This window comes from Anopheles arabiensis, chromosome 3 (genome assembly GCF_016920715.1).
Source record: "Anopheles arabiensis isolate DONGOLA chromosome 3, AaraD3, whole genome shotgun sequence".
Lineage (NCBI taxonomy): Eukaryota > Metazoa > Arthropoda > Insecta > Diptera > Culicidae > Anopheles > Anopheles arabiensis.
Window position 1 is genome coordinate 3,904,618 of NC_053518.1, and position 283,331 is coordinate 4,187,948.

Genomic DNA, 283,331 nt, shown 5'->3' on the forward strand with positions numbered 1-283,331 from the left:
CTATCCCCGCAAGCTCTGTTTTCTCCAAAGCAGTTAGAATCCATTTGGCCAATGCATATTCTCCTAAACGCTTTGAAAGCATCCCCCCATCAGAACGTCGCGCATACCACACTATTCCCACCAGAGATGCACGGCTTCCCCCATGGGGTCAACGCAAGCCACCACGCCACTATCAGTGGCATTAAAACTGAACGACCCGAGCCCGTTCCATCAGCCAAATGCGGTGCGCCACAAACGACCCGCTGATACGATCGCCGAAGTCTCCACCGTAAAGGTAAAATATTGAGACATTCGAAATCGGACGCCACGGCAAAGTCGAGACCGAGGCCACAAATATCTCAGCCCGCGCCGTCTGATTGGTGGTCGCCGTTTCGGATCTGGACTGGCGCCGGCAAAAATGCTGGAGCCATGTTAACGGGCTGTCCCGAATGTCCGCAGCTGCTGCTTCCGTCGGGCCTCCGTCGTCAGCCGTCCAATCGGTTGTCGTCCCAAATGGAACGGGGAACTTCGAAAGCTGGATGCATTAAAGTGCGAGCGCGCCGTTTCGGGCCCTTTGCAGAACTCTTCCGTGCGTCAAACCAGTATTCGCCCGCCAGCACCATAATTGTATTCACCATGCGCGCCCCATACCCCCATGCTCCCATTGCTGGTCCAGCAAATCGGACTTTCCTCCCGTAAACTGATCCGTACGGATCTCTCTTATCGTCGTACGCAATCGAATCTGTCGACCGCCGTTGTGCGCATCTTCCAACCGCCAACCACCACCGGGCACAGCGCTTAATTACGGTCCCCTACCACCAGGCTCTCGGCGTCCAAAATGGAGTCTCACTGCCCACCACCATCCGGATCGGATCGGACGCCCAATTTTGGTGGAAACTTCCCATTTCCAGGAAGCTGACCAATCCAACCCACTGCCACGAGAGTGTCCCAGCATCGGTGCCGTTTTTTTCGGCCCGTGCCTGTGCGCGCGTCTTCTTCAGAATGAATGTCTCAAAGCGTTCCACGAGGTGGAGGATTTAGTCGTGCCAAGAGTGATTGTCACTCCATTTCGGTCAAATTGCCGGTGCTTCGCGGCACAGATTACTAGACACACTTGCCAACACTGTCCAAGCAGGCAATTGTGGGAGGCGAGGCGTGTGCGTGTGTGTCGTAAAGCCGTGTGTCCGCTTGGGTCTTCCAGCGTCCCAGAGGCCCCAGAGCGCTCTAACCAGAGGCGGATCACGCGCGACGTATATGGGCACCGCCGTTTAGCCGATAGATCTTTGGCTAGATCTTAATCTGTTGAGCCTATTGTAAAACCATTATTCGCTTCTGAAGATCGGTCGTTGCCGGTTCTACCGATACTTTGTATGAGTGTGTGTATGTGTGTGTGTATTGTGCGGCGGCTTGCTGCCAAAAGAGTGTGGTGACGCAGCGGAAGTGCCTAGACCACTATGATTCTACTATTGCCTTTGAAGAATTGCTGATGTTTTGTAGAGGAAAGGTTTATACGTGCAGAATTATGACAGCATATTGTTCCTTTCGGCCAGTTCTAAAGACGGGACAACTCCATCGATTTAAACTGTTACAGACATGGAACCAACACCAATTTCTTTTATTCTCAAAAATATAACATTCCACCGAAAAATCCATTCAGCTAATACTTCTGATCTATTTCTCTCTCAATTTCCTTTATTTCCTCTCCATCTATCCCGTTAAACTGTGACTCAGTCAATGAATAGTTTAATTTGCACGATAAATCCATCTACCCAGTCCATCATCAACCGGCACCGATTTTAATGCCCGTTTGGCTCTCATCACAACACTTTATCTGACTCATAAATTTCAACTAAATTTATTGTTTTCTAATGGCGCACCTTGTGCCCCATCTCGCAACCCACCCCCATACACACACACACACACACACACTCAGTGGAAGCTTAATCTGCCACCGATCGAACGTCACGTTTCGATCGACCACCACCACGACCACGGTGACGAAGACGACCGAACCGAACGCGCTGGGAACGTCAATCCGCTCAGGAAACGAACCGGAGTGGAGTGTTATACTAAAAATAAAAATCCGATCTAGAATCAATTTTGAGTCATGACCTATAATTTGATGGATTGGAAAAGCGTTCACATTTTACGCCACCCCTTCAGGCCCGCCGTCCACAGCTCCACACTTTGGCGGGGGATGCGATTCGTTGCGGTCTGCGTCATAACAAACATCTTTCGATGCCTTCGAAACCTCTGAAACGCTCCAAGCGCGCCATCATATCGCCCCAGCGAGTTGCTGTTGCTGGCGTGCTGTCATCATCCGTTTTCGTGTAATGGATCTGTTTTGGCGTGCGTGGCATGGTATGGGGTGATCGCTTTATGAAACTTCTTGAATACTCCCGCACCGCCACCGGTCAACGTGGGGAAGGTTGGGTGCATTATAAATTTTATCCACAAATCCATTCCTTTATTGCAAATTATTACAACTCATCGACTCCGGGCAGGCGGACGGCGTCTAGACGGCCGGCCGGAACCCTTTTTACGCCAAAGCCAGGCCTTGCAAGAGCCCCCTTGTGCACACATACACACATCAACGCTAAATTAACCTTCGCGTAATCAATTTACTTCAGTTTACTGTACCATAAATCTTCAAACGTGCACCGCTCGAGAACGCGCGCAAGAGAGCATCTGTTGAAGCGGCCTGTTAGCTTCAATCAAAGCGATCCTTCCCATCTCAAACACTGTGCCGTAAGAAGTAATATCCGATATGATCTTTACCGGTCTGCGTCTAGGATTAAAAGGAGTCTCGGCTTGTTGATGGTTTCTAATTACTGATTGCTAATATAAAAAAGCGAGCGTGCACTGTTGAGGAAGTACTCGTACTCCAACAGTTCCGTCCACTCCGCGTAACAAAGATCGCATGTCAAGCTGTCGTTACTAGCCGGTGGTGACATTCCGCTAACGAAACAATTAACACCAACCAACCGACACGTAACATCGCTCAATTTTATGTATCAAAATCTCTATCGCCACTAAGTACGCCATTAATCTGCCCCGCGCGCGGGTTGACACTTGACAGGTCTGTTGGGACAGGCCGCCGTCGAAAGGATCTTCCGTGGCGTGCCTGTTGATCGTGAGAATAGGTGCCCCCTGTTCATCTCATTTGCAAGGTGATGATGCTCACGGGGCCAGCAATCGCAATGAATATATGTACATTTATGCACGGTCCGATTTGATTGAAACGTGTGGTGCGAACCATTGTGTGGAGTAGTGCCCGCGCCTGCCAGCAACGGACTTTCGAGATACCCGATACCGTCAGCGGGCCCCTGTTTGGTGTGTCACTTGGTGTGACAACGGAGCCGTTATCTTGCAGTCAGGCAGATTGGCGGCCTGGGGTGGGAGGAACTCCATTGCTCCAGGAAATCAAAGCAGTTCGTGATTTCAAATATTCAAATCGCAATAAATCACCAACAATCGGTGAGACAACTGCAAATTACCGTCGCCACCAAGTGTGCAACCTGGCAGCATTTGGGAGCTTGGGAGCTTGGGAGAGGGCTGAGAGGTCCCCCGGACCCCCTTCATTTTAGTTGCAGTTGCCCTTCCCTGGACACGCCAAACCTCTGAACAAAAAAAAAGGCAAACCCCTGGCGCTGGTGTGCCGTGTCGATCGTGCCACAGGCCAACCACGAATGATGAATTCTTGATAAAGTACAGACAGCACGACACGAACACAGTGCCGGGGTGCAACGTGTGTTGGGGCTGAATGATAGCAAACAACCAGCGCGCCCTCCACCCCTCCCCCGGAGGGTGCGACACGCGAAAGGGAGTAAAAAGATCGATAGAAATGAATTTCCATGTGACATTCTTTTAAATCGATTTATGACACCTGCAGACAATGGAAACAACAATGCAATGATCGCTGCCGTGGCAATGGGCCGATCGATACTGTATCCTTCGAATTCCACGCGATCGAGATTGAGGTAGAGCGATCGTACGACATGATCAGTGCATGGAGGTTATGGCCACAATTGGTCCGACACACCTGACGGAATGCAAAGGTGAAAGTTTTCTGGGCGCTATTCCAACAATTTCATAAAGGTTTGTGTACTCTAGGCGAACTCCAGAAACCCCCTTCAACAAAACTCCAACAAATCTCTAGTAATAACGGACGCAAAATACACACCAAACGACTTCCCATTTGTCGACGTTTACAGCACAATCTGTGCCGCACTCGGGTTATTACTAGCAGAAGTTTAGCTATTTAAATACTGACACATTGTCAATTTAAATTGTGGCGCCCCGACGCCATACCGAAATAGCTGCATCACTTGACGACACCCGTTTTATGGCTCGCAATGTGCCACTCGCTCGCTTGCGAGTTGCATTCCTCCATGTTGCACTAACCGCGATACATACCAGAAGGCGGTAAAGAGAAAACAAAACCCTAAACATTACGGCAACCAGGCGTACGGCATCCGTCGCATACTGGGTCGTACCTCTGGGAGATGCAAGCCGTGAACTATAATTATCAACTCGGCGTGCAAACTGCGCCAACAAGATCCGGCCAATATCACTGCAGTGTGGTAGGATAATCCGAGGATCTCATCTCTGAGACAGCTTCTCGGCGTCGCCCGAACTTCTCAACTACGACGACGGTACGGATTAATCCAGTTTTAACAGAAGGACTCTTCGCGGCAGAGATCGTTCGAAAATAGCGTCACCCAATAAATGTGGCTGTGTGACCGTGTTGTGGCACCCCTCTGGTCCCGGATGGTTGGGTAGTTGTTATTCCCGCGCGGATCATTTTATGATCCCCACATTCTAGTGCAAACCGATCAACAGGACGTCGTGATGGGTTTCGGCGAGACGCTCGCTTTTATTTACGCGCAAGCAGTAGCACGGAGCACGGTGAAATCGTTTACTTTAGGTCGGGGCAACCAGCAGAAGGGTAAAAAATAACCCCCGAAATCGACCTCAGGCATAAACAAACACACAAACGGTGTAACGCAGTGCGCAACGAAACAGGTCGCTCTCCGAGGTGTGTATGAGATCAGCTGATCGGCGACTTCTGGACATTTGCCGAGCTGACCGGATCGCCGGAGCTGCCGCACTTTCGATTACGACCACCTTTCCGTCGCCAGGCTTATCGTCTCGGCCCGGAGCGACATTGCTCGCTTTAACGTTTTGGAGGAGAAAAAAAACCTACTCAAACTCTAATCCTGCCGCCAACGAAACCATTAGCGGGCGCTGTATGGCATCGCGTGCTGGCGTGAATGTAGGTGGCGCGGACTCCAAAGCCGGCTCGCTCTCTCTCTCTGTATCGCTGGGTAATTACATTTCATTTAATTAAAAATCCATCACTTATCTACACACCAAATGGAGGGAAGCAAGATAACGTCCAATCATAACCGGCGGCATATGCATGTGGTTTGTTTTTTCTCAAAACATTTCTGTCTGGGACACACACCTCGACGCTTTCCAATGCGTTCGCTACCATGAAGAACACTCGGTTCGGAGGAAGAAAAAAACCTCACCGCCTTAAAGCACGTCTGAAAGGAAAACAAAACCCTTCAATCCCCCTGACACCCGGCTCCTTTATTGCCTTTGTGAGGAGAGGCTTTGTTCTCCTGCTTACTTCCCAACGCGCCGGACATGGGCCGGAAGTACGTTCACAGCATCCCTGGGGCAGCATTCCGATACGGATCATCCACATAAAAATGGGTTCCAAGTTCCGAGAAGCAGGCCTACTCCTACCTGCCCTGGTCCGGTCGAGAAAAATGTGTCAAAATTCCCACGCAGCCAGCCACTTAATCCCTGTGCCGTTCCAGTTGGCAGTTCGCCCGTAGGGTATTGGGTAAAGGTTCCGGTGTCTTGCTGATCGGAAGCTCAGGTAACTTCGCTCGTAACACGTACGGAACTGATCGTTTGTTGTGCACGCTGCTGATTGAACTCTTTACGAGGGAAACGTGACAGGACGATGCGTTTCCCGATTGTTATTGTTGCTGGAAGCTTAGAGGTGGCCGAAATCGTGGAATTCCGGTGAGGCTTAGCAAACAAACAGAAATGCCTGACACCTTCCGAAAAAAGGGGACTCGTATCGATTTAAGGGACGCTCTTTTGTGAACTTCCAATACGGGCTTCAAACACGGCAAGGAATGTCTTTGTGCCATACAAATATTTCAGAATAAGTTTTGATATCGTATGACATATCTACTTTTTTCCAAAAATCTCCCACCAACTTCGATTGTCAGATCGACTCTGTCAGATCGCTGTCCCCACGTGCCTTTCTCAATCTGAAAGATCATCTCGCCGTTGCATCCGTGCCAGCCGTGGATTTGTTTTCATCGCCAGCGTCGTGAAATGCCGGCCGGCATTGGCGTAACACTAACGCGACCGCAAAACGCCACTCGAGCCCTAAGGGCACTTGATTTCCGCATCCCGATATTTCCATACGGTTTATGTATGCACATACACACACACACATGCTAAGACCAACAGCAAATAATTGTATCGAAAATGAAAAATTAATTTCTGATATCATGCTCGTAAATATATACACACACACAAGTAAGAGAAGGCACGGCGCATGCTCGAGCTGCCGCCGACATAGCACCCCTCCCCCCCTTTACACCCGAGTTGCGGCTTGTTGTCGTCGCCGGTCGTCGTTGTGGTCGTCGCCAGAGCAAGTCACGTTAAGATTCCCTTCTTTTCGTTCCCTTCGCAGCCGCTGAGCAACTGCTGGGGTCAGGGTATGGCATCGAGAGGGTGCCACAGTGTCCCACCCCATCCCCGTACTTTCCCCCCTCTCGCCCCCTTCCTTATAGCATTATTTTTTGTTTTTTTTTTCCCCGCTTCTCGTTCTTCTCATTTTTCGCTACGCCGTGATCGCCGGTGGCAGAAGTCGAGGAGACACACAGAGCACACGAGAAGAGATCAAAACACTCACACAACTGCGAGCGCGCGCGCCACAGATCGTGAGGTTCATGATCGTCGATCCCTGCACGTTCACGCGTCCCAATCCCACCCCATAACGCGCTCTCTCTCTCTCTCCCCTTCTCTTCCATCCCTCGCCATGGCGCCAAACGTAAAACTGCCCGCCTGTCGCTATCTTATTTGTCAGTTAACCTTAAATCTTTAGCGCAACAACCGCGCAGCACCGGGCGGACGCCGTGATCATCGTTCGTACCAGGAGGGGGTGGAGGAGGAGTGGAGGGGAGGGGAAGGCCGGCTCCGCCGATCGTTTGTCAGACACACGGTCGGGCGCACCAACGGGGAAGTTGGGAAAGGAAGCGTGTGGCAGTGCGCGCCTCATCATCGTTTGGGACGCGCACCTCGCCGCAGCTTCCTATCTATCGTTTGACGACGATGATGATCTGTCCCCCGGCGCTCCTCTGCCGTCTCGCGTACACTGACGCCGCCACCACCGCCGACGACAACGAAGACGCCAGCGCTAAGCGCCATGATGCGGGGAGGAAAGCAGGCGCGCGCTCGCTCGCACGCACGCACGCTCCGCCAACTCCGTCCTGCTTTCGTTTGCCGTATTTTCCTTCGCAGTCGCGATCGCCGGCAGTGGGCCAAAAATTCGAATTGAAAAATCGCACCCCGGCCACCCCGCCCGGAAACCTCCGAGAGCGCGGCTGCTCGATCGACTCGATCGAGCGAAACTGCTCTCCGTCAACATAATATGAAAAAAAACCCGCACGGAGAGAAGATCTCTGTCTGTCAGCTTCATCGGCAAAGGATTCTGTGCTCTGGGAGCTGAAAGACGGTGAGAAGGAACCGAGAAGAATATACGCATCGGGTTGCTCCGTACGTGCGTGTGTGTAGCGCCAGTTGTGGCGCCCGCTTCTGGCGACGACACCGACGACGACGACGTCGACCGTTCGAAGCGATCGAGAGAGGATATGGAAACCTTACTTGAGCCACTGGCGTCAGGCCGAACCTGATTCGGCGGACACCGAGAGGAAGGGAGGAGACCCGGAAGAGAGGCAAGGATCGACGACCACGCATCATCATGATCATCAACGCTATCATCATCATCCACGCGTCCTTTTCCATTTGGGGTTTTGCGTGAGAAAGTGAACCCGCGGCGACGTAACAGGATCGGGAATTATTAAACGGGGTGAAACCGGGAAGCTGGCAGCTGTGTGCATCTTTGTGCGTGTGTATGTGTGTGTGTGTGTGTGTGTAATCAGAAACAACTTGTTAAGCGCCACCAGAAGCAACCCTGCCTCAACCTGCTTTGCTACGCTGCCGGGCAGGCAGGGACCGTCGTCGCGCCAGATGCGCCGTGCTGCACATCAACATCATCATCATCATCGATCGCACCGCACCGCTTGGTGAAAAATTATTACATGCAACTACCTCTCTTTTTCTTTGTTTGCTCCCTCCCTCTCCCGCTGTCTGTTCTTTTCACTTGTCGAGGCTGTTTTTGCTTCCACACTCCTCTCCCACGGCTGCTGGAATCATCCCGCAAAGGATGCAGCGCGCGAATGCAAACATGGAATTGCAAAGGCATTTAAGCGCCACTGTTTTTGGCCACGACTGCGCCAGACGGCAAAGGAAAGCAAACGTAAAGACGAGGACAATGATCCATGCACCGGTTGGTTGGCGGAAAATTGGTATCTTGGTGTGTTGGGTTGCTGCTTTTTTTTTGGGGGGGGAGCCGGCAGTTGAGGTTTTAGAGAAAATGTCAAACCGAACAAGCACAACACACACGCACGCAATTGGACGCCACCGGCACCGGGTTTGCCCTTTAACGGCACTGTCCCGGCACTGTCAAAGGGCGCCAAACGGCGATTAACTTCTCCGTCGTCGTCGCCGTCGTCAGTCTAAATCCGGCCGGGCCGTGCTTGTGTCGCTACACCGTGTGTGCGTACGCGAGCGCGCGCGTGCGGAGGTTACGCATCGGCGGCTGCCCTCTCTTGCGGCACAGCTTGGCTGGACTTCCCCCCGAAAAAGGAAAAAGGGCACGTCGGCGGCATCCCGAAATACACACACACACACAAACACACGAAAATGTCACGCATGATAGGAGCGCGCTGCATTTCGACTAGATGTATGAGAGAGCTCGGTATTATTTTATCGATCGCCAAAGGGTTTGCCATTTGTTACCGGGTTTTGCCTGTTGTTGATTATTACGAGCGTTGCTGAGCTGTGTGTGACTGGTGGTGGAGGTGGCGCCATTACTACAAGGTTTTGCAAACTTTCAAATTCGTGCCAACACCGCCTTGTGTACACAGGTATCCCCCGCAAGGGAGAGGGAAGTGGCAAGTCTCGCATGCGGATAGAAAACTGATCCTCTGATTGTCTATAATTACATTTGCGATGCAATTAACCCCGGGCTGGAGACTGCGCCACATGGCGTTGGCTTCTAAATATTGATGCAATAATAATAAAGGCAGGTGTATGTATAGTAAGTAAACCAGGCACCACGAAGTACGAAGAAAGTGGGTCAAAAGAGCCGTGGTGAGCTATTAACTTTTATCCATTTTCCGTCCAAGTCGGCAGAGATTCGATCGCACGTCCTCTTGCGTAGCAGCTCCGAACGCTTACCTGCTGCACTATGGCGACCGTCTTCCAACGCCACTGCAAAAGTCCAATTAAAACCAACAAACTGTTTACTGACGTCATCGACCTCTTCGAAAGCTGTCGATCGTGTTTGTTCCCAGACAGATCGAGCACTACTTCCTACCACAAACGACGCACACCACAAAACCATTAGAACAACATTCTGCTCGGCTTTTACAACTTCCTTCCACCATAAAGCACACCAAAGCTGTCGCAATGACCGGTTTGATGAACTCTCCTCTCCCCCTTACCCCTCTCAACTCAAGATCGCGTTCCATTAACGGAAGCTGCCAAAATAAACCACTCACTTGGCCGAGAGAGGAACGGGAATACCATCCCACACACACACACACACTCGCACCCAGTGTCAGCTGAGTTTCCGTTGTGTCCATCGTTTCAGGAATGCTTTCCGATTGCTATTACCTTCCATCGGTCGGTTTCTTCAGTCTCGTGGAAAGGGGGGGGGGGGTGCTGGTGAACCTTTCGCAATTTGTCCGTTCCATTTTAATTAGAAACATATTAGAGCAGATTGCCAACACTGCCAGCGCGGCAGCAAAAACACTCCCCTTGCCCACCAGCTCATTTCCCATTTGCATACGGAAACGTAACAAAACAGGCCCCATACTATCAATCACAGCCATTCATTTCGCACCGGGATCCATTCCGCCGACTTTACGCGACACGGACAAGGCGCGCTGCTGCTGGTGCCCTTCAACAATAACAGGGAAGGACGAAGGTGTTAGGAAAAATGGCGGATCCACCATGGGACGACAGTGGTGCTAATGTGCGAACAGGCCGCGAACATGTGCAACATTAACCCGCGGGCCGCCACCGCCACCGCCGCCGCTGTTTCACTCCGCGTCGCAATTTATCTCAATTATCTTTTATGGAATTTTAATAATAGTGCAACAATAGTGCAAATGCGTCGTCGATTCGTGTGTTTGTTCTGGGGCGGGAATGAATGCCAAACACACACACATACACACAGACCGATACGCACACGATGCGCGAGCTGGCAGTATAAATCAAAATACCTTTTTCTTGCTGCTGCGATTCGGCACAGGCAAAACGCAGCCGCAGATGGGTTGGGATGGCCAATGTCAGTTACTTTGTTGCACCAGCAAACGCCACAGGAACATGTCACCTGGCCCCGAGGGTGCAGCAGCACGTTGCACTTCCGTTCCGATCCCGATGCTGCGAGCGCGCTTGTTTGTGTGTACAGGGCGTGTGCAATGTTTCATTGAACCTTTCTACGACGCGGGGTTTCCGCAAGACGCAAACAGCGTACACGCAGACACCTTCCGGCGGCTGGAAAACTCATTCATAGAGGCACATTCCTCGCATACCTTTGCTTGGCGTAAGCAGATGCGCGTGACGTGACCCGCGATTGGGGCTGTTTTTCATCACCTTTAGCATTGAGAGAGACTGGTTTGGGGTATGGGCAACGTACGGGATTTGACCTATAAATAACTACCCTTCCCTCGCGGTTCATTGTTGGACTATTTCTGGACCTTATCGTACGCACGCAGGTGAGGAAACACCTTTTTCTGGAGCTCACAGCTCAACCGTTACCTTCAAGGCGCGGGAAACGCTAATTGGTTGGCGTTTGGTTGTGATGAACGATTGATCGATTGGAGCTCAAATTTACGGCCCACTGCACGGATCGCAGATCATGCAGGATCTTCCCACGTAAGCGCGGGCCCATCTATTCATATCGCTCAAGATTCCATTCCAGGGCCCAACCAGGGGCATACATAACATTAAAACAATTCTCTGGCACACGTCACACGACGTTGTTTGCCTCCATTTCTTACACATGCCTCATTTCTAGCAAAGCTTCCCGAAATGACCGGTAAGGAACCGCCAGACGGTTGCGTGCGTCATTGGTACGGACAGGTGAATCGTTTTCGTTGCTGCGCGCTCCTAAAAGTAGCTGCCAAAACTGATCGACCACTGTCCCGGGATATTAATCAGCAAAATAAATCGTCAATCCCATTAATGTACGAACTAGCCCGCACGAACACGGGCGCTGAACAACAAACATCGGGCGGCTCGTGCGTGCCATGACGCCAAAGATTGCCAAGCCCGCTCCAGTCCAGCTCCAGCAGAATGCAATGTAAACACCAGAGGTCAATTTAGAATATCACCCACCCCAGACCGTCCACTGTCCAAGGTGCTCCTGGAAGGGATAATTGGCTCAATTATGATCTGTCAATATTATGCCACTAACAACACCCTTTCAACGCTCTTAATGTGACGGTGTAAACAAACACATCACACTTTTCGAGAAGTGAGATGTGGGTAAGGTTTGCAATAAAACACCCTGTCGCGCTCGATACATGATTTGGAGGGGGTGGGGTTTGGACAACCGGGAACAGCAGTCCTCCCCTTCCAAATGTCTCGTCGTCCAATAAATCAACGTTCGACCGATTTGATGCAAAGACTTGGTGGCGACGGCGGCCACGGCAGTAAAGATTTATGAAGCTTGCGAAAGGAGTCAACCGTGCCAAATTCGTGTATCTTTATTGTCTTCTACATTAATGTCCCACCGCGTAAAAGTGTGCCTAATGCCGGAGGAAGGGTGTTAATCCACCCGAACGTGGCAATATCCCGAAGCCCACGATCTTCCCGTACGATCGAAACAACTCAATTTGCCAACCCCGTACCCGAACTAATTCCTTGTCGTACTAAATCCTCCAAATCCAATTAACGACTGGCTCGCTGGCTGGCACCGCCGCGAGGTAAGTGGCACCATAAACGATACATCTGCGCGAGCGACATCATCTTTGCCGGCATGGGGCACTTGCTCTGAGTTGTCCGCCCGGTGTACATTTCGATGCCATTTGTTCGGCTTACAGAAGCGAGAGACTTTTTGCACCGAAATCGATTGACGCTTGTCGAATGCACTAGTCCATGCACTTGTTCTCCCCTGCTGCTCCAAACACAAGACAAGTGCTCGTACACTCATTAGCAAAACCAGAACCTCCCCGTGGGGGGGGGGGTAGGAACCAAGGGTCATAAAATTTTAAATTAGACCAACTATTGGCGACGCCGGCCAACTTCTGGATGAGGATGTAGTTCAAGGTTTCCGATGGAATTGGAAGAGCTGAAAGGGGGGTTTCTCTCGAGTTTTTGCTACCATCTGCTGGTCTGGGATTGCGCGATCAGCCGCTTCCGTGCCAAACTGTGGCAACTGTGTGCTACCACAGGAAATAAAATGCCATTATTTATGACACACACACACAGCATGGGGAGAGCAGCGTGCGTTTGGACACAGCGTAGCATTCAATACCCGATCGATCAGGTTCGTTTGGGGAACGGGATAGAACAGAAAAGCTCTTGAGATGTAAGACTTGAGGCGCTCACAAAATAACATTTGGAGTCGAAAATAAAGTTACAAATTTAACTACAAGTAAGCGATATCTTCCAGCACAATGTAGGATACACTCAAGGTCACCGCGCTTAGTGAGCCTATCTACATCGAAATCAAAAACAATGGCCCCAAGGCACGCTCCAATCTACCGGTTCGGGCCAAAAAAAGCCTGGACTCATCCCAAGCCCTCGTCCCCAAAGTGAGCTATCTTACGATCAACTCCTTACCATAAGCAGACGCAGCAGATTGCTCCAAAGTGCAACTGCTACAGCTTCACTGCACCACGCGTTGGGCAACTCGCACACACACACACACACGGATTGAAATAGGCCACCGACTCGGCGTGAAATCGGTGCGGGCCACCACACCAATGCTAATGACACGGCGACGCCATCGCCGATGTAGGTTTGATTGCATCCGATTTCGCACTCGGCTCAAATTACCTCGGCACACACCGAAACGCCTCCTCTCCCTCGAGACAGCACCCTTTACCCCCCCCCCACCTCGCCAAGCGGGGGTACTACTTTAATGGATAATTAAACACCTTATCCGGCAACCGCAGAGCGTGGCTGAGCGTGGCCGAACCAGGCAACCTACGATTCGCCCGTGTACGTTTGTACGCCATTCATTGACAGATCGCCTTCGATTGTTGTTGCCTTTGCTGCTGCTGCTGCTGCTCCTCCGAGATGCAATTTAACACCCCCGGGAAAAATCACTCAAAGCAATGCGCAGCGTCCCCAGGTGTCCGGAAGTTCCCCGTGGTGAAACTCGCAAGCACTGGCGCACATGGGCCCATGACAAACAAAAAAAAAAGCAAGGAACGGGCGCAAAACCCACCCGATGAGCCGTCATGCGCGTGATGAGTCGCACAAACCGCAAAAACCGTGGCCGTGGTCCTCACCCAAAGGCGTGCGGATTAATTACGGATTGCCTTTAATCTTAGGTCTGCCGATGAGCGTTTGTGGGATGGAGGGCGGAAAATGGCCAGCAAAAAGGTAGCTCAGGTTCCTTTACGGACCGTCAAATCACACACACAAATACAAACAACGAGCCGACAACGGATGGACGTGGTGCCGCTAGTTCTATGCCAATGGAACTTCTATATTTTTTTTTTTGTGCAAAACTTTTCCATCCCCTTCCGGACTTTCTTTCAAACATCCGCTTGCCAGGGCAGTGGCGATGACGGATTGCATTGTTTTGCTGGCAGCGGTTCGAGTAATTTGTAATTTATCATACCGAACGGGCGAAAAGGATTGCATGCTTTACTCTGTGTGTATGTGTATGTGTGTGTATGCACTGGAAGCCACCAATCATTCGATGGATTCCAGTCCATAGCCAACCATAGCGCACCCGAAGGGCCATAAATCATGCTTGGGAAGCGCCTTAAAAGCGACGCTGGTCAAGCATGGTATAATTGCAGCTCGCTCGGGCTCGCTTACGTGTGAGTTGGTGGTGGCAAGTGCAAACCGATCAGCTGACGCGCTTTTCGCTTCCAGTCTAGACGGTGTCGGCAGTGATTTCGGTTGCCCCATCAGAAGCTCGTCAATGTCAATGATGGGAAGCTGGAAGGATGCTGAGAGTGACCGATCGAGATGGAAAGCGCTTCTGAGCTGTTGAAGAATGATGGGGTGTTGCATGGTAACAAACAGCGTCCTCCTAGAGATGAAGTTCAATCTCGCACAAAGTCAGGATCAGTTTGAGTCTGAAAAAGACTGAACACATGCTTCCGACCAAGCAAAAAACCAGCTTCACGCTGTACGTAGCATGTCCTTCAAAAGACTGGTATACCTTCTCGGGAACAAACTACAGCACACAAACTACGCTTACTAAGAAAATCGCTTTCCAAACGCTAGAAACAAACACACACACACGAACAAAAACAACGCTTCCACAAAATGGTTTGGCGCGCGGTGGAGCGCTCCAGGGGGTTTTCAAGGTTCTTCTGCTCGAGCGCACCGACCTAACTTTGGTCGTTTGTCGTTAGTTTTTCCCACCACTATCACCACCCGAACATCCGCCAAGAAAAACAACACCTTCCTAACTCCCTTCTTTCTCCCCCACCGTCCCGTGTCTGCCGTGTCTTTCCGGCACAAAAATCCTTGCACACGCTGGGCGTCACGGCGTCACAGCCAATGGAGCTAGCTGCTGCAGGGGTGGTAAAGTGTCGTTTCGATCGTATAATTTTAAGATCACACTCTGGGTGCATTTGTTTTGCGTTCACACACAGAGGCACACATAATGCGAGGAAGAGGGATTTTTATTGCAATTTTATTTTCCCAACCCCGAGGACACATATTGGTCCGGTGCACTGCCACCACCAACAGCAACAGCAGCATCACCTCCGCATGGACCAAGTCAATATGGTTTAGTGAGAAGCCTGTGTGTGTGTGCGGGGTCTTTTTTTGTTGGTGTTTCTTCGTGTGTCTTCCCTTTTGAATAATAATATTTGTTATCGCGATAAGGACCTTGAATATGTTCCCACTTTCCCGCCCCATTCGTCTCCCCCAGCCTTTCTTTGTCTCGGTGGAGTAGATGATAAAAGAATGTTCTTGCCATCGTGTGTGAGAAAAAAAGGAAGTGATATTATGATAAAGCAGTTAAGGCATTTTTGTTGACTGATAAAATAAAGCCCTCGTTCTAGCCGGTTTGGCTCTCGCCGTACGTGGTGTGCGTCGCTAGAAAATGCTAAACATGGTGCCAGGACGTCGGTCACAATTCGCGATCCATTCCAGAGCGGTGAAATCACATTGCATTGTGTATTCACCACCACTCTGTGTTGCTATTAATATAAATAGTAACAGTTACCGTATGTGCCAAACTGAAATAGTTTTCGATGGATAAGGTCCAAGAACGACACTAAAAAGGGGCACCATTTATGGGAAGAATTGTTTGTTCTAAACCCGATTACTAAACCCGCGCGGAATCTGAAGAATGGAATGAAACGGAACTAGATTTATTGGAAGCAATTCAAGCAATGTTTTCGGGCAGGCGATCGTAATTTGCTGAACAAATCTTTACGCGATATTACTTAATTTCTTATGCACGGCCACACCACACCCTTTTGTCGGCGCTGGCTGTGGGGGGGAGGGCAACTCTCTGGAGTAGTGGCAAAAAGCATCTACCTCCATAAAACTACATCTCATCCATCAAATGGGAAGCGTTCGATCAACCTCAGACCAGCAGCAAATAATAACAACAAAAAAACACCAGTCGCGGGTTATGAGTAGCAGAAGAAAACCGATTAACTCGCAAACAGAAAGCAAGCGAACAAAACGGCGAACTCTCACTCGCGCTGTGCGGACGGGTCCTGCTGGCGCTGTCGAGTGCGTCTAGCGAGACGGTCCGATTGCACTACCCCGGCAACGGTGGATTGGTCTGGCTGGCGTCGATGGCGCTACTGCCAGGCCAGGCCTCCACTCGAGAAACCAATCCACTGGCAGAGAGCAGCCGCAGTCGCCGCCGCCGTAGCGGTTCTAATGTGTATCATTGAGATCCGTCTTCCCGGCGCAGGTTGTTGAATGATGATCGCTCTTTTTTTCGCCCAACCGACCGTCTCAAGACCGGTCGGTCTGTCGTGGGCCCTGCTTGTGTGTGTGTGTGTGTTTGTGTGACGCGACATTTCAGACACTTTCTGCCTCCCACGATCCCACACCCTCTTGGGGATGATGATGATGGTGACGTTTCGGCCCACCGGAAGAAATTATCATCGGGAAGCGGGTTCCGGCGCTAATGCTATTACCGTGCGACGATGAAACACAAACACACACACAAACACACAGAGACAGACAGGGAGGGAAGCGTTACTATGATTAATGGTTTATTGTGTCGTACCGAGACGCCGATGTTGCTGTCCGTATTAAGCATCATCGTATCGATTTGTGTATGCAGTTGAACATTATTTCATCCGCAGATCGATCACAGTGAGAGCGCAATGCATGTTACGAAACGCAACCAAAAGTCAATACACGATCGAGGGAGACATTAAACTCCCACGCACACACACACACAGACACACCCACTACGTTGTGGGGTGGAAAAACACAAATATTTTCCATCGTCCGTTTATGGGGTGACAGAAAAAGAGGGTTGACCCGAATTAGAGATTTTTGTTACAAAACCATCGCATCAGACATTAATTGTGATTTCAATTCCATTTTTTGCATTTTTGTTGTTATTGTGTTGTTCAGGCGATCTTGTCCCAAAACGTTCGAGCTTTAATCGCACTGCTAATGATACTGTTCGCGCACAGAAACAATTTCGCCTAATTAACACGTCATACCGGGCGCACAACGTGCGAGAGCGGAGATTAAATCAAAATAGAAGGCAACACAAAAAAAAACTTCCATCCTCGAACGTGTTAATCGCACGATTAGTCCCCCCCCCTCCCAGTTGCCCCCGTTTGGCCCCTTCGGCGGAGCAAATACTTCCTCCATGATTCACCCTCTTTCCGGCGCATGGGAAAAAAGCGCTCATTTTCTTCGCTTTTACTGCAATTGCAACACCACTATCTCAAGCTGCTACTACTACCTACCGCAAACTACTACTATTGCAAACCCCCCTCCCCCCCGTTGCTTCCTTGACTTACCTTGAACGTTCCGTTCAACGGGGCACCACACTAAGCGATGATGATAAAGTCTCGCAAAAAACCGTGATCGCCGCCCCACGCGCGTTCGTGTCTGCCGACCGTGTGTTGCGGCGTTGCGGCCGACGGGGTTGGAAATATTTCTAGCTGGGTGAGTAGGATGCTGCTGCTGCTGCTGCTGCCAGTTGGACAACGTACGGGGATGGGCAAAGCACCACAATTCAGCACCACAATTGCATCACTCTCGGATGGCGTCAACGTGGGAAAAAGCGGCGCGCACAACGCTCTGGCGTGACGTTTCAACGCGATGCGCTTTTGGGTGGGTGGTGGGGGGTCGATTAGGGACGAAGAGTAAGACGTCCGTTTTCACTCTGGAGACTGGGATGCTAGACTCGAGATGGGGTAAAGAACTTTCTGCACACAGAGAACGACAGAACCACGCTAGATCGATCGAGAGCACAGGATTCTCACTGCTCCCTGGATCAACGACTGTTATGTTTGCAATTATGTTTTTTTTTCTTTACGCCGAGAGAGAAAAGTTTCGCCACTAAAACACGCACACAAACACTCTGCCCCTCTCCCTGTCTCTTTTTTCTCCGGACCTTCTTGAGCGGGTCGGGTTACGGTTAGTCGGGTCGGGCGGGTTTATTTATATTGCTGTGCGATATAAATCATCAAACGGCCTCCCGGGGGCGCCTAATAAAACTGCGCTCTCTCCGGTTCGGTTCGGAAATATGGACGGAAGTTGGCGCCAGCAGCAATGCTACCGGAATGTGCGATCCGGTTTTCCGTGACTGACCGTGATAAGCGGACGCGCGGGGTGGAGCAATTGTTTAGAATTTTAAGCACACAGAACAATTACACAAACGCACACATACACACACAGAGACACGGGGCGATGAACAAGCGAGCACGTTGTGCCCTCCAACACGCGAGCCGGCCGCGCAACGCACCAGAGTATTTTGGCGACTTTGGGCGATATTCACTTCATTTTTTTTTTGTTAATAATTGAACGCTAGGCACTCCTTTTGGGAAATGCAGTGCAGTGAAAGCGGAAGCACCATCACCATTTCTATCTTGGCACCATTTGTGGGAGCACTTGTTCTTGTTTTTTTAAAGCACGACAGAGTAATTACACAGACTCACACACGCGGGACTGCAGTATCTGAAATGAGACAAAACAACAACAGAGTATTAGCTTTCGTTGACTCCTCTAGATGTATGCTTAAAAAATGACACCCCTCGGGATGCAAACGGGTGTTCGAGCAAGCTGCTTTGTTCCGAAGCTGCCCCCAAACAGATAAAGCATGTCCACATGTCCAATACATGCACACGATCGCGAGCGGAGTTGGCAATTCGGAAGTCTCACGACTTCCCTAGTAAGCAGTACCGTTGTGGGATGTTTGGAAGCTATTTTCGACCGTCATTTGGCATCAAAAACCGCCCATTTCTAACCCGCTTCCCTAACGCCCAACACACCTAACCTTCCTCAATGCAATTTTTATTAAGTCCCCCTTGTGTTCCCATTTTTTGCAAATGCAACGCACCCTCTCTAGTGCTGCTGCTTCTGGGTTCTGGGTGCAATCATTCTAATCAAAATAACGTCAATCACTGGTAGCGGCCCGCTTGATCGACGCGACAATCCCAACCTCCTGCACCCATCCCGCCCGAAACGCAGCATCAACGCATATCGAGACTGTCCAAACACCGGAAAGCAAAACAAACCCGGCCAGTGGGAAAAATAACAAACACAGTGCTACGAGAACCAACCCCAGACACATGCACACACTGATTTTCACGCTTCCCCTTTGCCTGCTTTATCAACCTCAACAGATGATTCCATCCGTGCGACTGTTTTGTGGCCAGTTTTATCTGGTCTTCTTGTGTTTTTTTTCTAATACACAAAAATAATAATACTAAACCGCTCCGCTAGAGCAAGAGAGACCCCGTACGCCACGGGGGAAAGTGTGTGGGATTTTCCCCCGACCGTTGTTCAATCTTACCGAAACCGAAACGAAACGCTGTTGCAAGCTAACAACCCGCTGAGCGTAAGCGTAAAAACTGTTTGGCACAACACCGAAACCGGGACCACAAACCTACGACGACGAGCGACAACCACCAGACACGTCCGCACGGCTCGAGAGGTAAACCAGCAATGAATGAAATGAACGAACGCGAGACGCTTGTAACCGCCAGGCTGGTCGGGCTGTTTTCAAAACACTGTCGTGAACTGCGTGAAGTGGTGGTGCGGTGGTGGGTTTTCGTTCTTGTGCTGCTACGTTTTGGATGCTGTTACATGCTATTACATTATGTTTCAGTTGCTTTTTTTTTAATTTTTAAGTGTTTTACATCAAGAGGAATCGTAAATTCAAGGCAAATGTTTGATAAATTTTAAACCGCCAAATTAGTCATTAAAATAAATGCAAATTTAAAACAAATACTTTCATCCAATTTTTACAAACAAAAATGTCTAGATACTGTTCTTATTTTAATTCATCCTCAATGAAAATGTGTGCTAAACATTCCCAATACTTCTGCTCCTTAACATGATATTTTTTACTTCATTTTATCCTAAACTCCTCATTTATTAATCAAAATTTGTTGTACTTACAAATGTATCCAATTAGCTGAATATTTTAATAAACTTTACAGACTGTAAAGGAAAATCTACAAACACCTTCTTCAACAAACTTTCGTAACAGACCGACCCGACAGTTGCTATCACACCATTTTATACCATTCCAACCGCATTTATCCCAGTGTCCGAGATCGTTCGAACGGTTGCACGAACCGGCCCGAGATCGAGCCGAAGCGTTTGCCGCCTTTTGCCTCTCTTTCTACCGGATCCGAGCTACCGCGGGTTCTCGTTCTATGCTTCTCTCGTTTGACGGATGCTGTGTGCGGATGAATTAGTGCGTTACATCAAACGGAAGGCGATACTAATTCGGCTTATCGGGGAGGGACTTTTACAGTGCGCCTTTTATTTCATGGTCCTCTGCGCTACATACATTTTCTAACACCTCCTTTCGACAAAACGTCCATTGTTGCTACGTTCCAATCGATCGTCATGAGTAGTTCGTGTGCATGGATACGATCGAACGTTGCACCTAGGGAAGCTTATCAGCTAGAAGTGTTATGCTTTCGATAATTAGAGCATAATGTTCCTTTTACTCGCCTTGTAACTAACCTAACCTTTGTTCGTTTATCGATTATATCAAAGACGCAAAAGTCATTGAACCCGATTACTCGCACCGAAGTCGAATACTTATCACCAAAGCCGTATGGAAGCGAAAATTAACCGTGTTTCTTGGGACAAGCTTTTCATTATTTTACCGTGCTCTTTCGTTATCGTTCTAGCATAGTTTCATTTCAAATATGGTTCCATAGACTAAACATAGACCCACTGTAACAAGGTTTAAGTTCTTTGCCCACAAAGTGTATCCAATCGATAATTATAGGAAATTATTTTGCAATACTTAAACATGCACCTGGTCATTATCGCTTTTAGCACCATTTCTTATCGTTATTTTCAAACATGTTTCATTGCTCTAAATATAGGACTCTTTAGAGCATTTTAATTACACACAACTTAATACAAAATTGGTTAATATTTTCCCCTTAATAAAAGACTTTTTCTCTTTCAAATTCAACTATTTTGCCATAACTCCTCACCCATTAATGGAGACGCCTCGTATCTCAAACGTGCCAGCGTGCTCCAGCCCACCCACCCATACACACACACACTTCCACACCGCGCTGCTTATCATTTTAGCATTTGCATAATCTTATCCACCGATCGCCCCGAACCAGCCGAGGGCCAAACGATAAACGAAAACACTTCAATCTTTGTCACCATTATCCCTTTCCCCCCCTCCCCCCCCCCCCCACCGAGCTTCCGAGCAGCCGACCGCGGAAGCTTAGCGGCAAATCGCCTGCAATCGATTAGCACACTCCGTACACGGCCTTTGCGCAACGAGCGTCGAAAAGGACATTGCGCAAAGCACCGCCGCGCAAAAAGAGGTTCTCGAGCATGATCAGAAGAAGAAACGCACACAATCACAGCACGGCAACAACAACAACAACAACAACAAAAAGACGAATCACCCACCCAGCGCCACAGACGCCCTTGTCTGGGTGTCAGTCTGGAGCGGGCCCAGCCCCGGGGAGATTATTAAATCAAATCACCATTAATCTACATTCCCCGGGAGCAACCGCCGCCGGGGGCCCGCGCAGTCGAGAACCTCCCCCCACTTCCTCCTTCTTGTTGTCCACTCTCGAGGGTGGATTGATTGTGGCCTGAGATTGTAACAGAAAAGAGCAAACACACTAGAACAGCAACCACAACAACCGGCCCACCGTACAAGTCCGCAAGACTGATGACAGGACACAACCGAAAGACGAACGAACGATGGCGACGATGACTCCCCATGTGCTCGGTGCAAGCGCACAACCGGTGTGCGGTGTCTTTGTCAGTTCGTTTAAATATCACGCCACGATCGGGCGGATTGGGGGGAGGAATGTTCACCCCGCAGGTCCCACTATGCCGGGATACAAGGTGCTCTTTGCCTTCCTTTCCACGTTGCATTTGCATTCATTTGCTCGCAGATACATAAAATCTTGATCACCCCCACCTGTCCGCTCCTTCCATCCTTCCCTCACCTTTCACGGGTGTCTTCTGGGGCGCAGGCTGCGCCGGGCCACCGGGTTGCGGTTTTTTTGGACGCGCAAGGGAGGCGGAAAGCCACATAAACTTTTCTACCGACCTGCGGTTTCACCGTTGATTGACGACGCTGGACAAGGAAAACGAACGGGGAATGGTGCAGAGATGTTCGTGGGTTGTTTTTCTTCCTGCTCTCTTCCACTACTACTGTCAACGCGACGATGTCAACCAAATGACAGTAATTCGCGGGCCTACTAGATGTGAACTTGCCGAAAACTCATCTTCACAGTTTTTGAATGGACCGTTGTAAAAACAAACAAACAACAAATCCACTCCATTTGGCGACGGCGAATTGTCTCTTGCATCACACGGACGAGCATTGCCCGGCACAAGCTACACACCCCACCCTGGCACCCATCGGCACACACCAATGTTCTATGCTCGTTTGTACGCAGACGAGCGAGAGCGCGCGCACGAACGGCGGGTCGGGCGGATGTTGGGAATTATTCAATGAAGCAGCAGCAGCAACGCTTTGATTTAATCCCATCCAATCTCCAACAAACCTGCCAGTCTGTCGATTTGCTGGCGACGACATTCACGGGGTGCTGCTCGAACAAAAAAAAGACGCCCTTAAAGCTAAACCTCCGCACGCGTACGATAATCGACGCCGTACGCTGGGCCCGGTGAATGTCTGGGTTGGAGAGACGGGCAGCAGCATCAGCACGGTTTCTTTATTTTGCGGATAGGCGCTGCGGATTCTGGGTGCATTGGGATGCGCCGTTGTTTGACGCCGTTGACACAATATGCGCATGAGTACGCCACAATTGTTCACTTAACGCGGCGTGACGATGGAGAAGCTGTGTGTCTGTGGAGCAGAGTTGTTGCCTGGTTTGTGTTAGCTTGTTTGACTGTATAAACATATTAACTGAAGTTGGTTTTAGGAGATCTTCGCAACATTAAATAAAGCACAAAAAGATGGCGCTAAAGCAACCGAAATGCGCATGCGAACTGCTTCGCCACGTGTTCAACCTGTCAATGCACGATCAACAGCACCACGTGGGCATGGATTTGTAGGCCGCATACAACAAACCTCCGGCCCAACCTCTGCCAACGGCCAAAGGAAGCGAGATGAGCGGCACCCCCGCTGCCACCCCCTGCGAGCACTGCTACTGCGCTTCATCCGGCTGTAACGGCAGCGGCCATTACGTCGTTACAGGCCCTGAAGCTCTGCTCGCACTGTTACAATGTTACTATTGCGCCCTGTAGTTAGATAGTTCCATATTTCATCTGTGCCTGCTGCGTTTGCTTTATGGCGTTTGTATTCCGAACACCCCAGCTTCTCCCGTTCAGTCTGCTTTAACACCTTCGCCGGAAAGGAAACTGTGAATTAAGCTTCCTACGCCATCCGCTCAGCACTGTCGAGAGGTGAACTCTCTGCCCCGAAGGCACCTTCGGAAGAAATTTGGAACAGTGCAGGCGTGAAGTGAAGAGCGCCTAATTGAACTTGATCAGCGTCTTTTTGAACGACGATCAGCTGATCCAAGAAGTCCCAAATGGCGTATAAGCAAACACGAAATATACTTTAACAGAAACAGGACAGTTTTTTTTTCTTCTTGCAAAGCTTCCCCACCCAGCCATGCGCCCATAAATTGCTGCGATGAACTAGAAAACTAGCTCCGAACCCATCTAGCCTAAACTGTCTGCCCCTTGTCTGCCGGGGCTTTGCGGACCAGGTGGATCGAGGTAGCACGCGCACGCGCACACACTAGTTTATTGCTGCTTTCGCGCGTAAACCATGCGGTAAAATATGACCATTTTGCATGGGACTGTTTTATTTTCCGCTCGGTCATTTGTCTGGCGAAGCAAATGTCCTTCCCACGCGCCTGCCTGGTGACGGAAGGCACACGGCAGAATCCACGAAATACAACCCCTCATTGAAGTGGTTGGTGGCGGGCAGACAGGGGTTTTGAAGGATGAGCGGGGGGGTACTTGGGGGGAATTTATGCACGACCACAAAACACTTCACACTGGAGCCGTTTTTGGGCCGTACGGGCCCCAAGTGCGCGGGACCGTGCGCGAGGGGATGCCGGCGGACGCAACGGCGTGAATGAAGTTCCCCGTGTGGATGGGATTTTATGAATGAAATTTAAAGGAAGGAAATAGCCAACCACTTTACCCGCTAAAGGTAACAACGCGCGTTAAACAGCCTCTGCACACCAGAGCAGACCTGCTCTCTTGGTCCCGTTTCTTTTTTAGCAGCTCCCTTCCGGCCCTCCCTTCTATTTGTCTCTGCGGGGCGACTTTGGAAAGCCGGTTGCGATCGCGAATCGCGCAATGGTATCGAATTGGTGGGTGGCAGACATCACGGTCCGGTTCGGTCGAAAAGTACTTTCCCGAGGGTGCCCTCTTTTGGCGTGTGCTTGAGTCATCGAGTTCCTAGACGCGTATGAATAAGCTTTTTCAGGTCAAAAGTTAAGCGGTATCAATCACAAACGGTATCATTACATAATTTTGTTTGGGCAGATTTAAAACATCTTCATCGCAGCAAAATTAATTCTTAATTAAATTTTATTTTCATTCCACATCTCATTTACCAAGATAACTGAAGCATACATGTTGAAAACAAATGAAAATACATTGAACTTACTGCACACATCAAGAGTTTCTTGTAAATCATGCAAGTAACGCTTGTAACGGCTGCGTTACACATAGATTCAAAACTAAACTTCCATAAAATATATGCACTTTTTTCACCGGAGCACTTCTTTGACAGATGTCAAATTGGCAATGGCCTTGAACGGAAATTGTCGAGTTTCGGTCTGAAACGAGCTTTTTCATTATAATCTTTGTTCATTTCGATAAATGTTTGTATAGAACATAAAAAATAATTGATACTGTACGACATTCAACGCGTGCTTTTTGCTTAACTTTTTGGACAGTAAAAATGGCGTTGAAAATTCAGCAACTGCGCATCGCGTACAAGCTGGTACATTAAATGCAGCGTGACAGTTTGTGCTTTGACATTAGCTGCCTGCATGCTTGGATAGTATTCCATATAGAAATGTTATTTACTCTTCATCGCATTGTAATATTCATTAAAATAGATAAGAAATACATTCTCTTGCTCGTATCTCCGCAAATTCCATGAAAACGAGTTTCATTTGCACAGCCGAATTTCAGCGCAACCTCTAAATGACGTTTAGGAGCAACCACAACTGTCACCAGCAAATGTCAAACGGGGCAGCAACTGCGCACACCGCGATGCTCGACAATTCAGTCCAATACCTTTGATTAAAAACGCTTTCATCGAACGAACGTGTACAATAACTAAAAGTTCAGAGCGCAGAGCGAATTAATTCCGACCCGTAAGCTGAAATTCTTCCACGCCTGGTTTGTTTCGCGACTGTTGAACTGCGGAGCTATTGTGTGCTGCGCGTGTGTGCGTGTGTTAGTGCAAGGAAACAGTTCCCTCACCGTCGGATACGTACACGCAGCCGAGAACGCGGTGGTGTCTCTTGAACGATTCCCATTCCTCATCATCAGTTGTGTTGTGTGACCGCATCAAAGAACAGTGCAAAGCAGTTTTTCCCGTGCGCTCACAAGGTTTTACCACTTCTGCTGCTTCTGTCTCTACATCCACATCCAATAGGGCGGCTTCCCTCTGCTGTGTACGGGTGCTTCTTCTGCTTCTTCTTTTTTTTTTGTTCTGCCATCGCAACTAAACCGGACATTGTTGAAACGGGCAGCCAGACAGGAATGTGTGTGTATAGACGGCTCCAACACGGTGGCATTTTGGGCCGGAAGACGCAACTCCATTTGTTGGATTGGGTCGCTTAGGGTGGTGTGGGGTATCCGTATTCGATTGGAATCGGGTGTGTGTGTGTGAGGGGAAGGGGCAATTCGAAGAACACAGATAAGAACAAACCCCCTTCTCATTAGTGGCGACCCGCGTGCTTTTTCCTGCGTTCGCAACACAATGGCTGAATAGTGGTGTGGTGTTGGTAGCATTATTGAGGCGTGGTACAGAGAGACAGTAGTTAGAGGCGAAAACGGGTGGGGTGGGGAGAAGACGGGAAGAGAAATCAATGTCGGTACGGGTGCAATCCTTCGAAGGGCTCTTGATTTGTGTGTTGCATGACGGTGCATGAAAAAGGTGCTCCTGGGAGAAGCCCGAACATATACGTACACGACGTACATTGGTGCGCGCCTGCTCGCACCCGTAAAACTGAGCAGTGTGTGTTAGTGTATGTGTGTTTGTATGCGTTCCTAGAAGTGTGCGTGCCTCTGTGAGAGTGAATGTGTGTGTATGTGTGGTTGCAGCGTGTCCTTTGAAGGAGCGAACATTTTCAGCTTCTCGTAGGAAAAATGGGCTTCTCGCCGTCGTCGCCTACCTGAATGCACACACAGTTTCACCCTTAGCCCACTCTCGGCGTACGGACGTGCACGGCTGCGTACTCAGATGCAGTGCCGTGCAGTTCCGCAACGCTTGGTGGTGTTTCCCGTTCCGTTTCCCCATCCCTCGGTGGAAAACCCTTCCGCTTTTGGTTTAATATTCGGTTCGGTTGATGGATTGTTTATTGACGGAAATGAAACATGGATGCAGCTGTCGTCGCGGCACACTAACGGGGCTGGTTAGCGGCGGCAGCGGCAGTGGCAAGGCGGGACATGTTGGGAAAGGTTCGGCTTTTTTCTGCTTCCCGTCTTTCTTCTTCCTGCCAAAGGGCAGACGATGAGAAGGATCGATGTGTGCGTGTGCGTCGTCGCCGTCGTCGTCTGGCTGGCTGGCTACCACCATCGAAGAGATCGTCTGACAGCGGTACTGGTTTCACCCACTTTGCGGCACTGAAACCACTACCACTACCATCACCAATTCTAAATTCAGACGCAAGAAAAAAGCAAAAAAAGGTGTACGCAATCACAGGTACAAACGCTAAGATGGACATGGACGGGGAAACGACTTGTGTGTTGCTCCGTCCTGGCAAAGACTTTTGCTTGCTGTCAAAGGATTTGCTCTAGTGGGTGTGACGAGACCATAAAAGCCAACCCCAGAGCTTCAACAAGGCTTTTCTTTGCCCAGTAACACCGGGCCCTTCGAAAAGCGGGGGTTTGAGTGGAGAGTGAATTTACTTAACCTCAACTCCGGCGAAGCTTTTTCCGGTGGTCATTGTGGGAAGGAATTAATGTTGATTTCGTTTTTCACTTTCGTTTTAGCAGCGAAAACTTTTCTGCCAACCCCCACTCTCTCCCCTGCGTTGTGGTACAGGTTATTGGATTTTCCCTGCAAAGTTGGTGGAAACACGGTTTGCTTTGTCCTGTTGCCGGTAGCAACGGTACCCGTTCTCGTGTAGGATTACACACCACCACCAAAGCGAGCAACGACCGAGGGAGGGAGGACAGCATTTTGTGCTTGCTAAAAAAAACAGGTATCCCTTTAACTATGACACACTCCGACGTTAATTTCGTTCAAAGAGGACAGTGAAGGGCGGTTATTTTAATGCTTCCCCGTTGCGCCCTACCCGTAGCGGTAGTTATTTTTGCGTTGTTTAAATTCGAAAAAAGTGCTATAAACATGTCCTACAAACACGGTTCTATCGTGTGATATATATATTTTTTTCTTTTGCTGTGCTATCTTGACCAGTTAGTTCAACGACGCTATCTCATAGTGCGCAAAAAGTATATCTTGCGCGAGATCCCTTCCATTCTACACCCTTCTACCGACACCTAGCGGTGGACCACGGTATGTCTCGCCATCTTCTGATGCCTGTCCGCCACACAGTGATCCCCTCGCCGAGGTGCGCACCTACCCACCATGTGGCGGTGGCGGCGAGCACGTTGTTTCTTGGCGCTGTTCTCTGACGACGTGCTGTCACCGAAACTGCTGCCTGCCTGCCTGCCTGCGTTAAACTCTCTGGCTTAGAATTTTACGGACCACGGGACTTTTTTGTTGTTGTTGTGTGAATGTGTGTCGTTCCGTGGGGACAGTTGGTTTGGCTTTTTTTTTGTTTCGCCACCACCACGACATCGTTTGGCTGAACGAACAGAGAACACAACCAGGCAGGCACAGCGTTATATTAGATGACTGACTGACTGTTCGCCAAAACGGCTTGTTAAATCAATGGATTCGGGACGGTAGAACGTGCCGAGGAGGCGGTCACAAGCTTGTTTTTGGCGCTCGGCGCACTCACTTACATATCCTGCGTTGGCCGGGCCAAGGGAGTCTCGTACCCTGTGGAAGAGTGGCGTGAGACGAATGGGAGGAGAACGGGCAGCATTGTGTAACCCGTGACTGTTGTTGGTTGTGTGTGCGTGTGGAGCTTTTTCTTCCTTTTTAGGAGCATGGAGCGGAGAACGAACGAGAGTACAGCGCGAATCGACCGGCAGCCGCGTTGTTTGTTGCTGCACGTTTCGCATTGCGCGATCTGTCCACCAACGTCGTTCCCAGGCGCTCGACAGCGTCGACAGGACAGCGCACGGAGAGGAGTGCAAACCCCAACCCGAGGTCCTATCGCCAGAACCTGCTCTGGGCAGCGAAACCTAAGCAAGCCGGTGGAAACATGATCGTTCGCGTTCTTCTCCACACCCATGCAAAACCGCTTCCTTCGCGCTGAGCAATGCGTGCGGCGTGTTGCGATGTGCTGCCGCGTCGCAAAAAAAAGGCTCCAGCCAGGCGCTCTCCCACACGAGCTGACGGGGTTGGGGTCCTTTCGCGACCGCAAGCAACAGAACGCACGAAGGAAACACACAAACAGACACACACGCGCGCGCGCGCGCACGCAGGCAGGCATAACCTTGGGATTCTGTTTCTCTTTCTTTATTAGTGAATTAATTTCCTTATATTAAATAGGCGAAACGGGTAGCAAAGCAAAGCGCACGACTACGCGCAAACCGGCCCAAGAGCGCGCGTGGCGGCAACGTGTGGTGCGCGGTAAAAGCGTCCGTTTTCGACCGCTCAAAGACGCGACGACGATCGATCCCACATGATCATCATTCGTGGTGGTGGTGGTGAGGGTAGTTGGAAGGCGCTCATGGTCCATGGAACCAACCGTGCAGCAACCAACAACCAGCGGCAACAAAAAAACTCCACTTCCATCTGCCAAAAGAGGAGAAACGGTTTGGTGTGTTGTTGCGTTTGCTTTATTTTGTTTCCTTTCCCTGGCGGTGCTCTGTGGAAAAGTGTGGTGCGCGTTGTGCCTTTTGGCGCATGATGCGACCACGGCGCGGACCAAGGGGCAAAGGAAAATCGTTGCTGAGCTGCAACGTGGATCGGGTGGAGGAGGGAAACGCAATCGGTGGATAGTGGTGGCGGGATGGACCAAAAACCCCGTGACGATGCGTGATTCTTTCTCGTGTGTGCCGAAATTCGCAAATCCCCTCCTCAATCGCCCGCCCGCCCGCCCAACACTGACAATCTCCTCTAGTCCGCGGTGTGAAAGGGAGGTGGGGTTTTCTTTTTTGGAAAAGTCCCGCTGGGGTGCCTGCCGGTTGTAGCAAAAGAGAAGCTCGCGAAAAAGATTGCGAAAAACGGCCAACTAGATTTTGGGGTTGGAAGTATGTGTGTGGGATGTTGCGGTGCAAAGAGTGCAAAGAAGCCTTTCCATCCCTCATGGATACCACCATCCCCAAAGATCTACGAGTAGGTTTTGCTCTCTCTCTACTGGAATGGATCGGTTTGCAAGCGGTACCCATACAAACGTGCACACACACACAAACGCACACACGCTTGATTCTACAGCTCTCTGGGTAACGTCCATTACGAACGAGAATTGAGGTGCTGCGAGCCAACATCACCTTTTACATCGAGGCCGCGAAAGAGCGTGCGGAAGGCAGCGAAAGGAAATCTTCGCAAAACAATTTTCTCCTTCCACCTTCAGGCGTACGTGTACCGGCCTCTTCCCCGCTCCACCTTCACCCAAATCGAATCAATTTCTTGTCCGTCTCTCTGTCTCTGTTCACACACCTGCCGCCCCGGCATCCCGGGCGCAGGTGTGTTGTTCCACCATCATCCGACATTTGCAAGTGCTGTTTCCACGATGTTTCATTTCAACTTGCTGGATCTTGCCCCGGAGTGTGTTCTTAGGCCGTTAGGTTAGGTCCGGTTTCGGTGAACTGTTTCCTGCATCGTCGTTAGTCTGCCGCACACACACACACACACACAACGTCTTGTGCATGCAATCGATCATTTACTAAAACTCAAACTCTTTCTTCAATCGCAGTTGGCACAGCAATCCTAGCAGCAGCAGCAGCAGCATCAGCAGCATCAGCAGCTCCTACGAATTTGTGTGTGTGATTCTCAAGTGAAAGAAGCAGAATAAGGGCAGAAGCAATTCCTTCTGTCACAAAGATACTTATCTCGGCGAGCAGCAGCACCAGCGGCAGCAGCACCAGCAGTTTCAAGGCCATAGCGTGCGCGCGGGTCCAATCGTGTATGATTATCTCTGGTCCGTCCGTGAAAGTACCCCCAGACACAGACGATTTACACAGCGCGACGACGGCAGCGGCAGCGACGGCAAGTGTTACTACTGGCACGGAGATACATACGGCGTGAACCGCAGAGAGCGAGAGAGACAAGGAGCGAGAATACCCATCGTCCATCGACTAAAAGGAAGGAGTGAAGGAACGACAGAGAGAGTACGTCTGTGTGTGGCAAACGCGGCAAATATCGAGCGGCAATCAGCAGCAGTGTGTGGGGTGCCCGTCTGACAAAGTGTATTGCGCGCAAGTGTGTGTTTTTTTGCTCTTCCTATTGCCTCCGCCTCCCCTGTGCGTGTGTGCATCTTCTTCTCAGCTGTAGCGACACGTCAAGCCGCCCGCGTGCACTGCCGTGCGTGTTAGTGCAAAAAAGTAGCGCAAGCAGCAGTTCTATTCCGCGTGTCTCGATTTGAGGTGCAAGCCCCCTTTCTACAACCTGCGCCCTCCCCCGGCCGTGTGTGTCTGTTACTGCAGTTCGTGTGCGCGTGTGAGAGTCGGTGCAGTTTTCGGTTTCCCTGCTAAGTTTTCCATCCGTTCTCTTGCCAATTTCCCGTCCCGCACCTGCCGCCGGTTTGGTCAGATTTTGATTTAATTAAGCAAGGCTTGCCACAGTACAGTCGTCGCCCACCCCCGACCGTTCAAAGTCTTTTCAAATATCCGTGCGATCGCGATCGGTTTGTGAGCAGCTCGAGAAGAGGAGAGAGGAAGATCCAGTGCGTGCACGTGTGTGGGTGTTTGGTTGGAAGCGTCGTGTGAAAGTTGTATACCCCCCGACCCCTTGGGAGATTCGTGAATTATTCGTGGATTACCAAGACGCACTCTTCTCCCCACTATACTAAACTCTCAATGGAAGCGTGGTGCTTGAGAACAGAAGCTCATATAGGGTAAGTTGATTGCGCTGAAATCATATCTAAACGCTAACATGTGTCTGGCTGGATTACAGCTGCTTTTCTTTTTCCCGGAAATCAACTTTATTTACAGCGTGTGCGTTGTCGCCAATCCGTCCTCGATTATTGCTCACGCGAAATGGGTTATCGGGTCGATTAGTTTGATAAGATACGGTGCGATAAGAGCAGATAAATGGGCAAAGCCCTTAAGACACAGCGCAACCATATGCAGCGAGCCCCCGATGATAACTTAGGTGCATTTATGACTCACACGTGCGATTTACTAAGAAAAGCCTATTGGCGCTACATTCCTTCCTGTGCAGGAAGCAATGACAAATCAAACCTTATCGTGGGTGCAGACACTATATAAAATTGCTTAAATCTTGGCTCGTCCGCTATGCGAAGTTGCGAAATGGAGATGAGTGTACCGAAAGCGGGAACCATTTTCATTAATCATTACGTCTGCAATGAGAGCCCCATTTTGGAATAGAGGGATTCCCGCGTCGTTTGAATTCATAATGCACGATTGAACATTGAGGTCATAAATTATGGAAGGTCGCCATATTAGCTAATTTGTCAGCTGGTGATTATTAATCGGTAACAAATCGGGCCTACTGCTTCTCCTTCCAACCACACACGTGGTGCTCTAATGACAAACCCTGAAGCTGCCCAAGGGGCTATAAAACGTTAACGATCGATAGAACCTGATTCTCGGCGTCCGGTCTAGACTGCCAATGAGATTCGGCCGCGAACACACACACACAACTTTGATCAAATTTCATCGACCAAAACTGCCATCGACCGCTCTGCCGCCGTATTGTGGTAGTCTTTTTGATTCTTTCCATTTCGACGGCGTGTAGCGGATGCTGTCTTTTTCCCCATACTTTCATGCTTTCCATGGTCCCTCGACCAGCTCAAAACATTGTTGCCATTTTCATCTAGCTTGTTCTGGTCTAGTTCACGGATGATGCTACCTTCCCAGCACGACCGCCCTTTCTTCCTCCGTGTTAGAAATACGTCACGTCGGCGTCCATCAAAACTCTCATCTCACCGTGGAGAAGAGCATTGCAAAAAAAAAAAAATCCCAAAAAAGCAAATGATCCAAATTCGGCGGAACACACAGGTCAAAAGCGTCCTCCGCAGCAATGCTTCAAAAATATACCTGTGTTGTTTGTTAGGACCAGCAATCTTTGTGTGTGTGTTCTTTTCCCTGTCCCGCTGCCAGCATGCAGCAGCTTTGTGGGGTAGGAAATTATGCTGCTCTCAGTGTTCGGGCTGGCCGTGCATCAGTGTTGAGATTGTTATGTTGGCCAAGCAAACAACGCTCTGTGCGCTGTGCTGTCGAGATGAGCAAAAGGAGGAGAGGAAGATGTGCAAAGCCAGAGCCGCCACACAGAGACAGACAGTTCCAGGAAAAGCGAACGCGAATGCGGGGTGCAACTGGAGTGGAAAATTTCCAAAAGTTGCAAAATAATTTGCAAACGTGCTAGAAATGAAGAGGGTAGAGAAAACGCGTGAGAAAGGGAACGGAGAAAATGGTTAGCTCCGGATGGTTTGGAAATCGCACGAAGAACGCTTTGGAAATAGGGACAGAGGACAGTGCTTGCTTATGCCGCAACTTGTTTGTCTAGTTTTGTTGTGTGATTGTAGAGTTTGTTTAAAGGTGTAGAAACATTCTTTTGATTCTTTGCTTAAATGCTTACACCCCAGCGGGATTTGCACATCAAAGAAGAGTTGGTAAATATTCATACTCAAATTCTATTACCACTTCTAAGTTAGTACTGTTTTTTAGAATAGTTACATTACATATTCATGGTACAGAGAGTGTGTAGTATGATAAGCATCTTGGGACGAAACAATTACTCAACACACACACACTGTAGCGAGTACAAAGCTAAAAAAAGACTCCAAGCACATCTCCATTTGCTTTGGATACCATCCTCACACCATCCATTTGCGAAACAAATTCCGTCTAAAATCTTTTCCAAGCCAATCTTATTTTGCGATTTCGAGATCTCGTTCTCCTGCTTGCCTTGTACCACATCTTCTTGTTGAGTCTTTTATTTTACTTGCTTGCTTGCTTGTTCGGTTGGAGATGATGTCCGCCACACCACCACCATCCATTTGCGAAGACGCATTTTACGGGAAAGAGATTTTTTCGCGAAATTAGATGATTAAGCAAAAAGTTTCTTGGGGTGAATTCGGCCTCTCCACCTTCTGGCACCGGGGTAGAGCAAACGCTGTCTTGCATCAGTGTTGGTATTAATGTTTCCATAGTTGTTTTGTTGTGGTTTCTGCTCCTCTGATTAGCGTTCGATATGGTATGGTGAGCTGCGATGATCGTGCTGGGCAGAAATCGTTTTTTTTTTCTTATTTAAAATATTAAATTGATCTCCGAAGGGGGGGTTTCAGGAAGTGTGAAGGCGTCTGAGTGAAGCGGAAACCCATCAACAATCATGGGTTTATGTTGAGATGAGTAGAAACTAGTTACGGGATATTGGCATAAAGGTGAATTATATCATTAAATTAAACAATTTCTTAATGTATTTAGCACAAACAGTGTCGTTGGAACAAAGTTTTTGAAGCCATTCATTTAATAGACCTGCTTTTTAATGAAAACTCATCAAACGTCAAGAGCAAAATTATGGCAACAGCCACTCATCGGGAGATGTCTCTATCAATCTTCACGACTCCCGTTAGGGTTAGCTCCACTGTAAAGGAACCAACCAGACCCAACACAACGCCTTGTCGAGGCTCATTAACCGAGACTACGCTGCAATCATCAGCAAGTCTTACGAGATGTTATTACCAAATTTGGCTTCTTGAATGAAAACACGTTTGCCGTTTTCTACCAAACAGGATCCTTTTTAAACCTGATCGCATCGATCGCGATAACAAGCGGAATGCTAAGGTGCCAACTTCTTGGTAAAGATTTTTTACCCCGCTCTCGCTATCTATTTCCAATTTCGTTGTAGTCGTGTCTAGACGAGCAATAAATAAGTTTTGCTTACTTCTACTACTACGTTGCGCCCAGAGTAGACTAGGCGCAATCGTAAAATGCTTCCCAACTCGCTAATTGCTTGATCAACAACATACACAGTAGTGGTGCATTGCTCAAAATCCGTGTCCGGAACAGCAACGCGCCACACGTTATGTTCACAATGGTATTTGATTCATTCAATGTGGTGTGTGCCCCCTCTTTACGGAGAAGCGTACAACGAACGCCTCGTCGGGTCGAGATCTCTCTGTAAACTCCAAGCGGTTTGTGGGCATGTTGCGGAAGTGTCGAACGGCTGTACAGCACTTGTCGATCGAACCTGGAAACTCCTTGGCGTTCTGAACAAGCCGTTGGTGATTTCAACACCTCCAAGGTTTACGGGAAGAGGTTCAAGAATTCGGAACTCTGTTAGAGCTACAGGAAGTAGATGTTTGCTATTCTGAATAGGTTCTAGATATGTTGTACGAACATCGGATGTGGTTTGATGTACTTCTAAGCTATTGAATCTGGCTGGATTTCGCTGTCAGGAGTTAGCATGATCAACCGTTAGAAGCTCTGTATGCCACTTGTTATCTATTACACGATATTTATGTGTTACTCCTCCTCTCGTGGGTCCTCTGTTGACTTAAAATTTTAACAATATTTCTGATCCATTTGCCCCGTGAACTGTACAATAGCGGCGCGACCAATGCAAACAGTGAAAAGCCAACCTCACCTCTACGATATCATCCGAGCCGGGGGTGACTACAGTACTATGCACACAATTCAGGCTTGTATCTGAAAACTTCGCTTCAATAATGGTGACAAATGGCAGCACACTACCTCTTCTCTCTCACTCTCTCTCTCTCTCTCCGTCTATTTCTGTGTATCGATTCTCTCCACTCCACAGCCGGCAGTATAGTACAGGCGTTTCATTCGTTCCGTGCGTTTGTTTGGTCAATGTCCGTTGATTGATTTCCGCATCACGACAGCGACACACGACCACACGGCCAACGAATGGACTGCTGGGCCCTGGTTGCGACGACTGTCCAGGGGGGGAGGGAATGATAATTAATTTACCAAGTTTTCCATTCCTTGACACACACACACACATAGAAAATGGAGGAGGGATGAGGGGCAGGAACGTTCCACCAGTGTCGCGCCATTAATTCCTCCGCGGGACACACAGTATTGGGGGGAGTATGAGCGATGGTGAGTTTGTGGTGCATCTACCCGGCCAGTGAAAGAGAGCTCCTGGAGAGTTGCCAGTGGGTTAGGTTACCATAAGTGTGTGTGTGTCTGTCTTTCTTTCCGAATTCCGCCACACTGTCGTTCTGTTTTTCCCTTTTGCTTCGTGTGTTGCGTTTATGAAATCGATACACGTGCACCATTCAAATCCATCCCGTGTGGGCGTGAGTGTATTGTTTTACATCGTGCTTGTTTTTTTTTTGTTTTTGTTTCGTTGTTGCTGTTTGAGTTGTCGCTTCTTCCATTTAAGCATTATATTAGCCCTAACTTGAGGGGACGTGATTTGTTCGCTCGTGAAGCTCCGGCCAATCGAGCAAAAAGTGGACGGACTATCGCGAGCGCGGCCATGGTCAAAGGGATAAGCGTGCGGTGGTTTCCGTTTTGAAGAAAAAGTTTGCCTCCCTTTGTCCATCCATGGGAAACCACCGAGGAGAGGAGGTGTACAGTACGGTACAGTTCAGAATGTAATTCCCGCGAAATAGGAGACCCGAAGCGAGGGGTGGCCTACGCGAGTATAATCGGTGAAATGATTTGTATGCAAAAACTTAATCCATAAGCATGCTATCGGCTTGCATAGCTTTGGATAGTTGTTTGTGTTTCATTTTTTCATCTACCAAACCACTAACCCAAGGTTCTTCCAATGCTAGCAAGACACTAAAGAAGGGAGTATCAGCTGTCCTGTGCAGTAAATAAATATGCTGAATTAACAGCGCGCGTGTGTAGCGGTGCTTTGGCGGAAGGATGGCGACCCCCCAAAACAGGTGGATCCGGTGGCTCTCTGTGGCAAAAGTTTGTGTTGTCATGCTGTCTGGTTCTGGGCCGTTTTTGCCTGTTTTTTGCCAAGGGAAGCTTCGTTTGGTTGATTAAAGTTTCTTTGCGGCCGAATCGAGTCGCGTTCTGGTAAAACTACAACCATTCTGATGTTAATTATTCATTAGATTTAGGGTGACTTGTTCCAATTTTGTTTGTGTGTATGTGGTTTGTTTCGCTGAGTTTATTAATATTCCAGCACTGTACTCTGCCAGTGCGTCCGTAGTGTCGTGCAAGCAATATTAATAATTCCTAACTCCTCCCCCCTTTTTGCGATTAATAATGGCAAACGGCACTTTTGCTAATTTGCAATGCCTTTTGCAGAGTGGTATTTTACGTTAAAAATTTGGGAAGAGGTCATACCCTCGCAAAACGGACGAATGAGTCAAATCTATTAGCTGCCTTTCCGTGACAATTAATCCTTCCGACTTCCTGTCTCCTCCACACTGCACAAAACCAGCCACACACGGCGGCCCGATTAAGAGCGCCGCGCACCCACGTACTCGATTTGCATTTGCTCTCTGATGCATCACCAACCCCCCACCCCCCTCCCTTCTGGGTGAGCTGTTCCCAATGTAAACCCCGTTATTATATGGCGTCCACCAGGTTGACCCGATTGCGGGTTGCCAACACACATCAGCAGCAGCTACCGCTCGTCACCCCCCGGGGGGATGATGATTCATCGTGCTCTCGCCAAATGCGCTGGCACCAATAGACGTTGCGGGGAGGAGAAGTCTAGAGGGTTCTCACCTACCTTTAAGCGTGTTAGCGGACGTATTTTTCCATCGGCAAGTCTCGTCGCGCCGCCGATTGTAATACCAAAACGCACCTCACAGAGTGGACAAAAAAAAAAGAAAAATTAGCGTGCAAATATGCGTCATCCTGCTTTGAATAATTCGCTAACAAGCCGCGGGCACGGTAGTGCACAGACGGGTGTGTTATAACACGCTGTTGTGTGTGTGTGTGTGACGGTGGTGGATTAAATTCATCACTACTACCACGACCACTCACACACACACACACAACCGATGAGACGACCTTGAATACACTCTCATCCACCCATGGAAATGTCTTCTTTTCTTCGCTTTTCGTCTGCGTACAATGGAGGCCACACATCTCGCCGAGAACGTGACATACGGCCAGCTGAAATATCGCCCTGAAGGACACACACACACACACAGACGGTGATTGTCGGTCGGGCTGGTGTCGAAGGATCACTCAGCGCTACCACCTTCTTCCGCGCCCGCCTGATTGCGTCACAAGACGAACGCATAGAAGCCCAACGAAAGAGAAAGACGGAGAAAGTGCCCAAGCAAAGCACTACTACTCCGTCCATCGTCGCGCGGGTCGATGGGAAGTGGACAAAGAAAGAAAGCGAAAAAGGATAGAATGCCAACCTGCTGCCCTACCATGTGCCAACGACCATGTGTTCTCGTTGTTACCAACAAATATCCCCCCCCCCCCGCCTTGCCACAGTCAGGGGGGAAGCCATTAGGTGTGTGTTTTCTAATTCTATTCTGGTGGTTCGGTAGTTTGCAAGTGATTAATGGAATTTTGAAGCCTGCGAGTCAGCCAAGGATCATTTATTCTTTCCAGAAAGAGAGAGAGAGAGGGCGTCTGGCTTGAGGAAGAATTGGGTGTACGTGGGCGGGCGGTGTTCTGGCTGATATCATTATGCCAACAAAGTCTTTTAATCCTAGCGCGCCTCATTCCGTTCGGATGATGGTGTGGTGTTCGTTTGGCAAGTCTCTTCGAGTGAAATTCTCGTTAGTTCCACTCGTTTGTTATCTGTAGTCTGCTGGTGGTAGACGAGAAGGTAAAAAACACATCTCGCAAAGGTCTACTGCTCGTTCATAGGACAAGTATCCGTATCCGTATCCGTTGTCTCGGGTCAAACCGTCGGGGCATCGAGTTCCGGGGATATCTACTTTAGGGTCTTCCGGGCATCTATATCTATAGTGGAGAAGACTGTCCTGCTTTCCGGTGTGTTGTCGAATTTAGCCTTGGTTGGTTATGAAATTGTATGTCATCTCGGCCAAAAGTTGTCGTCGTCTGCCGACCGCAATGTTCCCCCAAATGCTGAATGATACACTTTTTCCCGTATCGAATAGCGGTTGAGGGTGACCTCATGGGAACAGTCCAAAAACACCCCACTTTGTGAAGCGTAACTGGAGGAAGCGTCTAAACTGCTGCTCCCCTGTTACCATCTGTTGCTCCAGTTCGGCTGGACGGTTCCTCCCTACCGGCAGACATTCCACGTTAATATATTTCAAATCGATTTAACGCGTTTTGGATGCGCCAAAACATGCGGCGGTAGGTGTAGGGTTACTCAATTTAATCATAATATAGGCACACAATCCGTGGGGGCTGGCTCGTACAATAGCGCCAAGAAACCTTTGTTGGTCATAATGGAGGTTATTCTGCGGCATTGGAACTCTATGAGACCCTTCTTTTTTTGTTATTTGTATGTTTGAGGATGCTCCCTAAACACATCACACCTCCCCACACCCGGGGTCGTATATCTCTTTCCGCACTGTTTACATTGCATTAACGTCACAGCACGGTCGGTCGGAACAAACACACAGCAAGCACACATTAGTTCTCTCTGTAGTGTGTGTGTGTGTGTTTGTGTCTAGACAGCCTATTAATTGTCTAGTGTGTGGAATAGGATGAAATCGATGAATAAAAGAATTATTTGCCAAAACGATAGCATGGCCCCTTTCGCATACACGCCCATTTTCGCCGGGCTGACATAATGCTCTTGCTGCAGGGTTATGTTTTTCTGCTTGTCATATCCACCGAAAGAGGCACCCCAAGAAGGTCCTGTGTCTAGGATTTCATGTCTCCAAGGTCCTGTACGTTAGGACCTGCATTCTAAATTAGTTTACTTTTGTTTAAACAAAGAGGCATTCGTTAGTATTAGAGGCAAAGAGGCACACGAACCCTACCGGCAGCGACCAACCAACGTCCTTGAGCGTGTTGACTCTCGGGGGCTTGCATGTGAAAGTCCAATGAATCCATTTGATTTATGAATTTGTCCGTCTAGACCTGTCTCGGGGCCGAAAGATTTCCCCCCAAAAGTTGTTGTGTCATACATTGTAATGCCATAGCATGAAACGTTGTTTGCCTTAACATGCTGCCCTCTCCCGCGTCACGCTAATTAATGGTGCGCGATAGCTTCATTGAATATCTACAAACTTAATAAACACATTGGCTGTGATTTACACATTTTTATAACTTCTCCAGAACTCATACGATACAGCACAGGGAGTCGGTATCTTAAAAATTAATAGTCTGATTTAGGCCAAACAGCGAACCCAGCGGCCGGCAGTGATGGGTGTTTGAAAATTCGCAACTTGAGGCTGCGCGCGAATTAGCAAGATTGCTGCAAACCCCCCGGGCAATGTTTACATTTCTCTGTTCTCTGTGTGTGATAAATAAACAATGCAAATCTCGCGCATACTAGGATGTGGAGCAGAGGAGCTGGGGGAGCGAACGGTTGATCAAAAATTTGCACGCATTTCAAATTTACAGCTGCCACAACACACATACCATCCATCGGTTCGTACCGCGAGCTAATGAAATCGGGCACGATCGATGAAGGTTTTGGCAGCGTGTGTTTGTCTCTGGAATAGAGCTATTTCCCGGAAAGTATAATCGTACGAAGAATTTCAATGTAATATTGCGAAGGGGACTGTTTTTGGGTAGTTCAGCGGGACTAAACATGTGTTACTCCTGCAATCTCTCTCTACTGTTTAGCTCAGCACCGTGTACAATCCCAACAACATGCGCACCCAAATGCACATAACGATAATCCCCCGTTGTAACCCGACTCATGGCCACCCCAACCCGTGGAATGGCGACACAGCCGGACGACGGACGTTCACACAGACACACATTGTTGTTCCGGTCGCCGAGCGTGTGTTTTCTTTTGCATTTGTCCACCACGCCCGAGCGGCAACTCCTCATCTGCATGTCTCGTGCGCCGCCTATGACGCACGTTAGTGGAGAAGCGACTGAGGATGCGCTTTTGTGTGTGCGTTTGTGGCCCCGGGGGGCAAGGCACGTAAGCGCGCCCCGCCAGTGTCTGTTTTAACTGAAGAACGGAGCGTTCTGCTGCTTCTTCTTCTTCGGGGCTAGTGCGCGCACATTAATAGCGCTAAGAATTTCGCCGCTCTGTTCTTCCTCGTTTCGCTTGCACTGACCGCCAACCAAAGTGCACTGACCGTGGGCATGGAAATTTACCCCCATCCATCCCCGGGGGTTGGCGGAAACGGACGGACCGCGCCGGGAGTTCCGCTGCCGCATTGGAGAGATAAATGGAAGCGCCTACGCAAATCGGTTCGTTCTTTTTGTATTTCCATTCGGAGCTGCTGGATTCCGGCTGTAGTCGTTCGTGTACGCAGTTGTACCGTTGCTCCTCTGCGCCCCAACGCGTGCTGTTAGATTCTACCAAATGTGAATGGGGGTTAGCATGATGGGTGTAGATGTAGCAGTTGTTTGAAAGTGTAATATAATCGGACATGATGATTTTTATATATTTTCCATCGTTTGATAACGCTTAATGTGCGCTCAAACCATGGCGCTTTGGCGTTTAAAAAGTCATTTTCAAGTTGCACCTACCTAACCGACAGGAGGCCACGAGAGACAGACAGAGACCACTTGAGTATAATAAAGAGCCATTGTGCATGTGTGCAAATATGTGTGTGTGTGTGTGTACATAGTTGCTGTTTTCGATTGGAAGTTGGAAGGCGGCGGCTAATGCATCTTCAGTGTATTTATAATGGCATTTGCACAACGTGTTTTGACATCCATCTTTTATTGTGTGTTGCCGAAACAATATTAGCTGCACATACGGAAACAACGGGGCAGTACTCTTTAGGAGGAAATTTTCAGAGCTAGAGACAAATACTTACTGAAAAACACAACTCTTTGCAGTCTATTTACATTGCAAATGTGAAGGTTAGAAGATGCAGTGGGAGTTGTTCCTCAAACACTCAGTGACAAATGAAGCTTCAAAACATCTCGTGAGAGGTCTCGTCGCTGCTGGTTTGATAGGGGTTTTCTTGTTCTTTTGAAGAAAGGTCAAAAGTAGTACAAGCAGCTACTCATTTCTAATGACCTCTCTCGTTTCTTGTTGAGTATTTGAAAATAGTGTTCTCCAATTTCACGCTTTTGTAAATATTTATTTACTGTTATGTATCTTGCTTATATAAACCTATTGTTTTTATTTGGCAATAAGTATCCTCCTCTTGTTGGGGCTGTATCATTCATACTTCCTTTAGAAGCGATACGCTGTTCGAAATTAGCTTTCAGCTAATGGTCTGTAACGTGCAAATTGAGTAGTTGCCAAGACCGCTCAGTAATTGCATAATAAAATTGCCACTGTTTAGCAGTTTAAATAATAATCCTATTAATCTACAAATTACTGCCGTGAATAAATAAAGTCACTTGAGCACATGCTTTAAATGCAACCCATTGCCTCGAGTGATAAATGTTTTACACTTACGAAACAACATGACTATCACTCAGTTAGATTAAGCTACTGGGTGTTGTCTACTGTCCAGTTTCCTTTTCAATTTTGCGTCTACTTTTTCAACATTCCCGTCAGAAAGTGCAATGGCTCGACTGCTACTGCTACTGCTGCAAAATAATCAACCTGCTTTCTGTTTGCGGTTTCCTCAAACCATGTGTGAAATGCAATCAAGCTTTTCCAACTTTCCCAACCTAATCTGCTGCAACATTGCTTGCTGCGCGTACGTACGAGGAAAAAAAAGTGCACTCAACAAACCCCCTCCTCCCCGCCCCTGTGTGTGCTCCTCTTCTTCACTTCCCCTTTGCTCTCCCCGGAATCGCTTCTTATTTTCTTCTCTGGCTGCGGCGTCGTTGCCCAAAATTTCCTGCAAGAGAAATGCGCGGGGTTTGGAAAATTTCTCCAACCAAGAGATCTACACACTATTCCCCTAACGCGCTAACTGGTTGTATAGAAGAGAGAGATAGAGAGAAGGAAAGGGAGATAAAGTACTTCCTCAGTGCTTTTCCTGTCAGTGCAACGCAACTGACGGAGCGCTTGGCGGAGTGGTAAAGTGTCGTGCCACGAAAATGTGAACGTTGTCGTTGACTGCAGCCAGTGTGTCCGGCGTCCGGTCGAGCATGCATCCCGGGGTGTCTTGCACAGTGAGCTACACCCATGTAGAGGCGTAACCGGCTCTCTCTCTGTCTCCCTGGAGATTGAGCGATGGGCTTTCACAAAATACACAGATTTGGGTGGGATGAGGAGAAGGCGTGGTGAGGCCTGCTTGGTCCAGCAGTGGCAGTAGTGTGCAGCGTATAAATTGATGGTGGTTTAAACCATTGCCCTGCAAGGCTTGTGTAATAGCAGGTGGCACGCGTGCGAGGAGAGGACCTACCAAAATTCATTCGGTTTAATTTTCCGTTGTTGAATGAGAGTAGGAAGAGGGGGAAAGGGAGGAGGAATCTATGCATGGCATGGGCGAAGCGGCCGAGAGGCTATTTCTTTTAGTGCGAGCACTCGAACTAATTATGATAATGGTTTTGTTGGTTGAGGCAATTTAACAGCAGCAGCAGCAGCGGCGGCATATGTTGCATGTGCTGGTGGATTTTGGGTTTAACATTATTACGATCCTAGTGTTGGGACAGAGTTCCCCGAAATCCTCCGGCCACATGTGTTTGATTTTGCAGTGAAATGGGAAAATGGATTCAAATGATGATGTGTGACGTAAATCGATATTTATTCATTGAACACATTTTAATACTTCCTATCGTCTATGACATGTATTTTGCCAGCAGACTTAACGGGGATTACTGCCTCAGCTCAGCATGGTTTTAACACCAAATAGATGTGATTCTATTGAAACCAAATAGCTCCCAATAATTCATCCAATTTTAGCAGAAAGACGTGTGGGTGGTGGATGAGATGGCCGGGGGTGGGGCAGGCAGAAAATGATGGAAATGTTATGTTCTGCATATTCACTTGTCTCTTTTCCCTTGTCCACGCACCGCTCGCGCTAACTCAATTTTGCGCACTCTTCTTCCATCGCGTTCCGATAGCTAGAGAATATTTAGACCACACACGTGTTGGACAACAACTCAAATCACGCCTACCGGAAAACACACACACCCAAGCATCCCCTCGTAAGCTCCCGGTGATGTATGGCGCGGATCGTCTTCTTTTGAGAACGGCTTGCGAATGGCCCGGGAAAGCGCGCGCACGCCATCAGTAAAACCAGGCCGCGTGTGAGGTCTTGCAGGAGGAGCATATTGATGAGCCAAAAGTGTATCGCTGCGTCGGCCATCTCTAACACGATCTATTACTGGCCGGCAGAATGGGGAAAGGGAAGGAGGAGGATGAGTATGGTTGTACAAAATGAGAAGATACTTAATCACACAATTAAGCTGTCATATTGTATCAATTAGTCGGCGTCATATGCTTGCTGCATCCAGCGCCCCTTGCAAGTGTTTGCAAAACTGATCGCCTGGTGGTACGCTGGTGGCTGCTGCGTCTTTCACGGACACGAAACATGAGACGCGAATCCAGTTCGTGAGAGCGCGTTTGTTGTTGCGTTTTTGGATGGAAAATAGTGTAGTGACCGTGTGGTGGTGGCTAGTGTTTGTCCGAAAATATCCACTGACTAAACGACAAAACCAGCATGCAAATGGCATTGGTTTCGCGCTGCACTAATGATGTGCTGTTCCAAGCACGTAAAGTATATGTTATAATATACGTAACAGTTGCCGTTTAGGCGTTTTAGACGGGTTGTGCGTTCATTTTTTTCCCTTTCTTTTTGCTACTATCACATCCGTTGCATGATTTATCTCGCGTGACTTCCACACTAGATTTTCCTACCTTTCGCTTCCTTTGGCGGGTGCCGGTTCGGGCTTCTTGGCGGAGTTCTTTTTCACTTTCCAGCCGTTTTGTGGAGACTTTTGCAAGCAAAAAAGAATCCTGTGCTCTGTGTGTGTGTAAGACGCAGCATTGCCAAAATTATCTTTGACACTTTCCCTTTGGGAAAGTCTACCATCACCGCCGGCAAGCGCGCGTATAGATTGCGTGTGTGGTATGGTGTGGTTGGCTCTTTGAAGTGGTGGATGACCCCGGTACACTGCTGCTGCCGTCCTTTCCAAATGCATTTCAAATCAGTTCACATCCACTGACTGCAATGACTTTCGATTTCCGGACAGCAAAAGGAGAGCAGAGCACTACTTTCGAAATTTATTACACCCATTCCGTAATAACCTCCCCCCGTACGTTTGTGTGTATTTTTTCGATAGCTATTAGTTAGTTTCTTGTGCACTGCAAGTGTAAATAAGTGTGTGCCTCTTTTTTACGACACCAACGAGCGTCGATCGGCAGCGTTCATTTTTTTCCCACCGTCACCGCGTTTCATCTCTTCATTGAATGGTTGTGACGCACATGGAATGAAATTTCGGGCTTTGAGTGTTGTAATTTGCAACCTCTTTCATGCGCTAACAGTCCGTTTTTTCCTTGCGTGAACGTTGGGCGCAGACGTGTGAATATTCATTGTAAGCATAAAACTGCAACCTCATTATTTATTAAATTTTATCTCCCTTCATCGGCTTAACATTCTCTCTGAATATATTTGTGCTATCGCGGGTGAGCTTTTTCAATAGAGATGGTTAGATTTATTTTGTACATTGATTTGATGCGTAGCGCTTATGCGCCGCATACCCAAGACACATAAACTTCAATCTCGCCACGGTTGATTTACGATTTTATTGCCGTTTTTATCTGCAAAACATATTGCCTCAGCATCAAGCACAACGATACGATCCACTGAGACATGCTTACATTTGTGTTTCACGTGAATTAAATTATGTGTACCGGCTGCCTTGCCCTTGCCTGCCCGCCTGTTCAATTATTCCATAAGAGTTGTCGTTTGCTGTACGTGTTTTGGAACCTGCCTAGACATTGTTTTTTCCATTGGGTGAAATAATTTATTATGAAAGCTACGTGACTTTCCAAGGAGCTCATGGCTGGTTAATTTAGAATTGTTTTGTTAAGTCTTTGCTTTTTTAGCAAAGCAGCGCTCGAGCATGTTCTTCGTCGTTCTCAATCGATCTAAGCCGTTCAAATCCATCGTTTTTTTTCTTTTGTTTGCGATGTAATGAAACATGCAGCTTCCCAACAAATGTGCATGAGTCAGGCATCGAATCAGTGGAAAATTCGATGTTTGCATATGCTCTGGAAAAAGGGGAAATATAAATAACGCTTCACTAGTATGATTCACGTTCGTTCAGTCCCATGAGCAAGAGAGGCTTTAAAAGTGTATTTCGATACTGTGAGCAAAAGGTTACCAACTTGTTATGTGTAATGTTGTGTTTACAATGTTCTAATTGTGCTGCGTTACTCAGCCGGATAAAAGTTAATTCATTCACGAACGGCGGTTTTTGGGTGTGTCCAGTTTAGTGGAATTGAAGCAACAAAAACCGAATTACCTTTACAAACAGCTGTTGGATAGGTCCAAGCAACAACATTAGCGAATTGCACGACTCTTGGGTCTGCTCCAGTGCTGTACACCTGTTCATTGATTAATAAATGATGCGCCACAAACACTCTCACCCCTTCGTTAATAATCATCGTGATCAGATGTTTCATAATGATCTCCTCTCAATGGTTCAACCCTTGGCAAACAATGACAAGCAGGCACTTGCATTTGATACACTACTAAAGCCTCTAATGCATAGTCTGTCAAAGAAAGGTCGGAAACGTTTGTCTGTGAATTCACATTCAAGTGTTTCCGTTTGCACGACGTGTGTGTGGTGTGGTGTGGAAAAGGATGGACCACCAGCCCGCCCCCCTGCCAATAACCATCACCACCCTCGGATGACCTCTAATAAATCACGTTAAATGCGTACATACACACACCCGCGAGTAGACGGACGGCGGGCGCGCACGTTGTGCCAACCCGTCGTCATCTATTTACTGTCCATCTGGACGAGCGGCGGGTTTGATTGTTAGAGGGTGTGGTTGGGTGCGCTACCACTCGGACCCCCACCACACCGCCGTGAAAAGAAGCTTCCGAAAGCGTCCACTTTTCCGCACTGTGACCGGTGGCCAAGTTGTTTGTGTTGAAACGTGAAACCGCCGCGACATGAATACCTCGTTTTTTATATTTTATTTTTATCGTGGAACGATTAAAGCCAAACGGTGTTGTGGGGGGATGGCGTGAGCGTGCCAAAGGCGTACCAGCTCCTCAATTCATTGAGACATATGAGTGGGTGAACCCTCTCCCGCACGCGTGTGTGTGTGTGTGTCATCAAGAGCAAGTGTCTTGGCGGGTTTAAGAGGGCGTTCGATAGCGCGGCGAAGAATAGATGTTAGAATTTATGTTTTAGCAATGGGTAAGGTGATACCATTCCCGGGTGGAGGGCAGTGGGAATCCGGGCTGTCCGTTCCAATTTTTATGACATCATTTGGCGTGTGTGTGTGGAATTCTACGGTGGATAAAAACAACAATTTGACACACACTCACACAGAGAGCGATGAATGTAGGGTACAATTATGTCGCTCTGTTCGTAATTAATTTTCCATAAATCGTGTTGCACACGCTGGGCCAGCCAGTGACCGGAGGCACGCGAGCGTCAATGTTTTGCTACATTTTTTCCACTTCTCGCCTGCCTTTTTTCTGTATGATACTGTAGCGAGTGAAGCCATGATGGTTCGTGTTTAGGAAAGTAGCACATCGCATCGATATGTACCGCGGTCCTCCTCTCTTGCTTTAAATTGTAGGTCGGAAGCATTCCACAGCTTACACACACAGCAGTCACAAAAAGGTCAGGGCAGGCGGGTTTTGTGTTACGCGAGTTTGCTCACAATCGACTCGTTACACCTGTTCTGGTGTAGTAAACAAATCCATAAGCTCAAAATGGCATGCTGGTTTTAGGGGCATGAAGAGACCTAGACATGAAACCTATTGAATCAAGTTCTTCGTTGGGTGAACCTAGAATCTTTTGTCTTTCACTTCGTATCCTCGTTTTATGGCCATTAAAACGCAACAGGACGACCTGCACAAGCTCTTTGGACCTGACTGCTTGTTGGGACGTTGCAGTTGGTCCGCCGTGCGGGTGTGCACCATAGCAACACAGAAACAACAACCACGACGGCGACGACGGGCTACCATGGGCGTGTAGAATTCGTGCTAGAGCTTCGTGAATGCAACCCAGCTGGGTTTGCTGAGAAATTTAAAGTTCCTAAAGGTCAAGTTCACTCACTTCCAGCTGCACGCGTTCTCGCAATCGTTACAGTGCCTACCCCGTCGGGTTGCGGTTTTCGTGTCTGCATCGTCATCACACATCACCACACACAGCAGCTGTCACACAGCCGCGCGTGTAGATCCTTCTCCTGTAGAGTCTTCTCCCTATCTTCGATCAAAAACAGTTGGCATATGTTCTAATTGGATGCGCTCGTTCGCTTCTCTTGCTGCTTCCCTCTCGTTTCAGGTACTAATTAAAATATCCTCGACACCCGGAGGTCGACCGAATATTTTTTCCCAAGCCGCTTCTGTTCTGCCATGCCGGGTAGTCGTTCCAGTAACAACGATAACGAGCACAACAGGTCCCCCAGAGAGAGCGGCGAGGATTCGGAGGATGAAAGTGAGATCTTAGAGGAAAGTCCGTGTGGAAGATGGCTGAAACGCAGAGAAGAGGTAGGTGTTTAACCAAAGTGATGGAATGTTATATGCGTAGTTCTTAACATGCTGAGAACTGTCGAAAATTTCTGGAAATTGGAGAAAGTTCTTAGTTTTGTAACTGTATTACCTGTATTGTAGAGCACAGAGAGTCACGCTCTATATTCAATTGTAACAAACTAACCTTGTTCGATTGTCCCAAGCTGAATAGTGTATACACGGTCTGAACAAGCGAACAAAAGTTAGTCGAGTTAAGGTTGATCATCCCATTCCTCCCATTTTGTGTGTGTCGTCTTGGTCGCCGAGAGAAGCCGATTTTCTTGGTCTCCATTGTGTGTGTGCACAGTTTTTGCAAAATTAATTTGACCTTTTGTCAGCACCACTTGAAGGAAAGGAAAGCAACCGAATAGAATGGTCCCTCTCTCGCTCTATTTATTTGATAACAAACGCCTGCCGGAATGTGTTTGGATGAAGACGCGCAGTGCCCTTTTTTGTTGGAGCATCTTCTGATGTTGATGTACAATACCTTTTTTGTGAATTTTTCATGTTGTTATTTTTAGGGACTGGAGACATTTTATACTCTGGTTCTATTATCCCATTCCAATGCGGTCAGTCAGTTCAGCATCATTTTCAGCAACACATCCCCCAGCATCATCGTTCACAGTGCGCTTCAGCATGGTATTGTTGCTTGTTCTGGCACAATCATTCCATTTATTCACTTTGTGTAGGCCAACCAACCAAGCGCAGAACTGAAAAGAGTAGTGATTTATGAACTCGTTACTATTTGGAATATTTCCGCTGCGTCGTCTGTTGTACGCCAGCAAAATTCTAGCCATTGGTGAATTTGGGATTTTATTTTGCAACGGTGTATGATTGTCTTCTCAACCGTGTGTCCAATGCGAGAGCTATCTTGCAGAACATTTCACCTATTAACTAACCGGTGCGGTTAGTAGTCATTCCGTGTTATACGGTTTTAGTCACCATTGGTGCACAATGAAGCCTTTTTCTGGCGTGATTCATGGCCGTGAGTTTCCGGCAAAAGAATGAGCATGTGTTATGCGCTGTCTTTCCTTTTTGTCTGTTGCATAGCATAGCCGTTCGCTGAGCAAGTTTTACCGAATGAAAACACGTCCAATTAGTCCATAAATTAAAGCATTAATTGTCACATCCTCCACAACAACAGCCAGTACCAGTGCTCAGGACGGAACCAGCTTTAGTAGTGGCACACGACGGCGCGTTATAGGTGGATGACGAAAGAAATGGTGCAAATTTACGATAGGAAACGATGTGAGAGAACTATTTCCGGTTGCGTTGTATGCCACTACTACCCTGCGAATGTATTCCTATGGAACGGAGTAATATAGCATCACTGACACACACACGTCCACATGTGACTTCTGTCGTGTTCTATATTGTGCAATCTGACTTTTCATTTGCACTGAAATAGAATGTGTTTTTCTGTTTGATTTTTCTTTTCTTCATTATCACAAACAAGATTGTCCCCTGGAATATGCGTCAATCGTTGCAGTGTGGTGTGTTGCTGTGTTTATTGTGTTACTGTAATCCATAAGATACGTCCTCCGGATACTGACCGAGTGAAAGAGAGAGAGAGAGAGGATGTATGTACTTCTTGATGCAGAGCGTAATCTGAGCCGATTTCACATCTGTGTCAACTGCCACTTTGTAGTGGAATCGATTTCAAGCAAAGACAGACTGCAGTTTATCGATGTTGCTTTGACCTGGTTGATGTTTGCGTAGAAGTCACGTAGTTGCTGCATTGCATTTTGTCAAGTAAGAATTTGAAACGTCCTCTTCTGATTGAGGGGGACGCTGATTTGCTATATGTATTGCTTTCAAATTTACGTAGAACTGTGTAGTTTTTGCTTCGATTCAATTATGCTCTCTTTATTTGTCCCACATTGTGCTCGTCTATTTTATTAAGTTTGTTAGTGCCACAAGAGAGCATACCTATGACACGTGAAGAGCTCAGGTGGAGAATGGCATTTTTAATATTGCCTCCGACACTGCTGCCACTGAGCCGCACTATCTATTTTCCGAGACAAGGTGATTTGTAGGATTTTTCCACATCCTTAGAGACAATAGAAAGAAAGTGGTTCCTTGGGCTGTGGTAACAAATTACCGATCTCTGTCTTTCTCTCTCTTTATATATATACATAGCACTCCCTCGAGTTCCTATCTCCACAAGTTAATTCCATACCAAGCACCTCTGCCCAGGTAGAAGCAGATCGTAAAAGGATGGTCGTATATAATAAGTTTATTGCGAGCTCACGTCTAGATTCCGGCTGTGCGCCGGGACACGATACTCACGGGGCAACTTGCTCAGAGTAGAAAATATCACCAAGGGATAGCGTCTTCGTACTGTTTGCACACAGTTGAAGCATAAAGGAACTGGAGGACAATCGCGCCGGCAAAAGGAGAGGGAAACGCTTTGGAATTGCTGGACATCTTTTCTTGCTGGGCTGGTTTTTCTTGTTCCCCCCGTTCTCGCATACCATCGTTGCTGCGCCAATGTTTGTAGCCCTGTTTGTAGCCAAGTATTAGCGAGCGTGTTATAGCACTTTACATTAAATCTGGTCTTGTAGGCGTAAAAATGCACTCTCGATGAGTGATTTACAAACATAGCCATCCCTTGTTCTTGAGTCTTTCCTTTGGTGCGATAAATTATTCCCGAACCCTTTTTCCAGTGAAGTGGCATGAAAGTTTGTGTCCGCTGAAATGACAATCGAAATAGCGATGATGCACGTACATACACAAGCAGTAATGGCAATGGTATTTGTGTGAGAATCATAGAAACCGGTAGCGACAACATACCAGCGGCTTGACGGGAGTGCATTTATATGCATGAATGGCGTTTGAAGCATGTGAAAAATGAAGAAGAAGTAGCAAAGAGGAGGTCATCGCTCGCACCCGTTATATTGAGAATTCAAAAAAGGCGTAACCTCAAGTTGCACAAATGGATGTTGGAGTTGGACGGAGCAATAGACCAAGAATGACAGGAGTTGTCAACTGTTGAATTCTACATTGTAGCATCAAGACTGCACTTCAGCTGCGTGTCTCTGACATGCAACCAAGTCGCAGCATCACCAACCAAAACGAAGAAGCATCGCTCTCTTCCTGCTCCTCATGGCCGGTTGACCATCGCTAATAGATGCAACCCCTATAAATATATCCACCTCCTCCCTTGCGTGTCCGCCGCATCAATGGCGGGATGGGGATACGAAACGCGCTTAATAGACCAATAATGATGGCTGTAAAATTTCAAATATTTCACCATTTCTCTCTATGGACCGTGTCTTTCAGATGCCCCATGCCTGTCTAGCGCAAAGTCAAAAGGCTTCCCGAAAGGTGCGAATGATGGCGTGTGGTAGACACCTTCGCACCAACACCGAGGGCTATGTTTCTTTTCTGTAGTCTTTTTTTTTTGGGGGATGAACGTTAATTTTGCATGAAGTCGTCGGGAACCGGCTGCTTCTACCACCGTCGCCACCGCCGAGCTGCTATCATCGGCGAAAAGGAAGGGATCCAACGACGTCCGCAATAATCGGTCGGTTGAAGGCGGTCGGTGGCGCAAAACAGCAGCGCGCAAGAGACGCTGCTATGCTGCATCCAAAGCAGTCACCATGGGTAGACCTTTCTAAAAATAGTCGCAAAATCAGCATTTAGTCCCATCGAGAAAGGGCAGGATACGAAGGGGAAGAGGGCGTTGACGGAACGGTTGAACACGACGGGGGCTGTGTCGTCGGCGTAGACGCCTAAATCTTCTCTCGCGCGTCTTACGCGTCTGGCATGTATGTGAGTGCGTATCACATCACCTCGCGCAACCACGCGAGCTGCTGCTTGTTCGTCGAGCCCCCTGCAACCATTAGCCTGTGTTCGGTTGATACAGTAACGGGGCGAGATTGGTGGAGTTGAACCGCATATGAAACGGTGTAGGAAGGGAGAAGGGATCGTTTGGTGGTTTTTTTGCAGCAGCAAGTTGCGAAGAGATGCGAAGAGCTGAACCGAGTGCGAAAATGGCTTGGGAAAGCAAACAAGGAGTTTTTACTAACTGCGCGCACACACACAGTGTGCGTTTGCTTGAACCTTGTTAGATCGCAGTCTCTCTCACTCACGCACAAACTAGTTTCCCCTGTGTGTCGTCCATTCATTACATTTTATGTTAACCATATGCAAACAAGCATATATTCGCCTGCGCGTGATGCATTTGGCAGTAATGGGAAATACGCATGAAAGCGGCATGGAACCGTTGTATGAGTCATTCATGCAGAATGCCTTTGCCCTGTGTGTCACTGTCACGTTTTTTTTATGGATCTGAGTGGGATGAGTAGGAACTGAAGAATGTGGACGTGTGGAGAGTTGGATCATATAGATATGAGTTGGTGTAATACATTTCTCTATGAGAAAAGTATTCGCAATACATGTTATACTTTACGTACCTCTTACTGTCTGCAATGTCTGCCATCTCTAAAAGGATTAGAAGCAATCACTTGCTTTCTTTTCACCCTTGGAAGATGTTCACCGTTTGACTGTTTGATGTGTGTCTTTCTGCCATTCAACCTCCTCAACACCCCATCATCCATCGGTGGTTGCAAAAGGTGACTGAAGGAAGAAATGTGTAAGCGTTTAGTGTTCGCATCTCTCACACCGACGTCACGACGCTTGTCAGAAACTTTGTCCACTGGGACAATGTCTCAACGATCGTGCGGCTAAACCCACGGCGGCTTTCACTCGCCACAAGCCAGGAAGGACAGAAGAGTTCAAAGTGCGCTTGATGGGGATGAGGAAACGCTCACACTCACACACATCCTGTGGCACCATATTTAGCTCCATGTGTCCCCTGTCCGCGAGAGCCAGCCTACCCATTGGCGTGTCTTCTCCTCGTTCGCATTGCTCTGTCCCGCGCTCGTGGGCACACAACTGTCTTCCGTGCAACGCGCGCTTGGTGGCGCTGTTGTGTGGGGTGTCGCTGTTAAAAATAACCGAAACCGCCACACATCCACTTTCCTCCGCACGCCTTCTTCATTTGGTGTGCAGCGGGCACCGAACCCACACACTATCTTGTGGTGGGGGTTCCTCACCCCTTGCACACACTGAGCCGCGACTCGCGCGCACTGACTGGCTGGCTGGTTGGCTGGCAAGTCAAGGCCATGGAATTGCTTTCCGCTTCGACAGGTTCGACGGGATCTATTTATTTCTATTTATTGTGCTGTGCTATTTTTCCACCGGGCCGCGTGTCCCTGTGACGAAACACAAATTGTGTGTGCGAATCGACATGCCAAACACACACATGTGTGTGTGTGTGTGTGTGTGTGTGTGTGTGTGTGTGTGTGTGTGTGTGTGTGTGTGTGTGTGTGTGTGTGTGTGTGTGTGTGTGTGTGTGTGTGTGTGTGTGTGTGTGTGTGTGTGTGTGTGTGTGTGTGTGTGTGTGTGTGTGTGTGTGTGTGTGTGTGTGTGTGTGTGTGTGTGTGTGTGTGTGTGTGTGTGTGTGTGTGTGTGTGTGTCTGTGTGTGTGTCTGTGTGTGTGTCTGTGTGTGTGTGTGTGTGTGTGTGTGTGTGTGTGTGTTTGTGTGTGTGTTTGTGTTTGTGTGTGTGTGCATTGCAAAGAAAGTGCAGACGCCGCCCATATCACGCCAAACGGATGGAGCCGCGGCGCACGATGACTTGTGCAATGGTCGCTGGCTTTTCATGAACTATTCGCCTTGATGATGATATCGTGGGTTGGACCGAATCGGAAAGAAGCAACCGATCGGGATGCCACTGGTAGGACGGGGCGGGCGGGGGTCAGTGGTATAAGCCGGAGGAAAAACGAGCACACATTTCAGGTCGCGGACACGGGGTGTGGATCGCAAGAAACAAAGATGTAACAACTTTCTCCATGGTGAGTTATCTTCACCCTGCTTTGTTTCTTTCTCTGCGGTTTTTTGTTTGTTTCATTTTTATCTATTTTGCCATCGCGCATGCAACGTCGTTCAGCTTGATATAGCCGACTCGTTAAGCTGCGTTAAATGATATACGGCATTATCACCATTTATCAAGCAGCTTAACAATGCTGTGAAGATAAAGAGGAGCAGCTCCTACAGAACTGTCGACTGCTCTGTGTGCATTCTTGTGATTTTAACCATTTCACAAAGAACCCAACATAAACCTTCATTGTGTGCTTTCATGCCGAAACTCGTCACTTTTCCATTTGAATCTCCGGGCTCCATCATGTCTGCTCTCTCACAATATCGCTTCCGGAGACACATTTTGGCACATTGTGTCTGTGAGGCCACTTCAAACGGCAAAGTCGAAAGGGAAACGGCAAAAGTCTAACACTCCGCTCGCCAATTAGACGTCCAAAGGCCTCTAGTGCGCTGCAGTATTATCGCCAAGAACGGAACGCTTGATTGGTTGGATTTCTTTTACGAGCAATGACGGCTTTTGGTGGACGAGCTCGCGCGCGCATTTTGGCTCCACAAAGAGAGAGAGACGAGCTTCAAAAGTTGTCCCCGGTCGGTCGGTAGCCAACATTGGCGATTGTAAACATTCCGATAACATTTCCTAATGATCGCGGTGTTTTCTTTTTCGGCGCGGCCCTCTTACCATGCGACCGAACTCTCTTTGCTGGGTTTCGAGTTTGTTTCAGCACTTTTTTACGGCGGTCCAAGCAAGAATTTCCAAGCAATCGCGCGCGACACACCGGTTTTTTTTTTTGGCTTCGGTTACAATTTGGACGTCGGCCAAATAGTGCAAAATACACAACGCTTCTAACGCGCCCCAAATGTAGTAGCCAGCCCACCCCGAATCAGTTGATCCAAATGCCGGGGAGGGAAGGTCATGGAGAAGAGCTAAAGGGGACCATCCATAGCAACACCACACGAACCCCCCCGCCACCAAGCAGTAGGCAATTTCGATCCATTTGGAGAAGACTAGCGTAAACTATCGTCCAAGCCCGGAGCGGCTACTGAAAACATTTCAGAAATGGGAAAAATGTAAAGAACGCAATATATTGGACCAAAACCGGCAATGGCATCCTATCAACGCTAATAAAAACGGTTTCGATGGGACGAGCAGCACTGGGAGAGGCATAGGGCGAGAAACAACATCGGTAAGAAATGTCCTTTAATGTGTCTGCTGTGCAATGAAGTGCAAAGAAAGAAGCCAACTAAGGCGCATACGAAAGGGCAAATGGTGTGGTTGAGGGCAGTGAAATTTGGTAGCATTTTTTACGAGAGACACTACTACGTTCGACAAAGCTCTCTAATGAGCGGAAAGGTCGTAAAACGGGGACAAAGTATTCAGTGCAAAAAGTGTATAGTGTAGTACACCATTCCCAAAGATACGGGCGACAAGAAAGATGTCCTTGTAGTGTTGAACTGCTAATTCCGTCTGTCGCGCAGTAGTTTACTCTGTTGGATGATTAGAACAACAATAGTTGCTACACGAACCTGAACGCGGACGCGGTTGTATCTGTTAGCCTAGTGCTAACTACCGCCGCCACTCTGAAGGTCTCACTCTCCAGTGCAAAGACATTTAAAGTCGACCGGGTGCTGTGTGTGGAGTGCAATGTTCACACTCCTACGTGACATCTTGCGGATGGTATCAGGTGACCTCGAACTCTCCCCCATTCTGCCGCCCACTGAAGTCACCGATGAACCAAATCATAATAAAAACAGCTTATTAGCATTTATGTCTGTTATATAAATAGTGTCGGCTTGTGCGCACAAGTACGCAATGCTACTGTCCTCGTAGCAACGATGCCGCTGGAACACAACCGCAGCTGTAGCACAGAAACACAGGAATCGATAGTGCACCCTCTAGGGTGGTGGTGCATACACACCTGCCTTGCCATTTCACACGCCCACGGGGCCGGGTTGACCCAAGCGGGCGTATAAGCCGTGCAGATAATTATCACACACAAACATACGACGCTTTACTTTTTGTGTCCTGGATTTGTTCTATTGATTTAACCTCGCAGCGACCGATGTACTGCTGCTCCGGGTGGTGTGCTACTAATGCTACATTGTTGCAGCAACCCTCCGGTCCCTTTCGCCGGTACACTCATGATGCCAGTATATGTATATACTAAGTGTGCTTATTTGCATGACGCACTCTAGCGCAGGGTAAAGTGTGACGGAAGCAGACACTCCGATAAGGCGATAATCTGACAGAAAAGATCAACCCTTACGTGATAGATTCACCGAATAATTCATCTACTATGTCTATGTAAAGTAGGCAGAGTGGTTATTTAATGATCATAAGATACAGGGTTTTTTTTTCTAAAAGATGTTATATAACAAATACTTCTGACTAGCGACATCTAACAGAATAAGACAACCAAACTGTGTGACATAAATTACCAACGGCTGCCGGAGCCGTGCACTGTTGGGTTCACTGATATCTGCCTACGCATTTTGGGTGCAATTTCCATGCGTCATATTGGATGCGGTGTTTGCGGAGATAAATTTCGTTATCTGCTGCTCCATGCACACGCGCTAGGGGGGGCACAGATCCCGGCTTAGGGAAAGCAACATTTCGTGTGCAATGTGTGTAACTTCCCGTGCTGCCCTCCCCGTGGTCGGTCGATTGGAAAGCGTGAAGCATTGAGTCGAGAGCTACCCGATTGGGATATGTTATTCTCGAAAAAGTTTGGGCATGTGTGAGTTCACATAAAACATTCGTCTGTGCACACACACACTTTCCGTTTCTATTTGATTGAATCAGCACATCATTATGAGATATAAAACCATAAATCCTCTGGCGCAGTAGCGGAGAGTGAGAGCCAAACAGCATAATATCTATCCTACCACATCCCAATCAAGCTGTTAAAGAAGAGGCCAGTTTAACTGCTCAAATAATTGATGTGCTGTTATTACTACTAAAGTAAGGTCAGCATTGCACCATGACCGCCGGTTGTAAATAATATTTTACAATCAAACTATGTTCATGCTTTCAGTGGTTGAGATGGGCTGGCAACATGGTTTGAAGCAAATGTAACGCTTGTCGGGAATAGTGGTATAGACATTCCAATCGCTCTTTACTCAAACTGTACAAGGTAAGGAGGCATACTTACGTAAAGCTTCAAATACATCAACTCACTAGCAAAATGGTAAATGTTTGTAACTGTTTCTTAACAGTACAGGAATCAACAAGGTTGCATTATAGCACATTAACGCGCAACACTAGTGCATAGAAAGACCTGCACAGATGTCTCATTAACACACGGGGTCCTCTGTTCTTGATTTGCACTTACTGCAGACTGATTATACCTTTTACAGAAGTATTCTCGTGCTGCAAACTCAACCTGTTCGGCAGCCTTCCTCGATGACTTGTTTTAATGAGGTGGGTTCATTTTGCCTCCAAGAACCCTTTCTGGACAGTGTCTTAAATAGGAAGACGTTCACTGGGAGGAGTATCTGTTACTCATCTTTTACACTGCACAAAGACCATCCTTTGTCTTCTTAAGTATGGTGCTGGAAATCGATTTCTCAGGGTGTCTTTATGCTCAAGAGATCGATTTAAGTCATTTGAAGGAAAAGATCCTTTCGCACTGCAGAGTTAACCCCTCCCCGGAAGCGACGGCATTGTCCACATTTGGATGCAAGTCGATCGACGTAGGTTCGATTTTCAATTAGATCGTGACGGAGAGTGCAACACATTCAAGGAAGGCCACATAGTGTGCAGTGTATCCTTCTTCGCCAGCTTTACCAAACTTGCTGTTGAACTCTAGCGGCGTCTGCACTCCCGATCCTCGTAGGCGGGGTGTGAGCAAAGTCCCATTACGGATGCGTCCGGAGTTCCGATCGATTCGGTCGTAAACCAGTCGACACCAGTGGATGCCGGTCGTCAACGACCGGCCAGTGTCGGAATTCCAGGCGCTGGTTGCTGTGCGAATACCACCCTTCCTTAGTCAGAAACTGGTTTGGCATGGATATTACCGCTACTACCGGTTACGTGTGCAAAGGTTGACTCCTCTCTCGCCTTAGTCATAAGAAATCGGGTACCTTTCCTTGAATGTATTCCGATGGGGGTTTTGTGTTGCTGCTGCTGTTATCCTCTCTCGGGGTGGAACAACCACGTTCGCCATGGGTTCCAGTTCCCCTCTTTCGGCCATTGAATCCGTCATTGACCTCCAATGAGCTGCGAATGAATGTGCGTGAGTTATTTGAAGGAGCTTACCAACCATCTACCCCTCAACTCCCCTTTCTCCAATAATTCGCCTAGACACGCGAGCGACTTTGACAGTCCCAGGAAATGTGCGAAAGCACCACATCCAGCTCATGGCACTGTTTGCCTCTAATTAATGAACTATCGAAAGTTGCAGTTCATCTTTTGAACTGTCATTGCGCAATAGAGTTCATTCACCGTATTCGGAATGCCAATGTATAGTGTCCTATAGCACTCTCTCGTATGTTATGTTCGTCTACTAGTCGTCTATTGGAATAAAGTGACAAAGAGTGAACATTGCAATATTTTAGTTTATTAAAAAGGCAATTAATTTCTGTATTTATGCCATCCACTAATGTACCTTGAGTAATGTTTCCTCGTCTCTTTGCCTTTCTGACACATTGCGGATGAGCGTTATGACGTCATGTGTCGTAAAGTGGAATTACCTAGTCATCGACCAGAAAGCGGACAACTCTGGTGGTGCTGCCGAAGCATAGGCCAAGAGTGAGAGTTTATAAAAGACGCTAAAGTTATGCAAACAAATTAACGCCACACAAATTTACTACGCTGGCAATGCCGAGACACGTGCCACATTTCATCGCACATGGCAATAAACTGCCAAATCCCTCGCCAGGATTCGTCTAACGGTCCAACTTCTTTATGGAGTGATACGTCTTAAAATGCCATGAAAAAGCACCTATAATTTTAAGCGAAGCAAATCGCTACTCTTAAGCAACTTCTAGTATTATTTTAGTGCGAAAATGCAAAGTATGAATTCTTCCACTTCAACTTTGCAATGAAGATCTGCGAAACAGACAAAGCCACAAGCGCGCAGTGGAATGGTGTGTATCAGCAATTATCATTATTTGCACAATATGACATGTGGCCGAGAATTTTAAGTGCACGTCTCACATATTATCACCGCCGCCATCGGGTGAGAGACACGAGCGTGTTAATCCAATTGAAATGATCCATTTTACAGCCTGTCTCGTACGGTCATTAGATGCAGTTACGGGTGTAATAATTCTTGTGTTCTTCCGTCTTGTGGAAAGCACCTTATAGTGCTACAGTCACTTGTAGCATTTTATGTTCTGTATTATTGAAATTATCTGTAAAAGATTCCCCATTTCATTTGCAAGAGCAAATTTAATAATGATGAGAGACAGAACAGAATTTCACTGCAATGTATGAGGTGAAAATTAATATCCCGTCGTAGAATTCTGCTTTCGATTCGATGGCGTGACAATGCAACGTGGAACACGGTGTGCCTGCTGGCGCTGTCTACTGCAGCAGCACCGCGGTCAACTGCACCGAACTCGGCGTTGTCCACTAACTGTTACAATTTCATGTCACCAAAGAAAAGATGGCACGTTTTTCGCGCCGTGGGAAGCAAACGGGCGGACAGCGCTTGATCAGATTGATGAAGACATCTGGCGACAGCTGCATAAAACATGAGACCCAAAAGCAAACACACACGAGGGGACTACAGGCAGGAGCAGCGAGGAGGTGCATTGCAGCAGAGAGATTAGCTTGCTGAAGGCTGCACACAAAGCAGAAAAGCGTAATAAATCCAACAAGCAGGCATCTTTTGGGGGGAATGAAATAAACCGGCGGCCGCTGGCGCGCTGTGCTGTTGGCCGACAACAATGATTATGGTATTAAAAGTTTGTATGTGTTTTTTTACTGCCCGCGAAACATCTCAAGAGCCAGTGCGGCGTGTTATTTGTGTGTGTGTTTGTGTCTTCTTTTTGGAGCATCTCAAGAGCATCACTTCTCGTGCTTGGGGGCAGTGAGAGTCGGCAAAAAGAAGGGGTTCACAGGTTAGGTATAGGATTGTGGCCAAAAATGCTCTCATAAACCGTTGATGGAAAATGAAGCGCGAGCACACACTAAAACGCCAACAGCAGCGTGTATCCGAAACATAATATTGAAGAGGGAAAGGCGGGCGACCGCGACGAGAGGGACCTGCAGCGCCGAGCGATGAAATTAGCAAAATCGGTGTGTGTTGAAAGTTTGATTTATTAATGGGCCTTCAAGTTTATACATGCCGCAGATAAATCTTTGCAAACCTGCTGGCTCTCCCCCAATATGATTGATGGAATAATTATGCATCTCTGTAGCTTAACGAGCGGACGTAGCGTCGAGACCCGCCGCCGCTCGACATTATTGATTCGCACCTTGAGCTTTGTTTTAATTTCATGTATCTAATGTGTGTTTGTGTTTCTCTCTGTTTCAGGTATGCTATACTACTTCCCTTGAGGAAAAGGATTTATGAATTGAAAAGTGTTTGAAGGGGGGAGGAACAGAGAGTAAGAAAGGAAACCAAACAAAAAAATAACAAAAAGTCGTACAATTTGGTAGCTATAAATTATTCCAAAATAAATCGAAAACATTCCCACCGCCAACAACGCCATGCCTCGCCGATGGGGAGAGCGCTGCTGGTTCTGGTGGCCGTCTGCTGCAATGGAACGGCGTATGAATGTGGTTCAAATGTGCACGGGGGGATGAAGGTGGCTGCGCACCGTTGATTCCGCAGCTAAAGAACCACCGTTGAACGACTTCATAAAACTCCAAAACATAAAACCGTGCTGTGCCAGCACACACACACACAAAACTATACAGCAAGTGGTTCATGTACGGGTGAACTAAAGCGTGTTAGCGAAGGGTGGAGAGAGGTGGGAGGATATATAAAACTGCTCGATTAGAGGTAGAGTTGATTCCTCCGAGAACGGAACTAAACCATGAGTTTGGTAAACTTTAGCAGCCGCAGCTATATTACATACACACACACCGGACTGAATGTTTGACCATGTACCAGTCGATCGTCGAGATATATCCGCAGTTGCCTTTACGCTCTGGCTCGGCACACCTTCACCATCCTTCCACCGCCCACCCACCAGCTGCTCTCCGTTAGGCGCTCAACCGCGCAAAAACATCATCAAGAACGAACTGCAAACAGAAGCAGCAGCATTGGCCTACCATCCCCACCTACAAACCCACCTCATGCGTCATTAAACGGGCAAGATTTATTTATATTTGCAAAATATTTTATGCGATTCCTTCTGCCCATCAGCATGTTCTGGCGGCGGTAGTAGTGGTGGTAGTGAGGATGTAGCGCGGAACTCGATTTTGATGTATCAAGAAAAAAAACAACACCAAAACTAGTGTGTTGATGTTTCTCATTGGTTTTGGCAGGTTTTTGTGTATATTTTTCTATACAGTCTAGAATCGCGTATGTTCTGTCTCTTTCTCACTGCCGGTGTACGTTAAAGATTCAGATGACCTTTTGCTGTATAGACGTTTAAACTGCTTGAGTTCAGAAATCGCGTCAGTTATGTTGTTATGTTTATTAGATCTGTCTCACTGACGCTTCGCCAAAGCAAGCTGTTCCTGAGGTCCATTTGTTAGCTAAATCCTACTGCGTTTATGCAAATATGCATGCAACATTGTAGCGCTGACCGCAAACTCGTCCCACGGCAAACGCGCACACGAATACTCTGTGGTCGTGTGGAGACATCGAATTGGATTGAATTGTGGAGGGAAAACACATCAATCGGACTCGTTTTTCTGTCAGCTTGGGCGCGTTGCGTAGTGAGGTTGGGTGTGTAGTGAGCGCCTCATGACTTCCTCAGTTTGCTGGTCCCTCTGAACAGACGTGCCAGATGGGGATAGCGTTACCTTTGCTTGTTTGTTTTTCCGTTGAATGTAAATCATAACTCAAGCCCCGAGATATGTTAATGGATGATGAAGTTTTATTTCTAATGTCACTCATCATACCGGCAATTTAATTCAGAATTTGTGGTAGTTTAACAATTTAAATATATATGAACTGTGAAACTCTGATAATCAGTATATTTGTACAAATATTCACATAAAAAAAAACTGCATCTCCTGCATACACACCCCTATAACACGTACCTAAAACACACACACACATGCTCCACTTGCAGTTTATAGTGCGTTAAATCTAAACCATACCCCCAGACACATACGCAAAGGTAGCAGCAGCGCCAGTACGTTGCTCGCGCGCGCGTCCGTTTTGTTTACGTTTTGCGCGCTGGGTTTGCGCGCGTACGTGATAGTATGTGAATGAGCTCCAACGAAACCAGAAAGAGAGAGAGATAGAGAACGATAGAGAGAGATCAACCTATTAAGGTCGGTGTAAATACTGTTGCACAACCCTTTTGTGTAGTACGCGCTCTACTGATAAGCGCCTGGTAACTTGGAAATTACGCGCAAAACAGCAGCGGTTCCGATTTTCCCTACCACCCGTGAGGCGGCAGTACCAGACAAAGGCGACCTGATAAGAGGACGCAAAGGAGGGACCGCAAAGGCGGTGAAAGAAGAAATGGTTGCAAAATCATGCCGAGAGTAATTGTAGCGGTGCTCTTGATTGATTGTGCTATGGTGGGGCCGTTGGAGATGATAACGCCACTGTTTTAAACTGTAACGGGCGCAATAAAATATTAAATTAACTAAAGTGGCTTGTTGGTGTAAAGCTAGCGAAGCGAACTAATGTACAGCTGGTGATTTACTCGTGATATAAGTTTCACCACAAACAACAAGCGATGATATGAAGGAAAGGGTTTAAAATTCCAGAACACTGTAGATTAACCGCAGAGTAGTACATGAAGCATTGTGACTGCGTGCTGATCGACGCACGCATACCTCAAACAACAAATCCACGTTTTGGGGGACCTAACGTCATCGTCCAAAACCATCAGTTTCAAGTACAACCTGTTTTGCCTGCCTGGTGGTGGTGGTCGGGTCGGGTGGTTGAGTGCGTGTGATGTTGTGTCCTCCTCTCTACGCAAAACATTGCAAACCTTGACCCGTCACTTGCCGTTGCTGCGGCCTGTCGAGGAAGCGATTGCGGCGACCAAATAAAACAACCGGCTGCTGCTGCTGCTGCTGCTGCTGCTGCTGCTGCTGCTGCTGCTGCTGGGTTTAGCTCGAGCTCCAAACTTCTCGTCACACATCTTTTGCGAGCTTATTTGGTCGCCTCTAATGCAGGGGACGGAATAGGCAGCGCTACCTTGGTGTGTGAGGGGACAGGGTCGTTATGTGTGTTTGTGTTTTTGAGTCGTATCGTTACCTTTTTGAAGGGCGTTCTTTGCACTCATAACGGTTTATGTAAAGTGAAATAAATCGCGACAGCACAATGGGGGCACAACACAACGATAGGCAAGATAGCGTGCAAACTGAGGGAGAGCAGGGGATTGAAGGGTTTACGGTAAAGACCACATACACTGTGCACGAAGACGTCAGATATTAGACAGGGTCTGGTGATGCTGCTACTATTCGCAGAGAGATAGATACTACGCAGTAGCGCAAACGGCGTGCGAAGACCGTTTGTCGTCTGGTTTTATTGTGAATGTCATTGCTACTATGCACTTGGAGAGTAGAATAGGTGTTGTTGTTAGACTTAGGATTGTTACTTTTGTATGTATCTGTATGAAACCGACCATGATAGGTTGTTATGGCGTGAAGTTGTACTACTTCTACAACTATGATGAAGCGAAAGAAGCGTTTTGTAGTTTTGTTGTCGAAAAAGATCTTATCCAACAGCTATTTCGAATAGTACATTACACTGTCTAGACGTAACATGGGACACACTTTATGAAACACTGTCAGATCTCCCCCAAAGTCTCTTTGTTTTTGTATCTCATTGTAGAGGGAATAGATGGCCTTCCGAGCGGTGCAGTGGTAAAACTCTCTGTGCACGAGAAAAAAAAACTAAATCATGTCTTTTTTCACGGCTTATTATCTCGCAAAACACGCCATATTCATGGGACATTAGGCACACACAAACACACACTCTAGTGTGGGAGAAGCGCGGCAAACATGATGTTGCGTTTGTCGCGCACAGAACAGGGCGGAAGAATGGGTTTTTGGCGCCAATGATTGATGCCACGGTTGACGCTGATGCTGCTGCTATTGCCTGCCTTAGCGTGTGTTTACTGGTGGTGTAATCCGTACATTCCCTGAGTGGTGTCAGTCACTGTGTGTTTGTGTGTAATTGATGTTTCGTTACAGTTCGAGCGGTCATGATTAGTTGTTGGCCTAAATTCAAATGACGTCTCTTAGGCTTTCTCTCACTCGCTCTCTCATCGCCAGGACGACCCGCTTTCTGTGAACACTGTGGCGAGAAGTACCCGGTGGGAAAATAGTCTTTAAACTGTAAAGGAAAAGTTGGGCATGGCACTTAATTTATTTGAACTTCAATTTGAATGGACTACTGTCACACAATCAGAAGAGAGAAGCAGAGAACAAGAAGCGAGCAAAATGTGATGCTGGTGATGAGTTAGAACCACCACTCCCCGCGGTATTAGATCAATTTGAGAAGTAACGAAATTCGGATGCAAACGAACCAATTGCACAATCGGACAGTTTCGGGTTTCGCTCGCCCTAATGAGACCACAGTCAATTAGGATTAATTGCTTTTTAACTCGCTCGTGAGAGGGAGACGCAATCAAAAAATGGTTTTAAGCTATTAACTGTGTATCACCCAAGATTGACCTTTTTGATGAGGGTTTAAGTGTTGTCCTTGAATATGTACAGTTAAATTACAATCTGAATGGGGTTTTTTATTTAAATGCTCTACGTTGCGCTTTTAGTACAAAAAAAAGCTTTTTGATACCTTTACATCAACACATTGAGAGTGCAGTTTTTTATTGTTTCGTTTGTTTGAAACTCACGCACGTAGATATGATTTGACATTGAAACAGAATGGGTTGAGTGAACTGAAGGGAAGAAAAAATCGCATAAATACCGGTGCCATTGCAACATGAATAGAATTTCCTACATCGATAAGAGTGAGTCATCCAAGCGCGTGTTCGTTTGCTCGTGGCTTGTGATAGCATGGCTAGAAAAAAAAGGTGACTAAGACACAAGCCCGAAATTAGTATGCCAAAGACATTCCAGGAGCGGCGGGGGCAACGCATAGAAATGCAAAAGCACATAATTGAGTTGAGGCGGTGAAAAAAACGTTGTCAAAGAAAGAAGACGAGCAACATTTGTTGAAGAATTTGGAATCGTAATCATAAATTCATTACGAAAAACATTTCGTTTTCAAATTGGAATTCATAGCCAGACCAGACACCTGGGACACTGTGGTTTTAATATTGCAAAGCATTGGGGCAGGCTGGTTGGTGGTTTTGTGCAAAAAACTTTGGTTCTTTGTTCACATCACATCATTAAAATATTGCACAATGTTACCGATGCGCGGTGAACTTGAACAATAAAAAAAGAACTCTCTTATCGTCAATTCGTGGTTTTGATTTGAGCATTTAGCAAAACCCTTATCGCGCATACTGTTACGCTTAATGTGTATGATGAACTCTTTACGTTACGCGCGTGTAAAGAGCATGGCATGGGCGGGCAAGCGTGTAGAATGCGTTGCAAAAATGATACCCACCACACAATGAACCCTGAACACTCTGCGGTGTGTTGTTGGAGGTTTGTTTCGAGAATCTTTATTTATGAAAGCTACAAAAAAACAAAAAACCACAACATGTACGCTAATGATCATTCGTGGGTGGTTAGCCCTAGCTCATCGACAGAACAGCAGCAGCAGCAAGCAGCACCATCACAAATCACCCGATCCTAAACGTTCTCATATAAGGGCAAACGAAATCGATGGCGCTGTTGATTCATTCCTCCTCCTTCCTCCCTCCCCGCCCACCTTCCCAATCAGCTGTTGTTGACTCTCAATTGGAAATCTCTCGCCATATTGTGTAATCGTAAATTAACATTAAATTGGCGCCATTTTAGCGGCACGCTGACAAGCAGCCGATCAGTGACCGCGAGGTTCGCGGGGATGGGTGAAATATTGGATCCACATTCGCCTCTTTTCCACTCGAGGAATGAGGAGGGTGCCCTAGCGATTGACTCGTTGCTTTTTTTCTACGTTTGCTTTTGTGTCTGTGATTAAATAATTGCCGTCTAACGAACCGCCCGTCCCCCGAACCGACAGGTCTCTGCTAGACGTGTACAGAACGTGGGGAAATTCACTGAGTTCTCAAGTGGCCGTGATTTGTAGGGCCCCCTCGCGTTCGCTCTAACAGACCGCGCCCCGTGACACTATGTAAATATCACCTGCCTTGCGATGGTTGAAACGTGCGATCGCAAAAACTATAGTTCAATTTACGTATAATTTAATTTTTGCAAATCTCCTCTGAAATGTATATGGCGTCTGTGTCTGTCTTGTACACGCAATAAGTCCAAACAACTAGAATGCTCAAATAAACAACGCAAATCTGTGTTGTTCGGTGAAATGGTGTACCACCGTCGTTGTCGTCCTCGCTGCTGCTCCACTGTGTGCGAATACCTTGACTCATTAAATAAGAAAATGCAAAAGTTAAGATTAAGCACAAGAGAACGGAACGATGGTTTCTTTCTTCCGACTGTTTATCATTCAGCCCACCCACCCACAAGCGTACATCAATCATGCGCGCCAAACACGAGTGTGCAGTGCTACAAGTGTATCGGAATGTATTTACCTTTTGGTGCTTCAAGAACACGTCCAAACCGTGGCAGTCGGAGCTGTGTGCCGCTGTCAAACAATCGGTGGATGGACATTGAAACAAAAATGGCAACTGAAAGAAATGTTTGCACATGTTATGGGGATAGTTTTTAGTAAATTATTAGCATGTTATATGTTTTGTGTAAATTCAGGTCGGGACGTTCAGGTCGGGCCTCTTGTACTACATTCGCACATAGTGCGGCAACCGCTAATTGACTCTGAGAGCACCGAATGACGCAGCTTTGGAGCGGTTCAAGCCAGCTGTACTATCAAACAATACAAGAACGCATGAACCACACCGCCCCTTTTCACGGTGCACGAACGTACACACACGCACACACTCGCACGCTCACGTTTTGGCCATAGAACCCCACCGTGTGCGCTTGTTCTAGTCTGCGTCTAGCGCGCGAGACGCGAAAGGGGTGGAATGATATCGCGCGCACGCGAGTGTGTATGGCCGTAAGGGTTGCGTTGGAAGGAGGGTGGTGACTTGGCGCAAAACGCTCGGTTCAAACGCTTGTAAATGGTGGCTTACTGCGTCAAAGCATTTATTTCCTCCTTTGCCTTGCTCTCTCGCATCACCGTCTCACCACAGCCCGCACTTGCGGACTACTCTGTCCTGCTGGTGCGCTAAACCTTGTGTTTAATTAAGCGACGGTTGGCGCCATCGCTTATCGGGCGGGGGACCACCGACCCTGTGTGTTAACCGTCACGAGGATCACGGGAACCAGGGTGCCATTTTTTTTCCTTTCCCTCTGCTTTTTCTCTAGATGACGACTCATCATACCTCTCCGTTTATGCTTAGCGCCGTGGTGCTCGTACTTTAGAGGTCACGGTCTATCTAGGTTCGTAATTAATGGAGTAACGGGGCAGGGCATTGGACAGGGCTTAATTTGAAACACTTTGTTAACAGTGTAAAAGATTCGTGGAAACTAGATTCGAATCCACGAGCTTTCATGTATCAGACCAACGACTTAGCTACAGCTCTATCGGGCCGCTTCCATCGTGAACATGTATATTGATTGCGTTATCGTACATCTCGAGAAGTGAGTGATAAGATATTGCTACTATACAGAACCGATACATTTCGACTGCCAAAACTCCGTGTCTGCTGCGCTCGCTCGTAACGTTTCTTGTGATGTATGTTTTTCAATCTTTCACGTATGTGTTATGTGCCCCTTCGCATGCCTAACCTTGACATTGATCATGAATAGTAGAAGGTTTAAAGGTCTGACCAATTCCCCCGACAGTCTGCAAAGGATATGGTGTTGCCACTTTGTTTTAAATGCAGCTAACGTATCCTTGCATCAAAAGACAAGCCTGAAGCAATCGTGAAAAGTTTATGAATATTTTCAGCCGATTTAATGTGATCCCGCGCGTCGGTTTCAATCAACACCTGTCAAGGCCCATCTCTCGCTTGGCTTCTTTTTGCTTGCCACTTTCTACCGACTTATCAATCGATCTTTCTTTCTCGAAGGTCCCTATAGTCTCGTCTTCTGAAGGGAGGAAAAGAGTTATGAGCTTTGTTTACACGCCGGTGTGTACCCGCGGTTCTAGAGTAAAAAGGTAACAAAAATCGACTTCCACCCACTCGGTCGTCTATGGTTAACGACGCAAAATTTCTCTTTCTCTCGCTCTCTCGTAATTTCCCCTTCCCTCAACTTAAGACGTCAGGGGGTAATTATTCGGCTTAAATTCTTCGCGCGCCTCGCTACTCATTCGACGGATGAGGGTTTGTTTGTTCGTGTAACCTTTTTTTCTTTATTTCCATTTTGGCCGTATGTCAGTTACAGTAAAGCGCAAGCAAAGCGCGCGAAAGGCGCCACCACCGATTAAAACCGATTCCGCCGTGATCGGCATGCTTTGTGTGTGTGGGTGGGTGGGTGTGCAAACCGTGTGATTTGAAAGGTGGCGAATGGTGGTGGTAGTAGTGTTGGTGGATGAGGACGGTAAACCCACGAGCCAAGTGAGACAAGTTAAAGGGTCAGTCTGTGAATGATGACCCTCGTCACACGTTTGTTTTCGTTGTTTATTTTTAGGATGCAATTGGATGCAGTTTTAAGGGGCAGCAGGTAGTTGTGCATTTGGGGGTGGGATGTGGGAAAGATGTGAATTGAAAAGTTTATGCAAAGGAGAGCGATGTGGAAAATCCGGAACAAGGTTTTCCAAACAATCTGTCCCCCCTGCGGGGAGCTGACCCGCCGACGAAGCAGATGTTCTCCGCAAAGGTGTAGCGTTTTGGTCGATTGCTCTAGAAGTACAGTAAATGATTTCATAATTACAAGAACTATTTAAAGCATTCAGGAGAAAGCGCTATTGTTTCCGATCCATTATAATGCCTCTTCTCCGTCCTTGGGTGTAAATTTAGGCAAAAGGGCGCAGTAAATCATTAGCACCACCACGAACCACACGCCACAAACCCATACAAACGTTACTGGTTTAAATGCAGCTGCTTCTAAAAACAATCCAACGGTCACGATACATAGAATGCTGGTGGGATTATAAATAGTGACCGCGCGTTCTCTTATAAATAAATCATGCTCTTACTAATCAGAATAAGCAACCATTCAAAGTAGAAGTGTAAATAATCAACTAGAGGCGAACAGCCTCGGTGTGATAGCTTATCGGTGACGAATCTGGGGGAATTATTTTGTTTGAACTGATTCATGCATGCATCAACACCAGAAAACCACGAATCTTTCTGCCACAATTCAACGAACTCAATTCAACATACAAGTTTAATATTATAATGTTCCATAACCGGGTGTGTAATAAGACCATGGAGGATCTAATAAACCCACAGAGACACCATCCACAATGAAGATGACACGGTCATTAGTCGTGTCTAGAGGTTTGTGATTCGACGACGGTCTCTTGCACTTGCCAGCCAAACCAAGCAGAGAATCGAGACAGCTGTAGCTGTATACCGCTGGGTTCTTCCGCACATTACGCTCACCATGCCACGTTTGGTCACACCAAGCATACACACTATCGTAGAGCCTCGACGGGGGTGAACCGTGCCAAAACATTGGAACAAAAAAAAGTGTTAATGAATATTAAAACATGACACCTAATTAAAAATATAGCCACTACAACCTGGTCGGCCTGGTGTGTTTCACCACAAACGCTGTCCACTGCACACGACCGCCCTACACACACACGCCCGCGTTAATCTAATCGTCATAGCGCGTTGTGGGTTTGAATGCTGTCAAGCTTTACGGGAGCACATCGCACATCGTCGACCGGGGTTCCCTTCGGTTCATTACCGACTATTAGTTGGTTATGGCTTTAGCATCCAGTTGGCGTGGCTGGCTGTGTATGCTGCGACAGAAGATGTGCATTTCCCCGACTAATTAAGCATTTTTCGACTGACCTTTTCCATCACTCTTATAACCCTTAGTCCGAGAGAGGGCAATGGGGCGGAGTACTTGGGAGGAGTGTGCTGTGAGTGTGGGATAAACAACGATGCATGGCTGACCGACGACCGGAAGGCACGGTTCGTAGGCTCTCTCTATCCTGTCTGTCAGAGTCGTCGTCACCGCAATGTCGCCTTTTCTGTGACAAACATGTTTGCTCACATCATTTCCGAAATCGGCCCATTTCGATTCCATCTCGGTTCGTTCCGGTCGGGGTCCATTGGCTCGGACGACTCACGGACGGCAAAGCAATTTTGAGCTTTGGGCTAAGGAAAATCAATAAGGCAATCTGCTCGTACTTCTACTATAAAGACATAACTATGGACGGTATGGTATTGCTCCTGTGCTAGACCAAAACCTTGCTCCCTTCAACCTGAACGCAGTTCTCAAGGACACAGGCGAGACGGAATAAATATTAATGCCGCTCACAAAACACAGCTATCAGTAACAATTACGTTCCGGGGCCTTATACTGAATTAAATATATCCTCCAATCGGCCGGTGTCTGGTGTCTGGTGAGTGTGTGAATGTCTTCACTGATTCGAGTCTCAATCGATCGAGGGTGTCGATGAAGGTGATCTACTGTAGAGTGCAGTTGTGTTTGATTGGAAGCTTTCTTTAATATTTAACACGTTTCTTCTGCTCTTCTTTACAATCAAGGGCAGAAGCGTGGTAGAAGTTTTTATTTTCCAGGAATGTAAAATATTTCCACCGTTTATTAAACCATAATTGAGAAAATATTGACTGAAACAACTGTCAAGAGATACAGCAATTGATTCTTTCGTTTCTCAGGAGTATATAAAAAGCTCTTCTCGTTATGGTCCACCAGCTCTGTTCCGTCAGAAATCGATCCATTTTGACCATAAACTCTCCCCAAGAAGGGCTGTGTGTGTGTCGAGGAAGGAGGATGGGTCAGACATTTCATTTTACCGTACGAGGAACACAAGGCAGGTCTGGCTTGACTCTTGTTCTGATTTTATGCTCCCAGTATTCCAAATCAACCACTCTGCGGTCGTGTGGCAGTTATGATGGAAAACGGATGCCTCTATCGCTGGCTCATTCTTGTATGGGAACGTCACTGATGTGTTTTAGCATGGTGGCACTTTTCCCCAAAAAAAAACCCAGAACGTTCATCAGGCACGATTCAGAGTCATTCCATAAACCAAGCCCTCAAGCTACGGCGCACGCCGGTGGTTCGCGGTAGGCTTCACGGTGAGAGGGCTCTGCAAAATCGACAAATTGTGTGTACGTACCAATGAGCAGTTCGCGAAACTGCTGCGGCTTTTGGCCCAGGGCACATTGCTGAAGGGGAGGAGGGGAGGTTTTCCGCAATCCCAGCAGTGTCGGCTGGCTCGTTTCAGTCACGTTCCAGCATCCAAATTGAATTTATTCCATTTCGGCATTCGGTCAATCGGACGGAAAAACACATGCGGCCCCAAACTTCATTATATGTCTGTAGCCCTCAAAAGATCAGTCCAATAATAATAACCAGCTCAATTATGTTCTCCATCCTCTCGGGGGGCATACCTGTGTGCCATCATTGTACAGAAGTTGTTAACAAAAATATTCTTTTTCGCTTTTTTTTTCTCCGCAGGTCGAACAGCGCGATGTTCCCGGTATCGACTGTGCCCATTTGGCGATGGATACCGAGGAAGGTGTCGAAGTCGTGTGGAACGAGGTGCAGTTTTCCGAGCGGAAAAACTTCAAATTACAAGAAGAGAAAATACAACTAGTATTCGAAAACCTAACACAGTTAGAACATCCAAACATAGTCAAATTTCACCGTTACTGGACGGATACGCATAACGATAAGCCTAGGGTAAGTGGTAACCTAAGCCGAGGATCATCCACGATCACTCTGCGCCTTTTGCCTCGTTTACACAGCTATAGCTAACACTTATTTTCTTTTATTTTTGCAGGTAATATTTATCACCGAATACATGTCCTCTGGTTCCCTGAAGCAGTTTCTGAAGCGTACCAAGAAGAACGTCAAAAAACTACCACTGCAAGCATGGAAGAGGTGGTGTACTCAAATTTTATCTGCACTTAGGTGAGTACGCGCAGTGTTGCCGCACACAAATGCCCCGGAGGAAATTAACGCGTTTCGCGAATTAATATGCATCATCCTTTTGCGCTGGCCGCTTCGGTTGGCACAAGGGGGGATGTCAGTCAGCACCAACCGAGCAACACTAACCTTGGATGTGTTTTGTGCACTCTCTTCTCTTCCCTTTGCTCTCTGTCTCTATTTCATGCGCAGTTATTTGCATTCCTGTTCGCCGCCAGTAATTCACGGCAACTTAACCTGTGATACAATATTTATTCAGCATAATGGTCTAGTTAAAATTGGTAGTGTAGCTCCAGATGCCATTCATCATCATGTAAAAACGTGTAGAGATAATATAAAAAACATGCATTTTATAGCACCGGAATATGGATGTAAGTAGTAGACGAGTGTTGAATAAACAATCAGTGCACCGCGCGCGACATGTGACCGGTACAATATTAAATTAAATTCTTCTCATTTTCTCTCCGGCGAACCGTCATCCAGTATCCGCAACGACGACAGCCATTGATGTTTACTCGTTCGGCATGTGTGCACTGGAGATGGCAGCACTGGAAATCCATGGGAACGGTGACTCGGGTACGCTAGTCACAGATGAGCATATAAGGCGCACTGTCGAGAGTCTTGAGGATACGCAGCAGAAAGACTTCATCTATAAGTGCCTCAGTCATGACCCTGCCAAAAGGCCTAGCGCTAGAGAATTACTATTTCATTCGCTGCTGTTTGAAGTGCACACGCTGAAGCTACTCGCCGCCCACTGTCTAGTGAATACCTCATGTAAGTTTGGCACAGCACACACCCAGCCGTACACTGTTATGCGGCACTTCCCGTGTCCCACTCCCCCTAGCTCGATTGCATCCCCTGGAGCACAGGATAGTATGGCACTAGTGTCGTACTTGGTTGAAAATAAATATTTCATTAGCAGTAGGGGTGCAATCTATAGTCAAACTTGAGTCATCTCTCCCCATCCCCATGACCCGTTTATGCCCCGTCACCAACCAGAGAAGCGGAACGTGCGATTGCAAAGGGGTTGGTCGCATTGCTCCCATTTGCTACTGACCCGCGGCGACGCTGGCCAAGCAAATCGATTGAATAGCTCCCGTTATGTTTCATTACTGGCATCGGTGCTGTTTTTGAAATCGCAATACATTTTCTATGCATTCCCCCATTCCGTTCCGTTTGTCGTGCATTGTCCACGCGTACTTACGCTGTTTTTTCCGTTTCTCGAAAACTGCAGCAAGCTATGACGACGTTCTGCAAAGGATCTACAAACCGGATATCCTGTATGCGGAGATTTGTCGCCCCAATAATGTCTACAAGTATCATCTTGGCGATATCGTTGCCACGGAAAAGCTGGATAAATTTATAGAGGACGTAAAGTGAGTAGTATTTTTTTTTCTATGATTCCTTCTTTCACTACGTTTCGTCGACAAATGACAATGCTTCGTTTCTTACCAACCAATCTTCCTCTCTCGCCCTCTCTCCTCTTCCGACAGGTACGGCATTTATCCACTGACTGCCTTTTCGGCACAAAAACCACCCCTTACCCGACCCCGAGCATTATCGCCCGAAACAGCAGAATCGGTAAAATCGGCCACCCCGGAACCGCTCGATATTGAAACTAGGAGAGTTGTGAATATGATATGTAGTGTTAAGCCGCGCGATGTAAATTGTGAATTATTTGTAAGTGTACAAAGTGGTATAGTTAAGTCATTAGAAGCTCTAATAACTGCTGCTTCTTTTCAGATGACAATATTACTAAGGATGGATGATAAGATGAACCGACAGTTAACATGTCCCATCTCGCAGGACGATTCAGCCGTAATGCTTTCGCATGAGCTAGTACATTTAGGATTTATTCACGAAGTAACTATACGGAACTACTGCAATGCACGACGACGTGTTGCCGTCATCATACCGCAAAGACCACTAAACTAACGTTCTTTTAATTTCTTTCTCTCTTTCCATTTCTGTTTCTCTTTTTCTTTACTGCACCGTTTGTTTGTTTTTTTCTTTTCTCCCCTTCACCAACTAGATGGATCGCGAAAAAATTGCTACAATGATAGATGAAACGTTACGAAATCATCAGCTGAAGCTGAATACTGAGACGGTGGAATCCACCGGCGCGCTGAATCCAACGTCCGGTTCGGTAGCCGCCATCGGTTCCATGCCGAAACCTCCGCTACCTGCCGGTGCATCGCCTGTAGGAGGAGGAGGGGCGTCGTCATCCATCGCGGGCAAATCGAATCACCTGCATCATCATGTTCCTGTACACTCGGCCAGTTAGTAGACTTTCCTTCTTTGTCAATTTTAATGCCTCATTGTTTCAATACTTTTTGTGTACTTTTTTTTCTAACTGTTGTCTTTCTCTCTCTCTCTCTCAAACCCATCCCGCACACACATACACACCATCCCTAGTGTTCTGAATTGTTTGTATGTTTTTTTTCTCTCTCTCACTGTCTCGGGTCTTCTCTATGCTAATGTCCATATGCTCTCATTCCTTACCAGGATGAAAACTACATTTCTATCCACAGCAAAGATAAAAGGAAATGCAAACACATTTTTATGTTTTTTTTTAAAGATATATATCATATTTAATCATAAAGTGTGGCATATTTCCATCTTTTTATCATGGTTTTGTTTCATGATAGAATTTTCCACGTTTTCATTTACGCATGAAGCAAAGCATATATATTTAAAAAATAAACGAAAACACAACACTACTATCTTACACTTACACGCCCTATCTACTCACAATTACATGCACCCAACCCAACCTCTGCAACAAGTACACTCCTTCACACGTACATATACGTATACGCATACAATTACATATATAAACACACATGCATACACACGAACACACGAACGATTTTGCGTTAATAGTAGGTAAATAACATATTACGAAGCTAATATGTTGTCGATTTTATGTGTTATTACTAGTGAACTGAGGCTTCACCCACACAGCTGACGGGTGGGTACGGCCAGTGGGCCGCCGTACCGTCGATTGTCGTTTTAGTTCACTTTCACTGATGAAAGAAAACAGTAAACGTTCTCCCCCAGACACACACACATAAACAAACACGTAGACAGCAAACACTTGACCCGAAATACGATCGACCGAAGCAACGTTTACGTCTTGGACACGCCGAAAGAACACTCGATTGTCTCTTTGTGTGTTGTGTCCGTTTTCCGCCACAGCATCGCAAAGGTTCACGGGCATTCGTTTCTATCACACTCCCCTTTAGCCGCGCTAAGTATGCCTCATAAAAGCAGATAATCGATGGCATAGCAAAGAGAGTACGTAGCAAGAGATTTTGAAACAAATAAACAGCTATATGGTAAAGTTAATCAAAAGTATGACCGACATATAGGTCCGCCACCCCTCCTGTGTGGCACTCATATCTCGTTACTCTGTGTTACGCCTAATGTATTAACTAAACAAAACAAAATCATAAAGCATAAGGGCATATGTAAGCTAACGCGCGCTGCTGACGATTGCGAACCGGTTGCGCAAACCACACATACACATTGCAAATGCGCACAGTGCAAAAGCAAACATTCGAAACAATAGCTAATAATGTATGCACAGAGCATCACCCCGCGTGTCCGCCCAGGCAAAAGGCAGGCAGAGGGCGGTAATATCTGTAAACAGCAGTTTTGATCGATTGTGCGCGAAGTGAGAGGAGGGCGGCGGTGGCGAAATGAGTTTAAATGTAAGCGAATCGATTCTCGATGTAACGCGCAGACTTATTACTAAAGTAGAGTAAAGAGGGAGCAAATATGCAAGCATAAATCAAATCCGTAAATAAGTGTGTTAAACATTATAATTCGAAAATAAAACAAAATACACAATTTATCGATGAAAAAAAGCGGAAACGCATACGTGTGCTAATGTTTACGCGCAAGCGAGAGTTGTTTGTAGAAGTTGTCGAAGCAGGTCCATGACAAAGCAAGGCATAATTAAGATAAACCACGTCTATTTAGCTGTTCGCAGGAAGGCCCAAATACAGGCAAAAAAAAAGAAACACTTTGCCAACTAAACGTGAAAACCAATAATCCGGAACGATATTATGGAAATACAAGAATATGAATATATTTATATGTATTCTTTTGCAATCATTTTATTATCCCGTTCTTGTCCGCCGTTGTTGTTCCCCGTTTCGTGTAGACAGTACTGTTTTCCTTCGTCTTCGTTTTGTTTGTGTTTTTGTTGATTGGTGGATTTTTTTTTTTGTTTTGTTCGCTCGTGTTTTCATTACTTAGTACAGTTACCCATTTCCTTTTGTTTCGAATCCTGTTAAATGTGTGTTTCTTCCTGTTTTGTTCTACCTATCCCTGTTTTTTTTTGTTTTGTTTTACTTTGTGTTGTCTGTAGCTTTATTTTATTCGTTTATATTTGCCGTCCCTCTTTGTGTTGTTGATCTTCTGTTTTCTTATTTCGGGTTTTTATAGTTTTTATTTCAGTGATAAAGACAATTTGCATTTTTTGCATTGCGTCTATTGTGTTTAATCCTCCATGATTCGTTATCAAATTGTAGTACTACAAACACTAATACATTTCTTTCTTTTTACATTCTCTATGTTTTCTCTTACCCATCCGTGCCATTCGGTGCCACTTCTGGATAGGTTTGGAGCGTGGTTGGAAGGTAGCGGACACTGAATCCATGCCATCGACGATGCCTGCCATAGTGGAAACATCCGGAGTCAGCGTGAACAGCATGATAGACGGTGGTAACTTCGCGGGCCATCTCGACGACGCGGAGGAGGCGCGTGAAAACGACGAAGAGCTGGAAGCCCTCGAACGGATGGTGGAGCTTCGTCGGTTTAGCAGAGAAGAAGCTCAAGCAACTCTTGTATCGAACGACTTTCAGCAGCATGATAAGATCGTTCCAGCGAAAACCTGCACACCACCGAACGTACTGCATCGTGCGCGGCTCGGTGCGGCTGAAACAACGGATCGAAATAACACCAATCGAACGTCATCCACCGGTGCCGGCTACGTGAATAATGTCGAACCAGTAGCGAGTAGTAAACCGATCAAACCATAGAGGCTACGGATGAATAATTGTTAAGAAATCTTATCTAGGAAAAGGATGCTCCTACACGGTAGTGCCCTGTGCGATAGAAATTCTATGCGTAAGAACTTTCTGTAAACAATATCTGAACTTCGGAGCTTGCTTTTCACTATTCAATAGATTAGAGGCTAAGAGAGGGGGCTAAAACAGAATACCTTGCGGGTGAAATACAAATGAATTTTGCTACTTTCCATGAACCCTTCCGAGAATACCATCGACTGTTACCGGATACAGACAGATATGAAGTGTAGAGAAGTTCTATCCCTTTTTTTTATTTCATTTTTACAACTGCATGTTAGGAACTCCAAATTTAAAGTGAGACAACCTAAACCCCGTACGGGAAAGGGTTTAAAAACACACACAAAAAAAAACTAAAAGTCTACTCTAAGCAAGAAAACCATACATGAAAATCATGAAAATGAAATACTAAGTGAATAATATGTACCGAGCAAAAATTGTCACCACAGTTACAATAACGACCCAAAAAGATGCTATTGTGTGTTACCTGGATGTGTACGAATCTGGAATGCGATGCTGTTTGAGTACACAAGATCACAATAATAAAAATAACCAGGTACCCGGCACTGGCATCCATCCAGAAGCGAATCATGTAATGTAGAGGAAACATACACTGTCGAACTCGCATCATCCGTGTATCAAGAGGGAAGTGTTGGTAATGCAGCACAGAACTACCCCAGAGAGCTTGAATGATCTCAATCGTACATTGTCCTGAGAAGTTCCGTTGCTTTATTTCACTACCAAAAAAGGGAAACACTTGATGAAGAAAAGACAGTAAAACTGGATGGAAAGTACCATAAACCTCCGAATGTATGATCCTCTCAAACTTTCTCAAACTCAAACTCAACTAAAAATTCCATTGACCAGAAGCTTCAGTACCGGTAAACATACCGAGGGTTGGGAGTGCACAATAGACGGAAAGAAATGTAATCGTTTGGAATGTTTCCATATCTCCCATCAACGATTCATACCAAATTCCACACACGACCACAAGTAAAAATAGTATAACCCTACCGCTAGTAAGCAGCTGTTAATTTAGACCTCTAGATTATCCATGTAAGCGATACTTCTTGCTATTGCAAAGGGTGCATACTTTGCATTCAGCCAGTCAGCCAGCCATCCAGCCAACATCCATTCACCGTCCCAGGGAGGAGGGAGGAGGCATGGGTGGGGAGGGGCTGTAGTGTAATTATTGTACAGACAGCATAAAAAAAGCAAAAAGTAATGGGCTTACATCGTGTGCTAAGGTAGTGTTAATGTGTACCGAGAATGAGGTAGTAAAGTAAGAAACGGTTCCATGCTTAGTGATGAGAGAACGGACCGATGATCGAACTCTTCTCCTCTCCAAAACGGACTGAACTGGAAACGCTGGACGATGTGATAAATCTATTTGTACCAAACAAACAGTGTGTTAACTTCATGTAAACGCGTAAAAGAAAGGATGGGGGACCCCTTAAACCCGAGTGTGTAAGCGAATGGAAAGAAAATGGAAGAGTCGGAGCGTGCACGCACCGCAAACCGGAACTTAAAATAGCATTATGAGAGGTGAGGTGTATGCGTTTTTGTACTTTTTCGATACTAAAACAACGCGGGATATGATATTTGTGAAACATCAGCAAAGCTAAGACTTTGTACGTTGCAAGTATGAAAAGGCAGGTTGATAAAGAGGGGGAGAGGGGAGGGGGAGGGGATGTATGGGTGAGTGGAGATGGTGAAGAAAGATTAGAAGCATCCCAGCTCTGAAAGGTTGTTTTGGTTTTGCGCAGTGTGTGGCGTATGTTTTGCTTTAGGTGGGAGTGCAATGTCACTGGATGGAGTATTGAGCCAGCTCAACTAGCTATACATTATCCGAAATCGTACCGTAATTTACAGGCTGTTTGATTTAATGTGCATGAGATTTCAAATTAAAATACAAAAAAAAACTTACCCTGTATTACTACACCCACGATGATCCTGGAGCCATGTTGCTCTGGATCTCTTGATGATGCTTCCATTGTTTGAGTATGTTCGTGTTTTCTATCATTATGCTTGCGTTGTAGTGTACCGCAGTACATCAGCGATCATTTAAGCAAACAAAAAAGGCAAGAAACACAACACGAATGGGTTAAAAAAACTGCTTCTAGAAATATGTGACAGGCAAAAACGTATCGCTTTCATTGGAGTTAAAGACAGTGGTGGTAAGTGGTTGGTGGTTACATTACAATTAGCTGCTAAGGTATTACACGATAGTTGCGAGGGATTTAAAATCTCCAAACAAATAATTATATATTAAAACGGAAGGATGAGTGGGTAATTGAGTGTAAGATGTGCGCCACTGATTTGGTGGTGCGAACGAGAGTGATCTAATCGCGGTCGCGGATAGTAACAGTACCTTTAGGATCATAAACTTAACGTCACGTTCTTAGCGCCATTGGCCGTTCGATGTAACAAAAAAAAAAAGCAAGGATGTAGTTTTTATCCCGCAAACATCCTAAGCGCGTGTCAGCCAGCCCCATGTAATGCCTGAAACTGCTGTGTCCTGAATCCTAGACCTAAATTGCACGGCGTGTGCGTATGAATGTATGTATGTGTGTGCCCACACACGCAACACACATGGAGCTACACTGAGGTGTAGCTATATTTTACTAAACCAAATGCAAACATTCACTCCTACCACTGCGTGATATAAAGGATATAAACTTAACGAAATAAACAAAACGGTAGGGACGAGACTAAACGATGGTAAACACGTGCTCTAACCTTTTAGAAGCATACTCTCTTTCACACACACCCTAAGGGCACGCGGCACTTGGTGGAGGCAGCAGCAGCAGCATCCTGTGTATCTCTAAACTCTCGGAAAAAATGTCATGCATACACGCAACTGTATAAGAAATCAAATCTATTCAAAGCTATAGTCATTTAAATTATATTAACAAAAACAGATACGTCAGCTTGCTTTTGAAGTGCTATAGAGTGTGGTGCGCATTTGGTACAGGTTTTGAGCGAAACAAAAGGGTTAAGTAAAGTTGGCCGTAACCGTCGTCACCACGTGTGCAGCAAGGCAAACGCTCGAAAGTGTGGTTTTGAGCAAAAGGGAATAAACAAGGAGACTGTGTGAATGGATTCAAGTAATACAGTAGGAATACAATATGGGATATTGAACATGACGAACTCTCGAACGCTTCCTCTCAGCATGAACGAAATGTCGTAACATCGATAAATGGAACCCGTATAAGATGATAAGCATGGGTGATGATGGTGGCACAACGTAGGTACGAACGTAGGTTGGTAATAAATTGTGAACTGGAGAGACAAAGAATAGAGCGACTGCAGCAGAGATGCGGAAAGGAGATTGGAGCAAAATCAAGGAAAATCTAATAAAAGTGCCCATGAACGGGAATAACGCTATGCAGGGGGGTCGGCTGAATGTTGAGAAGGTAGTTGGAGCTCTGGAGCATGCAATTTGTAGGACAGGAAGAGCCTCATGATGGAAAGGTGCAAATTCGTAAGTATGATAATTTACATGTGGAAGTGTAATGAGAAACGGAGTTCGAAGGATCCTACATCCATTTAAAAGGGTTTAGACTATTTCAAGGACAATATCCGAAACAGCTCAAAGATTAGCATCCTCGTCGTGAGAAAGAACTGTGATCCATCTTGCCCTTAGATACAGCGCAGTCTTAATTCTAGGAAATTTTCCGCCTCAAAGAGCCAATCGTGCCTAACAACTGTTCCAAGTCCCGTCACCTTCTTTGCATATTTCGATTAAATCTTGAGATTGGGTCAGTTCTTCTGAGCTTAATGTACTTCCAGTGGGCCAAAAGAGTATTTCGATGGATTTCAACGGGATTTTGGTTTCTCATCTCCTTTTCAACAACATGGCCCGATCCTCAGGAACCAGACACCCCTGACTGATTGCACGGTAAACATTCGATTGCAGCAACTTCGCCATTGTCTTCTCACTAAAACGAGATGAAATTTAGTAAACAATTGCCAGAAAAACAACACAAAATTTCTATCGCAAACCTCCCTAAACTGCAACGGACAGCGCCATTGCCGGCTCAAATCCAACCCGTCCCGACACAGCCGCCAACTTTTCGCGCGTACAGTGTAAACCACACGCACACCACGAAAAAATCCATTTTGACAGCACATAAACAATGAAAGGTGTGGAGAATGTGCACCGTAAAGTGAAACAGAAATAAGACGACAGTGGTGCAACTTATCAGTTAAATGCATAATTTATGGTGCAAAACCGTTCCTACTCGCCGTCGGTCCCAATAAACCGGCACGGGAAACTGTGGTGAAGCGAACTGTCCGCAAAAGCGTCCAGCGCAGAGCGTCCGGGAAGCGGTGGCACGGTGAAAATATATGCCCACGAGGGCAAAACAGAGGACAGTGATTTCGTAATGAAGAACAACATCAGCAACAACAACAACAACAACAACAACAACAACAGGCAGAGCGCAAGAAGCAAGAACATAACAACCAAAGCATAGCGTGGAAAATACTTGGCGGGGGAGTTCCCAGCATAGCTGCTCCGGTCGGTAACCCGCGCACGTCCCGACCTTTCGCCCAGGAGGAAGAGCAAGGCTAACTCTTTCTCTCCCAGGGTTACGTCCCGGCAGCGTTACAGACCGGGTCGATGATGTGTTGTAGTTGGTAGTGCGGCGCACTGATCGGGCACCTTTTTTTTTCGTCTGCTTGTACGGGTGTGCGTGTGTGTGTGTGCAGAAAACCATCACGGCAAGTGTTCTATAGCGTGTGAAATTTTGCACGACATTCGGGCGGTTGGTGTGCATGCAGTGGTAAAGAAGGGCGGTGGACCTGAAACAACGGTTCTTTCGTGTGGGACCAACCGAAGCAAGCGTTGCATTCGGAGATCAGCATCATCGTCATCATCATCCCCCCTAGGGTCGGTTGTGGGAAATTTATAACTGTACCGGAGCGGTGGGCGGTAAGGGCAAGCGAAGCAACGCATGCTTGTTTGTCGCGCGCTGCTAGAGGTAAACGCGAGTCTGTAAGCAGCAGAAGCAGCAGGCGGAAACCTTTCTGCAAAAACCGTCACCACCCCAAACTGTGAATTTTATTCGCACACTGCCTCTCGGCATCGATTGTGCAAGATTGTGCGTTTGTGATTGGACGGTGCAGTGTTAGTGTGCGCGAGCGGTATAGGTTGTGTGTGCAGTAGCGCGGGTGCGTGCGATTACACATCGGTGGGGTGGGTTGGGCTGGGTGACGAAATTAGCCAAACGCGCCCGTCTTCATTTCCGGTTCGGAAAGGCGAATGTTGCCAAATCGTGGGTCAATTTGTTGAACTCATCCTCGCTCACACACACACAGACACAGTGACACAACACGATGGTTGCCTGGTCGGTGTCGCACAAGCGGCACGTACGAATTCTGCTCGTGGGTGACCAAGGGGTCGGCAAGACGTCCCTGATCCTGTCGCTCGTCAGCGAGGAGTTCCCGGAAGATGTACCGCTGAAGGCGGAAGAGATTACCATACCGGCGGATGTGACGCCGGAACAGGTTCCCACAAACATTGTCGATTATTCCGGTAAGTTTTGGGCCTATTGTGTGTGTGAAGTGGCCTGGAGCGTGTTAACACCGTTTCATTCTCCACGTTTTTTTTAGCGGCCGAACAATCGGACGAAGCGCTTGCAGAAGAAATTAGAAAGGCACACGTCGTCTGCATCGTTTACTCGGTCGACTGCGAGGAAACGCTCGACGGTATCACCGAGCGATGGCTTCCGATGGTGCAGAAATGTTCCGAAATGGAGCGGAAGCCGGTTGTGCTGGTGGGCAACAAGATCGACCTCGTTGATTATTCCACTATCGATGTAAGTTTTTGCTGTCTTTTTGGGGTGAAAAGGCGAAAAACGACATTTTAAGACACAGACATTCGTAATTTTCACACTTCTTCAACCCAATTCCAGCACGTTCTTTCGATCATGGAGGACTACCCGGAGGTGGAAAGCTGCGTTGAATGTTCGGCCAAAACTCTGCACAACATTTCCGAGATGTTTTACTACGCTCAGAAGGCAGTGTTGCACCCAACGGCACCGTTGTACATAATGGAGGAGCAGGATGTAAGTAACACCACCCATAAGTTTCGTCACCCAACAGCAGGATGATTGTAAATCATGTTTCTCCTGCTTCCAGCTAACCGAAGCATGCAAGAAAGCACTTGTCCGCATCTTCAAAGTGTGCGACATCGATGGCGACGGGCTGCTGAATGACTACGAGCTGAATCACTTCCAGCGCCGCTGCTTCAACGCACCGCTCCAGCCCCAGGTGCTGGACGAGGTGAAAGCCGTGCTGATGAAAAACACGCCCGACGGCATCCGCGACGACTCGGTGACGCTGAGCGGCTTCCTCTTCCTGCACTGTCTCTTCATCCAGCGCGGCCGCAACGAAACGACCTGGGCCGTGCTGCGCCGCTTCGGCTACAACGAGAGTCTCGCGATGAGTGACGAATACTTGCATCCGCCGGTGAAGATTCCGCCCGGCAGCAGCACGGAGCTGTCGCACCGTGGCCAGCAGTTTCTCGTGTCGCTGTTCGAGCGGAGCGATCGCGACGGCGACGGGGCCCTTTCGCCGACCGAGTTCCAGAAGCTGTTCAGCGCCTGCCCCAGCCCCCCGTTCTCCACCGATATTAAACGCACGATACCGACGAACGAGAACGGTTGGCCCACGCTGCACGGCTGGCTGTGCCGCTGGAGCCTCATGACGCTGGTGGACGTTAACAAAACGCTCGAGTACCTCGCCTACTTGGGGTTCAACGTGCACGAGAACGAGTCGCAGCTGGCGGCGATACACGTGACGCGCGAGCGGCGCATCGATCTGGCGAAAAAGCAGAACAGCCGCACGGTGTACATGTGCCACGTGATCGGCGCGAAGGAGGCCGCCAAAACGACCTTCTGCCGCGCATTCCTGGCGCAGGACATGAAGCGGCTGACGGACCGGGACATACGGCACAGCAACCGGTACGCGATCAACACGGTGCAGGTGTACGGGCAGGAGAAGTACCTCGTGCTGCGGGACGTGGACGCGCGGCTCGTGCTCGACCCGCTGCAGCCGAGCGAGGTGAACTGCGACGTGGCCTGCCTGGTTTACGACGTCGGCAACCCGAAGTCGTTCGAGTACATTGCGCGAATATACATCAAGTACTTTGCGGAGAGCAAAATCCCGGTGCTGATCGTGGGCACCAAGGCGGACCTGGAGGAGGTGCGCCAGGAGTATCTGCTGCAGCCGCCCGACTTTTGCCACAAGTACAAACTGCTCCAGCCCCAGTTCTTCAGCGTGAAGCACAATAAGAAAGACGTCTACACGAAGCTAGCAACGATGGCGGCCTTTCCGTGAGTATCTATGCAATTCCGATGGGGAAGCAAGAACACGACAGTGTTGTGTGTTTTGCGGTCCGTATCTTCTTTCCATTGATCTTTTGATTTGAATCGTAAATGCAGTGAAACTATCTCGTAGAAGCCACTAACAGGTGAATCTTCATTACAGTGCCAAAAGTATACAATTACTACCTTCTTTTGTATGTACAAATAGTAGCAACAGGTTTTTCGACCTTCAAACTAATGCACCCATACAAAGAGCAACTAAAAAGTACAATGATTGGTGGCGAAATCGAAAAGTTTACAAATTTTAACAGCATCGCGCTACAAACCAAAAAAAACAAAAGTATCAAAATTTAATACTTTCCTCCTTTATCTTTCCATTCTTTTTCTCCTTTTGGGTGTAAACGTTTGTCTATACACGTTTTATCGTAATTCAGTCGATTTCAAGCAGCGTGGATTCTGTTTTATAAGCATAGATTGGTACAGCTGTGGGAAACAACGTAAGTTTGAGCCGTTTTGTACAAATGTTTTCATGTTGACTTATTTTGGTTTTAGTATAACACACAATGTAGAAAGCGCACGTATCAATAACCTGTAGCGTGTAATTATCTCCGTAGAGTTCTGCCCACTAACTCATAACAACATAACTCTAACAGCTTTGTATAATTTCTTTAAAGCTTTAATGCCAATTGCATTGAATATGACTTCATACTGATTTTGCATGTGGTGTGTTGTGTTGGATAGTGGCCGTTTAAGGAATCATGTTCATTGACATCAATCTCCCTTTATCGCTCTTTTCAGCCATCTTAAGCAGTTCGGGCTTATGTCGAGCGATCCGTTGCTCTGGTGGAAGGCAGGATTGGGCATTGCGGCGGCCACCATTGTGGGGTTCTTCGTGGTGAAAGCGTTTCACGGCCCCGGTTCGTCGGTAACGCGATGAGGAGCGAGAGCGAGTAGAGAAATGGCTGAGTAAAGCTGCTTGTGTACATAGAATGCAATTGTAGTGTATGTGGCTGTCCCCCCCCTCCCCCGTCACCATACAGTATAAGAACAGCGTAATGGGGAAGGGCACTCATACAAAAGCTACACACGCATGTAGGAAAAAACCCAGTGTTACCCCATTAAGAGGAACGCCGCCGATATGTTGCTCCGCCAAAATAGAGCGCCTTGAAACCGTTACTCACTATTGGCGTATAGTTGAAGGCTTTTTTATACAGTTTCTCTTTGCAGTTTGAACGTACGAACGCTAGTAGAGGCCAAGCTGCTGTAAGTAGGTTTGCAGAGGAGTTGGCACCAACTGCTCCCAGCGGTACCGACTGGTTGGTAACTGAGCAAAATCTTCCAAATTTTAACCATTCATTTGTATACACATTGTTTTTTCATTTGATTTGTAATTTTACGGCCGTGGTCGCTTCTTTATTGGGCAGCAACAAAATATGGCTTTAGCTATGCTAGACACCAAGAGGATGTTCGTATGTTTAGTTTCCTTATTCTTACTAAGGTCGGCATTATCAGTCTGGGACGGTTAAAAACACTACAATGTTCTCGTCAAGTCAATACAAAAGTCTGTTTACTTGTGTTTAATAGTGGCACCGATAGAACTGATTGCTACAAAATGCTGCGCGTGCTGAAGCTTTCTTCTAGAAAACAGATAATTTGCAAGAGCAACATTGTATAGGAGCAGGTTCAAGATAGAGGATTCAATTACCGGTGGTACTGTAGTTGTGGTAGTCGTAGTGTAATGTCATTGAGAATTATTGTTTGAAATCATTCTACTAATTAGTGCAAAAAACGGATTCGAAACAAAAGCAAACCAAAAAAAAATACAACAACAACAATAAACTTATTATTCATAACGAAATTTCAACACGGAAAACAAGAACCGAAGAAGGCTAGACCAGAGAATCGTACACACTATACAATATTCACTTTATTCTGAAAACATTATCTAAGTTTCGTGTTGCTGCTGCGTATACGCACGGCAACGCGATGATCCGACGGCGTAATATATGTTGTGATTGATTGAACTTACTAACATTTTTCGTAAAAAAGAACATAAACATTGAAAACATACAAAAAAAAACATTGCTCCCGACTAACGGACAGAACGCGATGGCAGCGGTACGGGCTGGCACCATCTGTGTCACACGCTTACTACGCGACATGCTACCGCCTGGAGGGAGTGCGCTACTCACCGCCGCCGCCGCCACCACCACCGTTCATGGTCTTTTTGTTTTTTGTTCCTGCACTAGTCTTTACCCTTTACACTTTTGCTTACAAAATTCGCTGCAGCTTCGATTGCGTGTCGCGGAACACATCGATCAGCGGCTGCGTGTCCGGTTTGGTGTAGAGAATGTTCAGTGCCGCCGCGATAAGGTCCTGCGATTTGGCCATCACCTTCCGGCGATCCTTCAGCGGGACCAGCTTCGGCTGATTGACGATCAGCGAAAGCAGCGCGGAGGTGGACCGGATCAGATACAGCTCGTCTTCCTCCGTCACCCAGACACGTTCGTTCATCGACACGAGGCTTAAAGGGGGAAAGAGACATAAAAACGTCAGATACATCGATTTGAAACCCCGGAAGACCGCCACCGCCATCCTTACCGTGAGTAAATGTTCAGCAGCTCCTCAATGTCCAGGTTCATCTCGATGAGCGCTTCCGGGACGGGCGAATTAAACATTCCCAGCCGGAAGCAACGAATCTCCACCTCGCGCACGATAAATGCCAATGGGAAGCAACACCCGGAGCTGTCGTACTCGAGCGCCAGGCTCTTCACCTTGGCCAGCAGCCGCCGGCAGCGCTCGGCGCAGCTTTCGCGCCCCTGCAGCTCCCGGTCCAGGATGTGCGTCCACACCGACTCGATCAGCAGCGGATCGTTGTGGTGCGAGCAGTTCAGTATCGTCAGCTTGCACTCCCACAGCTCGTACTGCTCCGCAAAGTCGGAGTACAGCTGCGTCAAGTTGTACAGGTTGGAGTCGAGCAGCTTGAGCGCATCGTACTGTTCGTTGCTGCGCTGGGTCAGCAGGGCCAGCGCATCGTACACTTGGCGCTGAATTTGCGCCACCTCCAGCTTGTCCTCCAGGTCCTTCAGCAGCACCCCGTTGTGGGCGGAAAAGCCGACCGACTCCGACCGCATGCACATGACCGCCCGGGCCAGATACTCGATGCGCTGCTGCAGATTGATACTATCGCTCGCCACGTTAGCAAGCTTGTCCAGAATCTTGGCGGCGGCCGCGTGCTGCCCATTGCGCTCGTGGTACTTCCACAGCAGATCGGCCACGATCAGATTGTCCGGCGTGCGGGCCATCGCCCTGCTCAGGAACACGCCGAGCGACGGTTCGGTGATCTCCAGCAGCTCGGCCAGCAGGTTCTTCGACAGCAGCCACTCGTAGATGGCGATGTGCAGGAGCTGGTCCGTGCTTTGCAGCGATTGTCCGATGATGGTCAGCACCTCCTGATTGCCGGCCACCGCCCGCTCCTGCTGCTCGTCGTCGTCCATCGTCGGATAGATGCTGTCGGGCTTCGGCTGCTGCCCACCGGCACCGGCGCCGCTGCCGTTGCCTCCCGCCACCTCGTACACGTTGTCCAGCATCACCTTCACCTCGCTGTACCAGTTCATCCTGCTCTGGAACGCGAGGAACCCTTCCTGATTGTCCATCGCCTCGTTGTTGCGGTAAAACTGCAGCCCGACCTCGTTCGGGTCACTCTTGGCGGCGCACACGGTGCACAGCTCGATCACGCCGCTGTAAAACCCGGCCGACACAAACTGCTGGCACAGTGCGGCGAGCGGCAGATTCGGTGCGGCGCTCTTGCACAGCTGCAGCGCCGTACGCAGGCGCTCCTCCTTCTTGTCGCGGTCGGTGCAGCCGCGTGATAGGAGCAGAATTTCGGTCGCCTTGTGCGAAACGGCATCCTCGTGGCGGTACAGCGTGGGGCACACCTCGCGCAGCTTGGAAGAGATCGAGCCGACGCTTGCATTGTCCGCCAGGTAGGAGTTGATCAGCGTCACAATCAGCAACCCGCAGACGTCGATGCGCGACAGAATCAAATCGCGGAACGTGCACGCCTGCAGTATGCTCTGCTCTTCCTTCGTTAGCTTACCCACCAACAGATGGCACTGGTGTTCGCAGATCACCTTCCACAGGCCGACCACTTCGCACGCTTGTTCTGTGCGGGAAAAGGAAAAGGGAAATTACGAATTAGTCAACACGATCGAAGCAACCGATGAGCAGCCTGCTACTTACTTATTAATCGCACTAACGCTTCCAGCGACTTTCGTTCCTCCAGCAACGCTTCCTCCGTGCAGTTTTTCTGCGATATGGCAGCATTGGTCTGAGCATATGCAGCTCCACCGGCACCTCCTCCTATGCTGTAGCCGGGTTGGGAGGACATAAAACTACCGTATCCACCTCTCTCGCCACCCACTAACAGGCCGGACTGTCCTTGAGCGAATGAGGCTCCGAGACTTCCTGCTCGTACAGACGTTCCGTTGCTGCGACCACCGGTGTACCCGAGCAGGTTGCTCACCGTCACGTTCTCCAGGAACCGTCGGATGGCGTACAGATCCTCCAGCAGCACCACACAGTCCTGTTGCGAGATGGTCGAGTACAGTCGCTCGTCCACGCACGGTTTGCGCCAAATGCAGCGCAGCACACGACTCATGTACAGATACAGTCCGGCATGCTTGGCGGAGTAGTGAAACAGTGATCCGTCCGCCGTTTCGTTGTTGTTGTTTAAATTCTGCTGCGGCGATCCACCAACGTACATCGAAGGATGTTGCAGCTGCTGCTGATGTTGCTGGTGAGGGTGATGCTGCTGATGTACCGGCGACACCATACCACCACGCCCGGGCGTCGAGTACGGCGTGGAAGCAAACAGTCGTCCACCCGGTCCAAAGTTGGCATTATGCGGCACCGTCGAATCCATCGCCCCACCACCGTAACCCCCGGCCCCGGCAATGGGAGAATTAAAGCCGAGCTGTCTATTGTCGCTCACGATGGCTGCATCAAAGTACGGTTCGCCGCCATACAGCACGAACGCCTGGGCCGCCCAATCGCCCAGCTCGGTACCGCGGAACGATTCGCGGCAGGCGAGCAGCAGTGCCGTGGCGCAAGCTTCCGGTTCCGTCTGCTTGCTGAAGTACGTCTTGACGGCATCGTTGTGCGGACCGTGGCAACCAACGAGCAGCTGCTGCAGTATGTCCACCGATTGCAGTATCGACACGATGTGCACGCCCTGGTTCGTTAGCAGCGCCACCTTCCGCGGGTTCTGTGCCGTACGCAGCGGCGTTGAAATCGAAACGCGATCCTTGCGCAACACGTCGGCGATGGCCCACACCTGCCCGTCCAGTGGCATGTAGGTGGTGGACTCGACCAGATTAAGCTGCGACTGGAACTGCTCCGAGCTGAGGCAGGTGAGCATATCCTGGTCCTGCTGCTGTCTCGATATCAGCAGCAGCGAACCCTTCACGTAGTGCGCCGAATGGACTAGCTTCGGTTTGGTCAGCAGCAAATTGCCCGTCGTTCCCGGGGGTACGCGCACGTGCAGCAGATACAAACCCTGCGGCTTACTCTGCGGCGGTTCGGGCAGGTTGGCGTTTTGCTGCTGCAGTGCCTGATTCGCGGCAAGGTTCTGCTGTTGCTGCTGCTGCTGCTGCAGCGAGAGTGGCGTTTGCTGTTGCTGCATTTGAAGTTGCTGCTGTTGCAGCAGTAGCTGCTGTTGCTGCTGCTGCTGTTGCAGCATTTGCTGCTGCTGGATGTAGAACCCGTGCAGGTGTAGCGGTACCGTGGAGAAGTAGAACCGGACGCCACTCTCCGCAATCGCCACCAGATGCAAACTGGACGAGTCTTCCGCCGTTAGTGGGCAGATGGCGGTGATCGGATGAAACACGGACGGATCGATCGTGCGCAAAATGGCGCTCGCACTCGCGATGATGTCCTTGTACGACAGTCGGGCGATGCGTCGCGTACTTCCGGCGTCCTTCCCAATGTCCCACGCCTCGATCGAACCCTTCGACATGAGCACGTACAGCAAGTTGCGCGTGTTGTCCACCACAATCTTTTCCACCGAGTCGGTTTCGGTGAATATTTTAAAGATGCCCGGCACCAGATGGGACATCAAGCCCTGCGAGTGGTTGATCTTGCGGCACCGCTTGCCGAACCAGTTCGATTCCGCCTGGTACGCCACCTCGTACAGGCAACCGTCCCGGCCGCCGAGGAAAATTCGCCCATCCTCCGTACCCTGCACGCACATGATGGCAACGTTGTCCGTGTTGAGCACGAAAATGGGCGTGTGCATTAGCTGCATCTCCTCAGTGCCCTGGGACGCGGTCATGCTGCGGTTGGGCGTCCCGCTGTTTGCGTCACCGAACGTCACGCCGAGCACGACGATTTCGATCGGAGTCGTTAGAATCAGCAGATACTTTACGTCCGCCACGAACAGGCCCGGCTTGGGCGTCACCAGCCCGACGCTTATGATCACCTGGGACAGCCCATCGAAGTAGGCCACATCGCGTGCATTTTCATACGTCCAGATCTGCAAAAAGCCGGTAAGAGGGTGAGATATTGCAAGGAAGTCCTGCTGCAAGAAAGGCCACTCACATATAAGTCCGTGTCGATTGTAAGCCACGCACGTCCAATTTCGGGAAACAGTCCCATCATACAGTGACATTTTATATCTGCAAAAGAAAAAAACAATATTACCACACTGTTTTCTGGGGGGGCTTACAGCTAAAACAACGCACGGTTAAAATGTTCCATTATTTCCGACGGTATAGGAACCTTGTTGACCGTGCACAGCTGATTCAGGTCCTTGAAGCCCATCGACAGGTTGGCCAGCTGCTGGTAGTCAAAGTCGCTCAAGCCGCTTGCAGTCGGGGTGCCGGCTTGCGTTACTCCCGTCAGCTAGCGGAACGAGAGCGCGAGCGCGTGGTGTTGTCGGCGTAGCAAAGTCGCGTGAAAAACAAAGCAAATGCATTATTACCGGAGTAGTTTCGGACCGCACACAGGCGCGCGAGTAAACAATGACCGCATTGGCACATGGTGTTCATCGGTTTCTGTCCCACCTCCCTCTCTTCCCTCCCTACCTCTAGTAAACCCGGCACATCGGCATCGATGGAACCGTGGCGTTCTAGCGTATTGCCGGCGGATTGAAGCGCCTCCAAGGAAACGGTCGGTTGTTCGCCCATTCTGTGTGGCTGTTGATAGACTTGGACACCTGTTTCACACCTCACCACAACGCACGCACGCACACAGCCGGGATTATCTGACGGAAATTGATGATTGCTTTTTCTTGATTTCTAACAACTTGCAACAAACGGCGCTAAAATTGATTGATGCTTGCGGTCGGTGTGCCCTGGTGTATAGGGTTGGCTCGTATACCTAACGTTGCCACTGAAGTGACGCGCTATTGTGACAGTTGTGAGCAATACACGTAAAGGAAGCAGTAGAAAACAATGATGTTTGCGATGATTTTCCATACAAAATAACGTTAAAGCTTAGCAAAAACATGCATTTTTATTGATTTATGAAATTTGTTTAGTAACGGATGTAAAGAAGCAATTACCGATGTTTTATATTGATCAAAACCATCATCGATTGTGTACATTTTGAAGCGCTGCGATAGCCCAACCTTTTGTGTTACTCTTTTTCGTTAACTTTCTGCTGTCAAAATACGTTGTCAATTCAAATGATTCCGTTGACAGTTGGGTTGAACGGTTTTGCATTTTTGTTGCTGGAAAATAACGAAAAAAAAGTATATAATGCACTGCGCTAAAGTGATTAAACTATGAAAAAACATCTCAACTTGCGATTTACTTTGCAAAGAAGCTAACAATCGGTAGTTTATTAAATATTGTCCGCGTAACTTGAAATATTTCACGCGATCGAATTATTTCACTGCACAAAACGTTGCAACGCGTGATGACATTTGCGTTTCTTTATTCCCCCCTTTTTCCCCGAACGCCTTGTAAAAAGTGCAATCGATTGTGGTGATAATTTTTTTTTGGGCACCAAAAGTTTTACAATAATCCCACCCCAGTAAACAAATGCGTAAAATTGATTCAGTTGTGTAGGAAAGTGGGTGAAAAACGTCGGTGCTGTGGGCCCGAAAAAATACAATGAATTTTGCCGACCCATGGGTGACGCAGGACAGCAAAGCTAGCAGTGAATCGTTTAGCGACAACAACAACAGCACCCCAGCAGCCATTAGCGAACACATTCCGCCACCGAACAACGCAGCAGCAGTGCCAGCGAACCCGACCAGCACCACCATTGTTGCTACCGATTCGCTGGAATTTGAAGATAACTTCATCCCCGAGCAGCCACCGCTAAACCCGCGACAACCGCAAGATAATCGTCTTCCGGACTCGGACAACTATTTAGCCACATTAGGTAATGAAACAACCGACATTAGACATTAGAAAGGCTCCATGCAAGAATGTATAAAAGGGGGTGGGGAGAGAGAGATGTGTGAAAACGCGTCGTGTTGGGAGAGAGGGAAAAGAAGAGAAAAAAAGTGGTGCTTGTCCGCACGGCGCGATGGCTGATAAGCGTCATGAACGCAAGCTACTACGTTGTAGCGGACAGAGGCTGAGCATTAGAAGCCATTAGAATTCACGCATCCGCGCCATTCGTTTCCGTTTCTATTCCATCTCTGCCCGCCAGAGAAGCGTTTGCATCGGTTGAGGACCAATCCGGGCGTGCTGCAGCAGCTGGCCGAACGTCGCGAAGCTTGTATGCAATCGTTGCTCGGTGGCGACGTAGCGCTGCGTACGGACGCGGATCTGGAGTTGGAGGAACCGGTCAACAGCAACGAGCTGCTGCGATTCATTCGCCCAGAGCAGGCCCTTTCCCAGGCGGAGGTTGTGCAACTGGTGCAGCACGATCAGCTACAGCTCGAGGCGGACGAACAGGAGGAACCACGCGAAGGCGAAGAGAGTGGCACGGAAAGTTCGACGTCACGCTAAAGCACGGGAGTGGCGATTTGCTTAATTTGTGGTAAGTGTGCAAGTAAAAAAGCATTGAAATTACATCTATTTTCTCAAGGGGGTATGTGTGAAGACTAATCGTGTAAAAAAACGCACTAACATTCTCAAAAGTCTAACGAACGCCTTTAAAATAGAAGAGTGGTTGATACGAATGTGTGTGTGTGTCTTTCTTGGTTAGCTTGTTTTGAGCGCTTTTACTTCGCCCTACCGTAGCGCAATCCAATCCAGTAAAAGCGCTACCCCAATCATGTCTTCCGAGACGGTAACCTCGACGACAACCCCGACCGCAACCCCGCCGGCAGCAACGACGACGACGACGACAGCCGTCAATCTCGAGCAGGTGGCGTACTTTCTCGTGACGGGAGCATCGCGCGGTATCGGCGCCAAGATGGCCATCGAGACGGCGCGCAAGTTCAAGGCCGGTTCGGTGGTGGTGCTGCTGGCCCGCTCCGCCTCCGGGCTGGAAAGCACCCGGGCCGAGATACTGGCCGTCAATCCGCACGTTACCGTGGTGACGAGCTCGGTCGATCTCGCCACCGCATCGAAGGAGCTGCTGAACGAAATACTGGACAAATCGCTTGGAAAGCAACCGACGGACCGGTTCGGGCTGGCCTGCGTCATCCACAACGTCGGCACGGTGGGCAACATCGGCCGGAAGGCGACCGACCTGGACGACCGTACCGAGTGGGAGCAGTACTTCGGCACGAACGTGTTCACCGTGGCCGTGCTGAACAGCTGCTTTTTGCGCAAGTTCCAGTCCGTCCCGGGGAAGCTGGTGATCAACATCACCTCGAAAGCGTGCCTGGTGCCGTTCCAGAGCATGACGTACTACTGTGCCGGGAAGGCGGCGCGTGAGATGTACTTCCGCGTGCTGGCCGAGGAGGAAGCGGCCGCGGGCGTCACCGTGCTCAACTATTCGCCCGGTCCGGTCGACACGGACATGACGGTCGATCTGCAGGCGAACTCGAATGCGCCGGAAATTCGGGACTACTTCAAGGGGTTGCGCGATACCACGACCATACTTACGACCGACCAAACGACGGCCAAATTTTTACACATCCTCCAGAACGGACTGTTCAAATCGGGAGATCACGTCGACTACTACGATCACTGATTCGTGGGGGGAAGGGGCGGAATGAATCTCTCTCTCACGCTCTCTCTCGTAATACGTATACATTCCACGTGCGCGCGGCAATCGATGTGCAATCGCTTTAAGCTTGCGGAAATAAAGAAGAAAGCTATCTTTGCTTGCGCTCTCAAAGAGCTGCTTAGCATTTGTTGACGATGCTGCGTGTGTGTGTGTCTCTCTGGTTTCTTTTCTGTCGCTTCTACTTCCCTTGTGGCTGATAGTTTGCCTTTTTCTCTTCTCTTTTCTTCCACATCTCACGACAGATTCTGTTTCCTCTCCATGGTATTGCCGAGGTTGCGCCTAGTAGCAGCAGCAGCAGCAGCAGCAAACAAGCGGCAAAATGCTGTTAAATTCCACCTTCGGTCGCACGTTCCTTTTCCTCACGAACCTCGCGTGGAAGAATCGGGTCGCCCTGCCCGCCCTGATTATGGTCGGTTGCATGGTGCTGAACTATCGCGGCGAGATCGAAATTAACATCCACACGGAGCGGATCGCGCTGCACGATTTGCCACACCGGCAGCAGCAGCAGCAGCTGCAGGGCGGTGGTGGCGGCCCTTTCGGTGACATTCCGATCGACGATCTGGACGGATCGTACGAGGAGTACGACGTGGACGATGATCTGTGGGACGACTACGAGACGGACGACGACGACAACGAGTACTTTAGCAGCTACGACGAGGAGGAGGACGATGAGGACGACGAGGACGGCGAGTACGATGAGGACGAGGACGAGGACGGTGGTGAGCTGGGAGAAAGGATGCTGAATGGCACGATACGGCTGAACTGGTACACGACGGTCAATATTCACAATGCACGGCGATAGGGAGGGGGATGGGAATGGGAAGGGAACGGGTTCCTGGGGGTAACTGTATTGATGTAACTATTAGCAGCTGTTATCCAGAGATAATTAATGTGTGGTGTTTTAACTGTGTTGAACAACGGGGTGTGTTAACTCGGTAAATTTACGTGTGGCCAAGTCAAATGATCCAATGCTAGGCTAATTATCCAATATAGGGTTCTTTACGATAGCGTGACGCCATCATCATCTTCATTATCATATCTGTACATATTTTAAGAACTGTTGAGGATTAACTTTAACATGCATACGAATTAAAGAGCTCTATCATCCTACGAAACTTTTTTGGGAAGTGTTAGCAATGGAATGTCCGAAAGGAAGTTCTTGAAATTCTGAATGTTACATAGGTTTCCGCAACTCACAACACCTGAACGAGGGGACGTGTGAGTGAGTTAGCATTTTCGGATACTAAGCCTACTACAATGCAATGCTAAGGATATCGAGGACTAATGCTAATCTCCAAGGATCTTCATTACCTCAGGGCATAACCACAAAGAACGATTCCTCCAAACATTCCTCAAATCTGTGATATTGTTATTCGTGTACTATTCAAAAGACAGGAAGTTAGATTTTAATGTAATACAGGACACGATAGCCGTATCATCTTTATTGTTTTCCCTTCCAATTTGTGTGGAACCGTGTAGAGGACAACACGCTGCCGTATCGATTACACTAAACCCAGGTAGAAGAAGTGGAAAAGCAACCTGAGAAGCGAGCGCACGCCACATACACGTGTGGAGGGGGGTTGGTGTGGTTGGGGTTCAAGACTGATACGGCCAAGCGCGCCGTACACCCTCCGCTCACGCCACTTTCACCTTTTACTTCTCCTCCTGCTTCGAGTAGACAAGCGTCAGGTGGCACTTGCCGCAGTAGTGACGGTCCTCATGGGCAGCCATGAACACGCCAGCACCGCACGACTCGCTGGTGCACTCACGACGCAGACGGTGGATCTTTCCGTTCTCGTCGACCTGTGCCAGGGGGGACAAGAGAAACAGAACGATTGAAAGTTATTTTAGGTGAATCTGCGTTACACACGAATAATGAACTGATTGCTCCTTACCTTGTAGTACTTGAGGACAGCAAGTTTGACCTTCTTCCTCTTGTGCTTGATCTTCTTCGGGGTGGAGTAGTTCTTCTTCTTGCGCTTCTTGGCACCACCGCGCAGGCGCAGCACCAGATGAAGGGTCGACTCCTTCTGGATGTTGTAATCGGACAGCGTGCGGCCATCCTCCAGCTGCTTGCCGGCGAAGATCAGACGCTGCTGATCTGGCGGGATTCCCTCCTTGTCCTGGATCTTCGCCTTCACATTCTCGATCGTATCCGAGGGCTCGACCTCAAGGGTAATGGTCTTACCCGTGAGGGTTTTGACGAAGATCTGCATCTTGAACCGTCTGCACACCCAAGCGGGGTAAATATTGGTTAGAACGATAGAATACAAAATTCCTCTCCCCCTGTTCTATTACTTCGTGTCCGAGAGAGTGTTTCGTTCATCAAAATGCGAGTTGATAACACGAGCGTTGTTAAATTGTCGGTCGCTAAACAATGTAGCGCGCCATATTTCAACGGTCCTTTCTTATTCAGGGCTTGTTGTTTCGTTTGTACAAAAATCCTGATCCTGTGCCTTCTCCTTTACGCCAGAGATTTGTTTGATTCGAACTTATCCCTGCTCTTAGATAAGAAAAGCTTAATACCTAGCGCACTATCACTGCTGAAGAATTACGCAGTCCGTCTTTAACCGGATGCGACAACCCAATTCAGACCAATTCCCTCTCCCTCCCTTAATATATCATCCCTTCCCCCTCCCGCTTCCTCCGCCGCTGCTTTACACCAGCAGTACCGCGTTGATGCAACCATCGTTCTCCGGATTGTTCGTCACCTGGGCGTACTTTCCCCACACCACCTTGCCGGACTGTGTGACGAGACCGAGCTCGGAAATGTTCACCTCAATCACCGTACCCTTGGTGATGACGCCCAAGCTCGTGTACATCGGCGAGGAGGGATTCTTCTTCACGCCAATGATCGGCAGATGGAAGGTGGCCTTCAGCTCCGGGTGCGTCACGTGCGCCTTGTTCATACGCAGCGCCATCGGCCGGATGAAGCGTTCGTACTTGGGCGGTTTGCGGGTGAAGTTCTCGCCGACGTACGTCACCTTCGTGACCATACGCTTCCAGGCCTTGCGCTTCGTCTTGCCGCTCCGGATCACCTTAAACACCTCGGCATCGGCCTGGGCGCGCACCTTCGGTATCGGCACGTCCCATTTGCCCGCCTTCTCCTTGCGCTTCTGCTTGATCATGTTCGACAGCACCTTGGCGTTCGATTGGATGCCACGATCCATCAGGTACGGGGGCAGCGCACCGTCCTCCACCTTTTCGGTCGTCTTCTTCACCTTCTTCTCCTCGTGCGCCTGGATCTTGCGCTTCATTTGGATCTTCTCGTTGCGGCGCTGCTTCTGGAACAGCTTCGCCTTCATGCCCCGCAGCTTGCGGGCCATGGCGGCGCGCTTCTTTGGCTCGCGAGCCTCCCGCTTACGCTTGCGCTCCTCATAATCGAGCCGGCGACCGTACAGCTTAATGTGCCGCTCAATATACTCGTTCTGCGGCATGGTGAATGATGTTGCTTAGAGTGAGCGTACGGGCTGTAACGGGAGAGATGGAAAGGGTAAAGGTGAGCGTTAGAACGTGTTTTCGGTCGCAGGACCCACACAATCGCCTGAACTTTATTTAAGTGAACCACCGAGTGCATGAAGAGCATTCGAGACCACAATATCACTTCCGAAAATCCAATCCAACGATACAACCAGGGACACACACAGCAGCGCACAAGTCACACTCCACCGCTTCGTCGTGCTTCCCCCTTCCTGTTGGGCTCGTTACACGCGCACGCAGCACACACACACGGGTGACGGAGCATTGCACGCACCAATCACACGGTCCGGCACTTGGTCGCGCGTTCCGCTTTCCCGCCGGGATTGTTTCTATCGGATTATGCGAATTTTTGGAAGGGATATTGCGTCCGAATACTCGACATGTTTCACTTAAATAAAGAAGGCTTTCATCGGGGCTCATTCCGGGCTAAGACACTTACCCACACCGCCAGACGTCGGAGACTCTTGCCGCTATACGACACACGCACACACACACAGATGTGCCTTGTTGCCCCGGGAGAGCAATCGATCGCCGTGCACCTTCCTTATCAAAGATCCCCAACACGTCGAAAGTATTCTTCACAGTAACCCAAGAGAAATTAGACTTAAAACTATCCTAACCAGCTGAACCAAACTTTGCTTCGTTCCCTGCTTTAACTTGCTCTTCACGCACACACGTCTGCGTTCCACATGTGCCGTGTATTGCTGCTGTCGGGGAATAAGACTTCACCCGGCACAATATTACAATATTTTCACACCTAAACTGCACAATGCTGAACCAAACCCGTTTCGCTCAGGCTGGCAACAACTTTTGCCAACGCTATCAACGCTATTTTGATGAACTTTACCACAAAAGATGGACTTTTTCCCGGGAACAACTCACAAACTCACCTTACTCTGACACCATACACAAAGTAAAAGAAAGCGGAAACGATACCGCAGCGCTGCCTGCGGACGATTCGCTGACATGACAGCTTCACGTGCTGCTTCCGCTTTGCTGCATGGGCAGCAATCGCAAACGTCAACGCGATTTTGTCACTGAATTTCGATTTTTAATGTTTAAATAATATTAATGCATATGAACGGGATTGAAAATAATTTTGAAAAACGCGAGAGGACTACATTCACAACAATATCGATAGAATCGAATTCAAAAGAAATTCATTTCATTTTTCCGCAGTCACCCTGTTCCAACCGTTCTGCTCAGCTGTCAAAACGTTTCCATATGTCAGTGGATTGTTTACAAAGAAAGCGCATTCGTAAATAATTCTCTGCTAGATACACGAAAAAGGCACCCGATTTTCCTCATTAACGATGCCAAATTGGTACTACGACAAAAAGGACCTGCGGAACACACCTTCGGCGAGGGATGGCGTCGATTACGAGACCGAACGGAGGTACCGCAGAGAGGGCGCCCGATTCATCATGGAAGCCGGCGCCTCGATGAGCTTAGGGCACAACACGGTGGCCACGGGTGTTGTTTACTTCCATCGGTTCTACATGTTTCACTCCTTCCGAACGTTTCCACGCTTCGTCACGGCCAGCTGCTGCCTGTTCCTAGCCGGCAAAGTCGAGGAGACGCCAAAGAAGTGTAAGGACATCATCAAAACAGCCCGCGGACTGCTGTCGGACGAGAAGTTCCAGTCGTTCGGTGATGATCCAAAGGAGGAAGTGATGACACTGGAGCGCATCCTGCTCCAAACGATCAAGTTCGATCTGCAGGTAGAGCATCCGTACTCGTTCCTGGTAAAGTACGCCAAATGTCTGAAGGGCGACTCGGCCAAGCTGCAGAAAATGGTCCAAATGGCGTGGAACTTTGTGAACGATTCGCTCAGCACGACCGTGTCGATCCAGTGGGAGCCGGAAATCATTGCCGTAGCGTTGATCTATTTGGCCAGCAAGCTCAGCAAGTTCACGGTCGTCGACTGGTTGGGCAAGAAGCCGGAGCACCTGAAATGGTGGGATATGTTCGTGCAGGACGTGACGATGGAAATACTGGAAGAGATATGCCACCAGGTGCTGGATCTGTACCAGCCCTCCCAGGCGGAAAGTGCACCGTCCAAGAGTCCTCCCCAGCTACCGCCCAGCAAAGCATCGCCCCCGATGAAGCGTGCGAATATTTCGCCGATCACCAGCAAAAACTCTCCCAACATTGCAGTCAAGGTAAATGGTTGTCACTTTATCACTTAATGAATTGGGTTCTCATGTCCCTTACTTCTTTTCCAGACCCCGCTACCGCCTATGCCTCCAACGGAAGTGGTAGAAGCAAATCCCATCCCCAAGCATATCACGACAGAGAATCCACACTATCCGTATCCGCCATATCCGATGCCGCCGATGCCACCCCAAGGCCACGGACCTCCACTACCCTACGTAACGATGCCTCCAGTGATACCACCCCAACCGCCCGCTGGCTGGACACACTATTCACACCCGAACGCCAACAAATACTATCCCCCGGGGCCACCGCCGGGCCGGAATCCTTACTATCCACCTCAGTAGCAGTGTGTCGCTAGCATAAGTAAAGGGGAGAGAGAGGGGGGGGGGGGTTGAACATGGAAACTAACGAGCTATGTGAAAGAATAAAAGTACTTTGAATTCTAAATGCAAACAAGTCGGTGTGTGTCGTGTAACGTTTCTTAGAGCTTATCGAGGTAGAAACCCTTCAGCATGCGCAAAATCCGTGAAGGGTTCATGCATGCAAGAATGGTTTGGTTTGCATATTTTTCAAAACAATTCTATGCTAGGTGCGAATTTCGAAACAAAACAAACCTTCCACCCAGCAACGTTCTCAGCTCATTTCTCGCCTTCGAGTCGCAGTCGGTGACAGCTGTCAAAGTGAAAATTTTCTTATCAGTAGCTCGAGACGGTGCAAGCTTCGTCGTGAGAAAAATCGCTATTTTTGCTTAGAAAACGGTACAATTTCCCACCAACCACCGTTGCCGTGCGTTGCCAAGTCACGTTGGGAGCAAAAACTGTAAAAGTTTCGCGCGTATCGTTGTGGTTTCGTGCGCTAAAGGGCAAAAATCGTGCGTGCAGTGCCAGCCCAATCAATAAAAACAATACACACATACACGCGCACACACCTTCATACACGCCACCCCACCTTTGACAGCTGATTTGTAAATAATGCATCTGAAAACAGTGTAATCCCGTGATTTGGTGCTGAAAAAACAGGCGAGGGATTGACAAATTGGAAATAACTCATTCGGAACAGGCAAAAGCCCATTTCTTAGTGCGGACAGAAGCAATTGGCCACCATGCTGAACACGAACCTGGTCGTGCCCGTGGTGCTGTGGGGCCCCAACACACCTACACACTGCGTGTCGAGTGTGTTTCTGTCACGGGACCAGAAAATCCTTGCGACGGGTTGCTACGACGGTCAGATTTGTTTATGGTAATGAGGCGTGTGTGTGCTGCGGGCGCGTGACATTGGCGCACGGGGTTAGTAATGACATTGTTTTTAATTTACACAGGCAGGTGGACCCGGACACGCTGCAAATGACACCGCGATGTCTGCTGGTAGGGCATACGGCACCGGTGCTATGCCTGACGCGCGCGTCCATCATTCAGGACAACAACTTCCTGGTGAGCTCGTCCGAGAACGGCGAGATGTGCACGTGGGACCTGGTCGATGGCAAGTGCACGGAAAGCATCAAGATGCCGCAGGTGCACACCAACATCCAGGCCTACCACATGGCCAACTGTGACGACATCCGGCTGTTCTGCAACGGGTACTATGCGGAAATCATGGTGATGGATCCGTTCAGCCTAGAGGTGCTGTTCTGTCTCAGCTCGAAGGTGAACCCGGACTGGATATCGGCGTTGCACGTGCTGCGGCCGTCGAAGCGCAAGGACGACGTTGTGCTGGCCATCACCACCACCGGCACGGTGAAAGTGTGGACGCTGCTCGGGAACGAAAACAAGTACTCGGAACCGATCTACGAGAATGAGTCGAAGCAGATACGCTGCCTGAACGCGATCACGATGAACTGCTGCTCGCAGAACCAGCGCACGGTGCTGATCGTGTGCGCCAAGTACTGGCAGATATATGACGCGGGTGATTTTACCGTGCTGTGCAGCGTCATTTCGCCCTCGGGCGAGCGGTGGATGGGTGGCGACTTTCTGTCCAACGATCGGGTCATCCTGTGGTCGGACGAAGGCAAGGGATACTTGTTCCGCCTGCCCGCGAACAGCATCCCGGACAATAAGGACTTCCACGGCCCGTCCGTTGGCAAGGATACACCCTTTCTGTACTGCATTTTGTCGCAAACGGGCGAAAAGCCGCTGTCCTGTCCGCCGACGATGAAGCTGGTTACCTCCAATCGGAGCGGCAAGACGCAGAAGTATCTGCTGCGGGGTGATTCCGAAGGCTACGTAAATATCTGGGCAGTGCCGGATATTTCGATGGAACAGATTAAGCAAATACAAACGCAGAAGCAACATCCCGCATGTAAGTAGGAATGAGAGAAGTGAGAAATGAGAGACGAGTACTATACGGCGGATATAACAAAATTCATCTTAATCTCTTCAGCTCTGGAATCAACCATTTGCACCTCGCTGCTGGAAGCGTGGAACAAAATGAACCCCCTTCCGGTGGGAATATTGGATCAGCTTTATCAAAACAGCGAACCGATGATCAAACTTACCGCCAGCATTTACTTACCGCAGCAAAGTCGTCTAGTAGTCGGTAGGGAAGACGGAAGCATCATTATCGTACCGGCTACGCAGACCGTAATGCTGCATCTGCTTCATGGAAACCATCAGCAATTCAGTGGTCAGTATTTAGTTGACGGAGATCTTGACGCAGGCTCCTTGTGCTCATGAACCCGTTCATTTGCAGACTGGCCGCCGCATCAAATCCTAAACGGACACAGTGGAAGGGTCAATTGTTTGCTTTGTCCATCGCTGGCCCATTCGCGCTATGATAAATCTCACCTCGTATCCGGCGGTGTGGATTTCGCCGTCTGTCTCTGGGACCTGTACAGTGGTTCGCTGATTCACAGATTTTGTGTGCATGCGGGAGAGATTACCCAGCTGCTAGTTCCACCACCGACGTGCAGTGTAAGTATGAACGTCCTCGGTTTGCTTCGATCGTTGCTATGGTAATTGTCTGTTCTTCTTTCCACTTCAGCCTCGCATCCTTAAATGCATTTGTTCGGTAGCTTCGGATCACTCGGTCACGCTGCTTAGTCTGCAGGAACGGAAATGCGTCACACTTGCCAGTCGCCATCTGTTTCCGGTAATTTCGATCAAGTGGCGTCCGCTAGATGATTTCCTGATCGTCGGCTGTTCCGATGGTACGGTGTACGTATGGCAGATGGAAACTGGCCACCTGGACCGTGTGCTGCACGGCATTCTTGCCGAGGAGGTGCTGAACGCGTGTGACGAGAATAGTGGCGAAACGGGTAGCAGCACCGGATCGACGTCGGAAATGGGACTGGCCAACCCGGCCGTTCATTTCTTCAGGTATGATGGAGTGGGATGGTTGTGTGATTTGACAATTTCTTGCTAAAATTGTATGCAATGCTTGCAGAGGTTTGAGGCACCGGAACATTAACGCGATTCGTCACGCTACCCAACGTGGTATACATCAGCTGCAGCAGCTTCATGCGCACAACAATCAGCACGGTGACTTTTTAATGAAGAACCGAAGCAGTCCCTTGATTATTCAGGGCTTGCGCACCAATCCCAAAGGTAGGACAATGCTCATGCTGTGAAACATTGCGATATTAAACTATTTCGCTATTTTGCAGACGCCGAGAGCCATATTCTTTTCTTTGACATCGAAGGACTGATATTTGAACTGCACGCCGAAGAGTATGCTGCCATGAGTCCCAACACATTGGAGGTAAGCCAGGGAGAAGAAATGCTTGTGTTTTTTTCGGTTTATTCAGTTCCGCACTCTATCCTTCTTCTGTTTGCAGGCTGAAGGACTGTTAATTCCAACGGGAACCGATAGCCACGCTTCCGATGCTGGAAAGAAAATATCAGGTATGTACACGTGACATGCGTTCTGTGATTCTACCATTGTTCTGAATGTACCTTTACCAATGGCAATGTCCCGGTGATAGTATATCTGATAATACGATTGTTCTATGGTGTCTCACATCACGGTCTCTTCTTCTCTATTTTTTCTTCCACGCGGCCTCTTCTTGTATGTGTAAAAATGTGCTAATTGAATGTAATCTAAATCGTTTTGAACGTTGGACACACACAACCCTCACTACAATACATCAAAACTGCTACTCTACCTTCACTTTGCTACGGTTCCGTATGCACACAATATCCCTGTGTATAGATTTCTTTGGACGCGTTAAAAATAAGGCTGGCGATATGGAGAAAATACTAAAAGAGAAAGATAAACATGGTTTGTTACATTTCACGTTGATTGCCTTTGTAGCTTTTACAGCTTTAGCACAGTGTGTATGTGTGTGTGAATTCAGTTTGTTGTTTTGCGGGATTAATGCCCCGATTTGCCGATTATTAAACTCCCTCCCTGTTTTTTTAAATTCCTTTTTTATAATAAGAAAAATTAATAGATTTTTTTTTCTTATGACAATCACGTTGGGAAACTAGAAGTTGTGGTTTACTTTTATGTGTATTGAATGTTATGCTTTTCATTGTATAGCTAGTTAGAATGTTGCATTTTGCTGTCCCTGTATAATAATTTATTAATTCCCTAATTTCTTAGCAATCAGCAAAATGATTGTTTGCGCAGTATACTCATGTTTGTTTGGTACATCTCTTTGCGACGTAAAGGTATCCTTGCTAAGATGAAGGAAGGTGCGGAGAATGTGCAAACCAAGGTGCAGGCAAAGCTGGAAAGCGTCGTGAAAAATGTCGGAGAAACCGGTAAGGGTAAGTTAGGGCATAGATGTTTGTACCAGTGTCTGTTGTGTTGTTATTCCTTCAAGCCATTTTTTTTGTTGTACAAAGAACTCATCGAACTGATGGAACTAGGTGTAATACCGTTTCTGTAATTTTATTGATGCTTAAATGCGTTCTACATATTCCGTGATAATAACATATTTGATGCTCCTGCAATTATTCGTCCGACTCCGAAGAAGACGCTGCCGGAGCAGATGCTTGTTCGTCAGTGTTGGAATTTCTGAGGAATTCCGGGTTCCTTCCGGGATCCCGAGCGGTGGGGGCGTCGGCGTGTTCCTCGAGAAGGCCTGTAAACGAACGTTCAGTAGTGGGCTAGCGTTCATAATAAACGCCCATAATCGTTGGTTCTTACTTGGATCAAACTCTTCCTCACCATCGTCACTTGACGATGAGGAGTGGGGCTTTAACGATTCCTCATCAAAATCTTCCTCATCATAAGTTGGCACGTCGCCGCGGGCATACTGCGGTGCACTCTGGAGGGGGAAAAGAAAGCAATTCACACAAATTATTTGATACGGGTATCACCTTATGTCGATAGATGTTAATTCAAACCTGCACAACCACCACCAATGCTAGGCACAGGAAGGCTAACACGAACAGCTTCGAAGCCATATTGCCGTTGACCGATTTGGGTTAAGAACGCAACTTGCACTTTGCCTTTGCTCTTGCTCTCGCGTTCTGCGGCGAACTGTGATTTCAAAGTCTAAGATTCTCGCGTTATATACTGCGCGTTAGTTCGCGATCGCGCTGAGTCAACAAATCGCGCACTGCTCGCGGTGATTGATGGAAGACAAATAGTGTTTCGCTTGTGCAGATTGCACTTTTATAAATACGGCGCGAAGTTGTTCCAACCGAGTTCTGTGCTGATAAGCGCACGTGTGTGTCGCGAACGAAAGTAAATAGTGATTCGCAACTACACACCCTTGCTGCTCCCGTGTTTGCGATCGGTTTGGAATTTTAGTACGAAAATAAGTGTTCTACGAAAGATTGCTTTTGTCTAAGCAATCGATTTGGAAGACACAACATCATCAGTGATTTCCCACCGCAAACGCAACCGCAACACACAATGAATCGATGTACCCGTGGCCAGTTACGGTGAATGCAAACAAGATGATATTTGTTTTCGATTTCCAGATTCCTCGGACATTACGAAGAAAATTGCCCCCCGCATGGAAGCGACCCACGTGATGGAGGTAGCACAGTTGCTACTGTCGCTAATCCACTCCTGGGGACTCGATCCGCACCTGGACAAAGTGTGTGAAACGCAGCTCGGGCTGTTGCGTCCCATGGTGAGTAGCAAAGAGCCACATTCTCACACTCTGTGGAAGGGCAGTAATAGTAACATGAAACAAACGCTGCTTCTTCCAAGATTCCCGTTTCGTTCGGAGTGCTATCGAAGGGAGGCTACATGTCGCTGCTGTTGCCGACGTGGCAAAACAATATCGTTATCAACTCAACGGCGGACGAGCTAAAGACGGCAGCAATGACGCCGGAACAGTTCCGGCAGGAGGGCCTAACGAAGCTGTTCACTGCCCGGCTGCACTGGGAACTGAGCACGACCCTTACCTCGAACCACCTGCTGGCGATGGTGGCAATGTCCAACACGCTGATGTCGATGAATATGGCCACCTTCATACCGGAGCAGGAGCGGGCCCGGAAGCTGCACCGCCAGTCAACCCGAGCCACCTGGAGCAATGAGGAGGAGCAGGAGGAAGCGTTCACCCAGCAGCAGGCACAGATCAAGCAGGGCTGGAGTTTGCTGTCAACGCATCACTGCTTCCTGCTGCCGGAGAAGATCGATGCACTCGATGCGAACAATTTCAAGCGCCCCCAGGTGGAGATGATGGCTAGAAGGTGGCAGCATCACTGTTTGGAAATCCGAGAGGCAGCGCAGCAGCTGCTGCTCGGCGAGCTGGGACGGATGGGGAAAAAGGGCCGCAAGCAGCTGGTCGAAAGCTGGGCCCAGTATCTGCCGATGTACACGCACACGGAACCGATCGTGCAGCAGGCACCCGCCACCGGACAGTCGAATGCCGGCTCGCCCACCTCCAGTCCCACCGGCCAGCCGGGCCTGGAGCACGAGGAAGAGTCGGAGGAGGAGGAAGAGGTGGTGCGGAAACCGTCCAGCCTGGCGGAGCTGAAGCGCAAGCAGACCACCGCGGTCGTACTGCTCGGCGTGATCGGTGCCGAGTTCGGGCAGGACATTTCGGCGACGGACGGCAAGCGCAGCAACGAAAACCGCCGCAAGAGCTCCGTCGTCGAAGGGTTCGGCATCGGCAATAACAATCTCGCCCGGTCGACGTCGATGGCCCTCACGCATCTGCTGCTGGCACCGGCGACGCAAAAACTGCCCGCCTTTACGCCGCTGCGCCGCGCGGCGATTGATTTGATTGGGCGCGGCTTCACCGTCTGGGAGCCGTACATCGACGTCAGCAAGGTGCTGCTGGGGCTGCTCGAGATGTGCTGCGATTCGAACCGGCTGATACCGAGCCTGAACTACAAGCTGCCGCTGACACCGCAGGCCGACGCATGCCGGACGGCGCGCCATGCGCTGCGCCTGATTGCGACCGCGCGGCCGGCCGCCTTCATCACGACGATGGCGCGCGAGGTGGCACGCTACAACACGATGCAACAGAATGCGCAGGCGATAAGCGTCCCCATTACGCAGTCGGTGCTGCATCGGGCCAAGCGGGAGATACTGCAGTGTGTCGAAATGCTCATCGATAAGATGCAAACGGAGATCTCTAATCTGCTCGTTGAGGTAGGTGGCGAATGGGGTTTGCAGGGTACTGGGATGATGCGGAAGCGGCAACTAGATGGGTCTCAACATAGCTGATACTGATTTATAATTTCTGTGGCACGATGTTCCAGCAATTTAGCGCGTTGTGACGTTTGCGCATTTATTTGCTCTTTTTTTCATTTCCCTTCTTGTTAACACTTACCCACAGGTGATGGACATAACGCTTCACTGTGTAGACTCAGGCGATCTTAAAAACAAAGGCCTCGCTGAGGTCAGTCCGTTGATGTGCAAGTTCAATCAAGTTTCCCACTGCAGCGCTTCGCGCCGTATCGCTGGTGAGTTTTCCATTTTAAATTCATTTACTTTCCCTGAAAGCATTTTTATAACAAATTAGAGTGTGTGATTAATTTGTAATCAAATCTTAAAATGGTCATTATCACCTTCCATCCCTTTTTTCCGATCCAGTCGGTGCCAGCAACGGCCACCTAGCGATCTACGAGTTGCGGCAAAACAAATGCCAGATGATACCGGCCCACACGAAGCAGGTGACGGCGCTCGCGTTCAGCCCGGACGGCAAGTTTCTGGTAAGCTATTCCTGTACCGAGAATCGGCTCTCCTTCTGGCAGACGAGTGCCGGCATGTTTGGGCTGGGTCAATCGCAGACCCGCTGCATCAAGGGCTACTCGACCGCACCGATACCGGACATCGGTCGGCTCAACCCGATGCGGCTGGCCAAGCTAATCTGGATCAACAATCGCACCGTCACGCTGATGCTAGCGGACGGTTCCGAGACCCGGTTCAACGTGTAAACGGACGCATGTTTGACCGCATGTTTCCGCCGCAATCTACATCTATCTAGTTATTCTCTAGCTCAATTTGCTTAGGTGGTAAATCGTGACGATCCGAACTGTTGATTTGGTTTTGTGAATGCGCCTGCGATCGCTGGTACACTGCAGAGCGCACCAAGCCGCTTCCCCTTTCCGCTCTTTTATTGCCTAACTAGGTGTGAATATTTACGTGCACATATATTTGTTGAGTTGTTGGTAAGTTTATTCCTTCCTTAAGTAATGATATATAGTGGTCGAGATCGATTGTATTAGCAATATTCCCGCGAAAGCGCAAGCATTATTAGTGGAGCAGCGTCCAGATGGTTAGAGCGGCAGGTCACACTTATGCATCGTCATCGTCTCCGATGCCGACATTCTTGCAGCAAAAGGAAAGAAGATCATCATCGGTGGCAGGGCATGATCATGGTTCAGTGAAAGGTGGCCCACAACTCGAAACTCGAGCAGCGCGAGATAACGTTTTGTCAGAGGAATTGCATTAACTAAATGGTTTTTTACAATTCGATGGGAAAAGGAAGGTGAACCAAACCAAAAAGACATTCAGTTTGTTCACCTTCGCTATGTCATTTTGCTTCCTCTGCTTCTAATCTGTAGCGGCAGTTTGGGGGACCCGGTTTTCGTTGCAAAAATGATACACACGGTGTACGAAACGGGCTGGTTGGATGGAAGAACACGGTTGGACAGCGAGCCTGCGGCGTTGATTCCAATTATGACGCGATGAACTTATATAATTATGCAAATTAGCTCGCTTCTCCACCTTTCTTTCTAGACGGAATCCCGAAAGACCAGAACGAAGGGGAGTAGCGAGGGATAAAGAAAGAGAGAGAGAGAAAGGGAGGGCATACAAAACGTAATCTTGTGATTTTGGATAACCAACCGTTTTCGGCCGATGTGTGTCCAGCCGTTGTGGTTCGATCTTCTTCTAGTTGACCTATATATTTTCGTTCGAGAAGCGACGTTTCCTGTTGCCCTGCTGCTGCTGCTGTTGCTGATCCCTGAAGGGAATCCGGCTGCGCGATCAGCGTCGTAGATTCTGTCCGTCGGGAGAATTGTATGCCTTGGTTTTTTGGGGGATCGGTGGATTGTGACCTAAATCATGTCATGCCAGCTCGGGGGATGGGCGGATGCTTTTGTTCTTTTTGTTTGTGGCCAATCTGTTTGCCGTTTCCTCCATATTTTTGCATTGGCAGCAGATTAAAGCAGCGCAGCAGAAAGGTATTAATGGGCAGTGACCTCTGGCGGGCGGATGTGTTTATTATACTTAAAGAATCACGCATGGGAGGGAGGGTCGTTTTATTGTAACATCGCTGCTTCACGGAATTTCGTTGTGGCTATCGCTTGCTCTCCGTTAGTCCTATGGCTGATATATAAATCCAACGATTATTATTAGATTAAAATGATTAAAAAGAAAAGAAAACTCACACGAAACACTAATCGCATAGAATGTTAAACCCGAAACAAAGTTGATGGATTCCTACCCGGCCCGACTGGGCCGTTAACCCCATACCATGTTGACAAAGTATTACTCTCGTCCGAGTACATAGATATACACATACACACAACTACGCAATAATGTATAAGAACCTGTGTAATTTATTTGTTAGCATATTGCAAAGTATATAACGATTAAACAAAACAATAAATCTATGAAACGGAAAGACAATACACTACTGAGCGCTTGTCATTTATTATCCATCCATCCATATCCTCCGCACCTTGAACGAAATGTCTCGTGCGCACGCACTTTCACTACTAACGCCATGGTTGACAAATAACCGAACCAGATATACATCGTCTCGTGCACAATTGAAGTGAAAAGAATGAGCAATTTCACCGTTTTTGCAGATTAACAACTTGCATTTAACCTGTGCCATGCTCACGGTACCATGTGACTGCGCTTTACGCTTCAAACCATCAACCTTATCGTTGACTGTCTTCGCTTACCTATGCATGACGATCGTAGTAAGCGGTTGTTGATCTAAAACTGGAACCCGCTCCCATACGTCAAAAGTGATAAGAAACTTAATTCCACCCCATTTTGGGGATAGAAATAAAGGCTGGGGGTTACACCTCTTCTAGTCTAGGAGAAGATCAGTGGCAAAAGGTAAAAAATCAAAATGCAATGGCAGGATCTCGAAAAATTGGAGTTTTGGCCTAATTTGAGTGACGGTGCACGACAAAAACCTTCTAAACAGCTTTTTGCTTCTTCCAGAGACACTCAAGAGTTTGGAATTTAAAAAATCAATCTGTCGTGACAGTTCAATCGAAGTGGATTAACTTTAATCCAAACCGATTGTATTGGGTTAATCCGAACTGTGCCGGGTCGCGCTGTGTCAATAGCGCGGGTAGGCGAAATTTCGAAAGGAGCTAAACCAATTTCCCGTTCCATGCTAAGGGAGCATGAAAATGGAGCACTCACGTTGCAGCAGTTAAGATGGGAGCTTTCCCTGAATCGTTGCATGCTGCAGATCAAGTTGGAGGTCAGAATACCAGTGCCGTTTCCAGTGCAGGAAACAGTAATACAAAATCACGAACCACAGACTGCACTCGACCTAAATTTCACATCCTATAGGGGTAGGTCAGGGCTGTCAGGGAGGCACACGATCGCAGCAGCCGTTTTTGAGCCCTTGAAATCAAAGCAACCAAAGCCAACAAACAGCTGATCTCTTGTGTATTTGCCCCGAAGCTGCTTAAGCCAACGGGTGCATAGAGGGAGACAGAGAGAGAGAGAGGGAGCAATCGTTACTACAATGCTGGAAGGTAAATATTTATCATAGATCAATTCACTTTTCATTTTTTACGCTTTTTTATCTTCCCAGTGCTCTCCCGAAGCTTGTAGGCATGGGAAGAAGAAGGGCGAAGAAGAAAGTGAACCAAAAATGTCCGTAGATTATCACATAATTTGTTAACGATGCTACTCCCGGTGCAACGAGCCCACCATTCCACGCACGTTCGATGACGTGCCGTGACGCTCTGAATGGAAATTACGCGTGCATCTTCATCTGTGTTCGTCTGCCAGTACCGGTCCGGGAAAGGCTGTTAACCTCTCGCCTGGAGAAAAGAGTCGTCTTCAGCGCGGTTCCCCGTTTTGGAGGCGTCGTCCAACGAACAACTTGAATGCGCGCGCGCGCACTAGTTCTACCAGCGACGAACCTACGAACGAGCGACGATCGCCCGGCCCTAGAAGTGAATGAAATTTCTTCGCCCCCTCCCCGTTGCACTCGGTGGCAGTTGGGTCGCCAGCCCAATGATCCTGTCACCCCGACACACCGCCCCCCTCCCCCTCTCCCCCGTAAGCCATTCACTTCATCCTCCAATGCATGCGCATATCTCGTTTTCCTTCCGTGCGTTTTCTTCGACGTTCGGTGTCCTACTCGCGCACCGTTCTCGGCACATTTCATCTCCCATCGTCATCCACTTCGTGGCCGGCGGATGGGGATGGGAGGGGCTGTGAGAGGGAGGCATAGTGTAAAAGCTTTCCCGGTCGGGCCACGGAACGGGTTAGCCGCAGTCGTGATTCAGACGGCAGTCGAGTCGGTCCATTTCTCCAATTTCTCCCGGACATCTTGGACGGCGGGCGGGTGTTAGCAGTAGCGTCAGTGGCTCCCCATTCTTCAAGTGCGTGTTACTTTGCAAATTTGTAGAAATTGTCGTGTTTGCGGCGACACGAGCTCGGCGTGCACAAAGCAAAGCGATATTGTTTATCCGAGTGAAAGTGTGAACTTGACCACGGCGAGGGTGACGGGAAGATACCGAAGGCAGCCGCCTTACAATACACATTAAAATAGAAGGTGCTGGAAGGTGTAGAGACGACTGTGCGTGGAACGCTCTCAACGCTGCTCCGAAAGCTACCAAAGAGAACAAGTCCTAAGAGGAGGCAGACAAAGACACACACAACCGAGGAGTCAAGAGAGCATACGGAAAGACGTCCGCGGTACAATGAAGAAATTGTTGTTATTCCTCTTACTGACCTATTTATGCTCCGCCGCTCTCTCTGCCAGCATACTGGGTAAGTACGGAAAGGCGCACCGAGTGCGAGGGTTCGGATTGGGATTCACCAACAGACGTGACTAATCGGAAACCCAAACAAAATGTAGTCCGTTTTTTCCTCAATTTACGTAATTTGGTGTCCAAAGATTTGGATTTTTTGGGATCTTACAATCTGCAACTTGAAAACGGTTTGAAATTCATGATCTTTTTTTAATTTGCTCAAACTTCAAAAGGAGTATATTTCGAAGCTCTTAACTTGAATCAGCTCGAAGCTCTTAACTTGAAACAAATTCTACAAATACGTATGCGATGTACTGAAGAATATCCCTTTTGCGCGTTGTAGACTATCTCACACTCGCCACTGAGGAGGAAGCGGAAGCCAAAGAGGAAGAAGTGGGCCCCAGCAACTGTCTGTGCAATGGACCTTCCTGTATATGCTGCATCGATTTCAACATGACCCTCATTGATCTCGGCGGTCCTGGTAAGATAACAGGAAGAACGCGCTTGACATTGGCACACATTTTCTATAACAAACTTCACCGCCACGTGTAGGTTGCGTGCGGCTAAAGTATCTCTCCGCCGACGAAGGGATCGCGCTGAACGTTTCCTACGGCGATAGCGTGCTGCACAGCCAGCGTGTCAAGGGACCGGACCCGCCACCGACCTGCCTGAACGTGTTCTCCAGCCTGGCGCAGATGTGCGCCCGGTTCAGCGAGCTGCTGCCGACGGACGAGGGTCTGCGTGGTTGCCTGCAGCTCGAACCGATGCTGCTCGGCGACGTGCAGATCGAGCTGCCCCTCGGCTGCTTCCGGATGGGTCCGAAGGGCATGGAGGTGATTAAGTCGGCCGAGGAGCAGATCAAGGAACAGATTCCCAGTGAAAGGTAAGGCATGGAAATTGTCGTTTTCTGATTGTGGCTAATTGACGCATTGCGCTCTGTTCGCGCGGTTTACCTGCAGCGAGGAACCGACTACGCCGGCGGTGCCCGTTGTAGAGGAGAAGCCGGCAGCCAGTAACAGTACTTCTACGCTGTCGCTGCTGGACAACCTGTCGACGGCCGACATTCTGGCGGCGGTCAGCGAATCGACGGACGAGGGCATCGCCATGATCTCGAACTGGCTGGGGCTTTCGGTGAACCGTGTACAGAAGCCGGCCGAGGGTGGCGCCGCCGAAACGGACGCCAGCGCTGCCAGCGAGGGAGACAGTGATAAGAAGGAAGAGGAGGAAGAGTAAGCATCGCCCGATGCTTCTTGGTCGGTAATAATGTCTCAGAGCGTCCTCGTGTGTGCACCGGGGAGGAGATATTCAACTATTTTCATAGGTTTTAATGCGTAGTAAGTTATATTTCACCCACAAGAAGGCATGTCACGCACTTGTGTGTGTGCGAAAATAAATCACAACCATACTTTTAGTTTTTCCTAACACTGTTAAGCATTTTTTCTTTCTTTCGTTGTATCCTCTTTCTTTTGTCTTGAGAAAACATTGTCTCTTCGCTGAATTCGTATGCTCTTCTCTTCTCAAAACGTTTGTGTAGCATTTATTTCATAAAGTAACTTAATCAACACGCTTTTAGTTAGTGTGTGTGTGTGTCCACGTTTCCAGATCGTTTTCTCCGTTCTGCCCCCGTCTTCTCGCCCAAGATAGCGTTCGAAAGCGTTCTGAGCATGTACATCTCTCATTTGCATTGCTTTACTGTGGTTTGTGTGTTGTGGGATAGAGTGCTTACCAGTCTATTGTTTGACTTTCATTCATTACATGATGTTTCTGTCCGTGTGTGTGTGTGTGTGTGTGTGTCCTAATGATTTGTGTTTATTGTACACGTTGTGTTAACACGTTTGAGTGCTATGTCAGCTACCTATGAGTGACACTGATGTGTTGTACCGAAAGCCCTTGAATAAGAGAACGGATGCTGTTCTTGGCGCACTTATACAACCGCACATCAGTGTAAGAAATTAAGTCACCCCCCCCCCCAAAAAAAAAGAAAAGGTCTTTGATAAACAACGACCCAATCATGTTGATGGAACATGCATGCACATCTAGGATGGATGGTAAACTGTGTTCGTTTGAGGGCTCTTTCGGCGATCAAAAACAGAAGTGAGCTTCCTTTCCATACAATCTTCAACATGTTCCCACAGCTGCAGAGCCGTAGCTAAAAAAAAATAGTACTTCCGCGATCAATTTACACGTTTTATATCGAATTGGGAAAACATTTTTAAAATACTTAAGTGTTTAAAAGAAAGAAAAAGTTAGGAAAAGTCTATGATGCAGGCAGCGGGACATAAAATGAACTAGGAAAGCTTGCACATGGGATGACGGACGCGTGCTGTCGCGTCGTAAACCGTTTTTTTTTTGTTGCTCGCCCACACAGTGCCGCACAGCAATGAGCCCGAAAACAGAATATACTAAAAAGCTACGAAAACAGAATTCGTAGCGATATATAGTGTCAAGAAACAATCAAATCTAACAATCGACGGCTTGATAATCGCTCTGATTCAGGACCACCATAGACTAATGATAATTCATAATTTGCTTAAATAACCTAGGCTCTTGCGTGTCGAGAGGTGTGTTTGTGTGGATATTGGTTGATAGATCCGCTATACAAGCACCTCGCCGTTTCTAGTCTTCCGGTTTCTCCGCACTTGCTTCAGCTGGTGCCGGAGCTTCGAATCCCTCTTCCGCACCACCTTCAGCTGCCGGTGACGGGTCGTTATTGGTCGTCTCGTTTAGCTCCGTAGTAGCATTGGCCGGTTCGGTGAGTTGTTGTTGGCCGTCTTGAATTAATTCTTCAATGTGACGGTAAAAAAGCATCAAAGCAACATTAGAATGTCACAATAATAGAAAAGGGAAGCGTCATTCCTACGTTACCTTTCTCGTCAACGAGCATAAAAAGTTCCTCGGTCGTCAAGTTCTTCGCCGCCTCCTCGAACTTGGTTACCTCCTGCCGGAACCACTCCCAGAAAGGCATTCTGCTGTCCGTCATTCCCAAAATCTCCTAATTCGGTGAAAAGAGAGTGATTAATAAACGATGCACTTGCACACAGCGTTATCGTACTGAGCGTACTTTAAAGCGAGAATATATCTGTTCTGCCTTGTTCCGAATTTGCTGCGCTTGGAAATCGAACTGAAGCTTCTCTTTGTCGTCCATGTTCCACGCTTTCGCATTGCCGACGTACTTTCGTAACCTCTTCATCGTTTCAACGCAGTTGGGATTTTTCTTCAGGATCGTCGAAGTAACGCTCAAATCTAGAACGAAAAGGACACGGTCGTAAAACTGAGATCCGCAATGTTGGCCTAGCCGGCCTTTTTTTCCCCCGACACTTACTTTCATACTGTTCCATCAGCTTGACGCATCGTTCCGGATCGGCACAATTCAGCTTCACCGACGATTTTATATCCAGATTCAGTTCCACCAGTTGCCGCTCGAGCTTCAACAGGTATAGCCGCTCATCGGCGATTTTTTCTGCAAAAGAGTGCAAACAATGAGTTTTGAGTTTTGTGATTAGTTTGGAAAATAATTCCCCCCATTCCCCGCACCATACCGAACGGGTTCAGCTTCTTGGTCGCAGCAGGGGTAGCCGCCTCCTTCGCTTTCGCCGGTGCAAGAGTCATCGCTTTCTTCTTTGGCGGCGCTCCTGCCCCAGTGCCACTGTCCTCGTCATCTCCATCCATAAACCTTTTCTGCTTTATTACTCTACCCCTTCGGCTGGTGACTTCCTTCGTTTCGCCGCCGCTGTTGTCCTGCTGCTGTGTCGACACCGTTGTCGCGTCGTCCGGCTTTTTCTGCGCTCCATTGTTGGTTGCGTGCGCGGCGGCGGCGGCAGTTTTCTTTGCGCCAGTGGATTTAACATTTGCATTCGATTTAATTTGAGCCGTCTGGGGTGTGCTGGCGTTCTCATTGCCATACTGTTTGTCTATGACTTCCTGCTTCACATTGCTTGTGTTGTACACGGTAGAGTTCGCCGACACGTGCGACTCATCGAAGGTGGTCTGGAATGTGATGGAAGCGTCAGCAGATTAGAAAATGGCACCAAAACGGCACACAGATTAGTGAAAACTTGATGCCAAGTCAACAAGTTCGTTTATCAACCCCGTTTCTACTTTACTTGCCTCGGCAGCGGACATTGACATTTCTTTCGATTCCGCCATATCATCGATCCCCGATTGTACCGCCGCAACGTCAAACGCAAGCTAGGGGAGAAAGAAAACGATAGCATTGGCGTGTGTGTTTTTTCCATCGCACAGAGAGACCGTTTTGCGTGAAGCAGGTGGTTGAAACGCACGAATAATTCTTCCCGCACTATCACTGATTGATGAAAACCCCAACTCAGCAACAGCATGGCGCAAGAAAATTCATTTTTCACCGCGCCGAAACCGACACACAACTGCTCTTACTAACCACCACCACCCGCTCCACCCACGCGCCTCCTGTTGCTCTAACCCATCTAAACCAACATCATGACACACTCACACTTACAGGGCTTGGATCGTCACCGCTCAGGGCGGATTCAATCTGTAGCATTGCTTCCTTGAAGCCCTTCCGTTTCATGATTTTTTCCGTCGCAAACTTCTCCTTCGACGTTTCGTACGCGAACAGGTCCTCCTTCTTGATGTTGGCGCTAAAATGGAACGGGCAGGAAAAATCCGCCGTGAGTGCCACATCTTACATAAATGGCGCCGTACGCACACCGCCCGCCGGCACTTCCGCTGCCTCGCACAGCATTATCTAGCCCCAAGCCTACTTACGTTTCGCCCGTTCCGTAGAAGTAGACATTGTATTTGTTCTTTTCGATCCGCGTGACCTGTCCCCGGGGGTTGAGGTGGTGTCGCATTTTTATGGCGGAAAAGAAAAGATATCGAAGCAGTAAGTTACACGGCCCATTAAGCTTGGGTGTACGCTTTACGTCCACACAGTGCGCACACAACGCTGTGCGGTGCGGAGCGTGTTGTTCCTTGCGCCTGCTTACCTTCGCTGGCCAGGGTGGGTAGCCCTTTACTTTGGCAAACACCAAATCCCCTATCTCGAAGGACTTTTTGGACGCCACCATCGCGCGTGCTGCTGCTTGCCTGTCGTCGAGTTTGTTTACGCGGCGATAAAACGGAGCGTTGATGCCTCTTCCGGCGCAATCCAGTCGCTTCTCTGCTGTCTCTTCGCCTTCACAGCGGCCGTACCGAACCAACAGCACACTTTTCGATTGAGCTCTTTTGCAATGATTATGCTGTTCACGCGCTTGCCGCGTATGTCTTGGGATGCGGTTTCTTCTGGCTGTAAAAAAACGCGATGTTACAAACGTTAATTCCCCGTACCAAACACAAGAACAACTTTTGGCAGTTTCGCCTGGGGTCGCTGCTGAAATTCACCAATTCACCGCGACATACCAAATCGCTTGACAGCTGGCGGAATGAGTTACCGTTGCTTCGGAAAGGCGACCCGGTTGGCATAAATGGTTTACGATGGCGTGGAAGAAATTACTTGACACGGCATTAAAACATGGATTTTCGGAAATAAGTTTTGTGGAAAATTACTTTATTATTTTTGGAAGCTTCATGACTGTATTTTGAATCGATTAAATCGACCTACCGGGAATTAGACACTTTGTACATAAAGATGAGTTCCCTTTACTTTTAGAATGAGTTCCTACAAATGTGGTTTTTCATTTATTATGGAAAAATATATCGGAATAAGTTTAAAAAAAATCCTCATCCTCTGAAAAATTATTATTTTGATAACGGGATGTGATTCTGTACATTTGAGTCACTGCGAGTGCTAATAAGTAAAGGTTAGTAGATATCAAAATAAAGAACTTAGTTGATTGGTCATGCGAAATATAGTGGAGTACCGATTTTCCAGGCTCTTCGGGACTCGACCTCGCGCGGATAGTCGAATAACACGAATAATGAGTTAAAGTATTTATTTTATCACAAATTCCTGATATATTTTTGAAATTTACACTATTTTTTGATAAAACCTAGCCAGTTTTTATCAATTTCATGTTTTTCCGATGAGATTATTTGCAGTGTGCTGTGAACTATAGTGTTGTTTATAAACATGTGGTCTGATAACCTTTTTTTTTTTAAATATCCTCTTTAGCACGCAATGTCATCTTCTGAACTGTCGTTTTTTAACGATTAGCTTTGACTCGGCCAAATACGTTTAGAATAGCAAACACACACCCATGATGTGTTCAAAACTAGACTTCGATACTATCGGTCGATCAAACGATGATGGTATGAGAAAATAAAGAGTCCTTGTGTTCAGCCATCGAACTTAAGATTGTTAGGAACTTCATATTTGTGCTACAAATGACATTAGATAGGTAATTTGCGTTATTGTGACACAAATTTCAACCTCTTTTACTTCCATTTCTACTCCAAATTTCGTAACTCACCCTGTTGTGCTATTTGCCAGCAGGGGCCTCCGCGCGCGCGCACGGTCACTCAACCCAAGCTGTCAATCCGCCAGCAGGGCGAATGGAGCGTTTTCCCCACACAAAGCGTTTCGCTGCCAGTCGCATCGGGCAACACCACAGCAAGCTCTCTCAAGTGTTTTTTTTAATGGCTGTCAGTTTTAATGGTTGGATTTCTCTAAGCTCGAACCTGAAAGAAAGTCATCTTTCGACCCGAAACGGCTTCTTTCTTTCGCGTTACTGTGTTTAATCTGGTGCACGGAAGTTGCCAGCTACAGCTCCCCAGCCCGAAACACCAACGGGCCCCAGTCGCGGTGGCCACATTCAGTCAGCCAAGAGCGTAGCAAATATCAGTCGATAATTACGACGAAACGGGTAAGGAGGACATGACGTTTTTTTCTTCTTTTCTTTCGTGCCTTTCCCTTTCCTACTATGTGCACCTTCCCATTGTGTGTGTTTGCAACGAATTGCTCCGAACAAACCCGCTTACACCAGACGGGGCGCTCCGATCCCTCGAAACAACGGCGCACAAACACTCACAGGCACACATTCCGATTCCCTTTGGATGTGCGGAGGTAAAGGGAAAACCCTTCAATTTATCGATGGTGGTCCGTGATGGATGTTTTTTTTCCTTGCTGGGTGCGAACATAAGTTTTTGTTGGGTGCGTAGGAAATCCTTCTACGACTGTGAAAAATAGTGACGAAATATAGTGCGCTTGCAAACGACACTGATGTAAGAGCAGCGCCCCGAGTGCCTCGCACGGACGGAACGGACGCAGTAGTGTGAGAAGCACAAAACAAAAGAGAATTGTTGCAAAGCTCGCGAAAATGAAACCAAACCCCCCTTTTTCGTTGTCTGACGATGCAAAAAAAAAGGCCAGCGATAAGATTTGGTCCCCACTTTCCCAGCTGTGGCTAATCTGTTACCTTTTTTTATACGTTGTTATTTTTTCCATTGTTTTTGTGTGCACCACCAACCCACATCGTCACGACACGGTGTGCCCTATCTCTTCCTGGATGATGATGGTGCTGCTGCTGCTACCGACGACGACGGCGATGGCTACTGCGACGCACAAACACACAGAACGCCCTGGGTCTGTGCCTGGCTGGTTCGTGTAAATAAACCACGTTGGAGTGATTCTTTTTCCACCCCCCCTCGTGTAATCGTGTAATTGACGAAACCACACAACAGCACGCAGTAGACGGAAGGAAGCATTGAAGGATCTCTCCCTAATCCAATGTCTAAACTAAACTCCCATGGGGCTACAGGGCTTAAGAATATTAATCTTGAAGAGGTAAGCGTAACAACAGTTATCTGGTCGAACGAGGGCTAATAAAACCGTTTCTTTCTTTTCATGATGGACCATCCGCCCCCCCCCCCCCTACGTCCGCCACTTTCGTGATGACACTCACTCGCCCAGATATGGACCGATCTGGAAGCTGGGATAAAGCAGGTGTACAAACGGGAGCTCAGTTTGGGCATCGCACGCTACATGGAACTCTACACGTAAGTGCACCACCAACCGGAAGTGCCAACAGTGTCTCGCGCTCTCTGTCGCTCGCTTCCTGCGATCGAATTGTTGTTCCGGAAATGAATGTTGTGTGAATGTGTCAACAACACCGTGCTCGTGCTTGGTGCATTTGTCTGGTTTGGTGTCTGTGGCTGGATAAACACAGACATGTGTGCGTGTGTGCGTGTGCTGTTGTTGTGTTGTTGTGTATAGTGCAAACACTGAGATGAAGCAGCAACCGTTCACCCGCGTGTGTTTCCTTGACCCCTTGAGGTGGTTGTAACAGGACGGTCATGAGATAAAAAAAAATCCCAGCAAGAGTGAATAGGGGTGGGGGAAAAAAGCTGTTTGCAAAACAATAATCCTCGCGAACAACGTGGTGCGAATATTTGGTGCTGTTTTGCGTATTGAACGTGTTGATGTTGATGCTGTTTTAGTATTATTGTTGGAATTAGATTTTTGCACATCCAATTGCAATAGGATTGCACATCCAATTGGAATTAGTAGTTGGAACTACCCACTACAAAACCACCTCCCCAGTGCGTTCCCTTGTGCTCTCGAAGGTACTTTCAAAACTTCAGACTTGTTTTGTGTGTATGCGTGTGTGTGTGTGTATGTATCGTGTATGCGTGCGTGTGTGAGTAGTGCGACCGTGTGCTCGTGATGCTAAAATAAGCAAAGGAACAAAAAGCTAGTCTCACACAACAAGTTCGTAACGAGATTACCAATGCGGAAGAGGCTTGCGATGTTTGCGGTTTTGACGTCCTATTGGGCTTGCAGCAGCGCAGAGTCGTCCCCCTAGTGCTTAGTATGTGTGATGGTGTGCATTGTGGTGGGATCAGACAAAAACAACAACAAAATGTCACAGCCACGCAAGACACAACGCGATGTAGCGAGGAAAACCCTTTCGCCCTGTAAGATGGTCAGTAATGCGATGGTGAACGGCGCTATGAGAAGTTTACTTTTTCATTGGTCAAATTGGCGTTGAAAAAAGTTTGTCACTGCACAAGCCGTTATTGCGATTGTGCCTACTCTTTGCTGCGTGTGTCTGTTGCTATGGGGAGGAGCGCTGCTGCATTCAATCCAACATATACGGCACGGTAGCAGCAGCTCGAGTGCATCTTTTTTGTCGCTCTTGATCGACAGAACTGTTGGCCCGGCCCCCATGTTGCATATTGATGCGCGCTGGCTGGCTGCACAAACGATCAAAGTGAATTTTATTTCCCTATAGATCAGTGCACTGCCGGCCAGCGTAATGCGCTGTCCGAGGGGGGAAGAGGAAGGGGTGGGGTGGAAGAAGTGACTGTCGTGATCTATTTTTAAAGTTTCTATTTTCCTGATTGGAATTTTGCCGCTGTAACGACACAACACAGCACCCGTTCGGGGTTTGGTGCCTGATGGTCGAACACACAGCGCTGAAAGATACGTCGTCGTCGTCGTTGCTGCAGAAGAGGCAACATACTGTACTTCTTGCGCTTCGGCATGGCGAGACAAAGCTCGGCGATTGTTGCTGATGATGATGCACTGATTACAAAACAATGAAGCGACGGCGGGTTACGAATGAAGCACAATGGAAGTTGAAATTTGTTTGCACAACTAAATAGAACCGGACACAACAAAAGGCTGCGATTGGTGGGCATGCTAAGGGAGTTTGAGATGTCGTCGTTCATTGTAGTCTTGGTGTAATGGGTCGTCCCCTGTCCATGTTCCGCACGATGGGACCGATTACCGGACTTAAATTAAATGTACAAGCAATGCACTTTAGCGTTGATCACGTCTAATTGACCCTATTTCCACCCTTGCAGACATGTCTACAATTACTGTACGAGTGTCCACCAGCAGCCCAACTCGCGCACGGGCTCGTCGAAGATATCGAAAAAAGGCATCAGCGCACCGCCGGGTGGGGCCCAGCTGGTCGGCCAGGAGCTGTACAAACGGTTGAAGGAGTTTCTCGAGAACTACCTCGTGCGGTTGCACCAGAATGGGATCGATCTGATGGACGAGGAAGTGCTGAGCTTCTACACCAAGCGCTGGGAGGAGTATCAGTTCTCGAGCAAGGTGCTGAACGGTGTCTGCGCCTACCTGAACCGGCACTGGGTGAAGCGCGAGTGTGAGGAGGGCCGCAAGGATGTGTACGAGATCTACCAGCTGGCGCTGGTGACCTGGCGCGGCAACCTGTTCAAGCATCTGAACAAGCAGGTAACGAACGCCGTGCTGAAGCTGATCGAGCGCGAGCGCAATGGGGAGACGATCAACTCCCGGCTGGTGTCCGGTGTCATCAACTGCTACGTCGAGCTCGGCCTCAACGAGGACGATCCGCACGCCAAGGGTCAGAATCTGTCGGTGTACAAGGAAAGCTTCGAGAACATATTCCTGGAGGATACGGAACGGTGCGAACGGATGCTTCATTTGATGTGGTGTAGTCGTCAAGCACTAACGGCGGATGTGGTTTGCTTTCTCGTTGCAGATTCTACACGCGCGAGAGTGCCGAATTTTTGCGCGAAAATCCCGTCACCGAGTACATGAAGCGGGTGGAGCTGCGCCTGAACGAGGAACAGAAACGTGTACAGGTGTACCTGCACGAAAGCACACTGGACCGGCTGGCGGAGAAGTGTGAGCGTGTGCTGATTCACATTCATCTCGATCAGTTCCGGACCGAGTTCCAGAACTTGCTGAACTCGGACAAGAACCAGGATCTGGGCCGCATGTACTCGCTGGTCGCCCGCATCAAGGCCGGTCTGTACGAGCTCAAAGAAATCCTAGAAACTCACATCCACAATCAGGGCCTGGCGGCAATAGAGAAATGTGGAGACTCTGCTGTAAATGTAAGTGAAGCGAGGCTAGTGCGCCTTGGGGGTGTAAAGCTCATTGTGTTAATTTGTCTCTCGTCTCGTGTTGCCCTCTCTTCCCAAAGGACCCGAAAATTTACGTCCAAACCATTCTGGAAGTACACAAGAAATACAACGCATTAGTACTTACTGCTTTTAACAACGACAGCGGTTTCGTGGCAGCGCTCGATAAGGCGTGCGGCAAGTTCATCAACACAAACGCCGTCACCGAGCTGAGCAGAAGCGCCAGCAAGAGCCCCGAACTGTTGGCTAAGTATTGTGATTTGCTGCTGAAGAAGTCTAGTAAAAATCCGGAGGAAGCGGAACTGGAGGACACGCTCAATCAAGTGGTACGCGCCGGGGGTTTTGGGAGAAGAATAACGCTTTGCGGTTTGTGTGGTGTGCGCAAACATTTTAATTGCATTTTCCCCACCGCAGATGGTTGTGTTCAAGTACATCGAAGATAAGGATGTGTTCCAGAAGTTCTACAGCAAGATGCTGGCGAAACGGCTTTGCCAACACATGTCGGCCAGCGACGATGCGGAAGCGTCCATGATATCGAAGCTGAAGCAGGCCTGTGGCTTCGAGTACACCAGCAAACTGCAGCGGATGTTCCAGGACATCGGTGTGTCGAAGGATCTGAACGATCAGTACCGGAAGCATCACGAGAAGCTGCGGGACACGCGCAGCACGACACAGAACGAGATAGATTTCAGCATTCTGGTGCTATCGAGCGGATCGTGGCCATTCGGCCAGGGCTTTACATTCTCCCTGCCCTTTGAGGTACGCGTCAAGGCAAGATGGGTCGAGTTTTTGGAATTGCTAATTGACTTTTTCTTCGTTTTGCAGCTGGAACAGTCGGTCCATCGGTTTAACAATTTCTACGCCAAGCAACATTCCGGCCGTAAACTGAACTGGTTGTACAATATGTCCCGCGGCGAGCTCATTACGAACTGTTTCCGAATGCGATACACACTGCAGGTATGGTACAGCGTGTAATTTTGTATTAACGGTTTGTTTTTAATGAACGTGTTGTAAATTCCAACTCAGGCTAGTACCTTCCAAATGGCCGTGCTGTTGCAATTCAACGAAGAAACGGCCTGGAGTATCAAGCAGTTGGGAGAAAACACTGGTAAATGAAGCTGGCTCCGTTTTGTGGAACGTGAAAGATTTGGTATATATTTCCATTTTTCTCTTGCCATTTGCAAAAGGTATCAACAATGAAAATCTTATACAAGTGCTTCCAATTTTGCTGAAGACGAAGCTACTTAACTGCTACGAAGGCGAAGGCAAGCTACACCCAGACTCCACCATCGAGCTGAACAAGGACTTTAAAAAGTGAGTAAAGCGAGTGAGTGAGCAAGGGATGAATTCGTTTGCTGATCTGTATTTGCACTGTTTTCGCAATTTCCCGGTCATAAACACAGCCGCAAACTCCGCATCAACATCAACTTCCCGCTGAAGTCGGAACTGAAGGTGGAACAGGAAGCGACACATAAAAACATCGAGGAAGATCGTAAGATACTCATCCAGGCGGCGATCGTGCGTATCATGAAGATGCGTAAGATGCTCAACCACACGCAGCTCGTGAACGAAGTGTTGAATCAACTGTCCACACGATTTAAGCCGAAGATTCAAGTGATAAAGGTAAGTGGCCGGATCCTCTAGCTTTCTCTCCCGTTTGTGTCCCTCACATGTTTCCCTTTTTGCCCACAGAAATGTATCGATATTCTGATAGAGAAAGAATATCTGGAACGTCAGGAAGGACAAAAGGATACCTACAGCTATCTGGCTTGATCAGTGATAATTTTAATCAGTAGTGTAGTTATCTAAAACAAAAACACGTATTTTCAATATCAAACATCCTAGCTGAGCGTACGTAAAATACAAAATCCCCCTCCTCCTCTAAGACAGAACAAAGGTGCGCCATTGTGAAAACACCTACAAAGAAGGATAGCAACGTTTAAATAGTAAATAGAGGCGATAGGCGCGATCAAACGTGACGTAAAAAAAACGCAAACCAACATAAACACGAATGTATCTTGATAAACCATACAGTGTGCAGCCACAGCCTCTCGGCCAAGGAACGGGATAGTGACATGTTACAGTAAAAAAAAACCCTCAGACACATCCACAACAGCCAAAACGGTCCCGGAAAGAGAGCGTGCGTGTGTGAACGCACATAAAGAAACAATGACGTGAGATGCAGAGAACTATGTAGAAATGATGTGTGGAATTGCTCATGCTGAATGGACAATTCCACCGGAACCGGAAAACAATGCCAGCAGCAGCAGGGGCAGCGACTGCAGCTAGCAAAAGGCGTCAGGCGCGTTGGAAGTGGAACGTAAAGGGCAGACAGACGAGAACAGACAGAGGGAGAACAACAACAAAAAGCTATAGAATAATAATATTGGTTGTCTGTTTTGTCTTAGTTTGATTTTTGTTTTGAGATTTTAGCAGAATTTTGAAAATGTGACACAAACGTACACACATGCTCACAGAAATGGCTACGAACTACGTTTTTGCTTCGGACGCACAGCAATCCTCTGTGATGGGAAGAGAGTAAAAGGGAGCATAGGCAATCTGTTTTATTTTGTTCAGTGTCCCGGACTACGCGAGTTGTTGTGTGACTGACTGTTACTATAGTTTGATAGTTTAAAATGTGTGGACGAGCACCACCATATGCCACTCTGTTTCGTTACTCTGTTTTAAGAATGGTTTGACTCCCAATTCTTGTGTTATCCTGCGCTGCTTCTTAGCTTTTGACTGGACAATGCATGTCCTGTGCATAATGAAACGCTTTTCGCTCCGAGAAAACCACTCCTGCATGTGCGTTGAACCCCCCCGGAGTGCTAGGACAGTGCACTTTACAGCGCCTTTTTTCTATTCAGCAACTTCTGTCGATGTTAATTTGTGTGTGTGTGTGTGTATTATGATTTTATGTTGATGCTGTCTGTAAAAACTGATTCTCTTACCATGGATGCAAGCGCGCAGCTACTGCTGTATCGAAAACCCATGTGGTGGGGGCGTACGGGGTCTGTGTCACATGTACCATTGCGAGCGCTAGTAGGGCTGTACACTACATCCTGGTCGGTCAGTTCCAGATCGCGCGAGGGACAATTCTGAATTCACTTATATTGTGTAGCTTTAAAAGAAGAAAATCCTCTCGGTTCATCTTTGAACAGCCTCTATTGAACAGTGTACCCGATGTTCGAGCTAGGGATAGAGCTAGAAGGATGAGGAGACAGAGAGATACAGAGAACAAAGCTCTTAAATATTAAGGACAACTGAGCTGGGAATAGCTTGGTTAAAAAAAGAAGAAAACTAACAGCGAACATAATTCATTACAGAATTTACTTGTGTATGATCGATCCAGCCAATGATGAAAATAAAACAAGGATCTAAACAGCTAGATAAACAGTAGTAATCCCTTTCCCTTCCTCTATTTACGTGCAAGTCAAGTAATGGTTTTCTAAAATGTTCGCAATTTGCTTAAAATAAGATTTCTGTGCTTTGTAACGGACATATAAAAAAATTGCCGTCATTTTTAAATATTTGGAATTTAATTCCGCGAACTGTCAAACAGCATGTCCGCGGAAATAGCACACCGTGCAACGTGAGCTGTCAACTACGGAACGACAATTAGCACTTGTCAAAATCACAAGCATACGCATTTTCGGGCATTCCCACCAAGCAATTTGACATGTCGGCCGACGTCGGATTTGTGCAAATTTGCCCAGTCGGTTTGTATCAAGATTGGAGTCAAATGGCAGTAGGTTTTGACTGAATTGAGTGGCACGAACACTCACGGTAACTCATTTTTCATCTTGGCGGTTTTGCTTTGGCGGTGTGTTTGTATGTGTAGCTCGTGGTACCCTCTCATCCCTCTCTCATCCTCATACCCCGCTCGCCTTACAGTCAATTGCAGGAGAGAGCAAAAAAAATGAACACAAGGCTCGCTCGCGCACAGCCTAGCCACGGCTCGCGCGTAGCTTAGCCACGGCTCTTTAAATGTGTGTGTATGCACATGTGTATGATAGTACTGTGTCGCCTGCCTGCGTTGGCTTGCGCGCTCATATGGCCCCATATGGTGGTATTATTTCGCTCACATGTATCGGCTGCTGTATGAGGAGAAGTGGGAGGAGAAGAATGAATATGAATGATCAGCTGATGGGTTTTGTTGGGGTTAAAGCTTATGCAGACGGAATGAGAAATGTACTTACTGCGATCCCGATCCTGGCGATTGTTATACCGGCACGATACTGCGTAGACCATCCGAGTGTTGTGCGGCTGGCGTGTTAGGATTGCAATATAATGCATTGAGATGGATTGCATGATAGCTTGATATTTTTTTATGTGTACTTTTTTTGCCCTTTGGAGCAAGCAAGTACAATTGTGCACACTTTCTCCGTAGAATTAGTCAATTCTTTGGCACGCATGGAAATGTTACGGAAGGAGCATTGGGCACAAAACGCGCACTGGTATGGCACACAAGGCACACTTGATATTTTTTTAATGTGTGTTTTTTTGCCCTTTGGAACAAGCAAGTACAATTGTGCACCCTTTTTCCTTAGAATTTGTCCATTCTTTGGCACGCATGGAAATGTTACGGAAGGAGCTTTCGGCACAAAACGCGCACTGGTGGGCACACAACGCACACGCATTTTTCGTGGAATTATTCATTGATCTGCACCGAGCACAAGGGAAGAAGGGATGGGGTGGCGAGAAAGGTTTGTTGTGCGCGTCGATGGAAAACAGGGCACACTTGTTTTTCCTCGAATTAGTCCATTCATTGATGCATACGCTTTGCAATAAAGCGATCCCTGCGTTTGGTGCTGCATTGTGGAGCAAAATTTTCGCCGAATTTTTCATTCAGCTGTCCACACGTGTTTAGGGTTTGGGGATAAAAGACATTAGTTCCCTGATCTTAGTGTCCGTTCATTAACGATTTGACTCTCGAGCAGTGCAGTCCTACGTGCAGTCGACAGTGGGGAAAATTTTTCAAGTGTGTCATTTTTTTGCCAACAACAAGCAGGTAAGTTAGAAATAAAATTTTGTGATGTGATATTTGTTGCGCAGAAGGTAGTGCGAATTAACAACGTGTGATGTATGCGTGAACTGTTTTACAGATCCCAAAATGTCTAAGGACCTAGACCCGGACTTCTGCAATTTATCAGCAACACCACCATCATCCCTCGAAGATTCTCCCACTTCAACTGCTGTACCTCCCGAGAAACGCAAAAAAATTGTTTTCATTCAACCAGGACAACCCTGTACATCCGTGCCTATATCGATCCCAGCTACTTCCACCCGCATACCACAAATCACACGCACAATAGAACCACGAGCATCATCGTCAAATGAACCAACCGTGCCTACCAAGCAATCGAAACTTATATTAGCTAGAACTATACCCACCACATCCGTGCCGCAGCGAAAATTATCCACGCAACCTCGTATCACAACAAAAGTTCCGGAAAAATCATCCCTTCCTCTACCGATGAATGTTGCGCAGCATACACATAAAAAAGTAATATTGGTAGGGAGAAAAGTGCCCACCAAATCATCGCTAGGAATCCAGCAAACCACTACAGCCATACCCTCCGTGCAGCAACCATCTTCACGTAATCCTAATCAGCCAACAAGAAAAGTGCCAGAGCGATTCGTGTACCAACCACTGAAACAGCAACCAACATCGGCCCTGAAAAAAGTACCCCCAACAACATCCTTACCTGTGCAGCCAACCACTCTCACATCTACCGTAGTGCAACCACGAGCAATGCCACAGCCGACCAAGCCACTTCCAACAGAACCACTTCCGCCAGAACCACTTCCGACAGAGCCACTTCCGGCAGAGCCACAACCACCCACGATTAACAGCAAGCTCGATGCAATAATGCGACAGCTAGATGGACTGCAAATGTCGGTGGAAAATTTAGATAAACGCTCCAGGCGGATTGAAAAATCAGTGGGGCTGGTTCAGGTAACGACCGACCAGGTGAAAAATTGTGTTTGCAATAGAGTACTCCAAGCCCATCAGGAAGAAGAATTTGAGTTTGAACTACTGAATAATGTGGAAGAATTAAAAGAATTTAATGAAAAGCTGTCTGATCCCCAGTACGAGGTTAAAATATTTACATGGGCGAACGGGCGCATTGCCAGCGAAGCTCCCGAGACGAGGATGCAGGAAGCATTGAACTTTTGTTCACGAAGGAGCTTCTCGCGCAATGCAGCTGGACTGGTGGTGGCAGACCAGTAAAAAAATTTCCGTTTCGCGAGCTACGAAGGGTGGTAAAGCTTTTTAAAATGATTGGCAGCAATCGATTCTATGCCATCAATGAAACAATGGTTGCAAATTTTATCGGCAAAAAGCTTCGCTACGCTCCGGACCAGGTGAAAGCCGAAAAAACGCGGAAAGCCACAAATCCATCTTGTCTAGATGTCGAAGAAAATGTAGATGAAAACGCGTGAAATAATGTAAATATTGTGTGTGTGTGTGTGTGTGTGTGTGTGAGAGAGAGAGAGAGAGAGAGAGAGGGGGGGGGAGGAGAGAATTTTGAATTTATGTAAATATAAAAAAATAATGTTTAGACGGTAATATGCAACGAAATATATTATGAATTTTGAACATGGAATACCTTATGCTTCTCTTTTTAGTGTTGAGAAAAAAAATATATTTTACGCCATACTATGAGGCACCGGAACGAACATGTAAATTTCAACTGTTTTGGTTTTTACCGCAACAAGTTTGAACTTTACCTCTTCAATTGGTATACGTACCAACGATGAAAGGTCTAAATGTAACATGTTTGCTCTCCGTATATTCATTATGTATGAAGAGCATGGATAGTCAAACTGTTCACTGGTTTCACTAAATAGATGGCAATGTACAACAATCGAACCCTGTTCGCGTGATGCTGTGCTGTACATTCCTATATTCTTATTTTTCAACATAAACCAGCATTTTTTTTATCATTTTTTAATGTGCAATTAGCCATCACATAAGCAGTAACATCATTTCCTTTGTTGACTATGTACGGAAACGAAGGCTCGTTAGAGGGCCGTGCGTAGTTAATGTGTTGCAGCTCGGTTAACCTGTTCACAGCTTGTGCTAAACAATTTCTACCGTTTCGTAGTAAATTTTTGGGCTCTTGAAGATGGCTTTCAAATTTGTAGGCAGAAATGTTGTGTAGTGGTCCAAACCGAACAACATCTTCGTAAACATGCAACAGGTAATGGACATTACTAGACAAAAACGTGACGCCATAAACGGTGGCAAAATCGAAAACAAATTTTCGCAACATCTGATCTGCCATTGGCCAATCATCTTCGTATTCAGCTGAGCTGAACAGAGTCATGCCACAGAAGTACAGCATGAAATGGTTATACTCAACATCGCTTATTCTTCCCTTAAGGACAATCAAGCTAATGTTGTGCAAGAAGTAGTTGTACTCCAACCCTTTCCAAAAGCGTAAATATTTAAGGCTCCGCACACTTCGTTGAAACTCTGACGGCAGAAGCAGTTCCCGAATCTCGTTGGAAACTGCTTCGCGTATCGGTTCCGTCCACCTACGACTCGTTCCAAATATTCCTTCAGTCCAATTTAGCATTAGTCTGCGCGTAACTCCGTGATCTCGTACATGCAGAGGTTCTGAGGTAATTATATCTTTGATAATGTCGCAATTGTCTAGCTTAACCAAAGGTGTAGTGGTTTTGCAATGGTCGACGTATGCACCATTACAGAACTCTTCATGGGTCCGTCGCGCAGCACCAAACTGCCCGTAGTAGGTGCGTTTCGTTGTTGGATCCTTTGTGGTACGGGTCTTGCATTTAATGCACCCGTAACGAGCGTTAAATGATTTAACACCTGCAATGTGATATACAGCCATGAATAATCGTTGCGAAAGTAGAAGCTAACTATTCGTACCTTTGATGTAAGCTCGAGCTGGTGTATCTGCTATCATGGCCCGGAACCATATTTTATATGGGCGACCGTTTATCAGTAGTCCATTGGCTTGCAAGTAGTTTAGTTCCGTGACAAATGGTTGCAAGTAACCTTGAAGGCTTCCCGGCTTACTTTCCCCACAAAAAATTGCCACCGTCATTACCGGTACATTTGGCATGTCATGAATTCTCATCAGGATGGGCCAAAACTGAGTTAAACCACTTCTGTGAAGTGGTAGCCCATCCACAAAGAAAATTAGCTCCATTTCATTGACGTCCGGTGTCACAAGTCTAAAACAGCGAAGAAACCGGATTAATGTAATATGAACTGAACAAATGTGCCATTTGAGGGATCATCGAACCAGTCGCTTGTGCTACAACAATTATAATTACCTAAAGTACGATTTAAGGCTGCTAGCAATCCCCTGATACCATAATTGACCACCCGAGATAGTAGAGACCAGACTCCGTGTGGTATTCGCTGAGGGAGTCTCTAAAAAAGTTCTTGCATCCCTCGGCAGCTCAGGATGGTTGTGTTTGCGAAGCAAATCTAGCAACACATTTGTGCGGCGATGCGAAATGTTGGCCTCCAACACCCATACGCGAAGAGCATCCTTGAAGGACAAATCGTCGGTAAGGAAAGGTTGGTCACCTTCGTCATCTCCATCGTCAAATTCCGTTGCATTATTATCCTCAGGGTCCGAAAAAGACGCATCACTATCAGAACAGTGTGCAGCTGAAAACAAGCAACATTAAAAACACTGCAACAAATCCAATCATAGCAAACAATACCTAATTCATCCCCCGACAATGGAATATCATGCTCAATCACTGGAGCAGCGGATTGAGCAAGTGGCTCTGGTGTTGCTGTAAGAATTTTTGGTTAGTAATATTAGCATCAGTCCACCACGGTCCGTCTACACAAGCTTTTTACCAGTCGGTGCCGAATATTGGTAGCTACATCCTGCTTCCTCCATATCCATGTCCCATTCCCTTGCATATTGCTTCAACAAGCTATCACGCTTCCGATACGAGGAACCAGTCTTTTTATCACGCTGTGCTGCCATCGTAAAGTTTTAGTTTTTTCCAAAATTAACTGATCACGGTGAAAAATAAATATATTTGTGTTGCTTCGAGCTGCTGTCAAACGAATTTTTCAAAATGGTGCGTGCGCCAGTTGTGCCAGAAAGAATAAAACTGATAAAAGAACGAGAGAGAATGATTGAGCACCAAGGTTGTCATCGGTTTCCATAGGAGTCGCTCAAGCGCTGCTTGAATGTGTGTGTAAGCCGCCGCAGCTGTGAGTTGCTTGTATGGAAAAGGTCGCTCAATTCAGTCGGCTCTTGGTCAAATTGCTTGGTGGGTTTTCTCTATCTTAACAAAAACAGGTAAATTTCTGTTCAAAAAACGCACCCAAAAGCACATTTACGTGAAGGTTTGAGTAAACCACGACTCTCCAATCCGTTCCGCAGCAATGAGTGGACGCGAAGGTGGCAAGAAGAAGCCTCTGAAGGCGCCGAAAAAGGAGCAGTCCGAGATGGACGAGGACACTGCTGCGTTCAAGGCGAAGCAGAAGGAACAGCAGAAAGCGCTCGAAGCGGCAAAACAGAAGGCAACCAAGGGTGGCCCGCTGTTGCAGGGCGGCATCAAGAAGTCGGGCAAGAAGTGATCCGGCAGCTGTTACCGGAACCAGCGGTTGCTGCTGACCTCATCTGCTGCCACTCACTCCGACATCGGGAGGTTATCCCGGAAGGTCGTCTGCCGCCGTTGGATCGCCGTTTAAGTTAAGCCTACAAATTTCCGTGTTTTCAATGCCCGCGCTGACGGACCCGGTGTGGTTTATACAATATTGATAAATAAACATTTTCACTTAACGATACACGATTTTATTGGTTAGCTTGCTGTGAATAAATATATGCCTATGCGCTCGTAATGGTTATGATCAGTTTCCGCAGTGCAGACGATACAAGTTGTAGAATTGCTGAAAACGAGGAAGTGATGCACCTTCCTTCTCACTGCACTCGTGGCACTCTCGGCACGGCCGAGAGTTCGCGTTGCCGTCAGTTGGGTGCCGGAACGAAATGGTCGTAGTAGGATTTGGTAAACTCGATCATCAGATCCAGCATACCGTGGGGCACAAAATCGGGATTGCCCTGTCCACCCTCGATCCTTCCGTCCGCGGTGTAGCGCATGTAACTTGCAATTGTTGTTTCCGGCGGCACAACGGCACCGTCCTCCACGATACAGTTATCCTTCAGTATGCATCGTCGTCCCTGTTGGAAGGAAAGAGCAACAGACTTAACAACGTACCACAGCAAAGCAACTCCAACAGTTCCACTTACTATCACAGCATTCTTGCCAATGTAAACGTAGGAACCGATCGATGCCGCTGAAACGACGGCTCCCTCGCCAATGAACACATGATCGCCGATCTGCAGCGGGAAAAATGCAACACCCTTGCTGAACTGCTTGTACGGTGGCCGCACGACCGAACCCTTCGAGATGACGCAGTACCGTCCGGTGCGAACGGCGGCCAAATCACCGCGGATGATGGCCCCGCTCTGCACGATCACTTTCCCGTGGAGGACAATGTTTTGCGAGCCGCAAAGTACCGTCTGGCGGCTCACCTTGTTGCCGGAAGCTGTTTCCACGTACTCCTCCTTACTGTAGTACGTGTTCAGGGCGTCCATCGCTGGAAAGATGTGCGCGAACGGTAAGCGACAATTGTTTCTTAGCTTATAATATTAACATATTTCATACCAATGGTTCGTTTGTGCGTGTTTTACTAGTGAAAATCGTTAATTTATTTCATACATTTGTGTGGAACTAAAACTAAACAATTGCACTTTTCATAACAAATCTACGTCTGCACAGTGAAAAGGTGAGGTCATGCAATATTCAGTTCACCAATACACTGACACATCCGTTTGACAGATAAAAGTGTATTATTTTTCTGTGTTTTTCTTAAATTTAAATTTCATCATAATTATGCACAATGTAAATTGCTTTTATTCAAATCGAAACAATAAATTTTTCATAATAATTAACACAATAAAATAATCTGAATGAGGATCGACCACTGTGCCAGTTATATCGACAGTCGACCAACTGTGTGGTTTTTGTCCATGCTTATTCATACCAGCAGGGTTTGTGTCTTGGATCATTTCGTTCAAAAGTAAGAAAATTCAAACCTCAACGGAATTTTCCAATGTGATATTCATTTTTTATATTTCTTTCAGAAATTAAACACTTCAACCAGAGCCAGTTCAGTTTAATACTTCCTTTATTATGCCAGGGAGTAGTTTGCTAGACAGTTTCTATAACAGGTTTACGATACGTCGAGCGGTTAATTATGACGAAGAAACTGTACCGGAAACAAAGAACCGGAATTGGGACTTATGCGGAAGATACAACAAATGGTTTTGATTGATTTAAAAAATAAACAAAATGTACATATCGTGAAACAGTTACACGAAGGAGGAGACGGCGTCGTTGGCCGTTTCTTCCTCTCGAAATTGGTTAAGAATGGTTCTCCGACCTTACTGTTGCAGTTATTTATTGGTGTTGACATTCGAGCGCATCGCTTACTTCCTTTTATTCCTTTTGTTAATCATTGACCTCAATTTCTTGCTACGTTACGTCTGTATAAAAAAGATGCTGCTTAGCGACTATCTAGCAAAAATAAATAACTTTTAACTTGCAAACTTGCGCTGTCGGCCTGTCGCATGTCTTCATCCCTCTTGCTTTTTTCATCCCTCCATTCATCCCTTATTGTTATAAACGATTTTCTTACTACGATCAAATTGGTATTATATACAGCAAATGAGACAGCAGAAACGCGCACGCCCCTCCATTTCGACTTCTTTTCTACCGATTAAATAATCTTCTTTCCGCCTCGTTTCACACTCTCGTCCCAGCTCTCCCTTCCTCTCGATGCACGGAATGGATATGAATTCTTATGATGATGATGATGAACCGTTCCCTATGAGATGATTGAAAACGATCGTTCTAACACACTTACAGCACCTAATTACTACTACTTTCTCCCCGTTGCTGTTTTCGCTGACTAAATCCCACCCCTTTCCCTCGCGAATTTCCCCCGGAAAAAAGCTTAAAAAACTCTACCAGCACTAACAAAAACAGGAACCGGGAACGAATCCGACCAAGACCAAGAGCAAGATCACACTCCGATCGACCGTTTCCGACCTAAAACTCTTTTCCATAATTATTTGGCACGATATATTCACACACACGCACACACACACACAAACACCTTAGACGACGCTCAATATCCCGTGCGTGCGCCAACAGTTCACCGGCAGTCGTACGGTATAGTGTACGGTTGGACCGACGACTCACTATCCTCGACGCTTTCGCTCATCTCCTCCAGCACCTTCCGGCTCAGGACAGCGAGCGATCCCACCCTGCCACCACCACCCCCACCAACACCATTACCGGTTTGCATGTGCATGTCCAGCGGCTGCTTCCCAATCCTTGGACCAACCGTACGGAAATTCGGAAAACGATGCTGCTGCTGATGATGGTGATGATGATGGTGATGATGATCCTTGCGCGCCTGCTCCTTGGTGAAAGCTTTTTTACCACCCTTCGTACGGTTGGCACCGTTGGCTGTGGTTGCCAGCGCGGTCATGGAGCTCCAGGCCAGCGTGGGCGGCAGCAGTCCATGGCCGATGGCAGCCAACGGTGCCGCCCCGTGTCACGAAACGCCCTGGGCACTGGGCAGCGTGTTGCTGTCGCGGGCGGCCGGCGCAGTGGCGGGGGGCAGCAGGGGCGGGCAGGGCTGTGGTGCGGTTGTGGCGGTGGCGGGGGATCGGTTTTTCACTCTAAATCTAAAGCTTAACGATAGTGCCCGGGGCGTAGGAAACATGTAGAACCGTTGGCCGGGACTCGGCAATCCCTAGACGTAGCGCGTCAGCTGGGCGTAGAAGTCCTGCAGGCAGATTTGGAGCTGCTCGAACGACGGTCGCTCCATCGGCATCATCGTCCAGCAGTAGGCCATGATTGCGAACCTGGGAGATGTGAGGAAGATCAAATTAGTGGTCAATGCTTTAGAGTTTGGGAGCATTGGGGCCTTGTTGGTGAGTACTTACAGCTCATCTGGACAGTTGATGGGTTGCGATAACCGGTAGCCATCGCGGAGATAGTGCTCCATCTCGAATGGATCAACCTGGAAGTAAGAGCAAAAGATCACTCATTACAACTCCTCTGTATTACATTGAAAAGACAATGTTCATTCTTACCTCCGCGTAAGGCTGTCGGGCAAGTGTGCACAGCTCCCACATAAGCACACCGAACGCCCAGGTGTCGGACGATTCACTGAACTGCTTGAACTGGATCGACTCGAGCGCCAGCCACTTGATCGGACGGTTTTCACTATCACCCAGACAGTAGTAGTCACCGGGGAAGAGATCACGCGACAGTGAGTTGTCTGCCAGCTTCACGCGCAACTGATCGTCAATCCTGGAAATAGTGGAAATGAAAACAAGAAATTCAATATTAAAACCATTTCGAATGAATTCTCCACCTCAAAAGAACACTTACACGCAGTTTCGTGCCGCAATATCCTTGTGAATCACACCGTGACTGTGCAGATGGCCGAGCGCCTGAGCAAGCTGGAGCTGTATCTTAACGATCTGGATCGTAGTAAGCGTGCGCGCTACCGGTTCCTGCAGGAAGATCTTCAAGTTGCGCGTGTTCTCCGGTGCCAGATAGAGCAGGAACGGCGCAGTATGGTCGTCGATCGATACACCCAGCACGGAAAGAATGCCCGGATGTTGGGCACCGTACAGGCTCATGCCTTCGTGTAGCAGCAGCGAGACTTGCACCTGCGAAGCGTGTGGTCCAACCGTCTTCACCAACACCTCCTGGCTGTCGTTGTAGCTTCCACGGTACACCCGTCCGAAGGTTCCCTCCTGAAGTAGGCTCGAAAGACGCACACGACACCGTTGTACGGTGAGTTCCGAGATGCGACGCTGTAGCTCTTCCGGTTCGGCATTGGCGTAGATGCGGTTGCGTGACAGGGTCGCAATGGTCGGAGCGATCGAGGGTGGTGATACGATTGAGGATGGCGCAGACGGGGCGTGAGTCTGCAGGCGCTGGAAGCTGGACGTACGGATCGGTTGGGCGTGATGGGGCTTCCGGTTGAAGGATCCTCGCACACAGTACGCTATCATGATGAAGATGGACACAAACAGGATCGCCAGTATGCCACCGATAATGATCGTGATCAGCCCGTTCTGCCCGTTCGAGGCGTTCTCCAGCAGATAAGGATCGGGTTGATTCACATCGGGATGTTCGCTGGAAGTTGGCGAAAGATAGATTTGGTGTAAAAAGACATCTACAAAAAAAGCCGTTTTAACGTTTTTACTTACCTCATGAGACATATCTTCTTGCGACGGAACAGCAGCTCGGTGGTATTGCCCGTCAGAGGGTCCAGCGTGATCTCGATCGTAATGGTTACTTCCACCTCGGCCGATACGATGCCACTGCACCTTAACCCGATGGCGAACGTTTCGATGTGCTCGGGGATTTCACCCTGCGTGGAGATGTTCATCGATGGTTTGGGCAGGGCTTCCGGATCGGGCGCGTCGATGTGGATCCGGTAGGGCAGAGGTCGGTCCGCCAGACTTTGCCAGGAAAACGAGATCTCCTCCAGGTGGGCCGGCACCGGTACGGTAAAGTGTAGGGCGTACGCATTCACCTGACCCTCACGGATGTAATAGATCTCGGCACTCAGTCCTGCAAAAGAGTAAGGAGAAAGCAAGTAGAATTAATAAAGGGAAGTGATTGAGAGCTATAACACTAATCTATCTCCGACAAGTTTTGTAATGTTTCCCCATTTGCGTGCTACCCCAGACAATAGTGTATCTGCCGACGGCGCATACAGCGGAACTATTTCACATTAATGGCCCACCCGAGCGCGATTACCGCTTCTCATAATTCAGCATTAAGCTTAATGTGCTTTAAAAACTCGCACATTAAGATTCTTATGCCGTGGTATTTATTTCATTTACTATCTTCGTGGCTGGCTGTATAGGTCCTGGCCACCCACCCAGCCACATATGCCACCGTGGGGTAAGCACGAAGCCATAGGGCAGAAGAAATACGTGCCGTTTTTTAACTACAAACAACATAAACCACGGCCCAGGGCGAGGATGCAAATATCACAACATTACAAAACAAAAAACGTTTTAAAAATGGGAACGAGCCATCCCTTCCAACAGTCTGGTTATTACCATATCACCCGCCATTTCGGTCCTGGGAACCATTTCACACCGGTCGGGCCCAGCAGCCCCGTGCGCGACAATTATCGCCCAAGAATTATGAGGCGTTAGTGTGTTGGCCGCTTAATGCGACAGTAAGCTGCTATAAAATAAATTTTAATCCGCTCAAATTGCATCCGCCGGTGGCTTGTGCAGTTCTTTTTTCGCCACTTTTTCTCCCATCTCTGCTCCATCTCTCTTCTCTTCTGTGTTGATACTGCTGCTGCTTCTGCTGCCATTCGGTGGCTTAATCTCGGTGCCACGGTTATGTGCTTCAACATCTTGCTGGCGCAGTTTGTTCGCTTTTGGTGGACTGTTAGTTTATCGTGCCGGTATCAGCGCCGGTTGCGGTTGTGGCGAGCGATTCCAATAGACAACTCAATAGCTGCAAAGCTGCAATTTTTGGGGTCTGAAATTATCACAAACACTCGTTTTTTCCCCCATAAATCAACTGATAAATGATGCTACTTCCCCCGAATAAAAACCAAAACAAAGTGGCACTAAAGGCACGCGTTGTTAAAACAGGTCACTTGGATCGTTCGGGTTCACACCCATACCCCCATCTACAGCTAACAATGTTGCTAATGTAGTGCGATCGTAGCATGCTGGGAGGTGGGAGGTAAATTTTCCCGTCAATTAACAGGCGCACGCGGTCGTCGGTTCGCGGCGTGCGTTTTGTCATCCACCACCCCCCACACCACACACGTGGTTAGCGCGCACGCAAGAGAAGATGGGAGCGCAAGAGCGAACGGGCGCACGCGCGCGAAAAAGCACATTAGACACGGACCGGTGAAAAGCAGCATTGTGTGTTGTAAAATCGTTTACTTTAACCTTTTCACCAGCTCCATTCAGCGCTTTAGTTTATTCCGTTCGCGGTCCAAATCGTACAGCTTCCGGCCGGCGTAAAAAAAAAACACCCAGTCACGCAGTGTTTTTGTTGTGGTTGGCTGTTGTGCGCGTGTGTGTGTGAGTTTCTTTTTCAATTTACGCAGTAAAAAGTGAACATGCCAGGGGGGGATACAGAGTGAAATAAAGAAAAACCCATCGCGGGCATATAAATCACTCTGCCAAAAGCTGTGCGGAAAACTGGGTAACTTCCGACGCTTCAACAACACCTTGGGGTTGGGGGATAGGGAAACAGGAAAAAAAAACGTGGCGACATTTAATGATGCATACTCTCACAGCCCCTCTCGGTTGGTCCCAGGGCCCGGTGGCACTATTTGTGCAGACTTTGGGGCGCCGGACGTCGCGAACTGTTCTTTTGCGGCCCTGTTTTCCCACTGTGAGTGTAACGGTGTTTGGAATTAATTTTCCTCCCGCGTGTTGGAAGAGATTTGTTTCCCAACGCTGTGTTTGGACACGAGTTTCTGGTTGAAGCTAACATTAACAATGGCACGAAGGTGACGAAGCAGGGTGATGAGATGGGTGGAGGGGAAGTAAAAATGTTTTTATCTAATTAAATGCACTAAACGGGATCAGGCCGGGTGGCGAGTATGGACGACCGTGCTGTGTTTGTCATCGTGATGGAAAATAATTGTTCATCCAAAGGACACGGGAAGCAAAATGGTGAAGAAAATCGTATCAATCCTGGAACTCGGTTCGTGATTGTATGTGTGTGTGAGAGAAGGAGAGAGTGAGTGTATTAAATCCTCCAATCCCTACCGGTAACACCCCGTTTTTGTGGGCCAGACACCGTTTGCAGCCTCCCGGTACCCGGTAAGATAATAATAACAATTCACCAGAAAATTGAGAGATAATCCGATTAAATTTAATAAACACCGATGGAAAGGTTGGAAGAGAGGAGGAGTGCGCTTAAAGGGATGAAACCGGTTGACACCTCGATGACGGTGAATCGGAACGAAATGTGTTCACCACAACACCCAAGAGGACCCATGACAGATGGGAGATGCATCGGCAAGGGGTCACAGGAAAGGGCGAAAAAACGAACGGGTGTTTTTGAGGAAAAAGTGGACTGAGATTTGGATGCTAATGTGAGGATTATGTAGTTGGGAGTGTGAACAGCTGAAGGAACAGTACAAAACAACAACAAAAAACCTCGAATGTGACGAATTTTAAACTCAAACAAACTGCGCTTGATGAATGTTGATGCGGATAAAGCAAATCAGCGATAAATCGAAAGCGTACACCAACAACAAACAGCTCAATCGCAGGGGGAATCGGTGCGGGAATCCATTTACGGACAATCCTGCGTCTCTATCATGCGCCGATTGTAGTATAATTGGAATTTGACACATTGAATGAGAAATAGTTCAGTTAACAAATTTGAAAGGAAATAAATAGGATCGTTGAGGAGGTGTGAGCTACACATTACTAAGAAATGCAATCGACAATGGGAAGGCACAGTTGGAACAAACAGCGAGCGTGCGAGAAAAATGCTCAAATTCCAATCCAGCAAAACTGTCGATCAAGAGAATTGATGAATTTTTGTATTTGTTTTTTTTTTCAATCGTTTTCACAAAAAATTCACAAAAAAGGATGCCATGAAAAAGGACACTTTGCGCCATGGTAACGCGCGCGCGCGCGGGTAGTGATTGTCGATGGAAAGGGAGCATGCTGTGAAGGTAAATGGATTCCGGAGTGAATAACTACTGCAGCTGAATAGGAATCCTATTGTAAACGGTTCGATGAAGCATAAGAAACGCGGCCGAGAGCTATTGTTGTTCCCCATTGGCACTTGCATTTGCCATGCACACACACTGTATAGTGTTACGATAGTGTGTATGTGTGTGTTTCTGCACGGTGCATGCAATAGTTTCGCTTATCGTGGCTAGAGCCACGAAGGTATTTCGTAGGGAAGGTATTTTGTAATTGAATTTTTATTTATTATCACATTCATTTCGGTGAAATTTTAGACTATTTTGGAGCTTTTTTGGGGTGTCTTTCCTATTTAACCACAGCACGAAAGGGCATACCACCTTCCCATCAGATAAGCGCCTGCATTTCGGGAACAACAATAGGAATTCATGCTTGCGCAATTTGCGCAAATCGTTGCGCGTTTTTGCGCTGGTTTCAATTATAACACGCTGACCACACGCCATTATCACTTGGTTCCATTTATGATTGAGTGTAAATGCAACTCGATAAAAGCAAGATTTGGATCGTATACCGTTTGGCTGGGACCCCGTTTTTTTGTGACCGGTACGACCGGGACAGATGTGAGAACGGACGGCGGACCTGAATGCAGGTGAATGCCGGAGAGGCCACGACCACGACCACGTTTCCCAGGCTGATAATCTTCCGGAACGGAATCGTTTTACTTCACGCTCACGGTTTGTGTGTGTGTGTGTGTTTTTTTTGCTCGCTTTTCCTCGGTAGATCACTTGCTGTAGAGTAGTGCGCTGCCCGCCCGCCCGTCTGTCTATAGAGGAAAGGTGTGAAATACGCTATGTTGCGGTGCGAATGTGGCATCATTGTTTTACAGTGAAAAGAGGAGAGGAGAGAAGCAGAGGAAGGGACAAAAAAATAATCCCGGCCTTGGTAAGTGAATTCTATGGAATCCATTTCCGTCCGTGCAAGAGTAAGCAAATCCGCGGAGGAGAGGAAAGAAATCAACCGAACAAAACAATTGAAATGGAGCTTAACCGTGTATTGTTCAAAGAGATGAAAACAACAACAGTGTGGAAAAAAAGTGGAAAAGAAGAAGCCGGTCGAGGTTGTTTTATTAGAATGTTCTAATAAGATGTTCGAACAATGCACCGTTTTGTCAACCGTGTTGAAGAATAAGGAGTAAGGAACAACACATCGAAGTAAAAGTAGAACACAAAAGCAAAACAGAGAAAAAAGGATCCAGAGCAGGTATAAAAGTTCAAATTTACGAGCAAATAAATGAAGCGAAAAGAAATCAAAAAGTAAGTAGTAGTAAAAAAGAGGGAAGAATAGACAAGGATACAGGGTAAGCGTGAAAATGCAATAATAGAAAAGCAGGAAGCAAGTGCCTTAAAAGCCGAATAAAATCCAAATTAAAGAAGCGAAAGCCTGGCGGCACACGTTAGTTGACGGCATTCAAGTAATTGTTCTATTCTTTGAAAGGGAAGCAATATGAGACCGGGTTGTAAATGAAAGAATTAAAGAAACAACAATGTAAAAGCCTGCCAAATGAATATAAAAAAACAAAACAAGGTAAAACACATCGATTTTTATCCAAATATAACAGATAAAGGAACGGAACATTACAGATAGTACCTGTTAAAATCTCAACCAACAGTTAAATAAGAAAAACGGACAACGAAAACAGTACTGTTAATTCAACCATTTGAGCATGGTTCGCGATATTCGACGGGAAAGTTTATCTTAACTTTTGACGCACCAAGTCCACACCATTCGCCGAAAGGTAAGTCGAAGGTAAAATCATCACTTTTGCAACTCTTTTGCAACTCTTTTGCAGACGGCTTTTGCGTAGTTTTTGGTGACGGTCTTTCCCGAACCACGAATGCTTGTGGTGGTGGTGGTGGTGGTGGTGCACGGTGTGTCTAGTGCTGATGCTAATTTATAATTTAAAAACTTTCCTCTCAAACCACCAAGCGTGGTTCCAAGCGTCCCGTTTCTTATCGGAAACTATCATTTGCATTTATTCCCGAGCTGCATTATTCCCGACTTTGTTCTTACAATTCACACTTTTGCTTGAGAGTACTCTGAGTAGAGTAAGACTGTGTCTTACCACAAAAAAAAAGGCTAGACGAGACTGCGAGAGGGATTGCAGCTTAAAGATTTAAATACGAAATGTCACGCGGGACGGTGTTTTGTCTGACTTTCTTGAGCAAACTTCCCATCAGTATCTTCACACAGACACACCACAGCCACGGATTCTGGGATGCCCCGAACCCCGCTCTTCAAGCTTCCACTGTGACCGCAGAAATTAGTGGAATGATTAATTACACTGACAGCGATAGCCTCGGACTGCTCGGGACGGATCTCTTCGACAGGAGAGCGAACGGTTCCGTGGCGTCTCGGTGGCTCGTATGTGTCGCATTGCTGCGAGCCATGCGATCGTAATGCTGGCGATCGAATGACACAGACAGCAAAAGCCTCCAAGGCGCCCTCTGTGGTGCTGTGGCATTTCCTGATGCTGCTTTTTAACTTCATTTTTCCTCTCTCTCACTCTCTGTTTTCGGCACACAAACACAACCCAAGAGGAGAAGTACGCAAAAATCAGATCCTCGTGCCCGGTCGTGCTCTGCTTTAATTAGAATTAATTGCTTAATTTCCTTCAAATCATGGCGCTCCGTGCGAGGAAGGCAGAAGAGGAGAATTATGGACTGTCAGCGGGAAAATTTATTCCATTCACATAATACATTTCTGCCAACCTGGGGACGTTAAAGTTGCGTTTCTGTGACATGTTTACCCTTGTGTGCGAAAGGGCTTGTGCTTAAAAAAACAACGTTGTGGGAAGAATCCTTTCAGCTCTCGTTCTCCTATGTTACGATCGCGTGATTACCGACAAAACATGGATTTTGAATGGTGCGGAGAAAACATAACGCCCCTTTTTTTATGTCCATCCAATCCGATGGAATGCGGCGAATGGGCAGAATGGAAAATGATTTTCCATTTTAATATGCATAGATGGTATGGTTTTCGGAAGATAGTTTTTATCCTTTTCTCCGCCCGTCCTGTTAGTACCTTTGTGTGTCCGTGTGGCGCTAATGTGCCACTGGGAGAGAGTGAGAGAGGTTTGGACGAACGTCTGTTTGCTGTAATTTTCCCCCAGTGCCACCCAATGCCAGCGGTCGCGGTTTTGTGAAGGGAGGCAATGAAGGAAGAGCGCATCTTTTCAATTAATTTCTTCGTTTAATTAATTTCATTCGGACAGTAGGGTTTGTGCTAGGGAGCGGTCCGATTTGTGGCTTTGCGAATTGTGGGATGGAAGGAAAACCCGGACCATGAGAATCGCAACATAAGTGGACTCTACTGGCAATCATCACCCTGTTGGTAGTCGCTGTAGGGCGATTGTTTCTCAACCGCGTTTCTCAGCGGCATGGGGCCAAATCCACACATTTTCTTTATTTTGGACTTTCGGTCCGATCGCCTTTCGGTCGCACTTTAGTTTGTTGTGTCTGCAATCTATCACAAGTTTTCCACTTCCGTTTTGCAAACGGTGCGAGTGAGTGGATCGATACGGTCAGCTATGGAAACGGCTGAAATGGACGTCCGTCCGTCCTTTATTTTGAATTAGTCTTCCCAGGATGACCACAACATCTTTTTTATGGGTTTTGCATGCATGTGTTCCCGGTTGTGTCTTGTTGCGGTCGTGGGTTCCTTAGGGTTGCGGAAAACTGTGCTTAATCTCACGCTTGGAACGCCATATGTTTGCGTAATTAGTCATCCGGTATCAAAATGTAAGAAATTCGATTGAATTGTCCCTGAAGACGTAAGAAATGGTTACAAAAACTGAACCACAATACCCGACTGAATGCATGATAAATTGCACATCGAGCGCGTGAGAGGAATATTAGGTGGAAAACACACTGGATTAGAGGAAGGATAATAAAACTTTACGTCTAAAAACGAATGGCGTAATTATACCGTTCATTCTGCTAGAGGATATATAGAAAGACAATTCCTTGGCAGTTACGGTTGATCTAAAGACACACAAGCACACGTTTATTCGAAGAAACCGAAGGAGGACACGTTTTCTCCCTCATTGAGTCGGCAAATCGTCCATCGACAAATTGGTGCAGGCTGCACTAATTACACCCTCCCAATCCTGGCTCCACCATTCGTCCACACACACACACACACACACCCATGCCATTGAGGGCCATATTGCCCTTCCGCGTGCAATTACGCTGCTGCAGACGACCCAAGGGTGGGGCGCATTCAGTTGGAAAACCTGTCCGCCCATCGTTAGCTTTGACTATCGCCTTTGATTCGACTTTTTCGCCGAAGAATAGAACACAAAACGGTAGCAAAGGAAAATGGGGGGGGGAACTCCACCTCTTGGGGTGGGTCCGTCGGTACTTCGAAATTGAGGGAGGACACTCGTGAGAGCATCGTTTCAGGTTTTGCTAATAATAATTAAATTAGAACCGACAGGGCAGTGACAAGGGCGGGGGGGCATGGGAGACGAGTGCGTTCCTTAAAGAATGGAAAGCTACTTGGTCTTTTGCTCGTCGCGAGAGAGAAAGCAAGCTGTCTGTGGGTCACAAAACATAAATAGCAAAGAGCGTCGTCGTCACCTTCTTGAAGGATCTGCGCGCCCTGCCGGCAAACGATGTTAATTAAATGCTACACATTTCACTGCTCCTGGGGCGGGAAGGGGACGAGCTTCTTGAATGATACATTCCTTCGCAGCACACGCACGCGTTTGAGCAGAAAGCGGTGAGATTGGGGGGGAGGGAAATGTAGGCAACGGCAGAACGGGCATGATGCTTCGGTGGAAATTAATGTGAAGTAACATCATCTTTCATCGAAATTGACAGCGTGGGGCGTGTATAAACTGCTTGTTTCGCTTGTTTTCATTAGAAGCCATGTTGTACTACTACCGGGCGTGTGAAATGTCGCGAAAGATGTGTGCTCTGCTCCGTGTGCCAAAATGTGACGGCCGTGTGGCCGATGATGACGTTCGCTTGACATTTACATGGGGGGAAAAGGTTTTTGTCAAGATATTTTAAGCTTATTATGCGAAGAAATTATGCTGCCCGCGGATGACTTGGCACGCGAGCCATAGCCGCGATGGGATGGAAAGTGGTCGCTGTGTGACGCATTCCTTCACGCCACGCTGGACAGATTCTTGTAATGCGCGCCGAAATTCCGCAACAACCATATCTCCATGGTAACGGGCAAGGGAGAGCAAGCAACGAGGACGACGACGACGACGTGTCTTTCTGCCCATTTTAAGCGCCTTTCGGTTCCGTTTCGAGCGTCCATATCGCCACGCCAACGCGAACACGGACGTGGTAAGTAATGCGCTTTGGGACTTAGTTTTTCGCGTTGTTTCGCGGACCCCCTCCCCCGCTGAAAAGGATCTCGCTTTCCTGAGCGCTTAAAGATACGCCAAATGAGAAAAAGTCCAGCGCAAAGAAAAGCGTATCGAACGGACACGGGTTGGGGCCCGCGATGGGGACGACGCGACGTGATGCTGGAAAATTGTAATAACACAAAAACTTTTGCCTTGCCCAAGCTTTCCAAAACCGGTGGCTGGCAACAAGGAGAGCCGGCTGAAAGAATGCTGGTAACGAGCGTCAATTGTCAATGATTTTCTTCCGAAATCGTTCCCGAAGCCGTTTAGGGAAGCCGGAGGCGGGGGGACAATTTAGGGGAGGTGGCGAGTGTTTGAGTCAATAATCTGCTCAAATTTAGCACACAATCGAAGAGGCAGCATGTTGTTTGGTTTGGAGTGAAATAATTTCGTGCTGGAAAATGGGAATGGGACAAACGAAAAATCCATTGCCGCCGGCTCGATAAATAGCAGCATTTTCCAAGAAAGCATTTGATGCTGTAAGCTGAGAGGAAACTGTCCCACACCCACTGCAGTTTCTGGCAAACGGCGAAAGTTTAAAGTGAAAATATGTGTAACAGCAAGGGAGCGAGCAATTGGGCAACTTTAAGCTTTGATTTCCGCCATATTTGTCATATCAAACAGCAAACCCCCCGGGAACGGCAACAGTTTGTCATCAAAAGTGGACTGCGTAGATGGAAAGATTATTACAAAAAATCCTCGAATCGAATGTAAACTTAATAACGATTTAAAATGCAAACAAACCGACAGATTGCTGCGCCTATAATCATCGCATCAAACGTGTAATTCTGACGCAAAACCCCAAACAGAACACACACACACGCGTACCGAGGGATGAGTGTCGAAAAAATTGTAATGAAATTGTTAAATCACGCATCCACCCAACCGTCACCCTCAGTGCGTGCAACGGTCCATATCATTCCCGCCACAATCCACGCACCCGCACGATAGCCGTACATCAGCCAAGCGATATCCCTGATACGTGGCGCTGTACGCAAATTCGATTACAAACCATCCCCTTGCACACACACGCACACACCCAGGCAGTCATCAATCGAACGCGCGTGGGGGAACATGTCCTTGCGCGCGCGACTGGACCCTTCTGGACTTCTGGCCCCGGTTTCGGTTTCCGGCGGTCCAATTTCACGGTTCGTTGCCCTCGGCCGAAGCAGACATATGTGTGCAAATAGACGGCGGCATAACCTCAGCTAAATACAATTTCATTGAGCATTTCAGGGAGAAAAATGTAATTACATTACGCAGGCCTCCCTGATATGGTCCGAAGCACGCGGAATCATCACACCCCGCCAGTACAAGGATGTGTAATGTGCGAGAGCAAAAACAGGGCGCAAAAACTGGGAAAAGATGCCCGAAACAAATGGTTGCCTTGGCTTTTTTCGAGGTGTCCCTTTGTTTGTTAGCAAGGGCGATTAAATTATCGCAGTGCGCTAACACGCAGATTGAGCAGGCCTTGCATTGGATTGCTTGTTAGCGGCTTATAACAACGCAACATATAACACCCCAAAAACTGTCGATAGTTTTGACTCATATTTAATGGTAGGTGTCCTGTGTCTTTCCCCTCTACTGTGGCGGCTCTCGGTGCGTGATTGAGTGTCACAGTTGACAAGGTGTTGTTGGTGTAGGATTGAACAATCTTTCAGGGGAGGAGTGTTGCCTTTGCTACCGTCACGGTAGGTATGCTTTGGCGTGTTCATAATTGCGCCCATTGCGTGAGCTCACACCCCTCCGGAACTTTCACGCCGATGCTGGTCGGGGAGGGAAATTTGTAACGGTCCCTTTTAGCACGCAGAGAAAACATGTGCGAATTTGCCAATTTATTCTTCCTCGCTTGGGCTTATTGTAGTTCGATTGCAGTTCGATGCAGTTCTATAAAATTGCACTCTGAGTGGACGTGAATGCATTCGGGGTGGATTCGGTTTTTCATTGTGTTTTTGGGTGGAAAGGCCTTTCCATCCTCCAAAAGAGCGACACAGTGTCAAATTCGATGTGCGATGCCTCGACTACGGTCTCCAATGATGACGGCGATGATTGAAGTACCGACCGAGGCACTCGATTTGGGCCATTTAACCATTTGTTCCACTCAACCAACACCCCAAGGAGTGAGGAGGGACCGGCTACAGGCCGTTTGCACTCGTGTGATTATAATTGATGTCCGTCCGCCGGGCACAATCGGAAGTCTGAAGTGTCTTTCAGACCACTGCTTGAACGCGAACAAAGAACCTCGGCGCCGTAAAGCTAACGAGGGACCACTGATTTGTGTGAATGGAACAAGCGAGGGGAAACAAGAACACTATTTTGCATCGAGTGTACGGGTGATCTTGAAAACGATCGTTCGGTGGGAATAGAGCGCGTCCATAGAATTGGTAAAATAAAACAATTGATCAACACGATTTCCCCGTTGCGGAATGGTGCCGATTATACGTCACTGTTGATGGTTAACTTCACAGCTTCCGGTCGTCTGTGGTTGTTGCTGTGGCGTACAATTTCGATGCGGGATATCCGAACACTTGAACAAATGCTTGGATCGCAACCGGTTGGATGAACCGCATCTACCAAAGCGGTTTAAAAAAAATAAACTACAAACACTTTTCATTCCCTCTTTACAATGTGTGGAACGCATCCGTTTTTGCCGTGCAATACTGCCCACTGCTGCATCAGGCTTGTGTAATATAATTAAGAAACAATCAATTCCAGCTGCATCTGGCGGTCGGGCATCGTCGTGCTGGTTGAAAATAATTATAATGAGTAGCAATTCATTTAGCGTATTAATGCGATTCGTTCACCGGGACCGGGTGCCTGACAAAATGTGTGCTGTATGTGCTATCGTCCCTGTCCGATGAGATGAGCCAACAGCCTTTTCCCAACGTTGATGCGGGGGTTTGGGGTGAAATACATGCATCGATTCATGCGAAACCGAACCGGACGAATGATGGCAGATTAAAGCCAACCACCCGATTCCCCGATTCGGCCAATTAAATTCCGATTTTCAGGAGAATCTTTCGACAGGGAAAAGGATGATGGCAATGGCGATACAGCTTTTGTGCTCGGGTTGAAACTGAATATGCTCTTTCTGTGTGCCATTTTGTTATAAAAGATGTAGGATGAAAACGCTGTTCAGCTGTTCATTATTGGAAATTTAATTATGTGTGGTATTAAAATACACCGATTGCTCACATTACGGAACATTCTACACCGTTCTCCCAGCTTTAAACATATTTTTTTGGGGAAATGTACCTTCCATTTTGACGGTTACCAAAACCTCCGTTACGCTTCATCACGTACAGCAATATCAAACTGCAAACCAATAACTAATGCCGTGATAAATATATGTGCACACTGTTTCCCCCAAAAACCCGGAATGTGTCCCAAACGGTACGGGACAGATGAATGTGTCAACCCGTTTGACACCTCCCACGTGCCACCCCACTGTGAAACGTGTGACAAGTGATGCGAAATTTATGCGCATTGCATATCGCAAACTGCATCACAAAACCGGGCACACACACCACCCCGATTCCCGATGGCCACCCGGGGGAACCGGGGGAACCGGGGGAAAAATTATGTAATTTTAATGCCATTCAAACTGGTGGCTGGTCACTGCCCTCGCGGAACCCACCCTTTCCCCCGGTTTTTGGAAGAAGAATTGATTGAAAAGTGCTTGGCCGTCGAATGGATGCTCTCAATTTACCCGCAGAACGAATTGGGCAAAGTAGGAGCTTTGTGTGGCAAATGGTTCCATAAAATATTGTTGACTCATTTTACGAGCGCTTCCCGAGGACTGACGGACTCATTCCAGTGGGCACTGCATGCCTTCTCATCCAGTTTTTGTTGGCAACTCGTCAAGGCAGTGGTAACATCTTCATACTACTGGGGCTGTGGTGGTTCATGGTGGCAACACAGAGAACATCCCCTGAACTAACCTAGACCTCTTGTGTTCCCGATTACCCGAAATGTTAGGGCAGAGATTTATGGCCAACGAGGCGAACGCGGGATCGCGCAGCTGAGTTCAGTTAGAATCACGTCTTCCGGATAGGTTTCACTCTCTGGGTAGGTTTTTTTGTGTCGTTCTCTCCCTCTCTCTTCTCGTTGCCGTTTCGTTCCTTCGCGATCGACCGTGGTGACCGGTAATCCGATTAATTTAATGACTTGGGAACGAGACTGCGGATAGGTTAGGTGGTCGACGACGACTAGGTTAGGGTTTTGGCCCTTCCATCTGTCCCTCCCTACGTGTGACGGCGAACACCGAACAGGCACGTCCACAGGCTACTCCAGGGGCAATAAATTAGCGTTCCGTGGTGGGTTTTATGCTCTTTCGTTGCGATCGTTTTGAGATGCACGTGGGTTAGGCAACATCGGCACATTGTTTTTCCGCCGACCCAAACAATCCTCAATTTGAATCTGCATGCACACACACCAACGACGACATTGGTGCTCGATATTTTTCACTAACTCCTCCGTACGACTTCCGGCCATCAGCGATCTGCATTTCGGAAGATCGATTCGGGCAGTTAGATGAACGATTAATTAAAGAACACACAGCGCCTTGAGCTCAACGCCACGTGCTAGGGCAGGAATTGAAATTTCCGCACTTTTCCGGCGTTCTGGCGGCCACCTTACACACCGCTCTTTCAGTGGGAAGGGACGTGAAATTTGAAACGGCAACGCATTTAGGACAAATAGACAATACCGGTGCATACCGGTGCGTAACACGGCTGGAAAGAATTTTTATAACGTTCCTCCTCCAACAACGCGTCTTTCGTACGCGCATTTCGTTGAAGTATGCAGTGTTTTTCACGCCGCACTAGAACCTGTGTTTATTTTTATGTGCTATGCTACTGTTTTTAATTAACCTCTGGACCAACACACACACACACCAACGCCTTCTCCAAAAGGTTGTGTGCGCACCGTACGTAAACAACGCCTGCTGCTTGAGAAGGGAAAGAAAGTGTGCTCCTTCCCAGGCACATGTTCGGGTATCATATCTAACGGGTATGAAACCGTTTCCCTGGAATGTGTTTAATTCTGCTACGCCAGAAGACAATGGTTGCTGCTTCTTGATGGAAATTCAAGTTGCATCACCTCACCTGGCATCTGCACGCACAAAAGCCTTAATCCAAAATGCAAGTGCATCACCGTGCATACGACCAGAGGGGCCAGATTATACGATTTATTGTTTAGGCTTAGGTTCAGTGGGCTTGAGGCTTTATAAATTTATAGCATTAGGCAGCATCGTTGCCCTAATGGTTGGCAGGTTGCTGGGAAGGGTGTGGATGCACTAAATCGATGGCTATACAGAGGTAAGAGGACACCGTTTGGCGGACGAGTCTTGCTTTTCTTGCAAGTGATCTGACCGGCTGGAAGATCCATTAGTGGAAGAATAGTAATCATTCCTTCGAGACAACAAAGCTCCATTCGTCCACAGATATCTCGGTTCAGAGAGAGAGATATACATGATCTTGGCCCTCCTTAACAGGTACAGGTTGATGCTACTAAACGATAAGTAATGGTGGCGAAATGGATGAACGGTTGCAACCGTTTACATGGGGAGATATGGGAAAGCTGAACAAACTAACCGCCTCACAAAGAGAGGGCCTCAGCCATTGGGTGAATGCTGAAGTCTTCGATTGATTGATAGAAAAATTTAGTTTACTCATGGAGCCGGTAATTTCTGCATCATTATCCCAGTGTGGTGCCGCATACCTGAACCGCATAGCAGCAGCAGCAACAGCAGCAGCATAAAGCTCTGTGTCCGGTGGAGATGTCATTAATTTAAATTCCTGACACAACCCGACCGACTGAGCGTTGAACTACATTCGCCCGGTGTATCAGCCCTTTATCAGACCCGGAGACAGCCAAGGTATAGGGCCCAGCATCGGCGCGCAGCGGGAACAGTGTTGGCGGGAACTTCCGGTTCAAGTTGATAAAACTCCATCAAACAACGTGGAACGTGGACGACGACATCGGCTGCTGCTGCTGCTGCTTGCTTCTCCAGTGGCATTCTTCCGGCATTTCTGGCACACCCGAGTTTGCGGACCATCGGGAGGTATTCCTTCACATCGGACGTTGGTAAGAAGTGATTTATGGAAGCGAGACATCTCACACACACACACATACAGTACATAACGTCCGTCAAACGCCCGTTCCATGGACAAGGAGAGACCGCGTGTCCACTTCCGCTAATGGGCAGCCGACGACAACGGACGGACCGGGGGACCCGGTGCTGATGAAAATGGGCATCCTGTTTTATCATACAGGCAAGGGAAAAGCTACTCAGGGGAAGATAGGTGGGTGGAAATGTTTATTCACCGAAGTTGCATCATTAATCAAGTGATCAGGTGGCCACCGGTGCTCATGTGTGTGTGTGTGTGTGTGGGTTGGGCAAAGAAAGCTTCGTATTTTTTGTGTGCGCTTGTCTATCGTCGCTTTTCCAATGTAGGAAGAGAGAAGTTGTGATCAAAGTTGGCACAGAGAAAACCGAATAGAAAAACAACCTCCCTCTCTTCGATTCGGCTTCGATTGTGGTAGGCGGTGAAGACCGTTTTGCCACACTGGTTTTCGGTCCGGCAGACAGACAAGCGTAAGTTTCATCCCCCGACACACAGCTCGTGGCGAAACTATTTCAGGTTGGCCAGGCCAGGCAGATGGTGAAGCTTTTTCGGAAGCAGAAAAACAGGAAGGTTGATTGGAAATGGTGGTTCCCATTCAGGGCGCTGATTCTAAATCGAATCGCTTTCAGTGCCACCTAATGGCTGGGTGGGATTGATGGAATTGTGCCTTTAAAAGACGAACCGCTGTCCCGGCGGTGTTGGGGGGATTTGTGACCAGAGTTTTCTAAAGATTCCACCAGCAAACCACAGTGGAGGAGGTGAGTGTTCTATCGCACATAGGAATGGGAGATGAGGACTTCCACAGAAAAAGAGGGAGAGAGAGAGAGAGTGATAAAAAAGAGAGCACAACTAAACAAACACTGTGACAAGCCATTGAATGATTGCAGCTAGCGTTTTCTATCGAACGTTTGTGCTCGCCACAGTTTGACTGATGGTGACGTATGGGAAACGGTTTTTATGCTTCGTCGCGGTCCATCTCGGTGGTCAATTCATTGCACCCTCAAGGGCTTATGTGTACTTCTATTGGTGTATGTGTGTGTGTTGTTTTTTTTGCAACACACTGTCCAGCTCACGACCATTTTGTGGGCAACCGTTTTTGATTGACGTTGGGTGGGCGGTTTTTGTAAATTGATATTTCGTAACCGCAAACCGCCCTCCTTCTACCAACTCCCTGGGTGCGACCCGGGCAAAAAGGTGGCGCAAATATCCACGCATTCAAACAAACATCATCCCCACTCGGACACGGATACGGATTGCGTGATCCATCGCATTCGGTGGCAAACACGGTTGACAAACGGCAGGCCACACGATAAATCGTTTGAGGTTGCAATTCTATGCAATTCTACAGTGTGTTTTTGTTTTGTCATTTCCACGTAGTTTGCAGCTTGCATGTTTTTTTCCGTTCCTATGCCCTATGTATCAATTGAAGCGCCATTTTTTTGTCTGACCTTCCTCCCTCTCCCTTATTTAGCATGTGTGGAAAATACATTTATCGGTTTTGCTCGCGGTTGACTGCAATTGATAGCACAAAACCGTCACTAAACTGTGCTCCTCACCGGATTGATGTTGCTAGAACGCATGCAAACATAGGTCCTTTGAGAATCAATTGCTCGCTTACCTGTAAAAAGAGAGAGAAAAAAACAAATTTTATTAGTTTTGGTTAAACTTCCACAAAAACGGTGACGTTTCAAATTTCGCGCACGTTTGGTTTTGATTAATCATAACCGCTTTAAAGCCGTGTTAGCGTTTGAAGCTCACGAACGATCCTCACATCGGGTGGTCTCAAGAGAGCAGCGACACGGTCCAATTGCATTACTCATCCTTTTGCGAAGCAAAGCGAAAACAAATAAACAAACTCCATAACATCCGGCAAACTGCAGAAACGTAATCACTGGAAACTGGTTATTGCATGGATCCCGAAAGAAGGCGTTATCACACCTGTCTTTTGCATCACCCTTCATCTTTCACCCTCGTTCAAGGCCCCCCCCCCGCCTCTTGCGCTACATTCATACTTACGGGGTGGTTAAACATCTTTCAATTTATTGCCCCTAACACGTCCCTTCGACCGCAAACGGAACGGAGCCTGGGCAGCAAGCACCTCTTGGAACCGAACCGAAATCGTGCAAATTTCCTTTAACAAGATTATGCTGATATAATCCAGCTCATCCAGAAGTGTGGTACACGGGGTACGGGAAACCATCCAACAAACCATCGACGGAACGATGAGAAGCGCAAAAGAAATCATAACACTCTTTCCACACCTTTCCACACCACCCGCCGGGCTCGAGGAGGCCCTTGTCTTGGGTGTTTCTTCTTGTTCGCTTTATGATGATGCCTACACGGTCCTACACCTTTCCCGCCTTACTGCTCCGAAAAAACTTTGAATTTTATAATGCCCATCTTCCCCAAAGAGAGATCTCGATGTTCGATGTTGTTCTTGGCCGTTCGTAGCAACACCGCAGCCTACTTCTCCACCACTTCCCCGTTCCATGGAAGTTCGAGTGCGCTCGAGTGCATGAAATCCAATTCGTTTCGCTTGTTTATTTTCCGGGGCCCCCAGTATTTATTTAACGTTTGATTGAGATTTGAATTTATGAAGAATAAATATTGAGTGGTGCATGTGCCCGTTCGCCCGAAAAAAGGCAAGTGTGAAGACGACCTTAAACGTTTTTCGGGGAGCAGCCCACCCGTATGTACGCGGTGCGAGCGATCGAACAACGGAAATCGGTTCGGCTGCGGTACAACCAGACACGATCGACAAGCCAGGCTTACCGATCGGCGTAAAGATCCTCCCGGAGCCAGACCGGTTGTGGGGAGTGCTGCTAGTTCTTTTTTAACTTTATTTGTGTGTGTGCCAAAATGTTGCGTATGGGGGAGCGGGAGAAGAAATTCTTGCCGACTCCGTTCTCCGGTGTTTGGTTTCAAAACTCCGGAGCGTCCCACCTTCGGCATCGTTATCGGTTCCACGCAATCCCATGTTCCTCCCGCTGAGATTTCCCGCTGGGACGGAGTTAAGAATCGGTTCGAATTCTGGGCCCGTGGGAAGGGGCCAGAACTCGGCTTACACGATCGCATTCGCAGGGTGGTGGTGTACCTTGCGAGCCTCACAACGGGTGGTCAAGCCCGAACCCGACACTGACTGAACACTTTCTCATTCGCTAACGATCGGGAGATTCTTCCCCCTGCCAGTGCCAGCGGTTCTAAACGTTGTTCTTCCCCAGCTTCTCACACACCTGAAACAGGGTTCCAGGGACGGGGTGCGGTAGTGTGTTTACGGCTTTTCAATTTACGATTACACGCTCTCGATTCTCGATCTGTGCCGTCGTCTACAACCCCGTCTACAGCCTCACAACTTTTGCTCCAGCAGAAAATGCGCAGATGAATGGCGCGACACGCAAACGCCGTTTCTCAAAATATCACGCCCAGTCGCGAATTGAATTCTTCTTCTCGTCTGTGTCTGTACGGTTGCGTGTGCTGTTGCTGCTGCGTTCAAGTGAATTTATTTACTGTTTATCTTTCCATGTTTCGTACACCGCATGCGAATGCTTGTGTATGCAGAATAAATGCATCCACAAATTCATTCTCACCGGTACCGGGGTTTCAGTTGCGGTTGGTGGTGGTGCCCGAGAATGGATGGGCTGTGTTAATAGCGACCGACAGTGTTTGCGAGCGTTGTGGCTTATGGCACACTGGCGGCAGTGAGATATGGTGATGGGGGGTGGAAGGCAAGCGTGGTGTTGTGAAAATGAATGCATATTAAGAAAACATCCAGCATCACTTACATATATAATGGAGATTAAAGGTACTCTCTTAAATTCAATTATTCTATCCAAAACGTCACACACATCAAGAAAGTAGAACAGAACACTGCCAAGAAAAGGGTAATATGATTGAAATTTGTTTAGTGTATTAGAAACCTGCCACACACACGGTTGAACCTGTCCTGACAGCATTTACTCACACTGCGTCAAAGCTGACACTAAGGGGTTAAGAGCATTTAGTCGTACAGCTTTCACCCAGGCGCTGCCGGTTGTCAGGCATAAATCAAATTCCAGTCAATTCGAAGGCGTTTTGTTTGAGTTGGATTTAGGAGTCCCGGCAAGGCACGGGACACGCTTCGACCTCAAGAGACGACGCCCCGATGCTTTCGAGACGCACGACACGTGATCCTGGTTATTGCCTTTTTTGCGTACGGCTCTGTTGCGACATTTTTGACAGTCGTGTGGCGCGCACAGTTCCTAATCCCACAGGGAGAAAGAGACGTAGTAGGGCGTACTGGGTGAATTTTTAACGATACACTATACCCTACGAAAAGACGATTGGTAGTGCAAATAGTGGCACGTGGCGGGAACAGGAACACCTTTACTTTCGCGTCCGTTTTTAAATTGATATTTTATTTCTTGCCTCAAGAGAGAGAGAAACCGGCGGAGAGAGATACATTGTGCACCAATTTAATATTTCGAAATCACTGCACAGAGATCATCCCCTTGGGTGTCATGTCTGGGGGAGATGTCCTGCCGACTGCATGCACTTTTTCTCCTCCGCAGACAATCATCCATTCAAGGATGTGAGTGCCGTGCGGATAAACTGACAGCAGATTTATTGCAAACGCGTGTCTCATCCTCCCAACGGAAAAGGGGAAACACCACAGCGTATCGATTGCAATATGCACACAACCCTCTTTCTACAGTGATTGTTTTCACACAAGACTAGCTGCACAGCATTCGTTTCTGCACAAAAAAAACCCCCGACCTGACCACTTAAACTTTGAACCGCACCGATTTCGTGAATCCGTTTTCCAAGCAGTCCACTCTCAAGGCCTGAAGGACGCAGCGTTATGATGCGGCAATACTTGCGGACGGCATCGGACCGTTTTTGAAGCTGCTTGATTGGTTTTGGTGGTGTGGAAATCAATTTCTATTGGCCATCGGTCCGTACGACCGATATGGTAATGAGTACCAGTGTCAGTACTCGGAAGGAAACAGAGCTAGCTGCAGGGTTTTGCGGTTTTAGCCAGCTCTGTTAGGGAGCTAGCATCGGTCTTGCGGAATAGGATCTTTCCACTTGGCGCCACACGCCACGCCGCAAGGAAAACACAAACCCCGCAAGGGCTGCAGCATGACGAGAAGCAATAAAAGTCAATATTTTGATCGCCATTCCTTGACTTCTTAACGAGTGTGCCTTGCCTTACGTGCCTTGCTGTGTGCTTCGTTCGTTCGTTCGTTTTTCTAGCCACTGCTAGAGGACGTGGAAAAGAGGGAAACCGCGTTATTGAAATCGCCACAAATTGAACGTGGTACAGGGCGCAGACAGAAGCAGACAGCGTTGAGGTTTGGCTCGAAGAAGATGCTCGTTGATTTGGGTATCTGTTCCGTTTCTCGGTGGTACGATTTCGCTTCTGAACTGTCTGATCTGTTCTGCTTTTCTCTCTTCAAGCTTGAGCTTGTTTTGAGAAAGAGAAACAGTGTAGTGTCTGTTATGTTTAACATTTTATGTAAGCTTGTTTGGAGCCAATTTGAAACCACGAAACCGGCTTTAAGGAAATAACTATATCAAGCTAAACTGCTTATTGCCATCGCCGCTACTTTGACTGACCCGTGAGCTCTCGTTTTCCAGCTGCTCAACAACAAAAGCCAACCGAATGTGTCTCTAACTGTCCTACTTATTTTGTTTTTCTATCACCCAAAATAAAATACAGAAATTGATTTAAATAGATTTCAAATCATTCTCCTTGTTTGTTTGCCCTAATAAGATAGGCATCTGCATTGAGCGACGTTTCGTTGACGATTTAAATTTCCTGCTCGTTATAGCAGCACCGGCCGTTGCGTCCGAAACGTTCCTCGTACCGTAAAGATCATTAGCTATGGTTGAATACAAAAAATAAAGCGAAACTAGGAACGTCGTAAAATGTGAGCCCATATTTCAAAGGCCGGTTTTTTAACTGCTCCTTCCTCCATCCATGCGGCGCGACCCGGCAACGAATGCACACACACAGGAAATTAGACCAGCTTTCGGACAAACAAACTGACCATAGTATCCAGCACCACCACCACCCAAACCCATCACATCGTTACCGTGTGGCGTCGTTTATTGATCGCAACCGTTAGATACGCGGGGCGGCCGGCCACGGCCACGGCACTGCAAGCTGCGGAAGGGGAATTAAAATAATCCCAAATCTCGGCGCGTCAACAAAAGCAACCAAGGGGCGTAAAGATTTAGCTGCCGGAAAGAAAAATCAACCCACTGGAACGGGGTGGAAGATCACATCACGGTCTGCCCAACCGGCCGGATGGATGGCGTGTCAATTAATTTTACGCTTGGAGGCGATAAATTTTCGTGAACAAATCTTCTCACACGAGGCAGGGATACTGTTTTCACTGTGCTTGCGGTGTGATTCCTCATCAAGCAATTCCGATCTTTTGGAGACAACAACGTGCCAAAGTACGATCGGCGTGATCATTCGATAGCTGTGCGACACCGACATCGTTGCGAACAGATGTGACGACACCGAGAGCGAAGACATCCACAACAACAACCACCACCTTGGATTCACGATCGGTGAGTTTGAGTTATGGTTGGTGCAGATTTTGGATATCTGATATCAGACGTAAAGTTGAGCTTTATCTGTACGGTGTTGGCTCGATCAAGACATAATGGATTGCTGTGTCTCAATTTCAGAACCGGTTGCGTATGAATAATCAATAGCTGAAGTGAAACTGTTTGGTTTCCACAAATTTAATGCACAAGTTGTAAATATTAAAACCAGCTGAATGAGTAATTTTAAAGCTGATAAGAGCAAAAGCCATGATATCTCAATATTCCAACAGCAAAAACTAGGCTGTTCCTACAATAAATATCTCAAAGGCAACCGCTCAAGGCATTGGGTGCGATAAAAACTTCTGCAATATTCGTTGCACCAAAGCAAACACAAGACACGCCAATGCCGAAGGGCTGCTTCTGTTCCGGACAACATTCTTCCGCCGAAAACTCACCCCCAAAAAAGAAGAAGTATCTCCGTCCACTGTACTCCAAAAGCGGATTTCACTCAATCATCATGATTAGGCAACAGTGAACCCTTTTTCCTCGGCCCTGCCGATGCCCTGCGGGCGTCAAGGGACCCCTCCTTGACGAGAACAAATCAAACCTATTGAAGTTCATTTCCCGCGCAGGCACGTACTTCGGTTTCGGTTCGAAGACGTTTCGGGCGTCCACACGGGCGGCAGCCGCGCCTAGATTGTGGAATTGCCTTGCTACCCGAAGAAGTTGGACCATCTCCCCGCAATCACCCATAGCGAGAGGGAGGAAATCGCGCTGCGCCCAAACACCGACCGGGCAAGCTCGTTGGAGTTTAAACTTGTTTTGAATAATTCTGTCTAATGATATGATTACAGATAATTTCGCTGCTTGTTTTGTTCCGTACTAGCCCCCCTTCCCCTCCCCGTTGGTACGCGCCGAAGTACGTTGTTCCATTCAACCGAAAAAATTACTAGCAAACGATTGAACAACCTAAGTTCCGGCGATCAACCGTTCCCCGGCGGTGCAGGCGGTACTTGCGGGGCAGTCGGCCATGTGCTAGAGCATGAGCTAGTGTTGCCACCTTGTTCACCCTTTTCCTATTTATGGGGAAGAGTCCGTGGAAGCGTCCGTGCGGAGTCGCGGAGTCTGTGTTTCGACGAGAGTTCATGAATCGGGCGAAAATGATAGTAATTACACATGATTGGTTGCCTAGACCGGGAGCGTCACAGTGCACAGGGCGGGATAGGTGTGTGTGTGTGTGGAAAAGACTCAAAGACCTAGAGCTTCGGAACGATAGAAAGGAAGACAACAAACAAACAGACCCACACACACACTCACTCGAAAACAGGTCGAAAATCATTGCTTGCTCATCACAGCGTCGTCATTCTGCGCGTTGGCTTCTGTTTCGGCGAGCGTTAGCGCTTTCTCCCCTTATGGCTGGTCCAATGCTGGCTGCCCTTTCCTACCTCCCGGGCTGGTGGAAAAGGTGGGGCAGAGGGTGCACGGTGAGCGCTATGGGGTCGTTATGGCTCGTTAGGTACGGATTATGGTCGATTTATGGTGTGCTGTAATTAGCGGAAGCGAAGTTAACTCTTCTTCTGTTGCGCCCAATTTCCAAACCTCGCAGAGCCTCGGGAGCTTCTGTTTGCGTCGGAGGAATTGGTCGAACTGGCACCGGTTTTTTTTTGGTCGATGGAGCCTTGTCCAATTTCTTTCGTCTTTGGACTGTTGGATTTTTACATCGAGTTGCATCGATTGGATGAAACAAGTTGAGCACAGTTTGTCTAATTTGCAACCGGCGCGGCATTAAGTTGCCTCTTTGTGTGATGTTTTAAAGACTAACAAAGGAGGCCTTGGAAAGATCGTTGAAACGCTCTATTCGATTTGAGGATCAAATGGTTCCTCGCAATTGAATTCCCATAAAAAAAAGGAAAAAGGATCATCTATTTGATATGTTTACGGTGGCTCTAAAATTGAAAGGAAAGCCTTTTCCAGAATTCTTCTAACCTTCCGTATCACAAAACTCAAATGCTCGCTCGTAATTGCGTAATTGCAGTACCCCAAAACGGCACGCCGCAACCGATTATGAAAAACGAGACCGACCGTAAAGCCGGCTGAGATGGGTCAAATTCGGAGTTGCAGCGTTTCTGTTACGACATTTGACACCACACAGCGGCCACCAGCTGTGCATCGGCGTTTGGCAAGGATATTCATTGTTTTGCTAATGCCTCGCGTACCTCCTCCTTGGCAAATGGTTTTCGCGCGAAGGACGCAAGACCTCGGGACGCAGCCCAACGTTTATATTTAATTTCATTTCCTTTCCGCTTGCGTACGCGTTTTTCTTTGCATTCCCCGGACCCCGGCCATACTATCTTGGCAAAAGGTTTGTTTTGTGTGCTGAACGTAACCTTTCTTCATCATCTTCTGCCAGCGCTTCCACTCATCTTGAGTTGCCGGTTTGGTCGCTTTCGCATCACCCCGGTTACACACACACCTTCTTTGCTTGTGCAAACATCTGCATCCTTCACGCCTCGTTACGCTGGCTCCTCATCGCCTCCACAACCTCTCAAATCGCAAGCTCAACCATCATTTCAAGTGTTGTTGGCTCGTTCGCCTTCCCAAGAAGGAGAGAGAATTATTATTCCTATTTCCGCTGCTGCAGTTGCATCGTTATGCTGGTTTTAACGCTGCGCGATTCAAGCTTCCCGTTCCCGCCACCGTTTACGATTACTTTTGATATATTTATGATGAATTTATATGGCCAATATTTCTTTTCCTCGCCCCACACACTATGCAAAGCTCGCTATCTTCCGGCGCAAGAGTTGTTCTACGAGTCAGTTTTTGGGCATCACCCTCCCCAAAACTGGACAACACTCGAAGATGCTGCTTCGCCGTCGTGTGTTTTTGGGTGAGATTGTTGAGTGCCTTGAGCGTTTTTAGTGGCTCCAGTTCGCTCCTCAATCATTTTCTTGCAGCATTTATGTGTTTTGCCTGTTCTGCTTCCTCCGCTGTCTGGAAGGATCTGTGGAACTCTGTAGCCATCGTCGTCATGATCGTCGTCATCATCATCTTCATCGTTGGTGGCTGTTTAGCGGTGGTCATAAATACTGTTCAGGGCAGCTTGTGCTCCCCCGAGTTGAACCGTTTTTCTGCACATTCAAGACAGGCACAACCATTTTTTGCTCTGTTCAGCATTTTCCTTTCTTGTGGCAATCATGATGATGATGATGATGATGACGGTGCTACCACACTTTTGGCGAATGTGGCCACCTCCGCATCCTTCGGTCCAAATATGGGAGCGAAAAATGGTCTTCCCTTCCCGAAGCAATGCAGTTTTGTTGCTGTTTTGAAGTTGTTGTGGAGCGGAGTTGTGTTGGTTTAAAGGTCTCCTATTCCAGAAACGCTGCAGGAAAGGAATTCACGCTGCATGGTCGTATTTTATATTCCATCGCATGTTGAATTTTATTTGCAGGGGTTTTGCAAACCCAAGCGATGCTTTGGGCGAACTAATCGGAAATTATTTGACCGTGCGATGATGCGCACAGAAGCTTAATTTATGGTTACGATCGCCTTGCTATCGCTCTCTCTTCCTCTCTCTCTCTTGTTGAGGAGTGCTATAAACAATTTCCTTAATAAAATCTGATTGCATTTCTGGTAAACCTTGAAGTGGAACGAATTTGCAGCTTCACTATATCAATCTTTTGGCAACGATTGGCAATCTTTCACCGCTTTATAAAAGTTGCAAATGAACAGGTAAGCAAGATAAACCCAAAAAAACCAACCAGGCACTTGCTATTCCGCGGAAAACTGTGCAAATAGCACCACATTATCGTGCTGGTCCCCGGTACAGTCAATGGGCGAAAGTAAACCCGAAACGAACGACAAAAGGACGCTTTTGCTCGAGCTCGTGGACGTGATTTATTTCAAATTAGTTTTCTTCACTTTTCACTTCGCGGGAAATCTGCCTGGCCCGCTGTAGTTCCCACCGTTCTCCTATCACGGACGATCGGTTTGCAAAAACTCTCTCTCCCGGCGTACACTGGTTGATCATGAAAAATGGGTCCGCGTTCGGATTCACTTCCCATTTTGAACGGTGTCTCATAGACACCGGCACGGACGGCCCTGCGGTTGTGTTGGGTGTTGCTTTATCGGTGCGGTACAATCAAGTCTTTTTCAAATATTTATAACACTTTCACGTTTTTGCACCATTTCCGAGGTCCCAAAAAAAAAAACACGTCCACTTTTCGGCAGGCAATGCTGGTATTTTTTATCACCAACTCCGGAAAAAGGATAAAAATGTCACTCTGGTCCCGAAGAACCCCCGCGGAACCCGATGGTAAACTTTTACTGTCCCCAAGTTCCCCTCGACGGGGGCCCTGGTTGTGTATGCAGAAAAGATGATTTTAAAAGAGACCCGAACAGAACCAATTCCCGCATTTTGACCAAAAATCATAGACACTGTCCTTTGGCACTGGGACTGGGAGATTGGGGTGTGGATAGAGTTGGTGTGGTCGTTCCGGTTCCGGGCCCAGGGACTCCAGAGATCTCTCGTTCCATTTGGTGCATATGGAATGATGTCTGGCAGTCTGGCAGCACAAAACCGAGCCTCCTTCTCATCTAGGAGCGGGAGATTGTGTCGATTGTGTTTGGTCGGGAACTGGAGAATTGTCTCGTATTCCGTATTTTTCTGGTCGCCAGCCGCCACACACACACATGCATAGCTTGTGGTCGACTGGCCAGTATGTGTGTGTGTGTGTGTGTGTGGAGTTGTTTGCGGTCTGCAATACGGAAGCCGCTGGATGCAGGATTCGGAGGAAGCGTAAACGATTGTGTCTGTTTCAGGATACATTTTTTCTACGGGATTCGGGTACGGGAAAGTTTGGTGCTACGAAAAGTGAAGCATTCTGTAGACATTGGCACACCGAGTGGGTGTACTATATTCCCAAGGCTGAAACCGTGAATGCTCGTGTACAATAAGCGAAGTTATTAAGTGTAGTGTGGTTATTTATGACGCCTGGATGCAATACGTATCGCCCTACAGTATGTGTGTGTGTGTGTTAGAGGGGTTTTGTAGCGTAAGCTACCCGTTTGCTCTACGACTTTCAATACTATTGCCGGCACGTTGCCTCGACCGGAGGACCAACTTCTGTTTCAGTAGAACGCCAGAAACCACGAACCGAGTGGCTCCACAACCCTTTATTCCACGCTCACTACCTCCCTCTTTCCCTCCATTCGAACGGTGTGCAAACGGTCCACTACAGAAGCCACCACCGAGTCAAGTCACCGGGAAGCTACACAACAGAGTGCCCGAGTGCCGAGATTTTAAAGATTGTCGTCCGGAACCGGCACAGTCGTTTAGCAGAGCGCACAAGACTACTGCCCAGGTTGGGACAGCAATGGATGGGGGACATTTCAGAATAGAAAAACAAAAAAGTGGAATCTCTTTAAAAACCATAACCAATAGAGAAGCAATTCCGGCACGGCACGGCCAGATGGTACCACACTAAGGGATCATAAAGAGCAGGTGATGAAGAGCGTCGGTGCGCTACCTTCCGGAACGACGCGCGGCATTGCTTTGGAAATCTATGAGCAGAAAAATCTCATAAATGGACTCACGTTTCAGCAATATAGCCACACACACACACACACACACACACACACACACGCTCACACATGATATCAACTGCTGGACTGTAGTTTCTATTATAGACCCGAGAGCTATAAAGTAGCGGAAAATGTGTGGTTTATAAGCAGTGATGGAGAGTTCCCCCTCTTCCTTGTGTTGGGATTTTAAACTAAATAACATTTTCTGGCACTGACCACGTGTGTGTGTGTGTGCACTATTGGACTTTTTGGTCGTATTCCAACAACCTGTCAGTGTCCGGCGTTGGAAAGAGGGGAGCCGAGTATAATTTAACACGAGATGGCACCAAAGTTCAAAAGGCAGACAGGCAGGCATCGAAATTTATCGCCCGTGAGATTAAGCACACGTGAACGGGTCATAAGCGGAGGACACACGGCAAACAATCTGTGCACAAGAGCTTGAACAAAATTAGATGCATTTTTAATGATGTCAATAAACGTAAGCAATGGCTTTAAAACTGGACACGCTAGTTAATTGGGCAAAAAATGGTAGCATTCGATGTGCTTTAATATCACCGTCGGAAGGTAGACGAATAGCGTGGACAAAATGGGAGCAAAATTTTATGGTTTATGAATCAATCACCGTCCACAAACGGATGACATTCCAATTAGGCATCGTTTGCAGTTGCTTGCGCGCTGCTGCGCACACCGGCTGGGAAAATGTTCGCAAAAGTGAATAAATAATTACTCAACCTGTCATACAATTGCTACGTTCCAGGTTTTTGATTTGGAGCACACTTTACCATGCCATTCGACACCATTGTTAGGCGTAATTTATTGTGCCTCGCAAGCCCAAGTCCCTCCAACCGTAACCCGTTTCAGTTACGAGTATGTGTTTGGATGCGTAAAGCCTAAAGACACGCTTTCAACAGTTGACTCGAAGCTGTTGGTTTATGGTGGGCTGTAAATGAGATGGTAACAAGGCGGGGACGCAAAGAATTTTCACCAACAATTCCATCCTCAGCTCCAAAAACCCCTCCAGGCGACAGTGATTCGCTTTCGAAGGTCCTAAATCATGGCCTTTAGGGTAGGGTCATTACGGGCTATTGGAGTGTAGCTTTTACAGACGCTTAACAACAACAGGCAAGAGACAGACAGGAGAGCAAAAGAGAGTGTAAGTAGGGAAACAAACGGTAAGAACCGGTCCTTGTAGAATGTTTCCTTGTCTTGTCCTGTCCTGTAAACCTGGACAACAGTTTTTATTGAGCAGTGATTGAGCAAATGTCATTATTATTTGATTCCCTCAAACAGGCATAAAAACGGCTTCAGACTCAGAAATCAAAACATAAACAAACACACTGTCTCTATGTGTGTTTGTTGCAGTGTGTTCTCCTCAGCGACAACTCCGATGACAGATGAAGGTAACCAGATACGCGCGAAGCCAGACAGTCTCCCGGGCAGTCCCGTCCCCAGCATCCAACCGAACGACGCAAACGGCAGACCGATATCCCCAGGAGTTCCCGGCTTTTGTCACGGTTCGACGCCACCTTAATGGTCCCAATCCGTGGCCACTCCGGCCGCCCTTCCCGCTCGCAAATTTCGCCAAAGCACCAGGGAGGAGCCTGGCTGGGTTTGCAGCGGACGCAAATTTTATTGCCACCTCAAATGAGTGTGCAGGGAAATAAATATGCACACTTTACTGGAAACAGTTTTACTGCACAATTTACGACAGCCATTCCCGGTTGCGGGCGGGATGGCTGGGACAGTGTGTAGAGGAGGAACCGTTTCTGTGGTCGAGATTGTCATTTGAGTGCGAATGTTTGTGCGTGTGTCGCCGCGCGCAATTTTCTTCTTCCTGTCGCATTTGAGTGGGTTGTAAAACATGCAAAGCAAAGGAGGCTGTGAGCAAGCGCCGTTTGCCAGTGCTGTGAAGAGGAGGAAAGGTTAATGTTTGTATTGTGTGCCCGGGGATCTGCCAAACAGGCCGATGCAAACCGCACACAAACCTCACACAAACGATCCCATAGGGGGAATTTGTGGGGAGAATGCATCCCGAACGGGTGGATGCTGCACTGAACGACACCAAAGCGACGATCGGGCGATCTCATTTCATTAGCATAACGAGTGAGGCCAGAGGTTTTAATCTTGCTTTGGGTGCAATTCGGTTGATTAAGGATTGCGATTGCGAAACGGGAGTCAATCGATTGGTGCTTCGCCGTTTTAAAAATGGAATCATTAGAGGATTGTTTGGCTTTTTGTTGTGCTTGTTGGTAAATTTAATGAATCATAATCACAACCTGGCATTAAAAAACGAACGGTGAAAAGCAGGGGAGAACTAAAGCGACAACTAAACGCAACCATCTTTAAATGTGCTCTCAGACCAACACCTTCAGCTAAGCATTTTTTTCCTCTCCACACACTTTCCCCTTCCCCTGTTTCCTGCGCTGACTGGTCGTCATTATCGCGCCAAAAGTGGATGCGCAATTACGCGACCGTTTACACTTTCCCCTGTACGTAATGCGTGCGGCTTGCATACTTTTCCCCGCAAATCCCTTCGTACGAAAAAAAACACCATTTCACAAACCCAACAAAAGGTGCCGGAGAGTAGTAAGGATGCAAAATTTATTGCCATTAATGCATGTGGCGTGTGACGTTATTATTTCGGTGCGCCATGCGCGAAGGATTTCATATCCGGGCATGCAGCAGCGTAAGTGGGCTTTCAGTGATTAATTCCCGCCGCTCGGGATAGCAAAGGTTGGTGCAAAACAGCAACAGGGAAAGTGTGTGTGTGTTCCGATGCTGGTGAGTGCATCCTGTGCAGCCCCTGTTCCCCGTAGGGATTGTTTTGCTTGTGCGCAGTAGTAATGAGTGAGGTGTGTGCGTAAGTGCACGTGGCCGTACAGTCAATGTAAACAGACAACAGTCCAGGACGAAAAACGGGAAAGTGAGGGGAATAAAAAAACGCACCCAAGCAGCAATCTTCCCAGCCGTGGTTTACCATTTTAGTGACGGTTTTTCACACGTACCCGTTGTTAGCAACATCACAACAAGAAGAAAAAAACCCTCTTCCTAACACTAGGGTGGGAAATGTTATTGTAGCGCAATCAAATGCCCCTTCTTTGGCGTAGTCTCTCTAGAGAGTTAGATTGCGTGTGTGTGGCGGCGCTCGGGATAGGGTTCGATTGAAATTAAAGGCTTTATTTACAATGCTTAAGGGATTAGCAACACGCGCGATCCATTTCGGTCGTACAAATCAACGGAAAGCAAAAAAGGATACAGCAAAATACGAAACTCAATCCAACCACTACCGCAAGCGAGTTAAGACTGCCATCAGAAGATTTAAAAACTCTTTTAACAAATAAGGACGCTTCAAGCTCATCGTTCATATTGTTTCGTGGAGGGGAAAAATGGGTCAAACATAAGCAAGCACACCGGTACGCCACAGTTGACAAATGAGAAGCAGCCTCCATTAGCTTCACTTACCACGGGAGCACATGGCAAAACAATCGAGGCTTCCCCAACGCCCCCCCCCCTGTCCCAAGTTTTACTCGACGGGGAGTGAAAAAGAATGGGAAAGAAAGGCACAACAACAGTATGTTTACAGTTCCTTAAACAGCGACAGCGGCGCTTCGTTCAATCACCCGAAATAGGGCAAAAAATAAATGCCATCGAGGTAAAAATTGCGCTACTCGTGAGCTGCCAATCATCGTGAAAGCATCACGCCGTGCACCGCACCAGTACAAAAGACGAGATATTACACCATTTTTCACTTGCTGGCAGTGGTGCCAGGACCTTCTCCACGCTGTGAGATGTGCCTCATGTGTAGAGGCGCATTTGTACGGATGCGTTTCCGGAAGTGGATGCTATCGCTTAGGCTGTTGCTACATCCACCCGTGGTGTAGATTTGGGGCATATCCCAGGGAATGGGAAAATTCGTAATGAATTTCTTTTGTTTGTTTATTTGTTTGGCTGTTTGTTTGACTTTCTATCACCATTTTCATGAGCTGCTCGAGTGCTGCTAGCTGGAGTAGAGTAGGGACATCCCAAAATGCCGTACACATGCTCCAAGATTAAGTGTACAAGGTGCACATGGAAGCCAACGCCCGGAACCGAAATTCGACTCGAGCGACTCGGTGGTCCGGAAGTAACTCCCTTCCTCCCTTCTGCCTGTATGTGTGTATGCGTTCGGTGTGTATGAATCGACTCCGGAGAGGTTCGACAGCGAGGCCAAGCGAGAACCATTTATTTCACCCTCGAAGAAGTAAAACCTTCTTCCCCACGTGCCAACGAAGCCATACCGACCATGCAGCACTAGGAGAAGGAAATTTCTCTTTTCGCTACCAAATGGATGTATGGCCGGTATGGGGAAAACCATCGTCGCTCCCCAAAAACCATCCATACCATTGAGCTCGTCTGCATCGAACAGTAATTATGGGTGATAGGGAATGGGAAACTTTGTCCGATCCGGTTACTTCAATTCCAATGCGCCTCACACGCGCAGCTGTGCAGCGAATGCTCTGGGCCTCGATTGGGTGTGGAAGGAGTGGATAGGGGGCAGCTTTTCCCACCCAGCCGAATGCCTCCGGTGAGGCAGGAAAACGGCACCGGCACGTGGAAAGAGTGAGGTGAAATTAGTGTCATTAAACTTTTTCAAAGTATTCTAATTACTTTCAACTGAAGCGCAAACCCGTCGTGTTGGAAAACTGCAAATGGGAAGCGCGCGCGTGTGTGTGTGTGTGGGTAATATCCTGCCGGATGTTTGTACGTGGGTGTTGGAAGGAGGATGCTGAACAAAACTGCTCTTTTAATCCTTTTTAACAGCGCACTCGTTTAGTATGATGACAAGAATGAAGTATAAGAATGCTGCATTGCACTACGTCATTTGACTAAATTATGACAGGCGACTGACAAAGTGAAGCCTTAGAAAGTAGGAAAGCCTAAAATTATCAATCCATTTCTTGCTTCTTAAATAGCTCAAGAAATATGGCAACCCAGTATTGTATTGCCAGCTAAGCTACGGCCACAGCAAACTTAACCTGTGACGGAAAACGGTGACGATACCGATAAGCAGCTTGTCGCCTTGGGAAAAGTGTCTGCACAGCGCTAAAGTTTGGTAATCCAATATGAGGAACCAGGTCCAAACTGTTTCCAAAATGCCTTTATGGGGTGTTATAAATTTTGTAATCTAATTACTGAATATTTGGATCGATTACATTGTGCCTGTTTGGAGGGTTGTGCTGCCAAATGATTGTCCGTTGAAACTCACCTAAAAAGAGAAGAAAAGAGCCAAACATAACCTTTGTTAGTATTGCATTGAATTGAATTTGTTGGAATGCATTATAAATTTGGCGATACACGCCATATGTTGCACGACATAATCAGCAAATATAAAGAGCTTTTAGGGCTACCTTGCAAATGTTCCTGCCATGCCCCTGTATCGCGAATGTTTGCTTAAACTTTGACTGACGCGTGTTTCCGAGAGGCTCTTAGCAAAATTTCCCCATACCCGCTCATGAAGCGTGAATTTTCCAATGAAAGATACAGTACAGTGTGCTACTGTGTCCGTGTACATACGGAAGCATTTCGTCACACCGGCGTACCATCCATTGACACGTTCTAGTGATACATTTCCTGCGTGTGTCAGATGCGTCCGAATCTGCTGCACCAGGTTTCAGTTGTCGCGAATTGTCAACTGGTTAGCAGAATAGAATGGTATGACGTATGAAAGTACATACAAGTGGTGAAAAGTACTGGGAAAAGTGAGCTTTGTAGAAATATGTACCATTAGTGCATCAGCAAAGCGTGGTGCATCGTATGCAACCCGTGGCGGGGTTTTGGGAATAGAATGGTAAAAGTCATACACGGAAGCAATGTTTGGAGGCATGCGAGCTCGTTTGCAGGGTGGTCGAATAGACGAGTGAATAGAATTCATGGACATTGCGTTAAATTTCTTTGTCATATAGTTGACTCGGGATGCGTTGAAGCGTTTTTGATATTTGTACAACGATAGACAACTAAATTTTGTCAGAATTCAACTCCAAAAAACTCGCATCAAGAGCCACAAACAAGTGCGTAGCATTAACGATTGTCATGCCGGATGAAACCATGCTTCGCATCACAAAGCCTAACGCTAGTTTATGTCACCATAATGTGCGGAAAGCTGTTACTTGTCTGATTTGTTTCTAATTGGATTGCTATCAGGCAAAGTTCTGCACGCATCGTTTAAGATCTCAACCGTTCGCAAGCGACTGAGCGGTCAATCGTCGGGCAACAAACTAGCCCGGAACGGTGCTCACGGGAAACGGCTCCCGAGTTCAGACAAACGGCGCGTTGTTGTGCCAGTCGTTGCTAAAATGGGGAAACAAGTACATGCCATCGCGAAATACGGAATGATTGCTCGCATCGCATTGAAAACCAGCCGCCAACATAAATGACAGTCTTCACCATGTCCAATTTGCCCATCCGCGCGTATGGTAGCGGCCGACGACAGAAGGCTTCTGTTTCTTCGGAAGTACGTGTAGGATCCTGGTTTTCCGTTCCGTTTGTCGCTGTGCGGGGGACATGTCACAGCCGATGGGGAATGGAGGAGGGATGAAAAGGCCTCGACAGGACGAAATGGCTTTCATTGTTTAAATTTAGTTATCTAACTTCACCCCCTAAACGATCTAGCCTGGGTCCGTCCGTTCTACCCAGGGCAGCCGCTCTACGATAAATGGTGAACCGAGCTTGGGATGAAAACTTTCGACATGGCCGCCCCACACACACACACAGCTGGTGGCGATTTTGGGACGATTTTGCATTGTGGAAATTAATTTCACTACTTTACAAGTAAGGACACCCATGTCCCATTACGCTCCAATGCGCTGTGCACCCTTTTGTCCGTACTGCCTTCGCTACTTGCCGCTCAATAGTGCTCACTGTAACTCATCATTTAGAAGACAACTCGGCACGGCCATTCACTCGCATCTCGACATTTAACCATATTTCTATACCATCATCGTACTGTCCACCATCGATCGTGCTGATATTCGGCAGCAAATTAGACCAATGTGCTGTCGGAGCTTGTGTTTTTCGATGTGTCAATCTTGCGTAGACATGAAGCTGCGCGGATGTTCAAATATACTTTGGAGCAACTTTTTGGAGCATCCAAAGCAGGACACTCTATCGACGACGATGATGATGCACTCGTAGCGCTCGTGCGTCCACAAAATGAAACTCCAATAAACGCACGATAATTGACTTCTAAACTTATTATCGTCCCGAGAGAGGTAGCCAACCATGTGTAGAGTGATGCTGACCGAAAGGATACAACTCTTAATGGAGCTACCTGTCCGGACACAGGTGTGGTGGTGTCTTCACTTTTCATTAGACGTTGTTGGACAAATTTTGCAATAAAGTTTGCGCTTTTGCGAACAGTCCATTAGAGAGCGGTGGACGATAGTGGTGTACGTAAAACAATCAAAAATTATTGAACGTTTACTCTCTCTCTCTCCATTTAATAGCATATGTCTAGGTAGGTGGAAAAGTAATTAGGAAACTGTCGAAGCTTGTTACAGGCTGTTGCGTTTATCAGGAGCGCGAGATAGGAGTTATTACGTAGTGCGTAGTCCCACGAGCAGCGCGGACAAAAAGGAAACTGTATAAAGAATGTCCATATTGTTGATAACAGTCCTATCTCATATGCATCACTTCCTCTGTATAGAAATGAGCTGAGAATATATTAATAGAAAAAAAGGTTCCTGTGTCCCATATTTTATGGGATCTTTTCACCTTCCGTGTGCCCTTTTTCCGCTTAGGAATGCTCTAATTTTCATACGATTTTTTTACTCCAATTTAACCATCCTTTTTCGGCATAATATTGCACTTTTTAAGGGTCTAGCATAAACACACACACACACTCTCACGTTGACAGTTTATGTGTTTCCAGTCGACTGATCGTGAAGGGAGGGAAAGGTTTATGTTTTTAATTATCTTTTTTTTGTTGTTGCATTTTGTTTTAGTTTCGCTTTTTGTCATAAAAAAGCCACTGCTGGGGGGCGAGAATCCGTAGGCGTTAATTTAATTAGCTTCACTCGGTAAACGATCGGAAAACGCCCACATCGAAGGAAAAGTGACATTATTCAGCGCTGGGCAAGCTTCAAGCCCTTTAAACGAAGCTTAGAAAACCGTAGCACGATCGGAGGGGATACCTTGTTGGATATATGTATGTAGGAGCCCTTTCGAATGTGGTCGGAACGGAAGAGCGAGCCGTGCCGTTAAAAATGAAAATAATATAATTATGCATTCAGTCGCGGGGCATTAAAGTCAGCAAACTGCTGCCGGCGTGATCCACACGTGTGTGTGTGTGTGTGTGTGTTGTCATGCATCCCTGACGGATCTGTGGAGCGGATCGGTGAGTGGAGATGGGGAGGTTGACTAATTAATTCCTTGTAATTATAAGATAAATGGAGACGAGAACACGCCCGATATCATGAAAGTTAGTGTAGTCGCTTTTTTGTATCGTCAATACCAGGAGCTTATCACTAACGGTGTCCAACGACGGTTATACTATTAACTAAGATTATGATATGAGTAATTGGCGATAGTTTGTTTAAATTGGAAGCTTTTAATTGGATGTTACGCTAGTATTATTGATATCATATTTCATATTCTGAAAAGCGTGCAAAGCCAATCAACGGAAAGGTATTGGTGAAAGCTCCCAGGAATTGATTAATCATAAAAATCAATCAATCAGTCCCGAAAATTGTACCATCCCTTACCGCCTGGGGCGTTTTGTTTTTACGCTTTGATCTTCGATAGATACCTCAATATACACGTCCGTTTGTGGCTGCATGTTATAATAAAGAGGATGAAATACAAACATGCTTGATGGTACTAAAACAACATTTATCAATAATAATCCACCCCGTACATGGATGAAAGAAGTGAAGAGAACACACTTTTCTGTTGGGGCTTGATAAAACAAGCCAGGAAACATAATAACAACCAAACGGGAAAGCTTAATCAACACTTCGTGTCGACCGCTCCGTAATGAACTTATTTCAAGTTTTTTCCAATATTTACCTGGGTCAATTTCGATTAAAACAAGAATCCTATCCACCGAAGAGCTACCGAAAGATATTCGATTTATTGAAATGATTTGTTTTCCAGTTCCTCCTTGCTTGCCATGAGATCCCATCCGCAACCATAGGAGAGCCCGTTTCTAATACTCGAACCCGAAAAAAAAATATTCCCAAAACAGCAAATCCTTTCCGGCAAACGGGGAGCAAAAAGTGGGAAAGATGTCGAGCATGTTTTATTTCTTATCGAATCGTTTAGATCAAAACACGAACCAATTTAATGTAGCAGCAGCGCGCATCGTGTTCATTTAGGATTTCCTCTCTAGCCGGAGGCTTGTTCTTCCCCTTTCGGGCCTTGCTTTGCCTAGCTGGGGGGAAATCACTTAGATCGATCTTAGAATTAATCATTTTTTAAAAAGCTGTCTTGGGTGCCCTTCTCTCCTTCCGTAGCCCACCATCCGTTTGAATTCTCTTTCTTCCCTACTTTCTTTCTGCCTTCTTCTAAGTTTGATGAAGTTTGGGCTTTTGGTGGACATCGGGCGGACACATCGTTTATTCAGCGGCACGCAAAGTTTGCCCGAGCACGTACCGGACGCCTTTGCGACCGATCAACGGGCCCAGATAATCAACGAACGTCTCGCGCCCAAAGTCAGTAGGAATCGGACTGATCACGTCCAGCTTCGCGCGCTCTGCCTTAGCTCTACGTGGAATACGAGGAAAGGCAAATATTAAACATAAGAAAGAAACGACATTTCAACGTCCAACCCAAAGGAATGGAGAGAGAGAGAGAGAGAGAGAGAGAGAGAGAGAGAGAGAGAGAGAGAGAGAGAATGAGAGCCGTTGGTCAAAGTCGTGCAAAGGTATGAACGATCGGATCCGTAGATCGAACGGGCTAGAAACTGAAAGCCCAAATACATCCCTCATCCCGGTCTAACCGAACTCCACGGGAGGCATTTCTACCTCCGAGTGTTGTAGCGTTTCATCTGATTTCAATTCGGAACGGACACACAATCACGCATACTAACGTGTATTGCCTCAGCGTCTCTTACTGCGGTCCTGATCCTTGCCAGCAGGTTAGAGAAATGTCCTAAAACATGAATAAAATCGTCCACAACTACGATGACTACGAGCACGATGGGAAGTGAAGCCCAAGAAAAAGAAGCAAATAATCGTATCGTACCCAATCGGAAAGGAATCAGTTTCTAATTTAAATAGAATAAAGCCGGATCGGTCTCCACGATATTCTTAAGCCGCTTTTGGGAATGGTTTTCGGTCAAACTCCGGGACTTTTTTTTTAAATTCCCCTTGACCGGGACGATTGTAGTTGAAATCCATGTTATGTCTTTTTTTCAACAAGGAAGGTAAAAGATGTATCGTGAGTATCTCCAAAATGTGTGCAGATCTTCACTGCCTTCAGGCGAGGGAGACTCCTTCTCACGATTCCTTGCTGTCAAGCGCTCAGCTTCCAAAGCACACTTAGAAGGGTAAACACAGATGAACGGTGTTAATCAATTACTTTAAGTTTCGGGATCCGCGGGTATTCTTTGCTCTCTATTTGAAGCTGTCATTTCACTCTGTTTCTCATCCAAAGATTCATCATTTTCAAACAAAATCTTTACTTAAAGCCGTTGCCGCCGTTCAGCGCGTGATCGTGAGTGACCAAAGGTTTAATTAAACTGTCAATCCTGTTTCAGGTTTTGCATGCCCTGATAAAAAAGAGCAGCAACAAACCATCCCCCATACGTAGAATCCAACCCCGAGCGCGTGCAAGGATCTGCCAACATGTGGTCTTATACATTTTTGGACCAAAAAAAAGTATGCTCGTAACACAAACATCGTTTAGACGCGCAGTCCATAAATCACTCTGTGACCTCAATTATTCACGCGGGGTACACGCTGGTTTGTTCGAAGCGAACCCAAAATACGAGACGAACTGTTTTGTACTCCAAAATCATTCCCACACCATGTGAGCATATATCCGGTGCAGTATGTATGTAAGGCAAGTCGGCGAAAGAAACCAGAAACCCGGAGAGTCTCGCCCCAGTCGACGACGTCCTGCCGAGGCCTATGGCCTCGCTCACTTGACCGATGCATACGCTTGCAGCGGGTGCAAGGCAAGGTTTCAGTCTGTAAGCATCTGGAAACAATTACCACAAAACCATTGCAACGCCAGACTTGGCAGAATGTGTGCCCTGCTGTCCTAGTTGTGTTTGTTGATACTGAGTGCAACACATGGGACGGGAGAATGTAAAGTGAGAAGAAATTTGGGCTCCTTCGGGGTCAATAATGTAGTTCGCGATGTTCCGGGAAGCGGTGGAGGAAAAGGATGTTGAAATCCCATGCCAGCTAATTAATCCATTCACACCGAACAAATCTTTCGCTTTCCTTTCATCGTCTCGCCTGGGTGTCGAGATTTTAATGATGGTTGTTCGAACATCGAGGGCACCCCCGGGTGGGGTGGATAGCGTGGGTTTTTTCAATGCTGAGCGAATATAGATCTTTAAAGAAAAGCCTACGGAATATTGGGACGTGATAAGTGTTTTGACAGTTGCTGGACGTGAATGTGGTTCTGATTTGGGGGTTTTGAAGCAGGAATTGAGCGCATTCATGACAACTATTGCTCCAAAACACATCCGAAAACTTCCCAAGACATGATCACACGTTGGGTCGAGGTAACGCGCAAACGTGCTCAAACAAACTCGTTGAACTATCATCGCTCCGCCGTTGCTTCTCCGACGAGAACTCGACGGGCATCTCAAGAACATGCTTAGCGAACATCTTTTACTGCTCTTTGCCTCTCCATTCCATTCCTGGGGATCGTACGAGTGCCTTCGAGTGTCATAAATTTATGAAACAAATTTCCATAACGCTTCGATTACCGAGCGATGGCATTGCCACCCCGGTCCTAGGCGTTCCGGGGACGATATCGCTGGAAGGCTAGTTGCGCCCACCAGCTGTCAATGTGGGAGATGGTACGTGCAGCAGCAGCAGCAGCAGCTACAGCAGCAGTGTGCACTTGAAGGTGTTTGTAGATGGCGTCCCCGAGAGGAACATCTCCGAGTCGGATTCCAACGCACTTCTGTGTTGTTCCGAGCCTTCCACAGAGAGCATCACTTGAGGTGGGGTCGTGAGATGAGTGGAGAGGGCATAGAATTGGGCACTGACGTGATTCTGTATTTTTTTACGACCGACAGAGTAAGGTCTATGGGTTTGTGTTTTGTCCGGTTTTTTCCTCCTCTGGGGCGGATGGAATGTTTATTTGTTTTAGTCTCTGTCAGTCATGATGGGCAATGAATATTTCTACACCTTTTTTTGGATATGTTTCGTAGGTCCGAACATGAACAAAAAAAACTTTGGTAGAAACATTCATGACTCGAACGAAGAACGAAAACGTGATGCGGAATTTATGAGTACGTTTGAGGATGTCTTACCAACGTAATGAAATAAGCTCCAGCACACACTCACACTCAATAGCGTTGAGTGTGGAGAGGAAAACGATTTCCATTCACTTGGTCGGTTGTTGATCCAAAGGCAGATAAAATCTTTAAGAGCAAGCATTAGGTTGCATACATTATCGGTGAGGAATCTACCCTAAAGTATCACGTTCCTTGTAATACATTACACTGTTCAATGTTCCAAAACAGTACCAGCAGAGTTCGTTCGTTGAACTATGGGTTTGGGACAAGCGTTGCGATAATTAAAAACAGCCATTTAGTGTTCATTTGCTGCAGTTAGCCTCAAGGTATCATATTTCCATTTAAACGTTACTGCATACATTCGTTGGCCTTAAGTAAGATATTTGATGTTGCGAAATGTTGTGAGAAGCAATGAAAGTTCTACGGAAAATCAGCCCCATCCAGTAACAGAACGTGTGTCGGTACCGCTTAACCTAATCAATCAGCATCACTCGCTCGACCGGAAGAAACGATCACAAATGGTTTTGCTGTCCGTTTCCCTTGCCCTCCCACTTATTGCACCAAAACGGTGGTACAGCTGCCGTATGGCAAATTTAGTTCGACGGTAATTAACTTAACCTGAATGTTGCCGACACTGCTTTCGCTCCCACCCAGTTATGGTTGGAAGCTACTGCGGGGAGGAGGTTCGGTGAGCCAAGGAATTTCCATCGCGTACAGTTCTGGCAAGTTCTTGCGGCAACCGCTTTGTAACGAATGCGTAGAGAGCAGCAACCGATGTCGGTTTACGTCTTATCGTACGGTTGGGCCGATGCACAAGGTGGTGCCGGAGAGTTAATTAGATCAATATGCCAGGAACATGCCGCTGGCTTCCGATAGATTAATGTACGAAGGTGGAAGGTAAACGCCCAGTAGTGGCCGCCACTGCCACCGCGCACAGATCTGATAGCCGGTACTGACAGTAGTACGCGTAGTACGAACCGCAAACCTGGTTAAATGGCAAAGCAAACACGACTCGACCACGATTGGCAGATACTGGAATAGGTGCAGGGCGCACAGGCACCAGTATTAATTGGACCCCCGAAGGTTAGTTGCCCGGCCATTGGGTGGGTGAGGGAGGGAGGAAGGGAGAGGAGAGCTAACTCTCTTGCCGAGTGAATTGGAAGGTGGTCCGAACAAATTAGTGTTATCCATAAGCTCGAAGATACAAGTGTCGGAGCATCTCTCGACCGTCGCTTGGCAACCGGGAGGAAACGGCTTCTGTGCAAATGGGGTGGGAAGCTGTGTTGAGATTGTTCATGCAATGGGAAGGCGTTCTGTGGGCAATTAAGTCATCAAATCGCTGGGTCGTACACGCAAACACCTTGTCAGTTCAACGCCTTCAATCAAGAACTCGGGACAACAATTAGGGAAACGTGCGGAGGGCTTGGTAATGTAAGGTCGCTTGTGCTTTGCCCGTTTGCCGACTGAGGTTAGGGTCATGGGAAGGACTTTCATAAAGCGAAATGTGTGTTTAGTTCTGATTGAATAGTTGAAAAATGTGAAACGTTTAAAATTAGTTCTAGAACTGCATGGATTTTAAAGGGATTATCACAGTTCGTCAGAAATAAATATAAAACGTATGAATAGACAAAATACAATCACTCACGTGTTAATTGACAATGCATGCGCATACACAACAATATGAAACGAAGTTGGTTTGGATGAAACGAAGTTGGTTTCGATAGCTTTTACGCTTTTTCCACCTATTCACTGTTATGTACTGTCCTGCACGTACCGCGATGACCGGTGGTTCTTTCCAGCCACTACACATTTTCATTTAGTTGCCTAGACTGCAGTTTCACCCATCAATGAAATGAAGAGCATGAATAAAAAAAGCTTCTCTGTCAGATGCTTGATGAATATTTTCAACAAAAAATAACCCTTCCCGGGAGCAACGAAGCATTAAAAATAGCACGTGGGTGTGTTTGATGAATTCTATCGTGCTTTTTTAGCTGTCTCTCTCACTCTCTCCATCGATTGTTTTTCACCACTTTTACCACTCGATCAAGAATTATGTGTCAAAGTAGGTTTTGCTCTTCATGTTTGTATGACGCCCAAGGAGTGATTTTGATGGAGCGGTTCGGATGGTTGGGATGTTTGTGCGAAAAAGTTGATTGACTGATTGTTTTATTGATTGGACTCTATCAACCGGACGGCACAGGTGTGGGTGGGATGAGAATTCCAATACAAATTAGAGTGGTTCGATGGAAATCGGGCTACAGTTTGCTTGAAATCAGGATGCGGGCAACTGTTCCGATGAAACAATTGCGATTGCGCTTGAGCGTTTGAGCAGGAAAATCAACACATCAAACACATTGTTAGCGTTGAGAGAGGCAGGCAGCTTATGAACGGTTCGATTGAACAATTAATTTTACAACCTATTTTCTGTGGAAATTGAAAGATGCCACACACTCTAAAAGACCTTGGGTGCGAATGAAATGCGAATGAAATATCATCATCAGCAAGTGCGCTTACGAACACAACATGACGATGGTGGCGAATAGCCGCGTACTACCCACATGTGCTTTTTAAAAATCGAAAGAAAGCTCTTCATAATTGAGTTCCCCAACTACGGGCATCAATCTTTCGGACTTCATATTTTCCTTTAAACAATTTACCTTACGGTACTTGTTCGCTTTTCCTCGTTCCCCTGTTGTATCCACTTGCCAACCGCATCAACGCAATGACCGATGTTCCGTCCCGTCCGTCCATGTCCGAAAGTTGAACTTGTTCGGAAGGGGGTCTCCCGGGGTTGTAATTTGTTTCTTTATTTTTTTCTCTCTCTCTCTTGCCGCTCTTTTTGCCCTTTCAAGCGATGCCGACAACATTTAACAAAAGGCATAACATTTTGACAGCTTGTTAAGCGGTCGATGGCTCTCTTCAACTGCGTGATTTGAAGAATTATGAAGATTGGCTCCGTTGGTTGATCGGGCTGTACAGTGGGGTAGGAGACAAGCGTACGATCTCCATCTTTCTTGGAGATTGGTTATTGGTTTTCCTTCGCACTACAAAGTTTGGGCTGTTGTTGGGTTGTTTAATAGAATTCTGCCTCGTTTTGGGTTGCCTCAGAATAGTTAAAAATCTTTCAAAACTTTCATTTCCTTTTGAATCGTGATTCACATCAGTTGCCAGAGTGTGTGTAGGCAGCCGAGAAAAAAAAGTAATCTTCACCGACGGTAGCTATTCAAGGTACAAACAAATGATTTGTTGCCGGACCTGTGGGTGAACATTTGTACAAATCGTAGTAGAAATTCGAGAACTCTTTTCAAACAGACACACACACACATACACGCAAACAGCCAGCAACAGTAGTATAAAAGATAGCGTGAAGAGAATGGGACAGCTTGGTTTATTACAAATTGTGGATGGTTTGCTCCAAGAACTCGCTTCCCATTTGAGGCCTCAGCTTTCCAAAAACGATCCATCTCTGATCAATCAGTAAAGGACTGTACAGGTCCCGAAAGCATGCCGATGAATGGAGTAGAAGTCTGTCAAAAATTGGATAAATAATGGACATCGTAAAATCGATTATGGCTGACCCTCGTTAGCATCCGGAGTTATCGGCAACCGATCATGAAACGCTGAGCCTGAGAGCTGTGCAGAGGTGTGTTCGGGGTGATTCCAAAGGCGTCCTGAATCGGAAGATCTTGAAACTTCGGCTCGAAGACGCGATCATTCTACCCTGCTGTTTTGGAGCACCGGTAAATGAGGCGAAGGAATATAAAGATCAGAGATCAGAACGTGAATAGGAGAGGAGCAAAGGATCTTGAGCACAGCAAGCCTGGCAAGTTCAAATGAAGGTTTATTATTTTTCTCTAAAAAAATAAAACCCCCATCCATGATCATGATGCCCTATACGATGGATGATGGTGATTGTATCGTTTAAGTCGTTTCACATACGTATTGATTGATTCGGGAGAAATTTGGTTGAATATTTACCTTACAAAACGCCTGCCGTGGCCACGGCCACACATAGTCATCGCAGTCCACTTAAAGCATGAGTCAATTGGCAAGTCGTTCTGCAATTTACAGCAGGCTAACCTCAACCAATAAACCACTCAACTGTAAAATTATCAACCTCGATCTGAAAGAAGCCATCACAATGGGTTCTCCTCCGGTTGTGGATAAACGGAGTTGCTTTCAATTACCATTTGCCTGTGCGCTTGGCGCTTGTGGCTAACCTTGCCCGGGGTTTTGGCTGTCTACTGTGGGAAGAGTGCACGTTGCACGATGGAACGGGCACGGCCAAAACGTCCCACGACGGAACTGGCTGCTGCTGCTGACGGGTTTGTGGTTTGCTGAGGTCATCAGCAACACAGAAAGGTGGGTGCACAGTTCCGTTGCAGTTGACCAGTAAAGTGTGACCAAGCGAGATGCGAGAGGCAAGTAAATCCATTTCTCCGACCGAAATATGTTTCTTCGTGGAGCTTCCTTTCGTGGATGTGGAGAATGATTAATAAGACGCGTGGTGTGCGTGGTGCGCAGTGGACGAAGTTTGGCGAGGTAGTGCGAATGGACTGGAGCAAAATGAAAACCGACAGATAATAGATTTATGTTCACACTCGAAGAATTTTCCGTGTAGGAACATATGAGTGTGTGTAGAGAAGTTTGCGTTGGTTGTGAGTTTTGTTAAAATATGACCATCCGGAACACCGGAGACGACAGACGTCTGGTCAAGTTTGCGTGGGTTTAAAGGGGGGCGATGAACCGCAGAAGAAATGCATTCAGTGTGGTGGCCATCATGTTTATGATTTTATTCTTTTATGGTTTGCTGTTGCTTTAGCATCAGTTGGAATTAGAACAAACTGTTGCTGAGAATGGGACGATTTAAGATCCTATTCATACATTACACAGCCTATTCTCGCTCACACCCTGCATTCATGCAGGCAACCGAGCAGAAATCCAATTTTTCGATAGACATCGAAACCATGCGAACGATGGTGGAATATTTCCACGAAGGACACTTGTGACACACGTCCGTATGGCGCTACGCCTATGGGTTTAAGTACGTCTGACGTCTCTCACTGACATCACCCGGCTGGCGACGCATTCTCCGACACCAGCATCCAACGAGGGTTGAGTGCTCACATTACACACCATTATCCGGGAGTGTGTAGATAAGCATCACTCGGCCCAGGAGTGCGCTCAACAGGACGACCATGAGGCTACAAGGGGACAGGCGCGTTGTGTACCGCACGCATAACGTCGAGGCGATTAGAGAACGAAGCGTATGCTTGTACCATCCAGCTCCGAAGTTTGGTGTAGGTGTCATGGGTCATGGTAGAAGGATTTCCAGTAAATCGTTAATGTAATGTCACCGAGTCGTACCAGGTCTTCGTCGGCCAGCTTTTGTCGTACCGGTGAGATAGGTTCCTGCCATGAATTAGTGTGAAAGTTTTGTGTGTAGCGAAAAATTACCAAGATGCATATGAAGTAATTCTTGGGAGGCTGGAAGCAATGTGTCTGTCTGTGTTGGTCTTGTCATTGTAGAATCATGAGAGCCGACTGCACAAAAATGTAACTAAAACAAGGATACAATACCGGGGCATACTCTGTGAACTGTATTTCTCATTAGAAAACGAAAGAGTTTTCAAGCAGCTGGGAACAGCGAGAGAGAGAGAGAGAGAGTGATAGAAAGAGCTCAGAGGATAACACCTTTTATCCCTTTGGCATCTGATCTGATCTGTTGCCTAAAAAAGGACACCTCACGTTGTCGTTTCGTTTCGAGCCATACACTATTGTGTGACAGCATGGCAAAGGGAGTTTTTTCCGTCCTAATGACCAAATATTTCAGCACAGTGTGAAGCAGCCAAACACTTGACAGGATCATCCAGTGATACAAAGTGGACGAGCGACTGGTGGAACCTGGTGGAAGCAGTAATTAAGTCTTGGAACAAAGAAATATGCTTTATATGGTAGCGTTTGTGTTATAATTGGATGACATGTCAGGGTCGGCAAGCAACACAGAGTAACGTTTATGCGAACATATACATGAACTGTTACTCCATACGTTCCCCAATTTTGAACATACTCTTCTGATAAATGAAGGAAATTTCAAAGTGTCATCTGTAAAGGCTCTTAAGGTGAGTGCTGATACACAATGCAGTGTTATAAACTTTTGCAAACAAATTTTAATCACCTACGATACGGTTGAATGCCTCATTATGGTATGGCTGAAAGCGAGACAGATAAATGACTACCAAAACATGTCTTATGGATAAATGTGCGCTTTTTCAGTGTGCTAAATCGTTACGAATACGAAACTGTTGAGAATGATAGCCTTTGAAATGGTTAGATGAGCAGCATAACTGAAACTGTTGCAACTTATCCTTGGACAATATTGTCCATTCATTGTACTCACAATTTGGTCTTTTCGGACTTGGCTTGGCCAGGAGCGGTTCTTCTCGAGTACGAATTGAAATCTACATCCCCAGTACCGGTCTCGCTAAGCCACTCGAGAATGGTGATGCTACAAAACTGCTTATTAATCAAAATATGATGATTTTGGACCAGTTACGGCCCGCAATTGTCGCTCGTTCTCAGCACAGCGTTTGCGCCGGAAGAATTGTACCGGAAGAATGTACACAGATAGCAGGATGAAACGATCCTAACCATAGGTAGCCGGTGCGCCTTCAGGATAAGATGAGCCTTCCAACCGACCGACGCGAGCGGTTTCTTGCTGGCACTCACCTGACGGGAAATTTTTGCAACCTGCACAATTCCAGCCACTTCAGAGACTGTAAGAAGATGATTTAATAGCCCCTGGACCACCACCGGGCACAGCGGACGAGAAGATGGAAACGCAAAAGAGATAGGGATACGGGAAGATGCAACTGCAAAACCGCTTCATGCCGCCTGCATCTTGATGAATGGCAATCTTCATGCTTCGAGGGAATGGTGCAGCAGCAGAGCGGTCAAGTGTGTTGCAGGAAGCGCACCTCAATACATCTGGTCCGGTGCTGCGTTTCAGCTCGTGAGCTCAAGTTGAAGAGCTGCTCTCTCGAAGGCCTGATCCTTCCCGCGTCCGAGACCGATGATTAGTGCGCAATTACTCACAAAACCTCTCATCACAGTCGGCCTGTGGACGATGATGATGGCGACGAGGGTTAACAAGCTGCATGCCCGGCTGCATGGAAAGTCAACAACCAATCCGGAATACCGGGTCCACCATGGGCCGAGTTGCAGTAGAAAGCGGTCTCTATGCGTTTTGTTCGCCTGCCTTAACCTCCAGCAGAGGTGCCTGCCTGGTCTGCTCCTACTGCTCCTCCCTTGCAGCCGCATTTATTTGCATTGATTCGATGCATTTTCAATTTGAAGCCCATTTAGCATGCAATTATATCATTATCTTTTCTTCGGCTCATCGGCTGGATGCGGTTGAGGCCTTTTCTGCCGGTTAAAGGATCGCCACGTTCGTCACGTTTATGCTTTGCTCTTTCGTCTTTGTTCTTTCCCATCCGAACCGGGCACCGGGGAAGGCACCGTAAGCAGAAGTTTCAGCACGTGATGCTGAGATAAAGAAATCGTATTCCACCCCTGAAGGCACTGAGTGTGGCGGACAACCAAAATATCCCCCTGTTCCCCTTCGGATTCACCAGTGCATTCTTCCATTGGGAAGGGAAGGCTCGAAGACGGCCAAAACATTCACAGGCTGGGGTCAAGGAGCAAAAGGGTGAGGAATGAAAATTGTTTGCCAGCACTCCCATGAGCGACACAACATTCGTTATGCTAAGAAAAATCACTTCTTCACGTAACCTTCCACAGAATGCGACGGAAGCAACGGTTTTGCGGATGGCGAAGATGGTTGAAAGAAAATTGGTGGTTGTATTGGGTGGGGGCTAGTCAGCATCGCGAACTGCGGACCCTGGATGATGGATCGGGGGCACGAAGATCCGAGACGCATCATAAATTCAAATATAATCATTGACGTTGTTTGTATCTGCTCGTGTGGCTGTGTGGCTGTGTGTGTGTGTGTATTTCTTGTGCCCTGTCTTAACGGGCCATCTTTTGCCCTTCGCGATCGCTTTGTAAATCAACCAATGCTAATCACTTGTTTGAATAGTGCACGCTTCTGCTGCCCGCGGAACCCGTTGCGTTCCATTCGGCACGGTGGCTCCTGTGAGAAACTGGCGACGAGATCATAAACAACAACGGGGCTTGGGTTAAAAATTGCCCAAAGAATGCAACATGGCCAAGGACGAAGCTTCCGGGGGTTGTGCAACGAGAAAGCAACACTATTAACTGTTGAATTGTTCCTCCACCGGGTTGGTCCAGAGTGCATCGGTTGAAGCTGCATCCGTCGGGGAAAGATGATCGACAGGGGTACATTGTTGAGACAAAAGCGCGACCGTTCGACGTATTATTTTATACGCTTGAGGCTGTGTGCTTTTGTGTTCAGCGAATAGTAGGGTAAAAACAAAGCGCGGTGGAGCGTTCCCCAACAAGGTGTTTTATCTTCTGGCCAGCTTAACACAATACTTCATTTATGGATATGGAGTTGTTCGTTCGCTGTGACCACCCTTAGTAAAGCTTTAAAGGGAGACCCGCTTGGTTATTCGGCACAGCAATCAGCTATTGTTCTGAGTGTATCAAATTAAGTGAAAGTAGGTCTCTCTGATCGAAACAAACAAACATCGACATCGAGAACAACATCTGCTCTGCAAAAGATTTCCAAGGTCCGAGATCCATTATCATAACACTAATAGAAATTGTAATGCTAATATGCATTTTTAATGTATCTGATTTTAGATAATTGAGCCTGCCATGTGTTGTTGCAGTTTAAAAATAGAGTAAAACGTTGGCAAAGGTTCAACATGCTGTTTAAATAAACTTCCAGACAGACAGAGGTACAGCCTACCAGACTCTAAACGACCCCCAAACCGATCAATGCACAAATTATGGTTGAATACATCATCAAATCGGAAATGCAAATGTTGTTCCGCGCTTTCTGTCGTTTTGATATTCGTTAAATCGTTTTGCACTTGCCCGAATGACAGGTACGGCGCCGCCCATTTGCAATCGTTTGCTGAGGCTGTGGACCGGGTGGTGGTTCTACCATGAGGATTAGAATCGTGTCCAGAAGCACCCATCGAAACGTATTCAAATTATATAGAAATGTAAATGTATTTGTATGCTTTTCGATTGAAATCTCTGCAAGCGAGCGAATGTGAGGAACGGTAGCTGCTGTGTGCTGTGCGGTCGAGTCGAGGGGATGCCTACAAATTGCATTCTGTTGTGCTCTTTTCCAGCCTCTGCCCTTTCCCTCGTTGGGAGGTTTTGTTTATTTTAATAATTGCGGAATTAACATATAAGCAATCATGAGGTTCGAGTTGGTTGCGAAGGGATCATTCTATTTTTCCATTGGCTGGACTTTCGACACGAACATAAACAATGGAATGGAATGATGCAGAGGCAGTGGCCAGAATTTGGTAAAAAATGAAATATAAAAGTAACATTAAAGCGAACGTAAGTTCTGTAGCTCTGTGGACATTAGATATAAATATAAATAAAATATAATGTCCTCATTTTATCTCCCACTCCCAGCCACGAGGCGTACTTAAGGCCAAACGTGCCTTACAAAATCAATTCATTGGACCAATTTCATTAGATAGCTTGTAGTGGTACCTTTTCTCTGATGCCTCAACAGAGTTTGCCTATCGGCCGAGATCCAATTGCAACAACAACATCATCTCATAATGCGCCCGAAAGAATGTTGATTCAGCCTAAATGAATTTCAAGCACTCTCCCTCCCATGTCTCGTTCCCAAAGTGTTGGTCAACAGTGTCTACACGCCACTCGGAAAGACTTTGCTCTGAAGTTTGCCTCCACAAAAAGTAGAGCCTTAATTAAAATTCTATGCTGTTGTGTGTGTGTATATTTAAGAGTGTGTGTATGTGTGCTCCGGGAGATCCCATCGATAGGTCGAAACAGCTTCTCATCCCCAAGCACGCTCAGAGACTGAATCGTCCCGAAAGACGTCTCGATCGGGGATTAAGAAGTGAGGGGAGGGCGATATCGTGCTGGGATGATGCAGGGTGTGCAAAACCCGAAAGAAAAAAGAGCAGTATTCACCCCCTGCAAGCTGCCCTTTAAGACGGCAAGCACGGACAGTAGGCACAGCACACGATCAGAGGACGACAGGCACGAAAAGCTGTCTCAATCGATACACTCCAACGCCAATGCAAGAACGGCCTTCGGTAAGAAGACTACCCAGTGAAGGCATGCCTTGCCGTTGGAGAGGGCTTCCAAAATTCGGAGGAAATATATTGAATAAGGAATGAGATTTGGAGCAGAACGAACGTCGTCTGTGAACCGACACGAGCTACTGGGTAGCTGCTGCTGCTGCTGCTGTTGCTGATCTCGTTTGGTTTGCATCAGTCACCAGCGTCCCACCAGACACCTGGGGAGGTGGAGACGATTGCACCGAAGAAATCGCACGTCCCCATCGTCTGCAAGACCTTTGCCTGCGAAAGAAGGTGTTGGGATATGATCGGCTTAATGTGAAGGTTTGCCGGAAGGGGGGAGGGAACGAGGGTGCTTCTGTATGTGTCGTATTACGTGATATCTGGACGTTCGATCCAGACATATTCCTGCCTGCCAGATTGCCAACGCCTGTGCCGATGTGCAACGATGACGCAGCAGCACTCGATTGCCCACAGGACACACACACACACAAGCAGGACTCGCCTAAATGAAAGGCGATACGTTGCTGCAGCCGGTTACCGGTTGGTTCAAGGGAAGCAGGCCTTCGTCAAAGTGGCCAGAGTGTTGTAGGTGTCGTATTTCTTTTTATCGCCTTTTCTGGTTCGATTGCGCCGGGAGAGGAGGGAGTTTGTGTGAAGAATCTTTCAATAGCAATAGGGGAGGGCTTGTTGCGAAAAAAGCAGAGCAAGACATCTATGCAACGAACCCGTCATTGCAGTGTTTGTGCTTCGGAGGAACGGGGCAAAGTAGGTTAGTTTGCGGATAAAGAATTACCTTCCGCATCGATGCATCGATACACTCTGGCAGAGGAACGTACAGGAGCTTACCGGTACTTTACTCGTCTGGTTGTGCTTTTTATTGGTCGCACGAAGCTTTTAAGTTGCCTCAAGGGAAAGTGTGTTTGTTACGTACTGTGCATATCCTAAGAAGAAGGAAGAGATTTCTTGTCCAAAGTAAATCCGGATAGAAACGTAAAGTGACAGTGTTGGCTTAGGGCAAGTAAATGACTAATTAATGTGACTCGGGTTTCTTTTTCACCGACTTGCCGTGTATTCCGGACCTTTATGTGTCCACAAAAACAAACCCAGAAGAAAGCATTCGCCGAGGACAGTGAAAGAATCCGTAAGCAAACAGAAAGTGTGGCCGAAAAGCCACGAACAAATATTGGTTAATTCGTCCCACAAGATGTTTTATTTTACTCTTGTCACCCGTCAAGAAGCTGAGTTAATATTTTATTTAGCTTTGGCTCTCGACAAGGGCGACAGCTTCTGTGGTAAACCCGAAAAAGGATAGAATCGGTTGGAAAATCCGATTATGTGCCTAGAAGCTCTTGCCACTTGGTTGCTTCAAACATCCACCACGAATGGCACCGGAGTAAGCTCACACCCGAAAATACTCATCCGAATCTGCCCTCCGGGTTCTCCGACTGATGCCTTTCCGTTTGGGAAGGGTTGCGGCTCGTTTCCGCTCGACTGGCCGTGGAGTGATTTATGAATTACTGCAACAATTTTCCAGAAAATCGTTTTCCACGTCTTGCATCTTGCAGGAAAGAGAAAGGACGGTGGCGCACTGGGGAACATTTTTCCACGGAATGCCGATGGTATTCGCGCGTCCGTACACGTCTTCTTGGCAACCGTTTTTGCCAAATCCCGGTGACCCGGCGTCGTTTCGCATCAGTACAATGCGTTTTTTAGCGTCCGTGCTCACTCCCTTGCACTCTGGCACAGTGTTGTCAGGTTTGATAGTGGATTTATGGGCAAACCGAGAGTTCTAGGAAGAATTCCAAGCGAAGTTTCACATCGACGATAAACGACTCGGTGAACCGTTTCATCCTCGAGGCATTGCTCTGTATGCATGAATGCTGTAAAACGGAAGTTAAAAACAATAGTCGAAGTCGAAAGACTGCTACCAGCACGAGTGTACATGCGACTGTGCTACGCTCCGGAAAGGACACGCCGGAGAGTGAACCTGCGAGCCAGTTGTTAGTTTTAAAATTTATATCCTTTCTAAGACGACTTCATCCAGGAGACTGTGGGAGCTTAAGATGTATTTATGAGATTGGATATTTTTGTGTCGCTTTGAAGATTATTTTTCAATGTTCCAGTCGTTGGGCATCTGAGATGCGGCGGTTGTCTCAAGGCGCTCGGAACATAATTGGAAATGGGTAATTTGTTTTGTAGAAAAAAATAAAACTTTGTCATTTCTAGGATGATGTATTCCGGCATGCTGCATTAAACAGCTAGAACATCTCCTAGCCCAAGAAAAGACAACCATTAACACCCTCGTTCCTTTTCCGTCAGGCTTTCCCTACCCTTGCCTTGACGACCTTGTGTGCTCTGTGTATGTGTAAGTTAAAACCAAGGGCGCACAAATTGCCTGCTGGCGGATTCACGGAACCCATGCAGCGGGAGGACGATCGGTTCATCATCAGTGACATCTGAGAGGTTCGTCCTGGCGCGTGACATCTCCTTTTTCCAACGAACCCCCACTCACCCGCCACAGTCTGGCACAACTGTCTAGCAAGCGGCAAGAAGGTAAATTGTTCGAGTCGTTCTAGCAATTTCGGAGCGCGCCTTCTCTCGACTGTTTGTTTGTTTGCCTTGGGTTTGTTTATTTTATTTATGCTTCATGAAAATCCGTTCCGGTTGTATTTGCGACCGGTCGGGGAGCGGTTCGTTGCCGGAAGTCTTATCGTTTGACGAATTTAGAAATTCCGGGCGGTTTATTTTCTTTGGCATTTGTGAGCGCTCTGTTTAAGCCACGCGACACAGCAAAAGTTGTCCGGGGACGAAACTTTGCAGGAAAAGTAAAGCTGAACTAGCTAGACAGAACTGCATTTGAGGTTCTGCTAAGATTACTCGGAAGCTAGCACGCGTCAAACAAGGGAAGGTTCTGTGCGAGCAGCAGACGTTCATCGAACCGTGGAAGTTAACTTTCTCTGGTACGGTGTCGTCCATTCTCGTTTTCTTATCCATTGCAGCCACCCGGTTGCATCGAGTGCTCGTAACAAACGCGTCCTCGGGATGGCAATGAAGCACAAGAACCAGGTGTTACACGGCGAAGAAGAATAGCAATCGCATGTTGAGCCACTTCTGCACTGCCACACCATGGCCAGACGTTGGAGACTTGGAGGAAGTTTTTGTGTGTGTGTGTGTTTGTGTTGCATTTGCATATGGAAACATCATGCATGTAAATGAAACACAGTGACACCGGAAGCAGGCGAGCTTGTAACGACGCAATACACAGCACGACGTAGCACACACACTCCAAAAAGGGAAGTGTGCGTTGACAGCGAAATAATGAATACCAGATGATTCCATTCCACCACGAAGGCGTCTAGATTGCGAAATTTCCTGCTGCCAGGTGTTGTTTTGCTGCTGTCACAATTACGCTCCCTGGAAGTCATCTTGACAGGGACGGTGTTTGACACTTTATACCTGGTAAAAGATAAGATTGGTTTATGGCTGCAAGGCCACCGGGCGATTGCCATTGGGGTGTATGTGTGGAAAGCCGGGTAAAAGGGTGGCAAGTATGGCCGAATGTCATGTTCCGTGAGTGGAGATATGTAAATTCTTGAAACGAATAGAGTTGTACGGATGGTTGTGCTTGTCCGAGACGTGAGACACGCTCCTGGAGGAGCAGGTTCCATAACAAATCCCGATTTGCTAAACTGTTGATGAAGAAGCTGTCGTAGCAAAATGGGATTTTCAGTGATTGATACAGGACGACGGTGTGGAGGGCATCCGTTTGGCATACATAATGCTATGCGAATTATGATGGAATTATGATCCCGAGTGAATTTACATTACCATAATATGAAAACTGAATGTAATGGGAGGCTCGTGGTTGGCATCAAACCACGGAGGAAATGTAGTGTTGACAATCAACTTGAAAATCCACCCGTCCCTTCAACAGAATAATCCGAATAGCATACCTGAAATAAAATTAAACGAGAAAAGTAAAGAAATGTAAGTATAAAAGTGTGATTTAAACTCATATATTAGAAGATAAGCACAAGTCTACGTCCTGTTGTCTAGTCGTGGGAGATGTCTTACAAAATGGAAGTACTCAAGAACCGATGACATTTAAAACCACATAGAACCAAAACACATTAACCCTTGATTGATGGGAATTGTTGAAAGTAAACGCCACACCGTTCAAGCAGAGCGTATTTCTGATTGTCAAGTCTTTCAAGCATTAACCTCAGTTGTTCGTAAACATCAGCACACTCAGTAGAACACAATCGACCCAATCATCTGTTCATTGTTGGCCGGATTGGTTCGGATAGTTTCAGATTTCAACCCAACTCGTCATTGCTACCGATACACGATGGATTGAAAGTGAAATCATCACACACCCGAGAGAACGACCACTTCAATAATGCTCTTCCTTCCACTGTCGTGTGACTTCATGTCCTAGGCGCCTGTTGACAACGACGCAGCAGCACGATTCCGGGATAGAGTTACCGTGATGAATCCTTTTCTTTCTTGGTTTGTTTGTTCATCGCTTGTTCATCTCGATGTTCGGAAGCTGTGCTTGGATATGTTCATCCCTTTCGTACGTTGGTGCTAATGCGTTCTAGGAACTGTCAATCGTACGTGCACTCCCAACCCATCGACTAATGGATTGGTGATACAATTTGATCCAGCTTCACGATGTCGTACGGGGGGTTTGCAAATGTACAACCTCTAGGTGAAAGAGGATTGTCTTGATCCATTTCAAGCAGCAATTGATGATTGCGGAGCACAGTAATGGTCAAGTGGACGATTCAGGAATGGAGTAAACGACTTTTGGAAGAGAGTATTTAGGTCGCTTTATTTCGGCAAAATTTTCCAAATCCCATAGCGACTGTGCAAAACGATCAGATCTTAAGTAGATTGAAAGTCGGTAAGTCACGAAGCAAAAATCGGCGTATGTTTAAACCACTCCCGAGCCCAAAACACTCGCAAAACTCATGAAATTCCAGTAGTTTCCTTGTCGGCATCGAGTGTGGAAACTGGAGACACAAGACACAAGCTACGGGAATCCCCTTTAAAAAGCACAAACATACACTGGCCACAGAAATAGGGAGAGAGAGAGGGTCACAAGAAATGTCAATTGTTTGCTTGACCCACCGGTGCTTGTTGTCCGTTCCTCAGTGTGTGCCTGCGTGTGTGCCTTATCGATTACAGTACAGCTCAGTTGCTGTTGCTGGGTTCGTCGAAGGACGCTCCATGTTCGCCGGACATGCGATCGCTATAGCACTGTACTGTGGTGTGCACGATTCCTTTGTGCATCTGCCCTCGCTGGAGGCGACAGCTTCCCGCGGGGAGTAACATGCGCTGACCCAAGAAGCTGTGTCCAGAGACACCTACCCAGAGACATCGGAGAAGGTCATAGCGTTTTTTGTTTGCGTTCGTCCCGAAACAAAGCGTAACTGCATTAAAGGCCTGTTTGGATATTAATGTTCACGAACTCTTCTGTGTCTTGTGTCTCGTGTGTGCGTGTCTTGTAGCGGAATGGGGAAGGAACATCGCCAAGGGGAAAGGACATGGACATGATACCTACTGGTGGAGTTACTGGGGCTGGGTGGTGTTGAAAAGGGAACCGAATGAACAGCAAAAAAAAAAGAAATCGTGTCGTACATCCCATGGAGCGTGAGCCAAGAATTTCTTAGCAAAAAAAGCTATAATTTAAAGATATGTATTTTTTTTAAATAAATCATCAAACTATTAGATAAGCTTTTTAGTAATGGAGCCACGAAGAAGTTTAGGTCAATACTTGTCATTTAAGCGTTCATACTCGTATAAATCAAAAGCGCAAAGCATACAAACTAACCCACGGCTTCATCCACACAACACCGAAAGATAATGGTGGTAAACCGGTGTAAAAGCAAACAGCGACACCGTCATCGTCGCAGAAAACATCAGTCTGCGACTGATAGGTGGTGCGACACCATCATCACACCATTAACCGGCAGCAAAAAGGCGAACGAACCAGTGGGCAGCGAGACACACTGCGTTTGTTCCTTCCTTCCCTTTTGCTGATTTGCATCGATTGTCTTTTCGTTAATGCAGCGGTGTGCTTTACCACCGGCCGCAGTGCTGCCACAGAGACCACTGGCCGCTCGTTAAGCAACGACATCGTTGCTTTTGCCTTTTGGTCAAAGCGGAACGACAACGTCCTCCTCTTTCTCCCTGTCCAACTGTAAATCGTGCGAATGCAGCATCATTTAGTCCTTAATATCTGCACGCCGTCTCTCCATACGACACGGCGGCGGTAGTGAGTGTGTTTGGATAATGTGGTAGGCGATACTGTACGGCCACAAGCAGACGATTCTCTTGTTAGCGGCACTCGAGTGTCGCACAGCGATCGGGTGGAAACGGGTTCGGAGACAGAATTTTCTTAATTTTGTAAGCATCTCGCAAACGGATAATGTTCCTTTCCACATCGGTAACCGTAATCACGATGAAAAGTTTTACGTTCATTTAAAATTCTTATTTCTTTGTGCCCTTCTTTTTAGTTAGTAGCGCGGTTGCGCAAGCCCCCAAACGAAAGATGCATCTGTCGCTGTTTTTACTTACACTTTGTATCCTCTTTAGAGATTCGCTTTTTTTTGTGCTGCTGCCAAGCCAAGACACACCAATGTTTTTGCAGGATCGTGAGGAGGAAGAAAAAAAACTATATTTCCCACTAACCAATTGCAGTAGCACTCGTGCCGGTGCCGGCTAACCGCTGTTGATGAAGATGAGCAGCTATGGTTATAACTTTGCTATTTTATCGCAACTGACCATAACTTCTGCTGCAGCCGTGTATTGCAGCACGAATGGTACCTGATTGGAGGCGTCCGGCCCTCCTATTTTTTCCAGCTTCTTCTACTGCTGCTGCTGCTGCTGCTGATGCTACTGTCCCTGTCAGCACGTCCTAATTATACGGAATGACACTTTTGCAGCACGTTCGCGGCGCAAGGAAGATGCAACATAAGAAACAGTTGATGGAAGGGGTGTAGAAAGGTTCTCTATCCTATTTTTTCCCCTCTCTCTGTCTCTCGGTCTCGGGAATAGTTTTAAAAAAGTGTATTTTTTAAGCAAAACTGAAACAAAAAGGACACTCGCTGAGTGGTGGGTCTCCGCGCTGCCCTTGATTTACGATCCAAATGGCATTACCGGGTGGATAGTGTTCGGTGGAAAACTTAGTCCATTCTGTCACACGGGAACGGGAAGTTGTCCGGACTAATAGAACCGAGAACGGGCCTGGCCTGCCCGTGCCAGAAACGTGCCTACGAGCTTTTGCAGACAATCAGCGGGTCTGTGTAACAATGAAACACTTTTTATGTGCACCGTAATGAAGGATGAAATGCAGAATTGTAGTGTGTTTTTTGGACTATTGTTTTTGCAAAAAATGGGTCATCTCTTGTGATACTTTTGCTCACGACCGACGAGTGTGCACGTGACGGTGACAATCTGTGATTTACATTTGTATAAATGCACAAGTAGAATAGTAGAATGCACATGCTTTTCTAATAGGTGTAAGTGATGAGAGAGATGTTCTTAACTCAGAACTATTTGACTTATCATATTTGGACAATAATCGTTCTATATTAACATTATGGCTATTAATTTCGAGGCTTTTATCATTTATTTCCAAGGAAGTGATCGAGGTTAATTGGAACAATGTCTTTGTTTTATTTAATGTTTCCTTCCGCTATAATCCACAATCAGTGGACAAGTAATTGTCTCCTTTCACGACTGACGACAATTGCGTTTACAAACTCCTCGATTGGTGCAAACCAGAGATGGCAACTTCTTCAAACTCCATTTGACGCGTACAAATAAAGTGGCTTAACGTGAGGTGGGAAAAAGCAATTGAAGCAATCTTTATTCTCATCCATCATTTAGCCATCCACTTTTACGGCGCAGCACACACACACACACTAACCAACCCTGTTGTTGATGAGCTCGAAGTTCGCTTCTTGACGCACATCTTGAGGGCGCAAAACCGACCGAAAACGAGAAGCAAAACAAACTTCCTTTCTCAATTGGCTTCATTGAAATGTATGACAAATGCAATCATCACCAAAAGTCAGCCCAAATTGTGGCCGTTTCCTCTCGGTCTCCCCCCCCCCTTGGATGATAATGATTGTTAGGAGTTTATGTGTACGCGGTTATGGTGATGATGTGAAAGATTGCATTCCTTCGCTCATGGGTCCAAACAGAACAGCCAGAAGCGGGAACGATTCTATCCGCCGTTCTCAGAATGCATTTGATTCAACCCCGCAAACCAACAGGGGTGAAAGTGTGCATAAGAAAAACGAAAATAATAGTCCCGATAGCGTCAAGTGGATGCCATTTATTTCGTCACCAGAGCGAACGCCTGGCGCTACTGTCAGGTTTCCCAAAGGCCCGCTCGGTTTGCAAGATGCCGTTGTTTCTCAAGTGCTGCCAGAAGAGGCACACACACACACACACACATGCAAGCAAACACAGATGGCCTCGATAGAATTTCAAGTGCTTTGGGAAAAATAGGAAATTCCTGTGCCGGCGCGCGCTTGGGGAGTGAAAACGAAAACGTTTCTTTTTTTTTGTCGGGAAACTTATACTCTCAAGGCTACCAAGTAAGGTTGAAGTTTCAACTCAAATACGACCAAACCAACCAACAGAGCCAGCGATAGAGCAGGAATGCAATTATCATAAACATGCATCATTGCGGAGCATCATATGCACCGGCACCTAGTAGCTCGGGAAGACGATCTTTTTTTACCCAAAGAGCCTAAAAAGCAACAGGAAAAACTTGTCACACTTAGGGGCCAATGTGTATGTGTGTGTGGCTACACCCAGAGACAGTTTAATGGTGGGAATAATTTTGTAAAAATTGAAAAATAAATATGCACCAAAGTGGAAAAGTTGTGGCGTTTGCTCACACTTCACGCTGCCAGCGGAAAGCAACCATACTTCGAGTGTCAAAGTTTGTCGTCCTACTAATGTTGGCGGAAAAGAGGAACTCGGATGAAAGGTGGCTTATTTCCGGTCGTTGTTTTAATTTCCCACAAACTGATAACGACAACGTGCACGGTTAAAGTTTTAAAAGTGCCAACCTCTTGTTCATTAATTTCCCATGAACATGTCTCGCATTTGCCTCGTTTATCCCTTCTGGGGAGATATCGAGAGCGCGTATAAAACGGGATTTTCCCTTAATCCCCAACGGTATGCTCTGGAGGCTGGAAAGCTCGTTTGGGCGAAAACAAACACCAACAGACGTACTAGGAGGGTAAGCTTTTGAGGGTAGCCACCAAAAGTCGTTTCGATTATTTCCATCGATAGTACATGCCGCTTGTAGTACTTTTCGTTGCCGGATTAGCTCCCCCATCCGGTAAACACTACTTTGCATACTTACGGGCAACAGAGGGAATGTGTTTTTTACCACCCAAGAAAAACTGTTTTGTCGAAGGTGCGATAAGCGAAAAGTTTTCCATTGGAGCGTCCTATACTGGGTTGCTCTGCGTCGCATTACTCTGTCTCATGTAGGCGACTCTTTCCACACTGAAAGGTACTGGAAAATAATACTACACGGTATACTTCCGAGCAAACTCCCCAGTAGGCCTGTGTTTGAAACCGTCTTCAACGCCCAGTCCCCCATCTAAGCCTTTAGAAACAAGACATTTCCATTTCGGTGGTTGGACCGAAAAAATACCCCTTTCCCAGTATCTCCTTTTGCGTTCCGGGATTCCATGACACCAACGTACTCCAAACAAGCATCAGAATGGGGTAAAGACTTGGGTACAAGATCTTCGGTTCCCTAGGTAAGTGTCTAGCTGTATGTTCCTCACTTTTCAATACTTTTAAGATCATGGTAGCTTGCCAAGAGTATCTTCTATCGGCCCGGAGACTTAACGGAATGTCACCAGACGCGCTTCACGCAGCCAAAACACAGCTCGACGATCAAGCTAACTGATGGGTGATACCGAAAGACAAGCAAACCATTTGCTGTTGGGTGCCGTTTCTTTGGCCTTCCTCTACGGGGCCGGTTCTGGCTGGGCGGAGGGAACATGCTTTCCATTTTCAATATGAAAGTGTACTTCAAAAAGCCCCGAAGCCCTACAGTTTTTAGCACCAGCACCAATTCCATACCCGGGCGACACGGAGTGTGAACTGAAGCGTTCCGTCTGGAATTCTCCGCTCTCCTGTGGGTGCCGCAGCACGGACGCACTTTGCGATAAGCGCAGGGGGCATTGGAGGGCAATGTCTTGGCACAGGGACGGCTACAAATAAATAGCCCCTGAAACCCCTCACGGGGTAGCCCCGGTGGACGGTGTGTCGCCGGGTGTCGCCGGCAGTGCAGTGCATGGTAACGAAATTTTAGGTTAGCGATCTGGTAGTTGAACATTCCAAACGGCAACTTATAAACACATGAAGGAAATCCATCACCACACGCCGGGACTGGGACTCGGAGTGCTGTGCTTGAGAAGGGCGAGATTATTGCCACTAATGGTTTGGGTGTTGATGGATTTATCACTTCGATGTACTCTGTTCTTGGGCTTCTTTTTTGATGCATAGCCGATGCTTGATGTCTTTAATGCCGACCGTATTGTGTGTGTAACCGAGAGAGTCTCTCGGTTAACAGAACGGGTTACAACGGGATCTTGCTTGCGCATTTCCTCAATGGGAAAGGTCCGTTGACATTGGTTGAGATTGTCAGTTAAGAAGAGCGTCTGGGTATGAAGAAAGGTAGAAGTGAATGTCAAATGACACCAAAAATAAACGCTTCATCCAGGAATGGAGCCGCTGTCACTGTGTCATCATCATCTTCAAGGATATTTGGTGCGTTTTTTTTACTACTTCTGAAAATGCAATCATAAAGCAATCGCTTGATTCATCGTGTTGCTTCTCGGCAAGAATGGTGTCTTTCCGACAAGAAAATGCACAAACTAGGAATACAAAATTGGAACGCTGAAAGATGTGCAACATCGAGATGACCTGCGGCAACATACGCAAATCGTTGATTTGTAGTCGCACAAGCTGGGTCGAATCGATTTAGCTCAAATCCGTGGCCCCAAAAGCGTTTCACCGCCGTACCATTTTTCTCCGAATCTGTGGCAGTTTTTTGTTAGTCCATCCGCCTGTTTCCATCTTCCTGTGCATACAATCAAGCTGTTCGCAGGCTTGCACCGTAGTTAAACGTCCCGACAGCAGAAAAAAAGAAGTACATCAATAGGGACATTTTTCAGCGTCTGGAAAGCAAAACAACAAAAAAGGCGACTTCTCTGCCAAAGCAACAAGGAAAAAGACAAATGGTTACGACCGACGACGACAGTCCGGCGCTCGCCCGTTAACACCGCGGCTCGTCCGTGTACGCTCGCATGGCCCTATGCCTGTTGTTGGGACGGTTTCAAGGCGCCTACAGCTGACCGGCGCCTGGGGCGCGCCTTTGGCAGCCAATCCCATCATCCGGACGTACCCGGACAGTAGCCGTCCCGGGTGAAGTAAGCGACCGAGAGCAATGGGCCGGCATGTGCACGCACAAACGCGTCCGGTGTGTCGGTAGAGAGAGAGAGCTCGCATGTATACACACAAACACACACACGCATACGATAGCGACAAAAGCTTTCCCGGATGCTTGGTGCCTGGTGAAAAGGACTTGGAAAATAGTTCATCCGTTCAACGTCAGGCTGTCGACGGGATGCGATGGTAGGGTTGGGTAGGTCGGTAGGACGCCATAATGCCAAAAAAAGAGAAGCGAATTCTCGTTATTTCGGATTTGCTACAAAAACGTACGGCCAGGGCCTATTTTTCAGCAACATTTGTTGTCGCCTTCCATTGGCTGGTCGTCATCGATGGCTGGCTGTACCCGATAACTCCCACACGAAAGGGCGGAGGCGTTTGGCAATTTGGCATTCGACACCACCGCAGCGGCGACGCGGTACCCAGCAGCAGCAGCAGCAGCAAGCACGCCACCCCGACACACTAATCATCTGCAATCTCGATTAACAACTCTCGAACCAGCTCGGGAAGAGATGGAGGAAGCGGAAAACCATACCATCGAAAAAGGGAAATGGTTTGCTGGAGGGCAGTAAGAGCCGACCAGCAACAGCAACAAAAATGAATCGTTGCCAAACGAAACAGGCAGCACACCAACACGCTATTACCGATGAGAATATTTTTGTGCGAAATGATGGCCCCGCAAGGAGCAGTCGGGGGAAAAATGAAAGAAAACCCATTTGCAGATACGAAAAATTTATGCAACGCTTAGTTACACAAAAAGGTGAGCGGCACTGCTGCCCCTGATTTTCGGGAGAAGGCCGAGTGTTTTGGTAATCCATTCGCACTTTGAAAGCATTGAAAGCTTTGAAAAGGATGCACCGGTAGCCAAAAATCAACAGTCGGAAAAAACGCAACACTATTGAAGTATGTTTTATAACGCATCCTATTTTAAGGCTTTTGTGCTTGTTAGCTACGTTAAAATTGAAATAGTACGCTTCTCCGAGGAGGATTCTATGTGTTGTAGTGCATGCTGGGGTGGTTTTGGGAAATTCGGATAAAATATCAAACGAAATTCAATCGAAAATATCCAAAAACGACCAAATTTGGAAACCATTTTTAATATCAGCTATGGAAGGTTGTAAGCTATCGTATTGCTTTGGTGTTGGATATTGGAGCAAAACAAACAAACTGGGAGCGTGTGCTATTCGTTGTGCTCTTGTTTGTTCTATAGGCAACAAGGGCAAACAAGAGTGACGATAAACGATGGCGTGCTTGCAGTGCTAGTTGGATGGTGGTTTTTAATTTGATCACACACATTTCTCTTCCTTCACAAACGATCCTGTGGTCCTGTGGATCGGAAAGAGCCCATATTCCCTACTCATTTTCACTCCCTACTACTGCTCCTACACGCCCTTGTCTTCATCTTTAGGTCAACCGTTTGCCGAGGCTTTTCTCGGGTGCGGTCATCGGTTCCCGTTTGCCATCGTGTGCATGTGCGCCCTCCTCATCAATTTCCCGGCTCGTTTATTCAGCCACAACCCCTGAGAGCGGGAGGAAGATGGGCGCGGGGCGTGTGTGTGTGTTTTGTAAAACACACAAAATAATCACCAGCTAATTACACACGGTGCACCGAAAAAGGAAGGCAATAAGTAAGAACAAAAAACAAAACCATCCCATTCCGAAAACCTTTGCCGGAAGGAAGAATGCCAACGATCGAAGGAACGCGCGTGCAACGGACGAAAGAATGAACGACCCAGAAGGACGGCTCGACACGCTGCTGGTGCCGCAATCACAGGGGCGTGTAGTCGTTGGAAGCGATCTCCATCGTTTGCGAAGGAAGCTTCGAAAAGGGGAATAAAAACGCAAAAATTGGCGGTGGTGGTCAAATTTTACGAGCATACAAACGATCGGCAAACTACCGGGTTTTTGTTCCACGATGCTCCACCAAGAACCCTTTTTCTTCGACAACATGAAGGTGAGGTGCGTTGTTTTTCACTCTGGCATACTGGGTTGCCTCGATATGAAGGGCAAAACTTGAGGGCTTGGCCCCGAGACACACCTTAAGCAGTGGGGAAACATTAAGCTGACGGCACCGGCCACCCGGTGTTGAAATGTTTTGCATCTGGTTGCGAGAATTTCGCTGCAATAACATTACCAACTTTCTACCAGTGTTCGGCGTGGATGGGCAAATTGTTTGCCTTATTGTTTTGTCGGTCGACGATCGAAGCAATTAACGTCCATCTACGGTAACAGAATTAACGTTTAATGGACTGTAACACGGGCTAAATTGTGTTGTTGAACGTATCAAACAGTCAAGAGTTTACTACTGTCCAGAAGCACTGCGCTCAAGTTTTTAACGCCCAAACACAATTCATTAAAGAAAAATGAATGGATAATTAAATGAGCGCAGCATGGCGATGCAAAAAATACAAACAGTGCAGTGTTCTTGTGGGTTTTTTGTTTCGCTGCCTGAAGTATGACCACGGTACGGCTTCACTCCTCGTGAAGATAGTTTTCACACATTCCTTCGCCATAATTTCTGGTTACTTTCCACACCACACAGACACAGTATGGGTTGTGTTCTTCACGCACTTGAAGCTATTAGCCGGTCATTTGATTCCCCGGGTGAAGCTATACCGGACGAACATTCTTGATGCCACACGTCTAATATTCGACTCGCCCGTTAGAGCAATGGCACTAAGTGTTGAGTTTTCCACTTCCGATGCCCCGGGAACGACGTACATTCTGCAAATTTCGTGCGTTCCTCACCACGAATCGTTAAGCCTCCACGTAAGCCATCGGTACCAAACCAGGTACGTGCTCAGGTGTGGTGTTGACAGATCTGAAAGGTAATCTACACCCGGGATACCGATCGTCCGACAACCGATACGCGCACTCCAATGCCTGCCTGGTGGTGTGTGTTCTAGTCCGAGTGGGTAGACTTGGTGGTGCATGTCGAGATGCATTGCAGCTCACACTATTTGCATGCCAACATATGGGATTGGTTTTGCTGGAGCATTTTTTTTTGTTTTGCTATTTGTTCCTCGTCCCGGGCTCCAACAGCCATCCAGATCAGAAATATCTGCTCTGGTATGAAATGGAGAAAAAGTGTGAAAAACATCATCCGACTCGCCGGGGCCGTACTGCGATGGGTTTTGCGGCAGCACAATACGAGCCCGGGGTAGCTAACAGATGTACAGATTTGCTGACTTCCTAGGTCAGGTCCACCTTCAACTCGTTCGCCCGCTTCAAGCATCCGCGGGCACATAACAACACATGCCTTTGAAAATTGAGTGAAAGGGAATGAAAATGCCGAAGAGAGAGAGAGAGAGAGAGAGCGAGAGAGAACAACAACGGAGTGGAGGAAAACTTTGCCCGTAGAGTAAATATGTGATCATGCAATAAAAATTGTAGCATCGTGTTACTGCACCTATCGGCACGGGATGAGACAGAGGAGCGAGCACGACAGAGAAAAACAATGCCATGGGATGCAGGAGTTGCACGCGCAAACAACTGTATATCATGACTTGCAGTCAGTGTTGCGAACGGTGATAGTCGTCGACATAAAATTTTACAAAATGATACGTTTTGAAGCATCGCAGTCTAGATCCACGCATTCATTCGACAATCACGGAAAAAAATATCATTTGACACGATGATATTTTTTCTGCTACAATCATTTGACTTTTTGATTTTGCCGTACCTCAAGTGAACTAGATCTTCATCGAAAATGGGTCCTTTTTTCGTGTTTTCGCGTGAATTTCTATACTCCTGTAAGAGAACACCATTTTCCTGGTTCACTGAGTGAAAATATCAAGTGGTCTAATGGCTTAGTATCGGTAAATGCACGATTAAGCAGTTCTGGATTTTCACTGAAAAATGTCAAATGACATTCATTCTACATTTTTTGCAATCATGTCATCGCAAAAGCATTGATTGTTAATGCACAAATGATTGTCGCTTTTGGAAAGTCGTGTCATGGTAACCATGAATATCATGATCAAAAAATGATTTTGACACCCGCTTACTGCGAATATCATAAAAAAATGTCGACAATTAACAACACTGCTTGCAGTTGTTCCAACCTTTTTTGTGTATGGAAGTTATCGAAGCGGTGTGAGAGATGATGTGCATGTGTTTTTGCATCGGGTCCTCCCTCCAGGGCTCTCCCTGCCAATATCGACTTCTTTGCGACAAACAAAACCTCCTCCTGGATCCCCCTTTTGGTACAGTTGTGCCAGGCTCAATAATTTTCCCTTCTACTGTTTCTCCTCCACTGGCTGGTTGGTTGAAGTGGGGTTTTATTGAGCTTTTCCTGTGTCGGATGACTGCACGGATGCACGGTTGTGTTCCACGCGGAATGATTCACGGAAGTGACACAAACAAACTAGCAGCAGTGTGGTTGTAGGGTTTAGTTCCTGGAGAAGGCGTCTTCTTGGGACAGTAGAACCGCGCACACAAAACCAGTAGCAGTAGTAGTAGTAGTAGTAGTGTGTGGTTTGAGAAGGTCCATCTTGTGGCCAACACTAGAATTCCCACAACATATTGTAGCGTCGACCGTTAAAATCCCCTAGCCCAGCTCGTTCGCCACCGCTCTCTTAGGCACAAGTGCGAAATGTTTCCCAACACGGGAACGGGCAACGGCTTGTCCGGGTCTTTTGCTGTTGAACCTGTTTTCCTCTCCTGCGTGGTGTGGTATAAAAATGGAAATTCAGTTCAACTTCGAGTGGTCGTTGTCGTGTTACTCCATCTCCTCAATACATCCCGTCCATTCCCTCCTTCTGTGTGTGTGTTTACGCGCTTGATTCTTTTTCCATTAACCGGCATTCTGCGTGACCGTGCTTCAATAAAAAGGGACTTGTAGTTGATGCTGCGAATCGACAACAGTGGCGTACGCCACTACTGCCTGCACAGCGTTCATAGGCAAGAAGTTGTGCAAGCGGGCAGGGAATAAAAATAGAGCAAAAAACTCAATGGGCACCATATGCAAAAGTGCAAAAACTCAACCCAGACGGTGAAGTTTGACCGACAACACCGACCACCCCGAGCTGGGGGAGGGATTGGCATTCCCGCTCTCCCGCTATCGTTAGTTTGTGCTGGCGCCGGGGTGTGTGGAGAGTTTTTTTTTTATTATTATACACCATCACACCACAAATTGCATTATCGCAACACGCTGTTCGAATGCAGCAATCTTTGCGCATTCGCAAACTACCCGCGGTACGGCTAATTAACTCGATGCGGGATGCTTGACCACCGGTGGTAGGCGTACCAACGGGGAGGATGGCTGGTCGATATAATCCTCCGCCAGCTGGGCTGAGGTACACCGGGGCAGTTATAAATTTATCTTCCTCTAATAATAACGCACCTCGCATTGCATGCCCATGTGCTGCTGCCTGCAGCGGCAAACGCGGCACAGGTGGCGAAGGCAAAGCGGTGCAAATGGGAATGCTTTAGAGGACGTGATTATGTTAATGAATTGTTTGCGCCCGATGGTGGAGAAAAGCGTCGTTAAAAAGCTGTTGGGCGGATTTGAAAAGCTGCAATCGAGGTTTAGCTGTTGGTTTTGTTTTTTTGTTTTGCTGGTTTTGCTGTTATTTCGCTTTTCCAATAATCTGATCAGTGCAGCAGTGTGATTGAGTTAAGCACGGCCAGATTGTGCGCGCACTAACAAACACCGTATCGGTGCACTTTTGTACTTGCGTGTTGCGGGGTGTGTTGTGAGGTGACTTCATTAAACCCGAAGGGCTCATTCATTGGATGTCGACGTACGTACCTGAAACAAAGAAGGAAGATAATTAATTTCAATTCAATGTGTTTGTGTGTTTTTGTTGCTGCATTGGTTCGAGATTCAACCAACTTTAAGCTGCATATAAAACATAAACAGCAGATTGAACACTTTCATACGGCACACACGTTGAGTGATGATTGTTTTCCTCCGGTGGTAAAATTAGTCCGCTCAAAATGTTTAGCCTACTTTCCATCCCACCGCAGATGCTAATGATGCTGCTAATCGTCTTACGGTGTCAAGTGTATCGAATTTCCACCAACTGTTGACATTTCGGGCCGGTGGCCGGTGGTCGGCAGGCGCGACTGAGACTGATCACTGCCGTGTGCTGTTGCCGCTGTTCGTCCCAATTAGGTGTGGGATGATTTAACGATTAGTCCGTGTTGTTGAGCGTCGAAACGAAAGTAGTGGGCAAACCGTACGAAACCCCTTTCTAACCCTGTTGATGATGCAATGCGATGAAAAAAATGGCCCCAAAATTTCCCCACTGGGAATTGGCCTGGCCCGGTGAAGGATAGAGCGGTTGGGGAACAAATGTCTGCCCCCGAAGAGAGAAAAGGTATTTCTTGAGCTGAAGATTGGCAATTCTATGCGTACGAAAGCGATTGCCACAACCCATATCATGTGTATTCCCACTGGGCATTCCCAGTAGCTCCAACACAGCACAATCATAGACAAAATATTATCTGTATTTTCTCCTAATTGTAGCCATTTTTCCTTCGTTTGATCTGTGGTTCTGGAGCGTTGTTCAACGTTCCCCAGCGTTTACTTTCAAATCCAGTATAAGCTACAGTTTCTAAAGAACAACTCGGGAGTTCGACGTAAAATGCAATTTGGACAGCTGTCAACGTGTTATCCTTTCAACAGAGGCATCTAGAATTGTAAATTGCCCAAACGTTTCATGCAAACGACAAGTTGTTGGGAGCGAGTTTCGCGTGTAAAGTGAATTTTAAATAAATTAGAGAAAGTAAAAGCATTGCCCCGTGACGCCTCTTAGAGGATCTAAATTAGGTTAGCATCCCTATTGTCAGCTGGAGATAGCAGCTACGGATAATATCAGACCTTATTGCAGCAAAAACGAAGAACAAGCGTTGCTGACACATGCTAGAAGTAATGTATCGCGCCATGCGTGTATTTTCACTACCAACTACGAGCCAGATAGTGCCGTAGCGTAAGGCGAGTAGCTTTGATGAAATTGTGCACTATTTGCATTCCCTGCAAGACATCCCTTCTAGGACCGCGTTTCGTCAAGATGCCTCACAGCACAATTGAATGCCACACCAACTGCGCCACATCCTACAGGCAATGATGGAGGGCGATGAAAGAAAAAAAAAAAAAACCCGAGAGAAAAATCAGACCTTTGATAGAACACACTTTTTCCTACACCTACCGGAAGCGGTTTCATCCTTCGCGTGGTAGCGCACGAATCGTTTTCAATCAGTTTGACGCTACATCCTGTGCGCAAGATGCGAAGGAGCGTCTTTCATCTAAGCTAGATATTTAGCAAACGGGGAGAAAATAGAGGAAATTGGAGGAAAATAGCGAATAATTGAATCAACAATATATTCCTGCACGCTACTTCCTCTATTTTCCACGCAGTGCTTGCAAAGAATGGTAGAGATGAGGCCTTTTCGCGAAATGGGATGGTTTGGCGGGAGTGGCAGTGTAAAGCGATTTTGATCTTCCGGTTGGTTCAATTTGGTTACCCATTCCCTTCTGTAGCATAGCGACCGTACGGTCGTCTTTTACACACCGATGGAATTTGCTTTCGCGCCCTTAGGGGGAGAATGTGTGACGTTTCGTGTCCCGGGCTAGACGCACGGTGTTCACATCCTGTCGAAAGGCACCATTGGCGCAAAACGGTAAAGCCAGCGCACCGGCAAGACTTCTGAAGGCACCAACTGCATCCACCAGGTCTTATCGTAGCCCCTGTTGGCAAAGGCAAATAGCTACTGCCGCTAGTACCGCATCAGTGGCTGGTGAAGAAATTGATGCGGGCTGATGGATGCATTGATAGTGGCTTGGTGATTGTGTGGGGGACATTCTTCGCCTGTCTGAACATATTTCTAAAAAGTGGAAAAGAGGAAGGAATTCGCTGCTCGAATGTACAATAGTAGCAACAAAATATGTGGATTGTTAGCTTTAAAAGCATTTTTCATTTTTTTAAAGGTTGTGAACAAATGTTCTAATATCTCTCGAGAGTTATATGTTTTGCTAGCAAGCATTCACGTTTCCGAATTGGATGAGTTTCGTGACATTTATTGCTACTTAAACAATGACGTCGATCGGAAATCTATGCGTACCTTCCTATAATTAAATTCATCACTCACAGGGAAAGCAATGATATTACACCGTATTTGAATGTCGTGAAACTTTTCCTTTCCCCTAAGGACATTGGTTTCGACGCAAGAGCCTACGAAAAACCCATCCCCTCGTTTGGCACTACTGGTAGTCTAATTATAAAATTTCTTCCTCCAACCATTTGGCCGAAAACTTTGCACTGGGACGATCGTATCGGAGGCCGTGGAAGCAAACTGTGACGTTTTACGTGTCGGTGAGCAGCCCACAGCTGCTGAGTTTTTGGAAAAAGGTTGCAGTGGAGGACTTCCGTTGAATGGTAGTGGCCGCGGAGAGAAAGGAAGCAGAATTTTAATTCGGTTACGATGATTAATGATGCAAAGTTTTTCTACTCGCTGCGTAGCTGCCGAAAAATGTGTAATAGATACAACGTTCCCGAAATATGTGGGACAATGGTTCTCAGGAAGTAAAGCCAGAAATCAATCGTTGTTATACAAACTGTACTAACAAATTCAGGCATCAATGATTTTTAATGTAGATCAATAGCCAAATATTGGTACAATTTAGAATGATAAATGATTCCCTTATGCTGCAGTATGATCGTATAAGGTCTATTAATAAGTTGATTGACAGGTACTGATGTCCCCCATAATTCATTATACACAACAGGATCGCCACAAATACTATATAATTTTATTGACATTCATTAGATCGTTAGTTGTGATCAATTTTATTATGTGCATGCCTGCAAGATGCACAATAAAATTACTGGAGCGCATAAAGACATAAAACCTCTATGCAATCAATAACAATGCAGAAACAAACGCAGAAAATTGAGAGGAAACGGGATCGTTTTCTAAACAAAAAAGGCAGAAATGCAGTGAAGCATAAAATAATCAAAAACAAAATTAGAAGAAATAATTTTGGGAACATTAAACTATGCCCTTTTCGGGACCGTAAGATCATTGTCAATGTTTACTTAACGCAGGGGCAGCCTACATTCCACACCAGCTTATATGGAAAAAGGGAACGATCGTAGACATAGCTCTACAATAATAAACGCTACAATTCCTTCACGTCAGGGAAGCCCAACGAAGAAGAAGGAAGAACAAAAAACTCAGCTCATAAAACGTAACAACTATTTCTCGATCGCCGAACCTGTGCAATTGTATCCAGAGGAAGAAGGGGACGTTTTTCCTCCCTGCTTCTATTCTTTCTTGCCTGCCATAGCTGCTGATGTTTTCCTTTCAATCGACTAACCTCCACTGACTCGTACGCAAACACAAAACAATTAAAAGCAATAAAATTTTAATTTATGACTTCGTTATTAAATTTTTATGCTCTTCCGAACTTCCCGGGTTCCCGGTTGGGTTGGGTTCGGCGTGCATCGTGCGTACAGTGATCATCGCGCCGTTAGGTTCTGTATTCCCGTATTGCGCTTCTCTAAACCTGTCCTTCCGTGGCTGCTCCCTGCGCATGTTCACAAATAAAAACCATCGTTCGTAAGCAGTCGGAGCAGCAGCAGCAGCAGCAGCAGCAGCAAGAAATCCAACTTCATCACCTCATCATGGGTTGGGTAGTCAAAGCAATAGTTTGCGATGAAAACGAAAGCAGAGTTGAATGTAAAATAAAGGCATAATTCTCGCATATAAGCATATGCTCTGGATCTAAGCTGAAGAATCCACCGCACATTCGGAGTAGCCATAAAACGCATAGATCAACGAATACAAAAACCGGTCCCGGTACCAACATATTCAGGCAAGAGGAACCATGGAGAAAAAAAAACTAGAGTAACAACGACGCCATGGCTTGGCGGTAAACCTGAGAGGCCAGAGAAAAGGTCGCCAAGGTTTACCGAGCAGCGAATTATTCCTGGTTTCGGGGCTGGTGTTGTGGCCACGGGATGATTTACGGCTTCGTCGAGGCTTCGGTGGACCAAACATGCAGGCAATCGTAAGGAAGTCGGAGGCTAAGAGGCCAACCCCCGGTGGGGCCCTCATGATGGCATCCGAGGATTGTTTTCATTTTTATTTTCCCGACCCTTTTCCTCGAAGGGATCAGGAATCCATTTGGAGCAAAGGAAGACAACAATAGAAAAAAAAACAATACAATGGCAAAATGAAGGTTGGGGGAAGCAACCTTTCTCAATCGTGTTATACGGGTTAGGTTTAAATGTTCCAATATTTTATCCATAATACGATAGCCACTTGAAAATTCAGCACATTTCCATAATCGAATTTCGGGGTGTGCGTGTACACACAACCGATCCGCTTAAATGAGATTATTATGCAAACAAACGATTCATGTGTGAAAATCATAAACTGCAAAAAGTGTAAAGGGATCATCGCACGGGTTCAACACGCAATAATACAATAAGTTACTGTTACTGTCTATGTTGTCTATGCTAAAGTAATGCATACCATAATTCCACTCGAAATGAAACATCACAAGTGGTAGGAAATGGATCTTCTTAACCGTTCAAAGGCTTAAAGCACAAACAAGTCCCCATCCGATGGTCGCACGTGGCGCTGTACATCATCTGTCCGTCGGAGCGAACATGACTTCTTTTGCTCTCTGGTAACGTGAGAATGTGCTCCCATCGCTATGCACGCATCGAACCGTTAAGAAAACATTAACAACATTTACAGCATCCGTGTCCAAATATTCGGAAGTCATTTGAAGGTTCAACACACACACACACACATCCCCGCAGCAGATGATCTTTCCTGTCCCGGTGCCCGGTGCAGTAGGTTCCACAGGAAGCGAGCGCAGTACGGGGATAACTGGACAAACATATTTCCACGTCTACGCGCCTTTATTTACTTCAACCGAACTCCAACACACAGTCCGTGTGGAGCCGCGTTCGTATGGCGCACATTCTTCGATATGAAGTCAACGATTCGATGCAGTTGCCACTGGTTCGATCAACTCAACTCGTACCCCGTATCGACTAGACGGAGTCGAATGTTGTAATATCAACTGGAATATCTAGGAATGGGTGTGGTAGGCTGAAACCGTATGGACGGAGGATGTTGCTACGTTGACTATTTGTCCAACAAAACGAACTACATAAAACAAACTCCCGGAGAAACCTAAACTAACAACTCGCACACTGGCGATGGTGCACGCACGGTTCGGATGGAATCTACGGTAATGCAGTGTGAAAATGATCAAACTACATAAACCACTTGAGAAAACAATTGTTAAAATGAGGCAACCGTAGCTATGCACAGTAGTAGAACACACGCAACCTCCAATTCCAATCAGCTGCACGGCACATCAACTCATCACATATTCCAATCTACGGTGGAACACAATTTTAAGCTACGTTTTGTTACTGACTGTGAAAAAATGGGTTTGCGGGAAGTGTTCTCCCTTCGGGCAATACGATTGCAATACATCATCGTCGTTAATGGAGAAAACCGTGCCGGTGGCAATTTCGAGGAGATCCATAAAATGTTTGGATACAGATATATATCCGAATGTTGCTGCTTCCTTCTTCCTGGCTGGTTCGTATCTTGGCAAACGCCACTGGCGTAGAAGCGAATGGGGTGGCAATACCGTTCGTGGAGTCGCGAGAGATAATCGTGACCAGTCATCAACTTCCAGCTTCCAACGGGTAACAACGGGCACAACAATAAACGGTTATGACATACGGTCGATCATCCCCAAAAATTGGTCCCCAGCATCGACCGGATATCGGTAGGGTAAACAAAATGTTTCAACTCTTTTTTTGTGCTAGTGTTCCCTTCTAGACACATTCCCCCCTGCGCCAGGGGCGCACATTATTTTTGGGAGCTATATGTTTGAGGTTATAATAGCCGCAAGCAATCGCACTGGGCCACCATGAAATGGGGATACAGATTGGGGTGTATAAGAAGCTCCCGGAATCGACGTGATTGTCGACAAGTTGTCTATCCGTCGGCGAGATGTCTACACTCCAAGCGCCGTTTCGTAGAACGTTATGGAGTTTAAAAGCGCGGTCTACCCCCATCCGAACCACCCCAAGCGTCTGAGTGATGCATTGGAAATAGGATTCTGTGTGTGTGTGTGTGTGTGAGCGTTGTGCCATGTACCAAACATAAGAAGTCAATGCTCGGTATCTTTAAATGCTCGCTGGAATCCTAGCGGCATTGTACTAAACTGACACATTCGTTACGATAATCCCCGAAATGGAATGTTCGGCTGCGGTGTGGTGGGCTATGCGATAGAGTGAGGATTTACGATTATTTGTACAACGCGCCTTCCAGTTGTTGTGTGCGGTGCGGTTCTCCGCAGTAACGTTTGTTTCCCCTCCCGTGAGCAAAACCCCTTTCTGAATGGCTCAATCAGGAGGGATCTCGATCGTGCTCGTACTGCCTGAGGAAATGGACTCACAGATCCCTCTGTTAACACTTCTTTACAGCGTGCGGGATGATATCACCGGCTTGCAATCTTCTTTTTTTTCGCTCCTCCAATATGATGATAGACCGATTGGGTGGGAAAAGGGCTTTTGTTTCCTTCGTGCGGAGATAAAAAGTAATAATGAGTGTTGAGTTATGACATAGGCCTGAGGACACTTCGTGGTGTCATTGTTCTTTCTTCAATGTGCAACCAGTTTTTTTTGTTCTCTCAAGAAGACACAAATGGACCTTTCCGTTGATATGGCGAGACTAGATTGGTTGCGAAGTGGATTCATCAGTAAACCCATACTCGATCGATTCGTATCATTAAGTATGGCTGTACTTCACACATTCTGCACACACCTAGCAAATGGATAGAAGTCATTGCGTATTCCACAGACATTTCCATCACAATTAAGCATAGGTGCGATTGATGGTTTCATACGGCGGTATCGACTGTCAGACGATTGAAATGGTGCAAAATACAGTTCGAAAAGAAACGTAAGGGAGAGAGAGAGAGCGGAAAAAGACCATAACATATTCCACGCAATACTAGCTAGACGCTCTATACCACATTCTATAATAGGCCATATAAATTCAACAACTTATCTCGGGACACCATGGAACAAAACGATGGCAGCCCTGGCATACAGATGCTAGGTTGTCGCTCATCATCGCTTATTGCTGTCAGGTTTTGACCAAAAACGGTTCATCATTCCTGTTCACGTGGTAGTGGGTCGTCGGAACGCTCCGGTGGGTTTGTTATTTTGCTCCATCGCTCATTCCAAAGCAGACGACGAGATCGATCTGTAACGAATTGAATTCATAATGCGTTACCATCAGTAGCTCCCATTGGGAATGCTACTATATCGATCTTTCCCGAGAAGAGCTTGCTGGACGGCTGTGAGGCAACAGGACGAACTTGAAAAGCAAAAAAGTACATGTCTGATGTGTTTTAAGAACGATTGAAAAAGCAGACTTCACATTAGGGAAGCTGAAAGCACCGTCGTGTCAAGTAGAATCTCTTTCTCGGCTACTTCGCGTATTACTCTGCTCAATCTGCGACGAGAAAAAACGTGCATGTCCTTGCGTTGGAAAAGCTGGTGACAACATGATGGTGCATTCTTAATTGTAACGGCAAATCGGCTGTGATTGTGCAAAAGCGGCAATGATCGCTATGGATGGCATGTTGAAAATCTGACAGTTGCCGAAAGCCGAAACATTGGGTCCTGCCAGTCGTAACGTCCGCCTCGCTCCGTACATGCATGGAATTTAATTAGGAATCCTTCCGCTTTTGGTTGTTTGATGGCGTTGTTTTTTTTTATTCCTTACAAAACACCAAAATTCGGGAACGACCAGCTTGCCCTTCGTGGACGACAACATGACAAAAGTTTGATGATTGTGGTGTTGATTCGATGGCAATGTGTTCGCCGGGACCATTTAAGGGTGCAGGTGTGTCTCGAAGGAGTACACAACAGCGATTGAAAGCATTTCGATCTCACGCTTATTAATTCAGCAGCGAAGCGAAATCAATGCTCCAAAAGACACTTTTTCATCAATCCGAAACATTCCGTAATGCATTCAGAGAAACGAGGTGGTGCAAATTAAAATTCATACCACGAATAGCTGCAAACATTTTTCGCTCATTCTTCGAACGCTCCGCGGTCACGAGATGGTACGTGCGGTGGCAATTAGTGGCGAAATGGAAACGTCAATCGGTAGGCCAGAACGGTCCGGGGTCTGGCCAGAACGCTTGAACCGGCAAATGAAAACGGGAGAGTTTAATGCCTTCCCGGTGGTTAATGTTGCGATAATGGTGAACGCTCGATAACGCTTGACACACGCTACCGCTGTGACTACTGTAGTAAACAACGAGCGCGTGTAAGAGTGAGGTTGGGGAAAAAAATTGATTCAAACACTCCGGTGGCATGAGGTTCGGGGTCAAAACGAGATAAGATTCCTAGACGGTGGGAAAGCAATCACAGACAGTTGAAAAAAGGCCCCACGATTAAACAGATTTCTTGTACCAGCTAGAAATATTTACTCAGAGCAAAGCATAAGGAAAGTTTTTTTTGTTAGCCACAAGAAATAGATTTGGTGTTAAATTTGTTGTCCATGTGTTCAATGGCGCCCGAAGTAGAACGCCCCCCCCCTGTGTCCGTGCCGGAGGCAAACGTATGTGCTATTTCGAGTGCGTGATAATTTGAGTGACACATTTTTGTGTCAAAATGATAATCTAATCACACTACCGAGAAATGAGGCCTATGTACAAAATTCACGCAGGAATAATCGGTTTAATGATCGTCGTTTTTCGACATCATGTTGATCAAGCATTGGTGTACAGTTCTAAAAGTCTGCAGACTTGAGAGAGCCCTTTTATATCGATCTGGATTGAGCTGAGTACATCGAAAACGCACATTAAAAGTTGTTATTCAAATACGGTAATTCCCTCAAGGCTAAGGAAGTTAAACAAAATTTCATTCATGGACAAACATTTTCCAAACATTCCATAGCTCGTCGTTGTGAAAATATAGGGCAGTTTGAAGAGAAAGGACGTGAAAAGGGTGAAGAGAAAGGGTGAGGAAGAATATCGAACCTAAAAATAAACCTTTTCCGTGTAAGTCACACTGCCGATAGGCCATTGAGAAGGTAAACAAAGTTTCACTAACTCGCTCCTTCTTACATCAAAATATTGACACTGCAATGTAACGCTATTTGAAGCATAGTATTATGTTTTTTTTCTTCTCACTGTCGGTTGCCTGCTCGTCCTATTCACCACCCCTCAGCGTTTGCAAAAAATCTCACGACAAAGAAGGACGTAAAAGTTGCGCAAAAGTTTGTCAGGAACTGTCCGAAAAGTCAGAATGCAGACCGGGTCCCTTAGAGATTCCGGTGGATTGTAAGTGAAAATAGGAGAGCAAGTACATGCACGGACCACTCGAACATCTCGACGGAGCAAAGTTTGAAACGGACGGACGGACGGACGGGCGTACGTATGCATGCAGGCGACAGACCGAGATTCCGGATCCTCTCATGGGGAAGAACCCGGGGGCAAGAAGAAGAAGAAGGATGTTGATGATTATATGAGTTTTGGTTTTGTCATGTTTTCATAAAACAGATTTTCAACGGATTTTGTGGTGCCTGTCGCCCCGAAAAAGCACGCAATCCGTCCGAAAGGATGGGAGAAAAATCAACAAACCCGCTGACCATGGATAACAACGCCGTCGTGGTGAGAAGTTTTAGCTTACCTGTCCATCCCAACCCAATACAGCAGGTCAGGGGACAGGGAAAGAGACCAGCACAGATATTGGTTGTCCCTTTGGTCCCTTTGGAAGAGGATCTATCCTGTTCGCTTGTGTCGATGTGCCACATCTCGGTTCAAGAACTATCGGTGACGCAGTGATAATGATCTGAAACTGCCTAAAGGCATCCTGGGCGAGGAAAGGCAAAAGGGATGGCGGAAGTTTCAGGTGAAGACCCAAGGAGACAGTCAATATTTAACCTGTCAGTGTGGGCTTTCTCGTCGATTGGATTTGGTGTGGAAAAGAAAAGGTAGAGGGAGCAAAAGGAGAAAAAAAGGTTTTTTCTCTTCTCTCGGGTTGTACCTGTGTGTATATGTATGTGCAGACGGAAATAGGTCCCTGTAACCCGACCAAGACATACGGCAGGCAGAGCAGAGCGAGGCACTGGGTGCAGAAAACGAGGAAACCAGTAAGGGCCACCGATGAAAAGTCCTTTAATTGATTTATAACACGTAGCACACTGGAAGGGATCGCGGCAAGGGGATTGCTTCAGGTAGGTAGATAAGGCAGTGAAAGGTGATGTTTGTAGGACTTGCCATTCAATTCCGTACCCGTGCTTTGGGACGGGCGTTGTAGATTTCGTCCCTGTATACACCTTTCCTCCTCGAATACACCCACCCACTGACTGGACCCTTTCGAGCTTGTGTCTGATTGTGCGTTTTATAGATGATCTGAAAGCCTAAAAGATTTGCTGGACTTTACCACCCCCGGGGGCGTTCGGGAAAGGACTCTCGTTTCTATTTTTCTCTCTTTTTTCCTGGTTAGGATTTCATTCCGGAATGGGTTTGGATTATTTGGTATTCTGTCACCTTTTTCCAATGTTTTTTTTTTTTTGGTTGTGTTGTTGTTATCGTTGTGCTAGGCTGCACAATATTTCTAGGTGGTGACGCTAACAACCGATCAGTGCGGGGTGAAAAGGAAGCCGGATCAATGGTCTCGGTGGAGAAACCGGAAAACCATCATTTCATTTCAACAGCAGCAACCAAATCATTCAATGAGAAGCGTTTTTAGTGATGGGATGGGACAAATACATACACAAAAAAACTGTGCGTCCTTCAATCATTAGCCAACAACAAGAGATCGGGAAATGGTACGGTGGCTGGCGGAGAAGAATAGATTCATTAGCAAAGCATCTCTTCGCCCTCTCCCTCTCGGTTTCAAATTGATGAACAGAACGTCGAAAGCCGAGGATCAGTAGAGCACAGCGCTGTGGAGGGAAAGCAACGGTTTTGCTTCCCGGAACGGATTCGGAAGCGCGTGTGCGGGTGAGTGTTTTCTAATCAGCGAGAAGCGAGAAAAGGATGATGATTAGCATCGAATAAATGCGCCTTGTCATCGTAAGATGGCAACGGGGTTAGGTATCTTCCAGCATCTACCAGCAGCTTGTTTTGCTTGGGCAGGGTTGTTGGGTTACCAAAAGGGATAAAAAGTGGGCTCGTTGGCTCTTTTGTTTACACAATAGTTTTTGTTTCTGTGTGGCATTATTGTGTCGGTATTGTTTAGTGTCACACAGCGGAAAAGGTTAATTCGTTTCGGTCGTTATCCCATTCGGCAAGGCGTTTGTGTTTGTGTGAAATATTCTTTTCAAGCTCCAAGATGCATAGAAACGAAGAATTTTAATAAAAATAAAATACTCTCAATACTCTTTCTTAAGAAATATTTCCTTATTTCATAGTTCCCAGGAAAACCCCAATTTGAAAACCGATACAGGTTTCGCGATGGAAAAGTTTTAATTGATTTCTATACGAACTGTCGGATGTATTCTGAGAAGGTTTTTCAATTTACAGCCGAAGTCGTACAAGATTGTATGCATCCAAATATCAAAGCAAATATCACTTTCTCCCAACCGTGAGCTGACAAACTGATGCTTGATGGTCTTTGCTGTGGCCTCGGCTTTTCATCCGCTTTTCCATATGCTAGTCTCCCCTCGCACTCTCTCCCGAGTTTCTTTACACACCGATCATCACCTCACCACCAAACGGTTGTGGTGGCAAATGGAGAATTGAAATCATTTCCCTCTTCGAAAACATTGTACGTTTGGTGAAAGGAGGATATCGCACGCGACCTGGAAACGTCAACCTACGGGGGAGGTTACAGTGTCGTTGGTATTCTGTTCCATTTCTACAAGTTGTCAGGACACTTGACAGCCAACAGCCGACCTGCTCCACCGGGGGGCTCCTCCAGAGACAACGATTTCCCAATTCCCCACAGTGAGGTCGAGAGGTACACCAGCCGCACAGCTTGCAAAACCAAAACAAAGGTGACGTTGAATAAACAATATTCAACCGTTGTTGGTGCGGTATTCCTTCAGGTGCAAGTGTCTAGAGGGAGTTGAGCTGTGTGAACTCACCAAGCGATAGGTCGGATTGTGCAAGACAATTAGTAACAACATGGGGGACGTTTTACAGCTTTTCCCCTCAACAGCAGGACGGTTTAAGGCGGCCGTTCGTAAATCATGTTCCCCACGAGACTTCCTTTCCGTGCCATTGTACTATGCAGGAAGTTTTCCGAAAAGGCTCGTTTCCGGCCATTCGTACCGAAGGGTTAAGCGTAATGTTCCAGCCACGAGTACAAATGGCAAAAAAGCGGTGTGTACCTTTGCTAGATCGTCGCCTAGAGAGACGTTCTATAATTCGTGGAACAAACTGGTTTTTTTTTACATGCACAGGAAAACTCCTTTGCCCCGGCTCGAAGAAATGGGAATGGAAAAACTTACCTAGTAATCTCTGGACTTCGATCACGTTGAGAAACAGATTTAGATGAGCCTCGCCGGCCGCCACCAGCAGGGACAGCAGTAATCCAACGTAAACACATAAATTCGTCATCGTGCCGGGTTGTGGGGGCTTTAAACTCTTTCCTTGTTTTCCGCTGGCTTCCCTTGCCCCGTTCACCACTGGTCGTCACAAATTTTCTTATGCTGTTTCTCGATATGCTTGCTTGAGTTTTCGAGCAGCGTTGGGTTTTTTTTTCTTACTTTTGCCTTGCCTCAGTCGCTCGTTATACGATTTTTTTCCTTTTTCGTCTTCTGATCTTGCTTTGCCCTCACTTTCGTACACACACAAACACAGACACTTTGGTTTGGTGGATTTTTGCTGCTCTTAATTTTGCTTCTCTCACTACACTTTTTTCTTCACTTATGCTGGGAGGTTTTTCTTCTTCTTTCTGCTTACCACGCACACTGTACGCCACTTAACACATCATCACCGATTTCGAGCGTGCAGCCGGACCGGACACGATGCGCGCGGGAGGAGTTGTAAATACACGTTGAACACGCTCGTTTTTGGAAGATCGAACTGCAGCAGCAACGCCAAGGTAAAAAGGCTCGGAGCTGCCCAAACAACAAATGCGGCCGATTTCGAATGTAGACGATTTTTGCAGTAAGCAAAGATAATTGATCAAATTATGAACGATGAACACTGGACAGTAAACACAGCAGTGACAGGCAGTTGATGCCGGTTGATATTGTTGCCAAAGATCACTGGGTTAGGTTTGTGTGTAGGGAGGTGTTTACAATACGAATCGCCTCATACGAAACCACTTCACTGCAAGCCAATCTTCACTTTCTAACAGCACACTTCAGCACCGTTTGGCACACTAAACCAATTCACTGTAGATGCACTTTTCACTACGACAAAATACACCATATTTGATTTCCATTCTTGTCACAAATCACAAAAATCATATAACAATACGATGCTGTGTTGTTTGGATTATTTTACTTTTTGCATAGAATGCACCGAATGCACAATTTGGTCGTAGAACACCAACGGTACACCATCAAGCACTGGATGCACTTAGCTGTGCACGCGTAAACAACGGCAACGTAAGACTCGCACGGGATGCTTTCGATCCTGACAGAGAACACACTCGCAAAGGGCTCACGCGCACCGGGAGACGTACCATTAGTGACTGTCTACACGACCGTTGCCGCTGTGCTGTTGGACTCAAGCATGGAAGGTTCTGCAGAGATAGAGCAAACGCACTCTCTCCCTCTCTTGTATGGGAGAGAGAGAAACACGCACAATTTCTCCCAAACAACTGTTGAACGGCGTGATGTGGAGTAAACGAGAGTTGGCAGGGCTCGTAAGCCGCTAATGATTTTCAAATCAAATTGTTTTAGGTACGATAAAGCTTGCATAGACTTAGTAAAATTTTAGTTTTTATAAGAAATGTGTAAATATCATTGACAGAAGGAAGTATTGTGCTTTATTTACATTTGCCAAGCTTTTTTATTGATGGTTTGTCTGCGTCAACCCTGCTTCTTTAAACATCTGCTCTCTTCCAACCACACAAAATAAGGAAGCGTAGAAAGGGAGAAGAAAAATGCTCTCTCTCTCCCATTATTATTGCTCTCTCGTAGGATAGAAACGTGTTTATGCTGTCAATTTACCGGCCGGTTTTTGAATGCAATCAAGGGTATTTAAATCAATGAATTTCATAACTACATTTGCGATTTATGAAATGATAATTTGATAAGATTTGTGTTGTTTATGATGATTGGAATTTAGTTTTTTAATATATTTTTCCCACACAAGTCTAGTAGATTAAACGTGAGTTTCTCCTCAACATTCTATGCTGTGTAAATGCTGTCAGTTTCATATATGAATCAGTTTTAGTGTTTTTTTGTGTGTGTTTATATCGGTTCGAAAGCAATACAAATCCGGTTTAGACACAACCGTTTTAGATGCTTTTATTGATATGAAACTCACGTTGTTCAACTTTGTACAACATTTGCATTGCGCCTTTGTTTTGGCAGACAATAAATAATGGTTCCAACTGAAGCACATAGAGACAGAGAGAGTTAGTAGAATAAATTATGCGACACATTACACTCTCCAAAGCATAAAATAATAACTTCACCATAGGCCTGCCAACGCACTCAATGGCTTAATAGAAAACATTCATTTCATTCTACATACGCTATCCAGCCTCTCTTTCAACGTAAATTACTGGAAAGATGCTCTGCGCCAGGGGAAAGTGTGTATCTCTTTCGCTGCGTTAATCGACCAGCACCCATTCGCAAACCGTCCTCCGTAAATAATATCCACTATCGTGCAGATAATCTTTCCCATCTTAAGCGAAACATGACCATCGGACGTAAGAGCATGTTGTGGGTTTTGTATCATTTCTTTCAATTCCCTTCCTAAGCCCACGGAAAGCTCACCCAACGATCCAAATAGCGAGACGATACTTTGCTAAAAGCTTTTGCGCTAGCGCTGGTGACAATGTTGTGCCCGCGTAACAAATGGCAATCCATTATGGGGCAAACAAAGCTCGATTCGACACCACCCCGCACCACCCACAAACAGCCTGCATATTTCACCTCCACCACCCATAGGAATCGCAAATGACAACATCACTTTCCTTCCCGGGCGGAAAGTGGTTATGATATTTCCCGAATGCTCCCCATCCCCTTCTGTGTTGTCCTAGTGCTCGGGCCAATTGCGTCGGCGGTGGTTTGGATGGCATATTTTCTCACTCCCACACCATCGGCTCTCCTGCCCTTGCCGCACGTTGATGATCTCTAATCTCTTATCTTAATTAATAGCTATCATATTCGGTGTGTATTTCGTTCATCCACTTTCGGAGATGCTTCAGCTTTCTTTTGCCAGGTGTAGACAAGTATCTTTCCCAGCAGAATCATAAGCATGAATTTGATGATTGATAAACATCCCCCCATCTCATCGCACTTCCTCCCCCAGACTTGGTACTTACAACATTATCTCGAACCAAGGTGTACAGCTGGGCTTTGTTTTTGGCTAGATTATTTTGTTATTTAATTTCCTGTCAAAGTACAGCGTACAGCCCTCCCACTACGATGGCGGCACTTTTGAGAGCACTCACAATCATTCCGCTGTGTAGACGTGCTGCCAGAAGCTCACGATTTGTATGTTGTTTTGGGTCGTTTTCCCCCCCTGGCAGGCTAAACTTTTCTTTTCAGCTTGCAAACAAGGGGGTGGCACGATTCGAGACATCAAACACGCGTGACTTCCTACGCCTGCAGCTCGAATAGCGCGGACCGGAAGGCTCTAATGGGCAACCGAAACAGCAGATCCACCACACAACATCACCTTCCTGAAAGCGCGCCCAATGTTTACGAAGTAAGAGGATAGTAAGTTTCGAAGACATTTTTTTGTGTGAGAAATGAGACATCTTGTTCTTGTTTAGAAAATTGTGAGGGGTAATTTTTTTTGAAAGATCCTTATTATGAGCGCGTGTCTTGCACTTTTTTACCGGCCTTTTTTCAAACGGTAGTCCAAATATATTCCCCTCTATCTCTCTTGGTTTCCTCCGTCGTCGGTCGCCATCAATTAGATTTTTTCATCACCATACCACACTGTGTTACTCGATATAAAATCGTTCCCCACACACGGGCACCCTACTTTTCGGGTACACTGTACTGCCGACCACCGGAAGAGACCCGACCGGAGGAAGACCCAACAAAAAAAGCAAACGATGGCGGCTGTTGATTCCACCGGTTCATTAAAATTTTAAATATTTGTTAAACGTTGGCGCATCGCGCATGACACAAAGAGTGTCTTAAGCGTTCTGAGGGGGGGGGGGGAACTTGCGGTATCCACAGTGCTTAGACACCCGGTGCAATGTGCTGTTCCAGTTCTTCGTTCGGTGTCTTTTTTTACAATTAAATTTGCTTTCCCTGCTTCGGAAGTCACGAGCAGTGAAAGTAAGGAAAACGAATGATGGAAGAAGAGAAATGGTTATGGAAAAGGCAAGGGGAGGAACGTTAGAACCTGGAATCGAGGAAAGCGAAAGTCGTAATGATGTAGAAATAACGGTTGCGAAAGGTTCGTGGAAACACAATGTACTTTTAAGGGTCAAAAGGAGGACTTGTGCAACTGCAGCTGATGTCAGTGGAGTATGCAAATGAAGTAATTGTTTTTTAAAGCTATTGCAACAGCATTAGCGATCGATAAATACAAATATTTCAGAATGATGGAAAACATGGTACGATGTCATCTTCTTAATATAGAATAAAAACTTTCAATATTAAGTCTTTTTTTTTGCAGCACAAGCTCGTTTCATGTGATACATCTTTCATGTTGTCAGTAGATAAAAGGCACCATATCCTTACACTCGCTTCTCGTTAATAAAGCTACAGATGGTGTGCAGATTAAAGACGCCTACATAAACCATTCGGCTCCGGCACTCGGGTCCCTGCTCTAATACAGAACCGAGATAAAACGGCGCACTTTTCCCTGCTGAAACGGGCCCGGGCGTAAGAGTAAATAAAACTTCTCGCCCCGTACGAAAGCAAGGCTAAGACGGCGACCATGGAGACCAATGGTTTCTGACAGTGGATCCGGCCAGTGCAAAGGCGCCGAGGAGATGCACTAAACAAATAGCAAACGCTACCATTGAGGAGGAAAACGGGCAACACGGCTTCTAAGTGCACAGAATGACAGAAAAATAAGGCCAAGTGGCACTGCGGGAGACAGGCCGTACAAACAGTGCCATCAAATGTAAATCAAGCACCGTGTGTGGCTTCATCAGAGCGAGCGAGCGAGTCCTTAAGCGGGGTGCAGCTATTGCCCGGGCGACGCACGGCACCGGTGTTGACGTTTGGTACGATTTGCATTTAGAAAGGATATTACGTTTAGCTTCTTTTTTAGTTGCTGCTGTGCTTGTTGGCGCGCTCACTCATACGCTTGTTGAGCTTCCGTTTGTTGGGTTGAACTGGGTGGAAACCGATTGGCAACAAAACGTAAGCACTAGCGCCCGGGAAGTGCAACGCGGGTGGGCAAGGAATCCGCACAGAGGACAAATGTTGGGGTCGGGAAATGCAAATGCCGTGGTTGAATGGATTTGATTTGAAAACATCAAAACACATGTTTTCTTTTTGTTGTGCGAACTGTGCACCCAGATCCTTTAACAAGCGCCCCAGGCGCATGGGTCGGGTAGGTGTGTGTGTGTAAGTCATGTGGGATGAAAAATGACCTACTTTATGCAACTGACTTTACCGTGAGCGTTGGATGCAATCGCATCACCTTTGGCAACCATCTTTAAGGTGGTATTTAATTCCGGAATTATTTGTTCTGGAACTCCCTCGCACCGGAACAAGCTCAACAATCAGGAAAACTATCCAAAGTTGATTTCCATTTTCGGAATTTCTCATCGGACCGGTACCAGAAACACAAGTGTTAAACTTATCCCTCGCAGAAGAGTTTCAAGATTTCGTCGGTCGTGGACAACAATGGTTCGGAAAGCCGGAGAAAACTTTCCTCGGAAAACACTTCGATTGTGATTTCGAGTAGGTACTACCTTTTAGTATTTGCCGGCCGGCACTCGACCGGTCGGGGTTGATTTCATTTCTCACCAAGAAATCATATCCCGTCCGACCCTTCAAGCTCATTGCTTCCACAACCCACGCCCAGTGAGCTCTAACGATTGTAAATTCGATTATCCTTTAGGCAAATAAACTCAACCCCCCACCGGTACCACGAAATCGTTTCTCACACAAGACCTTTGACGGTTCTGAACTGTTCGACAGAAAAGTTTGTTTTTCCACAGAAGCAACCCACGGGGCACGGGGAAGCTCTTGGAAAACTGCTCGAACTGGATGCGCGAGTGAAGTGTGCAAGAGTGGGCGAATGAGAGCATTTTGTTTTTAATTGATTTACAGCAAATGATTTCCCGGAACTGATTTAAATGGAATGAAGAAGGAGGCGAGGATAAAACAACAATCCTTCAGTACGTTTAACCAAACACAACGGATGGAATTTCGTTGGGGTCATTTTGATCCACTGCTTTCCGAGTATTCGGGGGGATCAATCGGTTGAAGTGGGTGCTTGTTGGCATCGTGTCAGCGGATGAATTTGGGGTGATGTGTTTCCGCTTTGGAGTAAAGGACAGCACATTGTCATCTCGGGCGAAGAGTTGAATTCAGATGCAAAACAGCAGTGAGGACCGCCGAATTCCCCTGTGGGCTTCCGTGATCCTTCACTGCCACTTGATACTAATGGAATAAGCGAGACGGTGGAGTTGGTGAGAGAACTTCGCATAATACACTAACCAAAATGGATGCAATGTTCCGAGTGTTTTGCTAATGGAAGTGATAATTTCATCAGAGAATTTGAGCTTTTCCAACACCTACAGAAGCCCTAAAAGTATTGCACCTACACAATCGAATCGAATTTCATATTTTTCCCTATGCACTGCTGTAGAAACAATACATGCTCATGTTCAAACCTAGATCATGGTACTACCTCCAAGCCGTAGATAGCCGACCGATCGAGACGCACACCCATCTGGACTGGATGGCACAACAGTTGCATAAACTTTCACGCACGCTCAGGCTGTCAGGCGGCAGCAAGTATCGAATGACAAAACTTGACGCAACCACACTTCTCGATCGGTGAGCGGTGAGTGATAGAAGTCGATCAAAATGCGCTAATATCGGGTTTCCTCCATCAAAAACCGAACATGTGTGCACATACACGCAGCTGAAACTCAAATTTGTTTCGTATGAATTTTCCATACCATTCCCGCGCCCGCTTGGGGGAAAATTGCATCGGGGGAAAACGCGGTGCGTAATAAGTGATCTCGTGGGACACGTTGCAGGTTGTGCAGGGTTGTTTTTTTGTTGGTATTCTTCGCTATACACAATTATTTGTCAAGTACAGGGTGCCGCACTTGTGACGCGAAGCGTCGTAAGCGTAAATGGTGTGTTCGTTATGAATCGATGACAAACTGATTTCGTCTCACTGCTGATGGATAAAAAAGAGCTTGAAAAGCAGCTGACTCATGTCACGGGATGGTTGATTGATTTTGGAGTGTTAAAAACGTGTCAAATGGTGGTTTTGTATTTGCTTACCACACCATATCGAAGGATAACATCTAGCAAACGTAATGAAAATGCGTATAACATTCATTGTAATACCTTTTTAAAGCCTCTCATTAATTAGATTATTTAATCATTGTGCCGTTATGGGAACGCATCGTTGTTTGGAAGGTCTTTATGTTGTAATCCGCAATCGAGCGACCCTTTCATTAAGGTGAGCCCGAGTAATCCAACCTAAACTATCAACACCACGATAAGATCTACGACCCATGTCCCCGCGATGAACGATCCCCACCCATGAAGCGCCCTCTCTACTGTACCATCTTATCGGCAACATCAAATAAATATAAAAACGGAAAATAATTCCTTTCATTACCACCCTTTTCGGTTCGTGGCGTTCAGGCAAACAAACACACACACACGATACCCATATATTGGCCTGACAGTTCTCCGGGGTTTGGGGTTTGATAGTAGCATCCTTTCAGCGAGGATAAAGGTTGTAATAAAAACCACAACATCACCGATACTGACACGGAGGTGACAGGCATTAGCATCGAGCATTACACATCGTGGCCGGAAGCGAGCAATGAGTCAGCACGGTGCCACAAACACACACACTCACGCACCGTGACATCGCGATAGCCCAGAAATGATCCTGGCCGGACGCGTGGGTCTGTTTGTCAATGTGTACGCATGACGTACCGTATGGGTTTTCTACGTACGCTTGTTTGGGGGGTGAATTAAATTACATTGCTTTTTTTACGACATCAACACCTGCCGGATGAATTATTTTTGGGTTGTGGTCTAATTTTGTGTGTTTTCTTTTTTTTTTCGTGTGAATTCAAACACTTTCTAGGTTATGGCATGGTTTGGCTTCTGAAGTGGACTGTATTTGAACATGATCCACGTGTTAATGTAGCTTATTGGCTCGTGTTGATAGTCGCGTGTGTAACACCTTAAGCGTTATCTTCAGTTACTGTATTTATATGGCACCATTCTCCAGTTATCGATCATTCTTTATTTTGATGAATTATGTTTGAACTAAGATAGCAACAGAAAGAGAGAGAGAGCCTCATGGTAAATAAACGCAGTAAAGATAGGTAAGTAGTTCAGCAATGAAATTGATCTTATCTAAACCCTTAACTCTTTTTCCTATCTCACATAAACACATAAACACATAAAAATCATAAGCTTATTGAGCCATCTCTCATCCTCCCAGCTCACCGTTTCATACAATGTTCCGAATTGAGGGACCAATTCAGCATGATTGAGGTACTCTTTCAAGCCCAACCCCGCCCAACCGCTTCATAAAAGCCGATGACAAAGTTCAAGCGGGAAGAGAAAAGGCTTCATCTACGAGTGTGACACATCCTAAGCAAACCCTCATCGTTTTTGTCGATTGAGGTCTCGAACCGCTTGCCGAACCGACGGCGTCACTGATGGCGAATGTCAACAACTTTTAATTGATGTCTTCTCCTACTGTGGTGGTCACTGAAGTGTCTCTTATTAGAGGGACGTGATGAGGTCGTATGTGCCAGTTCCCGAACGCCAGGCTGCCAGAATTTGGCCCCCAGGTTTTTGTCGCAATCCATTAACGGATACGGAGCGGGAAGGGTCCGGTCTGTCGGAGCGGGTAGCAACATCCGTTAGAATATGTTTGCGTGGCATTCAAATATGACCCATCTCTCGCTTAATAGGCCATTTTCCGATGGTGCACACACACACACACGAAAAACTAAGTCGGCCCGAAATGAGTTCTTCTATGGTGGTGGCGACTAAATCAGACCCTCGGGCGGAGTTGGACTGAGTTTTCGGATATTGACGAGCGGGGGGAGGTCCTGGGTGTGAAGCGGACGTTTGAGACGCAAAAGGCTCATCACTCATCGCATGACAACTCTCATCATCGCATCATTGCGCCGTGGTATAACATTTTCCTAGACTTCCCGATAAGTTGTCGTGTACGGTCACGGCAGTATCCACAGAACGCTTCCGACTAGAAACCGTAAAGCTTAGAATTGTATGCCCGAACGTGGTGCGGTGTGAGCCATTTCCAATCCATTTAACTCGAGCAATGGAAACGAAATTGACGACCGAACATGCGATGAGCGATGAGCATCGAAGAGCGATTGTAAGTTCTAGCCTTGGAGCACGGGCGGGACAACGCTCAAGCGTCGGCAAATGATGGGCAAATGAAATTGTCGTCGGTTCCGGATTCCGGAAAGGGCGAACGGAGCTGTTTGCGGAAGAAAGTTGATCTGCACCAGTGAACCGTGGACGATGGATCATCATCACCTCCACTTCCGACTTCTTCCAGTGTTCCATCTCGCAAGTTCCAATGGGGCAGGGAGGAACGCGAAGCTTTTATCGGAATTGTGTCCACTCGCTTCCAACCGGACGACCTGTCCGGACGCCTAGCACTGGTGAGAAGTAGAAGTAGCAGAGCGCATCATGTAAGGGCAAATATTTGCGCAACTTTCCGTATCTCTGGTCCATCGGATCCATCAGCACGGTCCTGTGCCGTACGTTTGCTTGCTGTCTGGTTCGCACATGCACCCAGTCTCTGGGGTAGCATTCCCAGGGCCAAGGGGAGCCTTGAGCGGTTTCGTCGAACTTTTCTCCCCGGGTCGGGTCGGGTTCTCCCTCGGTGTGTTTGCGGTTTCGAAGCGATGGAAGGAAATAGATTTTAGGGTAAAACCACATCCGATAAGCACTCTGCGCTTGTGTTCGGAGAAGTGCCGGGAGTTACGATTCTTTCCCGAACGCCCCGAACACTTCCTTGCTCATTTCGAGGGCGATCTGTGATGGGTTAGCAGCTTGGAAGTGTTAATTGCACGATAAACATCTCGGAAAGTGTTGCACTTGTGTGTATGTGTGAGTGTTCATATGTTCTGAAGTTTGACGTCTGGAGAAAGAGGGGCACTCGTCTGTTAGGAAAGTTCATTCCCAATCGGAACCGTTTTTGTGAGCAAATAGTTGCACTCTTAACTGTACTTAAAACAATTTGTTTTAGCACCGTGTCTTGTATGCCTTCCTAAGCGATGCTGCATGTCTGTAAATAGCAAGGAATTTTTACACAGATTTAACTCCAGTTCTTCTCTAGAATGTTCCCTTGGGGCTGTTTTTAGATTGAGTGTAGTAACTTAAAATAACTCTCCCATTACAGTTTGGAACTTTCTACCAACCAGACATTTCATCCTGAGTAATACACTCCAATACATTTTACATCCAGAACCAGCGAAACACCAGCAAGTGACAGTTTTATCTCCGTGTGACACCGACACTCAACCTTCAACCCGGAAGAGGCTTCAGCCCAGCAGTCCCACAAAACCCAAGCAAAAAATCTGTCTCTTCCACGCAAGGCAAATCACACTTCCTTTGCTTATTGCCCCTTGGGCGACAAAGCTTGCACAGGGTAAGGGATGATAAGATTATACGGCTAGAAGTTGATGTTGGTTTTTGTGCCTTTTGCACCATTTTCCGTTGCGTTTGTACCGGGTGCAGGAGGTAATTGCATTTCGTGTTCTTCAGAGGCGCTTCATCATCGCGGTAGGGCTTTTTACTTATCAAGGGTTGTGGTTTTTTTTCTAGCTGTTTCTTTACTTTATATCCCTTTGGTGCTTTTCACTCCTTTTGGTCGGGATGTGATTTCCGCCATGACGTTCCCGGAAAGCTATGAAAGCAAGGAGGACGGAGGTAGAGGATCTATGCAACGCCAGACTTTGACATGACGACCGTACCCACTTGTCAGCGAACCGTGACTAAAAGCTGGAAAAGCTAAATCCTCACTCCCCATTCCGAGATGGGCTCGTATGCAAACCCGTGGCCGGGCCCCTGTGCATTTGTACACGTTGTTTTTGTCGACGCCTCAATGTTTCTGCCGACTTTGTGGTGACTTGTGAGCCTCGCATCCTGGCACCGGAAGAGTCGGTTTCCGTGCGAGCACCTACGTGGCCAACAAAACAAGCATGGTGTGTGTGTGTGTGTGTTTGCCGGAAGAAAAGGCAAGAAGAATCTAACAGCTAATTACGCGCGACTCATAGCGTCGTGAAAGGACTGGACATGCGTGTAACAGCGACTGGGAGAGTAATGTAGCGGAAAGATGTTTACCACGCTGACTGAGCTATACATTTCAGCTCGGATTTGCTATCCTGTGATCTTTGGAACGCAACATGGCTCCTTAAAAGTTGTTTAATTAATACACACACCTCCACACAACGCAGCAAAGCAGCAAAAAAACAACCAACCATCCCAAAAGTCGAAACAATAAATAAGAATAACAGATTATTCAACAGCCCTGTGCCTGTGCTGTGAACAGGACGATGTTGTTTTTCTGTGTCGTGACTTACCTTCCGCGGAGGTGGCGTATGTCTACAGGCAGTGTTTGTCAAGAGTGTGCAACCCACAACCGGTAGCAGTGTGTGTTCGTGATGCACCGGAGCACCGGAAAGTTGGCCCGAGTCAACCGCCAATGATCCATAGACCGAGGCAAACAGCGTCCTCGCTTCCGTTCGTATGATGCACACGGGTGAATTGTTCGTTGCACCGGGTGCACCAAAGTGCCGCATACCGGTCCACGAGAGCAAGGTGGTTGACGTTATATTAGCTCAGGATGCCGGGATGCAATACTTTTTTTTTGCTGTTTTGGTGTTGCTCCAATGCAATCCATTTTCTTCCTCTCTCTCTCTCATTCGTACCGCCACACTTGCTTAAGCATCGCCGATATATCTTGTTGGAGGTCGGTGGAGCTTTTTGCTGCTGTTCCCAGCTTCTCACTCGCTTCAAAGCCATTTGCAAACTTCATCCCTTCTGCGAGCAAAGTTCTACCATGGTCTCGATCTCGTCTGACGTTCTGAGTTGTTACGGTTGTTTTTGCGTTTCATTCCACTGTACAGCAGCATCACGGATGACGCCCCGCCGCTACTGGACTGGCGAAGCAGATCAGAAGCAGAACCGGACCATGCATGAACGCGTCACGAGTTGGCCCCGATAAGATAGGCTTCCGTGTGTACCGTGGCCACCACCACCATCGAGCCAACAAACCAGCTCGAAATTGACTTGACCTGGTCGAGCGAAGAGGTGCAGGTCGTTTGTTTTCCTTTTTTTGTTGCTTTCGTTTTCGAGAATCGATGGCACGGTACAAGGCGGCAGCGAGGACATTAAAATATGCAGCAACCACTTTGGAGTAGCATATAACTTCGAAGCGAGCGTGTTGAAGGAGAGCTTCTTGAGCTGGGTTGTCCAGGTTTGCTTATCGTACAGACACATTGTAGAACAGTGCTTAATTAGCTGGTATTTAGGTTGGTATGTCTTGTTGTATGCTATCTGGTTGATGGAAGTGGTTACCGGTAAGCTTTATCTTAATGTGATAACCTGCATGTTGCTCGGATAGTGTCTCTCATCTCCAATGAAGATGTTAAAAAAACGGTTGACAATGAGATTTAAGACGAGCTTTAAATAGTGGTCAACTATCTGCCTTTACGCCCTCTAAAACGACTCTAATGGATTGGGATGTTTCAATTCCATTTAAAAACTCTCGCACGTTCTCCGTAAACTATTCACCTCGGTAGATTTTTCTATTTCCGTGCTCTATTTTCCTCCCACTGCTATTAGTTGCTATTTCCTTTTTATCCCTCGAGCCAAACGGAGGGAGCATCCTATAATTTAAATGCAACTTTTGAACGTGCTGCAACGGAGGAAAAGTTGCACAAAAAATGCCCTACCGAAACTACTAACTCCGAGACCACAAAGTGCAAAATTTGCCAGTGTCGGTCGAAATGAATTTGCTCGTAGGAGAGCTTTTAAAAAAGCGACTGCAGTAGGAGAAGGAGATAGAAAAAAGCAGACACGATCGTACTAACCCAACTATTGCTATTTAGAAGTTACACCGTGTGTGAGTGTGTGTGTGTGCTGTCAGAGCATACCGGGTGACGCTAGTTTACGGGTGGTTCCGGGCGGATACTAGTTCAGGCTTTCGAGGCACGTCCGCACTGGGTTGATAAAAATTTCGTATACCACAAGCTATACTGCTGCCGGTGCCCACAGTCCAACGCGTTTCGATGCTATTGGGATCTCCAATCTTTGCAGCAATTGTTTGCGAATCGGGGTTTTACGAATTCTGGCAGCGAATACGGATGCTTCGAGCATGGGTAACGGGTAGTCCCCATCCCCGGCACATGTCAGACAGATTCAACCGGATAAACCTCGAACAAACTATAACTATTGACGACAATACATTACGCTAGCTGCTGGTTGGAAGCGGGAAGCGCTGCGGTCTTACCTGCAGCCGGGACTCGCTCGCTCGTGTATGCTTAGAAGGTTTGTGTGCTGTTATTTGAATGAGACATCTTTCTTTGCTACAGGAAGCCATCCTTTTTTTAGCCGGGTTTCTTCGCCCGAGGGTTGCAAATCAATAAATTCAATTTCCGAACCCACACGATGCTGCTGCATTCCTTGCTAAACCGTGAACCAATCATCCCGGATTATGGCCGTTCTTGTTAGTTGATTACAGTTGGTTGACAATCGAGCCGGTGCCTGTGGAGGGTGGGATGGTATTGGTCCCGACGGATCAGCACCTTCCAGCGTGGTAGGCGTGAGTGTGGTGCACCAAGAACGCTTGACGATTATGGCAGCTGGCAGTCGTCTTTGGCCAAACTGAAGAATGCTGGTTGATTTTTCATGCCGCGCTACGAGGATGTTTCACTCTTCAAAAGCACACCTTACAAATGCCTAACTTTCGAGCGTCTTTTCGAAGGCTAAACAAATCCTGCTAACGAGCTGCTGCGATGGCGAAAGACCGGCAAAAGAAAGTTTATCCAAAGTTGCCAGTTCGTTACGAAGAAGGGAGTACCGGGCTGAAGAAGATGAAAAAAAACTCACACTCACTGTTACACCGACTTTCGATCTTTCGAGGTAGTGAAGGCGTTCGATCGATGTCAATATTTGACATTGCAGCAGATTCTTCGTCACATCCTGTGCGATTTTTGTCCGACTTTTTTCATTCGTTCCTTCGTTTGCCCGGACGCGACCTCCGGCCTGCTTCGATGAGGGTGATAATTTGAGAAACTGCATGTCACTGCAGCCAGGAGGGAGTGCGCCGTGGAAGCTGTCGTGAGACTGACAACGTCGCTGTCGTCGTCGTCGTCATCTTTGCTTCGATCCGTTACCGTGCCAACCGACGTTCTTCCGGATAGTTAGGGCAACCCCGGGGAAGGTTCGTTAAACGGCTTCATTATTTTGTGATTATCTTGCCGCTGACAGCAGGCGTTGGCTACTGGCAAACGCTGCTGTTTGGGTTCGCCAAGCGCCATCGAGGCGCCCTTTTCCGACGGTAGCTCAATGAAGAGGTAATCCCGTTGGCGTTAGTCAATTAAATATCGCCGCCAAGGATTGCGTGGGGACATCGGGCAGGGGTGAACGCAGTTGTAGTAACGAAGCGTCGGTGTGTATGTACCGAAGCCGGATTAGCCCTTTCCAAAGGCGTTTGGCACGGGTTGGCACTCGGTTGGCACTCGGTTGGCAAAATATGCGGGACGGATGTTGTCTGAATTGCCTGATTGTACTTACTTGAGCACACGATTTGACTTAGATGTGTCCCCGGATGAGCTGGGCTGGGCAGGAGGACGGACACGATGACTCGTAGGATTATGTTTGACAATAATGAGCATTCGATGTAGTGAGGGAGATTTCGAGCAGTTCTTTTGATTGATTTCTGTTTTGTGGTCGAATGATGTGGCAAGATGGTTGAAGTTTATTAGAGCAAATTCTTAAGTTAGGTTATGCAAACTGTTGGAACTTTATCGATCGATGAAACACCAAACAAACCTTGAAATATTTACCTCATTCAAGGTTGATACCTGAGCATTAAGGCATATGATTAAATAATAAACACAATCTAATCTTCGACCACAAACCAGCAAACCCACAATCCCGGTGCGCTGTGTTCCCAAAGCTTATTGCTAATCGGTGAAAATCGGTTTCCACCTTCGGATTGTGGCCAATTTCGTGCATAATTCGCCACCGACCCAAAACCGCCCGCTGGAGCACAACAGGCTTTGCGTCTTCTTCCGCTCAGTACCTGGAAACCCGTCCCGAACCCGTTCGTTGGCGTTGCTGCTTACGTTTTTAGGATTCCCAAGCATTCGGTTGATTGAGGTTGGAATGTCTGCCCGTTGTGGTACAGTTGTGCTGTGCGTAAACAATCGTTACACTGGGCAGCGTGCCCCGAGCATAGGTGCTATCGGGGAGGGAGCTAGTTACCCCTCGGAAGCAACTAAATGACGATGATGCAGCGAAAAGGCCGACTCAATTGACCAAAAATGATAATAATTGTACTTGATTGGCGAGAGAATTTCCCAGACAATTTTCCCTCCTCACCATACCACATTCGCCCATTCGTCCGCTTCTTCATCTCTTCAGCTGAACGCCAACTTCTTGGCCATGTTCTTACGGACGCTCTCTATACCCTCGAGCCAGAGCCAGATGGACTACGGGCAAGTGGATGAGTTGTGCTTCTGGATGAGTTTTGGACCGTGGCTGCTGGTGCTGTGTGGCGCTATAATTAGCGGAAACGGTCCGACGCCGATTGAGGTGCGGCAAGACCACCCCGACCCCGGCTGGAGTGCAAACACCCTGCAAGGTTGGGATGTGATTGTCGCTTCTTAATTGAGTATGATTTATCGCTTCATAGACTTGCACGGGTACAACCAACTACCGACTATGGTGTGAGCGAACAGTGATCAGTACAAGACCACCGTTTAGTTGGAAGTCTCCGCGTGTCTGTCTTTGGGGTCCAACAAGATCTCTTAATCTACGATCGCTGCCGTACGTTCCCAGCTTGTCGCAGTCGACAAAACTGTCATATCTAGAGGATTTGCTCCAATATCTCATTTGAATTTCTCACTCCAGCCCTCGCCCATTGGCTGGGGAACTCAAGAAGCAGTGAATAAACCGGCTTGATCCTGATGCCTTGCCCTGCCTTTATGCGGCGGCCGGTAAGCAATCAAAACAGTCGTAAGCTTATCGAGCGAACACACGTCAAAGGCAAGATATTCCGCCAGTTATCTTTCCTCTTTCTTTGTTTGTTGGTGCTTGCTCACAGCCTACAAACTTCCTCCGACCAACCGGCTCCGGACTCCGGCTTCTAATCGGCTAATCGGGAATCGGGTGGAAGCAGTGGTATTTTGGTTGAGCGTCCACGGGAGTTGAGAAAGAAGTCGGACAAAAGTGACGATGTTTGCGTTTGCCTTTCACAAATCACTAGTAACAAGCTGTTGGTATTCAGGCCGTCGGTGGAGCTTTCGTCCGGGGTCCGTGCATCTGGTTGTGTCGTAATTTCTACACACAATAGTGGAACGCCCGTAACCTGGCAGATAGAACATTAAGGCCATCGTAAAGATCTTTTCAAGGGGGGCTTGCAAGAAGAAGAAGAAGAAGAAGAAGAGTGATTCTTCAGCGAAGAAAGCCGCTAGAATCGGGTCTAGAACAGAACTGAAGAGTCAGAACGAAATGAAAAGCAAAAAGCGCCGACCCGTCCGTTTGATCCGTTGTTCCCCCGTCCGGTTTCATTCACGCTGTGTTAGGCGTGCTCCAAAAGTTCGTGATCAGCCCGAAAACAGTCAATCCAGTTCGGTCTTCTTGTAGCCACCCTCGCACCCTCCTCATCGTTCCCGGTGGATAGACATCGGCCGGCGTGGTGCAATCGTTTGTTTTATCTTTCAAATGATTTTATGTTTGTTCCCAAAATTGGATAATATATGCTTTCGAGGCACCCCGCGAGCCCTCGAACCGAACCCCACGCCCCAGGGTCCGGTGAACCGTGCCGCCCATGGAAACGAGTTCTTGTTTGCTAGCTTGCGCCGGCCGTGGAGCGCGCAAAATCCCCTCCCGAAAGCGCGTCGGTTAACGAGATCAACATTCTGACAACGGTTGATTAAGTTGCTCGTCGATCGTCCGGTTTGGGGCGAAGCTACTGGAACCCTCTTTGGACGGCGTTTGGTTTGGACCCCGGCTATGCCCACGATGTGTGGCTAACGATGTCCGGCCCGGAACGGAAAGAAACTCCGGTGGATTAGAGTAGAGTGGCTCCCTCCCCCCAAGGAGGATGAGCTCGGCGGTTATGCATGCTAAATCGCCCTCCCTGGGTCTGAAATGCGCAAATTTTGCCTTATTTTTGGCTGTGTCGCTCCTTCCTTCCTTCTTCCCTGTTGAGCGTGCCGGAGATGGCGAAGCAGCTGGCCGCGCAGGGTGAGCAATCGGATGTTTATGCAAATTGAATTCTGGAATCAATTCACCGGTGTGTAGAAGCAACAGTGGAGAAGAAAAAGAAATGTTTTTTTGGCTTGGTTCTTTCCTTACTTCACTGCAGCTCTTTTCTACGCCCTCGTTCTACGTAGTTTCTTTGTTGTTGCTTCTCCACTGGCTCCACAGCGATGACTGCGGAGGAAAGTTTAAGTGCAACACGGTTGATTGCTGACGCTAGAGAAGTTAGGGGGTCGATTTTGGGCGGCTGCAAGCACTTTGGCAGAACTTTCCACCCATGCGGTAGAAAGAACTTACGGGGCTTGCGGGTGTACAAAAATGCATTTGCCCACGGCAAGCTTTCGGTTCGTTCGCCGAAAACTTTGGCTCACGCAGTTTCAAGTACACAGCGGGGTTAAGCTGTAGTTTGTTCAAGTGTAATGAAGTCAAAGTAAGCCGTAAAGAGTAAGTGGTTTAAAATGGTTGCCAAAGCTTTTCGGTGCTAGAGCATCAACCTGCAGTTAACTGTACGAAAGCGTTTTAAACGATGATTTATTTATTATATTAAATCAAAAAGCGTTTTTTGTGGGTACAGCATCATCGCAAAATCAACCAGAATAAACAGAAATTAAGCTGTATGATTTATTAAATCATTGGGTTGAATCGCTAGATCTCAGAGTGCTCTCCCACTCCTAATTTGATGCTTAAACACCCACCTACCATAACTAGATTATTAGTCAAATTATTGCTCGCGCCTATTTTTCAAACAAAGCCTACTAATTCGAGCCCCTCATTAGCGACGGCGGTGTTAATTAAAATCGTTCCAATCGTTCCATTCTCCCTGCGCAATGCAACTGGGCATTGCAATTGCAATCCCTCCGCGTGCATTAATTGTGTTTCCCTGTTTGCTAAACACACATACGGTGGCTTACTTTCTGCGCAATTAAATTTGATTGCAATGTTTTGGAGCTGGTTGAACGTTTTTTTTTGCTTTTGTTGCTGAATTCATCGAATTAGTCCTGGTTTGTTGTGTTACGCGCGCGAATGTAAATGGTTGTGTGTCTGTAATATGCGGCCCCAAATGGCAATTGTGTCGTATTGAATGTTCCGCCACAGACAATTCAAACAAATCAAACCACCTGAATAGAGATTGTGACTTTAATTGAATAAATTAACACGTGTGCAACCGAATGACGACGCTTTTTAATCACAGCTTTACTGATAATGAAACGAGCGTATCTTTTTCATTTTACACGAAAACCCGCAGCAGTACAAGCTTATAAACGGCGAGTTACACACTTGTTACCATGTGTAGTAAGAGTGCTGTAACATTTGTCCAAACAGAATTCAGCTCGTTTTTGGCGAGTGGGGCGAGAAAAACGGAAGCGAAACGATAAAAACTAACACCTAAATCGTTTGCAACCATTGAGCACTCCCGCCGGGTCGGACCGGGCGGGTAAATATTTGTTCATTACTTGTTCGTGTTTTGTGTGTGTGCGTGTGGATTGGTATTTTCCTAGCAAACCCGGAGTCGTTCGTGCGACCAGGCTTGCACCTGCTCGTCGGTGGTGGTTTGACAGCGAGAATCCGGATGAAAAGCGAGATCGAACCACACCAGCGCAGTGTGCCACACTACTGCACCAGACACCAGTGTGTAGGGTAGCCCTTCCCGGTGGCCTAAATCGGGTGCGGGCCAAAACACACCGTGCTAAATGGCAACCATTGGGTTAAGGGTTCCGCGACCACTCTACACGATTGCGGTGGATGGTGGAGTGTGGCTGCCTAGGGAGTTCCTAACAAATTTAGCATCATTTCGTGAATTTCGCCGAAGCGTCCCTGGTGGATCCCGGGCAGAGAAAAAAACCCCTTCAAAACCCAAAAAGCCAAACCCGAAAAGGTGGGCACCGGTGTGTCGATGCAGTCAAGCTGGCAAAAACACGTATTGAGGTTTTCAGTTGATAAGTTATTGGAAGACTCAAGGAACATATACACGCGATCAAAATGATCCACATCCATCTTAAAGGGAATGTATTCTGCGTAGATTTTGCTTTGCAACTCTAGTTTAAAATTCAATTTATCGTTTATGTTCTTCTCTATCTCTCTGTCAAGTAACTCATCAATAAAGTCAACCACAAACCTTTACCTAGCCGAGTGCTGCAGTTGATTGCACCGCCCGGAGTTGCATTGCCGCTCGATTGCCGCGATTGCCCACCGAGACCAACACCGCAACGCGCCGGCATCGCGAGGCTCGGTGTGTCATCTGTTGGCGCTGTGAGTGTGCAACTGCGGCGCCACCGTAAATTGAAACTTGTGCGCCATCAGTTCGCGTTTGCCGTTTGCGTTGCCTCGATCTCGGGGTGCCAGCTTTTTCCGGAAGCCAGTAAAACTTCACAAACCAGCACACAAACACAGATAGCAGGGCATAGTTGGGATCCTTCGTCCAAGCACAGTTACAGTCATGGCGATGTCTAAAATTTCAGTCACTCAGCACGAGAGAGAAAGGGTAGCGAGAATGGGGTAAGCTGGTGCTGGTGCTTAACCGGTGGAGGAAGAAAAACGACGAATAATTTGATAAGTGTCACCGAGTGGCGATATTTTTGGTCGTTGGTTTTGGATTTCCACACCGAACCGGGACACCGAACCGGGACACCCTGTTTCCCCCGCGTTCGCTGGGAAGATGAGGGTGAGCAGGAATGGGAAGCATTTTTCTCGCTCACCAAGGGAAAAGCCGGAAAGATGGCACTGCACATTCCCCGGGAGTTTGGAGGTTTTGCGCGACACAGATGCTCGAAAGCATTCTCTCCAGCACGGGGAAGGAGCTGTTTTGGGAGGGTTTGTGTGGATGATTCCCGGGCGCAGCGGAAGGAAGTCGGAAGGAATAAATTTACATAATAGAATTATGAATGACAATGCGATAGCGATGGGTGTGAGTTTCCGCCTGTCCGTTCGCGATTCAATTGACATCGATTAACATCATGGATAAGTGGGTCTTTCGTGCTGTCGTTGTCCCGGCAACCACCACCCGGTGCTCCGCGCAAGACAATCAATTGGATCATATTGCAGTGAAGAGCTTTCAATGAACTTTAAGTGAAGAATTTAGCAAAGTGACACCGTCAGCAAACCGCGAATGACATTTAAGGTGTAGAGATGCTGTATCATGGTCCTAAAATGTGGGAATTGTTATCTAATTTTTGTGCAATGTTCTTAAGCATTATGTGAATAATTCTTCTGCTGTGTCTTTGCCCGTCTGGAGCAACGATACGCGGAGAAGCAGCGCTCCAAAAAGGAACCCCAAAAAACACACGCCGGCTTTTTGTCTCGCCCGCTCATCAACTATACATGCAGCAATCGCAAACTAACATCCCTGCGCAACCATCCCAACCCCGAAGAAGTCCGGTTTCCCGCAGCGACGTTTCAAGTTTCCTGACAAGTGTCAAACGGCACACAAAATATCACACATCGAGTGAAACAAATCGTGCAGAGCGTGAGAGAGCGAGAACAGAGGAACCTGCAGGGTCGGGCTGTTTTTTTGGCTGCAAACCAGCACCCAGCATGCTGCCGATCAATCAAAACCGGGTGTTCGTACACCAACAACACAAAAACCCCGTTGCCAGTCGATCAGATTCGCACTATTTTGGATGCAGATATTGGTCTACAAAGCAGAAGCGGGCAGAAATGGAATGCAAAAAACTCGCTAGTATCAAATGGCGAAGATGGTGGGAAGACAGCGCGCCCTGCACGGCCTTCATTTCAATGTCAGCCATTAAACGCGAAAGGACCCCACGGGTGTTTAAGAATCGTTAGCAGAACGGAGCAGAAAACGTGCCACGGAGTGTTCTTACTCCCGAGCGGGGCAGTGGAGAGGGTCGTATTTATTAACTGCAGCAATTCTTTTTTTGTTCCTTGTTCTGGAGTTTCTGGAGGCAGGAGTGATGAACAGTCTTCCTCAGCCTGGTGCCAGTTGTTAGGTGTTTTGGTAGCTTCCTTTCAAAACCCCTTTCCGTTCTAGAGTTCCCATGTGTGCCTGTGCGTCGTTGCTTGGCTTTTTTTGCTCGTAAAATGTGAGCGAAGATAAATGGTTTGGAAAATAAAAATTAATTTCCCTCTCCATTGTGCCTCCTGCCGGCCCATGTTTGGAGTGTGTCCCTGAAGAAGTGTCTGCAGGCTGCTACAGTCAAACCCAGGAGAAAACGAGCTTTGGATTTATGTTTCCGATAGTGATCGGGGATGGCGTTCGCGTTCGTGAGTCGCTCGCCCAGTTGTTCTACGCCACGGGAATCGAGACGTGGCGCGATATGATCTCATGTGTGAGCGTTGGTTCGTTTTTCATTGTACAGGTTCGATCCTCCGATTTTTTTGGAGCTCCTCGTTGGGGGGTGTCCCCAACACGGGACGAGATTATGATAGTTTTCGACCGATGTACAAATTGTTTAGATGATTTTTTCGTCGTCACAGCCGTCGTCGTCGTCGTCCGGATGCTCCCACTCTCCAGAGTGGCCTGACGGCTGGCTGTTCTGGCGCAGCGCATAAACAAACCGTTTTCGCTGCGGATGGCTCACAGCATGCGTATCTGTTTTCTGAAAACGGATCGAATGCACCACCGTCGAGAGGGATAGGAAGGTGGAAAACGGGATGATTTGTTTAATTGTTTTCTCTCTTTTATTTCACTCGGACTCGGGGCCCGAGCTCGCGTATTGATTTTCAATTTGAATCTATCATTCCGTTAGTATCGGTTCGTTTGCCCGTTCGTTTTTTTTCTTCCCCGGAGTCTGGACGTGGGGCCCTCTGGTGCGAAGTTATTAATCTTCGATCACGTTCGTGATGGGGATGCGGGATGGGGCCAACGATTGGATTCAACGTTCAGGACACTCGTCACTCGTTTGTGAAGGGGCTTCGTGTGCCGTGTGTCGCTCGCTTAAATGGCTCGCGCGTTTCGACTGTTTTGACTGCAATTTATTTCGATAGTTGATTGAGTGGACTCTAGCCCCCGTGAGGTATAGATTGGGCAGAATTTATCGATCGATCAAAATTTTAAATCAAACACATCAATCCTCTCTGGCCGTGGTGCAGTGCATGAACCGATTCCTGAGAAGCAAACGGGCTGTGTTTTGTTTTTCTTTATTGCGTCGAAGCAGTTGAAGAAAGTATTCATTCAATAATCATCTTCTCTCTCCTTCATTGCTGTAATTAAAAATCACTCACACTCTGCATAAAACACAGTCCCACACGCCACCATCGCAAGGCACAGCGAACAAACGAACATAAATATTTATTTACACACTTCCCCCCACCCGAGCAGTCCCGCATTAATTGCAAAACGCTTCGCTCTTGTTTAATCCCCAGCTCCAAGGGCAGGGGCGCTAATGAAATTAACTTCCCTGCTGCCTGCTCCCGATTGGCAAATGGCAGATGACAGATGATGACAGCCCGCGGGGACACAAATCTGCGCTTCTGCACGGGGCTTCCTGCGCTAATGCCTTTAAATTTATCACACCCATTGGTGTTGTGTGTGTGTGTTTGTGTGCTGTTTTTAATCACGAAACCGCACCCGCACAACCACCCCCTGCTGTGAATGTAATCGAATAAATCTTTGGTGCCTTTTTGGGTGGGTCTGGGTTGCTTACCGAAAGAAGCAGCAAAAAAAACCCTTTACAATGTTGGTGTGCAAAATCAAATCGTCTCTAAACTTGCATTCACTTCGAGAATGATGACGATGAGCAACACTTTGGAAAAGAGAGGGACTTTTGCAATAAAAAAGGAAATGCCGAAATGATGCTGATTTTTTTTCCAACAGGAGTAGCAGATTTGAATTCAATTCCGCAACAGCGAGGATGGAAAACTCGGCACCGGAAAATGTTCCTCCTTCACACTCTTTTTACAGCGCATCATAAAGCGGAAACAACCATAAGGTTCACGCAGCGACAAAGAGGGAAGAGCACAGGGGAGGCAAAAAGGGGTCACACAGGGAGAAAGTGTTGTAAAACGGCTTTGCAAGTGGATTTGGTTTCGCATGTCGTCACGGTCTTGTTCGTGCGGGAGGGATTACGAGGAATCTTATCAAATATTCATGAAGTAATTGTCGTCTGCTTGTCCGCCAGCCAAGGCTTTTTTGGTCGCGCTATCACTTCTTATCGTTGGGCTCGTTGAGAGGCTTTGTGGGGTTTTTAGTTACTTTTGGTGGTTTTATTTCATTCTTCTTCCGGCCACACGATTGTGCGACGATTGCTATAGGATACTGGAACACGGTTACAGGCAGTTTAAAGTGAAAAAGGAGCGATTACTTTGTGTTTCTTGTAACGGATTATAAGCTTCTGTATCGCGTTCAACATTCAAAACCAATAGAATTCGCTATTTACTCAAAGGCCCTCATCGTTGGTATATGAAAATAAATCCCAAAATTGATCGTCTATCGTCCAAAATGTTTAATGACATAAGTTTTCGAAAAATTTAAAACCCCTGCTTCAAAGTATAATTGGCCTATCTTCGCCTTCCCTGCAACGAAATCAAGCAATACGCACAAGCCCTCTATTTGCCATCTCGCCAGCGAACCGTAGCGAATTGGATAAGTAACACGAAAGTAAACGACAAAACTTTTACACCCCCAGCGTCGGAGAAGAAGAAGTAATTGCACTTTGGCCTGCCGCGGACGACATCAAAGCTGTTTGCTGTTTGATGACAATTTTGTTTGCTAAAATTCACTGATTAGCCTGCGCCGGGTTTATTCGTTTCATCCTGACGAGGTGCTGTTGTTGTTGTTGTTGTTGTTTGTCAAAGTTCATCAAGTGACGAAGCGCACGCACGAAAGCGCTGCGAATTGGAAAGCCTTCCGATACGCAACTCTGATTTTCTGTGTACACAAACAGTGTGAGAAGAAGTGTTGTAAGGTGCAAGCCGACGGCCTCACAAGTTTCTGACACCTCGGAAGCGTAATCGTTTCTTTCGTCGTGTTGCTCTTGATGTTGAAATTACGTTAAAACTTTACATCACAGCGGCCCAACACAGCAGGCAAGTATTACACCTATCGAGAAGGAAAAACGGTGTTGCGGAAAAGTGTTTGCTCCGTTTGACATTCCGGCGGATGTCAAGTGCTCGTGGTACCACGGTGTGACACTTGAACGTCCGCCAGTGCGTCAAAAACGGTCCTGCTGGTTGGTTTTGATATACGGTAAGGATGCACCGGATGCTGCTGGCAACGGGCTTACGGCACGGGAAGTGCGCTCTTACGCTATGAGCCAACACCACTCCAACAATGTAAGCTGGCGTATGTGGGCTCTTGTTGATTTCACACTTGAAGTACCTTTGTGGTGTTTAATGCCATTTTTTAAAGCCACATTAAAATAGGGGGAAAAGAGTATTCGGTGATAATTGTGGGCGACTGCCGGGTTGCGTAAGTCCCGCCCGTAAGGTGTTGAAAGGAACGTTTTGAAGAATGTCTTTGCGAAATTCAGGTCTAGTATTTTCCATGTGTCTACAAAAACGTGCCCCCAAAGACTAGAATACCCTAGGTCATCAGTTTTTTCCTTCCTTCGTGTTCACGTTCAAACAGAAAAAATGACACAAACATCCTTTCCCATGCTAAATGATTGACGCACGTAAGGGAAATAAAAGAAAATCGCAAAATCATGTCGTGCTGTTTGTACACGTCCGCCGAGTTCGAAACACGCTCAACAAGGCTCGCCATGAATTCCGACCATGGTGCAGTGAAGTGTCGCGTTGCGTGCTTTAAAAGAATCCCCTGCTGCACGAAACCCAACCACAAACGAGTGATTTATCAATCAATGTACAGCAGATGATGTTTAAATAATTTCTACCAACCGTTTGTCTTCGCGACACCCCTCCATCCCCTCCGTTCGTCCGTGCCAAAGAAACGACAAACGAGCAAGACGACACTGACGCCCCATTTGCAGCGGTTTAATGCCACAACATGCGCACGTTTTCCTGCGCTTTGATGATGCTGCTGCTGACGGCTGTTGATGCCACGGTGGTCATATCTTCCGCGTACGAGTGGCGTTCTTTAACGCTGCGAAAGACATTTAGTCTCATCCGGGACAGCGGGACAGCGGCGAAGAAACATTCGAAACATGTAATGCGGTGCGATGAGGCTGAGGAATGTTTTGCACACGCTGGTGACAGACGGGAGGGAAAATATTTGGAAGGCGGCAAAAAATGTACCATGCATTGTCACGGTGATGGCACATTATTTGCAGCAATTACTTATGAGTGCAAATTGAACGATTATGTGTTTAAGAGACAACAGAAGGGACGATTAATTTCACTACGACCAAGACACTATAGGTTCAGGTTCACTCGCCTTTAGCCTCAAAGTTCCTCTCAGAAAAGGTTTCTTTTCTTATTTTAATAAATCATTAATGCAATGTCATCTTTTATACGAAATAATTTATGCTTTATCCCCTTTCCTCATGCTGATTCAATTTCCTCTGTTTGCGTGCTACAAAAATCAACCCTTTTCAATTAAACACAATCACGCCTGGCCATCACCCCTCAAAAAGTGAAGGATCAACTGAAATGTCGTATAATATCTTGCACACCTTCACCGGTACGAGGTTTGGGTTGCCCCCTCCCCAGCCAGTGATAAAAAAGTAGTTAATTTCAATTCCCTCTTCCCGGTCCTGCCACCTAGTACCTTCACTTGATTATTTATTTAACGACACGCCATAAAAGGGGATTACCCGGTTTCGCCGATCCTGAAACAATTTGTGCTCAGCATGGAACATTCAATTCATTCCATTCATCCATCAATCATCGGGGAAGCCTGAAGTGTGGCTGCAAAACAGTAGCTCAGCCATGCATAAGACCGATTATGGACGCTTTCTTCAACACCATTCGACACCGTGTTGCAGGATCGCCTAGCGAAGTGCGGCATCATGTACGTGCGCAGCTACTCCCACGTGTGCAATGAGGCAACGGTGTTAAAGCTGACGCAAAGTACAAGGAGGTGAGTATCGACGTGATCGACGAGGTAAATTTGAACATTATGGAAATTTTTCGGGTCATATAATCAACTGGGGACCGGGTGAAAAGGGTTTGAATTAGGTAGCAGCCGTACGTGCATGGTAGTAAAAGGTGAAGAGTAGCTTACTTTTACTGTACACCGAGAAACGCTGCTACTGCCAGTTAAGCATGGCAGCGAATGGGCGAAAGGTACACGTATCTAAACACCTTGAACGAAAAGATCATAATAATGTTGCGAGTACGGTTGGGAAATATTTATTACCGTTGATCCTAAAACGAAACGAAAAGGTGAAAAAAGGTTGCTATGCTATAAGCTGAGACACGCGCGCGCATAGTGTGATAGAAAGCAGCGTATAAATCATACTTTCCTTCAACAATACCTTTCTTCAGAAGCGAACCATCAATCAGTCGAAAAAAACGACATCAAAGCTTCCAGTCTCAGAGAGGACCAATATTTGGATATCTTTAAAAACTAAACATGTTGTTGCTTCGTCTCGATACACCATCACTAATTATGAGGGCAAACAAACGCATCTTAAAACCTCGTAACGACAACGATTGATGAAAATTAAATATGACCTCCTCCCACCCGCATTTTCGTGCGCATCTCTCGCTTAACAACCCGTGAGATCGATAGTATCGGTATCGGAAACCGGGCAAACATTCTCGAAAGACAAACCTCGCGTGAGACATGCCACTTCCCAGCGTATGTCGCAACGGCGGCTCAACAACAACAAGCTGTGAAAATCCAAACATCACACCGTTCAACGCCATCGAGGAGTCTGTTGACTTTTCCGACTTCCGACGAACGAACCCGAGTGAGTGGAATTCAATTAGCGTGTCGAAATAGTAGCATGGCCCTTGACTTTCTGTCGGCCGCTCCAACTGCAAGCTGGAGTTCTCCGGCAGTCCCCCTCTGGACCGATCTGAGAGAAATCCTTGCCGGGGTCGACTGTTTGGAGCGCCTGGTAGTGCACTGGCAGAAAATTGTGCTCCCCGTGCTGTGCTTAACCGTCACGGCAAGGCAAACAAAACATAGCCTCAGCGAGGGTCTCCTCCTTCCTCCGCCTTTTGGTACACATAATTCCACCGGCATGCTATTGGGCGCGAAAGGTTCGACATTCCGATAAACAGCGAGAAGCGACAGCGTCTGGACGAGAGGTTGTACTGTTTGGTTACTGGTGTTGTTGTTGTGTACCTTACAGAAACACCAATTGTTTTGTTGGTGAGGGAAGGATTGGCGGAGAGTGGAAGTGGAGAGGGCAACCATGTGTGTGGTCGAGATCGGAAGGATCCCGGCGCAGCTCGCGCGGAAAGATGGCAGGATGTAAAGTGTGGAACAGTGCAAACACCTACGGATCGAAACGGAAGCCCTACGGTCGCGTCCCGGGCGCTCGAGATGAGTTAATTAATCCCTCTAATGCTACAACAACTCTCCGGATGGTTGATGTCGATGAAGTTGTGGAGCAGACAGATGAAGTGTTGGTTGAAACGGGAAAAAGATTGATAAGTTGCTGTAATTTCTTGTTAGAGTAATGTTACTGTAGAAATGTTTGAATTAACGATATGAAGTTCCTCTTATCGTCAGGTATTTACTTCCAAAATGTTAACTTACTCTGAACAATCAAACATTTCTCATGCTACACTTAACTTTTCCATTACCAAACAGAAAACCCATTTAGTCGCCAAAGAACTTAATGCTAATTTCGAAACACGTGTACGCGTACCTCTGCACCTGCTGAACGATCCGCTTAGTTACAGGATCCACTTACGCCAATCCACTCCGCCGGATCGGAATTTCCACAACAATCCACAACAATTTCGTGGCGAAAGAGTTTTCCGCCAGTGCGCCGTGTCGAGAGCGAAGGGAAAATCGCTTTATTCGCATGAAAAACGATTTGAAAATGATTGCTAATTCACGGGGCGGTGCTTGAATGGGAGACCATTCATTCGCAGGGTGCAGGCTGCGGCAGTGTCACGGGTCACGGGTGTTGTTGTTACCTTGTGGTCGTAAAGTTTTACAACGCAGATCATCGACGTAAATGAATAAGTAGAGGAAAGGGGGGGGAAAACAACAAAACACATAGACAAACGTGTTATCTGACGGGTGAGTGAGCGCTGAGAGTGGAAATCCTTGGAAATTGGAGGAGCTAAATTAAGGGGTGTAAATTTCTGTTCTGGAATTTTAAGTGGAGTTGGGCAGAATTTTTGCACTCTGAGTGGGAACGATAATTGTGGGTTGCGCATGGAAACCACTTGGAGAGAAGGGGAATCATTCCATGGTCATTGCACAAATCACTCAAAGATGGTAGGAGTTTTTAAGTGTTAAATCGTACCGTTTAGTTAAGTACGGAGGGCTTAGTTTTAGGGGCTTTAAATTTAATTCAAGACATTTTTTGGCCTTCCATTCTGCGGAGAGTTATGAGCAGAAGAGCTAATGTTTAATGCAGTAACGAAAGTGTTTTATTTGAATTTCAAAGCTTGAAGTACGCATCAAGAAGTTAATGTAAACATTACATCAACTTTATCCTTTATCATGTGTTTCCGTTAACAATCTCTGGTTTCTCATCTTGTTTAACACATTCTACGTTAAATTCAATTAACGTCCCTTCCTAATGAGCAATGCTTGGATCATGTAAAAGTCCTTTTGCGTTATGAGTTATGAACGCCAACCATTAAAAACGTCAAAATGTATCATATGCCTTGGTGCCCACTTTAAACGTTAATCTACATCCCATGCTGCGTGAGCTCATGTTCCTCCCTAAAACGATGGGATAAGGGGAAAAAAGCATTCATTGCTCTCATATTCATTCACACTACTGCTTGCCGGTATGAAACTGTGAGACAAACAAATAACAAAAAACACACACAGCCCGCCAAACATGTACAGCGACAAACCAAATTGTTGTCCTCATTAAAATATTTGTCTTACCCACATGCTGCTGTTCCTGCTGTTTCTGGTGGTACTGGTACTGGTACGACGTCATCTCGCATCTCCAACGGCGACGATCATGTGTCTTCCCTGAAGCGAGAGCGCGCGCGCGCGCGCCCGCGTCTGGAGTATTTTAATCGAGCACTGGCAACGGACCACCGCCGGAATCTCAATAAATCATGTGCTTCAGGTGATAATTTTACATCCGGCAGGCCTGCCGCAACAGCCTTGCTCGCGAGTACGATTTTCCCCCCAATGGACTGGAAAGGGGCCGAACGAAGGAATGTTGTTGTACGCTTTTCCTTGGCATTTCCGTAGTCCCGACTCATGCTGTCAGACGGCAAGAAATATGACGACAGCATATTTCATGCAGCATAGATGCAGCTTTTAACGCAGCGATGCGGGATGTGATGGTGGGCGGTTGTGGCTGGTTTGTGCGAAATGAGCTGTTTGCGGTGGGATAACCCTTTCCTGGAAAAGTGGTAAGGCTGGGAAAATGTTCATAAAACACGCGAATGTTCCTTAGAACTTGTACAACACAAGTATTTTCCTTATCATTAGAACATTACGATTGATTAATGCTCGTCTTCCGACGAATTTTATTCAACATATTCAATGCTCAAACGTATCAGTACAAATGACACTCAATTGAAAGTTTATCGTTTAAGCAGGGTGGATGAATGCGCCCGCAAATGGCCAGATTTATATGACGTAAATCAGCCAAACCACACCGTAACGCCCTCGTACGTACGGTTTGTCTAGCGATCATTAACTAAACAAATATCGCACTTTATAACGACGGGCAGCGGGTTGCCTCGAAGTTCCTGTTGCCTGTTTCTTTTATTGTGGGCAATTTATAAAACTTCAAAACGTGTGCTAGCATCCCCTTCCTCCCATCTAGCAAACGGGTTGTGTTATGCCACATGCTCGTATGCCACATGCCAACGCACTAGACACAGTACCAAGCTGTATAAGCGGCAGTTTGTTGCGAAAAGCAACTGCTCGACGACGGTTCCCTCCTTCGCGTGCGATGGTCCTACTCCCCCCCCCCCCCAGGGAGACTGGCCGCGTGCTGCGGCGTGGCGTGGCGAGGAATGTTAAATAAATCGCTCAATTGACATCCAACAAGACGTGAATAATGTTTCACAAAACTGTCTTGTCCGCCGTTGGGAAACCGGTTCCCTTCGCACACGCACCACACCCGACTCGAGCGGGGAGCGGGGAGGGAGCACGGACGATGGATCGGTTTCGCGACTTTAGCGCCTCCGAACCCATCGATCTTCGGGCCAATATCGCGTAGGTCTTCGGTTCGGTTCTCCCTAAGGGTATAGAGTCTCGAGCGCGAACGAGATTCGATGAAGATTCGTCGAAGTCGAGAGGGTACTCGGAGGGAGTTGAGGACATTGAAGGGATGGATGGTTTAAGTTTGCCGGTGGTGGCAGCTTGGAGCGAGAGTTGCGTTCGAGTTACAATCTATCCATCGTTCATGATTTGGCGAAGAGAAATGTGTCCCAGGAGTGCGGCGCACTAGCAGCAGGTGGATTAAAACACACTCCTCAAAGAACTTGTTTTGAGTTCAGCGCATTAGTTCACGTCATATTTCGCAACAACCAGGAGGAAAGTTTTCGAGTCCAATATGAACTTGCATAACTTTGACCTGCTTCGAAACAAATCATCCAAAACGGGGATTGCAAAATTGCCAAAACAAACCCAAACCCAAACCCTTGTCCGAAACTAACTGTGTGGTCCAGTGTGTATCGTGCAGGCCCAAAATGGATGAAGCAGATCTGAGCGTTCCTCGCTCTCGCCCAAGAACACCCAGAATCTGCTTCAACTGACCTCTTCGATACGATTGACCACAGCCAACACTAACGAACCATAGCAAACGCAAAAGGACGACCCAGTGGCCGTCTCGTCTTGTTTGTTTTGCTGCAAACCGCTCATTGTGTTGTTTCCTCCACTGTTTTCCACCTCTTTTTCGAAATGGGTAAAATGTTTTATTGTTGTGTAAATCGTTCTTCCCACTTAGCCCGGGCCTGGGCAGTCCAGAACGGATCTTCAAGGGCTTTTCGCTCTTCTCTTTTCCGAGCGTGTTGTTTTGGGCAGAAACGAACAAGCAAAACACAAACGCTTCACACAAGACGCAACTTTAGACCTAACCTTTCCTTCGACGGTTTTCATAAGACCTTGAAATGCCAAAGAAAACGGTTTTCTTTCAACATCTTACTTTCAGTACGTGTTCCGGAGAACCAGAGGCACCAAAAAGAAAGGCCTCGCTTTACACTCTTTCTCGACGTTTGGCAGATGAAATTGCTCAATCGTTTGGAATTTGGGTTTGGGTTGCCTTTTTGGCACCGGGATGGATGAAGGCACCCATTGATGAAGGTACTGTGTCTGTCTGACGACCACCGACCGGAACAAGAGCTAATTTATTAGACAGAATTTCTCCTTTTGTCTGTATCGCTGGAGACTATTCTGACATTTCCCATAGCCCAAAAAGATTGACCTTTAAAGTCGCTTTATTGTGGACACAAAGTTGTGCTCGTTGCTGTGGGACTTAATGATGCATTGCTGGAAAATATTGTTGATTAAACAAGTCTTTATGGACCAGCGAAATCGCATTATCGGAGGACGAAGTCCTCAATAGAACCGGCGAAAGTTGTTCCGTATTGTAAAGCGAACTGAGCGATGGAAGTAAATTGAATTAACGTTCCTTCAGCTTGAACAAACCATCCCATCATAATGCAATTTCTGATCTTGCGATAAACCATTATAACTATTTTTAAAATAAAAGTTAAAAACAAAAGCATGCTTCACGGCACACAACGCGAAAGAAAAAACCGGTGTAAAATCATCCACCGGCGAAAACTTTACAACGAAATTCAATCCCAGATCCCACCCCGAGTGCGACGGGAAAGCTCCGTGGAACTGGTTCTCGCACATTTGATGTATTTGCACAACAAATCGTTTCCGCTCCTCGAACCCGTCATCTTGCACTCGCGAATCATCTGATGTCTTGACCACAGGGTACCGTGGAAAGTTTGTGGTTTTTTTTTGTTCGCCCGCTATTTTCCACCCTCTTGCCGCCCCCTTTTTCAGTGGTCTATTTGTTAGGGCAGAGTACCGAGTTTTATTGCTCGTCGAAAAACTTTCGTCAAGCAATTGCCCAAGTCCTTCCCCGAGTCCAGTTGTCGTCCACCGGAGGGGGATCGGTTGTGGTGTTCTTTTCTTTTATTAGCGCGGCGGAAGTGAAAGAAAAGTTGTGTTTTTTTCTTCTTCCCCACACCCAGCACGAAATGCCTTTGTCGTGCGATGTGTTTTTCCTCCTTTCGGTTGCATTTGTTGGTTGGAGAAAAGTTTCTTCCAAACCACAGTCCCTTGGCGGAGGTGAAATAGGACCACATGCACAATAAAACGCTTCTTCAATGCGCGCGAGACAACAAAACAATTCCAAAGAAATACTCCTTTAGAGGATGAGACGCGGGAGGTTGAGGAGAACAGGCCAATCAGAAGGAATCAGGAACAATTTACTTGATGTTCATTAGCGAAGGAGAGTAATTTAATCGAAACAAACTCCTGGAAAGCTGTCCCTTTCTTGTTTGTTCCTTAACGTCTAGAATGTGCGGAAAACACACCCCGACGGGAGGATATCCAAAAAAAGGAAAATGTCATCGTTGGGATGTTGTTGTTGTTGTTTGTTGAACAGCGCGTCCTCCAAATTGTCCGTTCGCAATTCCCACTCACTTTCAACAGCCGTCCCATCACCATTGTCAAATAATTGCTTCCGGTAGACACGGGAGCGCTTGATCCTATTTACCAGCCATGAACAGTCCACACACACTTTGTGTTGTTGTTGTCGGTAGGGTGGAGAAGCTGGCAAGTTTCGGAGATTAGAAAACTCAAATCAACCAGCATCAGTCATTCGCTCGGGTTTTATTTTCCCTCGCTATTTTCTCTCTGTGCTGAAGTATCCTTCCGTGCAACGCAACGCCATCATGGCCGTCCCGCTGTGCCATCGGAGATGAGGATCTCACAGTCGACGGGAAGAGCCTTTCGGGTTGCGGGAAGCAATTTAATTGCGCTTCAAAATGTGACAACATCCCAGCTAGAGCCCATCGTTTTTCGCCCCCTTGTTTTCCACAAATCTTCTCGAAACGTTAGGAATGTAGTTTGAAGTAGGACGACCGGAGGAAAGGACGACACCACTCCGGAGAGCTGGTTAAGTTGGTTGGAAAATTATCTTGCTTGGCAGCACAAAAGTAAAAAAGACCGTAGCTGGGTGACTTTGGTGTGAGTTAAGATTTGAAATATTACCAAACGCAGCAGGACACTACGCAGGCCTGACACTGGATAGGGGAACGCAGCTACCTCCTGTACACGTGTACGTATCCGAGCATTCCGAGCAACAGTGTGCAACGAGAGGAAGCATATAATGTTTCATCCCATCGCACAGTGCTAGTTGTTCCAAGTTGTGATGCTGTGTGTGTGTGTGTGTGTGTTTAAATAAAACCGAACCGAATATCAACCCAACGAGTGTGTGATAGGATCAGCATTCAATGGAAAAGCCAGCAAACAATGAAGCCGGTAATGCGCTTTCAAAGACTTATGTAGACAATTTATGACTTATTTTGACCACCAAGCGTGGGTCCGAAGGGTTGGCTTTTTTTTTTTGGTCTTTCTGTGTCTGAAAACTGCTCATCTGCCGTTTGTGTGTTTGTGTCTCTTTGATGGGTTGATCATTTGTGTGAGTGGTTGATAAGTCAATTGAGTGTGTGAGAGAGGGACATATTGCAATGAAACATGTGCAGCACTAAATATTCGAGTGCGTTTGGCAACGATTGTCTTGCATTGGATGATTAAGTGAACAATCATTATCTGGGATGAGGACATGAAGGACACTCTTGAGTTTGCAATTTTTGGTATGAAATCATCGTCCCAAGATCCTTGTGAATTAATGTCATTGTAAGACAACATTGAAGCTCATCGTTTTTGCTCCTTACACGCTCTTTGATGACGATAATTTGCATTGCATTAAATAAATCGTTCCTCACAAGCAGTAACTGCATGTTCACTTCCATTAGATAGCAAGTAACGTGTCGTGTCACAGCCAATCCTATATCTTCTTCTCCTGAAAAGCCAAAGCAGAAAGGAAAGTGTCTCCTAAGCCTGAGCAAGGAGAACACACGCCTTTCACCCGGCGAGATAAACGGGCGCCCGCTCAACACCTTCTGTCCCACGCTTCGTGCTTCCGTTTAGCTGCTTAGGCCCGTCACTAAGTGCAACATCCGTGCGAAGATTCTGGAGAGTAGACAAAAAAACAACAACAACTCAAACCCAGCCCTTGCAGTCGACGTTGACATCTTCTCTCTCCGACCCCAACTGGGTACGATGGCGCGCGCACACAACATGACGAAAAACCACCCAATCATCTGTCATAAGAAGATTATTATGATTGTAATTTCCGGCACGTGCTGCCGTTAAGCGTTATGGGCTTGGTCTGGAGCTCTGGGACGGCTGGCAGTATATACGGGTCTCTGGTTCTCTCCCTCACGAAGCAGTGTGGTGGGTGGAGGTGGTGGTTGGTTGCAAACGGATGCGGATAAAGAACCATAAATTGCATCTTAAGTAAGTGATGGCCGGGGCCGGTGACTAGTGTCGTCGTCGTTGTCGTCGTCGTCGACGACGTATCGTCACTGCGAAGGCAACAGGAGGTGTCGTTACTGGCGCTAGAACGAAGGGCTCGTCTGATGCGTATTTGCAGAATCAGCAGCTTCGCTTCTTACTGCTCTGGGCTGCACTGGAAAGGTGCAGATAAGATGCATCTTGGACGATGAGTTAAGGCTTCGAAAAGTTTTACGTCGATTTATCTCGTACCCTTTCCGGGAGAGGAGTTTGAGGCTAAACGGTAGCTTATCTTGTGGAATGAGATATCAAATGTTCAAAGTTAATGTCCAGCTTATGAAATCTATCTAATTTAGGGGGAAATATACTTCAGTAATTGTAACATTTATACGTATTAAAGCTAAACGAATGCAGAATATTAATTTTGATAAATGACGCCCATAAATCTTGCATTAATTCGGGAACAGTTTTTTTATGCCACGGGCTCACTAGATCCTCCAAATGCTTATCAAGCAAGAATGCATTGGGGAAATTAATTCTAATGAAGAAACGGGCCTTCCAACGGGCTCAGCTCTATTCGATTCGATTACGCAGTGTCACATTGGCGCGGCTGTTGTGTTTATGTAAGCAACTTATGCTTTAGTGACAATTGACCCTTCCTGATGGACTTAATGCCCGGTCAAAGAGCCCCGTGTCAACAATGGAGCTGCTGGTCAAGATGTGGGAGATTGGGGCGGGAGTTTATCCATGAGAATATTATCCTCCCCTCTTGTGTGGACTAATTCCATTGTTTAATATTCAAGCGAGTCTCCATTGATTAATGTTATCACAAATCATAATGCTTCGCTGATGGACCATTGTGTTGGCCTTGTGCACCAATTTGGAATGTTTGTTTGTTTTACATCATGTAGAGTTCTATTCCCAAAGCAACCTAAAACTGTAGAATAATAAGTTTTGTAGATTAAATTATGTTATAGGCAACATCTCTTTAATATAGCAAGAAACCGAGACTTAACCTTTCACCGATCCAAAACTCCCCACACAAGTAGATTTGAAAGCATCAAAATCACGTCTTCACGCCGTCTGCCGTTGGCAGCAAAAGCGTCCTGTCCCAACAAGAACGCGATTGACAGTTATTCGTTATTCTTCCATCATCGTCCACCTACCAGGAGCCGAACGGATCAAGCTTACCGAGGGCGAGGGTTTTGTATGCTAATGGATGTTTGACGGAACCGATTTACTTGCCTCCGGTGTTTGTGGCTTGCAAAGCGTGGTGCAAAAAAAAGCCCCCGCCGAACCCGATTTGGAAGCTCGTTCTCGCTTGGATTGATTTTCCGCCAGCAGATAGACACGGCCTCCTCTGTTGAGGTTTCGTCCGGTCCACGTCTGAGGTTTTCTTCCTCTTCAAACTGTCTTACAGCCGCCTTCTTACACGCAGCAAGGAAGTGTAAGGGAATGGGAAGAGAAATACATCGCCCTGGAAAAGGGCAGAGCCAACCCGCCAAAGAAACGTGATGAAGCGCGCACACGGCCAAACTGGTTGAAAAGCCCGCTGGACAGAATTTAAATATAATGCTCAAAGAAGTTAAACACGAACAGGACGAGAAGGGGAGCCAGCAGCGGTTGGCAGTTTTGTCTCAGCTCCAAAGCAAACAAACTACACAAACTTGGCGTGTACTTACCGGGTAGAAAGGTCCATATGTGTGTGTGTGTTTGTCCGTGCGGATGCTGGCGAAAAATTGATGATGAACCATTGATTGGATTTATGCTTCCGCCTGGAAGCGGGCGATTTTTCATGCCTTTGTTTGGCCACAAACATCGCGATCGCGACTCGCTTTGCATACTGGAAATGGGAAAAGCTGCTTTCGAGCGAGGAACTCACCTTCCTCTTCTTCCCTCTTCCCAACACGCTCTCCCACCGGACGGACGGATGGGAATTGAAAATTTCGCACCACTTTCGTGTCCCTTTCAATTCGATTGAGCAGCGCTTGTGATTGACAGCATGCAGGCTCCGGTGGTCTGTGTGTGTGTGTGTGTGTGTGTGTGTGTGTGTATTTGTGTTCTCACTTCCTTCTGCCGGGAATTTCAAAAGTGGATTTCGTGCCATTTTGATGTCGCTTCAGTTCGTGGCACTTCAAGTCACCGCCAACTGTGTGATCACCGAAACGGTGTCGCATATGAAAAGAATAAACGTCAAGTCAATCATGGCACGCTTGAGTCTAGCATATTATTGGCGGGACAACCTGCCGAAACGCATGTGTGCTGTGTGTTTTGTTTCGATAAACGGTTTTGCGTTTGATAGCAAATGCAAAAAAAAAAAAAGATTAAAGAAACATCAAGATCAAGAAAATAGCGTTATTTTACTACTCTTCTGGATGTCAACCACACCGCCAATAAAATCCTACTCAATATGAAAATTAAATCTTGGAGAATAAAATGGATCCAATCGGGTTCGCGTCAACGGCCCAGCAGCAACGCCCGATTCCATTTCCATCGAATAGCGCCTACTCTGTGCAGATTTATGCAACTGACCTCAAAGTTTTGATTGATATTCATGAAAATATGCAAACCCAAACAACCCCGGCTCGACTACAAACGCTCCGAGGCACATACTTCAGTTCATCCTTCAGTCATCAATCAGACACCCGGGGACACGTTAAAGTCCCTCCGAGTCACCCGGGAAGCTATCGGGTTGAGCAGAAATATGGCTTTGCTACTATCAGCAGCTCCCGTGACTCGGCTGTGATCCGCATGTCATTGAATAGGACCGACGAACGGACGGACGGACGGACGGAGACAAACGATCTCATACGAGTGTCCTATGCACTCGTGGCCATATGTTGATCTTTTCTTTGCTCCCCCTGCATTGATGGCATACCGAACCGAGGAACTAGTGGCATCGGTGGCTTGCTTTTATCTGGTTGCTTGCATGGTTGGTTGGGTTCTCTCTCGCTCTTATTCTTGTTCGTTTTTAATCACTTCGGAAGCCAAGAACTTATGCAAATATGTTTGCATTGTTGTGCTGTCCAAGGACGGTGAGTGAAGAGCGTGAGCCTAAGCCCATATGAAGATGCCCCTTTACTTTGTACGTGTGTTGTTTGCTTCAGTTGTTGGGTTGCTTCTCAGGGTTGGAGAAAGTCAATTGTAGAATTTTTCATCCATTGTGACAGCGGTGACCAACGGAATATTGTATACATTGGGCATGGAAAGAGCTGTAGCTGCTGAGGTACGTTTTGAACATGTCAATATTTACACATTGTGTTTTTATTTACCCTAGGATACGCTGGTTAGATGGCATGATCTACTGTGGAATGTAACATTGAAGGTATTCTAAGGTAAATTGTGTTGTTTTCTTCCCCCAGATTTGACTTTAACAAAGGCATCTCGCTCGCTCGCAAGCATCATCTTGTCGGTATATTTTTCACACCACCAAAAACCACCCAGAGCTCACCAATAACAAAGAGACGTGAGAAAACAGGCCAAAAATAACCCGTCAGTTCCAACGCTGGCCAACGCTTATGATGCAATCAATTCTCTTTTCTCCAGCCCAGCTCCAAAGATCATCTGTTTGTGCGTGTCGCTTCACAAATCATTACCCGGAGGTGGCTATGGGCGCTCTGAAGAAAGCATTAAAAATAATTTATTGGTCCGGGAAACCCCCCGCTAACGGCCGTTCGTTTCATTCCAGCGGTTATCATCACCATCATCATCAGCGTCAGAGGTTTGTTGGCCAGGTTTAATAGCTATCAGATTTCTTCTGTTTTTTTATTCTCTGTGGCTCAAAAACAGATGAAGCTGACTTGGGGGTTGGCTTGCGAGGAGAGAAAATAAAAGAGAGATACATTTCTCTAGCCGTTTTTCCTACGGCGGACGATTCAACACCTTTCAAGCTGCAGAGGAAAAGCGGTTTGGACTTTATGTGACTATTTTTTTTTCAACATTTCCGGGAGGATCATTTGGATGATCCATTTAACTGAAATTAACTGCGATTATGAAAAATGATGCCCAGTGTTTGGCGAGGATGGTTCTCGCTTCGGACGAGACAAATAGATCCGTCCGTCTGCTGCTAATGGGCTGATGAAAGTAGGGAAAACGTTTATTTCCACCTCCAGGCACGGAACTCCGACAATTGAATAAAAAATCCCAACCTTTCGATGAAACCCTTCCCAAACTGGAATGATTAGTGGAAAAACGTTTGATTGAGTGCATTCGGTGGGTGAAAAATTGCTCCCCCAAAACGCCCACCCGGGTTGGAGTGAAAACGTGATGCGATCAAAATTCCCCACACAGCAGCACAAGCTAATTCCATCTAAAACAACATTTCACCCCGTACGATTGACGATGCTGGTACCGTTCCCGTTGCATCGATCTGATCAGATCAGGAGCACAATTTCCTCAATTTTCTTTCCCGTACGAACAAACCAACCAAAACAACCCGCCTCTTCCGTCTAGCTGTGTATTGTGCTTCTCTGTGTGAGAAGCAATCGCCCACGACGCTCGATTTGTGCAGCTTGCACAATTTTTACCTTTGCAAACGGGGCAAAGGATAACGTAAAATCTTCCCATTTTCCACTGACATCAGCAATATGTTATGTGCATTTTCGGGAAACGCTCTGTGCTCCGCTAATGTTGGAACCCATTTGCTACCTGTTCCCCGGTGGATGGACGGGCGGGAAAACTTTGCCCTACGGTGTTTCGGTTGCGACCCGTGATGCCGTGGAAGGCGCATTTCCCCGAGACGATTGGCCAATCGGCAATGCACTGACTAGCATATTCTAGTTGCACTAGTTCGTTTGAGAAATGACATGGCAGTGCAGCAACCGAAAAAAAAAAACAAAAAATAGGAAGTATTTTTCGAGTCGCTTTGAACGGAGGAGAGTTATTGTAGGGCGAGTTATTATTCTCGGGCGCGGTTTCGGGAGGGAAGGAACAAATCGATTCGAGGACGTTGAAATGCTATTAACTGCTCAGCAAGTTTCGACGATCTGATAGACGATTTATTTGATACTTTGGGTGATAGTCATCCTGCATCATACTTGCACTATCAGTGGATTTAAGTGATGAAGGTCTGATAATGGTCTGTCGAGCGATGAGCATTAAAGGGAATGGAGTTATAACACAATATTAAACATCTTTTTATTGGATTTTGCACTGGATTGTTATCTGAAAATGGTGTTAAGAAAAGATCCTTGCAATGAAATCAGAAAATACAAGTGTGGCAAGATAAAAACTAATCCAAACCCCGTGTTGGTGTTGGTGCTAACACGCTGATAAAACTATCCGCACAAGCTCTTTTAATAGAAAAATAATGTCCTTAATCCCCGAGAGGACACCATCTCCTGGTCCCTTGTCGACTGTATTTGTTGAATTATTTTTCCACTTTTTTCATGTTCGCTCTTTCGCCTTTCGACGCTCTGGCTTGATGTTACAAAGGAGAAAGTAATGCAGACATTTCTGGCCGATCGTCATCGCAGAATCGTCAAGGATTTAAGTAAAGCAAAAAGGAAGCAAAAAGCAATGCTTGCAAAAGGGAGAAAACACATCGCAAACGTACCACCCCGGAAACACTTCATTTGTAGCGAGTTGGGGTGTGGCTTTCCCAGTCTCTCGAGCGATTCAACGTGTTTTCCCCTGGCGCTGCAAACCCCGGGCCACGAGAGGCGAAATATCTTATCAAATATTCATGAAGTAATTGTCTGGTTTTATCAGTTATCCTTCCCATTCCGTGCTCGGTGGGTGCTATCTTTCGCACAGCAAAACACGAGGGGAAGCAAGTAAGAGTAAGGGGCGCAATTTTCGCAAACACCGATCCTGTCCTTTTTGTGCAAGTAAGACGGTGCTGGGTAGCAACCCGGCAAGCAAGTAGTGGATCGTGTATAATCTTATGCCTTCACTATCTCACTACGTTCCGTGTTGTGTCGGTGGCAAACACCAGAAGCAGTTTTTTGTTTGCTGCAAAACACTTCCAAGGGTGAATCTTTAGCGTCCTTTCCTGCTGAGACAAAGATTATTCCGAACGTAAATTGGCTGATAAATATGACGTGTTCGTTGCGTGTGTTTTTTCCTGCCTTTTCAAACAATTTTCCATCACACTGGTAGAATCGAACAAAACAACTATTTTACCATTCGTGTCACGCAAATTCAAAACCGTCCCCCACGCGCATAAAACACGTGTGACGCCGTGTGGTACCGTCATTTTTCTACCAAACCCGTCGAATGAAATTGCAACCGGAAAAAGCCCGCCAAAGTCCGGGGGAAAAGTCAAGCGTGAAACAATCGCCATAAATTACTACTACTCTACTGCTGCAGCTGCTTGTGCGCTCAAGGACCGGATTTACCAATCGGCATGCAGAACACAGTTAAACAAACGGCCGGAATCGCACACTTTGCTGCGAGGCTGTGATGGCCAAGCATTGAGCAGCACGCAGCCCGGTCAACCGTGCGTGAGTGAGTGCATTTATTTGAGTTTATTATCATTTTTGTACGGGCTTTTTGCGCCCACACCGTAGTGCTGCATCTGGTGCAACAAAGCGCATCACTTCCGGTGCATTTCAAACAAACACACGCACACCCGACTGCACCACAACTGGACACACTGGTGCGCTCGTTTTGTCATTGGGCTTCTGTTTCTGTTTTGGGCAAGGAATTTCGGGGTTTAGGGAACCGAATGGATTTATGTGTTTTAATAAAATGGTGCAAGGATATTAACGAAATAGTTACGACGAGGGAGGCGGGTTCAATAGGAGATTCGATTTGGAAGGGTTTCGGGTCGGCATTAGTAGAGAATTTATGAGCATTAGTAGAGCGGGAAAAACCACAAACTCTTTAACTTCTATTAAAGTAATTACGAGTTAAAACAGAAAATCATTCCCCATTTGTTGGCAATTATTGGTGCTACATATTGCGCTTTAATGAAACACCATGCACCAGCACCCACCCACCCAGCCCAAGGGGCCAACCGTGTCAACGATACACAGCAAACAGCAACTTGAAATTAATTGAGTACCCGCTGCAACTCTGCAGCTATCTTCCCGCACATAAAACATTCACTAATGACCTCAATGCGATCAATGCAGCCAAAAAAAACGCAAGCCGGTACGAACAAGTTCACAGAGAAGGAATGTGCACGGTACAATGCTGCAGTTAAAAACCAAACACACACCCAATGCCCTCAACGAAACCGATAATGAAACGCACACGAAACGATGGGGTTGTGTTTTTTGCTGCAAGAAGCTCAAGCACGATGCCCCAATCATGGTCGCACAGTATCGGTCGCCAGTGCCAAACCACATGTTTGCCGACTTTGACTCATTATAGCCAGGCTCAGCATCTGAGGGGTCGGGAAATACTGGGGGTTTTCCGGGAGAAGGATATAAGCGAAAACCCTCACCATAATTGCCACCCATTCCCCCGTTCACCACCCACTCCACCACCATGCTGTCCTTGCAGCTTTCATCGATCCTAGGCGAGGACGAACTTTTCCCATTTTAATGTATATATGGGTGTCCGTGTGCCATTTTGTCACCATTCGGGGGCTCCCGTTGTTTCGTCGGGTTGCGATACGGATTTCCATTTCCAACGTGCAGCGTGTTGGGGAAAACTGGAGCTGGAAAATCGATTTCCATACCACACACGGTTTAATGTATCCAATCATTATCGATGTTATCAATACACTGCCACCATCAACCTTCGTTGCGGGTGCTTGGGATGGTAGGGAAATTTGTAAACTATCCCAAACGAGCCCAACTCGTATATGCATTCGATCCGTTTTCGATCCTCTCGTACCATCCAATTTCCACTCACCAGCAGAAAACCATCAGAGGAAAGGTTCGTATTTTGTAAACATTTGCACTCATCCCTCTCGCACACGGATACGGTACGGGAAGTGTAATTTTATTATCCTGATTATTGCGTTATTATGCGATCCGGGGTTGAAATATTACCTTGTGGCTGTGTTGTTGTTTTTTTTCTCCAGGCCATTGCCATTGCACCACCGTTGATCGTTGACGGGTGCATTTGCAGTACAGGCGGTGGCAGTGCAACAACACACCAAATTCGATTACCATGTTGTGCTCGTGCCCATAACATGTAGATGATGGCAAAACGCACCTTTGCGGAAGGCTTGCTGGCGCTGGATCGCTGCAAAATTGAGTTGATTGTCATCACATCAGGAAGGGCCCCGTTTTGGCCAAAAGGTGTGAAAAGAAAAACAACATCCGCAACCGCAGCGACCACTCCACCTTTATCGCTCCACCCCAAACCAAAGCCAAACCACCGAACGGAGGTGAACGAACACTTAGCGTTAGCACGGTGCAACAACATGGGGCCGAATTTGTTCGATGTGACCAGAAAACTGGGCCCCCGCTCGTCCTTATTATCGGACGCTTGTTCCAGCATGGACACGGTACATGGTACAAACTGCTACAGCTCCCGGTCACACACACACACACATACACAGGGAAGCCATAATTAAATACATGTTGCGATTCGATTTAATTTTGCCACCCGTCTCCCGTCGTCGGTGTTCCTCTCCATCACCACCGCCACGATGGGGGCGAAAAAGGGCGCCTTCCGTACAGTGTATCGAACGCTATCCCAGGAAAACTGGATTTAGGTTGGTTTGCCCACTGCCAAAACTCTCGCTTTGCCTACATGGGTTAGGGTAAGTGGGTTTGCGTTGGTTAGGGATGTCCCCAGCACCGCTTTGATGATGATGATGATGGTTATTTTGGGGACAGGATCTGCTTTGGGGATTATAGCGCTTCTTCTTTCAGCCTTTTCAGCTGGAGCCGGCGATTGGAGGAAAAAGGGACCAGCGCAACGACAATGACGACGACAACGGACCGTGCTGGCAAACGCAACTGGCAATTAATGGGAATACACGCACACACGCGTCGACATGCTTTGCTTTGGTATTGTGTCGCTTTGGATGGCGATTTGATATGGGCTATCATGATGCTATAAGCTGCTTTTGGGAAAAGCATATGTTTCGGGTGTGATATATACGCAAGGGAAAATGAGCATGTGATTAAAAGGGCTGCTTTATGTTGGTGGAAATTGAGCTTTTTTCTATTATTTTAACAGTTTCCGCAGGAGCTGTATTGTGTGTTTTTGGAGTCTGAACTTCAAGATTGAATCTCTTCTATAATTTGAAGCCTCTTATTTACGGAAAATCCACTCCTGAGGGACTACCATTAATACCTCTTTAAAGTATTTCTTCAGCCGCACTGCTTCACATTGAATAATGTGTTTCCAGTGGACGACTTTCGGATGCTTCCCTTCCACACACCATTATACGATGTTCCAGTTTTTGTTTGTGCCTCGTGGGCCATTCTTCTTCTGCCACCGACTCCCAAAAGCACACTTACCACGGTGAAAAGGGAAACTCTCACACGTTTTCCCTGTGCATACAATGCACACACGCCCCAGGAAGGAGATGGAGGCGCATGCAAAGATCTTTGCACGACAACGAGTGACGAGTTGAAAATGAAAAGCCCGTGGTGGGCCCGCTCTTTAGAATCTTCTTTCGCTGCACCGAGCGAAAACGGGAAGGCTTTTATCGAAATTACCCAACATCGCCGCGGTCTCACTGTCCAATTTGCAGCCGACAGCACGGGGAGAATGCATTCGCCCGCGGAGCGCGCTCCTTAACTGAGGTCCCCACGGTCGTCTGTCGGTGGGGGGAGGGGGGGAGGAGTTTCTTGAGGCGTGCGCAAATATTTGCGCAAAAATATTAGTTTCAAAACCGCTGAGGCGCGCAAAAAGGGCGAGGAAGCCAGTGAACTAGTTTTGCGCTGCAGCGGCAGCGAATGAAGAAAGTCGAACAAGTTGCAGGTGAACCGGTGCAGAGAATGCCTGGCATCATTCTGGCATGGGAGCAGCCCACATTATCTCCTTTTTCTTTAAGAGTAGAAAAACCGTGTTCTACACAGACACATCCCTGGTATCACTTCGCAGTTCGCTTTGGTTAATGTGGTTTCGTGTTGGTGAAGAGTGGAGATGAAGACTGACTCGTAGGTAGGTGTGAAGAATGGAATTCTGAATTAATGCCTGCATCGCCATCATCCCAAAAACTAGACGCTCATTTGCAGCGCTATGAAGCGAAAGGACATGCAGATGGCTTCCCCTTGCTTACCTGTTTTATTTTCCAAACAAGCCAACACACTCTTTTGCAGCATAAAACACACAACATCCATTAACGTACCGGCGGTACCCCATTATGTACGGAAACGGTGTGTGGTGTGATTTTGCTGTGTCTATTTGCTGCGATGTTAATCATTTAGATTAGAGTGGCGTCGGATGCACCCGCTGCATTAATGGGTGTTGCTCATTAACATAAGTTTTGTGAAGGTGGGGAGGTTTTTCTTGTTAGCAAAACGCATCAAGTGTGAGTGCACTTCTACTGTGAACGAACTACGAACCTGAGTGTGGGTTTGCTCGTCCTCGATGTGCCTCTTTCATACCGGTTGAGAGAGTGTTTTTTAAACATCCACCAAGCACTTGTTTCGTTTCGGAGCATTTCTATTCACCTCTTCACTTTTGCCTAAATTTTCAAACAAAAACTCTCCCTCTTATCTTCTTTCGCTCCAACAAAAGCTCTATTTATCTAGTACTCGAGAGCTATTTTTCCTATTCCCTCTTCACATGGAGCATACAACTACAGCTAGAAAGAAAAAATCGAACTGACTTTCAAGCGGCTGCTGTTGAAGCAAAGAGGCATGAAGCTACTCAGAGGAAAGCTTCCTGCCTTTAAAGTGGAAGAAGTTTGAAGAGAAAACTATCCCCACACTCTTGACACCAGCTACTTTGGGCGTTTTTGGGGCGAAAAGAAGGGCCTCACGGGAATAGAAAAAGATCCTCCAAAAATGTGCTCAACATCGCCCGTGCCGTTCTATTTTTAGTGGCTGAATCGTTGACACTTTAACCACTAGGCAAAGTTTACCACCAGAACGGCAACCCGTGCTAGTTGGGATGGTTCTTTTTATTTAAATACTTTTCACTCGCTCTCTCTCTGTCACAGTCTGTGATGCAGCTCTATGCACACTGCATTGCAACAAACAAACAGAGCGAGCTTCACAAACACGGGCATAAACGTCGTCCAGTCTAAATTAAACAGCAACGAAGAAAGCACCCAGGCCCGGATCTAGTTCAAAGTAAAGTGCAGAATAAATGGCAAAAGCGAAAAGGAACCGTTCTGGAAGAGGATTTTTCAAGTGGGCACAAGGCTGTTTTGGGGAAAATGTTGGTCAGTAGTGTTGCTTTTCACGGTGGTCTGTCGTATGGTTTAAAGTGGCTCGTTTCTATAAGACATTGCTCGCTTTGAGCATGAAATTTTCTCTTCCGAAGAGGTAAGATTGGTCTTGGAGTAGTGTTGTATTTACGAAGTAAAAGTTCTTGTATTTCGGTAATTCAGATAGTTCTAAAGGGTTACAAATTATTCTGGTTCACACACACGTCCGTACACCGTGGAGATCGCCTACAAAGAGCGCGCACTTTCCTGGCTTCGGTTCCGACCCAAGCAGCAAACGTCAAACAACGCAACGCGTTTATGCCGACGGGTTAGCGTCTCCAACATTCCCCCGCTTTACCTGCGATGATACCCCTCCAACCACGGAGGCTGCTTCCTCACTCTCGTCGAGCGACGAAGGCTTGCTTCTGTACCATCCGCAGGTGTCATCTCACGTTCCGCAAGATTTGTTGTAGTCGCTGCCGCTGTTTCAGATGAGGATGCTGACACCGTTGTTCCAGACATATCCCAGGCATCTAATAACACATGCAGTGGCATTGGTTGCTGAGTTCGCCCTTCGTTGGTCTCTGCATTACGCATCCGAAGCTGGTTCACATGATAGCGCAAGGTCCTGCCATCGATTTTGACCATGTACATTACGTTACCCACGCGCTTGTCGACTACTCCAGATACCCATTCCCAGCCGTTTCGATGGTATCGCTTTGCGTAGACACGGTCGTTTATGGAGAAACTCCTCCTAGTAGCTTCGTCGGCCACCACTGGATCCGTTGGTCGAATATCGCGAAATGATGGACGCAACATCTCCAGAGACGTTCGAACCTTGCGATTTAACATCATCTCCCCCGGCGATTTTTGATCCAAGATTCTATTCGACGTGTTCCTGTAGGTGAAAAGAAATTCATCCAAAGCCTCGTGCATCTTCTTGACCGCTCTCTTAAACGTGTCAACAAACCTTTCGGCTTGGCCGTTTGACTGCGGGTGGTATGGCGCAGTCCGCACGTGATGAATACCATTCTCCATACAAAAGTCACGGAACTCCGAACTTGTAAACTGTGTTCCATTATCGCTTACGACAGTTTCTGGTATACCAAACCGTGCACACAATCCCCGTAACATTTGAACTGTCGCTTGTGCTGTGGTTTGACGCGTTGGTATTATTTCCGGCCATTTCGAGTAGGAATCTACAACCAGAAAATAATACTCTCCCTCCATAGGTCCAGCGTAGTCAACGTGAATACGCTGCCAGGGGCCTGTAGTTTTTGGCCAATCTACTGGTGTGCAATGCTCTGGAGATTTCGCCGCACTTGCACACGACTGACACGTCTTCACTGCATTCTCGATTTCGCTGTCCAATTTCGGCCAATACACATACCCTCTTGCAAGCGCCTTCATGCGGCATACTCCAGGATGACCCTTGTGTAGCAGTTTTAACACTCGATTCCGAAGATTCGCGGGAATTACAACCCGTTCTCCAAATAAGAGGCATTTTCCAACCGTAGATAAGGCCTCTCGTCGTGCGTAGAATTGCTTTAGGTCTTCAGTCTTCTCTTCACCCTTTGGCCAACCATTTTGGACGAACTGGAACACCTTCCTTAACAAAGGATCTGCTTGTGTACCACGCTCCAAATCTTTAAAGTTCAACGGTAGGGCTTGAGTAGCACTGGTTACTAGATGATTAATATCATCCTCTAGCTGGATACTAGCAATGACGTAGTCCTCCTCCGGTTTCTCGTGTCGGTCCATTAACCTGGACAGTATGTCGGCATTTCCGAAATTGTCTGTCGCAACATATTCGATTGCGAAATCGTAAAGAAGTAGTGCTAAGGCCCAGCGCTGCAGTCTATTTGCAGTATACAAGGGAATTCCTTTACGTGAGCCAAAGATTCTAAGGAGCGGCTGGTGGTCGGTTTGGAGGATGAAGCGGCGTCCGAACAACATGCGGTGGAACTTTGTTACTGCAAACACGATTGCAAGACCCTCGCGATCCGGCTGGCTGTAGTTCATTTCCACCTTCGTTAGAGCACGAGCAGCATGCTGAACAACCTTTATGCTACCATCTGGAAACCGATGACTGATCGTAGCTCCAAGACCTACTGATGAAGCATCCGCTGACACAATAATTTCCTTGGAAGGATCATAATGGGTCAGGAGAAGGTCTGAACTTAAAATCTCCTTAAAGCGGCGAAAACTTTTTTCGCATTCAGCTGTCCACTGGAATTCTCCGCCCTTTTTCAAAAGAAGGTCTAAGGGATAACGCAAATCTCTCATTTGAAACACAAATTTACCGTAGTAATTTATCGCTCCCAAATACGAACGAACTTCGCTGAGCTGCGTTGGCGCTGGCATCTTCAAAATCGCTTCAATCTTTGCTGGGTCGGGTCGTATACCCTGCCGGTCTAGCAAATGTCCAAGGTATCGGATTTGGGGCTTCAAAAAGGAACATTTTTCTGCCCGTAGCTTGAAACCAAACTCCTCGATACGAATCAAAACTGCGCGTAAGTTTTTCAAATGACTTTCCTCATCAGCACCGCCTACAATGATGTCATCCATATAACCCGCGACACCTTCTAATCCGCTCAACATTGAGTCAACGATTTGCTGGAATGCACCAGGTGCTGTCTTTACTCCCGGTGGCAATCTATTGAAACGGTAAAGCCCCTTGTGAGTGTTTATCGTCAACAACTCACGGCTCCTTTCACATACCTCCACTTGGAGAAAAGCTTCTGCTAAGTCAATCTGACTAAAAACAGCTGATTTTCCAATGGCTGTAAATATGTCTTGTGGTATCGGCAACGGGTACTGATGCGGCTGAAGCGCGTCATTCAGACCTGTCGAATAGTCGCCACATATTCGGACTGTTCCGTTCGCCTTCCGTACTACCACAATCGGAGCTGCCCACTCCGAAGAATCAGTGGGTGTTTTTATGCCATTACGCTCTAACCTGGTCAATTCATCTTCAACCATCGACTGCATAGCATACGCTACTGGACGTTTCGGGCGAAATACAGGATTCACGTCATCCTTCAACTGTAGACTAATTTTCATCTTATCACAACGACCAAGTTCGTTCGAGAACAACGATGGAAATTGCTGAATCACAGCTGCTGCGGCATCTTTAACACACCCAACAATGTTGCAAAAGGCATCAAGTGGTTGTTTCCAAAGCCCGAAGACATCCATACTGTCTGCTCCGAAAAGTAACAGTTCCTCTTCTACAACACGAACTAACGCTTCTTTCTGTTGTTTGTTAATTGTCATTTTGCAACAAAACTCACCTAGTAGCTTAAGCGGTGTTCCACTAGCTGTCCTCGCTGAAACGGATGCTGGACTCAATTTGGGACCTCCTATCTGACGCCATTTTCCCTGCGATATAATGGTGATATCTGCACCGGTATCCAACTGCAGTTTCAGCTCGCGTCCGTTTAGCGCAGCAGTGACATACTTTCGGCCAGCCTGGATTTTGTTCACTGTCACCACCCTTACCTTCGCTTTGTTATTGCGATAGCGAGAACGATTACGGTACGCCGTTTCACAAAATCCTTCCTTGTGACCTATCTCGTTGCAGTCCTCGCATTTGTGTGACGTAAAAGAACATTCTCGTGCAAAGTGTTGCCCTCCGCACAACCAGCAACTTACTGCTTTCGCTTCCTTGCCACCTCCTTTGATGTTTTGTTGTTTCGTCTCATTCTTTCTCACTGCGTTTACCTCATGCGCAGTGTTTGAGATAAGGTTGCTATCTTGGCGCAGGTTAAGCAGGCGTTGAGCTTCACCGGTTAGCTGATCTAACGTGATTTCACTGTTGTCCTCCATCTTTGAGAGCAGCCGAACTCGTACATCAGCATCCGCATCCCGTTTTAGACCACAGACAAACAACAGACATTTTATTTCCTCCTCTGCTATCCCCGCCAACTTCGCCTCAACAACCTTTTTATTTACGCGGCACGCATACGCTCCGTACTCTTCGTGAGGCTCTTTCACTAGCTGCAAGCATTTAAACCGTTTGCACACGATGGACTCACGGTCTCCAAACAGTTTCTTCAGTTTCTCCACGGTGTTTTTGAAATCGAAGTCTTTTGGCTGTTTCGGCATGATGGAACTTATATAGCGTTCGTGCTCCGTAACGCCAATCTTACGAAGAAGAAGACGCAATTTTGCTCCGTCATCCAACCGCTTCGCATCGTCAAGAAACAAACCTTCGTATCTGCTATACCAAGCCTCGAAGTTTGTATCCTCCGTGTGGTGAAATTCTTTTATTTGCCCCGCAATGGCATCGATCGCTTTCTCCGATCCATCATCATTTTTTGTTTTCATCACCGACAATACACTGTTCAAGAGCTGCTGCTGCTGATCAAGCATTTGCTTTTGCTGGTTGAACATTTCAATTATCCATTGTTCTGAGCTTTCTTTTGCAGGTGGTTTCGACATCGTGGAATTCTCGTCGCCAGTTGTTGTATTTACGAAGTAAAAGTTCTTGTATTTCGGTAATTCAGATAGTTCTAAAGGGTTACAAATTATTCTGGTTCACACACACGTCCGTACACCGTGGAGATCGCCTACAAAGAGCGCGCACTTTCCTGGCTTCGGTTCCGACCCAAGCAGCAAACGTCAAACAACGCAACGCGTTTATGCCGACGGGTTAGCGTCTCCAACAAGTAGTAAAATGAACGATAAAATATGCTCAAAAACATTCATTTCAATGCGCATTCTGCATAAATAATGTCCTGTTGGGTCGATTCTACCTCACAAACACAATACTGCTCATGTTCTAATCGTTTTATCCGTTTAACATCGCTTGATGTTCAATCAATCTCCACAAATTCTAAAGGATAAAAAAGAGGGAACTCCAACAGTTGAAGCCTGTTATTCGATGCTATAAGCGGCTGGATCGTTCCCCTGGATGCATGTGCACTGGTGCATTTAACTTATTAGCTTTATTAAACCACTTCAACCTGCTGCTGCTGCTGCTAGTGCAACGGGAGCACAGAATGCGAAATGCTTTGCTAATTGATCGATCATTCGCAATATATCAAATCATTGCCAATTCTGCTTCCGTCTGCGCTCTCTTTTGTAGCGGCCGCCACGGGAAAGACGGGAATGTCGGGTTTTTTGCGTTCTAGTCACAGCTTCAAGAGGTGCTGTGCGGTACAGCGATGAGGTGAAGCGATGCTGATGCTGTACCACCCTTTACCTTGTTTTTCTACTAGCACAAGCACCGTGAGAGGACCTGTGCGGACCGTAGCCACAAACGATACCGATGCCGTTTGTGTCACTGTATTTAGGAAAGGACCCCCCCCCCCCCCTGTCCTATCACTTTTTGCGCACGACGCACGACCGAGGAAAAGCCACTAAGCATTCGAATGAATCGGTTTCACTTTTTTGCCGCCCGCAGCCAGCCAGCCAGCCGGCGAGAGCGCGTTCACTGCAGGCGACGATTTACGCATCAAAAGCCCCCAGCAGCACCAGCAGCAGCAGCGGCCCTAGAACCTAGGGGTATGCAAATATGCAAACGCTGATGGTCGTACTTGCCTGCCTGCTTGTCCGTTGATCGACATCGACAACGATTTAGCAGGTTTTGAATGCTGACGCTCGGGTGAAAAGCTACAACCCTCGAGGACGAGTGGGTTTTGGACGGGGGGAAATTGTACACACGCAAGAGGGGGGTACAACACCAGACAATCTCCCCGCATCTTCCTTCGTTCCTTCGCACTGTTGAACTTTCAATCGTAGCTCCAATCCGTTTCTGCAGACTCCCCAGTCATTGTTGGGGAATGTTCGGGAAATGCGAGTCGGAACGGAACGGTTCTGTTCATTAATACCAATTAAATTATAGTTTCCCCGAGATCGATATCGACCCGGTTGGTTCGGTGTGTATTTGTGTGAGGCGTAAGCCTTTCCCCCGCAGAGTGGCTTGTTTTGCGCTTTTCCACCTGCTTTCGGAAAAAGGGAAAAACAGAACACACTCTGTGTAGGATTTAAGGCAACATTTTTTTTTTATTTTTTTTTCACTATTAGTGTTTGTGTTTAGAAAAAAGGGAGTGTTTGCATAATTGTTGAATTGTAGCGGAACTTTTAGAGTTCAAAAATTATAAGAAAATGCTATATTGAACCTTCCAATCTCTATCATTACGCTACCAAGATACCATTTCTATAGAATATTTAGTAGCAAAGACATCTCATACACAAAACCGGCTCATCCACCGACCCATCTCCTTAATGCATTTAACGTTACTTTCAGCCAATGGTGCTAAAAATCCCTAGTCGATGATAATCGGCTTCCTTATCCACTGACCAATAAAACGGTTTGCTAATCCCGCCGGAAGAGCTCACTTTTGACACCGACACTTGTTGTCCACGGGTGCGGATGCGATTCCATCTCCTCCCAACCCCCACAACCGGTGGGGTGTATTGCATAAACGAGCTTGCCTTCCCCGTCACTCCCTACACACACACACTACCCACAGGTGATCATGGGAATTATGTTAAAAGCACACCAACCGCTCCAAGGCGGATGGGGAAAAAGTGGTCTGAAATTTATGCTAAACAAAGTTCATAAATAAATAATTAAATACCAGCGCGTACCTTGCGTACCTTTCCCCCGCAAGCGTTCGATCTAAGTTTCTGCTAACTGTTGTTTCTTCTTTCTGTCTTTTTTTTTGTGTGCAAACAACTCTCCTCTCTTCTACCGAAAAAGCGCTGGCGGTTATTTAATTGCAGCACCACTGCTCTCGTGGGTGGGAGGGTGAATGGGGTGCGCACGCTTTAATGGGGCAAAGTTTTGTGCCCTTGTTCTATTAGTGTTTACGGTGCGGGGCATCACCATCATGACACCTTCCAGGTGGCGCACCAGTACGAACGAGTACGACATGCCGTTTGGAGCCGTGTAAGCCGTAAAAAGAGTTGATTTAATTCACCCACCTTATACAATTACCTTGTCTGAACCACTGTTGGAGTTTGGGGAGGAGGTTTGGTTTCTTGAAGTTGCTACTACAAACTATCCCAACCGGGTGGAGCAAGATTGGATCATTGATAAGGAGGAAGAACAGCAAACGAAAAAGATTGAATATTTTTAAGCAAAACGAGTGAATGGAGAAACGGGCCGGGTGGTTTGTAAATATTGCGAAACGGTAAATAAATCTCACACTGTATCCTATTTACCTACACACAAATACACGCTCACTCTCATCCGTTAAGCCAACCTGCACGCACGTGCTTTTTTACAACCCCATGCTCCCCAAGTGCAATTGCGTGAAATGCAAAATCAACCAAATCAAAGCAAGCGCTGCAGCAGCAGTAGCAGCAGCATCATCCTCAACCCCAGGCCACATGGCAGCTCGAGCACGTTCGCATGGATCACATGGATTAATTACTCCCGGCGGTTCTTTTTTCACGATTTATCCGCCGTTTGTTTGCGTTCGTGAGTGTATGTGTGTGTGCGTACATTTTATGCGCACAAACGCGAACGAGCGACATATTTATACGGCTGGCTTCCGTTGAATAATGAGCCCGTAGTATGCAAAGGGTAGCATTCTTCCCTCCTCCGTGAAAAAAAGGAGTCTTCCATTAATAGGAACTGTTTGCCTATTTTTATTTTTATGCAAAAAAAAAACAACACATCTCCTGCAGCTCTTCTGCTTGCGAGGGATTTGGGGCTAACAAAACATTGTCATCCCGCCGAGTGGGACAAACAATGTAATTTTTGTGCACTCCTGGTCTCTAGTGTTGATTATTCCTGATTTTTTTTAGATTCATTTGCCGCTATGAGCTCTCATTATTTTGTTTTTCCTTGCTCGTTTGATGTGCGCCGTTCAATGCACGCATTTTCTTAATAGTAGTGGTAAATAGCAGTAGTATTAGTAGTAGTAGTTCCTCATCAAAGGCTTTCACAGCCTCAGCCCAGTGGGGGCTAATTGGCTCTTGGCGGGGCCGCACTGTGGCGCTGTTTTTAAGGATCATCTCCACCCAAGTAACGTTTTGCACTCGGTGGCATTGCACACACTCAGTGGAATAAAGGACCTTCCCTTTCCCCTCCCGCCCGGAGCTTCTGATGGAATCATCCTTCGTCTATTGTTTTTGTTGTGCATCCTTTTTAGAGCACGAATGGAAAACGCTGCCACCGTGAAGTGGCTTGTCAGCGGTACATCAAACGAAATTTTCAACGCGACGTGCTTAACGTACGTCAACGGCCACCGTCCTTCCACTTCTACTGCGTCGGCAAGCGAACAATATGCAATTTCAATCCTGGTCCCGTTCCTCTACCCCCAAAGAAGAAGGACACAGTTATGCCTTCCCAGTTCCCGGTCCCCCGGTTCGTCCGGCCCTGTCTGTCAGGAGCGTAAACAAAAATTATGCACACCAATCCACTTTCGGCGTGACGTTTATGCGGTTCCTTGCGCTCGCTCGCAGGGTCTCGCCGTGCAAGGGAATGCATCCTGCTAACGTTGTGTATCGGTGTTGTGGAAAACTGCACCAAACCCGTGCAAGATTGGGACGCGAAACCACGGATCATTGAAGCTGCCGAGAACGCGAAATGCTTTCATCCCGCACTCCACACAATTTTTGAAGGGAAAAGTGCAACATCATCAAATGATGGGTCGGAAGGTCAAAGCTTCCGGTTGTGTCATCATCAGCATTCAGCAACCTTTCAGGACGGATTATTGGGAAGGAAAATGTAGGACCGTATTTCGGCTCCGTTCAACCAAGCAAGTGACAGTCGACAGGCGAGGTCTTTAGTGAATTGGCGCTTTTTCTCCCGCCAACCTGCCGACGAGCGCGACAGTGATCGAGGGAAATTAAATTGCGCTAATAACCCAGAGCGCCCAGAGCCAGATATGCATCATCAGTCGTAATGTTCCACTGGGCTCCAAGTATTAATGCATACACACTACAGCGACCCACCACGAACCGCAACACTAAGGTAATGAATCCTTTCCTGCGTTCGGTGTCTCGTTAAGGATCATTTTCCTAATCCATTTAGTGCTTCTTTCGCACCTTCACCACCCCACCGCACCACTGCACTGGTAGGTGAACGGCAGCACAATAATTGTCACCCAGCATCCGGCAAACACCATCATCAACGTCGCGCGGTGCGTATAATTATCGTTATCAACGTTATTCTTGTGGCACGGAGGGAAGTATAATATTCATAATCAACGTCATTGAACTTCAGCCGCACCGTCACTCGTCCTTCTGCTCCTGTTAGCTTTAATTTCAATTTAAAATGTGTTATCTCAACACAAACACACTTTGTGTCGGAAGGGGTAGAATGAGGAGGACCATTGCATGCAAGTGCATCTGTGATGTTGCGATGTTTACCGTTTTCCATATTTGCACACTTCGTCCCGAATGCTAATTGATCATTCATCATCATATGCAAGCAGCTCGATAGCGATTTTCTATAATCACCCCGCTTACCATGATGTAAGTGGGAAAAACGGATAGAACGGTTCATGCACGGGCAGGAAAGTAAGATGTCATTCGTAATTTATGACTATTTTATCGATCTATTTAAAATCAATTTCATTTTGTTTGATTGCCATCGAAAAGTATAACGGAAAAGTAAAGTAAGTTGCTTAAAATCATCCAATTCAACGCTCTCGCTTTCTCTCTCTATCTTGCTCTCTCTCTCTTTCATTTTTTGTTCCTTTTTATCTCTCAATCTTCATTTTCTTCCCAAACGACTGAACGGGAAAACAAACCTTTAAGCACACGCTTGCGAACATGCTGTCAGTTGCGCCGTGATGCTTCATGCTGTCAGTTTAAGGGAGTATTCTACCAACGTGAGAATCCCTTGGGTAATGGGAAAAATTATAATATATTTTGAAAAGTAGGACATTTTCTTTTACTAATTTGTATAATTTCATGTTTTAGTTTTTTTTTTTTGCAATATTATTCTATTTTTTTATTAATAAACGAAAGTTTATGCTTATTCCGTATTAAACACCATCATCCAAATGAAGTCTCGGGGACATGTGTTACCATCAATACATGTTCATACCCCGTATGTTCGTCCTACTAACCTTCAATCAGTCCCAAACGAGCGTTTTATTCGTTTTTTAGCTGTCCCTTTTATGTTGTATCTCATTAGTTTGCTTTCTTTTTTGATGGACCAAACCCCCAAACGTCCATTTGCTAAAGTTTTCCTACCTTTCCATCACGAAACACACACACACACACACAACCGTAAACATTCCGTTCCGTGAGCGACGTAAAGCTCGGCTACCGTGTGCTCCAGTTAGTTAGCGATGCCACGACAGCTGCTACTACTACTTCTATTACTGCCAGGATTTTCTCCCAGTGCCTCCACTGCCTGGTGCAAGTACAACATTATTTCGTGCTGAATGCCAACACCATTCACCGGAAACTACACGGGAAAAACTAACGAACCGTACGCGCACCGTCACAATCAGTGGCACCTGCTGTAACACCGGTCGTCCGGTGGCCCGTACTTCCCGGATTCCCGTCGGAAGCTCGGGCGAGTGAACTAGACGAGACGAGACAACACTTTGGCACGCAACGACCACAACGACCGCACCGATTCTCATTGATGATGATGATGATCACCATCATCATCATCACACATCCTTGCCGGGCGGTGGAGGTGAAAGGTGGTGAAAAGCACGAACAACCTTTGAACCATTGGCCTGCTTGCTTCCCCCATGGACGGGGACGTCGTATCGATGTCAGTTCGCTTTGGTTTGGCGATTGCGGAAAAAAGCAATTTTCCATCCTTCCGTCCGATGTACTTCCGCGAAATGAGCTCATTTACAGTGGCTCACCACAGCTCATCAGCTTCCTTGCCGTGTTTGTTTTCTGCCCCACCCCGCTGACCGTTCCACCATCACTGTAAAGGTGGGGTGAATAAAAGTGGAAATTTCCTCCAAATCAATGCGCAGCACTGCCTTGAGCATCGCCAGTCATTTCACAGTAAGCATTCCCGCTGGAGGAAAACACTTCAGCTGGGAAACATTTCCACGCTTCAACGCGTCCGGGGATGTCAAATGTTTGCTACATTTTCCCCGTTTGCAACGCACGCATTCAGTGTAAACAGTTCCCTTTCCGGTGCTTCTCACTCTGGAAGTGAGTGTGTTGTTGTTTTTCCGACGAGAGCAAAAAAGTGGAAAGAAAAACGTTATCAAACACTTCACAACAAATCGTGCGATGCGATAAGAAAATACGTTGCGAAAAGAAAAAGCAAAGATGGCAAAGAAAAACAAAATCAAAGTGTGAAAAAGAGTGTCACTCGTCCAATCGATGATGATACTCCCTCTCGGGCGAGCTTGTTGTTGTAGAGCTCAGAGAGGGATGCGAGGATGCGGTATTGGTGCCAGTTCCGCTTCACAAGGAGCAATTTAAAACCCTGAGCCAAGCAACCAGCGTCGTGCTTCTAATCGAAGCATATATCCTTGTAATCGAAGATCATTAGTTTAGTGGCGTGGAAATGGTACAGCGAGGTCGCACCGGCCCTGTCTTTGCAGCGCTGGTGATAATTGAACCGCGGCAAAATGTCACCACAAATGACGCTGTGCTTGCTCACTGGTGGGAAAATTGTGATAGAGAGTTTTCATTGGAAGTATAGCACATCGTTGTTTGCTTAGCGAACGACAACACCAAGGTACCAGGGTTGTGATTTGATTCGGTTTTTGTTGTTTTGCTTCTTTTTCAACCGATTAAAACGTGTCACCAGTGTCATCTGTACTGTGGTTTAATAGTTCGTGGCTAATGATTTTTGCGCAAGAGTTCTCGTTGAAGTGTTCTGGAAATTGAACGAAGTTACGACGTGCGATAAATAACATCCTAATATTACTGTTTTGTTTGAAAGAAGAGGCAACAGAGATATTAAGATAATCTAAGACGAGAGCGAAACGAGATTAATCTTAATAAGCAAGAATAATATAGGCAATACTAAAGTTAAATAATATAAAAGAATAAAAGCGAAAAGAAAAGGAGGGAGAAAAAATGAATAAGAATAATCAAGAATGAGGATGAACAAAAGGAATCAAAAAAAGAAAAAGAAGAAGGAAGAAGAAGAAGAAGAAGAAGAAGAAGAAAAGAAGAAGAAAAAGAAGAAAAAGAGTGAGAAAAAGAAGAAAAAGATCTTGAAGAAAAAGAAGAAGAAAAGACGAAGGAGGAGCAGAAAAAGAAAAAGAAAAAGAAGAAGAATAAGAAGAAGAAGAAGAAGAAGAAGAAGAAGAAGAAGAAGAAGAAGAAGAAGAAGAAGAAGAAGAAGAAGAAGAAGAAGAAGAAGAAGAAGAAGAATAAGAAGAAGAAGAACAAGAAGAAGAAGAAGAAGAAGAAGAACAAGAAGAAAAAGAAGAAGTGAAATAACAAAGAGAAGATGTAATGAAAGTAAATTTACTTCAAGACGTAAAATATATTTACACTTTCAATGTTAGTTTTATTCTTCAGCCGAATACTGCTTATATTACTAAAATACACATTCTTTTATTTTGTCTTTTGCTCCACTCTTTTTACTTGCCTATTAGAAAATGTTGTTATATTTATTTGTTTTTCTATCTTATCTAAACATCTACTCCTAAGCCATGGATAGTATTATCACCCTATTATCGGCTCATCATTTGAGGTGCTTCTCCACAGCACACATGCACTGACCGTGACAGATGGTTGCATTAAATAGTCCATTCGATTGCGCCCATAAACAGCGAACAATAGGGCACCCTAACATTATTTACTCACCACTTCATTCGGTGCTTCGCAGTTGATACCGTTTTCTGTTGGTCTAGGTTGCGATTGTACGACAACCAGAAAAAAAAAGAAGAGAGGCGTGGACTGTTCTAAAAGTGTACTCCCGAAATCCCATTTAAACCTTACTTTCAAACGATGCCCAATCGTTTATCGATCCGCCGCGATGCAGTAACGTCCAAGGCCAACGGAAAAGAGATTCCGATATCTAATCAACAACCTGCTATTGTTTCTGGGGACACTTCCCTGTGTACGGTAGTAGTGAGCCGTCAGAAACACACCAACCACCCGGAGGGAAACCGTTTTTTCCTTCCATTTAAAGCCGAAGCTAAACTAACCTCGCTACAAATCGTCCGCAGCGCACCCCTCTGTGCGCGAGCCTGGTGTGACGTAAGGATAATTTATTGGACCAATCGAATTAAAACCCCAAATGCCCAATGCTCCGCACATCCATCGTGCAAAGGTACGGCCCGCGTACGAGGACAAACGCAATCAAGCGAAGGGAAGTTTTCCCTTTGCACGGGATGAAGATATCAAAATCAGAACTGACCCTCCCGGTTTATTCCACTTGCTTCCGTGCCCAAAATTTCCCAAAACCACGCACACAGGGACGGATGGAGGTGCCCTTTCAACACTCGATGTGATAATAATAATAATATCACCCCGGACGCCGAACGCCGGACACGGGCGGACACTTCATTTCGGTCCAATTAGTTTTACCTTCAGCTTGTAGGTCCATACAGGCCGTGGACGTGGCAGTTTATGGAGACCACCTCGAGGGTATGTTTCAGCCTCGATTGAATGCCCGCAGGACACATCGAAGGACGGTCAGAGAGGTTCACTTGCGCCAAGCTCGAATCCCCTTTAGGCACTCAAATCTGCCCCTCGATGGAAGTGGCCATGTGTGTGTGTGCTGTTGTTGTTGGATGAGGCGACAAAGCAGGGACACATTTATCTGGCGTATGTAAAGGTTTCGCTGCCTGCACTGAAGAAATGATGTTTACTTGGGGAACAGCCCACTTCAGCCCAGTTGTTCCAGTTGCACAGTTGTCCCTGTTTGGATTACCGGTCACGACACCGACCGATCTGACCGATACGGAGCCGGGTTATGGCGTCCTTCGTACGACAAACCCTCTCGCCCCTCCCACCCCCTCCAAATGGCTTTCCTTTGCATCGGATAAGCCTGGTCGGTTGGATGGTTGGACTAGGGCAACTACTTGGCTGCTCATTAGAACCCGACCGCCGTCTTCCGGAGCGCAGTTTGGAGATGGAGAGGGCTTGTGGGGAACATGACACATTTTCACTGCCCGAGTCTGCCTTATGCCAGTGTGCGAACGCATTTGGCCGGTTGCTATCTTTGCTGATTCATTATAGCTATTTGTCTAGCATTTATTTTTGGAGTGTCTTCAATATTGCTTCCCGAATGGATGTGCTGTGCTGGGTGGAATGAATAAATGGAGAAGCAATTCCGGTGGTCCGGCGCACAGCGAGGGCTTTAGCACGGGATAAGCCTTATGTCTGGGGCCGAAGGACACGCGGAGAAGATCGTTACGTTAGTCTATATGTTTAATTTATCGTAGATGCATACCATTTTGCACCCTGCTGCAGCCGTTCGAGGGAAGAAGAGATATCCTTTAGGATGGGACCGCCTGGCGCAAAAGATGCGCCTTCGACCGGGTCGTGTTGGCAATTCTGTGTTACGGCTCACTTCCTTTTTCCTTGCTTCAGTCCCATCCAGCCGTTTATCTCGCCCGTGACAACGCACTATTATTAGTAGTGTTAATGACTCCTGAAATTTGCTTCTCGAACGACCCGGGCGGATTTGCTCGTACGTCGTTGCCGTGCGCTTTTGAATGGGATTTAGATGATGTTTGGCGGGATTGCATACCTTCCGGATGTACACGGTTGGGTGAGCCGCAATGAAGATTTAAGCCCCAGGATAATGGGGGAAAAGCGTATGAATGCATTAATTTTATTGCTCGTGCCATTTGTTGTTATGATTAATGGACATGTGTTTTTTACATTAATTTCATCGCGATAACCCTAACACTTTCTTGGCTGCTACTTGGCTACAAACCGTTTCCCGGTGATGATTCATTCGCTTCTAAATAAATAACGATTTCACAGGTGGACTGTCAAGACTTATCAAACTATTGCTTGAGCATGTCCCCTAGAAAGAAACATACTGTAACGATAAAATGATTCGGGAAAAAAGTATCCGCCAAACACATTAATCATCAACGCAGTAAATGAAGCGTATCATTTGCGCACCAGCGCCTTCTACTCCGCTACCTTCCGTGACGTGACGCGCGTCTGGCCGTTATGAACTTTTTCAATCAATGGCTGCTATGATTTACGACATGTGGCGCAAAATCCCATCACCGCAAATGTTGATACGCAACAATACCCTCGCTGCTATCTTTGTTGCTATCCGCGTGGCATCATGATGCACAAAAAGTGCATCCAATGTGTGCATATGTGAGTGTGAGTTTGAGCGAGGAAAGAATCTGTATAAATTTGTCATTTTTCCGCATTTTCAATGGCAGTTTTTGTTGTTGCTTTTGCTGTTGCAACTCCCTGGAGGAAATGGCGCGTAACCAGAAACTGCACTCATCCGCCATCTTGCTCCGGTTGGAGGGAACGGAGGTGGCTGAAAGGATAAAAAATCTGACCACAAACGACCATCTATTGAGAAGTGCAGCGCCGGGAAACTGCACCGTCCGACAACAAAGCGGACACAATGCAAATGGAACGGCACCGTGTTCCGTTCCCATCAGTCATTCCGTGGAAAATGGGGAAAAATCTGTCCCCCGTCAACCAGGATATCCTGCCAGTGATAGTGAGAGAGAGAGAGACAGAGAGAGACTCCGGGACTCGTTCATTATGCAAACCCGGTATCGTTAATTTGATGTTGATTTATGATCCTACACTGCTACGTTGGTGCGAGAGCGACTAACGCGACCGGAAAGGACTTTAAGCGGACCACCAGGAGACGTAGCTGTCCGCGTGTCAATGCTCCTGCTCTCGTCGTTGGTGTGGTTGCAGGATTTCAATAAAAGGATTTATGATCTTTTTCACTTGCATCGGGGAAGGAAACCTGTACTCGATGGGCCACCGGCCACCGGTGTCGGAGGTTACTGACAGGAGACTAAAATGAAGACAAAACAGCAACCCTGTATTTAGCGCCTTTGCTTTTAATTTCTCTATCTTCTGCTCCCCTCGCACCACCTACAAAAAATGAAGTCATTGTACGGTACAAAAGATTAAGCATAATTTGGTGCCAAGCGTTTGCTGCGAAAGAGGATTTCTTTCGGGCCTTTGCCCTGGAACCTGGAAAACAGGGAACAGGGATTGCGACCGGGTGTGCCATTCATCAGCAGCAGAAATAACTCATCTACATCTGGCCGGACAGTAGGAATCAGGATCCTCAGGATCTTCACCCCTCGGGGTCCGGACAAACGGGGGCCAAAGGTAGCGCATTAAGAGATGTAGTTTTTAATTCCGTTTTTTTAGGACTAAGGGCATTTAACTTCCGTCTGCAAGGGACAGGTTAACGTGCCATTCATACACACACACACTGGCAGTGAAAAGAGAAGAGAAGGGGGAAACAACTGCTTTTCTCAAACAGCAAAGAAATTTGAATAAAAATGAGAACTCTTTTCTACAACTTATGAATATGCCAACACCAACACCCTCGACAGTGGATTGAGCGCAGGGGAAAAGCCAGCAAAAAGGTTGCACAAAAATATTCCTGCCTTTTTCACCGCATTTTCCTGTTGGTTTCCTCCGCCCTTCGGGTAAGACCACACATTTGATAATGGTCGAGCGTGTACATACAAGAAGATTCGTTCGTTAGGAAATTCGCTTTCTTTCTTTCTTCTTGCTCTTCTTCGACGGTTGTTTGAGGAAGGCTAACCACACCTTCCTAACTGTTAATATGTTCGGGGGTTTTACTCTCAGTGTCTGCCCAATTCCCCACGGATTTTGGCTTCGATTGCAAAGCTGAGCGCTGCTTCTATGATTGCACAAGGGAGCGTAGCATGTGTTGGAACTGTTCATTTCCCTATTTCTTTTTTAGGGTTTGATCAATTTTCCACTCGGTTTTTAGCCCGCATGCAGCCACAGCATTCAGGGAATGGTAATTTCGGAATTCAAAGAATATGGCAGAATTCAGCTGCCAGCACAGAATGAGTGTTTTTTGCGTATGATCTGAAGTAAAATTTGCAAATGATGAGGATGAAGCTGTTTTGTAATATCCTAATGTTGAATAGAAGGTGGAAATGAATTACCTTTCTTTCGTAGATCATTTCCGTGCTTGTTTGTAGATTATTTCAAGCATAAAGCATCATTAAAACAACAGCTGTGAGTGTAGTGTAATCATAACTAAGACTCCGTGTTCCATCCTTGGAAGAGCCTGGAGATTCCAATAAGAATTTCAATTTGAATGCATTCACATTGCGATCCACAACTCAATAACCGAAAGTCATGCATTCCATGTTGCTCCTCTGGACGTCATACGGTTGGAAATTGAGACGTCACAAAGCGCATAAGGGGTTCCGTACTTGTGCGCCTTGGTACGTAATAATACGGCTCTCGCACGCCCAAGCTGGCCCGTGTCTGCTCGTTACAGGAAAAACATATGAATTTTCATAATGTCGGGAATGTCTGTGTGTGTGTGTTTTTTGTTGTTTTCCGCACACCGCACCAGCGGACGTGGAGAATTCTGCTGAGGTAGCCAGCAGAACCACCCCAGATAGCGCGCGCGCATAACGTATGATTGAACACGCACATTTGTTGTCCGGGATGCCAGATGCCTCCCGTGTACCAGCGTGTTCCGGGTGTCCTGGGGTGTTTTCCTTCCTTCTTCCGCTTCTTCAACCTGAAGCTGATGACAAACATGGGCGAAAAAAGGAAGGAAGTAGGAAGCAAAAAAACACACTCACACAGACCCTCTCCCAGCGCAACCTCCTCGACCTCGCTGGATGCCTTAACGAGGGAATGAAACCCCGAACGTGACTCTATTCGAATGTCGGGGCTTTTTTGCAACACTGCTGCAATGGATAGCAATGTCCTCGGCATGCTTCATGATGTCCCGTTACGCCCGGGCATAAGGGAAATATATAAATAATATTTCGGCCCCCGGCTCCGTTTCGTCACCCCATCCATCCGTGCCCAACGTCGGTTAGCGATAACCCCGGCGTCTTGCTCCACCTGCGCAACCCGAAAACTGTTTTGTGCCGCAAAGAGCTGCGCGAAAAGCGTTCTGTCAACATTTTAATTCAATTTTTCCACCAGCCAGCTGGAAGCTGGCAACGGAAAGGCGTGTTTGCGAAGGAATTTTTCGAGAGTTGAAAGAAGGCGCCAGGAGAATGCGCAGGCGGGGTGCTTTGAAATCATTTTAAATCTTTCACTTTTTTGTTGCGGTCCTGCAGCGGGTACAGTACGATTAGAGCTTGCCGTTTGCTGGGCAAAAGGAAGCTGGGAAGGATGGGGGGTTGAGATTTTCGTACGCCCCGTTCCTTCCCGGAGCTGCCCAGCAAAGGAAATTGCTTTTTAATGGTGCCGAATTAAATTATGAAGATCGGCAAGAAGGAGCACAACCGGAGGTGGTGTATTTGATCGACAGGAGTATGTCAGGCCAAAGTCAAACATGCGACCATTGATTGTTTGACCGGGACTTCTGTGTGTGTGTGTTGCGGGGGTTTGACGACGTGTGAAGCGGTAGATGAAATCGAATTTAGCACTACGAATCCGTCTGTGGCGAAAGCAATTTGATGATGCACACAAAAATAGTCACCCGCACCGGGAAAGGGCGTGTTGGTAATTGAAAAAAGAAGAAATCACCCCTTCACACTAGCAAGGGAAGTTGTCGTTTAGTCGCTAACTCAACTGGTCACAGTTCATTGGAAGTCTTCGTAGCGCACCGGGTAGCGGAAAAATCGAAGCCGGGCGATAATGATTGAAAATTTGGTCGAACGAACCCTACCGATTCGGTTCGGTGTCCGATGGCAGTAGTTTTACAGTAAACAGAGGAGTTGTACGCCTCATTTACTGGGCCGTACGTCACGCAAAATTAATCATGCCTTCCAAGCTGTTCTTGTCAAGGGACGAACGGGAGGGATGCAGAGTGCTGTTGTTTTATATTTTTAGCACGAAATTATATGCTAAGATGCAACCTTTTCCATGTAGAATACTGAAAAAGGAAGAAATACGTTCAAATTAATGCATAATTATCATAACACGTTGTGTAGCATTGCAAAGAGAACCAATTTGCTGCTGAAAACCATTCCATGTTCGAAAAATCGTTGAAAGCGCCTAAAACTATGCAAAGTGCATAGCATCTTCAAAGGTTTGTTCGAAACCGTTGATTCCCTTGCTGAGACATCGTTTCAGCACTAATTTAAAACTGTTTTAATGTCAAATATATTTAAAAAAGTACCATTTTTATTGCCTTTCCCTAACTTCTCCAGCTTACTTTCCTCACCGCAACCAATCCAGCATCGATTCCAATTAAGACATTCATCTAGGGGGTGTAGTATCGTACTTTAATACAGCTCTGCCTATATCTCCCTCGGGAGTGTTACGGAGCTGATAAAAAAAAATGAAACAAACGGCGCATTTACTGCTGCGTTACAATTCCATCACCCTATCAAAAACCATTGCACAATTTTCCTCACAAGCCGATAAAGATGTTCTATCCGCCACTATTCGGGTAAGTGTGTCCACCGCAATCACCCCTATCTCTAGAGAAAGGGGATGTGTGCCTTTTGCTTAGGCGTCTGGTGTGCTGCCTTATCGCGGGATTACGATTGCAT

The 283,331-nt window shown here is 47.0% G+C and overlaps 19 protein-coding genes and 1 long non-coding RNA gene across 36 annotated transcripts in view; 10 read left to right on the top strand and 10 right to left on the bottom strand.

Annotated features, from left to right (window-relative positions):
- Positions 1-22,303, bottom strand: part of LOC120901508 (gremlin-1-like) — a 30,301-nt gene extending 7,998 nt beyond the window's left edge. The window contains exons 1-2 of one of the 4 annotated variants that reach the window (XM_040309515.1): positions 22,164-22,303; positions 17,508-18,669 (exon numbers count right to left, since the gene is read on the bottom strand). The gene's annotated coding sequence lies outside the window, so the exon portion shown is untranslated. Of the gene's footprint in view, positions 1-17,507; positions 18,670-19,507; positions 19,712-20,115; positions 20,200-22,163 lie in introns of those variants that run through there. The other 3 variants (XM_040309514.1, XM_040309513.1, XM_040309512.1) reach the window with 3 other exon arrangements.
- A 3,152-nt stretch (positions 22,304-25,455) lies between these two features.
- Positions 25,456-78,892, top strand: LOC120903270 (nuclear receptor-binding protein homolog). Of its 5 annotated transcripts, none has more exons than XM_040312574.1 (12): positions 25,456-25,554; positions 30,378-31,517; positions 48,037-48,242; positions 71,925-72,149; positions 72,250-72,380; positions 72,588-72,766; positions 72,879-73,169; positions 73,630-73,771; positions 73,889-74,075; positions 74,139-74,258; positions 74,428-74,674; positions 77,022-78,892. In XM_040312574.1, the coding sequence occupies exons 3-12, from the start codon at positions 48,108-48,110 to the stop codon at positions 77,441-77,443; spliced, it is 2,079 nt and encodes a 692-aa protein (XP_040168508.1). In that variant the 5' UTR covers positions 25,456-25,554; positions 30,378-31,517; positions 48,037-48,107; the 3' UTR covers positions 77,444-78,892. The 5 variants fall into 5 exon arrangements, with proteins under 5 accessions (XP_040168508.1, XP_040168509.1, XP_040168506.1 ...); XM_040312575.1 differs by having other exon boundaries at positions 25,512-25,529; XM_040312572.1 differs by having other exon boundaries at positions 25,528-25,832.
- Positions 78,893-81,626: 2,734 nt separating this feature from the next.
- Positions 81,627-86,677, top strand: LOC120903273 (mitochondrial Rho GTPase). Of its 2 annotated transcripts, XM_040312583.1 has the most exons (6): positions 81,627-83,027; positions 83,105-83,310; positions 83,407-83,559; positions 83,633-84,828; positions 85,254-85,316; positions 85,618-86,677. In XM_040312583.1, the coding sequence occupies exons 1-6, from the start codon at positions 82,829-82,831 to the stop codon at positions 85,754-85,756; spliced, it is 1,956 nt and encodes a 651-aa protein (XP_040168517.1). In that variant the 5' UTR covers positions 81,627-82,828; the 3' UTR covers positions 85,757-86,677. The 2 variants fall into 2 exon arrangements, with proteins under 2 accessions (XP_040168517.1, XP_040168518.1); XM_040312584.1 differs by lacking the exon at positions 85,254-85,316 and having other exon boundaries at positions 82,829-83,027.
- A 47-nt stretch (positions 86,678-86,724) lies between these two features.
- LOC120903271 (nuclear pore complex protein Nup154) lies at positions 86,725-92,176 on the bottom strand. Its single transcript, XM_040312578.1, has 6 exons — positions 91,902-92,176; positions 91,560-91,719; positions 91,417-91,493; positions 89,062-91,351; positions 87,421-88,984; positions 86,725-87,343 (listed from the first exon to the last, which is right to left on the bottom strand). Exons 1-6 carry the CDS (start codon positions 92,001-92,003, stop codon positions 87,091-87,093), a joined length of 4,446 nt encoding a protein of 1,481 aa, XP_040168512.1. The 5' UTR covers positions 92,004-92,176; the 3' UTR covers positions 86,725-87,090.
- A 917-nt stretch (positions 92,177-93,093) lies between these two features.
- LOC120903281 (phosphopantothenoylcysteine decarboxylase subunit VHS3) lies at positions 93,094-96,068 on the top strand. The gene is made up of 2 exons (XM_040312595.1): positions 93,094-93,207; positions 95,196-96,068. Exon 2 carries the CDS (start codon positions 95,273-95,275, stop codon positions 95,753-95,755), a length of 483 nt encoding a protein of 160 aa, XP_040168529.1. The 5' UTR covers positions 93,094-93,207; positions 95,196-95,272; the 3' UTR covers positions 95,756-96,068.
- LOC120903276 (sepiapterin reductase-like) lies at positions 93,698-95,088 on the top strand. Of its 2 annotated transcripts, none has more exons than XM_040312589.1 (2): positions 93,698-93,813; positions 93,982-95,088. In XM_040312589.1, exon 2 carries the CDS (start codon positions 94,051-94,053, stop codon positions 94,915-94,917), a length of 867 nt encoding a protein of 288 aa, XP_040168523.1. In that variant the 5' UTR covers positions 93,698-93,813; positions 93,982-94,050; the 3' UTR covers positions 94,918-95,088. The 2 variants fall into 2 exon arrangements, with proteins under 2 accessions (XP_040168523.1, XP_040168524.1); XM_040312590.1 differs by having other exon boundaries at positions 93,705-93,813; positions 94,017-95,088.
- Positions 96,069-96,352: 284 nt separating the features above from the next.
- LOC120903282 (ubiquitin-40S ribosomal protein S27a) lies at positions 96,353-99,421 on the bottom strand. Its single transcript, XM_040312596.1, has 3 exons — positions 99,324-99,421; positions 96,849-97,179; positions 96,353-96,756 (listed from the first exon to the last, which is right to left on the bottom strand). Exons 2-3 carry the CDS (start codon positions 97,167-97,169, stop codon positions 96,607-96,609), a joined length of 471 nt encoding a protein of 156 aa, XP_040168530.1. The 5' UTR covers positions 97,170-97,179; positions 99,324-99,421; the 3' UTR covers positions 96,353-96,606.
- On the bottom strand, positions 97,306-99,418 carry LOC120903279 (ribosome biogenesis protein NSA2 homolog). 3 transcript variants are annotated; one of them, XM_040312592.1, is made up of 2 exons: positions 99,324-99,418; positions 97,306-98,423 (listed from the first exon to the last, which is right to left on the bottom strand). In XM_040312592.1, exon 2 carries the CDS (start codon positions 98,388-98,390, stop codon positions 97,611-97,613), a length of 780 nt encoding a protein of 259 aa, XP_040168526.1. In that variant the 5' UTR covers positions 98,391-98,423; positions 99,324-99,418; the 3' UTR covers positions 97,306-97,610. The 3 variants fall into 3 exon arrangements, with proteins under 3 accessions (XP_040168526.1, XP_040168528.1, XP_040168527.1); XM_040312594.1 differs by lacking the exon at positions 99,324-99,418 and adding an exon at positions 99,281-99,305; XM_040312593.1 differs by lacking the exon at positions 99,324-99,418 and adding an exon at positions 98,873-99,233.
- A 170-nt stretch (positions 99,422-99,591) lies between the features above and the next one.
- Positions 99,592-101,043, top strand: LOC120903275 (cyclin-K-like). Its single transcript, XM_040312588.1, has 2 exons — positions 99,592-100,595; positions 100,659-101,043. The coding sequence occupies exons 1-2, from the start codon at positions 99,747-99,749 to the stop codon at positions 100,932-100,934; spliced, it is 1,125 nt and encodes a 374-aa protein (XP_040168522.1). The 5' UTR covers positions 99,592-99,746; the 3' UTR covers positions 100,935-101,043.
- Positions 101,044-101,280: 237 nt separating this feature from the next.
- LOC120903272 (WD repeat-containing protein 7) lies at positions 101,281-110,575 on the top strand. Of its 4 annotated transcripts, none has more exons than XM_040312579.1 (14): positions 101,281-101,829; positions 101,909-102,885; positions 102,967-103,209; positions 103,276-103,496; positions 103,567-103,901; positions 103,969-104,129; positions 104,189-104,283; positions 104,360-104,426; positions 104,734-104,802; positions 105,195-105,293; positions 106,458-106,612; positions 106,693-108,084; positions 108,272-108,398; positions 108,529-110,575. In XM_040312579.1, exons 1-14 carry the CDS (start codon positions 101,693-101,695, stop codon positions 108,870-108,872), a joined length of 4,422 nt encoding a protein of 1,473 aa, XP_040168513.1. In that variant the 5' UTR covers positions 101,281-101,692; the 3' UTR covers positions 108,873-110,575. The 4 variants fall into 4 exon arrangements, with proteins under 4 accessions (XP_040168513.1, XP_040168514.1, XP_040168515.1 ...); XM_040312580.1 differs by having other exon boundaries at positions 105,195-105,287; XM_040312581.1 differs by lacking the exon at positions 104,734-104,802.
- LOC120903283 lies at positions 105,384-106,125 on the bottom strand. Its single transcript, XM_040312598.1, has 3 exons — positions 105,876-106,125; positions 105,676-105,796; positions 105,384-105,610 (listed from the first exon to the last, which is right to left on the bottom strand). The coding sequence occupies exons 1-3, from the start codon at positions 105,933-105,935 to the stop codon at positions 105,480-105,482; spliced, it is 312 nt and encodes a 103-aa protein (XP_040168532.1). The 5' UTR covers positions 105,936-106,125; the 3' UTR covers positions 105,384-105,479.
- A 577-nt stretch (positions 110,576-111,152) lies between the features above and the next one.
- Positions 111,153-114,329, top strand: LOC120903278. The gene is made up of 5 exons (XM_040312591.1): positions 111,153-111,668; positions 111,728-112,917; positions 113,242-113,379; positions 113,451-113,781; positions 113,858-114,329. The coding sequence occupies exons 2-5, from the start codon at positions 112,848-112,850 to the stop codon at positions 114,129-114,131; spliced, it is 813 nt and encodes a 270-aa protein (XP_040168525.1). The 5' UTR covers positions 111,153-111,668; positions 111,728-112,847; the 3' UTR covers positions 114,132-114,329.
- A 67-nt stretch (positions 114,330-114,396) lies between these two features.
- LOC120903274 (hepatoma-derived growth factor-related protein 2-like) lies at positions 114,397-118,266 on the bottom strand. Of its 2 annotated transcripts, none has more exons than XM_040312586.1 (9): positions 117,863-118,266; positions 117,642-117,697; positions 117,367-117,514; positions 117,006-117,086; positions 116,438-116,885; positions 116,221-116,358; positions 115,960-116,141; positions 115,764-115,890; positions 114,397-115,681 (listed from the first exon to the last, which is right to left on the bottom strand). In XM_040312586.1, exons 1-9 carry the CDS (start codon positions 117,941-117,943, stop codon positions 115,515-115,517), a joined length of 1,428 nt encoding a protein of 475 aa, XP_040168520.1. In that variant the 5' UTR covers positions 117,944-118,266; the 3' UTR covers positions 114,397-115,514. The 2 variants fall into 2 exon arrangements, with proteins under 2 accessions (XP_040168520.1, XP_040168521.1); XM_040312587.1 differs by having other exon boundaries at positions 117,373-117,514; positions 117,863-118,265.
- A 1,150-nt stretch (positions 118,267-119,416) lies between these two features.
- LOC120899756 (cullin-1) lies at positions 119,417-127,059 on the top strand. Of its 2 annotated transcripts, none has more exons than XM_040305947.1 (12): positions 119,417-119,677; positions 120,387-120,597; positions 120,724-120,809; positions 122,619-123,203; positions 123,281-123,638; positions 123,728-123,991; positions 124,080-124,424; positions 124,491-124,622; positions 124,692-124,773; positions 124,853-124,979; positions 125,069-125,288; positions 125,358-127,059. In XM_040305947.1, exons 2-12 carry the CDS (start codon positions 120,541-120,543, stop codon positions 125,436-125,438), a joined length of 2,337 nt encoding a protein of 778 aa, XP_040161881.1. In that variant the 5' UTR covers positions 119,417-119,677; positions 120,387-120,540; the 3' UTR covers positions 125,439-127,059. The 2 variants fall into 2 exon arrangements, with proteins under 2 accessions (XP_040161881.1, XP_040161882.1); XM_040305948.1 differs by lacking the exon at positions 119,417-119,677 and adding an exon at positions 119,773-119,877.
- Positions 127,060-127,277: 218 nt separating this feature from the next.
- LOC120899760 (translation machinery-associated protein 7 homolog) lies at positions 127,278-133,464 on the top strand. Its single transcript, XM_040305953.1, has 3 exons — positions 127,278-127,324; positions 132,950-132,973; positions 133,058-133,464. Exon 3 carries the CDS (start codon positions 133,060-133,062, stop codon positions 133,252-133,254), a length of 195 nt encoding a protein of 64 aa, XP_040161887.1. The 5' UTR covers positions 127,278-127,324; positions 132,950-132,973; positions 133,058-133,059; the 3' UTR covers positions 133,255-133,464.
- Positions 127,626-129,900, top strand: LOC120905020 (proteoglycan 4-like). The gene is made up of 2 exons (XM_040315634.1): positions 127,626-128,676; positions 128,771-129,900. The coding sequence occupies exon 2, from the start codon at positions 128,779-128,781 to the stop codon at positions 129,898-129,900; it is 1,122 nt and encodes a 373-aa protein (XP_040171568.1). The 5' UTR covers positions 127,626-128,676; positions 128,771-128,778.
- On the bottom strand, positions 130,228-132,944 carry LOC120899758. The gene is made up of 4 exons (XM_040305951.1): positions 132,378-132,944; positions 131,979-132,321; positions 131,569-131,876; positions 130,228-131,508 (listed from the first exon to the last, which is right to left on the bottom strand). Exons 3-4 carry the CDS (start codon positions 131,849-131,851, stop codon positions 130,589-130,591), a joined length of 1,203 nt encoding a protein of 400 aa, XP_040161885.1. The 5' UTR covers positions 131,852-131,876; positions 131,979-132,321; positions 132,378-132,944; the 3' UTR covers positions 130,228-130,588.
- LOC120899759 (dynactin subunit 5) lies at positions 133,456-134,481 on the bottom strand. The gene is made up of 3 exons (XM_040305952.1): positions 134,346-134,481; positions 133,928-134,277; positions 133,456-133,858 (listed from the first exon to the last, which is right to left on the bottom strand). The coding sequence occupies exons 2-3, from the start codon at positions 134,273-134,275 to the stop codon at positions 133,646-133,648; spliced, it is 561 nt and encodes a 186-aa protein (XP_040161886.1). The 5' UTR covers positions 134,276-134,277; positions 134,346-134,481; the 3' UTR covers positions 133,456-133,645.
- A 369-nt stretch (positions 134,482-134,850) lies between these two features.
- LOC120899757 (tyrosine-protein kinase Dnt-like) lies at positions 134,851-218,903 on the bottom strand. The gene is made up of 6 exons (XM_040305949.1): positions 217,724-218,903; positions 137,978-138,344; positions 137,148-137,903; positions 136,847-137,066; positions 136,697-136,773; positions 134,851-136,615 (listed from the first exon to the last, which is right to left on the bottom strand). The coding sequence occupies exons 1-6, from the start codon at positions 217,830-217,832 to the stop codon at positions 136,504-136,506; spliced, it is 1,641 nt and encodes a 546-aa protein (XP_040161883.1). The 5' UTR covers positions 217,833-218,903; the 3' UTR covers positions 134,851-136,503.
- A 34,118-nt stretch (positions 218,904-253,021) lies between these two features.
- LOC120901819 lies at positions 253,022-254,745 on the bottom strand. The gene is made up of 2 exons (XR_005739329.1): positions 254,252-254,745; positions 253,022-253,506 (listed from the first exon to the last, which is right to left on the bottom strand). It is a non-coding gene; the product is annotated as an uncharacterized LOC120901819 (long non-coding RNA).
- Between the last annotated feature and the right edge of the window lie 28,586 nt (positions 254,746-283,331).

What these genes read in the sequence shown, in the direction of transcription:
- LOC120903271 (XM_040312578.1), bottom strand. Translation starts at nt 92,003, where the DNA reads ATGGGCGAACAACCGACCGTTTCCTTGGAGGCGCTTCAATCCGCCGGC. An exon ending in ATGTGCCGGGTTTACTAGAG is followed by an intron (nt 91,720 to 91,901) that starts GTAGGGAGGGAA and finishes TCGTTCCGCTAG; the next exon opens with CTGACGGGAGTAACGCAAGC. An exon ending in CAATCGACACGGACTTATAT is followed by an intron (nt 91,352 to 91,416) that starts GTGAGTGGCCTT and finishes GGCTTTTTGCAG; the next exon opens with ATCTGGACGTATGAAAATGC.
- LOC120903275 (XM_040312588.1), top strand. Translation starts at nt 99,747, where the DNA reads ATGCCAAATTGGTACTACGACAAAAAGGACCTGCGGAACACACCTTCG. An exon ending in CTCCCAACATTGCAGTCAAG is followed by an intron (nt 100,596 to 100,658) that starts GTAAATGGTTGT and finishes CTTCTTTTCCAG; the next exon opens with ACCCCGCTACCGCCTATGCC.
- LOC120903276 (XM_040312589.1), top strand. Translation starts at nt 94,051, where the DNA reads ATGTCTTCCGAGACGGTAACCTCGACGACAACCCCGACCGCAACCCCG.
- LOC120903279 (XM_040312592.1), bottom strand. Translation starts at nt 98,390, where the DNA reads ATGCCGCAGAACGAGTATATTGAGCGGCACATTAAGCTGTACGGTCGC.
- LOC120903272 (XM_040312579.1), top strand. Translation starts at nt 101,693, where the DNA reads ATGCTGAACACGAACCTGGTCGTGCCCGTGGTGCTGTGGGGCCCCAAC. An exon ending in GACGGTCAGATTTGTTTATG is followed by an intron (nt 101,830 to 101,908) that starts GTAATGAGGCGT and finishes TAATTTACACAG; the next exon opens with GCAGGTGGACCCGGACACGC. An exon ending in AAACCATCAGCAATTCAGTG is followed by an intron (nt 103,210 to 103,275) that starts GTCAGTATTTAG and finishes GTTCATTTGCAG; the next exon opens with ACTGGCCGCCGCATCAAATC.
- LOC120899757 (XM_040305949.1), bottom strand. Translation starts at nt 217,832, where the DNA reads ATGACGAATTTATGTGTTTACGTTGGATTACTGCTGTCCCTGCTGGTG. An exon ending in CCCGACAGCCTTACGCGGAG is followed by an intron (nt 136,774 to 136,846) that starts GTAAGAATGAAC and finishes TCTTACTTCCAG; the next exon opens with GTTGATCCATTCGAGATGGA. An exon ending in ATCAACTGTCCAGATGAGCT is followed by an intron (nt 136,616 to 136,696) that starts GTAAGTACTCAC and finishes CACATCTCCCAG; the next exon opens with GTTCGCAATCATGGCCTACT.
- LOC120899756 (XM_040305947.1), top strand. Translation starts at nt 120,541, where the DNA reads ATGTCTAAACTAAACTCCCATGGGGCTACAGGGCTTAAGAATATTAAT. An exon ending in CGCTACATGGAACTCTACAC is followed by an intron (nt 120,810 to 122,618) that starts GTAAGTGCACCA and finishes CCACCCTTGCAG; the next exon opens with ACATGTCTACAATTACTGTA. An exon ending in GCAGTTGGGAGAAAACACTG is followed by an intron (nt 124,774 to 124,852) that starts GTAAATGAAGCT and finishes CATTTGCAAAAG; the next exon opens with GTATCAACAATGAAAATCTT.
- LOC120899759 (XM_040305952.1), bottom strand. Translation starts at nt 134,275, where the DNA reads ATGGACGCCCTGAACACGTACTACAGTAAGGAGGAGTACGTGGAAACA. An exon ending in TTGGCAAGAATGCTGTGATA is followed by an intron (nt 133,859 to 133,927) that starts GTAAGTGGAACT and finishes TCCTTCCAACAG; the next exon opens with GGACGACGATGCATACTGAA.
- LOC120903283 (XM_040312598.1), bottom strand. Translation starts at nt 105,935, where the DNA reads ATGGCTTCGAAGCTGTTCGTGTTAGCCTTCCTGTGCCTAGCATTGGTG. An exon ending in CATTGGTGGTGGTTGTGCAG is followed by an intron (nt 105,797 to 105,875) that starts GTTTGAATTAAC and finishes TTCCCCCTCCAG; the next exon opens with AGTGCACCGCAGTATGCCCG. An exon ending in TGAGGAAGAGTTTGATCCAA is followed by an intron (nt 105,611 to 105,675) that starts GTAAGAACCAAC and finishes GTTCGTTTACAG; the next exon opens with GCCTTCTCGAGGAACACGCC.
- LOC120903282 (XM_040312596.1), bottom strand. Translation starts at nt 97,169, where the DNA reads ATGCAGATCTTCGTCAAAACCCTCACGGGTAAGACCATTACCCTTGAG. An exon ending in CTGTCCTCAAGTACTACAAG is followed by an intron (nt 96,757 to 96,848) that starts GTAAGGAGCAAT and finishes CCCCTGGCACAG; the next exon opens with GTCGACGAGAACGGAAAGAT.
- LOC120903273 (XM_040312583.1), top strand. Translation starts at nt 82,829, where the DNA reads ATGGTTGCCTGGTCGGTGTCGCACAAGCGGCACGTACGAATTCTGCTC. An exon ending in ACATAATGGAGGAGCAGGAT is followed by an intron (nt 83,560 to 83,632) that starts GTAAGTAACACC and finishes TCCTGCTTCCAG; the next exon opens with CTAACCGAAGCATGCAAGAA. An exon ending in GTACAGCTGTGGGAAACAAC is followed by an intron (nt 85,317 to 85,617) that starts GTAAGTTTGAGC and finishes CGCTCTTTTCAG; the next exon opens with CCATCTTAAGCAGTTCGGGC.
- LOC120903278 (XM_040312591.1), top strand. Translation starts at nt 112,848, where the DNA reads ATGAAGAAATTGTTGTTATTCCTCTTACTGACCTATTTATGCTCCGCC. An exon ending in TCTCTCTGCCAGCATACTGG is followed by an intron (nt 112,918 to 113,241) that starts GTAAGTACGGAA and finishes TGCGCGTTGTAG; the next exon opens with ACTATCTCACACTCGCCACT. An exon ending in CATTGATCTCGGCGGTCCTG is followed by an intron (nt 113,380 to 113,450) that starts GTAAGATAACAG and finishes CGCCACGTGTAG; the next exon opens with GTTGCGTGCGGCTAAAGTAT.
- LOC120905020 (XM_040315634.1), top strand. Translation starts at nt 128,779, where the DNA reads ATGTCTAAGGACCTAGACCCGGACTTCTGCAATTTATCAGCAACACCA.
- LOC120903274 (XM_040312586.1), bottom strand. Translation starts at nt 117,943, where the DNA reads ATGGTGGCGTCCAAAAAGTCCTTCGAGATAGGGGATTTGGTGTTTGCC. An exon ending in GCTGATGGAACAGTATGAAA is followed by an intron (nt 116,142 to 116,220) that starts GTAAGTGTCGGG and finishes TTTTCGTTCTAG; the next exon opens with ATTTGAGCGTTACTTCGACG. An exon ending in AGATATATTCTCGCTTTAAA is followed by an intron (nt 115,891 to 115,959) that starts GTACGCTCAGTA and finishes TCACCGAATTAG; the next exon opens with GAGATTTTGGGAATGACGGA.
- LOC120899760 (XM_040305953.1), top strand. Translation starts at nt 133,060, where the DNA reads ATGAGTGGACGCGAAGGTGGCAAGAAGAAGCCTCTGAAGGCGCCGAAA.
- LOC120903270 (XM_040312574.1), top strand. Translation starts at nt 48,108, where the DNA reads ATGCCGGGTAGTCGTTCCAGTAACAACGATAACGAGCACAACAGGTCC. An exon ending in CTGTCTAGTGAATACCTCAT is followed by an intron (nt 73,170 to 73,629) that starts GTAAGTTTGGCA and finishes CGAAAACTGCAG; the next exon opens with CAAGCTATGACGACGTTCTG. An exon ending in ATTTAGGATTTATTCACGAA is followed by an intron (nt 74,259 to 74,427) that starts GTAACTATACGG and finishes TTCACCAACTAG; the next exon opens with ATGGATCGCGAAAAAATTGC.
- LOC120903281 (XM_040312595.1), top strand. Translation starts at nt 95,273, where the DNA reads ATGCTGTTAAATTCCACCTTCGGTCGCACGTTCCTTTTCCTCACGAAC.
- LOC120899758 (XM_040305951.1), bottom strand. Translation starts at nt 131,851, where the DNA reads ATGGAGCTAATTTTCTTTGTGGATGGGCTACCACTTCACAGAAGTGGT. An exon ending in AGCTCGAGCTTACATCAAAG is followed by an intron (nt 131,509 to 131,568) that starts GTACGAATAGTT and finishes ATCACATTGCAG; the next exon opens with GTGTTAAATCATTTAACGCT.